The sequence below is a fragment of the Cricetulus griseus genome, chromosome 2 (assembly GCF_003668045.3).
Source record: "Cricetulus griseus strain 17A/GY chromosome 2, alternate assembly CriGri-PICRH-1.0, whole genome shotgun sequence".
NCBI classification, from domain to species: Eukaryota; Metazoa; Chordata; class Mammalia; order Rodentia; family Cricetidae; genus Cricetulus; species Cricetulus griseus.
The window spans coordinates 382,859,644-383,075,922 of record NC_048595.1 but is presented as its reverse complement, the minus strand read 5'-3'; the positions used below and the strand labels follow the sequence as shown (position 1 = coordinate 383,075,922).

The 216,279-nt window shown below is 48.3% G+C and overlaps 3 protein-coding genes across 8 annotated transcripts in view; 1 reads left to right on the top strand and 2 right to left on the bottom strand.

Annotated features, from left to right (window-relative positions):
• Positions 1 to 56,084, bottom strand: part of Tbc1d22a (TBC1 domain family member 22A) — a 333,288-nt gene extending 277,204 nt beyond the window's left edge. For 3 of the 4 annotated variants that reach the window (XM_027396204.2, XM_027396205.2, XM_035440810.1), the window contains exons 1-4: positions 55,867 to 56,084; positions 37,536 to 37,592; positions 36,475 to 36,809; positions 33,480 to 33,656 (exon numbers count right to left, since the gene is read on the bottom strand). In XM_027396204.2, the coding sequence (XP_027252005.1) occupies positions 33,480 to 33,656; positions 36,475 to 36,809; positions 37,536 to 37,592; positions 55,867 to 55,928 (631 nt within the window). In that variant the 5' untranslated portion in view covers positions 55,929 to 56,084. The remainder of the gene's footprint in view (positions 1 to 33,479; positions 33,657 to 36,474; positions 36,810 to 37,535; positions 37,593 to 55,866) is intronic. The other variant, XM_027396206.2, reaches the window with a different exon arrangement.
• A 23,646-nt stretch (positions 56,085 to 79,730) lies between these two features.
• On the top strand, positions 79,731 to 124,169 carry Cerk (ceramide kinase). Its single transcript, XM_027396203.2, has 13 exons — positions 79,731 to 79,979; positions 100,556 to 100,669; positions 101,426 to 101,548; positions 106,277 to 106,402; positions 107,821 to 107,884; positions 109,213 to 109,358; positions 112,564 to 112,638; positions 113,914 to 114,066; positions 116,833 to 116,938; positions 117,810 to 117,886; positions 119,213 to 119,418; positions 120,318 to 120,526; positions 121,621 to 124,169. The coding sequence occupies exons 1-13, from the start codon at positions 79,838 to 79,840 to the stop codon at positions 121,673 to 121,675; spliced, it is 1,596 nt and encodes a 531-aa protein (XP_027252004.1). The 5' UTR covers positions 79,731 to 79,837; the 3' UTR covers positions 121,676 to 124,169.
• Positions 124,170 to 125,550: 1,381 nt separating this feature from the next.
• On the bottom strand, positions 125,551 to 201,160 carry Gramd4 (GRAM domain containing 4). 3 transcript variants are annotated; one of them, XM_027396198.2, is made up of 19 exons: positions 200,991 to 201,160; positions 168,135 to 168,345; positions 159,198 to 159,318; positions 144,718 to 144,838; positions 141,894 to 141,967; positions 138,716 to 138,848; positions 137,902 to 137,927; positions 137,081 to 137,172; positions 135,927 to 136,018; positions 134,733 to 134,781; positions 133,475 to 133,546; positions 133,027 to 133,070; positions 132,851 to 132,960; positions 132,578 to 132,732; positions 130,988 to 131,132; positions 130,051 to 130,144; positions 129,243 to 129,327; positions 128,049 to 128,117; positions 125,551 to 127,682 (listed from the first exon to the last, which is right to left on the bottom strand). In XM_027396198.2, the coding sequence occupies exons 1-19, from the start codon at positions 201,017 to 201,019 to the stop codon at positions 127,578 to 127,580; spliced, it is 1,827 nt and encodes a 608-aa protein (XP_027251999.1). In that variant the 5' UTR covers positions 201,020 to 201,160; the 3' UTR covers positions 125,551 to 127,577. The 3 variants fall into 3 exon arrangements, with proteins under 3 accessions (XP_027251999.1, XP_027252000.1, XP_027252002.1); XM_027396199.2 differs by lacking the exon at positions 200,991 to 201,160 and adding an exon at positions 173,346 to 173,495; XM_027396201.2 differs by lacking the exon at positions 200,991 to 201,160 and adding an exon at positions 169,780 to 169,800.
• Between the last annotated feature and the right edge of the window lie 15,119 nt (positions 201,161 to 216,279).

Sequence of the window (216,279 nt, the reverse complement as noted above, 5' to 3'; positions counted from 1 at the left end):
ACAAAACACACAAAACACAAAACACAGAGCTGGGGACACAGCTCAGGAGCAGAATGCTTATCTAATATGTTCAGGGCCAGGTCTTATAGCCTAGCACTTCAGAAAGGGGTGAAAAAAAGCCAACAGCGTCCCCATCACTCAGCACCCAGATTGAGTAACTTATAAAGCACCGTGGGGCAGCCACATTGTGCCTACTCACTCTGAAGACAAGGCTAGCCTCTAACCTACAGAAAGATGCCTGCACTATGTAAGTGCTGCCCTGAGGACTTTCTGGAATCAGAGGCTGCTAGCAATCCACTCAGTCAGGGACATCACCAGCATCTCACACACTGACTGTTTACAGCAAGACGAAGCAAGGACACTGCCACTAACACACCACCTGTTCCCAACTCAATCAGCCAGTGGGCAGCACAACTACCTAATAAACCAATTGCTCATAACACAACTAATCAAGGCTATCGACACTAACAAACTATCTACTCATAACTTATCTAACCAGCTATGTCCCCGTTATACCCATCTGACAGGAAAGGACAGGGAGGCACAGAGAAATTGGAGTGTTTAGCTTGCCCTGGTGAGAAATAACAGAATGGGCTGGGCCCCATAGTCACCACACCACAGTAGACAATGTCCTAAGCAAGGAAGCCAAGGTCTAGAAAGCTTAAGAACTGGCTCAAAGGTAAAGAATTTAGATGAGAGAAGTATATGCTGAAATTCATATTCCCAAGTATGTGGGACAGAGTGCATCCCAGCCAAGTGCCTTGGTTCACAGAGCATGTACTAGGAACTATAGGCACACCAAGGTCCAGTGGAATCGGGAATCCAAATCCTACTGCTCTACCTCTTTCCTCTGCCCTCTTTTTTGTTTGTCTATTTGTTGTTGTGGCTTTTGGGTTTTTTTTTTTTTGGTTGTTGCCCCCCCACCCCCCAGAGACAGAGTTTCTTTGTGTAGTCCTGGCTATCCTGAAACTCACTCTGTAGACCAGGCTGACCTCTAACTCACAGATTCCCCTGCCTCTGCCTCCCAAGTGCTGGGATTAAAGCCGTGTGCCACCGCCACCATCTGCCCTCTTGTCAGCACACAGACTTCATCCACGCTGCACAGCCTCTGTCCACTTCTCTACAACCACACCTGTGAGGACATGCATCCCTCCTTTCCACACCCATCTACCCAAAATACTCATGGATTCGGTTTGCAGTCTGGACACTAGAGCACTTCCTAAAGGGATGCTAGCCTTCCAGACTCAACAAGTTTCTGATGCAAACTCACCAAGTGAGTATTGTGCTAGATATTTGAGCATTTAGTGTGTAATGTTTACCTCCTCCAGAAAAATCCATATCTAGCCAATGCCATGTATATTACATAGGGATAAGCTAACATATATAACATACTTTGAAATTAATTCCCAAAATGATGGCTAGCTAGAGATGGGCAGATTTGGATAGACATATACCGTTCAATTTTCCTTCTTCCTTTCTGATTAGAAGTTTTGGGCTTGGTTGGAGGTTGTTTTTTTGTTTTGTTTTGTTTTGTTTTGTTTTACTCTCTGCCACCACTATGCTAAGCATTAATAGTGAATCCTTGTCTTGTTCTTAACTTTAGAGCAGTGGTTCTCAATCTCCCTAATGCTGTGGCTCTTTAATACAGTTCCTCACGCTGTGGTTGTGGGATGAGAGTTGAAAGTCCTGATTCCCATCTTGCAGTGTCACATCCATATTCTGTGTACTCTGCCATTTCCTCATACCCTCGGGGCCTCTCTGATTCTTTATTTAGTCAGCAGTCTCTGCTCAAGCTCCTTAATCTAGATGTGAGCTTTGTGCCTGCTCTCCTTTGCTGGGACTGAACCTACCCAGAGGTCAGGGCCAAAAGGGGGGTGAAGACCCAGCTCTGCTGCTGGAAATCCTTGTCTCCTGGCTTGCCCCTGAAGTGCAAGGCAGGGGACAAGGAACCAACAGGCTAGAGGCAGCTCCTCCTCCCCAGAGACTCTTCACACCTTCACCCCACTTCAACACTCCTTCCTGATGGCTCCACCCACTGAAGCCTAGATGCTCTGCCTAAGTGCCAACTCTCCTCCTTGACAGTCTGCCTGCATTAGATCCTCCCTCCCTTCAGCACAAGCTTTCTCGCTTACTAGCATGGGTCCCTTCACCTCTACAGCCCTTCAGGGCTTATACTGATAACACAACACAGCTAAGCATGAGACACACTAGAAAAACTGTGCTTGCATGTGAAGAACTGCTGGTCCATGTTAATCTCTAGTTTCCAACCTTGTAAGGCCAATGAGCAGTTAGTTGCCTTGACTCAACTTCAGGTTGTCCCCTGAAAGGTGATGAACCGACAAGTCAAGTGCCTTAACACAGAACCTGCCCTGTGGCCATCAGTGCAAATATATCCCATGAGCATGGCTGAGTTAAGAATCACAATCACGCTTTAATTTGAGAAAATGAAGACCAGAGCCTACTCATCACACATTAACCCGACAGCTCCAAACTGCATGGAGGCAAGACTTCCCAATAAGCACAGGCCAGTGAGCAGCAGGGCCCACTCTGTGTGAGGAGATCTCAAGTTGCATGCAGGTTTTGTTCTCCTCAGGCCCCATTTAAACACACAGTCATCCTCCATGCAACTGATCTCTTCCTGCATCACACCTCACAGAATCTACTGGGAACTAAAGGAAAGAAAGAAGAAGTAAGGTGACGGCTTGTCAAAGTCTCTACCCGGGGAAAAAGCTTTCTGATTACTTTAGATCTAGAGGTTAACAAAATCTCTCTCGTCTACTGCATCAGAGTCAGAATGAGAGCATCTTTTGCAAGTCAAACTTAAGGTGTTAAAACCTTTTACTAAAATCCAGAACATTTTAGGAGAATGTATCTGTTTCCATAAACCATAAGAACTAAGAACACAAGACCTTTCTTTCTTTCTTTCTTTCTTTCTTTCTTTCTTTCTTTCTTTTTTAGTTGTGTGTATATGTATGTCTGCGTTGGGCATTCGAGTGCAGTGCCCACAGAGGCCAAAAGAGGGAGTCAGATCCCTAGACATGTAGTTATAGGCCTTTGAGAGTCTACCAATGAAAGTGCTGCGAACCAGCTTTGGTCTTCTGTGAGAACAGCAAGCGCTCTTAACCAGTGAGCCATCACTCCAGCCCCAAGTGACCCAGCTCTGAGGCAAACAAGGTGACTCCTCTACCATCATACCTTACTCCATCATCTTACATCTTACCCACCTCTATCCCTGGCCTCTGGTGCCACCATGAGGCGGTACCCCTCCTGCACATAAGCTGCATCAGAATGCACTTTCTGCCCAAATCCAAGCCCTCTAGGCCACCACCACTTTCTACAACCCAAGGTTTGGGATTTGACTCAGAAATAAAAAAGAAATCTGTAGTTTCAACTGACAGCTTTATTCCACCTGGGGGGCAGCCTGGGGGGGGTAACACTAATAACAAGAGAGAAATGAAACAGAGGACTTTGCAACACAGCTAACACCAAAGAGTGAGCTTCCGTGGAATCAGCTAATTTTCATATTTAAAATATTCCAGCGAGTTAGCCTGTCCTTCACTTCACTGACTTTACCAGGATGATGGACGGCCCCTTCTCCCTCAAATGGATTGCCAAACAGCACTTTATTGGGGATTTCCTCTAAAAGGCAATTGGAGGTTCCTGGTACACAATTTATAGGTGCATTGTTTCCATTTATTTTAATTTTATTTATAGCCTTCTGTCCAGAGCCGTTGGGCACAGGCAGCTGTAAATCAGAGACCACAGACAGTGTGCTTTGTTCCTCTGCTGATGCTCAAATATCAGGGAATTGTTTGGAAAGCTCTAATCAGAATACTAATTACTTTTTCAATCAGACCTTGGGTGTGAACTTCCCATTAGAACCTACACAAAAACGGTGCACAAAACAAAATTTCATTATCTAGCATTCATAATCCTGAACTGAAGGACACTGGGAGTGGGCCTACTTGAGAAGGGATGCCACCCACTGGAGGGACACCCACTCCAAGGCTGGAGGTTTAATTGCAAGCTACTGGATGACCTTGGGGCGAGGTTCTTGACCTTTATGAGCTTCGGTTCCCTCAATTACTAAACAATGTAGTGGCAAAGTGAATTTCTCCTAGAGCGTTACTGTCCATTAAATGAGAGCCTGAAGCAATGTCAAGCAGTGACCCTCCAGGCCAGGGTCCTCCAAGTGTCAAGTTAGTTTTGAGAAGGTTGTCAGTATACACATAGTACCCTCTAGAGTAGCTCATCTATTACCATCTCAGGTCTCATGCTACCATGAATCCAAGTATCCAGTACTAAAGGCCTTGGGCATGCCCAATCTGTCCCACATCTCATGGCCTCTTCCATAACATCTACTTTGATGCCAAACCCAAAAATATGAACTCTCTACTGATCATGCAGTTCCCCATGCAACAGCTTCCAAGTCCTGCTAACTCTCTCACCAGAGACCACTCAAGAGTCTCCTCCTATACCACACACTGCTCGATCCTCAGCACTTACTACCTGGTTCACCTTTCCCACTACACCAAAATGAACTTTCTGGAAATTATCACTTAGAGATTACAGTCTTTTAGACAGGCCAAGTAGCAGCCTGCATCCCTGTCACTAAGGATGGACCTCACTATAAAAGGATTACACATTCTCATCTGCTGATGTTGGTATTGGCTGGAGGCCACCAGGTAGTACAAAGAAAGTGGTGATGACAAACACTGTGTCCTGGCAAGGTTTTGAGAGGCCCTGGGAGCCTCCACCAGCAACTTGCTTCTACCCTCTGCCACGAGTACAGTCTCAGACAGGGCCTTCAGCTTCAAACTTGAGTGCAGAGTGAAAAGAAACAGAGAGCTGTCCACAGCCCTTTGGAGGCTCTAAGGAGCTCTGCTCCTCCCAGGTATTAACAACTGCTGTCAACTTAGGATAGTGTGGCCCTGCCCTCAGGAGACCTGGCTGATTGAAAGCAGCTGGGTGGAATCAGAAAGTGACTAGAGATGAACACCTAGGGTCAACTCTTGGAGCTGGCAACCAAGGGCCTTCATAAAGAAGCTGCCCACAGCTCTGCTGACCCTGAGTGCCTCTCCAGCATCCATACACATTCCTGCCTCTGGAGAACCACTCTTGACACTCTAAATCCATGCTCAGCCCCACTTCCTGCTGACTCCCCCAAGGCCTGCATTCTCACTGGCAGGTGTACTGCCTGCCTCTCCAGCCAACCGACAGCACCAGGGATAAGAGTCTGCCTGGTTTTCCTTTGTGCCTCCGGCTCCATTTGTGAACAGTGTCTGAGTCTGCCAGTTAGGTAGTTGGTTTGCTTTTTCTATAACATTTCTACTGTTCAAAAGTACTGACATACTTGGTTCTCCTAAACACTTTTCACATAACACTCCACCCAAAAGCTCTGGTCTTCAAACAAGAAGAGAGACCATTTTAGAACGAGACTGGGGATGACCTCAGAAACCTAATGAGGAGACTATAAGCCAGGAGACCTTTGGGAGGCACAGAAATGCCACTGCCCCATCTTAATGAATAATGACTGAATTACCATTCTCTACCTTGGGCAAACAGGCCATTGTAAATGCTTATTTTATGACTCAGTGTTTCATAAATTATGCAGGGAGATTCTCTTAAGTGGCCTTCCTCTGGCCTTCCAGATGCAGCATTAATTTGGCAGCAATGTTAAGTAGAGGGATCCACTCCACGCTGGTAAGTCTGTTAAGTCTTGTGTCTCAGCAGTAAAACCAGAGCTGACTCCACAACCCACAGAGAACAATGGCGATTTATCAGGGCAGTCCTCCCCAAACCTTCAGGCACCAGGAAGGTGAGATTCCACACAGCATGTTTAAGTTTACTGTGACGCTGTCTCTATGCACCAGGGATGGTGGGATGTGAAGACAAGAAACACCCTTCCTTACCCTTGGGAGCTCACAAGCCAGACCAAAAACAACAATGAGCAGTATGACATGGAAGCACAAATGACTTGCTGGGATGGGGGAAGGACAAAGTTAATTAACTAGTTGATTAATTATTAGTTGCCAGTGAGAGGAGGCATGAGCATGACAATGTTAACATCTCAGTTATTTTTGTTGTTGAGATGAAATACTGGAACAGAGCACTTAAGGGAGGGGAAGGTTTATTTGGCTCAGTTTGAGGTTATAGTCCAGCATGGTGGCAGGCCTGGTGGCAGAAGCTTGAGTCAGTAGGTCACATTGTACCCACAATCAAGAAGTGGATAGCAATGAATGCTTTTGCTCAACTCACTTTCTATACTTACAGAGTCCAGGACCTCCGCCCAGGGAATGGTGCCACCCACATTTAGGGAGAGTCTTCCTACCTCAAGTAACCTAAAGATCTGAGAGAGTAGCTGGAGAAACAGGGAAGATGTGATCAAACTATACTGTATGTTTAAAAACATCAATGAAAATTTTAGGAAGAAAACTTATCACAGTTTTGTCCTAATCTAAATAGGTCCTCACAGGTGTGTCTAGAAGCTTATCTCTTCGGTAATTCTAGGTCCTGCCAAACTGACAGCTATTAACCAGCACAGTAGAAGGGTCTAGAAACATAAGCAGAAACAAATAGGCTCGGGGTTGGGGATCACTGCAAGTTAGACCAGCAGGATGCTAAGCCTGGTCCTGTGACCTGCGAGTCTGCTTACAGTATCAATGTCTCAAGTTCCTTGTCTGAGACAGGGAAGCTGTATCAAATAGGAAAAAAAGATTTATGAGGCATTCAGGACAAGCCCCAACACATAAGAAATGTACACTCCAAGTGAGGGAGGGAATATGCATGCATGCTCGTGTGTGTGTGTGTGTGTGTGTGTGTGTGTGTGTGTGTGTGTGTGTGTGTGTGTGTGCATATGTACAGCCCATTCAAAGAGAAGAGCCCACATAGCTAGAGAGGAGCTGAGGGATGCAAAGCAGCCAAGAACGAGCCAGAAGCTATGTGAAGGCCAGAGGAAAAGAGGTCTGGACTCCTGCCCTGGGGTAAGGAGTTTGCATTTCACTTTAAACTCCTAGACAGGGCCCAACAAAGGCTCACAAGGCAGGAGCTAAGATGGCAGACTTATGTGGCACAATTCCAGTATAGACAGGCAAGAAAAGACTATCCACAAAGCCAAAGGAATGTGGACTCAAGGAGCAACCATGGGGCAGAGAGTAAAATGCAGGAGCCACCCAAAGAAAAGCTTTAATTGAAGCCCAGAGACCATCAACAAGAACGAGAGCACCTTAGAACACAACAAGCACTTAAGAAGTGTCTTCCTCTCTCCATTTCCATGCCTTTGTCTTTCTCCAGCCATGTCCAGGCCTCTCATCTTAACTCCAACAGATTTACTTATATTATTAGTCTGAGGGAGAGCCCATGCTGAACAAATGGGAAACTGGCCACAAACAAGGCCTCTGATGCTACAAGACACAAAGAGCCCCCAAAAGCCCCTTGCCACCAGGCTTCCAATTGCCTTACGTGGCCAACAGGAGGCCCCAAGTAGGATAGGCACAGAGACTCTTCTGGAAAAAGTACAAGAAGGTGTGGGCCCAGGGTTATGGGGTGTCATGTTCTTGTGTGGTTCAAGCCTGCTCCCTCCAATTCACAAATAGGATTAGATGCTTCCAACTTTCTTATGGCCTTGTCTTTCCTTCCATGAAACCTCTATGGCTCCTCAATAGAGTACCAGCCATTCTAGGGCCCTCTATGACAGACAGCCAAGCTGGTCACCCTCAAGAGAACCCACTCAATAATCAAGCCAAGGAGTGTGTTCAGGTAAAAGAGACACCCACCCCATCTGGGCAGGGCATCTCCCGTAAAGACTGGGTATGCCTAAGTATCACTCACCAAGTATCATTTTGTATATACTGAAAATATGGGTCTAAAACTGGGCACAATGGCACACACCTAGAATCCCAGACCCAGAAGGAAGAGGCAGGTAAGGCTTAATTTGGGCCAGTATGGGCTTACCTAATGCTTTCAGGATAACTTGGGCTACAAACTAAGAACCTGTCTTAAAAAAAAAAAAAAAAAAAAAAAAAAGCTGGGGCAATAGCTCCATCAGTAAAGTGCTTACCTTGCAAGCATGAGGACCTGAGTTCAACTCCCAATGCCATGTAAAAAGCAGGGCATGGTGATAGTGACTTGTAATTCCAACACTGGGAAATCCCTGGTACTCACTGCCCAGCCAGCCTAGCCTACTTGGAAAGTTCCATGTTAATTAGCCCCTGTCTCCTGAGGAATAACACCTGAGGCTGACCCCTGGCCTCCACACAGGTACATATGTGTGCAGGAACACACATACATGAATTGTATTCCCATGAGAAAGGAAATAAGAATCCACAGCATCTGGTTTTTTGTTTTGTTTTGTTTGGCTTTTCAAGACAGGGTTTCTCTGTGTAACAGCCATAGCTGCCCTGGAACTAGCTCTGTAGACCAGAACTCACAGATATCCACCTGCCTCTGCCTCCCAAGGGCTGGAAATAAAGGAGTGCCGCCACCACTGCACCACTGTCCAGTGAGAATTCACAGCATCTTAAAGGATGCACAAGATGAGTGAAGTAGTCACACTTAAACACAACATTCACTCACAGTGAAAGGCCATGCCCTGCAGAGGAAGCAGGCCACAGGTCTCTGTCCTAAGACTGTGCTCACCAGCACCCATACTACACTCATCTGAGTGACAGCAGCCTGTGCACCAGAAACACTGTAAGACACAGATTATAACCAAGTGGTGCTGCTGAACTGTGAGACTTATAAATAGACTGTGAAGAACATTTTAACATAATTTGCTTTCCAGGCACAAAGAACCATGTCAATCAACTCTACACCCCAACAGAGGCAAGAGTCTCTGTTGATGGCTTTCTGGCAAATGGAAAAAAAAAAAAAAAAAAGATTTTACAGTGAGCTAATCGGTCTTTAAAATAATTTTTTTTTAAAAAATGGAAGCTGGAACTGGATTCATGTTTCACTTATTCATTCAACAACTGGGTGCTAACCATGAGCCAGGAGCCATCCTGTACACACTCTGGAATCAGATACACATAGGGGACACCCAGGCTCCCTCTCCACAGCTGCAAGGTCCCCACAGCTGGTTTACACAGCCTCCTGCCCATGGGAAGAGATCATCACTGTGACAGGTGTCAATGTGACATGTGATAACTCTGGACCAGGCTCTCAACCAACAGCCCAACTACTTTGAGTGAGAGCCAGAAGCTTCCGGCTCTTCTGGATCTTGCTACAGCCTCTCCCAGAAACATCATGAAGAACTAGCCTCCAAGGAAGGCCAACTATAGAGAGCTAGCAAGGGCAACTGAGATAACTCCACGTCTTGCACATGCCAGCGGCTGCTAGGGAACCTGTATGACATCTAGAAAATGTTAGAAACTTCTAAGCAAAGGAAGCCACAGGAAGGCAGAGGTACATACCTACTAACTTGAGGGAACTCAACTCAGAAATGACTGCACACATGCTGGAGCAGTTTTGAAGCAATTCACAGCGCTGAGCAGCCAGCATGCCAGAGAAATCAGCCAGCGGGGTGTCTGCTGGCTGAGCCTTCCTGAAGCTCCATAACCATGGGTGCTTTATTACCACACAGCTTCAGTGCTACAGTGACATTGATTACCATTTTAATTTTTCAAAACTCAAAATGTACAGACTTCACAATCAATGAGCAGATTTACCAGGCCAACACTCTGTGTACTAGCAATGTCGATCTCACTTAAGCTTCCCAGAAACTGCAAGGTGAAGGTGTGCTCATTAACCTCATTGCAGAAAACAGCACCTACAACAGGCCATGGCTCTTAAAGGGTAGAGCTGGACTTAGACCAAGCCTCTCTTTCCTAAAAGGGTGACTGAGAGGCAGCAGGAATCAACCCAAGCACTTAGGCAAATGTATGGTCTGAAGCTGCCTCTCTTTAAAATAAGCTACAAGCAAATCTTTGGGCTTCCTGCAGGCACATTCCAGACACTACTCACCTTAGTGTAGAGGGACAGTAAGAAGAGAGACAGGAACCTGGAGTCTGGGCTGGTGGAATAGATGTTAACATCTGAGGTGTCACTCTTGCCTTATATGTGAGTAGTGCCCAAGAGGGAGGATTTTTGAGCTGGTCTGCTGGGTTGAATACTCTCCCCTGCTCTCTAATGTTAAACAGGGATAACAGCATTCTAGGGATCACTGTGAGAGCTAAATGCCAAGTGTGCTGAGCCACACAGGCACAGTTCTGCTCTAGGGTCCCTCACACCAGGGACCTGTCCTGAAGACAACTCACAGGGTTTCACAGGCATCCATCCACTTTCCAGCATAACAAGGGCTGGGATCTATGAGGCGTGTCCTGTGATAAGATAGTAGATGAAACAAGAGTGCTGCTCAATGTTCAGCCCAAGCCAGGCACTACAATCTGAACACCCAAGGGGCTGAGGCAGAATGGGATGGTGTTAACTGTCAACTTAACAGAATCTGGAACCAGTTAGTGATGCCTGAGAGAGATTATCTTCATTACATAAACTGATGCACAGAGTCCTACCTAGGGATGAGACCATTCCCTTGGAAGGGGTCCTACTGCAAAAAATGTACACAGCAATCTGAGTGCCAGCTGGCATTCATCCTTCTGATTCCTACTTTGAATACCATGTGACCAGGTGCTTGGAACTCCTACTGCCTTGACTTGCCCTCCATGACAGACTATACCTGTGAGCCGAAATAAATGCTTTCTCCCTGGAACTACTCTTCATCAGGACATTTGATCACAGCAACAGGAAAAGAAACTAAGACACAGGAAGGGTGTGTATTCAGGGCCAGTCTGGGCTACACAGAAACCTGAACTCAAAAATAACAATGGCAATAGTAGTAGTAGTAGTAGTAGTAGTAATCAATGGGGAAAACTGATGACAAATGGGAAGATCCGTGATAAGTAAGCAAAAAGACGTGTTCACGTCTTAAAGCATCCTTTAAAGCAACGAGTTTCTATGTAGTAATTATCCCAAGAAAACAATCAGACACCAGAGCAAAGATGCAAGCACCAGGATGCTGAAAGCAGTGTCTGGTGGTGAAAACTTGGGGACAAAACAAATGCCTAACAATAGGGGGTGTCACTATAAACTGCAGCAGCGGCTCTGTGTGGTTATTAAATGTTTGCTTGCAGAAAGGCATCTAATCATGCGGAGAGCAGAGGGTTATTATTAATTGTACAAAGAACAGTGACAGCTTCACAGCCTAGATGAACTTCTGCTTGAAAAATATTTTCTCATATTACGTTTGTGAGGGCCACTCTATTGAAAACCATTCACTGCCATTCTTTGTGGAGAGGATTCACATAATTCATATCAATGGAAGAATCAGCCTCCTCTGCATCCAACAGCAAAGGAACAGAGACAGTTGGGAATCACAAAGCTACTCAACTTCTGTAAGAACAGCTGTCCCTGACACCCCAGATTTCAGTAAGACCCACGGCATACACAGAAACCTTATTTTAAAGGAAGACATGAGTACCACCCATTTTTATAGCACAGAAATATGGAGGTCAGCACAAGGGCAAGAAGAGTATTATGCAGAACACCATGTTACTCTGGGGTACCTGCCTTATAGACATGCCACCATGTCCCGTCCCTCCCCCCAGCTACTCCATTGTACCTCAGATGCCCCACTGGCATCCTAAGCTTTATATGCCCCCAACTAAGTACTCTTTTCTCCCAAAACCTGCTCCTTAAGTTCCATCTCAGTAAGCAGACACATTGACCAGCTGATATCCACCCACAGACTGACAGTCCTTCTCAAAGGCCCACATGCAGTCCACAGCAAATCCCTTCTCCAGAGCTCTGAGAGACTCCCACAGGCCACCATGCTTCCCACTACCTTCCACAGCCTACCCCTTTCCCCACAGTCCCCCTGACCTCAGACCACCCTCCTAAGTAATCTTCCTACCTTCATGGAAAAGCCAGCAGTTCTTCTAGGAAACTTAAATCTCTTTCTGACAATGGTTAAAACCTCCCCTGCCCTCCACACAGACAGCCTGATATCTAACCTCTCCACACCCTCATCGACAAGCAGCTCAGCCCTGACAGCTACACAACCTCCCTACACAACTTCCCCTCACTGCACTGCAGCCATGGTAACCTTCTTAGTAAAGCCTGTCAGCATAGTGAGCTCCTCTGCCCTAAATAACCACAAAGCTGCCTCCCCAGCACTCAGACCAAAACTGAAAGCCCAACCCAATCACCTGAGTAAGGAGCCACTTGACCCACCCAACTCCAGTCCTGTGCTTTCCAATACCAATACCAATACCAATACCACCTAAACCATGGTCCAACTGAGATGTGCCCTACATGTGAAACTCATGCTAGGCTCCACAGATAGGATACAAAAGGAAGAATGTAAGTTGCCTGGAATGGTTCTTATACCAATTGCACATGAAATTATGTTGTGATCGTATTTTTATTCACTGGGTTTAATTAATAAAATGCTGCTAGGCCCTTCCTAAACATAGTTAGAAGATTCCACATGACTGGGAAGAGTGAGGAGAAGGGAAACTGCAGTCAGGATGTAATATATAAGAGAAGAATAAATTTTTATAAATAAATAAATAGATTCCACATGGCACATATGTAGGAGGCACCATCTTACCTAGGGCAGGACTGCCCTCACTACTATGCTGTCCCAATGCCATCCCTTCCCTTTGTGCTGATGATGGCTTTGCCATCAGGTAGGGGAGGGCCCTTGCCAAGCTCCCCAAGTGCACCTAATTGTGAAATGGCACCAGGACCTTCAACAGCAACGGAACTAGGTGACTGACTAAGCTAAGTTCAGGAGAGGGAAGTCACCACGAGAAGCAACTCAGTGGCATGGTCAACATTTACAAAGCACTAATACCAGAGGCACAAGGCTGTGGCAAGAAGGTGGACCAGATGTCAGCATGCCACACCACGGGCAGTCTGCATGCTGAGCAGTGCAGCTTAGGCCTCTCTACTAGGCCTCCCATAGGGCGCTGGCCCTGGTGCTGATTGTCTTTTCATGTCACTTGTGATTCTTGGTGAGCTGGCCCTAGTGTTGACCATGTTCTCATATACTCTAGAGTTTGGATTCTACCCCTGATTCTGAGGTAGGAAAGAGACAATTTTCACATGTGCCCAGCATCCCTTCACCAGCTGACTTGAGCCCTACCAGCCCTCCAGGACCCTGTTCCTGCCAAGCCCACTCTAACCAACTCAAGCTTCTTCCTCAGCTCACCCATGGACAGTGCTGGCCATGCCATTCTAGGGACACTGAGGAGCTATTCCTTCTCTGACTCCCCCATACAGTCCATAAAACCAGGCACAACTGCTCCCACCTCTCAGTGTTGCTCACAGCCAAGGCCTGGCACACCACTGGGCCCACAAAAACCTAACACTGCTGACTTGACACAGTCCTCAGGCAGCTTGTCTTGGGGCTATTTCTCCCTCAGCAGAGTAGCTCCAGGGCAGGCTCACAACTAAGCAGCACATCTTTCCATCCGCAGCACCCTGAACCAGGCAGGAGCCTAGGAAATGTTTCCAAATAAATGAGGGGACAAGTCAATGAGCAAACAAATGAATCAATTAGTGAACAGTAAATAAATTGATTCAAATGAGAATTGGCTGCAATCTTGTTAAAACTGCCTACTGACCTTTGAGGGGTCCAGGAAATGCTGTGCAGAAAACCCTTGGCAAAGGGAACACAGGGAAAGCAGGCTCACAAGTGCTGAGAGAGACAGCAGCAGAGTCCAGATAAATTGCTGTGGACCCTCAATTCAGAGCACCGATAGAGATGAGGCAGAAGGGCAGAGAGCAATGAGTCAACAGCTGCTATCAACCTGCCCAGGCACACCAGGGAGCCACAGGGTCGAGCACCATCACATAAGAAGGCAAGTGACTGGCAGCAAGCTTCCATTTAACAGCAAGTCCTCTTGAGGACTCACACTAGGAAGCACAGGCCTCAGACTCTGTTTCAGAGAAGTGCCTGAAAGGGCAGCAACCACAAGCAACTCGGGAAACATCTTGTCTCCACATAAGCAGACTGGCTTAAGAAACGTCAGTCTACCAGCGAATAGAGAAAGGGCTGTTTTAAGCGTATTGCAAAGGCACTGACAATCGTATTTTCAAAGACTATCAGTGCCACAGGAAGCACCATTAAGTAAAAAAAACACTAAGGTCATGGGAGGAAGACAAGCTACAAAGGCACATCTAATCAGACAGGACACAGGGCAGCCTCCGGAGGCTATTGCATAGTAAACTACAGGGGTCTCTATCTTTCCTCCTGAGGCTGCAGCACTCAAGTAATATCATACCCAGAAGCCTCAGGCACATCTAAGTCAGCCATGCCTCAAAGTGTAAGTTTGGCCCAATTTGCTACCTATCTGGCCCAGTCTCCCATCTTAAAACAGGGTATTATAATAAGTGATGGAGAAAGGCATATAAAATACTTCACACCACCCCAGATTAAATATTAAAAAATATATCAGATATTATCATTTTTCTTATTAGTATGGTCAGTGTTGGCTAAATTCTAAAGACTAAAGGTTAGTTGGGTGTGATCTGAGATAAACCAATCACTTGGGAGACTGAGGTTCAAGGGTTTCAAGTTCAAGGCTGACCTAGGAAACAAAGACAGATGCTGTGCCAGATAAAATACAAAAAGAAGGACTGGAGGGGTAACTCAGTGATGGACTGCCTGCCTGGTTCCATCTTCAGTGCTGCCAAATATTGGGGGCGGGGGATCGCAGGGTGGCAAAGAGGAGCCAGGCATGGAGGCTGGGGTGTGAGGTAATAGCAAAGACAAATACTCGAGAAGATACAGCTGGTGCTACTCCTGTACCAGCAGCTGGTGGAAGAGGACAGAATATCTCCCAAGCGTACAAAAGCTGCTCAGAGGTATGAAGCACTGTGGCTCTTCTAAGGGACACCAAGGCCTCAAGCTAGTTCCCACATCCTGCTTCTCAACGGACATCAAGCCATGTCACCTTCCCAGGAACCTGTACATGTTCAGGCATCATTCTGGCCCAGGAGGTATCTCCTCCTTCCATTACCCTGACCTACTCCAGTCCCTGGTCAAAGTGAAGCTCAACCCCAATCATAACATGGGTCAAGACAGAGTTCACTCAACTCAGGTCAGAGTGAAAGCTCACCTGGTAATAGTAGCCACCCAGCACAAAGGTCATATAAGCAGCCATCCTGGCAATAGGACCCAGGCAAGACCCCATCAAACATACCACTCCCTCATTGCATTCCCAGAACTGGACACATACCTGTATATGCCTCTTCCTTCCTGGCTCTGCAGCAGCCACCTACAACACACCTGTCTTCCTGCCTCAAGAAACTCTCTACATCCCTAATGCCAAGCCTCATGGGAGCCTGCTGCATACTACAACTGAAGAAAGTCATTACCACTCTTAATAAAAGCATTTTCCTTCTACCCCAAGAAAATGAAGAAGAAAATTTTAAGATGAAAATAAGATTTCTCTCTCAGAGAAAAAAAAGCCAGACATACTAGCCCAAGAAACTTTAAAATCTCATCTGACATAACCATAAATTAAACGCTGCATACATACTGACAATGAGAATGGCTTTGCTAAGTAGGTGCTATACTTTACTACTCGCTTTAGGTAATGGAGATGGTTTTCAAGCATAGAAAACTAGAAGCGTTTTAATGGCTTCTGAGAGAACTGGCACACAAAGGAAGTGCGTGTCTTACTAATCCCATAGACATTTATTCAGGAAATAACCATGAACAAATGGGAGAAAGGACAGGGCTCTGCTGTACAGTTAATGATCTGCACTGGGAGGGCCTTAGAGCGAGGATAGAAGCAATGACAGCCAGTGCCTTGCACTAAGACTACAGGAGATGGACAACTGGCCACATGAGTCACCAGGGACAGCCTGGACACAAGAAGTAGATCTGTAAGGTGCAAGACCATGCAACAACACTCACTGGAAAATGACCGGCAAGGAACTACAGGGGGAAAAATTTAAAGCAGGTACAAGATTATCTTTAAATAGACAAGCTGGGATTTGGAGAGGTCAAAGGAAATGGAGTAGCAGTCCCCACATTTGACAAGACATTAAGTTTACGAAAGTCATCCCAAAGTCTGAGCTGCCTGCCCGCGCTTCCAGTTGAAATCCACTTCAGATTACAATGGATCTGCCAGATTCCTCACCACCTCAGTCCCTGAAACCCATTTCTAAATGGTTCTAGAGAACCAGGCAAAGGCCTGGCAGCCACCAAATGACAGCCAGTAGCTGGTTCCAAGCAGAGCTCTGTGGGCCCCTTGAATTAGCTGGGAATAGTGGCTGAGGAGACCCCAGGGCTAAGTAGGCAGTGTATGTTGAGTCCTGGGGCCTGTGTAGTTCAAGTGTCAGCGTCCCTTCTATGGCTTGTGATCCTTGTGATTCATGAACAACTCCCAAGTTCTCTCTGCCACCAGCCAGCTCTAAACAGCCTCATTATACCTGAGCCTGCTGTGACCATAGGGTGTGCAGAGAAGAAAGGGCTGGTGCCAGGGAGAGAGCAGGCAGGAGGAGGCAGCGGCAGGGGAGAGAAGCTTCCGCCAGACCCAAAAATGGCACAGAGGGAGTTCCAAACAGCTGCGGTTCTGAGCCCAACTAATTCACTTGCTGCTGAATTTCAAAGTGTCACCCACATGTTGCTACTGCCAATCTTGCAGCAGGACTATCACAAAAGGACAGAACCCTGATTAACCTCCCCCAAGCACAGTCCTGATCATCTGCTCCCTTACCCATAAATACTCCATGGCTCCTAGATAGCCCTGGAACAAAGTCCAAGTTTGGAAGATTTTCAGATCTTTACAACCATCTCTACCAACTCCTTAATTTGCTGTCAAAGAAACTAAGGCAAAGCATTGTGTCAGTGGTAAGAAGGTCTGAAGCTAGAGGCAGAGGCAGATCTAGAAAAAAAAAAAAAAAAAAATGCCAGCACCTCCTCTCCAACTCCATGGCACACCAGCTCCCTCTGAAAAGCTTGGCCCACAGTCAGCTGCACTCTGAGCACTGCCCATGGTACTTTCATCACAGAACCAACACACAAACTGACCAACTAAGACCAACTCTCTCAGGCCCACATGGTCTCAAGGGCTGCTCTACCAGTGGGGTGACCCTGAGACTAGGAATGACTGACTCCATGCACACCAGTGTTTGCACACAGCTCTAAAGCACCATGCCACTTCTTCCCCTGGCCCCTGGGATATCTACCTGCCCTGCCCCCTTTTCCTAAGCTGCTTCCCCACAGGAAGCAGCTATTTGTCCTATTTTCCAGCCATTGCCATCACATTCATAAAACAAGAAATGCAACCATGAACACCAGCCTCGGGTAAGACACTCAAGTGTGCACATCACCTTCCAGCACAGGTCAGACCTGGGCAAGCTGCTACTTTATGTGTGAAGACTGGTCTACAGTGTAAGCCTGTGCCGCCTTCTGGGCATATCCAATAATAGCACTCTCCAAACCCCCATCCTGCCAGCTCCTCCCCCTCCAGTCAGCCAGTCTTGCAGCACAGTACCAAATACCAAAGCCTTTTCACAGAAGCCTTGATTCTCACAGGGTGCTAGCATCTGGCAAAACAAGCTTACTTGAGTATCCAGAGGTCTCTATGCCCAGCACATATCTGCTATGGCGCCATGTTCAGTGAGCCTTGGAAGAGCCCCATTCTCACGCTGAATTGTGAAACCATTCTCAACATGTTTTTTTTTTTTTCCTAAGATTTATTTATAGCTTATGTGTATGGGTGTTTTGCCTGCATGTATGCCTGTGTACCACATGTACGCAATGCCTGAGGAAGCCAAAAGAGGGTGTTGGATCCTATGGACTGGAATTACAGTTGGTAGTGAGCCACACATGGGTACTGGGATTCAAACACAAGTTCTCTGGAAGACCAGCCAAAGTGTTCATTTCTGAGCCATCTCTCCAGCCCCCAACTATGGCTTTTTAATAGCTGAAAACTGGAATTACTAGGTGGTGTTAGGAAAACTAAGCAATGTTACAGTGCCCATGAATAACACAAAATAAGTAAATAGGTTACATTCCAAACTTGCCCAGAATGCTTAGTCTTCCCACTAAGACCCAAGTCCTGTGCAAGAGGTGGCACCATAGAGCAGCACATGCAGGGGCTCTGTGTCAGAGAGGTATGGCTTCAGTCCCCATTTCTACCCAAGAACCGAACCTGATCTTAAGATGTGAAGTACAGCAACTACCTTGGAGGGCTGCAAATGCCAAATGGACAGAAGGTTATAGTGGTTAATTTTCAGTGCTACCTGGATGTGGAATCACTTAGAAGACATCTTGGGGTGTATCTGTGAAGGTGGTCCCAGAGATTAACTAGGACCCATCCTGAACATAGGCAGCACCATCCCATAATCTGAGGCCCCAGAGTGAATAAAAAGGGAAGAAAGGGGAAGCCAATTTAAGCACTAGCATTGGTCTCTGCTTCATAATAGATGCAAAGTGACCAGCTGCCTCATTTTACTACCACCATGTGCCCCAACAGTGATGGACTGAGCTCTCAGACTGTGATCCACAAGAAACCCTCCCTTCTGTAAGTTGTTTTCATTGGTATTCTGTCACAGCAGGAGGAGCAATAACTAATACAAATGGAAGTGTACAGGCTAAGTATCCAGATGTTCCAAGGAGATGTCATCTGCCCATCATAAAGGGAAGAGCAAGTGGACTATGCCCAGTTTCCACTCCTGATGTCAGTGCTGAGCACACGCTACCCTGAGCCTCTTGTTATCCTATATGCCAGTGGTATAAGAGATTGGCACTCCATGGTCCCCACAGTCCCTACATGAGAAAGAAAAAGATTTGACAAACTCTGACAAGGAGGTAACTGGATCCTTAACAAGAGAGCTCTGTGGTCGTGGGGAGAGCCCAAAGAAGACCCCCCAGGACACAGGAAGGGCACTCTCTTCATTCAATAGTAAGAATGAGAAGTCCTCAGCTGTATTGTTACAGAAATTGTAATTTCACAGAAACCTTCTCAGATGAGGGACCAGCTGCCAATCTTCTGCAGGAAGGCTACTCTAGGAGGGAATGTTTAGCTGTCTGCCCTGAGATGACCTGTTGTGTGTTATTTTAATGTTACATCAACTCTGAAAAAGAGTATTTCTCTCAAGCACTGATTGGCTCTTGTGGCATTTGACACTGGTGAGCAGATGGAGGGCCACCTGAACGTGCATGTTGGGTGCCTCCTGTCCTCAGGCTCCAGCATCAGGCATTTATTTCTAAGTAAAGAATGAGTACATAACACTGACATGCTGCCATTTGTTATCTTTAAAAGAGTAGGAGGGCCAAGAAATGTGCTTAGCCACACCTCCTCCTGAGAAGAGACAAGACACAAGGTAGCTGCTGGATGGCAGAGGGAGAGCAGTCACTGTGTGGGCCCTTGGGGAACATTTCAATTCTCTTGCTTTGTATTGCAATTTAGCTTTTCAATTAAAATAATTAGTGAATCAAAAGTAAAAGGAAACATCCCCAGTCCCTAGACTCTGTGGCAGGCCTTGACTATTATTACCAGCTCTCCCCTCCTCCCTTCTCCTTCAAAAAGTCAGAGAACAGCACTCCTATTATTGGACAATCCAAAAGACCACTAAACATGTCAAGTTCTTGATTAAACATATCAATAAAATGTTGCTTCAGAAAGATATGTAATTTTAATGACAATTTTAAATAAATATCATTTTCAAAACATTGTACAGACATTAAAAATGATGGCTATAGGAGCTGGAATGATGGCACAGTAGTTAAGAGTACTGGCTGTTTTTGCAGTGGACCTGGGTTCACTTCTCAACACTTACATGGTTGCTCACAAACACCTGTAACTCCAGTTCCTGGGGATCTGGCACCCTCTTCTGGTCTCCTTGGCCCTCTGTATTCACTTAATGTACATGAACTAACACAAGTACACATATATACACATAAAAATTAAATTTTTAAAGCTCTTTTTTTTTTCATTTTTCCAGACAGGGTTTCTCTGTGTAGCTTTGAAACCTATCCTGGCACTTGCTCTGTAGACCAGGCTGGCCTCAAACTCACAGAGATCCGCCTGCCTCTGCCTCCCGAGTTTAGGATTAAAGGCGTGCACCACCAACGCACCTTTAAAATGCATTTTTTTAAAGTTCTTAAGTGATGGTTACATTTCAACATGGAAAGACTTAGGATACAGCATTAAGGGGGGGGGGCATAGCAAACACAGCATTTTCCCCAATAACATAGACAGACAAGGTGGCTGTCATGGGGCTCCTCACTAACCACCCTGAGATGGCCTCATCTAACATCCAGGAGCTGCAGGCAAGTACCAGCACACATTCTGCAGGTGATGAAACTCAAGCTCTAAGGAGCTCTTAAGAACTTCAACTGAAAGCATGCAGGGGATTAAAGGGAAACCTGGAACTGGGTACACAGCTCAGCAGGAAGGCCCTATGTTTGCTCTCCAGCACCACCAAGAAATTAAAGAAAAAAATAAATCGAACCAACAACCAACTCCCAGATGTGCAAATCCCAATGCAGAAAGTCAAGGCAATGCCACTCCTCCAATTCCACCACAATAGACCTCAGTAAGGATGAACTGGCTGGAGAGATGGCTCAGCAGTTAAGAGCACTGGCTGTTCTTCCAGAGGACTGGGGTTCAATTCCCAGCACCCACATGGAAGCTTACAACTATCTAACTCCAGTCCTAGGGGACCTGACACCTATGGCAAAACACCAATGCACATTTAAAAACAAAATTGGATGGATACCAAAGAATGCAAAGGAAGGATTTTAAGAATGTTGGCAAACTCAAAGAGGACACAAACTCCTGAATAAATGAATTCAAAAACAATACAAACAAACAGCTGAATGAAATAAGGATGTCAATACAGCAAATAAAAATGAATTAATAAACATGAGTACTGAAAAAAATCATATTGAAATAAGTAAAAAACACTCATTGGAGACCTCACCAATAAAACAGACCAAGTAAAAGACAGACTACTGGTGTGAAAACAGGCTGGATCAAGAAAACTGAAATAATTTCTCGCAGTCTGTCAGATCATAATGGACTACAAAGCAGAAACCAATAGCAAGAGAAACTGCAGAAAACCCTGACATTACTAGAGATTAACAACACACTTAATCACCACTATCACAAGAGCAATTTTTAAATTCCTAAAATTGAAAGATATAAAAACACACATGCAATACAGGATGCAGCGAAAGTAGTTCCAAGGGGGAAGTTTATAGCTATTAAAAAAAATTATAGGTATCACAAATAAATAACTTAATGGTACATGTTAAAAACTTAGAAAAACAAGTGGCTGGACAGATGGTTCAGCAGTTAAGTGCACTTGCTGCTCTTCCAGAGGACCTGGGCTTGATTCCCAGCACCACATGACAGCTCACAAGTATTTGTAACTCCAGTCCCAAGAGATCTTCTGGCCTCAGTGGACACCAGGCATGAACATGGCATACAGACAAGCATGCAGATAAAAGACTCATACATATGAAATAAAGATAATTTAAAGAACTTAGGAAAGCAAGAACAAGCCAAACCCAAACACAATAGACAGAAAGAAATAATAAAGATAAGGGCAAAAACCAATGAAACAGAAACAAAAAGTACTAGTAATGACAGAGTTGGTATTTTGAAAAGATAAACCAGATTGACAAACCATCAGATAAACTAACCAAGAGAGTAAGAAGGCACAAATTAGTAAAAATTACAGATGACAAAGGAGACATTAAACTGACACCCACCAATGAACTTCCTTAGGTTGTCAGGGCATACTTTGAAAACCTCTATTCCAATCAATTGGAAAATGTAGCCATAGACACATATGACCTATCAAAAATCACACCCAGCTGATATAAACAACTTAAATGAATCTATAATAAACAGCGAGACATAAGGAGGGAAACATCTCAGAACTACAAATAAAGCCCAGATTCAGGTGGATTCACCACTGAGCTCTACCTGACCTTTCAGAAAAAAACTACCAACCATAAGGAGGAAGAAGGGAATGCTACGAAACTCCTCCATGAATCCAGTGTCACCCTGCTACCATTTGGACTTCATTTTCTTCTTGGCAATACTGGCCTTTTAGGCAAAGAACTGCCCTTGCCTTGGACACACTGTCCTAACTGGACAATCAAGACAAACAAAAAGAGACTGCTGAACCTTGCCAAGTCAGGGTAGGACAGTCTTTCAAATTTTTCTGCTTCTGATATAGTCCATCAGATACACTAGGCCTTAGCCAAGGTTGGTTGCCCTGATATTACTTTGAAACGCTGGGCAACTGTCCAGGTAGCCTGCTGGTTCTGTCATTTCTTGCACCTTTAGGAAGTCACCCAGTTGCACTTCCTGCTTACCCTAGTAATGTTATTTTCCTTCTTAGGTTGATGAGGTTGAAGACTAGATAGTCACAACTATATACTCTCTTATCTTAGCTAGAGCATCTTAGGTACTAGACTTAGACTTGCCAGAATAAGACTGCTATTGGAGTAATCTCTGTTATTGCCATTACCCTGGGATTGGACATTTTGTATGTGTTTCTTGCTTGATGTTGCTCTTGCTGGTTGTAGGTCTAAAATTGTGCATGTTTTTACATTTCTTTCTCCTGGACTACACTTGATATTTGTTATCACTGTACATAGTTTTGTATCAGGCTTAAAACCCTCTTATTTAGAAAAAAAAAAAGGGGGGGGGAAATGTAGTGGCATCTTGTTTCATCAGTGCACTTGCAGAGGTGGCCATATCCTAGAGACGTGGCTTCAGGTGTGCAGATGTGACCCCTTATACGGAAAAGGAGGGGTTGGCTCACTCTCTTGGGTGGTAGCCAGTCAAAGCTATTATGTAGAGAAACCCTGTCTCAAAAACAAACAAATAAAAAACAAAAATACTAAACGGAAATTTTTAAATAAATGGTTAACTTTGTAAAGGCATGTTACCTACCAAAGTTCAACTGAAATAAGATGAAGAATACTGACAAAGATAAAATCCTGGCAAAATCAACTCAACAATGTATCTAAAACATCATTCACTGTGATCAAGTTGGCCTTGTTCCAGGGATGTAAAGACAGGTCAACATCCACAATCAATACATGTAAAACATCACATAAATAGACTCAAGGACAGAAATCACATAATCATCTCAATTGATGCAGAAAAGGCTTTCAGCAACATTCATCATCCCTTATGATACAAGCCCTGAAGAAACTAGAAACAGAAGGAGAATGCCTCAACATAACAAAAGCTCTATACAACAACCCTGTCACCAACAAGCAGCCAAACTCAAAAGCACCAGCTGTAAGGAAATAATGACGATCAATCAGGGCAGAAATTAATGAAATGGAAATTTTTAAAAAAAAATCAAAGATTCAATGGGGGGTTAGCTCTTTGTAAAAATAAGCAAGTTCAACAAACCCTTAGCCAAACTAACCAAAAGAAATAGAAGATCCAAGTTAATAAAATCAGAGATAAAAGAAGAAAACATTACAACAGATACCAACAAAAGTTCAGAAAAAAAAAAAAACATAAGAACATTTCTTCAAACATATTCCAGACTAAAGAGATGGCTCACAAGATAAAGCTACCTGCAGCCAAGCCTGACAGCCTGGGTTCGATTCCCTAGAATCCTTTAATCCCAGCACTCAGGAGGCACAGGCAGGCAGATCTCTGTGAGTTTGAGGCCAGCATGGTCTTCACAGTGAGTTCCAGGACAGGCTCCAAAACTACACAGAGAAACCCTGTCTCAAAAAAACCAAAAACAAAAAAAAAACAAACAAACAAACAAAAAATCCCTTACAAACCAAATTCAGAGAGCACTGTCTTAGTTTGGGTTACTATCACTATGATGAAACACTATAACCAAAATGAAGCTGAGGAGGAAAGGGCGTATTTGTCTTACACTTCCATATTCACAGTCCACACTGAAGGAAGCCAGGGCAGGAACTCAAGCAGGGTGAGAAGCTGGAGGCAGGAACTTTACGCAGAGGGCATGGCAGATGCTGTGTATTGGCTTGTTCCCCATAACTTGCTCAGGCTGCTTTCTTATAGGACCCAGGACTACCAGCCCAGGGATGGGACCACCCACCAAGGGCTATGTGTCCCCTCATCAACCACTAATTTTAAAAAATGCTATGCATCCTTGCCTACAGTCCAACCTTATGAAGGCATTTTCTCAGTTGTGGTTCCCTCCTCTCAGAACCTGGGTCAGGCTGACATGAAGTTGACCAGAACAAGCATTCATTCTGATCAATTTGGTTTCATTTCAGCAGTGCAGGAATGGTTTAACACATACAAATCAATAAATATAAAACATCTCATAAACAGATTCAAGGACATTTCAATAGATGCAGAAGACACCTTAGTCAAAGTCCAGGACCCTCTCATGATAAAACACCCTGAAGAGACTAGGAATGGAGAGAACATATTTCAGAATAATAAAAGGTATTTATTATACTCTACTGCCAACATCATAAAAAATGGAGAAAAACTCACTACATTTTCACTAAGATCAGGAGCAAGACAAGGGAAGGATGTCCACGCTCTCCTCTCATTCAGTACACTGCTTAAAATCTTAGTAAGGCACAAGAAGATGAGAAATAAAATGGCATCAAAAGGGAGAAAAGTCAAGTTATCATTATTTACAGACCACATGACTTGATACATAAGGACCCCTAGAGACTTCATAAGGAAACTCTTAGAACTGATAAATACTTTCAGCAAATCAGGGTATAAGATCAACTTACAAAAATTAGGAGCTATCCTATATGACAGAAATGAGAAAATTGTAAAGAAGATCTAAGAAAGAAATCAAAATATCAACCCCATTCACAATACCTTCAGAACAATAAAATATATTTGAATAAACTTAGACAAAGAAGTGAAAAGCCTCTACAATGAAGATGTTAAATGTTAGTGCAATCCCCATCAAAATTGCAAATCCTTTATAGAAACAGAAAAAAAAATGCTAACATGAATATAGATGTGAAAGACCACAGACTACCAAAGCAATTCTGCATGTACTACAGAGCCACAGTAATAAAAACTACAAGGCTGCCACAAAGGTCAATGGAATACAAGAGAAAACCCAGAAACATATGCACACAGCCATCTGATTTTTCACAAAGATGCCAAAAATGTATGCTAGAGAAAAGACAGCCTCTTCAACAAACAGAGCTGAGGAAACCAGGTATTCACATGAAAAAGAATGAAACAGGAATCAATTCAAAATGGATCAAAGACCTTAACATAAGACCTGAAATTAGGAAGCTATTAGAAGACATGGGAAGAAAGGCAAGGAGACAAAGGCAAGAACTTTCTGAACAAGACTCTAACAGCTCAGAGAATAAGGCCTGATCAGTCGGAGTGCAAGAAATTGTAAAGCTTGAGAGCCAAAAGATGGTGGCACACTACTTTAATCCCAGCACTCAGGAGGCAGAGACAGGCGAATCTCTGTGAGTTTAAGGCCAGCCTGGTCTAAAGAGTGAGTTCCAGAACAGCCAAAGCTACACAGAGAAAACACACACACACACACACACACAGAGAGAGAGAGAGAGAGAGAGAGAGACAGAGACAGAGAGAGAGAGACAGAGAGAGAGAGACAGAGAGAGAGAGACAGAGAGAGAGAGACAGAGAGAGAGAGAGAGAAACCGTAAAGCTTGCACAGCAAAGGCAATAACTGAGTGAAATCTTTACAAACTACACATGTGCCATAAAAATAGTATCTATGATATATAAAGGTCTAAACAGATTAGATACCAAAATGCCAAGCAATCCAGTCAACAAATAAAAATAGTCCTCAAAAAGATTAAGTACTGGCCAATAAACATAAAAACCAAAGTTCAAAAGTCTTGGTAATCAGAGAAATACAAACTAAACAACAGTAATGTTCTTTTTCTTCCTACTCAGAATGGCTGTCATTAAGACAGCAACAAACGATGATGATGATGATGTGGGGGACCCCACATAGGTACCACTGGAATATAAACTTGTTCAGTTGCTATGAAAATCAGCATGGAAATCCCTCAAAGAAAACTGGCAATAGAACCAGTGTGACCTTGCTATCACTATAGGGTGACTGCCTACAGGACTCTATGTAAGCACACCTCAGAGCCTGCCCACCTCCACTTACTATGGCAGTGCTCATGACAGCCAGGCTACCAAATCTGTGCAGGAGTCCATCAACAGGCAAGTGGACCTGACCATGGAGTGTACACACACACACACACGCACGCACGCACGCACGCACGCACGCACGCACGCACGCACGCACGCACGCACATAGTTTTACTCAGCCATAAGGAAGAGCGAGGTTATGCCATCTGCAGGAAAACAGTTACATCTGAGGGTCATATTAAGTAATACAAGTCAACTCAGAGGGGGAAAAATGTCGCCATCTGTTCTCATTTGTGGATTCTAGATTTCACACAGATATATAAATTCATACTTATATACATATAGCATTGCAGCAGAAGTGAGACTGTCTTGGAAAAGGAATGGAATGGGAGAGAAAGGTGGGGAGTGGTAGTTGTTTGAAAACGTGTTTATGAAACCATCGTTGTGTACAATGAATCTATGTCAACAAAATACATTGAACAATTAAAACCTGCCGGATTCAAGGCTACAGACCACAAGATAATGATCGCCACCTTGTGGCCATGAATGGGAGGACAGGTGACTTGGAGCCGAGATCCTTGGACATTGCTAAACCTCTAAACCAATGCCAACTCCCAATCTCCAGAACCACCAAGAGAAGCACAGTGCTGTATATATAAAGGCCTCTAGGTCTACTTTCCTGCTATGCTCTGAAAACCCTCTCCTCTGGCACCCCATAACACAAAGCATCCTATGTCAACTGGTGAGCCTGAAGTACTAATAACTGCTAAAAAACAATGAGCAGGAGATAAATTGACATGTGGTAACTCCAGTAACTTCACTGGCACTTCCTGAGATGGTTCTACACACATACCTCTGACAGGTCACTAGAATATAATAAGGACATGTGGCTCAGTCACAGCCTGCAGGAAGCCCAATCTATAAAGCAGACAGATGGACACAAACTCTAATAATGTTAGAGGCAGACAAATGATGGCAGATAGGCAATGTTGCTGAGGAAAAAGGAACAGGAATTCCTGCAGTTCTTATGTACTCTCCATTCTCTGTCCTCAAGTAGAGGAAATATTTGCATTAATTTTGTTGATCCTGCAGCCTCATAATTGCACAATTATTTAATACCCTAAACTTCAAAGGAGACAATGAGATAAAAAGACAAATGCAAGAGAGCAACTTTAAGGCTGCCTGCCTGTTTAAAACTATACAGTAGCCCATGCACATTGTTTAATATCTCCTCTGGAGAATGGCACACCAAAGCTCATCATCCCCAGAAACAAGTTATCTTAAAGAGCCTTGAACAATAGCCTACTGCACAGAAGATACACCCAGCTGTAGTTATTGATGAAACATTTACCTTATTTGGTTTGGTTGTTTGTTTTAAACTTAGTGACATTGCATGCCATTCAATGTCACATCCAGCTATAAAAAAAAATCATGAAAAAGAGGAAAGAAGGAAGGAATGGAAGGGAGGGAGGGAAGGAAGGAGGGAGGGAGGGAGGACGTGGTACTGCTTTGTGAGTCAGGAACCAGTGTGCTTATCTACAGCTCAAACTCTTTCCAGAGCCACAGATTCCACAGCAAATGAAGAGCACTGAAGGAAAGTTCTCGGCATTTGAAGGCTGGATGGAAAATGCCTGGGAGTTAACAAGAGGGTAAGAAAAAGTGTGCTGCCTCAGATACAACAGATGCATGCAATGGCCATTTGGGTTTGCTGCCTTTCCCATCTTTTCAGTCGCATCTCATTAATGATGTTACAGAAACACTAAGGTGACATGATGTAGAGATGATGCCCAGGTGGGAGCACACAGCAAAGGAGGCTGGAGGGCAAAGGCAGGACAGCACAGGTAGCCAGGAGCCTATGGCTAGTGAGCTCTGCTCCTGCCTACAGGACATGTTATTTTACTGTTGTGGAGCTGACATTTACATTTCCATAACAACTATCTACTAGCAACTGAGTGTTGCTTGGGCTTTTGATGTATGAAGTGACAGGTGGAAAGGGAGCCATGTCAAGACATGAGGATTTGTTTCCTATATGCCAGATCACTGCATGTTAGTAGCTCAAAGGAGCTATTCCTGATGAGATCTGGGGCAAGACTGAATTAGCTAGTGTTTGCTTTGTCTCTCACATTATTTTCGCCATGCCTACCCATACCTTCAGTAAACATGTTAAACACCAATACACACACACACACACACACACACACACACACACACACACACACACACTTCTCTAACACTCAACACAACCCAACTAGGGGTATCTTGCTATTATGTGGCTCTGGCTTCTAGGGGGAACACTCACCAGACACTGGCTGGCCAGCTGCCTGTGGCATGGATAGCTCTTCCAAGCCATCCCAGGATGCCCACGGCAAGCCTGTTCTGGACCAGATGCCAACTACTCCAACAAGACCCACAGGAGAGGAAATGACTTCTTGTAGCTTCCAAAGAGCACTAAGAATGTTGCTGTCCACATTAACCAAAAACGAGAGAGACCTGGAGGCTGGGAACAGAGCCCAAAACCAACCTGGCCTTAACCTGCCCTGCTCCACTCATTGAAGGGCTGCCTCAGATGCAGCCTCCTGAGCAGTGATCCAATGACAAGGGGTAGGCAGGGGTGCTGTGGAGGTGGACAGAGACCTGAGAATACTGAGACACCATGCACTGGTTTGCAGCTTTCCGGTGGCATCAAAGGACCATGGTTTGCTCCCTCTGATCAAATGACCCTTCTAGAAAAGTGCTGTCTCTGAGCTCCAAGCTATGATGCTGTGGCCCTCTCCTCTAAGTCCACCCAGCTTCATGTGCAGCCAATCAGGCACCATCCATCAGGCTCACCTGACAGTACTTGAAAATGATTGCCCCACCAGGTCCAATCCCAAAACCCTTGGCTCCCTTCCCCACTCACCATCTTCCCTCTCCTTCCCCTCCAATTGCTCGAGAAACCCACCTAGTCCAAGGCCACTAGCCAACCATTGCTGGAAGGCCTCAGGATGCTTCCTTACAAGCTTTACTCCATAGGGTACTCAAGGAGAAACTGGGTGCCTCCTCATGGCCCTCTGAAGCTTGGAGCCCAAGTGCCTTCCTGCTTTACATGCCTCTCTCCCTCCATCTCCTCAGCCTCAGCACCTTCTTTCCATTCCTCAAACAGTTCCTCCACCACAGGACCTTTGCACCCTGGCTCCTCTCCCGGGAATGACTTCCTCCATACTCAGCCTCTCTCTACACAGGGCTCAGCAGAAATGCTCGTTTCAGAGGGTCTTTGGTGACCACCTACTAGCCAACAGCATCTTCATTATCCCTCAACATTGCCTCATCCCAAGGTGTGCTTACCACCTGCTTACTGACCATCCCTGTAGATATATGTCTTTCTTCCCCAGACTAGAATGCCAGATCTTCGAGGGCAGGGCGTATGTTGATCTGGATCCCTATTTCTCCCCTACGACTGAAACATAAATTATCTCCTACCCTCACAGGAACTGTATAAGGTAGGTTGGATTTGCCTTTCCTCCCACTTAGTAAGATGGTCACAAAGAGTAAGGGCACAGCCACCATCCATGCTGAGGGTGGACTCTTATCATCACAGGCCCTGCAATGTGGCCATCAAGTCAAAGCACTCAGGGCATCTGTTCATGGCCATGCTTCCAGGGAACATGACTCTATATTTCATTTATGCCTTCCTTCCCTCTATCCAGGCACATTCTCCATCTTCAAACCCAGAGTGGATATACCTGGGTACTAGGGACCGTGACTATGTGCATGGCTCACTCCTCAGAGGAAAGAGGACACCTCCTGTTCTGCTGGCTGACAGTTCGCTAGTGGCCCTCACTAAGCGCTGCACAGAGCCTGCCCACAGAAGCCCCACTGCTGTGTGGCAGTCACTCCACAGCCTGCAGGAAGCGGCACATTTTGCATATTCCGAATGGTACTCCTGATCAGCAGACACACATGATGAACATGAATGCCTCCAAGTGTCATTTCCTCAGGCTTCAAAGCAGGCAGTCTTTGTGTGGGTAAATATTGAGTCGATGCTAAGAGGGGAGTGAGCTGTTAAGTTCTATTTGCTACTTTCATCCCTGGGCTCATAACAGAGCATAAGCTAAACAAAGAGCAGCGGACACTGGCGCAGACTTTCAGCAGGTAGAGCCATTTCTGCTGGTCCTTCGCACATCAGCGATTTGCTTCTCCAACTTCGGCAAATATTTACCACTTTGGTTTTTATGTAATGGGAGGATAATGTATTCCACTGTCCTCAGAGCTACCTTAAAGGCCTTAGGAAAACAGGCAATTTACTGGCTATGTTTCTCTTGCCACTAAATACAAATCCAGTAATTGTTTATCTTTGAAAGTAAATGGCTTTAACTTTTCAGCTTCAAACATTCAAACAGAATTCTTAAAAAAGAATAAGAAAACCATAATCAACCAACCCTACTCAGAGCCTGTTTTTTACATCTAACCTTTCATCCACACATGCTCACACTGACTCACAAGCCCGGAAGCTTTATTGCAAGTACAAACTGATTTCTAATGCTGCCCTAGTGACAAGACCCACAAGAAGATTCTAGTCTCTGCCCAGAGCTGAACCAGATCAGGACTGCCATCAGGTAAACCCGTTTTCATCAGTTATCTCTGGTCACCTGCCTATGGCTGTAAATCAGTGGGCATAACCAAGAAAATGTCCGGAAACAACTCTGATGCATGGTGGATCACCAAGTGGCCATACTGTGATAACCAATATCACAGAAACCCTACAGAACAGCAATGGACTTTACCTATAGCCAGCACTCTAGTGGTCTATGCGTCATCTCAGTTCAGCTCCAGGCGCATCTCAAAGATGAGCAAGGACACTAAGAACCAGGATCACAAGTTATCAAGCCTGCTCAAGGTCTTCACCCAGGCAACCAACTCCAGAACCTCCTCCCATAAGCACAGTGGGATCTGCCTCCTCCCTACACAGGCTCCACCACAGAACCTGAGCAGCTAACAGCCCCAGATCAGCAAAGCATGGGTGCATGATGTGCTAGAAAGGTGAAAACAGGAATACAACTTCAACCAGGAGATTCTGCTCCTTTCATACGAGAAACCCTGATTTCCTATTTTGGTGACAAGAACTTCCACCCACCTCGCTCTATGCCAAACCTAAAAAGCCACCCTGTCTGTAGTCTCCTCTCCCCAGGTGAGAACTGCTCTGTGGACACCATCATCAAAGTAGCAGATGCCTTCAAGAGCTCTTGCATCATCTGTACAAGGTCCCGGGCTATAACAACAGAAAATCGGGGGTAGCCTCCATGCCTGTCAGTAAAGGGCTTGTGGGGCACCCAAAGAATGGCATTTGGATCTCTATGCATTACTCTGTAAATACATACAATTTCAAAAAGTGAAGTGCAGGCCAGCATGTCCATCTGGGTGGATGAAGAAACAGCCCTGCATAAATGCACAGATCCAAGGCATCCTTCTTCAGACTGCTGCATAGTTTCCGTAGAAAAGGAAAGGGGAGAAGAACACACATGCCAGTATGATGCTCCTGCTGAGCATCAATCACCTGGCCCTAATCACAAGGAAGACAGAGGAACATCTGACAAATCACTGCCTGCACACCTTGACTGTGCCAGTGTCAAAGCACATGAGGAAGAGGAATGAGCATTCCAGGCTCACAGAGACATCAGAGCAGAGGAGACTATGGGGAGGGCACCATCAAGCTCTGGACTGTGGACAAGGAAGCAGGAGATACAATGAACACTCTTGGGTATGCATGGTAAATGTGAACATGCACTGTGCAAGCTCACAACAAGGAAAATAGCACTGTGTCAGGGCTACATTTCTATACACTAAATAAACTGGCTACCTGTGCTCTTAGGAAGTATACAGCAAAGCCCTAGGGAGTAAATGGAAGGCAGTCTCCAACTGACGCTCAATTGGTTCTGCAAACACACAGCACAGACAGAGAATGGAGAATGGGCAGAATGCAAACAAGTGGTGAAACTGTGTGACGCTGTGTATAGAAGCTGTTTGTACTACCCTTGATGCTTTCCCTAAGTGTAAAATGACATAACAACATTTGAAGCAAGGTCCACAGACCACCTCTGACAGACAGGGGGCTCCTGAACAGGGAAGGCAGAGGCACATTTTCACTCTTCATACTCCTGTGCTTCGTAATGTTGTAAGATATGTGTGTGCTGCTGGGTTTTTTTTTTAAACATAATTAAAGGCCAGGCAGGTGGCACACGCCTTTAATCTCAGCACTCAGGAAGCAGAGGCAGATAGATCTATGTAAATTCAAGGTCAGCCTAATCTACATAGTGAGTTCTAGGATAGTCACAGCTATGTAGAGAGGCCTACAAAACAAAAACAAAACTTATTAATCTAAGAAAAAAAGATCCACTGTGTGGACTTCAGCCCTGCTCCAGCCAACACATCCTACAGCTTCCAAAATGCATGGGTCAGTTTCCTGCAGCCCATCCACAGGCCACACTCGCCACCTCCTGGCCAAGACAGGCATTGCATCTCCAGGATCTCTCAGCCCTCAAAGTGCTGCTCTGGCACTAGCTGTAGATTTTTTTTTTCCCCTGCCATAAGTGATCTCATGGCGAAGACCACCTCCCGGCCCTCAGAAAAATTCAAGCACCTAGTAAACACCTATCATTGAGTTCATTCAGCAAATACAGGCTGTGAAAACAAAATAACAAATAATCAGATGGCAACTCCAGCAAAAAGACTTGAAAGCAAGAGTCTTGGAGCCTAGCCAGTCTCTACACAGGTATTGCAGGGGAGCAAGCAATCACAAGCATTCACCGCAATGACCTTCCTCTCTCCCCAGTGCCCACCTTGTCCTTACCTGTCACACTTATGCCATCCCTGGCCCCATGTCTGCAAAGTACAGTAGTCCAGGATGGTAGTCACCCACCTCACTCCTCAGAAATCACTGACAACCCACAGCCTATGAAGTACACAGATAACTACATGCCCAGATTCTAGGGGCTCCCCCTGAGGACTACAAGTAGGAAAAGTATCCTGTAGCATTAAAAAAAAAAAAGGATGGCTGGATGGTGATGGTCCGCACCGTTAATCCCAGCACTTAGGAGGCAGAGGCAGGTGGATCTCTGTGACTTCAAGGCCAGCCTGGTCAACAGAGCTAGTTTCAGGGCAGCCAAAGCTACAGAGAAACCTTGTCTTGAAAAACCACACACATAAACACATAAACACACACACACAAAGATAATGATAAGTATTGATTAGGAAACTGTATAGGGGATATGTTAGCAAACATGTCTAAAGGAAGATAATTACCAGCATCTTAGGGACTCCATATCATGAAAACACAGCATGTGTGCAACATGTAATGACACTTTGGTCTTGTAAGAAACAGACAAGCCACCCTCAGGGACTCACCGAGGTCTGTGTTGGGACCGGCAAGCAGCTGTTTGAACTTGTCTAGCCGAGTGGCCTCTCTCTTACTCAGGGCTGAGCCACCAAGGGCATGTGGGTCAGACGTCCCACTCAGTGAAACAGTGGCCGAGTGGGGGAGAGACTGGGACCGTTGTAGAGGAACTGGATCGCTGGTGCTTTCTAGAAAGGGTCAAAGAACAGAGGTTAAGGTTAAGGTTAGCAGAAGCCTCTGACCTCCTGACAACACCTTTGTCCTTCATCCACGTGGCCGCATGCTCACCATACTACTCACTGGCCCTTTGTGAACAGTCGGGTCACAACTTTTCCTCTCCCATCATCCAGCACTAATCATAATTCACTGACAGTACTGTTCACCAGTGAAACAGATACACCTGCATAGGAGCACATAGTGACAGTCAGGAAAGCCCTGACCACTCCTCTGATCTAGGTCTAACTCCCCCACAGGAAAGATCTAAAGTCAACATGCTGGTGTTTACAGAAGACACTGCAGAAAAGGAAGGGCAAGAACCCCACTTATGCCTGCATCCATGCTGTTCCACCCCCTAGTCATGATAGGAAGCCATACAAGTAGCCCAAGAGCAAGACCTGAAGCTCCTGGGCGGAATCTGGTCCAAGGGTTGGCCTGAGGACTTCTGCTTCTACCCTTGCCTGCAGGCAGCATTCAGAATAAACTCCCACCCATCAGCAAGAACAGGCACTAGAATTTAAGAGCATAATGGCATGGGGAGAGTCTATGCACATTGTGTGATGCACATATGTATACTTGTGTGTAGAAGCTAGAGTTCTACAGCAGGTGTCTTCCTCAAGCCCTCTGCCTCATTTTTGATGGTAGGGTCTTTCACTGGGCATGAAGCTCACTGATTTAACTAGACTGACCAGCCAGCAAGCGCCAGGGATCCACCGTTATCTATATATTTTAGCATCCAAGACTGTGATGATTTGAATAGGAATGGCCCCCATAGGCTCATATATTTGAAAACTTGGTCATTAGGGAGTGGTGCTACTTGACAGGGATTATTAGGAGGTATGGCTCTTTTTGAAGTAGGCTTGACCTTGTTGGAGTGAGTGTGGCATTTTTAGAGTAGGTGTGGCCTTGTTGTAGGACTTGTGTCTCTGGGGATGGGCTTTGAGGTTTCAAATGCTCAAAGCAGGCCCAGTGTCTCTTCCTGAACTCTCAGATACTTCTTCATGTCTGCCTGCATGCCACCATGCTTCCTGCCCTGAACGTAAGCAAGCCTCAGTTAAATGCTTTCTTGTATAAGAGTTGGTGCGGTCATGGCATCTCTTCATATCAAGAGAACATTGACTAAGACAGAGGCCACAAGAAAACATGTCATGGAGACAGAATCACACAGCTATCTGGGAGGAACAAGAGGGACTGGCTAGAATCCAGGGTGAGGATCCAGTGAACCTCACATTGCTTCCTCATATAGGGAAGTATCAACAGTACACAGGTAACAGGGGCTAAGCCCTGGGCAGAGAAAGAGGACCACATCTTATCCACACATCCATCCCTGCATCTCCCAGGACCAATGCAACCAATCCTGGCAGAAGTCCAACTCCAGCACGAACTTCCTGGCCTCACCAATGGGAGTGTGGGAGATGTTTAATTTGAGCAGGATCCCTACCACACCTACCATGTTCGATGACAAATACACTCTGCTCCAGCTCTAACACACACTATCCAACAAGATACTGCCACATGTCCCCTGGGGTCAGAATCTATGAATGAGAACCCCTGGTCTTTGCAGTAGCCAGCACTAGCAGCAGGGACTCTGGAGCCACAGAGCTTGGGTTTAAGCCCCAGGCCCACCTCATGAGCAGTTCAAGGTTTTCTTGGTGTCACAGCTATAAAAGAAGAACAACACAACTTCCTCCTAGAAGCCTGAGGAGTTTAAAGAGTTTATCATCAAAGGGGCTGGCTATGGTACTAGTCACACAGTGAACACCCACAGCATGCTATTATTATGAAGTACTCAAAAAAAGCTCTCCTAGAAAGCAAACACAGGACGTTCAACCACAACTTGCAGAGGACACAGCAATGAGATCACAGCCACTTATGCCACTTATCCAGTAACATGACATCCTGAGAAATAGTCACTTCACTTGTGTCAGAGAGGCTGCCACAATGTGACACCACAGCCCCAGCATCTGCCTGGATCTGAATTTGCTTCTTGTCAGAATGCCCAGCCAGACACCATGTAGTCCTACTCACTCTCAGCTCCTACATCTGCTGTGCTGAGGGCCATAACTAGCAATAACAGTGCCCTAGATCTTGTACCCAGCCGTGGGGGCTTGAGAAGTTGTGTCCATGGCTCCTAAGCACAGCAATGGGCAAAAGGATCCAGGGTCCACCACTAGAGGGCACCCTGCCCAGACTGCACAGACGGGAGGTAGAAGGGAGCAATCCCAGTCAGAACTCTCCAAGAACTCAAAAGTCACTGCTATTCCCGGGTAAACTCAGTAATTCCTAATTTGTTACCAATGAATTTCTCACCTGAAGAAACTGTAACTTTAACACATCAACTCCCGGAAGTAAGTCCTGAAAACCAGGCTAGGTACAAAGCCCCTTTCTGAATCTAGCAGGGTGGCCTTAGCTACTGAATCTGTTCTCTCCTCTGTAAATTAGAAGAAAGCGCCCTTACCCAGAAGACACATTCTTGGATACTTGTTGCTCATTTCTGAAGGATCCTGGGATCTCCCATCTCCTGTGCTCCTCCATGGCCCTCTCTTGGGCCCATACACAAACCACAAGCCTTAACATGTCATTTGTAGAAAACATGCCCTTGGCTCCACAAAGAAAAGCACATCCAGACCACATGGGCAATGAGACTGTTTGCTGGGCCTGGGAGTGCCACAGCCACATGAAAGATAGCCCTATAGGCTCTCATGGCCCAGAGTCCTGCTACAAACAGACACACATCCTTCCTTATTCCAGTCCAGTCCATCCTTGGCTCTACTGTCCCTTTATCTCTACCTGAAGGACAAGGAGTGTGGCTCTCACTGACAGACTTCACCAGGCGGAGGTCACCACTCGGAGCTACAGGAGGCTCTGCTATGGGCTGAGGCTCTGGCTCTGTCATCTCCTTCTGTGAGGGCTGGCTCTGCCTCTGGCTGTGGTTGCGCAGAACACGGTGAGCTGTTTCCATGACCACTTCAGAGTTCAGGCTCTCTGTCGCCATAGCCAGGAGCTCATCATCATCTTCGCCTGCATCCCAAGCATCACTGGTATTGCTCTCAAACTCCTGGAAGGTGCTGACCCTCTTGGCCTTCACTGGGGTAGTGGGCACCTTGGGCGTGGACTTGAGCAAGCTACAAAGCAAAGGCATCTTTACTATGCATACTCAGCCAAAAAAGAATCCCCAGTGAGAGGACTTCATCTAGATGAGGGTGCCAAGAAAAGCACAATTTGCAGGCATCAAAATAGGACTCGGCACTTCGCAGGCTGCGTAATGGGGAGTGGGACATTTCAGGAGAGAGCCACTAGCAGCACAAAACTACAGAGCAATGGTGCCAAGGCTAGAGAGCACATCCTCACACTCCCTCCATCTCAACCAGGCTCCAAAGAAGCAGCAGAGGGGACAGGGCAAGAGGACCCTACAGAGAACAGGGCCTTTGCATACACAGAAATGGTCTAAAGGAGATCCCTCCAAGAGTGACTACACATTCCATGGGCCCCAGTGTGAATGAGGAACTATGACAGACAGGTGCAGCCCTTCAGGGCCACACTAGCACTGCACTGAGGCTGACAGCTGGAAGAGCCAAGCCCAAGACAGAGAGAGTGCAGCACAGAGGGAGGATTCACACAAGCTGTAAGAACAATGTGGAGACACACTGACCTCAAGCTGAAAGTGCCAGCTCTCTGCCCTCTGCAAGGTGCTATGACCCACAGCCCCCATATCCCACTGCCCAGCTACGGGGTAAACTATGCACAGACAGCAATGCCTCACACTGAGTTATCTGCTGACTGAGAGGACAATTCCCCTCCCTCAGAAACTCCAGTGAGCTGCCAAAAGCAGGACACTGACTGCCACTTACGTGCCATGTAACAGCGGATCAAAAGGTGGGTGCTGGGCTCCATACACATGCTGGATGCTAGGAAAACAGGGAAACAAAACAATTAGCTTTTTCTTCCCCCAGCTCTACTGAGAGCCCAACACTGAGTCAAGAAAAGCGCCAGCTCCTAGGCCACATGCCTAGGAGAATCCACATTCTATCAGCAGCTACATGTCTAGCCACCCGGGGCTAAGGGCCAGCCCAATGATGAATGGCGCCACACAGGCCCACACCCCCACAAACAGGCCGGACATTCAGGCCCTTTCAGAGAACAGGAAGCACAGCTCTCCAGAAGCCTCCCTTCAGGGAGCCTCAGGAGTCCCCTCACACCACTGGGAACACTAAGATCCCTGAGCTACTGCTCACAAATGTGGCTTTACAAGCAGAACTTGACCTCACAAGGTAACTTCATGGAAATTTCCACCAGGTGCTACTCCATCTAATTAACCAAATTTGTAAAGATTTAATCAATTTAGAAAGAAATGAAGACTATAGTTTTTCTAACAAAACCAGACAGGCTCAGCCAGCAGCCTTACATCTCAACTTCTCCCATTCAGGCATGTCCCAGAGAATGACCCACCTCTGCATACTGGGTCAGGAGGAAATGGAGAGTGGGCTTGGGCTGGCTGCACTGAGCTAGGAGTTCAAACTAACCATCTCCTTTCACTTCCAGGTACAGTAAATAAACAAATCCCTATTCGTCAGAGCTACTGTCATCAGGTTGGTGTGGTCAATCCCAAGGCAAACATGACACTCTGAGGTTTTGACACAAGACCCTGGTGAAGAAAGAAGTGTGCAAAGAGAAACACAAAGACCAATTTAGGTAAGCACACACATGTTTTGTTTTGGGTTTTAATGAAATCCTGGGAGCACAGCAGGCTCAGCTGGCTACGGCTCATTCTGCCAAACTTGACAACCTGGGTTTAATTGCTGGGCTAAATCATTTGCATGGCGAAAGGAGAGAACCGATGCCCAGAGTTGTTCCCTGATCTCCGTTCAAGCACTGTGACACATGCACGATATAATTATAGCATTTTTTCTAGAGTTAAAAGGTGTTTTTATTTTTTTTATTTTTTTCATACAATATACTTTGATCATAGTCTTCCCCACCTTTAGCTCTTTCCCATCTCCCTCTCAAAAAAAAAAAAAAAAATCAAAATAACAACAGCAAAATAATATGACAAAAAATACCAAACCAAGCTGGGCAGTGTTGGAGCACATCTTTAGTCCCAGCACTCGGGAGGCAGAGGCAAGCGGGCATCTGCCCGCTGAGTTCGAGGGCCAGCCTGTGTATAGAGCTACACAAAGAAACCCTGTCTCGAGAAAAAAATAAATAAATAAATACCAAAACAAAACAAAAAGTGCACCACAAAAAAAAAAACAAAAAAAAAAAACAGAATCCATTTTGTGTTGACCAACCACTCCTGAGCATGAGGCCTACCCTGGAATGTGGTTAATATACCCAGTCAGCCTCTATTGGAGCAACAGTTGTCCATTTGCTAGCAGGTATCAGTTGCAAACAATGCTAGGACTTTGTCTGGTTTGAATTTGTGCAGGTCTTGTGCCTGCTGTCACAGTGTCTGTGAGTTCATAGGTGCATCAGTCCTGTTGTGTCTAGAAGATGCTGTTTCCTTGGAATCAACCGCCACCTCTGATTCTTATAATCCTTCTACCTCCTCTTCTACATAGATCCCTGAGCCTTGAGGGGCGGGGTTTGATAAGGACATCCCATTTAACTAAGTGCTCCGAAGCATCTCTCTCTCCACACATTGACCAGTGGTGATTTTGGTCTCTGTGCTGATTCCCATCTATTCCAAGAAAAAGCTTATAAAACATTTTTAATTAAATCCTGGGGTTGGAAGGATGGATCATCAGTTAAGAAGACATACAACTCTTGCAGGGGACACAAGTTCAGTTCCAAGCATTCACATCAGGCAGCTTAAAGCTACCTATCTCTCTAACTACAAAGAACCAGATGCTTTTTTCTAGCCTCCACAGGTACCTGCACTCCTACACACACATCTCTGCACAGTCACACACAAACATAATTAAAAAGAAAAAACAAAAAATAGGATCACCAGAACACCTCAGTGAATAAAACTGCTTGCCCTAATCACGGCAAACTGAGTTCAATCCCCAGGACAATTCCTACAAGTTGTCCTCCGACCTCCAGCTGCATGCTGTGGTGCACGCGCGCACACACACACAAATAAAAATGTAATAAGATTATTTAAAATAATAATAAAAATAAATCTTCCTTAAAATTAAACCCTACCTTCCTGACTCTGAAATAGGCTGTGAAGTATTTCCCCACATCATTACTTCCTTCTTCTTCGGTTTACTTAAATCATTTATTTCCCTTCAGATGTGTGACTTGTCGGGTGGTGGTAGCTCACACCTTTAACCCCAGCACTTGGGAGACAGAGGCAGGTGGATCTCTGTGAGTTCAAGGCCAGCCTGGTCTACAGGGCTAGTTCTAGAACAGTTGAGAGCTACAGAGAAACCATGTCTCAAAAAGACAAAAAAAAAAAAAAAAAGATGTGTGACTTGATGTGTAAAGAGACTAGAAGTAGCATATGTAAATTTAAAAGCCTACTATGAGGTTGGGAGTGTTTGGATTTCCCTACATATACCTCTGCAACTCCTTGTAAATCTTAATTATTTCAACATTAAATGTTTTAAACACCACAGGAATAGAATGAGCACTGGTTACCTCATCTCTGGCCTGTGCCACTTCCCTGGACAGTATCACTTCTAATTTCACACTGTGCTGCCATATGGCTACAACATAATGAGTTTACCCAAGGTTGACTGTGAAACACAGAACTGATTTAAAATTGTTTGTGGTTACAAGGATAGCAATAACACCTCTGGAGAGGAATGCCCACACACCACTTGATAACCTCCTGAGAACAAATTCTTGCAGTGGGAATGCCATGGGCATAAGGCACGCACTTAAAGAGGTTTGGCTACGCTGCCAAAGGACAGTCAAGTAGTTTCCTTCCCCCAGCAAGGCCTGGCAGATGGCCAGACACCACTAACTGGACAGAAGGAAAGCGATCTCCATGCTGGCTCTGTGCCTCAGATATTGTTCACTGGAATCTCTTCTTTATGTAAGCTATTCATATCCTAAGTCCATCTGCTAACAATAGTTCGACCTCTTACTTATTTGCAAAGCAAGAATTCCTTCTCTGTCATTCATGCAGTATGGCCCGCAAGATAGCAGTCTACCAAAGATGTCCATGTCCAAAACCTGGGGAGTGCATTACCCTTTCCAGTACGGCCATCACATTTCATCATCACAAAGTTTGGAAGAAACTTTTTTTTTTAATTTTTATTTATTTATTTATTTACTTATTTATTTTATTTATTGGTTTTTCAAAGGCAGGGTTTCTCTATGTAGCTTTGGAGCCTATCCTGGTACTCACTCTGTAGATCAGGCTGGCCTCAAACTCACAGAGATCCGCCTGCCTCTGCCTCCTGAGTGCTGGGATTAAAAGGCATGTGCCACCAATGCCCAGCCTAGACAGAAACTTTTAAAGAGGCAATTGGCCCAACACCACTGTTGCATTACCTCTCCTCACTGGCTTAAGGACACCTTTAAGACAAACTAAAATATGGCATTGTTCTGTTTTCAGCTCATTTGTATGCCTATAACACAATATTTTAATTATATCAAGTGTCTGCTTTAGTGTAATATAACAAACACTTTTTGGGTAACAACTTTATGACTAGACAGAAGAGAGGCAAAAATAGGTACAATATCATCATCTAGTCGGAAGTGTTAAGGTCTTCACAGTGCCAATCAAAGTGAGCAGGAGCTTGGTGTTAGAATGCCCTGTGATCATTCCCATGGGAACACACCATGGGCTCACATTAATTCCAGTCTTCATTTTCCCTTGAAAAGGTCTCACACTAAAAGAGGGACAGGCAGAGAATTCCTGACAGATGGGGCTAAGGAGATGGCTCAGAGGTTAAAGTGCTTACCATGCAAGCAAGCAGAAGGACAGGAGTTTGGATGCCCCCACCCCCTTGCCAGGACCCAGGTAAATAGCAAATGGGTAAGTGAGCATGGCAGCTCACCTGTAATTCTAACCTCAGGAGGCAGAGACAGAGGAAACCTAGAGCAGGCTGGATAGCAAGACCAGTGGTTCCACACCATCCAGTTCTAGGTTGACTGACAAACCTTGCCTCAATGGAAAAGTGGGGAACAATGGAGAAATACTTGCACTTTAAGTGGGTAAGTACAGTTACATGGATTTGAAATGGGTGAGTGTAGTCACATGGGATATAAAAGGGTTGAGTGCCGTTACATGGGATATGAAATGGAGAACTAACATTCTTGCTGAACCTTGACCACAATTTCCACCTGACTAGGTTTTCTCTCTTCAACCCCAGACAATACTCTACAAGGAAACCCAAACTAGTCACAAGAAGTGACATGAATACCATGAATACCTATCAACTGACCCATCACAGCTGGCAGCCTGTAGCAGCAGCCACTGATCACAGTAAGACAAGAAAGTGAAGAGCCTTATTTCAGCCCCAACCTTCAAGTCCTCCCAGTGACTCCCAGAACATCCTGGGACAAGAATCAAGCCCCCAAGGTCCTGTGCAGTACCTGACTACACTGACCACTAAAGAATCAGATGTGCACTGTATATCAAGGGAGAGAAAAATTATATAGTACTGAGATCATGCACAACCTGGAGTATCCTTTCCCCAAACCTCACAGAGGTGTCCTAACACTGGTGCAGAGTTCTCAGGGTGAAGAGGTCAAGAGACCCAGATTCCAGTTCCAGCACCAAAACTTACTGGCCGGCAAAGCTTGAAGCAAGTCAACTCTCCGGGCTTTAGTTCCCCATCCCGTGAACTGAGATGAGAATTCACACAGGGTGCAGGTGTAGACTGGAGGCAGTGTGTGCTTGCCAGTGTGAAGCCTGGCATCCAAACAGAAACAAAGCACACGCTGTGGCCGAGACAGCCACAATGGTAGCACTGTATACACAGAAGGTGACCCACATGGAGTACCTGTCACTACTGCCAATCTATCTTGACTCCAACATTCACATGCTTCTTCTTATTCCCTGATATATTCATATTCAAATCAGTAGGCAGCTTGGCCTGCAGGGCACTATTTGCATGTCATTTTCATAAAAGTCTCTGCAGCAGTATCAAAGACTTCAGGCCTTTCCCTCCCAGCAGAGAGGGAAACTCATTAATTCTTCATAGGCAAACCACTTGTGTTTATTGAGTAGAAAATGTTCCAACAAAGTTCAAGCTCAGACTTAAAGAAGCCTCGTTTTTATCTTATTAAAATTGCATTTATTTGGTCTAGCATTTCTAAAAAAGACAAACAGACTTACCAAAGCCACTGAAAAGCAGTGGCAAGTAACATGCATACTTCTCTCAAACAAGGAAACCTTTCTGTAAAAATCATTCATGGCTGGGGGTGTGTTGTAGAGGTATATGTGCAGGATGATCACCAACCACTCTCCCAAAAAAAAAAAAAAAACCATAAATATGCTTTTCAATAAATGATACATCTTTTAAAACTCAGCAATAACCTGGGACACTAGGGATTCTTTGTGAAAAGAACGCGATATATTACCACATCCTGACACAGAGCCACAGAAAACTGTGTAAACATGTAAGAGAAGAGGCTAGGCAAAGTTTATGATACTAAGAAGAAAAAACAAAAAATCTTAGCAGGATTGGGCATCGGAGCTAGGGCTTCCTGTGTGCTATGCCAGCACTTTAGCACTGAGCCATACCCCCAGCACACACACAACCAAGATGCTGAGTAAGTGATAAAGCATTCGTCCAGCATGCAGAAGGCTCCAGGCTCTGTCTCCTAGATGCTCATTATCAACTAAGAAATGAATACAAAGAAAGCAAAGTATGTGAGTGTATACACATAATAGGTACCAGCCACAACAGACACACACAGAAACTAACCACAGTGGACAAAAGAAGATTGAATAATTGATTAACAGTAAACTGAAAGCAAGTTAAATATACCCACGTGTATTTAATGTGCAACAGATGTAACTAGCAAGTGTTCATGTAAAAACTGTCATTTTTGCATGTGTACATGAATGCAAAGATTCCTACCATGTGTGTCTTAAGTTGTTTTCTATTGCTGTGGTAAGCACCATAACCAAAAGCAACTTGTGGAAAAAAGGGTTTATTTCATGCTTTTGCTTCCAGGTAACAGTCCATCACTGAGAGCAATGAGGGCAGGAAATCAAACAGGGCAGGAATCTGGGGACAGGAGCTGACGCAGAGGCCATACAGGAGCGCTGCATACTGGTTTGTTCCTCATGGCTTGCTTAGCCTTCTTTCTTATTGCACCTAGGTTCTCCAGCCCAGGGATGGCACCGGTCACAGTAAACTGGGCCTTCCCACATCAATCATTAATCAAGTAGATATACCACAGGCTTGCCCACAGGTCAATCTGTTGGGGAAATGTTCTTAATTGAGTTTCCCTCTTTCAAAATGACTCTGGTTTGTATCAAGTTGACATAAAAGCAGACAGTACAGCATGCATGAGAATGAAGGTGTAACTCAGAACAATGACTATCTAGACACAGGGAAAAGGAACTGGGTGCAAGGTGAAAACTCAGCAACTGCCAATGTGTGTGACGCTTCTTCTTGGCCTGGAGGAGACTTGGGTGCTCTAAGTGCTGTAGTAGCATATACAGTTCTTTTCTGTCTCTATCTAGCCTTCTAATGAACGAGGCTCTGAGGTCACTGAGCCAGAAGGTCAAAGAACAGAGTTCTCAGGGATGCAGGTCACACAGAGCTGGAGAAAAGAAAGCCCAGCATGACAAGTAGAAAAGTAGTGTGGGAATTCTTTCCACCAATAGCTTTGGGGTACTAGCCTTAGGGCATGGCCTGGGGTGCTACATGAGGACTGAAAAAGCTGGGGGAGAAAGACAGCATGCTGTCTCTTGCTCTGGCTCATGCTTGACGTGGTGGGAAGCCCAAGCGGTGGAGAGGTAGCGCAGGATCAGCAGTGGTTGAGCCTTACTCTGTTATCTGTGAGTTTGCCCTTTTTCATTGCAACCCTAATAAATCAGTTTTTATTACCTCTGTGAGTTCACGCTTCAGAAAGGGCCCAAGGTCTATGACCTGGTGAACCTGGAATGACAGTGGCTTGTCCACATAAGGGAATATTACATCATAAAATGAATGAAACCAGGTATGTGCTGCATAACTGGAATCCCAGAATTCAGGAAACTAAGGTAGGAGATCTTAATTCAGGGTCATCCTGTGCTACATAGCCAGACCCTGTCTCAGGCAGAGAGTAAAAAACTAACAAATGACCTGCAACTTAGAATGGTGCAACACAATTTCCAAACTTCACAATGGTATAAAAGCAATACATACTCAGCAGAAAACACACACAACACTTTAACTGTGATCTTTCCCAGGCTCACAGTATCATAATACCTTTCTCAATACTGGGCAGCAGCAGTGAGCCACAGTTCCCAGCCAGCCCTGCAGCAAGAGTGGAAATTGTGATGCTGCACAGTGCACTACACCCCTAGGCTAGGAGGTCCAGCAGGTGACAGGGTTTTATGCACTTTCAGCTTACAACAGGACACCAGACTGTAACCCCAGTGTAAACTGAGGAACACCTCAGCTGCCTCGTGCTGTTGCATAGACAAGCCTTAAAAATAAGCAAAGTGAAAAGGAGGTCCAACAGGACTCAAGAGGCTGAGGCAGGAGGGTAGCAGGTCAAACCCAATCTGGGATACACAGTGAAGCCCTGTCTCAAACAAATGAAAGCAGCCAAACAGACTGTATGGTAACAGTACATGAACTGTGTAAAGGTTCACCACAGAGATGAAGTGCATTATGGTTTCCAGGGAAAGGGGTGGAAAGAAAAGCACAAGGAGATAAGGTTTCTCTTTCTGGCAATGAAAGTAGTCTAAAATTAATTGTGGTCATAATTAGATAATTATGAATATGCATTCTAAAACCTGAACCATTGGGTTGGCAAGATGGCTCCTTGAGTAAATGTTTACCATACAAGTAGACTTGAGTTTGAATCCCAGAACCTACAAGGGGGAAGGAGACCAGATTCCCAAACTTTGTCCTCTAAACTTCACAGATGTGTTATGGTATACCCACCTTCCTACACAAAAGCACACACAAATTTGTTTGCATTGTAGACATTTTAAATGGGTGAATTGTATGGTATGCAAATGCTATCACTATAAAAAAGGGGGGGAGGAAAAATGAGTTATGACACTGTTACCTCAGGCATACACACACACACACACACACACACAAATTCATTCAGTGTGCTTCATATGAAATGAACAGAAACTTTATAACTTCCACCCCCGCCCACCACCAACCCCAGAAAGCAGAAAAAAGGAAATTTAAAAAGGACTCCTTGGCTACCAAAATGCACTGAGGGGCCATTAGTTATGCTCCATTGTCCACCCTGCGTATAGCTTGATGATCCCAGAACAAAGCAGACAGGAAGGGCTCCCTGAGGATAGGAGAGCAAGTGAAGTATATCACCGAGGTCACAGGTGACAGCCCTGTTACACAGCACAGCTCGCACTCATATGAAGCAGGGCAAACTAGACAGAGGGCAGTAGATCCACAGTGAGCCAGGGAAGGGCAGCAGACAGATGCCCAAGGAACAGAGCCCTGGAACAGATGGCTCACAGTCTCTAATGGGTTGATTAAAGTTTATCTTTTTCAGCACAAGGGAACCCCACTAAAATGTCAGCTCAAAAAAAGAAAAAAAGCATGGGGTGGTGGTAGTGCATGCCTTTAATCCTAGCACTCAGGAGGCAGAGGCAGGTGAATCTCTGAGTTAGAGGCCAGCCTGATCTACAGAGCAATTCCAGGACAGCCAGGACTATACAGAGAAACCCTGCCTTGAGAAGAAAAAAAAAAAAAAAAAAAGTCAGCTCAAGAAGGAGAAATGAGAGGGCCAGGATGGGTAGGAAGTAATAATGTAGCCTAAGAATCAGATGTACCTCTAAAGAGCTGCGGTGGGACAGGACAGGCTGGAGACACTGCGGAAATGGCAGAAAGAGAGTGAGGCCCTGAGGTCATGCCACCTTAGGGCTTTGGCCAAAGCAGTCTTTACCAGTCAGGAAAGAAAAATATCAAGTCCCCAGCTTGACCTTCACTTGAGGGATACCATAAATACTGCCTGCTCTGCATGGACTAGTTCATTGAAACTGTTCATCAAATACCACATAGTAGCAGTACCCAATGCTAGCATAAAAGGGGGCAAGAAACAAGTGACATCCCTGTAGTTGGGTTGCTTTCAAAAGGTGGGCAATCCATTAAGACACAGCACAAAACAGTAACAAGATCATAGGTTCTAACAAGGTGGCAGCTCCCCTAACTGGTAAAGGCAGCTGTCCCTGATGCTAAGGTCCACTAATGGACTTGCCACTCTCCAGTATCCGGTCTTTTGCCTCGCTCCTTGCACATCATATGTCCACAGCCAACATCCCCCAACACCCTGTGAGAGCTCATCACTATCGAGATAACAGGGATCAACATCATCCATCTGGCCTTGGAGTAGAAATGTTCAAAGAAAGATGCCTCTTCACATCAGCACAGCAACATATATAAGGTAACAAGCAGACAGCAGCTTCAGGACCTCTGTCACTGAGGTCTGGCTAATGCACAGCTGGGTTCAGGCAGGCACCGTGTGAATGCAGAGAAAGATAGCAGATCAGGGGATGATGGGCAAATCCTGTGCATACATCATAGCTGAGGTGCATTCTCAGAGGGCAAATCCTAGAAATAGCAAGTATATCGAGAAGGGGCTGTGGGACAGAACCAATGTTTCACATGAGGTAGAGAAGGGCTCTGAGTTAAATGTGCACACCTATAGGGGTCCGGCCAGCTCACAGAGGACCAGCAGCCTTGGGCCAGGGCTTAGCTTCCTCAGGCAGCCCATGTAGGGAGAGTAAACAGCATAGGTGAGGGACTCTCTGCAAGGCCAGGCTCAGCCTGCACTGTCTCTGCAGTCACATCATACCCAGCCCCGATGCTCAGTGTATGAGAGAATCCACAGCTGTGCCCCATTGTGACATTCGGTACTGGGGGGTGGGGGGGGGGCGCAGAACTTCCACACTGTCCCAAGAAAAGAGGAAACAGCATTTCAGAAAAGGAGAGCAAAAAGGCCAGGGTACTCACAACAGAAGTTCCTAGCACAAACCACAGGAATGGGAAGAACAGTGGCCCCACTCTCTTGGATCCTATGACATCTCTGCCTGTTATCTGCAACATGAACACCAGGATGAGCCTGGAAGAAGCTGCTTGCCTAATTCAGCAACCCCAGAGACACAGCCAAATTCAGCCTGGCAGCTCAGGGGCTCAATGCTTTCTAGGCTGAGGGGCCCAGCACACTCTGAAGGCTCTGAGAAGCTGGTGGGAGTCCTGGAAGGACTATTTCCAGTAGGCTGGGGTGAGTCAGCTTTCTTAGCGATGCACAGCTAGAGGATGAGGTGGGGATGAAAAACCCTGTGCTATTACAGCTGGGGCATAGAGTAGACAAACTCCTCCAGTTCAAGCCCAGACTCTGCTTCCAAGCCAAACAGCTCTGAGCAAGTGACTAGGCTTTATTTAGTCTGCTTCATCTGTAAAGGGGAAACCGCAGTCCCCTCCCTAAGCAAGGGCTATGAGGCCTGGACCAAGACAAGCACTCAGTAAACAATCCCATAGTCCTACCACCAGCTCTGGGCACAGCACAGGCACAGCGTGGACACCCTGCTCTAAGAATGAGTTTTAGGGATGTATCCCTAGATTCCACACAAGAAGAGGGGCATAGTTGAACACTGCTGCTCCTGAGGCCAAGAGACATTTCCCACATCCCACTTTTGTGTGCAGTCCTTGCAGCCCCCTTGCTGGCAGAAAGCGTGGTCCTTGGCACTGGACCCCCTCACAGAATGGCCTGCAGAGTTCCACATGGCAGGTTCGGGGAAGTGAGAGATCACTGGGCCTGGGGCAGGGAGACGACTAAGCTGCAGGAAGAGGAAGGTCATTCTCTGGTCCAGGACCATGGCATTTTTACCATGACCCTCATCCTGTGGAGCACAGAGATCTGGGAACAGAGCAGAGCAAATCTCACTGTCCTCACTTCGCCACGCTCCTCTTTTTTCCTGAACACAACAGGGAGCTGAGAGTCCACTTGCTGCCCTTGTGGTTTATAGACTACTTAAAAATTAACACCAAATCAAGATGTTACCAGGCTTTTGTTGCTGTGATTTGTGGAGAGAGGTGCCAGGACTTTACTTATGCCAAGCCAGGCAAATGTTCTACCTGTGAGCAATACCCTAGCACAAGGGACTTTTTTCTTATTTTTGTCTTCATTTAAAATTAATTCCAGTATCAATTCGCTATATTAAATATGCAAGGGAAAATATGACTCACGTTTATTTTCAAAATGTTGCTGATGAAATGAGACATTTGACATGGCAACATGAAGTTCTCATTGAGGAGTAAGAAAAAGAATTACACACACAGTAGAACTACCTGCTAGTGCCTCCGCAGCACCCAATCATACAGGGAACCCTTCACATATCAACAGGGACTTGAAGAGAAACCCGATCCCTGAACACAGCCCCCATACAAACTCCAGGGCTTCCAAGATGCTGAGAAACAGAAGTGTGGACACCAACCAGGTAAAAAGCATTTCAAAGCCACAAGTCAGGAGATAGATCTCTAAGAACACAGGCCAGCAACAAGGACAAGAGAGGCAGGGCCTGTTTAATGTCAGGGCTGGACTAGCAGGACACATGACAGGAGAGTTGCTGCTCACTTCCAGCACCTGGGAACAAAAGCACTTTGCAGCAGCTACCCAGCAGCTTTGAAGGCTAACCAGAATAATCCAGCCCACAGTCAGAAGCAGGAATCTGCTAAGGGAGCTGCTAGGAACCACCTGCAGTTCCTCCCCACCAAATACCCTCAGCACACTCCATACAGAGAATAGAAGTTAGAATGTGGCCATAGGTGTCAGCAGACTACAGTCTAGATGTGGGCCAGCAGCATTCCATGCTGGAAGCTCAAGGGGAGAATCATTTCCTGCTTATTCTAGCAATGGGCAGAATTCAGATTCTTGCAGTTAAAGGAACAACATTCCCATTCTCAGCAGAACACTACTCCAGGCTTTTCAAGACCACACCACACTCCTTGGCATCTGGCTCCATCCTCCCTGTGCAAGGCCAACAGCTGTGGACCAAGTTCCATTCCTCTGATTCTCTCCAACCATTTTTAATAGTTCATGTGGTTATACTGGGCCCACCACATAGATCAGAACTAACCCCCAGTACAGGCCAACTGATTGACCACATTGACTCCCCTGTCAAGTAACATGGCTTATTCGCAGGTTCTAGGGATGGGGGACACAGATCTTTGGGACCATGCCCCAGGCCACAGGCTGGTGATCATGCCAACCCCTGACATCCAGGCCATCAGTGAATGTGCAAGTTCCATTTGTCAGAGCCTTGACCCTGTCCACTCCTCTTCAACAGCCTCTGCCATTGTCCTCGCTTCCTGCCTGTTTCCTCTTGCTCACTCTGCAAGGCTGAGCAGTAGTGTTGTCCACTATACCCTACTTAATGACCTTCAGTACTCTCAAGAGTCTGTATTCAGATCCAGATCTTCTCCACAGCCTTCAAATGCCTCCAAAGCCTTTACATCCTGGTGTGCTTGGGCTATTCTAACCCCTTGCCAGCCACAGGTGTCCTCTGCAGCCCACCCTGCATCTCTGAGGGTCTGACTCCTTCGCCACTTCCAGGTCCCAACTTAGACAGAATGTCTTCAGAAGGGATGTGATCATTTCCCCTTGTAGGATCCTTGTATTCTGCCAACATGCCCAAATTATGACCATCATAGAACTACAGTCAGTATGCATATTTTTAAAGATTTATTTATTTATTATGTATACAATTTTATGTCTACATGTATGCAGGCCAGAAGAAGGCATCAGATCTCATTACGGAAGGTTATGAGCCATGTGGTTTCTGGATTTGAACTCAGGACCTCTGGAAGAGCACCTAGTGCTCTTAACCAGTGAGCCATCTCTCCAGCCCCCCAGTATGCATATTCATACATGCACTGGCCCTTACCCTGCTGGCCTCCCTGGGTAGTATCTGCTTGTCCAGCCAGCATTCAGTCTCTGGCATGTCAAAGGTGCTCATACACATTTGAATGGCTCCATTATCCCCAACACTCCTCCCACTTCAGCTAGGACTGAAACAGCTCTATTAGTAGTCTCATTTGCTTACACTCCTCAAGGTTCCAACAGTAGGGGCTGAAAGCTCTCCCAGCCACAGCACTGAAGCTGTACCTCTGCCCCAACCTTACCCCAAGAACACAGGAACTCACCACAGCTGAACTTAGTCTTTCTTGCCAACATTGCACTTCCAAATACCATCCCTCACCCACCCCAGCAACATGCATTGCCTACTGCCAGCAATACTCAAAGTCAAGCAGAGCCATGCTAAAACATTAAACATCAGCTCCACCCTGAAAGGCTGCCACATTGCAAGCCCAATGTGTGTGTGTGTGTGTGTGTGTGTGTGTGTGTGTGTGTGTGTGTGTGTGTGTGTGTGTGTATGTGGGTGTGTGTGGAGGAGGGGGGATGTTTCTTAGCATTTAAAGTGTGGCAGGAATTCCAACTATGATGATGGCAGAGAGCTACAGCTCTTTGGGAGTCAACTGAGTCAATAGCTCCAAAAAGAACAGACCCACACAAGAGGCAAGGACCCAGGCCTTCAGATTCTTACTACCCACCTACTCTACTGCCTTTCCCACTGAAATGACAGCCACTCCTGTCCTTTACCTGAAAGTGTCCCAAGAGTTTCCTACCTGGTCACCCTGCTCATGCCCTTCTCCCCTCTGCTGTGTTTTTCTTCATTAAAGTAACTCTGTTACACAGAGAGCTGCCCCTGGCACATGGCTACTCAAGTCCCCAAAGGCTCTCCACCCACTCAGAATGAAAGAGTAATAGTCGGCATCTTGCTTTGACCATATAACCCTGTCCTCCCCCTCAGCTACAGCCACCTTGGTTCCTTGCTCCCTTCTCACACCAGCTCTGTTTGAGGAGCAGAGATCTGTACACTGAAGGCACCTTCTCATTGAGGGTCCCTACCCACTTTCACCATGAGACCCTCCCATTACACCTGGCGCTAAGATAACCACCCTTCTTTCCTGCAGAGCTTTGTGGCGGTTGCCACCATCCAACAGTTAGTTCTCTATGGGCGGAGCACAAATAGTGGTCAGTTTTGTAGATGGCAAGTAGTAGGAGTCAAATAAAAATTAACTGAATGAATAACTTATCATGCTCTCAGGTAGTCCAAGAGATAGCTATCTCTCTGTGTCTCTGTCTCTCTTTAATCTGATAGAATGGAGCTAGGCTGTGTTAAACAGTTTTATGTCACTTGACACAAGCTAGAGTTATCTGAAAGAAGGCAACCTCAATTGAGAAAAAGCCTCTATAAGATCTGGCAATAGGGCATTTATTTGTTTGTTTGTTTGTTCATTTGTTTTTTTGAGACAGGGTTTCTCTGTATAACATCCCTGGCTGTTCTGAAATTCAATTTGTACACCAGGCTGTTCTTGAACTCACAAAGATCTGCCTGCCTCTGGCTCTTGAGTACTGAGATTAAAGGAGTGTGTCACTAAGCCCAGCTTGTAGGGCATTTTCTTAATTAGTGATCAACGGTCAGGGCCCAACCCATTGTGGGTGGTGCCACTCAGGGCTGGTGATACTGAGTTATAAGAAAGTAGGCTGAGCAAGCCATGGGAGCAAGCCAATAATCAGCACCCCTCCATGGCTTCTGCATTATCTTGTGCCTCCAGGTTCCTGGACTATTTTGAGTTCTGATTCTGATTTCCTTTGAGGATGAATAGTGATATAGAAGTGTAAGGCAAACAAACCCTTTCCTCTACAACTTGCATTTTGGTCATGGTGTTTTGTTGTAGCAATAGAAACCCTAACTAAGGCATAGGTCAAGCAAATTTTTTTCTTGGCTGTCATGGCCACCTGATCTAAAGTAGCTCCATTCCATTGCAGATACAGAAACTGGCTCCAGGAATAGCATTCATTGGAGACTATCATACAGAAGAGATGCTAAAACCCACTCACCTGCCTAGTCTCCAGGCAGAAGGTATAGTCTTTCTATATGTGAGCTCATCCAGAAAAGGAAATCCTAAGAAAGACTCAGTCAAATACCCATCCAAAGACCAGGAAGTACCTGCCATAACAGAAGGTCTTACAGGAAGACCATCTCTCATGCAGCTCTCTCAGCCAAGTCTTTTTCTCACTCCAGACTAATGTAGGAGACAGCTGGGATCAACCACCATTCCGGAGTCTTTACCAACGAAGATGAGGCAGGGTGAGGGGCACATCCTAAACAGGCAGAGCTTGTGGCCTAATGAAGAAGCCAGTACATAAAAGGTTACCTGTGTCCCACCTGCAGAGGAACCAGCAAGGTATTAAGGAAGCAGGCTGCAGATGAAATGTGAAGAGTAAAAAGAGGGAAGGAACATTCCAGTCAGATAAACGAGCATGAAAATGGGAAACTAGTATAGCATGGGATATGGAAGCCCCTAGAGCCAAAGTCCATCAGCACTGCTAGGGGCACAGTTCAAAAAAAAAAAGAATAGGGCTAAAAAGCTAAGCAGTAGCTAGGTTATAAAGGTGTGAGATAACACAAAGAAACATCTGGGTGGAACACACATTTCTAGAGAAGCAGCCAAGGGGTTTTAAATCCAGCCTGCCTTGGTGAGTGCTGCCTAAAGGACAAAGCCATGTTTTACAAATGACAAATCCCTGATAGACAAAATATCGGTGGAGTACCAAGTCCTTGCTGGAACTCCACCCACCATCTGCACTATCAAGGAACTGACAGGGGTTCTGCTACACACAGCTCCCCTCACCGTCTGGAACTCTGGGGTAAGATTCCGTGGTCTCTTCCCAGGGTTTCCCTGGTGGCAGACAATCATAAGGCCCACATGAAAGAGCAGGTGACACCTCATAAGACTGGCCTAGCTCTCGGCTAGACTGCACCATACAGGTAAAAACCTAGAATGTGGACACTGAACAACTCAAAAAGGAATGGGGCACACCTTTGCACACTCTCCTTCTGGGAAACTTCCAGACCATCGCCCAAAACAGGAACACAGCCACCAGGGAAGGCTACAGAGCAGAAGGGCAACACAGAGCCTGCACAGCCTCTCTGCATGGTCCAGCCTCTCCTGTCCTATCCTCAGCAGCAGCCTCTAGCAAGTCACACGATTCCCCATCACTTCTGTGACATGGGAGCTGCTCTCAAAAGTACCTGATTTAATGCAACATGGCAACAAAGCCAAACAGAAAGTCTGTCTGTCTTTGGTAATGTGGGGTCACACTGAAAAGACTAGGATTGCATTAGTTTCCTATGACAAACAACCACAAAGATAGTAGCCTAAAGAGGCAGAAATGCATTCCCTTTTGAGTCATGAAACCAAGGTGTCAGCAGACTATGCAGTCTGTGAGGGCCATTTCCTTCCTCTTCTAGCTTCTGATGGTTGTCAGCAATCCCTGGCTTTGACTTGTAAATACATCACCCCAATCTCTGCTTCCAGAAGATGACCTTTGCAAGGTCATCTTCCTTACTTCTGTCTCTTCTGCATCTAAAGTTCCACCATCTTATGGGAACCAGAGACTGAATCAGGGCCTGCCAACTGCAGGATGACTTCATCTTAGCTCAATGATGTCTAGAAAGACCCTGCTTCCAAGCAAAGTCACAGTCACAGTTCCATATGTACAAGTAATAGGGATGACACTGTTTAACACAATACAAAGACAAACTACCATGCGAGGTGTAGTGACACCCACGTGTATACCAGGGAGACTGAGGCAGGAAGATCAGAAGCTAAAGGCCAGCCTGCAATATAAGAGACCCTATCTGAAAGCACACACCCACACACAAAGAGACAGTCTTTGATGGAGGTTCACTGACTTCTGTAACTCCACACAGCAACTCCATTATTTTTAAACATCAGTTAACACTTAATAACTTAATTAAGTGTGAATTACAGCTCACACTCAAGAGGAACCAAAGCCTCAAGATGTAAAGGCAAAAGTCACACTGCCACGTGCTTTTTTTTTTTTTTCTGGACACTAGACTCTTAGTGTTTGTCCCAGTAACCGGTAGGAACTCATTCTCACTATTATAATTCTAGTATCTTGTCTCAAACTATGACATTGGTTTGGGTTTTTTGTTTGTTTGTTTGTTTGTTTGTTTAACTGTTTGAGCAACCCTGGTCATGGTAAAGTGGAAATACAGTGTCTGGGAACCTCTGAGGACTTCCTCCATCTTCCAAGTCTCTATGGCCCTTCAGTCAGTAACTCTTGCTAACTCCCAACCACTTTGAAAGTACATTTTATGGCTGAATGAGTGAATGTCAAAGTTTACAATTTTAACACACAGGAACACTGCCCATTTTCCATCGTAATGAATGGTTCTATTTAAGTTACTTCAATGTCAGTATCTTAGGGGCTGAAGGGATGACTAACATCCTAATATTAAATGTCAGTATCTCAGTCTTTGGTTTGGGAACCAAATAAACTACGTTTGAAAACTTGAAATGTGCTTGTCTAAAACATGGTCTAGTCAGTGGCTGATTTGTTCTTAGGCATTTTCCATGAACTGTCTCTTCATTCCCTAAGGCCTAGAGAGGCGTCAGGGGATGACCAATCAAAGGACTTAGGAGCCAGACTGCACCCAAGTATTATTTGTTTCCTGTTGCTGTCAGATGATTGGAGTCTAGAGCCAGAAGGTGAGAACATAGAAAATCACAAGGCGCTTCCATGCAGAAAGCAAAAGCATCACCCCAAAGAGACGAGAAGGCCAATCAAGTGGTCAAATCACCACACTCCCTACAGAAACCGACCTCCCCAGCAGGCGCTGTCTCTGCCCGGCCAGTTTCCTGACTCCACCAAACTCTCCAGGGCATGACCCGCGTCAGTTCCTTCCAGCTTCCCCAGGGAGCCAAGGAGTTTCGCGAAAGAGAAACTGCCAGGCTCTGGAGACATTTAGGGGCAGCTCTTCGTCCTCCTCGCCCCGAGGTGCAGCCACTGTCACCTCGCAGACCCCACGCCCCCACTGCCGACCCCCAACCCAGAGCCATTCACATCGCCTTGGAGCCCAAGTGCCCCTCCTTGGAGCCCAGGTTGCCCTCCCTAGACCACGACTCCATCCGCAGTTTAACAGGACCGCACAGCTACCTGACCTCTGACCCCTGACCCCGACCCGGCCCTCCCCGTCACACCCACCTGCCCGGGACCTTGCTGTTGCTGCGCTTCCAGAACTGCTTCCTGGCCCCGTCGCTGGCCATGGTCCCTCCTCATCCCTCAGATCCGCAACACTGACACCCGAGAGCTGCCGGTCCACCCCCGGCGGCCCTCTCCTGTGCCCCGGTGGCCCCTCAGTGATACCAGGACTCCCGAGCACAGACCCGAGAGGCGCTTCCGCCTCCGTCCGGAAGTTGTGAGTCGAGCTTCCGGAAGTCCCGCCTTCGTCGCCGCTGCTGCTCTTGATGCCATGAAAGGGCGACGCTGGGAAGTGCGCGTGGCAGTTGCGCAGTCGTGCAAACGGAGCATTCGGGTTGCGTGGGTTGGGGCGCTCTGGGAGCTACCCAACTGTGCGGCGCTGGCCGAGGCCGCTGGATCCCGGCCTCCGACCCCAGCGGCGGCCTTCCGGACATGAACTCCGGGGCCGCGTGCGTCTGAGGTCCGAGTCTGCCTTGGTTTGCTCACAGCCGACTAGCACCGAACCGGGAACAGTAAACACCGTTACGGTGAAGTGAAGGAAGCAACTATCACCGGAGCCTATCTGAAGCGATGGGGCAGATCCGCCTGGATTCATTCAGCTGAAGAACAAATAGGCACAAAGGCATGAAGACTCATCTGGCCGGTGCGCGTGCGCTTCAAACTAAGTCCGAAGTGTGCATTATTTGTGAGATACATGCAGGATCTAAAAGCTTAGCATGGAAATATTTTTTAATTTCATAATGAATGGTACTTTATATATCTTGGGTTCCTCAGAATATATTTTTAAATTTACTTTATCTTTTTGTTTGCTGTGTAACATAGTTACTAGAAAGCTTTAAATTACTCATGTGGCTGGTGATAGATTTTTCTGTGTTCTTAGACTCAAGGCTGAGGGTTGAAAGGCTGACATGTCAGGCGGGGGATCATTGGTATAACAGTGGTAGTGCCAACTGCCAGTTGTCTTTTAACGCCACCCCCCCCCCATGCTTCCTGTTAGGGATGGTACTCAAGGTCTTGTGCCTGCTAGACAAGCACTCTACCACTGAGCGACATATCACACTTTTCCTCCTTTTGATGTGGTCTCCTTGTTTAACACAGGCCCTGGCTATATTCTCAGACACCCAGACTTCTAAACATATTGACAAGTTGTGTTGACTTAGCACTTGATGGATGCAAGAAATCACACTAAAGTATTTTGTGTGTATTAGCCCAGGTGTATGCCAGACTTGTCCTCAGTACTCAGAGCATAGTGAATGACTCAACACTATATCTCAACTTTGTAACAATTCTTTAAGAGTAAAGCCTTCTGCGGCTCTTTAGAAACTGCAATGGAAAAGGAGTGGCACCTGTTCCTTTTTTCATATCCAACACAGTGATAGCCTCAGGACCTGAAATGGTACACCATAAATGTTTACTGCCTGGATGACAACCACAGGGCTCTCCAGGAATCCATTTTGACACAAGCAGGAAACACCAGGATAATGTCGACAGATCCTATGTTATCCCTTCAGACAGAACCTTTAGAGCATAGCTTCAGGTCCTCCCTGGAATCCTGTTTCTAACAGAACTTGGAATTTGAGAGATCTGTCAAAACTAGGCTTCCTGAAAGAAAACTTTAGTGGTTCATAGCTTTAACCCCAGCTTCTCAAGAGGCTGAGGCAGGAGAGTAGAAATTAAAAGTTGGGAGTGCTCACTTCAGAGATTATCATGGCCTCTGCAAAAGGGTGACACACATAAACTGCTGATGTGTTCCTCTGTGCTTGTACATGTGCACATGTGTGTATGTAAACAGAAGCCAGTAGTCAGCATCAGATGTCTTCCACTGTTGCTTGCCAACTTACCTTTTGAGACAAAGTCTCTTTATATACCTGGCACTCATTTGCCTAGACTATTGTAGGGATCTCTTTCTCTGCCCACCCAGCATTAAGGTTCTAGAATACACCAGGCTTTTCCATGAATGCTAAGGATCCAAACTCAGGTCCTTATGTTTATGCCATGGACACTTTACCATATGAGCTGTCTCACCATCCTAGTGTTTCATGTTTTTAAAATAAAGAAGCCTGAGCATGGTGGCATATGTGTATAATCCCACCCATCATAGGCTACAGGTGAAGCATCCTCAAGTTTAAGACCAGCTTGAGCTATATGGTCAGACCCACTATCAAAAGGATTAATATATAAGAAACTGGGAATGTAGTGGTACAGTGCTTACCTAGCACATGCAATTCCTTGGGTTCTGTTCCCAGTACTGAGGGGGGGAAATCTTAGAATCCTCCTCCCCTAGTGAAGTTCAAGCAAGGCACTGGGGCCAGGCATCGTGGTACACACCTTTAATCCCAGCACTTGGGAGCCAGAGACAGGAGGATCTCAGTGAGTTCAGAGCCAGCCTGATATACTTAGACCCTGACTAAAGGAGGGGGGGACTCCCCCTTTAAAGCAACACCAAACACTGGATTCTCTCCAGCTCAATCTGGTTTATCCTAAGATTGGAAAAGGAGCCAGCAGGACTGAGAGGAACTACAGGAGCAGGAAAAGCTGTGAAAGACCACAGTGGGAATCAACAGCTGTTAATGACAGGTTAGATGTGACTGTGGTACCCTAAATTCAGCCACATGTAGGCTTTCCTATATGCTGTCTTAAGGACAGGGAGTGAAGCTGAGATTAAACCTGTCTGCAGTAGAGTTTATGAATGGTTTGTGGCAAGTCTACAAGTCAAACACTATATATATAGAACACACGTTCATAGATGAAACCGGTTAGTGGAGAGGCCAGGGCAGAACCTTGGTGATGGCGACAGCACTGTCATGGCTGACAGTTTCAAAGACAAAGCTGAGGTAGGGAAGCTACAGGAAGGGCATAAATGGGATTCAAAAGGAGAATGTAGGAGGGTAGGTTTAAAAGCAATAGCATTGTGGAATCAGGATTGGAACCTGTGTAAGAATGAGACAGGATAGCTGCCCAAATTCCTGAGCGAAGAAATCTGCTGAGTGAAAGGGTTTGGGGAGGAGGACAGCCTGGCTGTGTTACTCAAGCTGATCTCCTGATCCACTAGTGGAAGACATCTGATGCTGATACTGGCTTCTGTTTACACACACACATGTGCACACATACAAACAGAGGAACACTTCAGCAGTTTGTATGTCATCCTTTTGCAGAAGCCATGATAATCTCTGAAGTGAACACACCCAACTTTTAATTTCTACTCTCCTGCCTCAGCCTCTTGAGAAGCTGGGGTTAGAGCTATGAACCACTAAAGTTTTCTTTCAGGAAGCACTCTGGTATATGCTAGGAATGGTTATTAATCTAGTTTTGATAGATCTCTCAAATTCCAAGTTCTGTTAGAAACAGGATTCCTGGGAGGATTCCCCACTCCATCCCTCAAGTATCTGGGACTATAGGTGAAATACATAGTTGTTGAGTAGCAGGCATAAGTGGCTCACTTCACTGACTTTCCTTTTTAGGTGTGCAAATCAAAAGCAACAATATACTGTTTGACACAGAAAAGACTGAAAAAAAAAAAAAACGGTGAATGCCAAGATTGATGAAAATGTGGGTTTGTAAACAAAGACAAGCTTTGATGGCCTGAGGGAGGGGGATCAAATGCATTCAATAACTTTGGCCATTTAGAAATTTCTGGTAGATAAAGATATTCTACAACTCAGCAGTTTCCCTCAGGGTGTGTACCCTGGAGCAGAGTACCCAGCTGTACAAAGAAAAGGATGGATGTTCTTTGCATCTCCTCTCCTAGTGGAGGTGGGGGATGGGGAAAAAGCAATCAAAATGTCATCTGCAGGAGAATTGACAAATCAGTTCTCTGGTAGAATACTCTGTGGTAATAAAAATAAATTACTTTTACATACATCAACATTAATTTCACACTGTTGAGAGAAAAGTCTATAATGGATACATATGGCACAATACCATTTAGTAGTATTCTGTTTTATTAATACTATTTTTTAAAGCATGAGAGTGCTGAAAGCCAAATTCAGGAGAGTGTTTGCCTCTGGGTGTTGCAACAATAATGAGAAAATTCATAGGTTTCCTTGTGCTATTGTGTGTGCGCTCTTAAAGCAAACTGCATTTAGGTGTTTGTTGCAATGTGTATGATTTTTACACATCTACAATCTTTGTATGTTAACATGTGTCTGAGCTCCCACCCCATTATGCACTTAGCTGCCTTGAACTTAGGGGTAAGGAAATTTAAATAATGCAGCCGAGAATGGGGCAATGTTCACTGAGAGGCTTTAGGGAGGGGGAGGATGGTCACACTGGGACTCTTGTGACCATTGCTTAAGATTGAGATTGAGTAGGTGTGACAGAACAAAGCACAAGGAACATCATTGCTTAAGGCATGACTCTGATCGGGTGGGCAACAAATGTCTCAGTGTAGCTGGGGTTATGGTGCTGGCTGGATTCCACAGGAGGAAGATGGGGGACAGATACTGGCATGCAGGGGGCTTCTTGGGGAAGAAAGCTGAGTTGTGATGTGTTGCAGTGGAGGAACTGTAACATTCCCCAGACCATAAAACTCAGCATGTAGACAGTACCACCTGCCAAAACAAAAACACCTAATCCATCAGAGTCCATAGCTCTGGGAAAGTCTCTGAATGTATCAATCTTGCATCTTGGCTTCTGTAGTTCTGCTTTTGTTAATGTCAACCCAGGATTTAGTTTTTGTACTTCTGGGGGATTCTGAACACCTAGTGTAGTTGCCGGTTGTCTAATAAAGACTTTTCTATTGACTTAAACCCATGTCTGAGTCATATTCTGTGATGGATGTCCTCACAACAGCAGAAGGAATGATCTACATTGAGAGTAGTCAATAGAGCACATAAATGGTCACTGAAGTGTCTTGCCTCAAGGAGAAGGCATATCATCTGGGGGAGAGGGGTCGTTTAGCTAAGGACAATCCTCAATGAGGGTTTTATCCGAGAGCCATCGGTAAACAGCATTCTAACATTGAAGATCCTAAAATGGGCTCTGCACAGCATCTATGGCAATATCTCTTAACCTCAAACATGCTCACCCAACTGGGAGGAGTGTTTCCAGGGTTGTAGTTGAAGAGTAGGCCCTCATTGCCATCACTGTCATTACCCCAGAGGAGTGCTCCCATTCCAACCCTCTATTGAGTGCTCCCATTCCAACCCTCTAATGAGCACATCTATTGCAGGTGGCTCATCAGGTGGAGTGACCTAGATTTCCATCCTGAGTTTTCAGAGTCCCTTGTCATCAGGCCTTGCTCAGGCATAGTTTGTGCTTGTTCCATGACCATTAAAGTTACGTGGGAGTGCTCTCTTCATCAGTGTCACAGAAGAGGTAGGCTTGCTCTTCCCTACCCTCACCATGCATTCGCATCTCTGACGCCTCATGGCAAGACAGTTACTCTCTTCCTTCTGATCTTTTGACTGGGAGCCTGGTGTCAGCAATCCTTAACAAAGCTCATGAGACTTCCTGACTCCTTTCAAGAAGTGAATGTACTGTGTGCTACAGAGATCAAGACTGCCAGAATAGTGAAGACAGGCACAAATTTCAGTCATTTCTACCCTAGTTGGCTTTCTGTTGCTGTAATGAACATCATGACCAAAAAGCAGCTTGGGGAAAAAAGGGTTGATGTGGCTTATATGTCCCCATCAGTCCATGATGGAGGGAAGCCAAGGCAGGAGTTGAAGCAGACCATGGAGGAACAATGCTTACTGGTTTGCTTTCCATTGCTCATTCAACCTGCATGTTTTTGTACAGCCTAGGACCACCCTATCTCAAAAGTTTAAAATTTAAACAATAAAAGAACCGTGGGTATAACTCGGAACAGAGAGCTCGTCTAATAGGCTTGAGAGCCTAGGTTCAACCCCAAGTAACAGAACAGGTGTGGTGGCCCACGCTTTTAATCCCAGCACTCAGGAGTCAGAGGCAGGCAGATCTCTGTGAGTTCAAAGCCAGACTCCTCTACATAGAGAGCTCTAGAACAGCCAGGACTACATAGGTAGACACTTACTACAAACAAACAATACTCCGTAATACAAGAAGGCAGTTTGACAACATGTCCATGTCCATTTCAACAAACAAACAGTAGTAGGCATTTCCCTAGGGCTTATGACCTCCCTAGTCATGGACGTTTGACCATGTTTACAGTATCAGGGATGAATTGCCTCCTGTGTAGCAGGCCTCAAGTCTAATTTTAAAAGTGGCTGATTACTTATAACAGTCATGGTCAAAACAATGGCACCAATATTTATTTATTTTAATTTTACAGAGGAAACTGTTTAAACCAGGCCTGGGAGGTCAGGAGGATCCTAAATTCCAGGTGTGCCATGCCGGCAGAATGAGTTCAAGGCCAGTCTAAGCAAGTTAATTTGACACTGTCTCAAAATAAAAAGTAAAAAGTGGGCTGGAATGAAGTTCAGTGACTGGGCAGGAGCTCAGTATTCATGAAGACCTAAGTTCAACCCCCAGCATGGAAGAATAAAAGTGGTTTAGAGGATACTATTATTGGACAGCATTTTACGTGTAGACCGAGAAGATTCTAGAAGTCCATTGTGTGAGTTAAGATGTTTCCAGATGAACAAAGCATACTCTGACTTAAACAATTACAGGAAGTTACTGGTTTCGTAATGAAAAAAAACAGGAATAAGACAGGTTTTGGACACAGCCAGCCCAGGCTGCAGGACTGCTTGGGGGCCATGCTTTTGCCTTTGACCTCCTTCCTGTGGTAATGAAACTGCAAACTGGCTTCCCTCGGTTTATCATAGGATGGCTGCCAGTACCACCAGAGCTGCAGGCATTCTAGTTTGGAACCAGTAAGAGTTTGCCTTGTAGTGATGAATCCAGTCCTAAGCCAGGTATGGTGCCCAAGTGAATGCCCGGCATGCCTGGCTCCAGCTTAGATTCTAGTTGTCTCTCTGTATCTTTGGGTTTCACATCTGATTTTTGCTAGTATTATTCCCTAAGTAGTACAGTAAGGCAACTATCTACATAGATTTGTATTGTATTGAATTATGTTATGTAATTTAGAGATGATTAAAGTCCATGGGAAACTATGTGTAGGCTCTGTAAATACTGTATTCTATGTACATGTATACACATACATGTGGGTGTTCGTCACATGTGTACCCACATGGAGAACCCAGAGGGTTGTATCAAATATCTTGTCCAGTCACTCTCCACCTTATTTTTTGAGACAGGATCTCTCACTGAACCTGAAACACACTGATTTGGCTAGTCTGGCCAGCAAACACCTATGATCACTCTGTCACTTCTTACCCAGCCCTAGGGTTACAGATGTGGGCCGACATGCCCCATTTTTGCATGGTTACAGGGGATCTGAACTCAGGTCCTCATCCTTGTGCAGCATTTCCCTAGCCATGCTCTTTTATATAATAGACAGAGTGAAGCATCTGATAATTATGGGATGAAGATGCTGAAGGCTGGCTGAACTTGACATCCCCGAAACAGTCACTTTGGGAAGAGGCACAGCCCTACTCTTTTGGCTTAAACTCACCCTGGACACAGAATAGGAGCAACCCTTCTCCACCCCCCAAGTTCACTAAAATATAGGGCTTTGTAGGAAATGGATGGCCATTCAAATCCACCTCAGCAAGACATCATAGTACTAACAGTGGTCCCCCTGGGTTGGAGGCTAGCTAGGAGCATGTTATCTATCAGGATATACACAATATATTATTACCAGATTCAGAAATACCTTACAAAATTTGTCTTGCACAATCATTCATCGATTTTACTATTATGAAGCACTCCCATAGGAGAGGCCAGCCATGCCTTTCACTCAGTAAAATTAATAATTTTCAGTCAGGATGTGGTGGCTCATACCTTTAATCCAGCACATGGGAAACAGAGGCAGGTGAATCTCTGAGTACAGCCTGGTCTACAGAATGAATTCCAGGACAGCCAGGGTTACACAAAGAAACCCGGTCTCAAAAAGTTTATAATTTCTTTTAAGATTTAAATTTATTTTTATTTTATTTTATGTTGGTAGGCTTTTTGCCTATATGCATGTCTGTGCACCATGTACATATAGTACCATGCAGAGGCCAGAAGAGGTTTTGGATTTCCCCAGGAGCTAGAGTTACAGACTGTGTGAACCACTATGTGGGTGCTGAAAATCCAACCCAGGTCCTCTGGAAGAGCAGCCAGAGCTTTTAACTGCTGAACCATCTCTCTAGTCCATTCTAGTTTCTTCATGTCAGCATCTCCCATTCCAGGTAAAGTTGTTCTCTGTGTTTTCTACAAGTAAGGATTGAGTATCTCCATCCTTTGAAATGCCTCATAGTTTGTCTATTTTTTATTTGTGAGATATTTAAATTGTCTTATTGTAAAACAAAGAGGGCCCAGGACAGGGGTTCTGGGGGGCCTGATCTGGCACATTGAAAAAGTTGGGTCTACCAGAGAACTTTTCGAATGAGTGGAACACAAGTGGACAGAAGTCAAAAAAAGCCCCCTGGCAGTAGAGCAGCCCCCTGAGATCACCTTCCCAGGAGCTGCATCCTAGCTCTGGTGAAAATCCTTCCAACCCCATGTACATGTCTCCTTAGTGTTGTCCCATTCTCACTGGCTCCTGCTCTCTAGAGTGGCACCTAGAGGAGCAGTGAGTGTCTGACACTATGAGTTGTCCCCAAAAGCAGCAGCTTTCACATGGGAGGCTCAGGGTGATGGGGACCATGGATTCCTTGTTGTGTAGAGAAGGGTGTCTACCCAGAGGGAGAACAAAGCCCTACACACACACACACACACACACACACACAGTAGGTAAATAAACAGGAAATACTAGGGAAGGAAGGGTTTTTTTTTTGGGGGGGGTAGTTGTTTGTTTGGTTTTGGTTTTTTGAGACAGGGTTTCTCTGTGTAACAGCCCTAGCTGTCCTGGAACTCACTCTGTAGACCAGGCTGGCCTCGAACTCACAGAGATCTGCCTGCTTCTGCTTCCTGAGCGCTGGGATTAAAGACACACACTACCACTCCTGGCAACCAGTGAAGGTTTTATAACCTGGATCCAACTCTCCCTGAGCACATCACCTTGCTTTTCTTAATCACAGGAAACCATGCTGCCCCTGTTACAGTGGCCCTGGGAAAGATGACAGACAGTACAGCTGAGAAGAGACACCAAAGACCAATCCTAGGCAGGCTTAGCCCTCAGCTTTCCCTGGCTTCCCACTTCCCAGACTCTTCACATTTGTGGGCCGCTGTGGTCCTCATGTCTCCAGGTACTGAAGGAGAGAACAGGCTTCCTGGTGAGAAACACCCAGCCTCTACCACCATGAGCCTGCCAGGCCAGGGTCAACACTACAGTTAGCCCTCCCTTGCTGTGAGACAAAGGCTTGGACCAAAAGCAGCCTATCACCAGCAAAGGGCCCTATGCAGGAAAAATGGGTTTCTTGGGCTGCTTGGGGTGGCTCAATAAGAAAATATCATGTTGGAGATGGCAAGCCTAGTCAATCAATGTCAAGGAGCCCCATGGGTGCCTGCATGGAACCTCAGGTCCTCCCCTGTGTTTTTTTTTTTTTTTTTTTTTTTTTTTTTTTTTTTTTTTTTTTTTTGCCCTCTCCTGGCCCTCACAGGGCAACAGGAGGGTTGGGGGTTGGAGAACTTACTGCTAAGTATGTCCACTTTGGATGCCAAGCCCTGTATGGAGAGCATTGGCCAGCAGAGGGCAGGAGCCTAGCTGGCTATGGCAGGCAAAGGAATAGTCTCTGGCAGGGGACTGGGCCCCTTCAGTAGAGGCTGCCATGCTGTCTGCCACCCTCTTTACCCATTCTACATCTAGAAGTCCTCAGACAGGTTGTGTCTGAAACCCACCTCCTCACTCTATCCTCACTGCTCTGGCTATGCAGATAACCAGCGGGTGACTACCTTCCCCATAATGCTACCAGCCACTTGTTCAATAGCAGGCCGGATGTTCAGGACATGCTCATCAAATAAACTAGATGGAATTTAGATCCCTACCCCAGAAGGCTGTAGGGCCACAGAAACTTTGCCCTACAGACCAGGACACTCCTTCCTGATCCTACCACCCAGCTTACTGTGAGGGCCAGAGTCAAGTAAGTCTTCAGGTTATTGGGGGGCGGGTATGCTCTGAGAAGAATGGGTTTAGTTTCAGGTCTGGGTCACATTGCTTCAACCTTAGTCCGTTCCTGGGGCAGAGCTGGTAGTTGTTGGGAGGGAGTGGGTAAGTGGCCTGAGCTTCACCTTTCCAGCCTGTAAAATGGGGATTATGGTTTCCACCCTGCCCATCCCACAGACCTTCTGTCAAGATATGGGGTGGGGGAGGGGAACTGGGATAGGGAAGGGAAAGGATAGGGGCTAAAGAAAGCTGGGTCGTGGCTTCCTCTTGTTTAAAGCCCCAGCTGAGCAATGGGATAGCCCCTTAACCCAGGCTACCCCTGTGGGCTCTCAGCCCAGGGCTCATTCCTAAGGGCTGGCAGAGCTGGAATATGGCTTTCAAGCACCAGGCAGATGGCAGGCAGGGCAGGAGCCAGGCTTGAGAGCATGCCCTACCCACTTCCTTATTTCTCTGTTTCACTTCTGTCACTGGCCCCAGATGCTACTATTGTCTATCCCAGCCATAGCTGCTTTCCCAACTGCCAAGTGTCTGGCTCTTGGCACAGCAGGGACTGTGCAAGCCAAGGAAGAAGACTCTGACTCCCATTAGCTTCCTCCGAGGATCTCTCCCCATTATGGCAGCCCATTATCCCCTAGAAGAGCATGGCCTATTACCATCAGTGGATCCCAGCATCTATGGAAAAACTCTATGTGGTTCAGACCTTTCATAGGGTCTCTGTCTCTGTCTCTGTCTCTTTGTCTCTCTCTCCCTCTCTCTCTCTCTCTGTTTTTGTTTTTTTTTTTGTTTTTTTTTTTTGTTTTTTTTTTTTAAGACAGGGTTTCTCTGTGTAGCAGCTCTGGCTGTCCTGGAACTTACGTTGTAGACCAGGCTGGCCTACTCACTGAGACTCACCTGCTTCTGCCTCCCGAGTGCTGAGATTAAAGGCATACACACCACACCTGACTCACAGGGTCTCTTTTTCTCCCTCTCTCCCCAGTCCTCTCCAAACTGATTCCAGGACCATTTCAGCCTGTTACTGAGCCTCCTGGAATCCCATAACCGCAGGGCATCCAACCCTAGCTTCTAGGGTTTTCTTGTCTAGTTTGTGCCTCCCACCACAGGTTTCCCTGTCCTGAGTTCCAGTTGACTTGACAATGTCTTTCTGAAGGCTTTGTGAGATTCTAGAACTGCCTCTTAGGGGACCCAAGCTCCAAGGGCCCCGAGTATGTGACAGTCAGCCTCTCTCTGAGCCTTATCAAGCTTATCAACTGTAAAAGAAGGAACCAGCTCCATCTGACATACCTCATAGGTAAAGATGAAAGAAGCAATAACTGGGGAATTGCCCTAGTGAGATGCAATCTCCTGCCAACTCCAGGGACCAGGATTTAGTTAGCACAAAGGCAACTCAGCAAACAACTCTCTTCCCAGGAATGATTCTGAGATTTGCTGGGAGCGGGAGCTCCAGTACCCCACAGTTCCTCCTCAAGTCCATGATCAGGTGGCACCATGCCAGGCTAAGTCTCACTTCCTTACTGCCAGCTGCAAAGCTGAGTGGTCACCCAGGGTTCCTGCCCTGGCTGTAGCTACTCTTGTTGTCTTGATGCAGAAACTATTGGCCCCTGGCAAAGAGGTCTTTCTAATAGCTCCCTACTGCCACAGTCACAGATATACTGTCGTGCTTGCTTCAGGCCGTTTGCTTTTCTAGAGAGGGAGAGGGAGGATTTCTTTCTATACAAGTTTAGGCAGGAGACACTGCAAGCTGTGTGTTCCTGAGGCCTTGCCTCTCCCTACACATGTTGCTTCCAGGATTGTCACAAAATGAACACAACAAACAGCCTTAGCCAAGTGACTGTTTAGCCAAGGATATGACCAGATGCCTTAGAGAGTCACAGAGGGTGGGGACTTCCATTGTTCATACTAAACTATCCCCTTGCAAATGGGCAAGCTAAGGCCTAAAGACCAGTGATTCATTCAAAAAAAGAAGGAACAAACCCTACATTCCTAGTTGAGGTTATGTCTGGAGCCCCTCTACTGTGTGTGTGTGTGTGTGTGTGTGTGTGTGTGTGTGTGTGTGTGTGTGTGTGTATGTGCGACACGTGGCTAAAGGTGCATGTAGAGGACAAAGGTTGATGTCAGGTGCCTACCTCAGTCTCTTTTTATCTTACTTGTCCAGACACAGCCTTTCACTGAACCTAGAGCCTAAATCTGCCTGAAAAGCAAACCTAGGGATCCTCCTGTCTCCACCTCCCCAGCTGTGGAATTACAAGCACACACCACCTCACCCAAACCTGTTTCAGGGGGTTCTGGGGATTGAACCTGAATCCTCAGGCTTTTGTGGCTGGCACTTTAACAACTGAGCCATCTTCCCAGCTACTCTTTGTTTTTATTTTAAGCAATTAGTTAATTATTAATTTGTTCATTTATTTTCACAGTGGTGGAGATGAAGCCCAGGGCATTGTGATTGCTTTAATGCTGAGCCACACCCTATCCCTGACTCTCCACTCTAGCCAGGAAAGCACCCTCCTTCATCTAGGGGTGTAGGGGATGCTGTAGCCACGACTGCTTAGGGGCTGGCTACAGCATCCTCTACAATTTTAGACTAAAAGGGGAATTGTAGAGGATGCTGTAGCCAGCCCCTAAGCAGGCGTGGCTACAGCATCCCCTACACAGGGGGACAGGACAAAAGAGAGGATCAAGGGAAGAGAGGGTGGTGGCCACAGGAGGGAGAAGGATGTGGAGGTACAGATGGGTGGGGGGGGGGTGGCTTGCTTTCTGGAGCTCCCCTCTTAGCCCTGGTTCCTGGGATGGTTTCTGGGGCTATGACTGGCATCGTATTAGAAGGGCATTCCCAACATAGACTGATCTACATTCTGACTTCCCAGAAACAGTTACCTATAGGGAGTCCAGAAACCTGGACTCTGTTCACTGAGAGCCAAACTTTGGTCTGAACATGGGAACACAGCTCAGGCCCCACAGTCAGCATGTAGGACCCAGAGAGACCTCCTAGATCCCCGGATGCCCTTTTCTGCTTTCAAGGGAAAGAGACAAACAAAAGAAAAGAAACGCCAGCATCACCTGGCTGGACCATAGAAGTCATTTGGCTTCCAGTCAGGAACCTCTTGTACCATCTTCCCACATGTCACAGGTAGGAAAGGCCACTGCTGTGAATTGTCTACTCATAGCAGCAGCAGAGGCTGGCTGCAGTAGCAGCCTTGTGCCCAACTCTGGAGCAAGTCCCACTCAGACATTGACCCCTCAGCTGTCTTTTGAGGTGTAAACAAGTGCATTGGGCCCCTGACCTTGGGTAGGACAGAGTAGGGCCCTGCTATGTTGTACTGCCCCATTCCAGATGGGGATGATCATGTCACTGAGGGTTGTATGAAATATGCAGGTTCTTCCCTGATGCAATCCCAAACCACAGAATCAGCATCTGGGGCAGGGGGTGGGAGAGGAGGGGAGGCTGTGCCTCCTCACCCTAAATGCTCTCATGAGCAAGTGGCACAGTTTGATGTGTCCCCAGGGGAAGGGACCTCACACTCCTGCCCACCACTGGCAGGAAAGTGAATGGAATTTTCCACATCCTGGAATGTCAGAGGCTGTGGCCCATTTGCAAGCCCTGCTGATGAGCTAATTAGGGCTGCTGTTCTATTTCTGCTCAATACCTAAATGAGGTCACCAGCCTATTGTGCCTGAGAGGAGCCTGATGAGGAGACTAGGGGCAGCTGGGCCAGAAGGCAGGCTTCATCTCTGAGGAAAGCTGTGGAACTGGGAATCAGAATGGCAGGAATGACTGCAGAAAAGTTTTCTGAATATTGGATGTAGGATTTGAAGTGATGAAGCCAGCAATGTCCCAGCAAGATAAGAGGAGTCGTCACCCTCATCAGTCCAAATTGTCCTCATGTGGCTTTCCCCAAACAGAACTCATGGAGTACTAGGAGCTCACTCTCCAGGTCCCCAAACAGACTTGCCACTGGGTCCTTTGGTTACTCCTCCTCTCAGCATCAGCAAGCCCAGGCCCCTCCCAGTGGGACAGGGACATGGAAGTGTCCAAATCTGCTGGCTCAATCTGTCAGTCACCCCTGAGGCCTTTCCACTATCCCTAACACCAGGCTCAGGAAATTATGGCTGCCTGACCCCCAATGTCTCCACTGTGCCCCAAACCCTGGGCTCTTGCTTTATGAGTTCATTTAAAGGTTCATTATAGCTCTACATTATATCAAATGCTTTATATTGGCCACACCAGGCAGCTTGGCATCCCATATGGTAGGTTTTAGTGACTATGTTTAGAGAGCATGGAAGCAAGGTATCTTCAGGGGTGAATTTGGCAATGTCTGGAGGTATTTTATGCTTCTCATACTGGGAGCCACTACTGGCATCTCGTGAGTGGAAGCATCCCACCGTGCTGCAGACAGCCCTGCCACAAATAGTGTTTGCCTGAGAAACCCTGGTGAGGGCACTCAGCCAGAGCCTGGGTTTGAATTCTAGTCTTTGCCCACTTGGATCTGTGATCATGCAGAAAAGCCGAGGCTTCAGGGGATGAGAGCAGCTTCTCGTTCCTAACACACAGAGCTGGGTCCCCAAGGCCACCCCTCCCTGTCCAGATTCCTGAGGCTCCCATACCCCCACTATCCTCCTTGCTGTCTTACTGGGACCATAGTGTCCCTCCAGGATATTCCCTCCTCCTCATCCTCCTCATCCTCCTCATCCTCCTCCTCCTCTTCCTCTTCTTCTTCTTCTTCTTCTCTCTTTTAAAAAGATTTATTTATGTGTACAGTGTTCTGTATACCTGTATGCATGTATGCCTGCAGGCCAGAATAGGGCACCATATCTCATTACAAATGGTTGTGAGCCACCATGTGATTGCTGGGAATTGAACTCAGCCTTCTGAAAGAGCAGGCAGTGCTCTTAAGCGCTGAGCTATCTCTCCAGCCCCGGATCCCCTCTTCTGCCACCTGTCCTTATGTGTAGTGGGTGGCAAGGCACCTAGTCACCAACAGAGCTGCTTCTGAGAGGAGAGCCTGGAGCAGCAGCTGTAATGAAGTTGGCACAGTAGGTACACATCAGGACTGTTCCAGTAAACAGAAGCATGGGACTCCCTGGGCAGATTCACTGTCACATGTTGACTGAGCAGTCTCAAGTGTGACCTCCAGCCCAGACACACAACCCTATTGGCTCCTTGGAACACTTCCTGTCACACACAATGACAGGCACCTGCCGACCTAGACATGAAAGCAGGCAGGGGTGGAACCCAGACCCTTATTGCCCTTGTCAATCACTCACTGCACACATCAGTTCTGCTTTGGGACCACCCTGGATCCAAATCCATCTGTGTTCGTTACCACGGCCCTGACTGGTCTGGGATACTCCAATCTGTAGCTGAAGCAGAAATTACCTATGTTTTTGTTTTGTTTTCCCAGTGCTGAGAATCAAACAGAGAGAGGCAGCTGTTGGAATTGGGGGAGAGGATAGATAACAGCAGCTCAAGTGAGAGGCAAGATATCTTAAGTAATACAGATCAGATCCGTTTCCTCACAGATAAGCCAAGTGAGACCCACAGAGAGGCAATTTACACCAATTAGGATATGTCAATGCAAAAGCAGCTCTCACTGTAAAGGGGACAGGAGATAGATGATTCTGAAGCTAAATTTGAGTGACCATGTCCCAGGAACACAGATTTAAGCGACCTCAAATTCCATGTTCCAACATGAAGTAGTTTCATGATGTTTTTATACTCACAGAATGAAGAAAGTCATGAATCAAGGTGCTTTCCAAATACGTTGGTGGAGACATCACAGAGATGGTTTTTGTAGCAAAGCAGAGAAATCTTGGCTATAGGCCTCAGTTGCTGTCTGCTGACAGTCTTTGCTTTGGGGTTGGTGGAAGCTAGTGGTCAGCCAAGTCAACACATTCCAAAAGGTTTTTATCTGTTAGTTTTAGAACATTAGGTCCAACCCAAAGGTGGGCAAGGGATGGCTATTGAGGGGGCAAAAGATAGCCCAAGATAATTGCTATTAGGCCCTTGACCTGTAACATTCCAACCTGTCCACAGTCACTGGAGTTTTAATCAGTTAATTAGCTTTGCAGAAGGTTCAGTGGGAGGCATAGCTTCTTTTCTTTTCTTTTCTTTTTCTACAGATGGATACAGCCAACAGGGAACCGTAAGCAACAGTGTGGACATGCAAAGGCTGGAAGCCTGCTGGATGGTGTTGGCGCACACCTTTAATCCCAGCACTCAGGGGGGTGAGGCAGGCGGATCTCTGTGAGTTCAAGGGCATCCTGGTCTCCAGAGTGAGTTCTAAGACAGCCAGGGCCATACAAAGAAACCCTGTCTGGAGAAACAAAAACAAACAAACAAACAAAAAACAGAAAGAAGGGAGGGAGGGAGGGAGAGAGGGAGGGAGGAAGGAAGGAAGGAAGGAAGGAAGGAAGGAAGGAAGGAAGCTTTGTGCCCTTCTGGAGCTGCCAGGCAGTGAGGCTACATGGGGAAACTGTCTGATGCTTCCTCAGTCAAACACAGAGGGAGGGAAAACAAAGCAATCCCACTCCTCCCTCGGGTGTATCTACCTATGAGACTGAGACCCCTTCCCACAAAAACTCATCCCTGAATAGCCAGAGAAGCTTTATCCCTACAACCAAAGAGTGAAACAACCAGAACACCCATCAGTCGATGAATGAGTAAACGCAGCACAGCCATGACAGAGTACTATTCAGCCAAAAGAAGAGTGAAGTGGAGGCAGACAGAAAATGTGGATGGTCCTTGAAAACATGACACTTGGTTCTGAAACCAAGTGCCCCACGCAGTGGCATGGAGACAGGGGAGTCAAGAAAGAAGTTGTGACACTTGTAAATGGATGTCCCCTGTAAGCAGATGAATGGCCCTGAGAGCTGGAGGTGGCTGGCTTAGGGCTGCCCTGCATCCCTGTCCCTTCCCCACATGAGGACAGTGTTCATCCCTTTGGCCCCTCTGTCCCTTCTGCCCTGTCTGAGGGGGAAGTCCTTCACTGGATGCCAGACCTTTGATTTTGGGCTACTAGATTATGAGAGCGATGAATTCCTGTCGTTCATAAATCATTAGGTCTCAGCCAGGCATGGTGGCACACGCCAGCACTCAGGAGGCTGAAGCAGAGATCTGCTGCGAGTCTGAGGCTAGCCTGGACTGCAGAGTTTCAGGTCAGTCTAGGTTACAATGTCAGAAATGAAACTGTTCAGTCTCAGTATTTTGTGGCATCAGGAGTGCCCTGAGACACTAAATGGAAGAAGTCAGACAGAAAGACCACTTAGTGGGGCTGGAAGTGAACCCGTATGGTAAAACGTTTGTCCAGTATGTGCAAGGCTCATTCTGTTCCCAGCACAGAGTTGGAGGAAGAATAGTGTGTGATTCTACTTTAAGAAAAATCTAGAACAGGTGAGGCCGGGCAGAAGTTCCCACTGCAGGTACAGGGCAGAGGGTAGAGCTGCAGTTTATGGGTCCAGGAATCTTTTATGGGAAATGAAGCTTTTCCTTCCCTTGTGAAAGTATTGATCACCATGAGCCTTAACTGAGTGAACTGTCAAAACGTGAGGTGAGTCATAGCCCATTGAATCGACAACCAAACAGAAGTGGGCTGCAGGATGGGGCTCTTCTATATGTCCCTCTGACCCTGGCACTTTCCTAATCCCTGATTATTCCCCTCCAACAGCACCAGGCTGCAGCTCCCCTGTGGGGCCCATGTCTCCAGGGTGAACTGGGTATCCTGGATTTGGAAGCTGCCATAAGATGTTTTCCCACCACTGGCTCCCCAGGGTGGGAGGAGCCCAGTACATGTTGTTCAGTCCAGTCTCACCTAGCATGTTTGCATCCTCCACATGCTTCCAGCAGCCTCTCTCTCAGGCTTCTGGATGTTTCCTGTCTGAGCATTTACACACAGTGCTATCATGTGCTCATCCATCTCTGCCACTGAGTAGTGACCTTTTAAGTCTAGCTTAACTCTGTGGTGCTAATCCAGTGGTCATAGACTGGCCTCCGGATGCCCCAGCCTGTGTCAGGACTTTATCACACACAAAACACTTTCCACTTTAGAACCAAATCCATTGCTATTTTAGAGTCACTCATAAAAGTGTGGCTTTCTGTCTTCTCTTGAAAACTCGGCCACAAGGGTCCTTGTCCCTAACTGGCAACACACGATTGGAGCTTCACAGCCTTGTCACCTTTTAATAGGCAGATCTCTTCAGGGAAAAGTATGGTCCTGCTCTCTGCAGAAGCCTCAGTGGCTGCCCTACATAGAGCTAAATGACAAGGGCTGATGGAGGATGGCAGAAGTGACAGCCCTGGGAGGAAGAAAGTATAGGGAAGTGGTTTGGGGGGTGGGGGGAGTTACTCAACCAGCAAAACAGTTTAGCAGGCAAAAGTGCCAAGCCTGACGACCTGAGTTCGATCCTCATGATCCACATGATAGAGGAGAGCTGACTCCTGAGTCAGCATTATTCTCAAGGTACAGCACCCTCCTTTGAATTCAGGTTTCCTTACCCCACTCCTGGGTTTTCTGGCAGACTGTCAAGGGTGGTAGAGTTTGTCTTTCATCTTCCTGTGTATCCTTGCAGTCACCCATCTGAAGATGCAGGAACAGAAACTTCCATCTATACCCATCCTTCTCTGCCAGCACTGGCAAGCATTTTAGTGTGGCTTTTTCTTGGGGCCACATTATCTTCTTTGCCATCTATGAGCTCTGAGTCCAGTGGCATTCAGTTTCTACTGATCTTTTTCTTTTCTTTAAAAAAATTTTAAATTTCTTTTGGTTTTGATTTTGGGTTGGATCCAATACATTACACCTCATGTGACAAAGCTTGTGAACATGGCTTGTATTATCTCTCCGAAATAGCCCTCTCTAAAGGGTGTTGTCTGAAGGCAATTTTCCCCCTTGAACACATCTTCACATGAACACAAAAAGGCAAGTGAAAAAAGCACAGACTAAAGAAGGTATCCTTGCTCCTCCAAGTACCAAACAAGATACAGCAATGACCTCTGGGTCCCCCTACCTCTTCCTCCAGACCAGAGTCCATTGAGGCCATCCACGCAGCTACCAATGTGCCAAAGCCACTCAGCTAGATCATGGAGGATCACAGAGGCCACTGGATGGATGCTTTGGGGGGTGACTTTCACCCAACTCCTAAAGCTGAACATTGTGGCAGCTTCTATTCTCTGGAATGACTCAAGGCTACATTGTATCCCTTACTGAAGCCTGGGAGAGGGAGGCACAGATTCTGTTCACTCCTGGAAAGCTCCCTACCGGCTCCTTTGTCAGTCCCCATCCCCTGACACCGCCAGAAACTGTGGGTCCACAAAGCTGTCTTTTTTTTTTTTTTCAGGCTGTCCATCTTTCCTCCAGCTTCAGAGATAAGCAGAAGGGGTGCTCTCTCTCCCATCTGAGCTGCCTGGAGCTCACATCCTAAGAAGTGGTGTTTTTCCCAAGAGAAGCTACCACAGAGCAAGCCTCCTTTCTTGGGGTCCGGCATCCTGGGCTGCTCCCCATATGGAAAGAAATGTGGACAGTGATCAACAGTCTGTCGGGCAGTGAAGGCCAGACTCTGAATCTTGCGGTTGTGTTCCTTCTAAGTTCTCTTTCTTGCTTCATAACCTTGGGCTAACCCCCATGCTCACAAAGCTGTCACCTTGCCTTGAGGGCATGGGGCCCTTGGAGACCACATGAGCTCCAGCTAAGCAGTATTCAGTTCCTGTCCCTGCCCAGAACAGGTCACCCCTGCAGGACTGAGAACCTTTGCAGACTCAAAGTAAACCAAAGTCTGGTCTCAGCAAGGTACTCCCCCATGGTACTCCCCGAGCTATCCATAGGCATAACCAGCCCTGATCCCTGTGTCCAGTTCAGGACTATTCTGGCCAGATCTGCTCCAAAGGCTTTCCTGTTCAGATTTACCTGGCTTTGTCACATGATTTCTTAGATGAGAGAAGACACTTCTGCCAGAATCTTCCTGTCCTGTCTGCCCTAAAATGTGGACTGGCTGTTCCAGTGGGATTCCCAAGAAGCAAGCATTATCCACTGACAGCATTGACTGCAGCTTATGCTACTTTGTAACTTTCCATTTCAACTCTGAGGTGTTGGGGGCAGGAGAGCTCTAAGTACCTGCCCATCTAAACCACTTTCCTGTAACTTGAGTGAGTCAGTTTGGTTTCTTGAGTCTCCATTTTCCATCTGTAAAATGGAATAGATAATGGGTGTTTCCATTGTCTGACTCCTGAAGGCAAGTTAGAGTTGTGCATTTTGTGAACCATGAGCCTGCCTCTCAAACACTCACTGGGCCTCCAAGCCCAGGATGAGTCTTCCAGGCAGTCCGCTTTCACAGGTAGTGCTTGGAAGGCTCTTCCTCGATGGTGGAGGGTAGAGGGCAGCATTCCTGGCACACTGTGGGTATGGCCTGCCAGATTCTCTGGCCCCGCCCAGCTGCGTTCCAGTTTCTGATGTCAATTAGTTCTGCTGACTTCATCAGGGAGGAAGCTTGGGAAGATAACCAGGCAGGCCTAAGTGTAAACAAGAGAATGGGCTCCTGGGGGAGGGGTGAGGGTGGGGTGCTCAGAGCCCAGAAAGGACTAAATTGGAAGGTGCTGCACATGGCTGAAGACCTCTCTGGTGCATGACCCAGTGGGAGGGACACTCATGTTTAGAAGTAATGTGTGGTACTAGACAGGACCTCAGGAGCCAGGCAGCCCATGTATGAGAGAACACCCAGGAGAGAGGGTGCTGGCCACAGCTGGCCAGATGCCCAGATTTACATGACCCAAGTATCAGGTCAAAAGCTGAATACTTCCACTTGTATACAGGACATATGACAGGATTGTGGGTGGGCAGTGTCTGGCTCAGGAGGGCTCCAGGCTGTTTGGGCTGAGCCTATGTTCCTGGTCTTTTTAGTTACCCACGGTCCCTCTAAATCTGAACCCAGCTGAGCATGCACAAGGCCATGGGGCATCATTGGCTATAGGGAGTTGGGCACAGGTGAAGTTCTGTGACAGCATGAAGAGGGTGGCTGTGGATAAGGCACCTGGGGTAGGGACCTTCTAAATAGATATGGAAGTAGGTGTTTGGACCAGGGCCCAGCAAGGGAAGGTTTATACCTGCCAGGGAAGAGGTGAGACAAGTAGCTTGGGAAGCAATCAGGAGAGCTGGGTGTGCATCCCAGTGTATAGGCCCACCTCCCAGGGCTGATGCCGGCTGTGTAGGTGTTTCCAAGGCTCTGTCAGCTGTTCTGCCATTGGTTTTCACACCCAACAACTGAAGAGCCCCAGGGGATTCACAGGCAGTGGGGGAGGGGAAGCCTAGCAGCTGCTGTGAATACAGCAGCCTCCTTCCTTCCACCCCCAATGCTGTGCTCATTATGGTCCTCAGCCTGGAGGGTCTGAGCCTGTCCATACTGACCATCTCAGCTTCACAAAGTGTGCCTTCCCAGAACACAGCCCTCATTAGGCTGCTTTCCCCTGGGCAGAGGCTCCCCAGCCAGTCCTGGAACTGCAGTTACCCAGGCTAGCAGCATAATACATTAGCTGGTCAGGGTCACCACAGATTCAACACTGGCACTGCTTCCTGATGCTGGTTCCAGAGGTTGGAAGCCCAACACCAAGGGTCCAACCAGGCTGGTGTCTCCTGAGGCCTACAGATGGCCACTCCTCTCATACTTTTCATAGCTCGTGTTCTGTGTTCTGCACACAGCCCTGGCATATGTGTTCAAATCTCCCCTATACTAAGTATACCACTCAAACTGGATTAAGTCTACCCTAATGGTCTAACTTGTTGTTCATATGTGTATGTTTGGAGGCGAAGTGGCAATCTCTGTCCATGGACTAAGCTATTTTCCCACTCTCTAAAGGCCTCATTTAATCACCTCTTTAAATGCCTTGTCTCCAAATAAGTCACTATCCACAGCATTCAAACGCGGAGCTTCGGAGTTTGAATAGGGTTACACTTCAGCCCACAGCAGCCACTGGGGGACCCTGGGTCTCACTAGTGAGCTGTAAGTCCCCACAGGGACCCCTCCTCAGATTCTCTAGTATTTTGTGGTCTGTGTGACTGTGTCTTCCTATCTGGTTACAGAATTCTGGGGTCAATGTGGACATTTATGAAACACTGAGTGATTTTCTAGGCATGGTGGCTCATGACTTTCATCTTAGCACTTGGGAGGCAGAGGCAGGTGGATCTTAAGTTCGAGGCCAGCCTGGTCTAGAGAGTAAGTTCCAGGACAGCCATGGCTGTCACACAGAGAAACCCTGTCTCAGAAAACCAAAAACCAGTAACAACAATAATAAATAAACTACTGCATGATTAAATGTGAAGGGGCGGGAAATCCAGAAGAAGAGGCCCCAACAGAGAAGCTAGCGTTCTAGAGTCCCTAGCCCTGGATGCCCTTGCCTCGTACAACCACTCACATGTAACAGTGGTGGTATCACCCATCTAGCAGTGACAACAGATTTCTAAGAAGTTTCATGTCCACATTCTCCAAGCCTCATCATGACAGCTGTGGAAGGAAAGAGCTGGAACAGCCCTTGCTACAACTAACCACTGAGCTAGATCAGGTCCAGCTTGCTCCAGGGTGGGGCTAGGATTCTGCCTGGGCCTAACCAACACTGCAGGGCTGTCCTGGAGTCTAGAACTGGGCTGGGCTTCCAGGAAGCAAGTGATTCATGACTGTTACTGCCCTGCAGATGGACACAGGGCACTGACAAGATCAGCCCTGTACCTTAGCCACCCTGTACCAGGCACAACAGAGCGACAAGGTAGACTTGGCCAGCTCTGCTTCAGTTCTGCATCATCAGGAGAGCTGAGGGGGAGGACAGGTGACTCTCCAGCCTTTTTGAAGTCAGAACCTGCTCTGTGAGGCTTGGCTCTGTCACATCAGAGCTCTGCACTCTTAGACCGTCTTCATTGGTCAGCTGTGAATAGATGCCATCATGCAACCAATATTTGATTAGTAACATTATGTGCAGAGACCATTTTAGACACGGGAGACAGTAAGGGACAAGCTCATATGCCTATGGAATTTTCACAGAGAGGGGTGAACATGCTTTCAAGGCAGTGCTGAATATTGCCCTACTGTGCCTTGGGATCCTTTAGCTGGGAGAGGGTGAGTCCAGAGATACATCCCCGAGGCAGACATGTTGAGCTTGTCCCATCAGGAATAGCAACTCAGGTTCCTTGGGCCTGGGAACAGTCAGGTGACTGACACGAAAACTCCATCCTTAACTCTCTGGAGGCTGTAGACCCACATCCATCCACAGACTGAACCTTCATGCCTTGGAAGGTAGCCCTTGTCCTCCTAGCCTTCCCTTGCCCGCTGGGGCCAGCCTGCAGGACTCTTCCCAGCCGCCAGGAGACCAGGACCTAAAAAGACTCGGATGCCCAAGGTCACATCGCTCATGGGCGCACACCGGCAGTTCCAAAGCCTCCCACCGCCAACACACGACCTCTCGGGCAGCATTTCTGCGCTGCTGGGGACTCAGCCTGTCATTACAACCCCCCCTCGCTCGTCGCGCGTGCAGACTTAGCAGCGCCCAGGAACAGCGAGAGCCACAGCCTCGCGACGTTCAGAGCACCCGGTCGCTTCGACCGCACTCCCCACGCCCAGACCTCTCAGCCCCCTCCTCTGACCCCTCCCATTTCTTCCTTGGCCCCCGCTGCCCCCCAATCTAGGCTCCCTCGATCTTCTGCTCCTTCTGTGTCCCCAAGTCCAGCGTCTCCTGTCTCATCCTGGTAGCCTCCTCCCGGGTCCCCCACACCCCGCCCCGGGTCCCCGCCGCCCTCTCTGCGTACTGGGTGACGCAGCGCCGCCTCCCGCTCCCTCCTCCTCCGACACCGCCGGACTGACTGCAGGGGCCGCTAACGGTCCCGCGCCCCCCGGCGTCCGCGCGCCCCGCGCCCGGCGGACGAGGCCGCGCCGGCGGCGATGGGCGCGATGGGGGCGGCGGAGCCGCTACAGTCGGTGCTGTGGGTGAAGCAGGAGCGATGCGCCGTCAGCCTGGAGCCCGCGCGGGCGCTGCTACGCTGGTGGCGGAGCCAGGAGACCGGGCCCTGCGCACCCGGTGCTGGTGAGTGTGGCAGTCCGGGGCTGATGGGGCTGGTGCTGCATCCACCCCAGGGCCTGCGCAGCCGGAGCGCTTCGGGCAGCCGGGGTTGGGCGGACCCGGGAAGGAGGAAGAGACTTGGGGCACCGAGAGACGCGGCCAGGGCACCGGAGGCGCGGGGGATCCGAGGTGCGGGGCCCTGGTTCCGGGCGTTCTGAGTACTCCCCGGCCGCTGGCGGGGAACCGTCCTGGCGCTGAGGGCCCAGACACTCCAGGAACTGAGATGACAAAGCCTCTGGAGGTGCTGGAGGGGGAGGGGAAGGGCGGGCGTCCGCAGCCCCCAGAGCATCCGCCGGATCCCAGGGGAGGTCTGTTGCTGGTGCTGTTGTCGGGATGCTCAGGCACACCTGGACAGGACTGGTGTCCAGTCACCTACCCCCTCCCTCCAATATAGTGAAACCAAGCACAGACACATGTTTCTCCACGGGAGAAGCCCAGAGGCACCCTGGTAGGGACTTTCAGTGATTAGGCAGTTGAGCAAGGAGCTTTGACTTTCTGGTGGGGGATGCACCCTGGTCAGAAGCCTTCCGGACTGAGAGAAGAGTAGTGCAATGAAAGGTGTAAACCACCTGCAGTGGCTGAGGTGGTACAAGGACACTGGAGCCTCTCTCTGGACTTTGTTGCAGGTCTGTCTGGTGGCCTACGGATTGGCAGAGGTTTATAAAGATGTCATTGAGTCCTCCTTAAAAGGAGGATTACAGAAGATTGTGTGTGGACAACAGGGGTGGGGGCACCTAGGGGTGGCCTTGTGGATGTATTCAGTTTCAGTCATTCATTGCTTTATGTTTGATTTTGGTTTTTCCCTGTGTGGCTCAGGTCAGCCTCAAACTGGGATCACAGACATGTGCCACCAAGCCCAACTTTAGTTTGTTTTCTCTCCTCCTTTCTTTGCTGGGGACGATGGAATTCAAGACCTGGGGCTTACTGAACACAGGCTCTACTAACAAACAGCAAGCATGAACTACAAGCTCCCCTTGAGTGCCTGCCTGCTAGGGATGGGCCTAGGGATCTAGCCTGGGTTCATCGCATGAGGAGTCTGATGCAATGGGGTGCATTTTCCATTTATGGAGGCACAGAGGGACACATGGGGATAAATGTGTCTGCTGGACTTGGATTCCGAGAAGAGCCTTTGAGAGTAGATACCAAGGGTGAACCACAAAGAGATGGTCACTGACCAGTACAGGGTGGACTGAGCAGGTCTCGATTACATGGTAGCATTTGCCCAGAGACCTGGAGAGACTGAGTGTTGATGTGTACATGGCGGGGGATGGGGGTGGGGACCTGATAGAGGCAGGAAAATCCTCAAGACATGGCTGTGTCAGGGTCAAGGCTGATGGGGGAACACCTGGAGAGTAGGGTCTAGGACTCCTACAGCCTGGCAGGCTGAGGTGGGCACTGACCTTTATTGTAGGTATAAAGGGAACCTCTGGGAGGTGGTATCCAGCTTAACTTTTTATAAAGACCTGGTGATCTCTTCATGGATGACAGAGAGAGGAGGAGCAGAACAGAGTGGGAAGGAGGCAGCTGACCCAGTGTAGGTGGAGATGGTGGAGGTAGGCAGGATTGCGTGTAGTGGGGTTGACTGAAGGTATCTGTGGGAGAAGCATGGTGTTTTCTTTTAAAAATTGTTGAGAATGGGAGTCAGGTCTCTCTGGTGGATGTTTGGAGTTTGGGATGTCAATCATACATTTACTCATTCAACCAAGAATGGCTTTTTGGTGTCCTGTGGGTACTTGGGGGGTGTAAGTATTCCAACATTGTGCCGCAAGGCTCTGCAGACTAGACTGAGCTAAAGACAGGTAGGGCTAAGGTGACCTCAGACTGGTGACCAACCTGGTTTCTGGCCTTGGGATCAAAGCAGCATTGTCTTCAGAGTGACTTTCTGTGGCTCAGTGCCTGGGACTTGATTACCCTGAAGTCTTCCTATGTGTCCCAGGTGCTACCTCCCAGAGCCACTTCTCTCTTGTTCTCTGGCTTTACCACTGTTCTGCCTAGGCCTGAGTGGGTTGAATTTCAGTTAAGTAAGCCTTTAGGCTTAGGATAAGAATGCCATTGCGGGGTGGGGGGTGGGGGGTGCTCAGTATGTGTGAGCTGCTGGCCTCTGCTTCCTGTCATATACACCAAATGCGCTCCAAGGTGGGGGTGTTCTACCAGCCCAGCTGGGACTTGCAGCTGAGCAAACCCAATCCCATGAGATACAGCACTGCCTCTTTTGAGTCTGGAAGCCCATAAACACATGGACAGGGCCCACCTCCCTTCATGGCCTATGGGGTGGGGAATATCATCCATTGTCTGTTGTCAGCGTTGACACAGTTGCAGGTTCTGGTGCCCACATTCTAGGTTTGGTTTGCTGGCAGCTTCTACTTTTAGTCTGCTTGTTTTTGCTGGCAGGTGGCTTCCCCAGCTGGCCAGCTCTGTGGAGTGAGTATTGCATCACCCCTGTGAAGTGTGTAGCTTTTGTGTAGGCTCATCCATAGTCATCTTATAGCAGTCCAACAGACCTGTCCTGTCTAGCACTGGCTGTGAGGGACCAGTTGGTAGGCTGTCCCAGAAAGTACCCTGCTCACTTCCCCTTTCCTGGCACTCTCCACCTCCATGTGAATACGAAAACAAGTTAGAAAGCTCTAGTTTAGGAGAGAGAGGGGAAGGGAGAACCAAGATGCCTCCTCCCTACCCCACCCCACCCCATTTTCAACCCCCAAAGAATTAGGTCTACTTCTTAGAGTAAGATGAGCTTGAAGTCTGTGGAGTCACGAGAGCAGGCTATGAGCAGTTCATGCCACATTTAATTCAGTTAGCCAGTGGCACTTCCAATCTGCCACTGCCCCAGGTGTGTCTGGACACACCCGAATTGCCTGGGTTGGGAGCCATGGGCAAAGGATTGTGCAAAAACAGATTGTAGGATCTGTGAGAGGCTGGCAGCCCTGGAACTCCAGGACAGCGTTTAGGGACACTGGGGACCCAGCTGGGTATTTCATGTATTTCTCATTCTCTCCTGCTTTAGACATGAGAACTGGAAGATACGAATTGCTTGTTCCCTAGGTGCCTGGTACACAGCAGAAGCAGGCTCTGAACCCAGGCACACACTCTTTCTGGGGCGGGTGTCATGCTCGCTCTCTGCCAATGCCCAGCAACACAGATAAGAACTCAATCTTGGGAGGGGGAGATCGGCACTGGAGGAAGCTGATCCAGCAAGTGTTTCTCCAGACCGCAGCCTAGGCGGAAGTGGGGCAGACTAAAAACAGGAAATGTGGGGGTTGGGGGGCTTCCCTATGTGGGTCACTAGTTGAACTTGAGGCAGCCTGTAGTGATGTCTGGGCTTCTCCCCATGGCTGCAATAAGGCACATTATCAATTCTGCATTTGTTCTTTCATAGTACTTGCTGTGAGTCTGTGTGTGCGGGGGGGGGGGGGGGGGGGCTCAAGAATGGCATTGGGCCCACTGCCTAGGCTCCACCTTTGTGGGGAGAACCTCCCTTATCTTCTACCAGCCTCCACTTGGGTGCTCCAAAGCTGGCAGTGAGTTCATGGGCAAGTCACTGCTGTCTTTGCCTACATCCTCACTGCCCCCCACATACACACCATGGGTCAAGAATAAGCAAGTACTTGCAAAAATTATGTGCTGATTTAATAAAACCTTGAGGCTGGAGACATAGCTCAGTAGTTAAGAGCATGTACTGCTCTTTCTGGGGACCTAAGTTTGATTCCCAGAACCCACGTCAGGGTAGCTCACAACCACCTGTAACTACAGCTTCAGGGAGATCCAATGCTTCTAGCTTCAGTGGGCACCTGTACTCATCTGCACTTACTGTCTCACACACAGACATAATTTTAAAATAAAAAAATCTTTTAAAAAATCTAGAAAGCAGAAAAACTATTTAGTATTATACATGCAAAGTGCTTAATGCTTGGTGTGATTGCATATGCAAATATGCACAAAAGGAAAACTAGGGAAATAACTATAGGCTGTTTTCCATATTATCTTGCTGCTGTGAAACATGGCTTTTTAAAAAGAGCAACCTCACTGAGATCTGCTTCTCCTGCAATAAAACCCTCATATTTTAAGGGCACAGTTCCATGTGTTTTGATAACTCTGCACCTGTGTAAACATAGCCAAGATAGGGCACAGGAGCCACAGCTCACAACCTCTCCCTCCTCCTGTGCAGTTCTGGGGTAGATCTCTGCCCAGCTGTCTCCAAGGGACAGGTTTCACTCTGCAAGTGATTAATAGAAACACAGCCACACATAGAGGGATATGATAGACGCTTATGACCCCCCCCCCATGGAAGGCCTCACCCTCCCTGGGGAGCAGAAAGGATATGTGATAGGTAGGGTGTTAGTGGGGGGGGGTGGTAGGGGAGGAGGGGAGGGAGTGGGAACTGGGATTGACATATAAAACAATCTTGTTTCTAATTCAAATTTTAAAAAAGGAAAAAAAAAAAGAAAGAAACAGCCACATAGCCCAACTCTGTGCCTGTTGGCTCCATCTCTTCTTATTAGATTTATTTATTTATTTATTTATTGGTTAATCAAGACAGGGTTTCTCTGTGTAACAGTCCTGGCTGTCCTGGAACTCACTTTGTGGACCAGGCTGGCCTTGAACTCATGGAGATCCACTTGCCTTTGCATCCTGAATGCTGGGATTAAAGGCATATGACACCATAGCCTGGCTCCTTACTAGTTTTAAACACCATGTGACCGTGATTAATTCTTTTTTACTTATATTTGTGTGTGTGTGTGTGTGTGTGTGTGTGTATTCACATGCATGCACACATATAGTTTACACATTAATGCCTTCTTGGACTTGTTTTCATCTTTGGTTTCTGGGATCCTTTGGGGACATCTGCTTTCCCGTTCCCTTGTGTACTACTTTAAAGGAGAATGCAGGAGCCAACTAGATCAAGACGAAGGACTGTGTCAAGACATGCTTTTTAATTTGTTGTGTTTTATTATCTGAAAAGTTGCTACTACACTTTTGTTGTTGCTGTTTTCAGATTGGGTCTTCCTTTACAGCCTAGCCTGGTCTATGTAGCTCAGGTTGGCCTCACACTTGAAGCAGTCCACTTACCTCAGCCTCCCAAATGCTGGAATTACAGACATGAACCACACTCTCCAATACCTTTGTAAGTGATTAGTGAGAGGAAGTTTCCTAAAGTCAGAGTCAGGGGGATTACAGATAAGCAAATTCTTGCACGAAACCCGAGATGCCATGGAAGGCAGACAGGTCTTCCTAGCCTACATGGAAACAAGAAAGGCTGAACTATATGACTTTATGAAAATTGTAAGACAAAACTGTAAGATGTTGGGCAGTGGTGGTGTAAGCCTTTAACCCCAGTATTCAGGAGGCAGAGGCAGACAGATATCTGTGAGTTGGAGGCCAGCCTGATCTAGAGAGCTAGTTCCAGGACAGCTAGGGCTGTTACACAGAGAAACCCTGTCTTGAGAAACAAAAAACCAACCAACCAAACAAACAAACAAAAGATACCAAAACTAAGGGGGGAAAAAAGGTATGTGTGTGTGTGCTTTCCGCCGACCGACCCAGGAACTAGAGCCCTCATCCAGTGGCTGATGAAAGCAGAGACAGACATCCACAGATATACACTGAGCTGAAATCGGGAATTTAGTTGAAGAGAGGGAAGAATGAAGAGTGAAGGGGTCTGTAACTGGTTGTAGAAACCCACAGGAACAGTTGGCCTGAACAAGGGAGAGCACATTGACCCCAGATGCTGTCGGGAAGGCCAGTACAAGACTGATCCAGACCCCTGAACATGGATGTCAATAAGGAGGCCTCTGCACTCCAGGGAGCCTCTGGTGGTGGATTAGTATTTTTCCCTGGTGCAAGAAGGGACTTTGAGAGCCCATCCCATGTGAAGGGTTACACTCTGGCCCTGGACACATGGGGAAGGGCCCAGGACCAGCACAGGAAGATTTGGTGGACTTTGCAGAGCCCCTGTTGAGGGCCCTACCCTGCCTGGGGAGTGGTGGGTGGATGGGTGGGGGTAGGCTGGGGGTGGGGGAGGAGGGATGGGGGTGAGGGGAGGGAGAGGGAGAAGGGACTTACATGTGAAACAAGCTTGTTTTCCTAACTAGAACTAATAAATAAATTAAAAAAAAAGTGTGTGTGTGTGTGTGTGTGTGTGTGTGTGTGTGTGTGTGTGTGTGTGTGTGTAAAACTTTTAAGCATCTATGAAAATTAAAGTCAGGTCTCATGGTATGTATCTGTAATCCTAGGGAGGGAAGGGAATGACCACGAGGACCAACGTGGACTATACAGTGAGTTCCTGTTTCAGAGCAAAACAAAACTGGTAGGGAAGTGGTACCAGACATGGAAACGCACACTTATAATCCCAAAATTTGAGAGATGAAGGCAGGAGGACATGAGTTCAAAGCCATCCTGGGTTATATAGTATGACCTTGTCTCCAAAAATATTGAAAGACATAGACATTCCATCAGAGCAATGCAGTGGATGGAAGAATAGATGATAGACAGCTAAGTGACTGATAGATTATTGGTAGGTAAATAGATGATAGATAGATTGATGGATGGTAGATAATTGGCAGACATATCAATAAAAAGATACTGATAAATAATTGACTGATAAGTTATTGAAAGACAGGTAAATAATAGATTATTGGTAGGTGAGTAGATGATCAATAAATAGAAGATAAATGGATAGATGATTGACTGATAGATGCCATCATGGAAACAGATCCTTGAGTGGATGCCACAGGGATGCTGTCCCCAGCCTGTGGACTGGGAGGTCGAGTTGCAGAGCATCCCTGCTGGAGGGGCTTCAGGAACCCACTGGGGGGAGGGAGGGAGCGCAGTTGGGGGACCAAAGCAGTAACTGCTCTGCTGTTTTGGGAAAGCAATCTTGATATCTTAAATATGAAAATCATTTTCTTTGACTTAGCATCTATTTTTTTTTTTCTTTCTTGGTGCTGAAGGTGGAACCTAAGGCCTCACATATGCTAAGTGCCTGCTTTGCTAATGAACTACACTCCAATCCACACCCTAAATTCCATTTTTGGTCATGTATCCTACAGAAACCAAACATCAGTTTGTAGGCCACTTCTTATTCTTAAAGATACAATGTCTGTGTTTGTTGAGACGTTGCTGATATTTTTTCTTTACACTTCCCCAATTTTCCCTCATTCTTGTCAGCCTTCCCTCTTCTCTCTGGCAGTTTTATTAGCACAGATCCTTTTGTTCTTTTTATTGGCAGCTGTCACCTGTCCAGTGCTTCTGTCCAGATCTGTCCCTGAGGTGTTAGCTGGAGGGCCTCATCTTGGTCCTTTTCTTCCATTTTCAGCCCTTATGGGGCTTGAAGGACATGGTGGGCCATACTCTTAAGTGGCTAGGCCCGACAATATTTTCCTGAGGACTCCCATAGATCTTAGTCATGGAGCCCACCCCTAGGACTGTCGGGGTAGGTCCTGTAGTGTGTGGTGTGTGCAACCAGTTCTCATCATAGGGAGCCAGTTTGTTACGTTTGGACAGCTTGACTGTGTCTACCCATCTGGGGACATGAGGAAGGCTGCCAGAGCTCTGACACTCTTGTTGGTTTAGCCTTTTCTTTCTTTCTTTCTTTCTTTCTTTCTTTCTTTCTTTCTTTTGTATACAACATTCTGCTTCCATGTATATCTGCACATCAGAAGAGGGCACCAGATCTCATAATGGATGGTTGTGAGCCACCATGTGGTTGCTGGGAATTGAACTCAGGACCTTAACCTCTGAGCCATCTCTCCAGCCCTGGTTTAGCCTCTTATACTGACTCAAGGTATCGTGTGGCCTCCACACTGCCAGCCACGGGAAAGAGTTTTCTCTGACCTCTCTTAAGATTTGGTTCCAACAAATTGTTGGAACCGGAGACAGCCCACATCTCACACAACACAGAGGACCATGAGCTGACTGCTCTTGTAGGTGGGCTCTCTGTGTGTCAGCTGTCCCTGGTCTCAGACCTCCTCTCTGTTCTCAATGAGCACAGTTCTGTTCTTTTGGCCACTGACTGATTCAGACAGCTGCTGCCTACAAGTTCATTGCCCTCTAACCTCTGACCTTGGCCTTGGATCCTTTACGTTCTGTTCTGTTTCCTCCCTTGGGGACACTCCTGTGAAAAATGAATTCCAGGCATCAGGATGGGAGACTTGAAAAGACAATTCTGCCAGTTCAGTCCTGTTGGCAAGTCAGTGCTCTGGATGTCTGACGTCCCTCTGTGGAAACAGCTGCCACTTTCCAAGACTGTGTGTCGTGGACCTCTTTCCACGACTCAACCCTGACCTTAGTCACCTCTCCTACACCTGCTCCCCAGCACAGCTGAGCCATTGGCGATGCCCTGGGTCCCTGGCACTTCTCACCATGGTTCTCTCTAACCAAGATGTTTCCTTCCTATTTTCCCATGTTAGCCTTCCTCTCACTCCAGCCCAAAATGTGCTTTGCCCTTCAAGGGGCTTTTCCTCTGCTAAGCATTTCTTTCTGTGCTGTCTTTTGTGATCTCTTGCCTTCTCTGGGGCAGGCTTCTTGCCAGAGTCCTCTTTCACCTGCCTCCTCACTCTTCAAAGGCCCTCCATCCTCTGAAGGACGGTTCACTGTCACTATAGTTGATCAGCAGTAGGGTCAGACTGCAGGCCCTCGCTCTGCCAGGAGGACTTCAGCCCCTCGCTCAGTTCCCTGGTGCTATCTCATTGGGATGGGAGATGCAGAAGTTGCAGTGGTGGGTTACAGAGGTCATCACGTATGAGAAACAGGAGAGGGAGGAGCGGTTTCTGTTGATTTTTTTTTTTTTAACTGCCCACCCACCTTTCCTTCCTTCTAAAGCAGCAGTTCCCAACCTGTGGGCCCAGACCCCTTTGGCGGGTCAAACAACCCTTTCATAGGGGTCACATATCAGATATCCTGCATATCAGATATTTACATTATGATGCATAACAGTAGCAAAATTACAGTTATGAAGTAGCAGCAAAATGATTTTATGATTATGGGTAGATTACCGCCACATGAGGAACTGTCTTAAAGGGTCGTAGCATTAGGGAGGTTGAGAAGTACTGCTCTAAAGGAATGTGCGTTCGAAGCCAGCTGGGTATGAGGAGGCTGAAGAGTTTGTGCAAACCCCTGCACTGCCCTGGCAGGATGGTGTAAAGTGCTGCCTGTGAGGTGTAGACTGAGCAGGGCTATGCAGACTTCATGCATGTCCCTTTATGAGGTCAGAAACAACAGAAACAGTCAATTTACATAAAGCTAATGATATGCACATTTCCCCTTGAGTACCTGCACAGGAAATAATCGGCAATCACGTCAATCTGTGTCAGAAACAGTCTCCTTCCAGATCAGTCCAGTGACCATGACGACCTTTGAACTCGAAGCTTCTCACCTGGCCGAGGCTGGGAGATAGCAGCCTCTGCTGGTGTTTCAGTGACTCTTGAGAAATGACAGGTCTCATTGATCCTTGAATAGTCATAAGCTTGTAATCATTCTCACAGGGTTTCGTGGTTAACTTTTGGTAATCTAAAATACATCAGCAAGTGAGTGTGGTGTTCCCTGCCTGTAATCCCAGTTCTCTGAGACCTTTAAGACAAGAGGCTTGAAAGTACCAGGCTACTTGGGCCAGCTGTGAGACCCTGTCTCAAATAAAGTGTGTCTTTAAAGCAAGGTTTGTCTAAAATGGACTAATAGAAGTTTCTTTGGCTTCATGAGCCATCCAATTACATACTCAGCACTGCTTTTTGAGTGTATAAGCTGCCACAGACACTATATCAACAAAGGGTCATGGCTGTGTGCCAGTACAGCTTTATTTACAAAGGCAGCCAGCAGCCTGATTTGGGTTGAGGGTATAGGCTGCCAATCCCTGCCCTAAGTCATTTTTTAGGAGAGAAGGACTAACTGTGTGTTGTCTTGTAAAAGCAGTGAATCCAGATGGCTAGAAACAATTCAGCCAAAAAAAAAAAAAAATCCAAGAACTGCTTTTCTGGAAAAATTGCTGCTATTTGGGGAGCATTCTCACTTGGGGTTCCCTTCCAGCTGAGGCTGAGGAACAGTACCTGTAGCAGTGGAGCCTTAGGCCCCCTTAACACCTCTCTGACCAGTTCTGTTCATAGATACTTAAATCAGCCCATGTTTTCCATCAAGGCACAAGTGCCCACAGAGCCAGTCTTCCCTGGTCTGCCCCTGGTGCTGCTCGAATTTTCATCCTGAGGAGAGAATGAAACAATGTTACCCCTTCTCCTCATTAGTTCCTAATAACAAACCAAAGTCCATTGTACCAAAATCTACCCTGGAGAACCAATGAGTCTATTAGGCTTACTTAGAAAGCATAGGTGAAAGGTTATATGCAGGAGTGTGGGTGATCCCTAAAGCAGCCATTCTGGAAGGTTTGTACCCAGTATGGATGATGGCTCCCTCCCCCTTCTCCTTGCCTTCCCAGCCTATACACTCTAGCCCCACCCAGAACCACACCATTTACTACCAGTTACAATTAGGGCAAAATTGTATACAAATGGCTGAAATCTGGGGTGTGTGTGTGTGTGTGTGTGTGTGTGTGTGTGTGTGTGTGTGTGTGTGTGAAGCTCCAGTGACCCTCCCCCACCCCCTCCTTCTCTAAGAAAGTGCCAATAGCTCACAGGACTTTGAGGATAGATTCTTACCAGCAGGCACAGCTAATATCATGATGGTGGTGGTTTTGCTGGGGTGGGGGGTAGTACTATATAACACAGGGGGTCCTTGGGCAGGTAGATATTTGAGGTATATTTTGGGGTCTCCTGGTTAGATAGATGGTTTTAATCAACTAGGAGGTAGACAGACTCCCTGCTGGACTGACAACTAGGGAAAGGGGCCATGGCTAGGTAATAAAAGTGGAGAATTTCCAAGAACTGCTAGCTTCTTCCTCACTCTCCGGACTTGAAACCAAAGTCTGGCAGCTTAAAACAAAACAAAACAAATGCTTTGTAGGCTTTTGTCTTTCACCAGAAGGCCACCTGCTTATGGACTGGCTCAACTAGTTCAAGGCCTGCTTAGGACATGTCACATGATAGTTCTGGGCCAATCAACCAGCCTAGCTTTCTTCAAACTGACCAAGCCTAAAGTAGGGGAGGAAAACCCTTCTGAGGCTTTCAGACCCCAAGCCCTGGAGAAGAGACTGGATTTGGAGCAGAGAGTGTTTTTCTCAGTGTGTGTGTGTGTGTGTTGCATGTGTGAGTCTCCCTACCCCAGTAATCGCTGGCCTTCCACTGTTGATTCTGTCTAGGGTGCTTGAGGTTTCTCTGCTACTACCTGTCACCGTTCAATTTTTCCCCACCTTCTAATTCTTTAAGTGGCAGAAAAAATGAACCCCATCAAGACCCCAAGATTGTATCAGTTTTTGATGTATGTTTTGATAGCTCTTAGGAAAGATGTATCCCACAACCTTTAGATGTGTGTCCTTGAAGCTTGATGGCAACACAAGGCTGTCTGCTCTTCACTCCAGTGTTCTGTCTGGTGTTGTGTGTGGGGACAGTTGGAATTCATTTATTTCTCCCATCAGTTCTACTTGTTTCCCCCTCACATATTCTGCATCTATTTTTTAATGCACACATGGAGATTTGCCACATCTTGCTTTTATACAATGGGCCCTCCATCTCTGGAGACCTTCCTTGGTTTGAAGTCTATCTGGTATTAGCATGGTCACCCCTGCTTTATTTTGACAAGTGGTTATGATCACAGTATTTCTAGTTTCACATCTAATGTGCTTACACCTTAAAGCACAGTACAGCTGGCTTGGTTGGCAAAGGAGGGCTGGCCTTTTCAGTGGGGTGTGGTTGTTCTTATTCAAGGCTCTGTTCCCTGCCCTGCCCTGTGGCTGCAGGAGACTGGCTTGGATTGGCATTCTTTTTCTTTTTTCTGTGTGTGTGTGTGTGTGTGTGTGTGTGTGTGTGTGTGTGTGTGTGTGTTGAGACAGGGTTTCTCTGTGTAACCCTGGATGTCCTGGAACGCTCTACACCAGGCTGGCCTCGAACTCACAGAGGTCCTCCTGAGTGCTGGGCTTAAAGGCGTGTGCCACCATACCATGTGTTGATGTTCTTGTCTGTGCACACTGGCGCTTCTGACTGTGGTTTCTTCCACCCCAGATCAGAGCTCTGTGGTGTAAAAGGAAACCCACGGTCCCTCTCCTGCCCTCAAACTGCAGGCAGCTGCCTCTGCCTCTCTGAGCCTTCTTATGTCTCGTATCTGACATCTAAGAGGGAAGAGCAAGGAAAGGTACATCCAGTCCATTCCAGGAGACGGGCCTGTTTTCAGAATAGATTGTTCCTACTGACCCATTTCCTGGGCCCGCCTCCCCCTTGCTCCACATCCCTGTTGCTGAGCCCAGCTCACAGTTTGAAACTTCAGACACAACACTTTTTTTTTCCCCCAGCTCTGTATTGGCTCTCTCCTGAGAGCTTCCCTCCCGTGCACGGTGCAGCTACTTACAGATTTCAGGCATGCCTCAGCAGGTGTGGAACCCACAGCCACCTCAGAGCTTCCATGTAATGACTCCTGTGTCTCATTTGCTTTGTTGTCAGCTCCCCAGATGATGCCCTAGGCAGAGTTTACATCAGGATGGAAAAGCCCAGCAGGAAGGGAACACACAGATTGGCCACTCTCAAATGATAATTGTTACTCAGAGAGTCCGGGCCCATGTGGTATTTCTGCATTGCCCAGGGCCCATGTGCAGAGAGTATTTACCTATGGTTTTAATGGTCAGGTATTCACATGGCAAATGCTGTGGAATGGCCTATTGCCAGGAAAATTTGACTCCTATCTAATTGCAAGGCAATGAGACACGTTCCCCATCCAGCTCCCTTGGGCACCCTTGTACAGGTGCCTGTACAGACTGGGTGCATATAGGTCAAGATGCTTGGGGCTACTTCATATCTTTTTTCCATGGGGAGGTAGCCTCACCCTTTGTATGACCTATGCTAGAGGGCACTAGGGGCGTGGCTCTCTTGTCCCATCTCCTCTTCTCCCTTTCACCTCAGATTTCAAGTTTTTAGAGAGCCACATGCAGCAGTTGTGACCTTGATGATAAATTTCTCATCCTCTTGCCTCCGACTTCCAGGCTGGGAGTACAGGTATGTGCCATTGTGCCCAGTTTGTTGTCTTGATCTCTATCCCCTGGGCTTCCTGGGTGGCCATGGGAGAGACGACTGAGTGGCATATTCCCATTATCTTGACTCTTGTCTGATATGTGTGGGCTTACGTGTGTGTGTGTGTGTGTGTGTGTGTGTGTGTGTGTGTGTGTGTGTGTATGTGTGTGTGTACCTGGGTACTGGTGAACCTTGCTGCCCTTGAGGCATGTGGGAAACCCATGGGCATCCAGGAGCCTCTGGCATCCCAGCTGACTGGCTGGCAGAAGACACTGCTTTCTGTCACAACTCACTGACTACAGTGCACACAAACAGAACAGAATCAGCAAGTGCTAGAAGCTGGTGCCTGTATGCTTGCTCTGCGAGGTAATGTGATGACTGCAAATACTGCAGCAGGCTGTGGAGAAGGCTCTGGCAAACTCCCCCAGATGACAAGAACCAGCAGGCCAGCCTCCCCCGCCAAGGGCAGCTGATTACTCTGGAATGTGATGGCCTTCATTGCAGGGTGAGCTGCACGCCCACGTGAGTCACTCTGGCGTGAAGAGAAGTGCAGGAGGATCTGTCTGTTGTCAGCAAAAGTGTTTGGAGTTTTAGCCAAGATTCACTTACAGATTTGCAGTCCAAGTTTGGGAAGGTTTATCAAACAGGAACAATGTTGAATTTATGACATTGTCCTGTTTGAACCACTATTGTTTTGGTTTGTTTGTTTGTTTGTTTTTGTTTTTCGAGACAGGGTTTCTCTGTGTAGCCTTGGCTGTCCTGGAACTCACTCTGTAGACCAGACTGGCCTCGAACTCACAGAGATCACAGAATACTGGGACTAACAGCATGTGCCACCACTGCCCAGCTTGTTTTTTTTTTTTTTTGTTAATTAATTTAATTTTTTCATTTTATGTGCAATGGTGTTGTGCCATGGGAGTCAGGTCCCCTGGAACTGGAATTACAGAGAGTTGTGAGCTGCCATGTGGGTGCTGGGACTTGAACCTGAGTGCTGAGAATTGAACCTGGATCCTCTAGAAGAGCAGTCAATGCTCTTAACCACTGAGCCATCTCTTCAGCCCCCCTCCCAGTATTGTTTTTAATGTGGATTGTTTTATTGTCAGATGAACGGTGAACAGAAACAACGTACAAAGATTCAAGTTTAGCTCTGCTGTCTGGAAATGAGAAAGGGCCCCGCTGGTGTTGCAGGCAGTGTCTCCATCATGGTGGAAGAACTAGGCAGGAAAGGAACAGAACAGCTCTGTGACTGGCACAGACCATTCTAACATCTCTGAGCTGAACATCAAACATGTGAAGACTGTTTAAAATATGGTTTTATAAGATGTGCCAGACCTGGTAAAATAGCCCAGCCTGGTGTGTTTTCTAGAATAGTATCCTCGTAAACAAAAGCCTACGTCTTCCCAAGGCAGAGACCAGATCTTCAAGCCATTTGCTGTTCTCCCCAAATGAAGTAGTGTTTTTTAAAACAAAGACTGTGCAGGTATGTGTGGGGGTGCAGGAGTGTGTGCATGTCTGTGTGCATGTGAGGGAAGCATGTGTATGAAGGAACATGTACATGTGTAGAGGCCAGGGGTTGACATCAAGCATCTCCCTCATTCACACTCCACCTTTTTTTTAATTAAAAATTTATGTGTTTATTTTATTTTATATGCATGAGTATCTTGACTGGATGTATGTTATGTGCACCATGGGTTCCTGGTGCCTACAGAGACCAGAAGAGGGTGTCAGACCTCCTGTAATTGTAGTTACAGATAGTTTTGAGCTACCAAGTGGGTGCTGGGAATTGAACCCATATTCTCTGCCAGAACAGCCAATGCTCTTAAAAAAAAAAAGATTTATTTATTTATTATGTATATAGTGTTCTGCCTTGCAGGCCAGAAGAGGACACCAGATCTCATCATTGATAGTTGTGAGCCCATGTGGTTGCTGGGAATTGAACTCAGGTCCTCTGGAAGAACAGCCCGTGTTCTTAACCTCTGAGCCATCTCTCCAGCCCCCCCCCCCATTTTATTTTTTGAGACAGGGTCTCTTCCTGGGACCTGTGACTAGACTGACTGGCCAGTGAACCTTGGGGGTGTTCCAGCCTCTACCCACCCACCCCAGGCCACAATAACTATCTTTTTAAGTAGGTGCTGGGGAATCGAACTTGAGTCCTTAAGCTCGCACAGCAAGCACTTTATCTACTGAACTGTCTCCTCTGACCCCTTGAAGATAGTCTTCCTCACCCTGCTTGTGAGTTGTTTTGCAATTCATGTCACTTTTGTGGTGGCATGGCGAGAAGCTGGAATGGTGTGGGGCTCATGAGGCAAAGATGTCTGGAGGGGACTCCTGGGAGGAGGTGCCCAAAGCTCACTTGGGCTGTGCAGTGAAGGAGGAGGAGGTGAAACTCAGGCTGGTGGCACTCTAACCTCTTACACTCTGAAAGAAAATGGTGTTTGGTAGATTTCTCAAAAGACAGTGCCAGGAGCTGAAACTTGCTCTGGCTTGAATGAAATAGTGACTTCTAAGAGCTTGTATTCCCATGTCAACTGGCAAGGAGGTGACACTGAGGGGTGGACTAGGCCCTCTGGTCAAGTGTGTGGAATGATGTGAAAACCATTGCTGGTAATAAGAAGTCCAAGGCTGGACCCAGGATTGGCCACGCTGATGGGGCTACATCCAGAGTTCCAAATGGTGTAGGCAAGAACAATTTTGAGTGCTTGTTTCATCGGGGTCGTCTTTGGGCACTGGGGTGAAAGTGAAATGGCCCTGAAGCTGTAACAGGTTGGGGCTCTACTTTCATGTTCTCAGGACTGCAGCACCATAAACAGGGCCACTTCTCACAATAGTGGGGTCACTGAAAACAGTACTGTGTGTCCCCAGGTCAGGTGTGTGGCCAGCACAGTGCATGGCAGGCGTGGCTGGACTCCGTGGTACCTAGGTGGGGGACAGATGGGAACTGCTTAATGGGGGTTTGGGTTTGGTCCTGAGGGCTGTGGACCACAGCATGTCATGGGATTTGTGTCTTGGACACTCACTGCTCCTGCTCTAAGGCTGGCCCTTAGTTTGACTGAGAGACTCTGGAAAGGCATTTAATATCCTTTGTAATGATCAAGGACATGTGGCTCACACTTTTAGCAGGCTATTACTTTACAAAGGAAAGGGGACTCATTTAATGACTGTCAACCACTGTTCTGTGATCAGAAGACCCTGGAGTAACACTGTCAGCACAGAAGCTGCCTGGCAAGTTCCGAGTGTGGACCTGGGAGGCCCGAGAGTATTGGCAGCTGTGGGCACATCCCAGCTGCTGCCTAGACAGCACAGGACTCCATCCTTGGACCAGATGAGCTATTCCTAGCCCTGGCTTTCTCATTCCTTCCCCTTCTTAGTAAAAGATCCCCACAGGTCAGCCTGTTGCCAGTGTTACCATCTCACAGGCCCGCAGGCTGCCTTGACTGGAAAAATTGCACTTCTCATCTCAGGTCTCTGTGGACTTTGTAACCTTGCTGGCAGTGTATGAGGACACCTACCAGAGAAATATTAGCACTCTATAGCAATAGAAAAGGCCCAGAATTCCCACTTCTGAGTCAGTTATTTGCCAATGTTCCCCACTCATTCTCAGTTGCTGTGGCTGATGTCATCAAGTGTCCACAAGGCCATCCAGGTGTGTGGACACCTCTCCATATGATCTAGACTGCATAGCAGAGCGCATGTTGGAAGGGCATTCTGCCCTGAGAGGACCAGCTGCTATCTCCTGCAATGTCTCTATGTTCCCTCTTCATTCAGTTGTCCCCACTGACCTCTGTGACTGACAGTATCAGTCTCCTGTAACATGACATGGTGTGTGCAGAGGGTTCCTTGCCTGCTACACAGGGATGCAAGAGGCAAAGCCCCATAGCTAGACCAGTTTTCTGATAGGAAGTCACCTGTCATTGAATTGTCCTTTTGTGATGGACAGTGCCTTACCCCTTACTGTCCTTCAGCTCGGCCCAGTCCCCAGCAGGGTGATGCTACTGTCTCATAGGCCCTACATGACATTCCTGTCCCTGAATCCCTCTGCCCCTGCCTTTCCCCCTCCACCCCCCCTCCTTGTCCCTGCTGTCTTCATACTGCAGCTCCCTGAGAAGCTCCTGAGCCACTTGCCACAAGACCACAAGACCTCCCAGCCCCTCCCTGTGGGACCTGAGTCCCTCCTGACAATTCATGTGACTTACCTTAGTTCTTTATTTTTTTGCCTCCCAGTCCACCCTTGGGTTATGCTCATGGGTATCCAAGCAATGCTGTTTTTAGAGCTTTGTTCCTACCAAGGGACAGTGCCAGTATCACAGGAACTATGGTGTGGCTTGTGTGCCACCACCGCAGCTATGGAATGTACGTGGGTTTCATGGCTTTGTGGTGTCCCTGGTACAACATGGCCTTTGGAGTCTGACCAGCACAGCATGTGACACCTTAGGACACCGTTCTCTTCTTCCTTGGGTTCTCCAAGCCTCCTTCTGAATCCTCCGAATGTATTTTGTTTTGTTTTTGTTTTTTGGTTTCTTTGGTTTTTTTGAGACAGGGTTTCTCTGTGGCTTTGGAGGCTGTCCTGGAACTCACTCTGTAGACCAGGCTGGCCTTCAACTCACAGAGCACCTGTCTCTGCCTCCAAAATTCTGGGATTAAAGGCATGCACCACCACTGCCTGGCTCACTGGCACTCTTTTAAGTGAATTGTCCAGTGGGCCACTGGTGCCTTTTATTTTGTAATGCCTCTCAATCCTCTGAATATTGGAAGCTTATCTTACTCCACTATTGTGCATTGTGCTTAGCAGTTGTGACACCTGCCACCACTTTCTTTCTTCCTTCCTTTCTTTCTTTTCTGGTTTTTCGAGACAGGGTTTTTCTGTAGCTTTTGAGGCTGTCCTGGAACTCACTCTGCAGATCAGGCTGGCTTCAAATTCACAGAGATCTGCTTGTCTCTGCTGGGATTAAAGGCATACACCACCACCACCCCAAGCATGTCACCTGTTTCTTATGGATGGTCACCATTGTGAGGTAGAGGCAAGGAGAGATGCTTGAAACCTGAGACTCAAAGTACAGATTGTTTTATCAAAGGGTCACTCACTGCCTCACCACTTTCTGTCCTGACTGCTGGGTACCTGTTGTGAACCTGGCAGGTGATCCATACTTCCTGGTGTTGCCAGGGGTAGATAGTCAGAGATCAGGTGGGTCCAGGGAACTGGATGCAAGGTACAAGTGGTGCGAGATTTGGAGGGCACTCAGTGAGGGCCAGGCCAGCACTTCCAGAAATGCAGAAGGTGACTAAGCTGTGGAAGAAGGGAAGGGCCATGTGGGAGAACTAGCTGCTGGTTGCAAAGCTACTTGCTGTGTGAGTGTCCAGATATCTGCCATAAAGGCTGTCCTGACCAGTGCTCACCTGTGCAGGCATCCAAGCTGTGTGTGTGTGTGTGTGTGTGTGTGTGTGTGTGTGTGTGTGTGTGTGTGTGTGTGTGTGTGTGATGGGGGCAGGGAGTCAGAGAGGGGAGAATCGGAAGCAGGTACAAACTGAATTTTGGAGACACAATGGTGAAAAAATGGGAATCCCAAGAGGCAGCTGCCTAAGGAGAGCTGAGGGTGGCCCCAGACCCAGGCTGGCACAGCAGCCTCCACACAGCACTAGGTTCGATTCTGCTCAGCTCAGCTCAGCCCCTCCCCAGTGTGTGTGCCTCTGGGGATTCTAGGGACCTGGTTGCAATCCTTTCACAGCTCAGATTGCACCTCCCCAGGTTCCAGTGACCCAATTTCCATGACAACAACTTGAAGACTAACACAGAGGGGTCACAGGCACTATACAACCTGGTTCGCTAATGTAGCACTGCAGAGATGTGGGATTTTTTTTTAGCTAGACCGAAGGGTGCAGAGCAACTGAGGGAGCTAGCAGGTAATGTTCATCCATACAAAAATACACCGTGATTCATAAAGAAGCATTCTGGAGTCCAGCCTGTGTTCAAAGAGGGCGTTACTGTCTGTGATCTTCCCTACCTTCCTGACCACACCACTTCAGCCCACAGCTTCTGTCAGAAACCTGTTATTTCCCACAGCTGCGTGCCCAGCCCAGAACTTCCTTTTGATCCAAGCCAAATAATTGCAGCATGCTTCAAGCAAGTTTGGGTCAGTCTGCCTCTCTCTGGGCTACTGGTTTAGAGAGATTGTTTGGCACCAGTCATGCTGGAGCAGAGCTGTAATCCCAGTACTCACGAGGCCGAGGCAGGAGGATTGAGAGTCAATGGCTAACCTGGGATACATAGTGAGACCTTACTTATCTCAAAGCAACAGAATCAAACCTAAAGGTGTCTGGAGCTGTCATCCTCTTGGCCAGTGGTTTTTACCCTTCCTAACTCTGCCGACGCTTTAATACAGTTCCTCATGCTGTGGTAACCACAACCATAAAATTATTTTGTTGTTACCTTATAACTGTAATTTTGCTACTGCTTGAATCATAATGTAAATATCTGATATACAGGATATCTGATATATGAGCCCAAAAGGTTCGAGACCCACAGGTTGAGAACCACTGCCCTGTCTGGGCCCATCCATGCCATCCTGTCTTCCTGTATCTAGTCAGACCCCAGCCTCTCTGGAACCCTTCCCCACAGGCTGGATCCCCAGTCTCACATGCTTGGTGTCTCTGTATTATGTCTCCTGTATTATGTCACGTGGGTTTCTAAGCCAGTTTCTACCCATCAGAACAGAGAACATGTCCAGAGCACATGTCACACACAGTGTGACTCAGAGAGATCTGCACTCAAATGGCTGAGCAGATCCTGTGAAAAGTCGCATCCTGTACCTATCCTTCCTTTTTTGGTGTTCAAGACAGGGTTTCTCTGTGTAATAGCCCTGGCTGTCCTGGAACTCACTCTGTAGACCAGGCTGGCCTCAAACTCACAGAGATCCGCCTGCCTCTGACACCTGAGTGCTGGGATTAAAGGTGTGCACCACTGGCTTCTTTCTTTTTTAATAATTACATTTTATTTATGGGAGGGGAATCATGCCATGGTGTGCTTGTGGTTGTCAGAGGACAACTTGTAGAAGTTGGTTTTCTCCTTCCACCCATGCAGATCCCAGGGATTCAACTCAGGCCCTCAAGCTTGGAGGCAGGCACTTTGACCCGCCAAGCCATCTCACCAGCCTTAGCCTCCCTTTCTGTTTGGGGTGTCTTTTTTTGGGGGGGGGTTTGAGACAGGGTTTCTCTGTGTAGCTTTGGAGCCTATCCTGGCACTCGCTCTGGAGACCAGGCTGGCCTCGAACTCACAGAGATCTGCCTGCCTCTGCCTTTCGAGTGCTGGGATTAAAGGTGTGCGCCACCAACGCCCGGCTCTGTTTGGGGTGTTTTATGAGAGTAGGAATGAGTGTCTGCAGCCTTTGGAGTTGGGGGTCGCTGTGTCACTCTGATGGATCCTTGGATCTAAGTGCGGTGTCTTTGCAGATGCCTGCTCTGTGCCAGTTTCCGAGATCATCGCTGTTGAGGAAAGAGATGTTCATGAGAAACAGTCCTCTAGTGGCCGGTGGCAGAAAATGGAAAATCCGTTCGCATTCACAGGTGAGGGAGCTCAGTGCTTGCCAGGCCCTCCTTTAGCTCCTCCATGTAGACTACAGAGAAGATTACTTACTAGGTCGGTAATTGGCTTATCTTCATAGACTCTTTTTCTCCTTTCTTTCTTTCCTTCTTTCTTTCTTTTTCTGAGACAGGGTTTCTCTGTGTAGCTTTGGAGACTTTTTTTTTTCTTTAGAAGATTTATCTATTTATTATGTAGATAGTATTCTGTCTGCATGTATGCCTGCAGGCCAGAAAAGGGTGCCAGATCTCATTACAGATGGTTGCTGGCTGCCATATTGTTCCTGGGAATTGAACTCAGGATCTCTGAGCGTTCTTAACCTCTGAGCTATCTCTCCAGCCCCCTAGACTCTTTCTGATAGCAATTACTCAACATCTTCGAATGTAAAGTAATTGCCATGTGTTGCTAAAATCCTCCCTCCTCCCAAGGTCCCAGGGACAAATACAGGCAACTTAGCACCAAAGGTCACTCTGGGGAATGACTTTATTGGGCTTTCTTACTGAATGGAGGTGAGAATCTCTTGTCCTAGTATCAGCTTCTACGAGGTGGGTGTAAACTCTCAACCAGCCCAGCTGGGATGACCTTTTACAAGGGGGACACAGCTGAACTCCCCAAGTGATGATCCCAGCACTCTTGCAGTGAGAGTAGTACAGCTATGTCCTCCTTGGCAGCTAGTACGGCTTATGAGGCCTCACTTCCATAGCTGCAGACCCTGCTAACCTGTGTTGGTTTCTGTGCAGTTCACTGTGTGAAGCGAGCAAGCCATCACCGCTGGAAGTGGGCACAGGTGACCTTCTGGAGTTCTGACGAGCAGCTGTGTCACCTGTGGCTGCAAACCCTTCGTGAGCTGCTGGAGAGCCTGAGTACGTGCGCGAGCTTTCGGATTTGTTGCCAGGCAGCACAGCTGTGGTGGCACGCGGGACTCGGTGACCTGACCCAGGTGGACGTGATGGATCCCTTTGATTTGTTTTTATGTTTACTACTTACAGCACCACTGTAGAGCAGTAGAAGTGTGTAGACTCCTCAGCTGGAGTACTGGCCCAGCCCCTGCTTATGAGCAGTGAGACTGGAGGAAAATCCCTTAGGCCCCAAAGCCTCAGTTCCTCTCTGTGCAAGTGGAGTGGATGCAAATGCATTCCAGGTGCAAATGAGGATGATTGGACAGGATGTGGGGGAACTGCCTCTTGCCTTTGGGGTGTATGGCCTCTGAAATGCAGCAGAGTGTGCAGTACCTGGTTAGCGTGTGCTGAGGGACCATTTCTCTGTCACCTTGAACAGGGCATCCTGTTCTCTTTGCACCTGCCGCACTATCATGTTATAACCTCATGTACAAAGACGACAATTCTATAGACGTCGACTATAGATACATTGCTAGTTTTTTTTTTTTTTTTTTTTTACCTTTTTGAGGTTAATTTGGCGTATGCCTTTTAAAGAATAAATTGTAGGGCCAGTGAGATGGCTCAGTGGGTAAAGGCACTTACCCCCAACACACAGGACCTGAGTTCAACCCACAGGACCTGTGTGGTGGAAGGAGAGAACCAAACCCTTCAAGTTGTGCTCTACCTGAGTGTATGAACTCATGAGCTCACATGCACGCGCACACACACACACACTAAATAAAGGAATAAAAAGTGAAACAAAAACAAATCAAAAGTGAATTATAAAAGACCAGCATGGTGGCACATGCCTACGATCCCAGCACTTGGGAAGGAGGCAGGGGGATTTCAAGTTCTAAACTGGACTGGACTTTATAGTGAGACTGTCTCAAAGCAACTGGAAAAAAAAAAAAAAAAAACCAAAAGAAAAGAAGGCGGCCACCAAGCCTGACCACTTCGCTTCCATCTCCAGAACCTATAAGCCAGAAAGAGACAACCAGTTCCTTCATGTTGTCTCATCTCATCCCCACAACTCCACAAATACATAATATAATAAAAGGGGAAGGGTAGAAGAGAGAGAGAGAGAGAGAGAGAGAGAGAGAGAGAGAGAGAGAGAGAGAGACTTGAATTATAAGGTATTTGAAATTGCTCAACTCCCAGGCCTATTCACGAAGCTCATCCCTCAATTACTGGAGGGTGGTTAGAATGGAATTTCTGAATTCTTTTTTTCCCTGGTACTGGAGTCTCCCCCCCCCCACCCTTTTAAAGATCACCCCAAGTTTCTAGACCTTTTGTTGCCAGCTCTGTCCCTTGGCTACTACCCTCTGTGATGCCTCAGTTTCTCCACTGGTCTCCAGACTCTTCTTCCTCCCACACATCCCACTCTCTGCTTGCCCCGCCTCCCACTAAGTCTCTGACATCCACTGATTAGGTACGCTAGGCTGGCTGGTCCCCAGGGGTCCGTTTGTCTCCACCTCCTCAGCACTGGGGTGTGTGTGTGTGTGTGTGTGTGTGTGTGTGTGTGTGTGTGTGTGTGTGTGTGTGTGTGTGTGTGTCTGTGTGTGTCTGTGTGCCTGTGTGCCTGTGTGCCTGTGTGTGCGCGCATGTGCACATGCGTGCACACGTGCGCCACCCCCTGGCTTTTGGAAAACTATGAACATGGATTCTGGCAGTTGAACTGATCCTGGTACTTGCTTTGAAAGCTCTTTTCCAAATGCACCATCCCTCCAGATGTTTAATGTGTTTCTAAAATTCTTTCTACACTTATTCACTTTATTTTGTGTGTGTGTGTGTGTTTTGCCTCCTTGTATGTGTGTATGCTATATGAATGCCTGGTGCTCATGGAGGTCAGAAGAAAATGTCACACCCCCATGGATTTGGAATTATGGGTGGTTGTGAACCACCATGTTAGAACTGGTGATTGAAGCCAGGTCCTCTGTATGAATGGCAAGTGCTCTAAACTAATGGGTCATTTCTCCAACCCTAGCCCCTTAAGGTATCTCATAAAACTTTTTTTTATTTTTATTTTATGTATATGAGTGCTTTGACTCCATTTATGTGCGTACATTTGTTCACAGTGCCTATGGTGGCCAGAAGAGGGTGCTGGATCCCCTGGAACTGAGAGCTACATGGGTTCTGGGAACTGAACCTAAGTCCTCTGCAAAAACAGCAGAAGCTCTTCACTGCCAGCCTCCTCCCCAGCCCTGGTTTAATGTTTTATTGGAATAAGCCAGAGAAATGGTTGTGTTCTGAGCGTGTGGGTTTTTACACTAAGCATCTATATTCCCCAGGTTCCACTTCTTCCCAGAGGTCACTGTGACCCTGTTGTTGTTATTGTTATTTTTTGGCTTCATAAATTAAAATGGAGCAGCACCCGTTCTTTTGTACCTGGCTTTGACATGAACATTGTGAATGCAAAGCTTGTCTCTTTATCCTGTGTGGCTGTGGTTGTTCATTCTTACAGCTGCCCAGCACCCATACTCCGAGTTGGCTTTGTTTGTTTTGTCATTTAAGGACTGTTAGTAAAACACACTTGGGTCTGGTTGTTAACAGTCTCGCTGCTCTCACAGCCATCTTACCTGTGATCTTCAATCCCTTTCTCTATCCCTGCATCTGACTTCCTAACACCTCATTTAAGAGTTCTCACTTAGGTTCGGGGAGAAGCAGGCTCCTGACTTCCTTTCTGTGATATCCCTATCTGGGTATGCCATGGCGGTCACTCAGAAATGCTTCCCTTTCTGTCCTTTGGAAAAGGTCACACTCAGGGAGACTGAGTTTCTTAAGTAGTTTGAGGGACTTCAGTGAAGAAAGTGTTTAAGCCTGGGAATTCTTACTGGGAAGGCATTTATCTATCTGTGTGTGTACACCTGTGTGGAGGTCAGAGGCTGACTGCAGATCAGGGCTCTTCCTCTTTCACACTCTATTTTTTGAAACTCAGTCTCTTGAACTCTTAGGAGTTCAATGATTTGACTGGACTGGCTGGCCAGTCAGCCAGCCCAGCAACCCTCCTGTCTTCTGTGATCTTCTTAACTCTGGAACTTCACCTGACTTTTTTGCTTTGTTTTGTCTTTTATGTTTTGAGACAGGATCTCTCTACATGGCCTTGGCTGTCTTGGAACTCACTATATATAGTGGACCAGGTTGCCTCAGAACTCACTATAGGTAGAGGACCAGGCTAGCCTGGAAATCACCATAGATAGTAGAGCCAGCCAGCTTCAAACTCAGAGATCCAACTACCTCTGCCTTCCAAGTGCTGGGATTAAAGGTGTGTACCACCAAGCCTGGTGCTTCACTTGGCTTTTTTGTGGGTGTAGAGAATTGGAGCTAAGTGGATGTATGCACAGCGAACACCACTTTGTTGAGCCATCTCCTTGGCTCTGTATCTGGCTTTTCTGAGACAACTAGAAATGATAAAATATGAAGCAGACATACTTTAAGTTTCTTTTTTTCATGGCAAAATATAACTATTTATTAGGGTTTTTTCTTATAAACATTTTCTTCCTTTAAAAAAAAAAAAGAACCTAGAATTTAAATACCTCCCATTCCACCACATATAAGACTGTGTACATTATTTACATCTCTCAAAACGTATTACAGATTTTCTAACATTCAGTATTTTCTTTAAAATAACAATAATGAAGCAATTAAACTTTGATCAGTAACTACAATTTGCATAATCTTAGCATAATTTACAATATGGCGACCACTATTTTAAGTTACTTCATTTTGTATTTATTTGCTTTTACTTGTTTATTTTGAGAGGTCTGATGTACCCCGGGCTGGCCCAGAATTTCTTTTGTTTGTTTGTTTTGTTTTGTTGGTTTTTTGAGACAGGGTTTCTCTGTGAAACAGTACTGGCTGTCCTGGAACTCATTCTGTAGACCTTGAGGCCTGGCTGGCCTCAAACTCACAGAGATCCACCTGCCTCTACCTCCTGAGTGCTGGGATTGAAGGTGTGCACCACCAATGCCTGGCTTGGCTCAGAATTTTTATGCAGCATAAATGAATGCAACACACTTTTACATAGCTAAAAAAAAATACTCTGCAACATAAACAAATGTAACACATCTTTCTATAGTTAAAGTAATATTCCACAATACCTAGCCAACTGGCTGGGACTGAAGGAAGGGCTGAAGCCAGGCCTAGGATGCCGTGGGAGCCTCTCTTCTCATTGTCCATCCATCTGACTTATCTGTCTCTCTGTGTGTCTGTCTTCCTCTCCTCCTGCTCCTCCCTGTTTTTCCATCTCATTCTTGTTCTCAAAAGCCTCTTCCTTCTCACGGGCAGATGGAGGTACATACATCCATGTTCATGCCTCATGAGACTTGGCTAAGACAGGGACTTTCCTGATGCTCCACACATGTGCCAAGCCCCTCCCTCATCTCAACAGCTGGTCACTTTTTTCCTTTGATGACCAAGAATTCTATAACTTCTCTGTCTCTCTCTCTTAAAAATTTTATTTATTTTTTAAGGAGGGAGTCGGATCCTTTGGAACATGAGTTACAGACAGTTGTGAGCTGCCAAGAGGGTGCTTGGAATTGAACCTGGGTTCTCTGGAAGAGCAGCCAATGCTCTTAACCACTGAGCCATCTCTCCAGCCCCAGATGACCAAGAATTCTTTGTCAAAACCCATTTCCTCTTCAACCAGCAGCATACTAATTGATCTTGAATTTATTGCACCCATTGTGACTGACTGGTGTGGATATTGTTTTGCAGCTTCAAGACCAAAGCACTTGCTGGTATTTATCAACCCTTTTGGAGGAAAAGGTCAGGGCAAGCGCATCTATGAAAAAAAAGTAGCACCTCTGTTCTCCTTGGCTTCCATCACCACCGAAATCATCAGTAAGTATATTGGGCACCGGGGCAAGTATGTAGAGGCCAGCCTGAGAGGGACTTACACGCCACCACTGGAGAGGACTTTAGCCTAGTTGATCATTTCAAACTCAGTTCTCAGTTGGAAGAATGCAAATAATAATAATAATAATAATAATAATAATAATAATAATAATATACTTAATGTACTTCCCCTATAAAGTGCTCACAGGAACAACAAGGAAATTAAAGAACAGAGTTGGAGGGCAGGAAGTCCTTGCAGGAAAAGATACCAGCAGTGGACGTCTCTGAATGTCACATCGTGGGTCATTTTACAAAACATGACTTACCCCCATGTCATAGCACTCTGTCATCAGTGCAGTGCTGGTTTTAGAGAGGGAGACAGAGTGGTCCATTGCTCCTGCTAGCCTTCAGGGCCTTGGTATAACCCCATTAGCAAGATACTTAGTGCAGCTGGTCCTGGCTGTAATCCCAGCATTCAGGAGGCTGAAGCAGGAGGGCTAGGTATCGGAGGCTAGCCTGGTCACATAGTAAGACTCTGCTTCTCCCTCCCTCCCCGCCCCCCCCCCAAAAAAGGCTAATTAGCAACAGCATGCCAGAAGAGGGCTCCAGATCTCATTATAGACGGTTGTGAGCTACCATGTGGTTGTTGGGAATTGAATTCAGTACCTCTGAGTTCTGGAAGAGCTGCCAGTGCTCTTAACCCCTAAGCCATCTCTTCAGCTCCCCTGCCGTGTCTTCTTACATTCTGGTATATTCTAAAATGCTTAAAAGTAACTTGTATATTAAGGAATAAGTGTAACAGAGACTGCATTTATTCTAATTGCTGCCAGAGAAATTATTATTTTTTTAAAGATTTTATTTATTATGTATACAGTCCTCTGCCTGCATGCAGATCTCATTCATGGCAGTTGTGAGCCACCATGTGGTTGCTGGGAATTGAACTCAGGACCTCTGGAAGAACAATCAGTGCTCTTAACCGCTGAGCCATCTCTCCAGCCCCTGACAAAGAAATTATTCATTGGGGCTGAAGAGATGGTTCAGTGGTTAAGGGCACTTGCTGCTCTTGCAGAGGACCAGGGTCCAATTCCCAGCATTCACATAGCAGCTCACAGCCACCTGTGACATTTGTCTTGAGAGATCCACTGACCTCTTCTGTGGGCACTGCTTGCACATGGTCCTCATGCATACATGCAAGCAGATGCTCGTGCACATGAGTTAAAAATAAAAGAAATTAGTTGTTGACAAGTGTGAAGAATGTCAGGTCGTGCCTGGTTATTTCCCATGGAGGCTGCCTTACTCTTTTGTAAGGAGTGAGGTGACTCTGAGATGGGACTTCCTCTTATAAAATAGCATCAGTTGGCAGTTAGCACATATGGGTCCCATGATGTGAAGATGAATGGTCCCCTGTAATGTTTCCCCCACAGTTACTGAGCATGCCAATCAAGCCAAGGAGACCTTATACGAGATCAACACAGACAGCTATGATGGGTGAGTTACACTAGCGTTCCTCGTGGTCACAGACAGTGGATGCTAGCCAAGACCTACCCTGTGGGAGCTATTGGGTTGCCCTGGACTGTGAGAATGTCCTTGGCCTTCCCTCCTTGTCACAGGACACGTGTCCCCCACATGGATGCCCACAGTTCTCCATGCCACTCTGCAATCATCCCCAGCACTGGACAGCACCCCAGAAAACCCCATCTTGCCCACACTGCTTGCTCCCCTCAGCTTTCCTGACCCACTTATTTCACTTAGTCCCCTCTGCTCCTGTTTTCTGAGTTCCCAAGACTGTGCCCAGATCCCTGGGGGTTGACAACAGGAGCAGTGTTCCCCTCTCATCTGAGGTTCACTGCTGGGCACTGCAAGGCCACCCAACTGGATCAAGAGCAGAACAACGTATGTTATCCCCTACCTATGAGGAGCCTCCCAGCAGTAGGAATGCTATCACACTGGGGTAGTATTCACACCCAGCAAGCTTGAATCTCAATATTCAGTGTTTTTTAAACTTTAATCTCTATTTTTGCAGTGCTGGGCACTAAACCCAGGGTGTTTGTGTGCTAGGCAAGTACTCTGCCACTGTTATCCCAGATCAAGCTATACTTTTGTTTTACTTTATTTTTTTAAAAAATATTTATTATGTATACAATGTTCTGTCTGCACATTATGCCTGCAGGCCAGAAGAGGTTACCAGATCTCATTACAGATTGTTGTCAGCCACCATGTGGTTGCTGGGGATTGAACTCAGTACCTCTGGAAGAGCAGTCAGTGCTCTTAACCTCTGACCAATCTCTCCAGCCCTTGTTTTATTTTTTAACTATTATTTATTTTTTATGTGTATGACGGTTTGGTTCCATATATGTAAGTGTGTGTACCATGTGTGTGCCTGTTCCATGGAAGGCAGAAGAGGGGATCAGATTCCCTGGAACTGGAGTTATAGACAGTTGTGAGCTACCATGTGGGTGCTGGGAATCAAACCCAGGTCTTCTGGAAGAGTAGTACATGCTCTTGACCTCTGAGCCATTTCTCCAGCCCCAAACCATAGCTTTTCGATGATGGCTGATCGTGGATAGGCACACATAAACGCTCTGCTTAGAAACCACCAAAATGCTACATCTCTAGCAGGGAAGCCGGGGTCTGTGAAGGATCCTGTTGTTTGGAAAAGCCGAATAGGCAGGCTGGTGGGACCTCATGGAATAGGGAGTGGTTCAGGTGCCCAGTTTCCGGGTGTCTGACAGGCCAGTCTTGAAAGCTGTCCCCAGTGCTTGAGGCCTCCAGTTGCTGCAAGCATAGGACTTGACATTGCTGTGTTCCTCCTGCAGCATCGTGTGTGTTGGCGGGGATGGCATGTTCAGTGAGGTGCTGCATGGGGTGATCGGGAGGACACAGCAAAGCGCTGGCATCGACCCCAATCACCCCAGAGCCGTGCTGGTACCCAGTACCCTCAGGATTGGCATCATCCCTGCAGGTATGGCACGCATATGGCTTTCTTTTCACTGTTGTCATTAGGAGGAATTCTCCATGTACAGCCACAGGGCATGTCCAGTCCTATGGTCACACCCCCACCATATCATTAGTAATGCTTCCTTAGGATTAGGGTTTCAAGTGGGGATGGGGATATCATTCCTGGTCAATCCTTCATTTAAATTGTGATTTCTGCTATCAGGATGAAGAGAAAAGAGGATCAGGAGTTTTAGATCACCTCTGTTACATAGTGAGTTCAGCCTAGGCAACACTAGACCCTGTTTTTTAAAAAAGTGATTTTTTGGGGGGGAGGTGGGGTTTGAGACAGGGTCTCTGTTTAACAGTCCTGGCTGTCCTGGAACTTGCTCCATAGACCAGGCTGGCCTCAGACTTACTGAGATCCGCCTGCATCTGCCTCTTGAGTGCTGGGATTAAAGGCGTGTGCCACCACCGCCCAGCCAAAACTATAAGTAGTTTCTCATAACTCCACTCCTTACCATGAAATAAGTTATGAATGGCAGAAAGAACATGACTGCATCTGGGAGGAACCTTATCCTGGCGCCCTAAGAGCTCAGCCTCACACAGGACAGTCCCTGCCAACATCTGGGGGCCAGTGGGGCTGCTATCCTTGAGTCAGAAGGTACCTGGCTCCTGCGGACAGAGATGGGTTGTTGGGGTGGCTGTCTGGAAGAAATTACTCCTAATTGAACTGAGAACTGGGATCTGTGCCTGGTGTCGGCTAGAAGAACCTAACTAGGAGTCCTCAGACCTCAGGAAGGGGACACAGATAGGGAGGCAGTGACAGAACTCAGGACAGGACTTGGGCCATTTTGGGAGGAAGGTGTGGGGGACTGAGTCCTGAGGGTGTCTGTCTGGCTTTGGGTGTTTGATGCCTTACTAGAAAGTTCATAGTTCTTTGAAAACAGTGAGAGGGTCTTGACTTTTACCTCGACTGATTGAGAGCTCAGGAAATTGGAAAAGCATACTACTGGGTGTGTCTGTGAAGGTACTTTGGGGAAAGCTTTGGTGGGACATTAGCTGTGACTGAGGGAGAAGCTTCATCGGCAGGCTTGATTGGCAGGTTTGATGAACACGCTCTAAGATGAAGGCAAGTGGACTAAGAGACCCTGAGGGAAGACAAGTTGAGTTTCCTAACCAAAGATGTAGAGCCCTTACTGTTAGCAGGTCCCTTACCAGTCATCACTTGGCCATCAGAGTGACCTGTGGGACCACAGCGGAGCCCCTGATTCTGTGGAAGTTGCCACATGAATAATGTGTGATGCTAGTCACACATTATTCCCAGAGGCTCTGGGAACTGGCCTCTGCTTAGCAGGGGCCGTGTCCAAAACTTGATCTTTGCTGTGCCACCAGGACTGTGGCTCCAACTGGCTGCAGGCAGAGAACTCCCACCATTCAGTGTGTTGGGAAAGCCAAGTGTTACTGTGAGCACAGATCATTCTTTTCAACCTGACCCTCCATGCTAAGGTCGTTCCTGGCCGTGTCACTAGAGTGTCGAATGACAGCCTTGGGAGCCACATGCAGCCTCTTCACAGAGGAACACCAGGTGGACTGTGAACCACCTGTCCTTGGGATGAAATCTGAAGCAATGGCTTTGTGTGACCTCCACTGGATTCAGCTGGTTCAAAAGCCCTGATGATTCTTTCACTTCATTAAAGCACAAAATGAGTTTCTTTGGCAGAATACTCTCAGGGTGCTGACTCAGCTCTGACTTCTGCCCAGCTCTGTTTCAGCCAGGTGACAGCTCCCATGCTAAGTAGCAGGCAGGCAGATTCATGCTTGATACCACAGTGGGGACTGCAGGACAGTGCAATAAGGATGAGGATGGTGGTGGTAGTGGACACCTTTGCCCCTCAGCTTGAAGTCAAGGAAAGTTCTGAGGGAATTGATTATTCAGTGCAATCATGACCACCTTGGACAAAGTGAGGAGCTGGTTAGGCTGAGCAAGGAAGGTGATGCCAGGGACATGCAACTCTCCCCTGTTCACCCAGTAGAAAGGATGGGAATGGCCGGGAGGTGGTGATGTACACCTTTAGTCCTAGCACTCGGGAGGCAGAGACAGGTGGATGATCTCTGTGAGTTTGAGGCCAGCTTGGTCTACAGAGCAAGTTCCAAGACAGGCTCTATAGCCTGTCCAGAGAAACCCTGTCTTGAAAAACCAAAAAGAAAAAAATAAGAAGGAAGGAAGGACGGAAGGAAGGAAGGGAGGAAGGGATGGATGGATGGGGGTGGTACCCAGAAAAGCTGGGGTCATCTCAGGCTCTAGTTCTAGTTACTTCTCTTTTACTGTGGTAAAACCCTGTCAAAAGCAGCTTGGGCCTGATGGTGGTGGTACATGCCTTTAAAATCCCAGCACTCAGGAGTCAGAGGCAGGTGGATCTCTGTGAGTTTGAGACTAGCCTGGTCTACAAGAGCTAGTTCCAGGACAGCCTCCAAAGCCACGGAGAAACCCTGTCTCAAAAACCCCAACTGCCCCTCCCCGCCAAAAAAGAGCAGCTTAGGGAGGAAAGGGTTTATTCAGCTTACACTTCCAGGTCACAATCCATCATTAAGGAAAGTCAGGACAGGCACTCACTCAAGCAGGAACTGAAGCAGAAACCTGCTTAGTTATCTAGTTTTCTTATACAGCCCAGGCCCATCTGCCTAGGGATGGTACTGCCCACAGTGGGCTGGGGCCTCCTGGACATGGCCACAGGTCAATCTGATTGAGACAGTCCTTCAATTGAGGCTCTTTCTTCCTAGGTGACTCTGGGTTGTGTCAAGTTGACAAAACTAAGACCCTCACAGTTCACTTTGTTTCCATGTACTTCCCCATGGCGGTGCTCTGTGCAGGACTCCCCTTATTCTTAAGGTCTTGGCTATGAGGCACTACTGGCAGCTACATAGAGGTGGGCAGGGGCCGCATGTCTTCCAGAGCTTTCAAAGGAAGGGAAGAGGCTGCCTGCACTGCAGACATCTCTTAGAAGCTCCAAGAGGGTTCAGGGTGGTCTCTGTGTCTGGGTATGCTGCAAGCCACTTTATGGAACAATGCAACATTACCATAAGGCCATTTTCAGTATTTACAACCTTCATTTTTCGGGTGGATTCTCTTTGTTCTCCAGCTGTTCCAGGGCCAGAGAAGGACAGGATCAGCTGACTGGAAGTTTTGGACAGTTCCATTAGCACTAAGGGCTTTCCTCTCCTCTTTGCAGGGTCCACAGATTGTATATGCTACTCAACAGTGGGTACAAATGATGCAGAGACATCGGCTTTGCACATTATTGTTGGTGAGTGAGGCTTACTTTCCTAAGTTTTTATATTTTTATGTGTATCAGTGTTTTACTTGTGTGTATGTGTGTGTGTCATGTGTCTGAGGGTGCCTGAGGAGGTGTTGAGCCTCCATGTTAAGAACCTAGGTCCTTCTTAACAACAAATGCTCTTAACCCCGAGTCTTAAACATGTGGGTGCCCTATGCACAGCCCCCAGGCCCCTGCTAGTATCATTGTGGCCTTGCTGTCTCGGGTGCTCCCCTGCTCTCCTCCCTTAGCTGGCTATCAGGGCTAATCCCCATTGTGAAATCTACAAGACTCCAGGGTGAGTTACTTCTTGAGTAACAGACACACCCAGCCCCTGCTCCAGTCCCAAGTGAGAAACCCCACAGGAGGAGTTCTGGTGTTTCTGAGAAATGGCTGCCATCCTTGCCTACTCTGTCACTCTTGACAGGGTCATGTCTTACTTGCAATCATAGAAATACTGTATTTTAAAATAACCACTTGGGATTTTGGGGTTTTTTTTTGTTTTTTTTTTTTTTTGTTTGTTTGTTTTGTTTTGAGACAGGGTCTCATTATGTAGTTCCAGCTGGCTGTTACTTAGTTCCTTACCAGACTCACAGGGATCTGCCTGCCTCTGCTTCCCCAGCGCAATTTTTATTTTTTTATTTTTCTGAGACAAGCCTTTTCTATATGCCTAGGCTGGCCTCAAATTCACAGTCCCCTGCCTCAGTCTCCTGGGTGCTGGGATTGCAGGAGTGTGCACCACCACACTTGGCAAACTTTGTGTTTTAAGAGCTGTGTACCTGTTTTCAACCTCAGGTCTACTTTTCTTTCTGTCAGTAACATGCACAGCCCTCCTGGACACATTCTGTCCCCTCAGAACAGTTCTCAGACCTTACTTGGAAATTGGATCCAAATTTTGTCCTTGGAGAACTTGTTTAAAGGTTCCAGCATATACCCTGGGCCTATGAATGAACTTCCTCTATCCAGGTCATCCTCTCTGAGTGAGTGAGCAGCTCTGGGAGGGACACAGATAAAGCAATGAAGGAGGAAGGGGGCACCCACCTAACCAACCAGATCTGCTAAATCCACCCTGGTACATGCAATGGCGTGACAGATGTCGCAGCCAGATAACCATTGTCACATCTGAGTTTTGTCACCCAGATTGCTACACCGAGCGAGTTCTGTTTCTTGTGTTTGCAGCAGGCAGGCACCACCTGTATATGCGGAGGCAGGGCAGAGGAGGTCAGAGTGGGGACAGGGCTTGATTATAGCTCTCCTCTCCCACAGGGGACTCACTGGCCATAGACGTATCCTCTGTGCACCACAACAGTACGCTGCTGCGGTACTCAGTGTCTCTGCTGGGCTACGGCTTCTACGGGGACTTAATCAAGGACAGTGAAAAGAAACGGTGGATGGGCCTCATCAGATACGACTTCTCAGGTATGCTGTGTCCACAGACATTGAGCTAATCCACACAGTGCCCCCAGAGACAGACTCCGGGCCTTGCTTTCCAGAATGGGGACATGACCCTGAATCTGGCTATTGTGGCCCAGATCCTGTTCCCCTCAGAGTCCCAGCATGCATCAGAACTAGACCGAGGGAGGCCCTGTGGACTGGAAGCTTGGCTTTATCATCTGTCGTGTAAGTGGTATTAACCCAAGAGATCAAAGTAGATGTTTTCATGGGAAAAGGTCCTTTTTATGGTCATGCTTAGCACAGCAGGTGAATTGGGAGGGACCTGCACTATTAAGAAGTGCGGCAGCCCTGGGCATCTCCCCTTCAGATCTAGGGCCACATCTTCCCCTTCCGTGAATGCAGTGCCTTCCTGAGCTTCTACAGCAGTGGCCATCAGCCTTTCCACTGCATCTGTGAGCATGCATCTACTTCAGTGGTACTCCAGCGGGGAGGAGGAGCACTAGACAGGTGTTCCCCTTCCTCCCTTACCCTCCTATTGTGCAGCAGGAACTCAATCTCCATTTCACAGTTGAGACAATAGGCACTTAAATAACTTGCCCAGGTCCAGTGTCACTCTTCCTGCAGGTCGGTGGCTCTCAGAGGAAGTAAGCATCAGTGTTCCCAGGAGGCTTGTTAGAGTCCAGACCTCAGGGCCTTCCCAAAGTGTAGCTACTGTGGGGCAGACCTGCAAACAGCATGTCCGCCAGTGCCCTCGGGATGCAGATAGAACCCTTGATAATATCCATGTCCCCTCTTACCTAATCACCAAGTCTGGATGAACGAGAAATGCAGGTCAGCTTCAGGCTATACCAAAAGTTACCACCTGCTGGTTTCAGGTAGTGGATGGGTCCTCCTCCCACCCCCATGAGGTTTAAAATGTCAAGGAGAGGAGCTTAGGAGGAAAGACATGAAATGCAGGTGAGGCATTCTGGTGGTCCAGCCCTTTCAGGGCCTTGTTCTCTACAGTTCGCTATTGCCAAAACTGTGTAAAGTTTAATGACTCCAAGCACCAAAACCCATCCCTTTCCTAGTGAGAGGACACTGGTGTGGCAGAGGTACAATGTACACCCAGCGCTTCCAGAAGAGAGGGGTTCTGGGTGCTGGGTCAACTGTGACCATTTCCATATTGAGGTTACTGTGCCTGCCCCCATCTGCTGGGATGCGGAGCCCTTGCTGGTTCAGAGCCTCTGGCCAGTGCCTTCCTTCTCCATCCTCTCAGAACACATCTGAGAAGCCCCATCCTTCCTCTCAGGCAGGAACATCCCTCTGGGTCTTTGTCCCAATCATATTACAGTCCTGACAGAACCACTTGAGGGTGTTAGCGCTCACTTGTTGATGTTGGTGTTTGGCTGCCACAAGGTAGAAATGTCCACTGTGCTGGGCAGTTGAGAGCTTTATGAAGGAGAGCAAGGTGTGAAATGGAGCATTTTGTCCTGGACTTGTGGATGTGCCAGGGCTGGCTGACGACAGCTGAGGTGGGAACCTAGGGTTTGGAAAGAGGTGTCTGTTTGTGATGAAAGAACTCACTACACACGACTGGACTGCTTATTGTGGGCCAGCTCCTCCAGGGCGCTGGACACTGGACATCTCCTGGAGGCCTCAGGGAGTAAGTGGGAAGAGAAGGTAGTGCCAACACAGGCAGAGGCAACAGAAGCCCCGTGATCCACAGCCATTCTCCACAAAGCTCCCCCTGCACCCATAAGATGAGAGGAGCCAGGAACCTTCCCAGGGGGACAGGTGCTTGTGGCCTTATAGGTGAGGCTATGATGAAGTGGGGCTGGGCCCCTGTGTGGAACGGAAGGGCTTTGTGTACTAGGGGTTAGATGGGGTAGACTCCTCAAGGCCACTATCACATCACAACATACATGAACTAGATAAAGAGGACCATCTGCTCCCAGAGCAAGTGGTCATCCTAAGACTTGCAGGACATACCTGGACTCTCGAATGCCTCCTGCTCACTCCCTGCTCTCAGAGGCCCAGCAGTCCAGCTTGCTGGCCTTGCCCATCATACATGCACCATGCAGCTGGCACCACAGATAGCACTGCACAGTAGGCCCTTTAGGAAGCAGTACCACACTGACCTTGGTCCTAAGTTCACCCAGGAGACCCCTAATGTTATGGATGATAACGACTCTGGTGGGTGTTAAGCACACAGGAGGCAGGGGCATTGCTGACCACACTGAAGAGGGATGGTAGAGACCCTGAGCCATCAGGCCACACAGGCCACACCATCGAGTTCATGCAAGGTGGATACTGCCTAATACCCTGCTTTGGCAACGTGAAGGCAGCCTGGATATGTGGCCAAAGCCCTGATCACACCTCTCACCGGTGGTTTTCATTGGTGCTGTACTTGGGCCTTTGTGGGGAGGGCAGAATCTGTATCTCCTCCTGGTACAGTAGCAGCGTCACCTGCAAGGCCCCTCCTGCCCCCTGCAGACTGTTCAGCTTCCTGTCTTCTTTTCTTTTTTAAAAAAAATTATTATTTTTGTGTGTCTGAGTAATACATACATGTCTAGTGCCTACAGAGGTCAAAAGAGGGTGTCAGATCCCCCGGAACTGAATTTACATATGGTTGTGAGCCACTGTATGGGTGCTGGGAATCCAACCGGTGTCCTCTTGTCTGCTGAGCTACCTTTTCAGACCTCTGTCTTCTTGGTGGTGGTGGTGGTGGTGGTGGTGGTGGTGGTGGTGGTGGTGTGTAAGGATACTTGTTACCAGGCAGTGACACATGTCCTTGGCTCTTCTCCCCAGGGCTGAAGACCTTTCTCTCTCATCAGTACTATGAAGGGACAGTGTCCTTCCTCCCAGCACAGCACACAGTGGGATCTCCACGGGACAAGAAACCTTGCCGGGCCGGGTAAGCAGTTGCATTTCTATGTGGGTTTCCATTGTAAATGACTTGACATATACAGGGCTGTTTGGAAGCCTATTCCTGTTAGGACAGTGGCTGCAGAATTGCTTTCTAAACACAGAGGGAAGACACTAAGTTTCATAGGTTTGTGTAGGGCTTCTCAGTTCACAGATGCTTCTAGAAGAGCTGGCACAACATCTCCATCCTGGCAATGTGCACATCAGCTATGTTCTCCCCAAGCTGCAGACTCAAAGTACAGGTCCAAGACTAGGCCAGCTGCACCCACACCCAAATGAGAAATGTGCACTACGTCAGTGGCTCAGCTCTGAGTTACATACTGACCAGAGCATAGGCTCATCATGCTTGTCACCTGAGATAAGGGCGTTTTCACTCTAAGGCTACTTGGTGGATTTTTCACGTCACCATTGATGCATCCCGGGCTAGGCAGGTAAGCCTGTCCTAGAGATGTTTGCAAGCCTTGGAGATGGGAGCTGCTGATTAATAGGTGTGAATTAAGTAGTAATCTTGAGAGTTCAAAAGTAGTATGCTAAAGAATTTCTGTTGAAGCCAGCTGGGCAGTGGTGGTACACGCCTTTAGTCCCAGCATTTGGGAGGCAGAGGCAGGCGGATCTCCGTGAGTTTGAGGCCAGCCTGGTCTACAGAGCGAGTGCCAGGAGTGATTCCAAAGCTACATAGAGAAACTCTGTCCAGAAAAAAGGAAAAAAAAGAATTTCTATTTAAATCTTTGAAACTTGAGGCTTTTGTGATCTGAAAAAGAATTTAAATGCTTTTCTGTGTGTGGAGACCAGGGGCATCAGTGGTGTTTAAATGTACCCAATGCATGCAATAGAGGCATGGTGACCACACTCTCTTCTAGGTGCTTCGTGTGCAGGCAGAGCAAGCAGCAGCTGGAAGAAGAACAGAAGAAAGCCCTGTATGGCCTGGAGAATGCTGGTAATCTTTGCAAGTGTGTTCTCGTGTGTGTGGCTCTCAGTATCTGACCTCTTCTGGCTGTCCACCTTATCTCCTTCTTTTCCTGGTTGTACTGTGTCAATTTTATCTCTAGCTCAAGGCAGCATCGAGTCATTGCAGCTTTGGAGAGGCTAGAGAATCTAGATATTTGTGGAAAGGCCTTCGATTGCTGTCACAAGGCTGACCAGAGTCCAGGCTGCTGTCACCGCTACTATGGAATATGGATGGGCAAATATCCTGTTTGGGCCTGGCTGAATGAGTACCTTCTGCTCTAGTCACCGCAAGGTCTTTGTTAAATCCCTACCCTGCAAGAATGGCAGCTACAGTGTGTGAATAAGTGGGTGTGTCACCCGCCTATAGCATTGTCTAGGACCTCTGAGACTCGAGTTTTGTGTAGCATTCACATGCAAGCTATTGTTCTTTTAATGTTTTCTGACTATTCAAATCTCTGGCAACCATTCTTAGCCTATATGCCACAGAAAGAGATGATAGACCAGACTAAGCCCTGCAGAGGTCTGCTATAACAGGCTTTTTCTTTGGGGCCACCAACCAGATCCCAAATCATGACACAGAGACTTATTATTAGTTATGAATGCTCAGCCTAGCTTAGGCTCATTTCTGGCTTGTTCTTTTAACTTAAATTAACCTGTTTCTCTTTATCTACCTTTTGCCTTGGGACCCTTTACCTTTCTTCCTCCAGTATATCTTACTTTCACTACTTCTTGTGTCTGGCTGGCTGGTGGCTGCCTGGTTTCTGGCCCCAGGTGTGTCCATCTCTTTCTCCCTCATTTTCTCCTCCATCTTTCCCTCCCTCCCTCCCTCCCTCTCTCACTGTCTCTTTCTCATGCCTAGATTTCTCCTCCTATTTATTCTCTCTGCCTGCCAGCCCTACCTATCCCTCTCCTGCCTAGCTATTGGCTAACCAGGTGCCTTAGGCAAGCTGAAATAAATGCAACACACCTTTACATCATTAAACACACATCCTTATGTTGTTAAACAAGTGCAGCATAAACAAACACCTTTACACAGTTAAAGTAATACTCGCAGCATAAACAAATATAACATGCCTTTTGCCCTGTTAAAAGATCCTGTAACAGTTTACTTACCCTTGTTAAACTGCTGTCCAAAAGTGCTTGCTCTTATGGAGAGTAGGGAAATGGCCTGCTCCCCATAAGACCATGGTATCTAGTCAGGCCAGAATGAAAGCCAAGAACACACAGCAAGAGAGAGACCAGCTCCCGTCCCTTGCAGCTGTGTAGCTGCCTCTGCACCACGTTGACCATGGCGCCTAACTGCTGTCTTCTACAGAGGACATGGAAGAGTGGCAAGTGGTATGTGGGAAGTTCCTGGCTATCAATGCCACCAACATGTCCTGTGCTTGTCCCCGGAGCCCTGGGGGCCTGTCCCCTGCTGCCCATCTGGGAGATGGGTCTTCTGACCTCATCCTCATCCGGAAGTGCTCCAGGTTCAACTTCCTGAGATTCCTTGTCCGCCACACCAACCAGGACGATCAGGTGAGGTGCACTCTTGTCCCAAGGTCATTCATATTTGGGCAGTCGGTGCCCCACTGGTTTGTGGGATCCGTTGTTAACTCCAAGGAAAGAAGATAATTGGATGTGTATTTCACACATATTAACCTAAGCGGTTCCTTCATGTAAATTTCATTTGAAAATATAAATCTAGGGGCTAGAGAGATGGCTCAGCAGTTAAGAGCACTGGTAGTCCTTGCAGAGGACCTGGGTTCGATTCCCAGCACCCACATGATGGCCCTCAATTGTCTGTAATTCTAGTTCCAAGGTACCCAATGCTCTTTTCTGACCTTCATGGGCACCAGGCAGGCACATCATGTATAGACAACGCCCACCCCCATATACAATTAAATAAATAATTAATCACCACTAATGAACCACAGAGTTCTTAGAGTACTATCTGTGGAGGATTTTAAAAAATTACGTGTGTGTGTGTGTGTGTGTGTGTGTGTGTGTGTGTGTCTGTCTGTCTGTCTGTCTGTCTGTCTGTCTGTCTGTCTGTCCATGTGCACATGAGTGCAGTTGCCTGTGAAGACCAGAAGTGTTGGATCCCCCTGAAGCCAAAGTTACAAGTGGTTGTGAGCCACTTGAATGTGGGTGCTGGAACCCAAACTTGGGTCCTTGACAAAGCAGTATGGGCTCTTAACCCCTGCGCCATCTCTCTAGCCTGAGACTTGAGATGTCAAAAGTATCAGCAGTTGTCTGAAGCTCCTGGGAGGGCAGTACACATGTTGTTTGTAAGTTGTACCATGAGAAGGACTTGTAGCTTGGAGACACTGCTCTATTGTGTCTTTCACAAGGCCATGAGTCCTGGCTGACTGAACCAGCAGGGGTGGAAGGTGGGTCTCACTGATTGGCTGGCACCTCCATGTTTGCCTCGGCAGTTTGACTTCACTTTTGTCGAAGTTTATCGAGTCAAGAAATTCCAGTTCATATCAAAGCATGTGGAAGATGAGGACAGTGATCTGAAGGAATGTGGGAAGCAGGGGTTTGGGCAGATCTGCAGTGATAGCTCTTCATGCAACTACTTGGCCTCTAGAAGCTCCTGGAACTGTGATGGAGAGATCCTGCACAGCTCTGCCATCGAGGTCAGGTGAGTGGGGAGGACCCAAGCCACCTGCCCAGATGTCTGTCACAAGTGCTGTGACACTTTTGCCAAAGTGTCCTTGAAGACTCCAGCAAGAGCTCACCAGGTTTGTGGCGGAAAACAGAGGCACTGTTCCTCCATGTCCTCTTATGCCAGGTGGAAGCTGTGTGGTCTGATGTTTGCATAGGGCAGGTGCTTATTTTGTGGTTCTGTTGTGCAGACATATCCATGGGATTTTGAGTTTCCTCTGTTCTAGCCTCTTTCTTTCCTATACTCTAAATTCTGCCCCTGGTCTGTGTCTGCCACAGTCACACCCTCCCCTCTCTCTAGTTAGAAAAATAATCAAACTAACTGACTTCACAAGTACTTCCTAAGTCCTAGATCCCCTCAACTTCCCCGTGGAGTATCTGACCTCCATGGCCAGGGATAGGTGCACAAGGTAGAGATGAGCAGCACCAGGCAGGAGTCAGAGGTATTGGGAAGAGCATCCCAAAGCTATGGCGGGGGTGAGGGGGTGGGGGGAGGAGTCTCAGAGGGGCCTTTAGAGGCCATACAGACTTGGGGGCCTCAGAAGCTTAGAGTGGCCAGTAAGGACATGTGCAAGAGTCAAAAGCCAAGTGGCTGGTTCTGAGTGACTTTGCCCATTCAGTCACCTACGTCCCTGAGGGGAGCTCAGAGTCACTCTTAGCCAAACTTCCAGGGTTGATGCTGAGCCTCAGAACTCAGGTTACTCTCGTACCTCGTTGCTCGGGGAACTTAAGTGTCCTAAGCAACAGTCCCAAAGCTGAGTGTCCAGCATCCAAGCTATGAGTAGGCTGGAGGGGGGCTGGCTTGCATGCCCACTCTTGCTGGTGAGGGAGCAATTCTTCCCCAACATGTGGTATTAGAATAGAACCCAACAGAAGAGAGCAAAGCAAAGTCTGTCCTCATAGAGAGAATAAAGTAAGTTGTCTTTTGCAAACAGACTATTGATTTAGTGTGATTGTGCAAACATTCGGAGACTAAGGGAGAACTGTCAGATTCTGGGAAGTGTGGACCTCGGGTTGGCTGTGAGTGATGGAACACACATGGAGTTTAAATGCAGCTGTTTGCCTCTGCAGGGTCCACTGCCAGCTGGTGCGCCTCTTTGCTCGGGGAATTGAAGAAGTGTCTTAAGCAAGAGTCCCAAAGCTGAGAAGCCAGCTACCTTGAGCTTGGGAGTGTGAAAGTTACTTAAGAAAAATTCTACAGACCAATTATGTTGACATATCCATTTAGATTTAGAGATTTATTTTTGATAGGTAAATCTTGGTTTTAGAAAAGACAGCTTTGTCAATAATTCCATATACATACCTGGCACCCTCGCCTTGGTTCTATGTACATCTGAGTCGCTTTTCACATAACTTGTTCTCAGCAAATGGCACTTGCTGATTTGGGGGCATTGGCTTGCTAGATTTTAGCCATGCCGACCATGCAAATTTCAAAAAGGCCTTAAGTGGCTATTCTGCAATAATTTTAGGGATACTCCCCAGGAATCAAGTTACACCATCTGGACACATGAGTTACGACCTGGACTCTGATCCCTTCGTGAGACTTTCTCTGGAGTTGTTCGTGACCAGGCTTGGAAAGTAGATGGCTCTATTTGCCTTCTCTTTACACCAACCTTCATTTATGATCAGGATATTGTCAAGTGGCCCCTGCCGTATGCCACAACTGTAACTCAATACAGTGAGGTCCTCCGCACAGCTGAGCCTCCAGAGAGGGGCCACATCACTGCAAGAAGACACCGAAGGTGACGTCTCATCCTCAGGATTCTCCACCTCTGCTGCCATCACAGCTGCATCCTGTGAAACAATCTAGCGAAGTACCCACTGGAAGTTTCATTCTGTCAACCCTGGTAGCCTGTACACTCTGGCCAGGGCAGTCTGTCAATCACTGGCCAAAAGGAGGCTCCATTTAGAATCAAAGCACTTGGCACAGCTGGGCTTTGCGGGGTTGGGGGTGGGCAGAGGGCAACTGGCATGCATAGAGAGTACTTTGAGGGTGCTATACAACCCTCAGCCTGAATGTCACCAGTGGGATGGTGGGTTCCCCCAGGTCACCTCCAAGTACTTTGGTGCAAGCCCTGTGTCTGTTTCCAGGGTCCACATCCACTCTTCCCTCACCATGGATTCTATTCCATGTACATATTGACAGCTTTCTCCTTATCAGAAGGGTATATAATCCATGTCTTGGCTATTTGCTTTGTCTCCACAAGGGGACTGCTAGCTGCTTTGGCTGAAGCCCTGGGCTCATGACCAGTTTCCTCGGAAGGCATTCCTGACCCACAGGGCCTTCCCAGCCACACACTATGTTTGGCCTGTGCTGTGTCTCCAGACTGATGGCATCTGAGAAGCATGTAAAAGAGTTTTATGTGAAATTCAAGAACACAAAGCTTAAGTTTGGCTTGCAAAGGGGGAGGGGCACTGTTACAGGAGTAGGTTTTCGGTTCTGTATTAGGGAAAGTGCATCTCATGCAGGTCCCATTAGTCACTACAGAGTTCTGCAGGCTGCCCCTGTTTCTAAGGTGCTCTTGGGTTGGCTTCTATTTTGAAGCATACATGAAATTCTGTTTAGCATTCAGTCCCATCCAGATAAAAGGGCAGCTGTAAAGGCTGCTGTGTTTAGGGACCATGTTAAAGATAATTGTGTAGTGGTGCTACTTAATGATTGATGGTTGAGTGAAAAGCTGGATAGAGTAAACACACCTAGCAATTCCTATCCAGGTCTGTTCCTGGATGGGCAGAACCTAAAAGGTGTCAAGAATGACTAGCAGCTCTTTGAAGTAGGTAGGCAGCCCTAGAGCAGTGTTGGATGCTTGGGTGGCCTCCTCACTACCCATTCACCCTGGCAGCAGTGTCAGGGAAGACGCTTGGGTGGCCACCTCACTGCCCATTCACCCCTGGCATTCCAGAGGGGCTCAGGACCTGAGGCAGCTGTGGGTGCTCCTGACTCTCAGGAATGGCACTCTCCCACAAGGATTCAGGTCTTCATTGGCCTTGCTACACGCTGCCCATGCCCTAGTTCACCCCTGCCACTGCCAGTTCTACAGGAGGGGATCCAGACAGAGGATACTTTGATAGGGTTTAGCAGTACAAGCCACGTTCAGAATCTCAAGCCTTGGCACTATCATGGAGCATCATCATGAGTGTCAAGATACTTATGACCTTTGACACTTGTGCACAGGATAGGAGGGAGCCCCCTGACATTCCCAAGCAGCAGACTATGGTCTCCATGATGCTTTTTAGATGTGATATCCCAACCCCAGGCCTTAGGTATTTTAGGAGAAAAAAGACTAGGAGTAAAGATTAGACAGTGGCAACTTAGGATCCTGCAGGGGGTCTGGTCCATGTTTTAACTCTCTCTGTGGACCACTGGTGCACAGCAGTTAGGCAGCAGTCATAGGTGGTAACTTATTCTTGTTTATCAAAACAAAGCAGTGGGAATGGGGAGTGGCTGGTTTCTCCGAAGCTGCTTCAGTCCTCAATACTTTCTCCTAGAACCAGGAGCACTGACATGAGGATGGCCGAATATGCCTCCTGATCTTGCTGGCTTCAAGATTAGCAAGTGGCGTATTTGATCTGATATGTTTGAGAAGACAAAAAAATAATAAAGTTAACTTTGGGCAGAATTTGGCGTCCCCCCCCTTTTTATAAGTTCTTATTTTCAAAGCAGATTTTTAAAAGAATGTAGTTTAATGAATCTGTGCTAAGAGACTGGGTGATTGTGCTCTCCATGAGGAATCTGCCTGTCCCTCATCCCCTTTGCCAGTTGCTCTGCTGCCATTTTAACATTTGATGAGTCCTTCTTTGGATGTGTCTCACATAGCATATTTACTTAGCTAGTAGGTTCTGCCATTTGCCTGAAAGAAATGACCAGTGACACAACTGTGCTCACACAGTACAGTTGTGCTGGGTTGAGTGTGAACCCAGCTCTGTCAGCCATGGTGGCACATGTGTGGGTCAGTACCCATTGCCCTCACCTACTCCACTTGGCCTAAGGAAACCAGATGAGGGGCTCAAACCGGACCAGGCATGGTGGTGCTATACAGCTGAGAGGCTGCACCACGGGTGCAGGAAGGATGGCTGCAGAGGGGCCAAGAGGGTGAGTGAAGAGTAACTAGAATGTCACTGGTGGTGTGCTCTCAGGAGAGCCGAGAGTACCTATTTGCCAGGTTCCCAGGGAACTGTATCCCAGTACAAAAGACAGTGTATGTTATAGATGGAGAGACAGAAATTGGATGGATGGATGGATGGATGGATGGATGGATGGATGGGTAAAATACATGTGTATGAAAGGATAGATAGGTAGATGGATCAATATAAGGATGGATCAGTAGATGGATAATGTGTGGGTGTCTGGACAGGCATACAAATGTCCAACCTCCTATGGCCACATTCCTGAGTAGCCTTGGTCCTCACCCCATTCCAAAGAGGTCTTGGGAGGTCCTGCTTACTGGAAGCACATTTTGTGTAGGAGTAGGGCTGGGATAGGGATGGCACTGGGGGAGGGGTGGGGCCAGGCACCATCAGTGTGCCTTTTCCAGGTTTGGCTCAACCCTCTGTGTCCAGCGTCAGCATCTGAACCAGTGAAGTCACAGCGTTGTCAGAGACCCTTCTGCTCAGGACCACAGCTCAACAGGCCCAAGGTCTACACCACAACCCCAAAGCATTGCCTGGTTCAGACTCCCCCCCCCCCCACACACACACATACCCAGGGCCAGCTACCTCTCATCTGGCCCATCACCTGGGACCCAGAGTCTACCTTCTGTTCCCAGTATCCCTCACACCAGGGGGTGCAGTAGAGCAAACAGCACTCACTACCAGGACCCCACTTCATATCCAAGCCTTCATTCTCCCAGGCGGTTTTGTGCTGAATCCTGCTACAGTGGTGGCCATGAGGACTCTAGTGTGGTGTCAGCCTTGGGGGGCAGCAGGGCAGGAGGGGTTGGCAACCCAGCTGCCCTAACAACCAACATCTACACACACCGCCAAAAACAGAAGCACCTGAGCCTTAGCACAGAGCATTTTAAGGTTTATTAAATAAAAATTATAATTTATACAAGACTTTGTATCTAAACAAGATTTTTCTTTTAAAAAAAAGTGACAGAGGATTTTTTTTCCTATCAGTTCTTTATAGAATATGATCCTTTTGTAGAACAAAAGTTACACCAATAACAATTATGTACAGATCCAAAACAGACTCAAGCTTCAGATATACGAAATTGAACATTCTAGGTCAGTGATTAGTCAGAAATTAAACACTTGTTCAAATCACACAATCCAATAAAAACCCCAGTGTCTCTAAGTATGCCATTGCCTTCACAGGCCCCTGGCCCAGCCCTGTCCCCCTGGCCCGTGGTCAGTCTTCATCTCTCTTTCCAAGAGAAAGAGACTCCAACTAAACCTCTTTCTTGTTCCACCATAAAAGCCCATTCAGCTCAAGGCCTCTGGGTGGCACCTCAGCGGCAGCATTCGCCAGCTCAGGCACTGCCAGGTTCTAGGAAGTGTTAACCACCATGTGTGGGCATCACCCATACAGTCATCCCCAGAGACAGGTCAGAGGCCATGCTTCCTCCCCTCTAGCATGTTGGAAGTGCCACCAGGTCCTCTTATTACACTCTATGCTCTTCAGAGCACGAGCATATTACAGAGGCCCAAGCCACAGCTCTGGATGGAGGAGGGTCCTGCCTCCATGTTCAGACTCCTTCACCTATGTACCTGGAGCTGTGAGGCCTTTGTGGAACATCTGGGGTGGTATGTGTGCTTGATCTGGCCGCCTGGCAAGCCTTTCCCAACCCCAGTGTGTGGTCTGAAGCCCCTGGGAATGGGGTGTCATGAGCCCAAGCCACCAGGCCTCACACCCACACCAGCAAATGAGGATTGGAGCAAAGGTAAAAATTACATTTGAAAAATGATACAAAAATAAGAAAAACAGCTTGCTCTCTGTAAAAAATAGAATCTTCTGTTTCTTCAAAAAAAACGATCTCAGTGACACCTGAAGGACTCAGGACAAGCTGAAGGAGTCAGAGTGATCCACCTGGAAAATGCACAGGTGGGGTGGTGGTTGCACCCTTCAGAGTCCCAGGCCTGCAAGATCACCCACCCAGGCAATCTCCACCTTGGTTGGGGCAGGAAGCATGGGTAGGGTGGGGTTGCCTGGCCCTTGTTGAGCATGTAGGAAGAAGAAATACTGTTAGATGTTAGAGGTACAGGGCAACTCAGACCCCCCCAACCTCTAGGCTCTGCCCACAGCTATCTCCTGTGGCACAGGGCCCTCCCTTATCTCCCTGAACCCATCCCTTTACTTGGAGGGGCTGCAGCTTGGAGGCCAAATGCCCTCAAAAACCTTCCCGAAAAGCCAAGTGTTAAAAAAAGTGTGCTTTTGCCAACATGCCATTCTGGACCCTTGCTGGCCATCAACCACTGGCCTGGTCTCTTGGCTGGAATGTCAAACCAAGATGGGTCTGATGAATGACAGCTCAGGACCAGACACTGAAAATGGAGGGGGAGGTACCCCAAACATACCAAGCCCTGAGAGGCCCTACCCAAAGCCTTGCAGTGTCCACAGTAGGTCCAGCATGGAAGGAGAATCTGAGGGCCGAGTGAGATGACTGGCCATTTCTTCACTGGAGAGGGGCCTCCCCACCACTTCTCTCTGTCTTACCATCCCGGCAAGAAGGCACCACAACCACTCTCTCATGATGGCAGGTGCTGGGTCTGTACCCAGGCCGGGATGGAGAATGAGGAGCTGTGCTTAGCAGGACCTGAGGACGAGTACCTTGTGTGCCATCCTTCAAACGGGTTAAGAGGATCCTCTGCCCACCCGTGTCCACAGGTGTCCTCAACGGTGCTTCACGCGCTCAGCACGGGCCAGCCCGACACTGTCCAGGTAAGTCCCAGCCCTTCAGGTCTGCAAAACCCAGGCTGCCATAACTAGCCATAGTCCAGGAGAATTATTGCCAAAGATGAGAAGGACATCCCATCTGACCCTTTAGCCAACGATTAGAAAGGATTCCAACAACACCTCAGAGTCAATACTAGCTGTCACCGCCAGAGGCTGCTGCAGATGTGATTTTCACATACTGGCTGAAAATGGTCTCAAAGGCTTCATCTCTGTGCACCATGGCGCCGAACACCAGGGGCTGGTGGGAAGAAATGGAGGGCAGGGGTGGTGGTGGAGGAGTGAGCATGTCATAGCCAGGCTAGGGCTAGAATGACCCTATCAGATCCAGACAGCAGCCTGGCCAGAGCAAATGACTAGATACTCCTCTCACCCGAAAGGTTCCAGCCTATAAGGGTACTTAGCCTTTCCTACGCAGATGGATGCAGGATCCACTCCTTTTCTGGGCCTCACCAACCTGTCTGTCCTGTAACTCTATGGCATCTACCCATGCTAAATTTTCTGGGAGAAAGTAGCCTCTGCCCAAACTGAAACCACATCCCAGGAGGCTCACTTAGGTCCCCTGGTGGCAGATGGGGTAGGGTGTACTCATTTGCCAGGCACTTACTTTCTGGGTTGATGGAGTTGATACAGCAATCCCCATGCCTGAGCCAGGGAGGACGGACAAGACTTTGTACTGAAAGGCAAACACAGCCATCACCACCAGCCTCCCCCAAGAACAGGGGTGAAGCCAGTGCCCTTTGTGCCCAGGGCATTCCTCCTCTGCCAGACACACAGACACGAAGACCCACAGAGGCCTAGGAAATCTCAGCCACAGGAGGTAAAAGGGCTGTGTCTCCTGATTTTGTGGTATCCCCCATGCACTCCCTGTGGCTGATAGTCTGTGTGAGGCCACCTGTCAGCATGGCTGATTTACTAAGGGTAGGCTAGGATGATCATGGCCCTGACTGTTTGCCTTCTGGTTACCTGACAGTGAACCTGGAGGAGTGACCATACAGCTATGGGCTGAACCTAGGCTAGTACTAGGTCTATTAACATCTAGGCTGCTGGCCCGCACACAGGCTACTCAGTTGGCGAAGCTGATTGGCTCCATGCTCAATAGATTCCTGTTTCAGAGAACTAAACTCCCATGAATGTTTCCTCCAGGTACTGCACACCCTACATGCCAACTGTCTACAGAAACTGCTGAGCCTCACTCTGCGGATACAAATCTCTTTGTGCTCATTTGTAAGTGCCTGTGGCAGGAGCCCAATGTTTACTGAGAGGTGGGGGAAGCAGTCTCAGACACAGGTGGAAGGTCTATGATAAACTCAGACTCTTCCTTCAAGACACAGCAAGGGCTAAGACGTAGTTCAGTTAGTAGAATGCTTTTTTTTTTTTTTTAACATGTATGAAGTCCTGAGTTTGATTCCTAGCAGCACAAAATAAACTGAGTTCAAAGTCAGCCTGTGCTACCTGAGATCCTTTCTCAAGGGGAGCACAACAGCTCAGGCAAACCTCACTGTTGCCCTTTTCTGCATGTATAATAGTGTCCAGGCCAGCTGCTGACTCCCAGGAATGTGGGAGAAGTAAGACTACACTGAGGCCCAAGGTACACAACTATCTCAGAAGGAAGCTAGCTGACAGGGCTCTGCACAGAGACTTTCAGAAGACAAGCGGCAACACTGGTGGCAGCAGCACCTGAAGAAGCCTCTAGATAGCAGCCGCCCCCCCAACCCTAGAATCATACCTGCAAACCTCTCCAGCTCTGTGGCCCCTGACATCCCAGGCCCGAAGTACGCCAGGCTGGGTGGGCACTCACCTTCTGGATGTCTGTGATGTCCGCCAGCTTGATCACTTTGTTCCTCTTTGAGGACCCAGACTTGGAGCTTTCGAAGCACAGATAACTAGACGGGGAGGAAATGCAGAGGCACGAGATAGCAGCCGGACCAGAAGGGCTCCTGCTAAGTAGGGTCCTCCCCGACTGCCTCCACAGCCCCGTGGGATTGTCAGTGACCCACCACACTCAGCACCTGGAAGAAACTGAACACCCTTTCTCTCCCAGAAGACTCCCAGCAGGAGTTGTAGGGAAGTGTCCTGAGGCCCCACCAGGCTCTCCTGGGCCAACTTCTTTGGCAGGGTAAGGTATTTAGGGCTTTGGCTACTGCTGCATATATGGGAGACAGGATGGAAAAGGGCCCCTTGAAGATGATCATATACCCTATTCCTGTTATAGCCCTTAAATCCCATGGGGGTGCTGAGGTATAGCAAGGACAGTGCTGAGGTATAACAAGGAGAGAAATGCCAAAGCTACCTTTAGCTTAGCCTCAGACAGCAAGGTGTCATGGACACTCACTATAAAGCCCCCTTCCTGAGAGCTTATACCCCTTGCCCATCTGAATAGCCTTGACCCCACATGAGCATCCGGGATGAGAGAACCCATCAGCCTAAAGGAGGGGGCATGCTGGTCCCAGAATGGGGTCAGGAAGGCCAGACAGCTGGGTAGAGTGGGGAACAGAGGCTAAGCTGTAGCACTTCTTTGCTGGACCTGGGCATGTGTCTGGAACCTGGGGAGGACCCTCTCCCACTTCCTCCCCAACAGACATGCTTCAGCCTACGGCGACACTCACTTCTCTGTCACATATAGAACCCCGTTCCTGATGTAGTCCGTGGGCATCTTCCGGTCTCGGTTTATGAGGCAGCAACGCCAACCATTCTCACACACTGATGGAGAAAACGGACCTGGAATTTCCTTCCTCGGGAATACCTGGGCCTTGACCTGTGTCGGTGCCTGGGAGCACTGACTTGTCAAAGAGGTACCCACATCCACAAGGGACCATCAGAAAAGGTCCAGGTGTGGGCTGATGGGGTCACAGTGCTCACCTAGCATGGGGGCAGCCCTGGGCTCCATCCCAGCACTGTGAATACCAGAGTCTACAGTGGCGGGAGAGAGGCCTGCCAGGAGTGAGATCACCTAGTGTCTGGGAGAATGGCTTCCTCTCACAGTAACCCATCAAGATGCAGCCCTCTCACTGCCTTAGGCAGCTTTCCACACATCAGGCCTACAGTCCTGAAGAAGACTCTCAAGAAAGGGAGCCAAACTCCAGACCCTGCCTCTTAGGCACTTATTGAACACTTTTCCAGAAGGCTGACTGTCTTGAGGTACCTGTGACAGGTCGTATACTCAAGTCAAAGTGCCAGAACATGCCTGGGCTAGGGAACAGGCTTCAGGTTTGCACCTTGATGCTAATGATATGGGACTCCCCAGCAGGTTGGGAGGGCTGAGCCCCACTCCATGGGGATTCCTGCTTCAAGAAGGCCTACTTGAATCTATGTGGATAACACAGGATAGAGAATATGATGTCATACCTCTTCCTGATTCCTGGAACAACCCAAGACCCCACTCCTGTGTCACCTTTCCTGGGAAGTAAGTCTGGGCCTTTTCCTCACAGGTTCCTTCAGCCTGTCCATGAGGCGGGGTCACACCTCCTGCCTGGGCTCAGACCCTGCCCATCTACTTCCACCTACTCCATGACTGGCTGGGTCATGGACTCATCACAGACTCACCTGCTAGTGGGCGTTCGTTTTCAGTCAAGTTAAAGATTTCATGGAAATTGCCCTTCTTGGTGCTGTGAAAGCGGCCAGCATCTTCATCCTTACTCAGACCAGCTGGAGCACTGGAGACGTAGCTTCGTGATGAGGTTGTCTGAAGCTGCCAACAACACACAGTCCTGATCAGGCTCTAGAGAGAAAAAGCTGGCCCTGCTGCTGGTATTGGAACACACTAGTTTCCCTGCCTAGACCAGCTGTAAACTGACTGGCAGGCTCTATCCCTTAAGGAAAATATGAGGTGCAACCCCGACAGGCACCTTTCAGTGCTGGCCCTGAAATTCCACTTGCAACCTGGGCTAAATGGGGTGGGGGAGGTGGCATTTTCCCCTGGAGATGCTCAGTCTTCCTAGGCCCACAGAGCTGAATCTAAGCCTGGGCCCCAGCACACAAAACACAAGGACACAGTTGCCTAGCATGGGTTCTGCACTAAGTCAGTTAAAACTGACATTTTAGCCGGGCGTTGGTGGCGCACGCCTTTAATCCCAGCACCTGGGAGGCAGAGGCAGGCGGATCTCTGTGAGTTCGAGGCCAGCCTGGTCTCCAGAGTGAGTACCAGGATAGGCTCCAAAGCTACACAGAGAAACCCTGTCTTGAAAAACAAAAAAAAACAAAACAAAACAAAACAAAAACCCCAAAAAACAAAAAACTGACATTTTAGAAGTCAACTGGCCACACAACTAGAAAATCAGTCACAACACAGCAATGACACACCATCAGCTCACAGCAGGCCCAAGAGGGCTTCCACACGGACACAGTACCTTGTCATGCCCTGACAGCTGGCCAGGAAGGAGACAACAGACAGACATGTTACCATCACAAAAGAAGAAAAGGGGGTACATGTGATGTGAAGTTGTAAGCAAAAAGAGCGGAACTCGGCACAGACACATGGGGCCTGTGGGATACAGGGGACAAAGAGGGGGTAGGGGGCGGCCTCCAGCCATATCCTAGCTAGTGCTACATGGTCTTAAGCCCTAGGAAGTCCCTGTCCCAGCCATTCCAGGGCTAAAATAAGCCCCTGAGCTATCCCAAAAGGCCAAGCTGTGTCCTGGGGTGAGCTCTACCTGTAGGAAGAGAGTCAGCTCCAGGCCTGGCTGCTCTGGCCTATGGCCGATCTCAGGTTCCTAATAATCTATGCTGTCCTGGACCCCAGGGGCATGTGACCCTCCTCGCTGAACTCAGTGCTTTAGTCCCACAAAAAACTGAGGGCCACTGGGCACTCCCTCCTGAGGAAACACTCACATGGAGACTCTAATGTAACTTCTTACACATTCCTGGGAACACTGCTGGGCCTGAGCACCCCACCCACCTAAGACCCTAAGGAGAATACACTGGACCACTCCTCCCAGGGCTGGCTGGCCCTGACATGAGGGAGGTGGTGATGGGGGAAACCCCACGGTGCTTTCCACCATCTATCTCAAAGGCTGGTAAGATCTGGAAAACACCAGGCTTCAAGTGAGCAGAAGATGCAGAGACAGAGGTCAGGGTCCATCAGCTTCATAGTTCTGCTTGCACCTTTCCCAGGGTGGTGGGGTTTGGGGGACTCACCCTGCGTGACACGGTGGCACCTGCACGCTCCTTGAGCTGGGGGTCAGTGGGGAGGTTCTTCCAGATGATATAGGGCGTGTCGTACTTGGCTCGAAGTCTTGGGCAGCGTTTGAAGATGAAGTCGATTAGGAAAAACTTGATGCCAGCATAGAGGCCTGAGGGGAAAGCAGGAATATATCCATGAAGACAAAGGGTGAGCACTCTGGACCATTCTCCATTCCTTGTATGACATTTGCACTAACCATCTCCCAGGACAGTGGCGTTTCTCCTTACCAAGAGCGAGCCCCACCAGGCGGTAAGGGAAGAAGCAAGAAGCCAGGAAGGCGGCCCACAAAGCGACATACAGTTTCTGTGTGATCTCGGGTTGCACCCACATGAACAAGCTGGAAGGAAGACGGAGGTCAGGTGGGGCGGTACACACCACCCTCACTGTGGGGATAGCCACTTACTTCTTGATCTTTTCTAGAATATCTGCCATCTTGCCAAAGAGATTCTGTGTGAAGAAGAAAATGCAGTGACCACAAGCCCGAGTACCTATCAGTCACACAGACACACCCAGAAGGCTCCAGGGAAATACACAGCCCACACCCCCAGAACCCTGTAGTCCTGGTCTGAGGTTGTCTGGTCTAAAGCTAAGGACACTGGAAGTAACAAGTGGCAGACTATGTTGAGCCCCAAGTTCTGGGGATGCTCAGCCCTGAATTCTAGGGGTATTGAGCTCTGGTGGTGAAAGGCTCCGTCCACATAAGGTCAGAGTCATCAGGAAGCCACGTTCCCCTGCCACCTCACCAGCGTGAGAATGATTGACTAGAACAGGCATGGAACCACAGGTTAACCTACAGCAGACATGTGAGGGTTCTTCCCTTCTGGGGTAATGGGCAAGCTCAGAGGTGGTACCTGTGCTTTCTGGGCAACGTCCAGCACCAGCTGGAACTTCTCAGACACGGTCAGATCTTCCTTTGCAGGTTCCTTCAGTCAAAGGGGAGAGAGAATTTTCCACTGGAATTTAACAGTTCAGAAAAATTACTGACAAAACAGCAGGAATGCTCCCAGCCCCAGGGGTCTGGAGGTTGCTGTGGTCCCCATACAGTTAGAGGACTGGATGCAAAGACATCTGCTGGGCTCAGGGTGGGCAGGCTGCAGGCAGGTCCCCACAGGAGGACAGACACAGTGGTGGTAGATCACAGCCCTCACTCACTCTCCCAGCTCACTCCAATGGTATGGCCTCTCAGAACTGCCCCCACTCACTCCTTGAAAGGCTGCAAGTTCACATGACTCTTTTTTTGTAGCAGTTCTCAACTTGTGGGTCATGACCCCTTTGGTGGTGCCAAATGACCTTTTCACAGGGGTCACATATCAGATATCTTGCATATCAGATATTTACAGTACGATTCATAACAGGTGAAAAAAAATCACAGTTATGAAGTAGCAATGGAAATAATTTTATGGTTGGGGGTCACCACAACAAAAGGAACTGTATTAAAGGGTTGCAGCATTAGGAAGGTTGAGAACCACTACTCTATTGCTTCAGTAGAATCTCCTAAGGGTCTTCCAGTCCCAGAGCTGCGCAAGACATGGGCTTGCCTCCTTAGAGACCACCCCATTCCCTAGGAACTCCACAGACTGTCAGGTATGGCCAGAGGCATTGTGGCCTCCCTCTGCCCCACAGGCCCAACAGTCCCTTTAGAGCAAACCTCTGTCAATAATCAGATTTGAGGGGCCATGTGGCCTCTGTCACAGCTACCCTCCTGTAGTATAAAAGTACTCATGGTCTTGTTAACAATCAAGCCAGGCAGGGGCCAGACAGAGGTTCAGGCACCTAGGACGGACAGAACTACTTGTGTGACATTCTGATCATCTCCCAACCCAGCAGGCTGTATGGGGGATACAGTAGCCCTTATTGCCCCCACATCAATTCCTGGTAGAAAACATCACCCAGGACAGATGAACAGGGCAATCTGCTTCTAAGCAGTGAAGCTTGACACAGCTGAGGGTCAGAGAGGGTAGCCTCCTGGAACTTAGAACTGGCATGGCTGGCCTCCTCTAAAAAACCCCTGCCAGGGAAGGAATGCTTATCTGGACTCCCTGTGATGTGGCCCCAGGTTGTGGGTCCTGACTAACTAAGACAGAAGGACAATTTGCCTCCAGGACTCACCACAGCTTCAGACACTTCTGGCACAATGCTCCATTGTATCCTCCAGCCCCTGAAAAACAGAAGCCACCAAAACCATGAAAACAGTGTCACCTCTGGGGGACAAAAATCAAGCCTCCAGTGAGTTACTGGCTAGAATAGGGGCTGTCTGCCCCTTCAAGGCTGGCCACATAGACCAGACTCCTAAAGCTTGGTTGCTCTCCTGAGACCTCACTGGGCATCCATGCTCGTTTCCCCTCTACTGGAGCATATGCAACAGCAGCCAAGCCATTGTGTGTAGCTGTAGCCACAGTGCTTGTTTGAGTTCATTGTGCCCTCTGACTGGTCAGTTAATAAAGTTTTATTAACATCAGCAATGCCTCTTAGTAGATTAATGGTGAGTAGGGGCTGGGGACTAATGGGGACTTTTTTTTTTTTTTTGGTTTTCGAGACAGGGTTTCTCTGTCGCTTTGGAGGCTGTCCTGGAACTTGTATACCAGGGTGGTCTCGAACTCACAGAGATCCGCCTGCTTCTGCCTCCCAAGTGCTGGGACTAAAGGCATGCGCCACCAACGCCTGGCCTACAAAAGTCATTTTCAAATGAATTCCTGTGGTAGGCACAGAAGGGGATGGAGTAGACTGGCAAATGGACTTGTAGTCTTTTGAGGGGGATGAGAGGAAATCTGAAGTCAAGGACTTTTCCACAAGCCAGGGCAAAAAGCTAAGGCTCATTCTAGGAGCAACCCAGGAGTGCAGGCAAGGGCTCACCCCAGATGTGGCTTCCCCAGCAAGGGGTGTTCAGTGAGGACACAGAATAATGGGGGGAAGGGCCTCAGACTTAGTGGAGTGATACACCCTTCATGCATGTGGGTGTGTGCTCCGCTTACACTGTGAATTCCAACTTTGCCTGCTCAGCATTTCCTTCTCACAACCAAGAACCATCAGGATGTTCATGGGGTGCAGAGCCCTGCAGCCTCACTCACCCACCCCAGGGTTGGGGAGAACTTCCTGTCAAGCACACGTACCTCAGGGAAGGAGGGAATTGGGGGGATACTGCAGTTCATCCACCCACTGCCTGCTCCCTAAAGTCTCCAGAGCCTCTCAGGGGACCACAAACAAACAACAGTACGCGGTGTATCTTGTGTTACAGCGGGATGGGAAGCAGGCACACAGTGAAGTCATGTGCAATATGGCCACACAACAGCCATGATCACCTACCTGGCGATGAGGTAATTGAGGGACAACCTCAAAATTGCTAGGAACAGGAACATGGGGATGGCCCAGCCATGCCATACAGCATTCATGTACACCTGAGGGTGAGAGGGCGGAAAGTGAGGGACATGGTTTGGCAGGCCAAATAGTGGTCTGGTACAAGATGTGTCCTGCCTGCTTCCTCCCTGCAATAAGGTGACCCTTCATCAGGGAGCCCAGTCCCAGCTCTCCAAATGTCCAGGAAGCTGAACAAGGACGTGTGGGATGTGGCAGTCAGGAAGGCTGCTTCCAGCTGAAGAGAGAGGTCTACTCAGGCAGGCAGTGGACAGGGAGGCTGCCCTGTGTGAGTAGGGATCAGAAGAGGGTGGAGGGGCCCCATGAAGATGTCTCTCCTGTCCCTAGTGTGGGTTCTGCCAGCTGATAAGGTGGCTCACCACTGCTAAGGACTGCAGGTGAGCTGCCATGGGGGTCCACATGGAGCCCGAGGCCCTGAGTGATATTCAGACAGGGCAGGCCAGAACAAAAGAGTGTGTTTCTTAGCATGGGGACCTAGGCAGGAAAACCTTTCAGAGCATTTGTGAGGGAGCAGGGGAAGCTTTAGCTGTGTGAGTACACAAAGGGCCTGTCTCCCTGCTGGGCAGTGAGTCCCTGGGAGGGAACTGGAGGGCCTGACCCAGAGTTAGGGTTATCTTAGGAACCTCCGAGGCTAAGACTAACTGGGAAGCCCTGCAGATGGGCCTCCTCAGAAGGAGGGCACTATCTGTGAATCCTTTGGAAGGTGTCCAGACTGGGGTCTCCTTCCAGCAGGTGGATGGGTGCAGCTTTCTGACACCATGCCTTGTCAGGGGCTTCCCTGGTCTTGCCACTGGAGTCCATGTGGCCAAGCCTCAGGTCACAACCAAACAGTGAGCCAAGAGGCCTTTTCTTGAGGACACTGCTATGAGGTACATATCATGCAGAGACAGCAGTCATTATGTCTCTAGGGGTCTGTGATCCAAGACTGCAACCACTACACACCTATATTGCTGATAGAGAAAGTGAGACTGAGTACACGCAGAGCCCAAGGGACAGTTTTGCCTGGGGGCTGCCCCCTGGGGGCCTCACAAGGAAGCCTGGTCCAGGTATCCTGCAGGCTCTACCTAGCCTGTGAGAATACTCACGGTGAAGGCGATGGCAGAGGTGTAGATGGAGTACCAGTCAGATAAGGCAGACAGGTTCTTCACAAAGTTAGTGACTGGCTTGGCACCACGCTCTGGGGACAGAACAGACAGCAATGGTCAGCACAGTGCTGAGCTGCCTCTTAACGCACAAGTGGGGTCACATGACTCCTCCTCCAGCTAGAAGTGAAACCAGCTCAGCTCAGCAATGGGAGACCCAACCCACGGAAGCCCACCCCCCCCACACACACTAGTGTCCTTCCTGACCAATTAACCTCGGTTCCCACAGGGAGATGCCACCTGCCCCTAGTACAGACCTAGAGTAGCAGGAGAAAGGAAAAGGAAAGGAATGATGCCATTTGCACTTTTGCACTCTGTGAGGCCCGAAGAGTATCACAGAACTGAGCCATACTTCACCCTAAATCAGCAGTTCTCAACCTGGGGGTCACAACCCCTTTGGGTGTCAAATGACCCTTTCACAGGGGTCGTCTAATTCGATTGGAAAACACAGATATTTACATTACGATTCATAACGGTGGCAAAATTACAGTGATAACGACAATAATTTTGTGGTGGTGGTGGGGGGTGGTCTTGAGGAACTGTATTATAGGGTCACAGAGTTAGGAAGGTTGAGAACTTTGAGAACCACTGCCTAAATGCTGAGCAGGCTCAGTTCTCCATCAGCCTCTGAATGTGGTATGTCTCAGGCACGAGTCCACTACAGGCTTTTATCACAGGGAGGGCAGGGGAGGAGCTGTCCTTAAATGTTGTTCTGGAGAGGTCTGTTCAGCTCCCCTCTCCCACACTAAGCCCGCAGTACTTACTCAATCGTCTCATGTTTTCAGTTAACCTGAAAGAGGGAGAGATAAGGTTCAGTGTGAAATTACCAGCACGCTCACGATGCCCTGCTGTGCAAGCAACCAAGGGGGATATCCAAGTGCCCAGGACCCTCAGGTGCCTGGAGACGCATGCACAGTAACACAGAGCACAATGTTGAGTGCCCCTGGTGCTCCTTCCTAAATTATAAAGGTGAGGGTGACACCACAATAGACCAGTCCTCCCACCTGTCACATCTACCTCAAGAGCACCTTGATGATCTGGCTCTCCAGAGCCCCCAGGGTCTATGAGAGCGTCTGGTAAGGGGAGCCACTGCATACTGACCAGATCCATGACCTATCAAGTGATCCACCCCCTATGGTGGACACTGGACACACGACTCTCACGTGACTTTTTTTCCCTTTGTTTTTTTTGTTTGTTTGTTTGTTTTTTGAGACAGGGTTTCTCTGTGTAGCCTTGGCTGTCCTAGAACTCACTCTGTAGACCAGGATGGCCTCAAACTCACAGAGATCCACCTGCTTCTTCTGCCCGAGTGCTGGGACTAAAGTTGTGCACCACCAGCACCCGGCTTCACGTGTCTTTTGTCACAAACTACAAGTCAGTCACTGTAGATATGATACGACTCTCTACTCTCCCACAGGGCCCTTTCAAGGAGGTGCCCCAGAAACATGGGCACAGGGGGCCTCTAGGAGCTTGTGGCAGCCACTCCAGCAGGATATCAATGCTGACCAGCCCACCAAAGCTTGGTGTAAGGCCCTGTCACTAGCACACAGCTCCTTGGGCTTGGTGAGGTGCCCCTACCTGCGGGCGCTGAGGGGCTCCTCTGTCTCCACTGTGTTCTCCTCTGGCTGGAAGCGGAAGTCCTCCACATACTCTCCAAATCTCTCATAGAACCACTTCTGTACACGGGCCGACAGCCCCTGGCTGCGACGGTCTGTGGAAAGGAGTAGAGATCAGAGAGGGGACTGCAGGTTCCACACAATCCCTTCTGAGACTGGACAAGGAATGTGGTCTCACAGAAAATGCCTATTTTGGTGGGGGGAGGGTTATAGGAAATGTTTAGAGTGAGGGTTTTACTATAGAGCAAGTTGTAAAGGGACCCAGCCAGAAAGGCCTTTGAAGGCTTAGCTCCCTGAAGATACTAGGTGCAAGCCAAAAACCACAGGTCAGGGCTAACCTAGCCATAGAGACCCTCAAAAGCATGATGTCTCCATCCTCACACCTGACCCCAGAAATCTCCAGATCTCAATTTTTCAGCAGCCTTAGGCTTTTGTCCAGGCCACGTCAGACCATGGTAGCAGCCTGTACCACCCTCCCTGTCTACCTCTGGTTTGTCTGGGAAGTGGCTAAGTGGGCTCACCACACGAGGTCTTGAGGACCAGCCAGTGTGTGCATTGAGGTACAGGGCCCAGAGATCTAGCTGTTGGTTGGGTGAGCTCACAGTGACTGGCTATGTCTCACTCACTTTCATTACAGACAGTTGAGACCACAGATGACAACCCAAGTGGGAGAATGCCAGGGAGAAAGCTGCCTGGCCTGAGCCTAGTGATGTCTCCCGACTGTACCCTAAGAAAACAAGATGTGGATACCAGGCATGGTGGCACACACCTTTAGTTCCAGCCCTTGAGAGACAGAGGCAAGCAGATCTATGTGAGTTTGAGACCAGCCTGGTCTACAAATTGAGTTCCAGGACAACCAGGGCTACACAGACACTGTCTCAAAAAATTTAATTAATTAATTAAACAGAAGAAAACAAGATGTGGAATTGCCTGCATGGGACGCTGCCCCACCATAATTTAAGAGAATGGAAATGGCAGGCACATGGTCACCAGACACCTGTGGTGCCATAAGTAGGTACAGATATCATGTGTCAATTAAAACTGTAAGAAAACACAACAGGTGTGTTGTGGGCCCAGGGTGAGTGGACAACAGTCAACATAAGCATGAGGTCACTCGGCCTGGACAGAAGTAGAAGGACACAGGCCAGAAGGACTGAAGGCAGAGGCTACTGAGGCAGGGGGATCCTTTAGGCTTGTCTGGCTCTATTATACTCCATCAAGGTTTTCAGGTAGATCTAGGTGGGCAGGCAAGCTTGTCTGGAAGCCAAAGGCAGTCTAAAGGTCAGGCAAAAGACTGGCCAGCCTGTGCTTCAACTGGACTATTTATGGACACTGGACTCATAGTAGGTTCACTCATTGAGAAATACTCTTCCTTTAGTTTTTTTTTTTTTTCCTTCTTCTTCAACTATTTAAAGACATAAAAAGTGATTTAAACATGTAAATCCATGCTGGGCGTGGTGCTGCACATCTATAATTGTAGCACTCGGGAGGCTAACGCAAGAAGATCAGCCTGGGCTACATAGAAAGACCTTGTCTCATGAAATAAAAAAATGTAAAATAGAAAAAAACAGACAGGGTCCGTGATCTGTGGACCCCAGATACAGGGAACATGGCCACCCGCCTGAAGGGGGCAGTCTTCACCCAGTCCTGAAGCCAACCCACCCATAGCAGAGCCTGAGGCCCCTCCTTGACTTCCATAACCAGGGTGGAGGATGTTTTCTCCCATACTCCTCAGGAAGTTCCTAGGAAGGGAAAGGCCTGAAGTGCTTCATCCGGACAGGTGTACACCTGAGGTTCAGGGATGGGCTGAGGCATGCACACACCGGATGGCTAGCGTCCTTCATTTATCTTGGGTGTGGTAAAGCCAGGGTGTGGTCCCTCTCCCTTGCCACATCCTCCCTGTCTTGGAGAGTGACCAAGGGCCACAGTGTAGATAGAGAAGGCACAGCTCTACACAGCACACCACACCTGGAGACCATGGAAATCAAGATTAGATTTGGGAGGCTGGAGAGATGGCTGTGGTTAAGAGTACCAGCTAATCTTCCAGAGGACCCAGGTTCAATTCCCAGCACCTGCATAGCAGCTCACGATTGTTCCAAGAGATCCAATGCCTTCTTCTAGCCTCCCTGGGCACCAGGCACTCATGCAGTACACAGACATACATGCAGACAAATCGCTCATACGCATAAAATAAAAATATTTCTTTTTTTTTAATAGGAAAATAAAAAAACCAACTATGCCTGACCTTGACAAGGGGACAAGGGGTCCCCAGCTCTGTGATGGACCAAGGAGCTGGGGGTCTTCTGACCCCACGCTTCTCAATCCTTACTATCACCAAGCAGTAAGGGTCTCTTCTTGTACTGCTCCTGACTCAGTAACCAAGATTCACAAGCTAAGAACTCTGCATCTAAGCCTGGGAACGGGCCAGAGATACTCCAGATGGCCCAAGGAGGCCATGTCCCAGGGGATGCAACTGCCAAACCTGCACTGGGGCTGGCTGCCAGTGGGGGCAGTGAGGCCGGATCTGGGAGAACCTTAGGAGACGCCTCTTCTTTTGGGCCTCTTCCTGATGTGGGCAGCCCAAAGCCAATGACCTAAGCCATGGTTTATGCCAGGCTTACTGGCACAGGGAGGAAGAGCCTTGTGGACGGTGAGCATGCAGAAGAGATACTGTCTGTGAGGATGTAGCCAGTGCCCACAAGAACTGCAGAGAGAATGGAGTTCCTGGCTCCTCTGATGGACAACTTTAGAAGGTCAAGCATGTTGCAAGATGTGGCCACTAAGGCAGGAAGCAAGGGGAGGAGAAAAGGCTTGCTCCCTACCTGGGAGACTAGGGCATTCCTTGCCATGACCTGCCACAGTCTACTCAATCCCCACGTAGGATAACCGGTCACAGGGAACAAGTCATCAAGTCACTGTAGTGAAATCAGTGTGCCTTTTGGTGCCTCTCAGGAGGTCAGGCCACACTAGACAACACGTCACATTTGTGTAAGGGAATGAGATCACCTTTGGAGCGCCTTGAGCATGTGTGATGACTCACAAGCTCACAGGGAGAGACGCTAACCCCGTTTTCATGGCAGGAGATTCCCACATAGGAGAGGCCTGGCTGGGGAGAGAACCATCCCTTCCCAGGGGCCTACCTGTGCCGGTGCCATTGCTGGCATGGCTCTGTCCCTTTGGCGGCTGCTGAGGCTGTGTGGGCTGCTCCTCCGACCTTAAACATGAAGAAGGCAAAGCTTAGGAGTGCAAACGCCTGCAGCAGCATGACATGGAATTGAACTTCAGTGACAGGTGGGGTCTGCAGGCCCCTGAAGCCTCCGTGAAGGCTGGAGTGCTGATTAGGACAGAACCCAGTAAGTGCATAGGTGCTTCATTCATGGGCAAGCAGTGTTTCATAAGCAAGAAGTTCACCTTTCCTATTAATTTTAACACAGTTGCTTATTTCATCCTTAAGCTCAGGGACAAAAATAGCTTACTAACAAGAATACCACACACCTCTTTATCCAGCACCACATGAAGCCACAGCTGGATGATACATACTCAAACATCCCTGAGCTGCGTTCCAGTTAGACCATGCCAAACATCTCCCTGGCTTCCTGCCCCCAGCTCAGCACAAGATCATCATAGTCTTTACTATGGCTCTGCCTTCACCTGGACTCTTATCTGGCTACCTGTCTGATTCTGATTGTCACATACATTCAACGGCACACTCTGGAACTATACCCCAGCAGCAGCCTCGGTCACACCCTTTGGGTGGCATCTCTATCCCATTTCTCTAACCAGCTATGCCCTCCTCTGGAGTTTCAGGACATCTGTCATCTTACCCTGCACTGGCTTGGGCCGCAAGCACACAGTAGTTGTTCCTGCAGGCAATAGTTCCTAGGCTCTATACTGCAGCTCCTGCTGCAGCTTCAGGGTGCAATGTGAGTACACATGTGTGTATCTGGGGTATGTGGGCTATATATGTACATGTGTTGTGTGGTATATGGATGTGTGCACCGCATGTCCCTTATACAGCCCTTCTCCACCCCCACCCTCAAAGCTCACTAACATGATCAGGAATGATCATGTTAGTTACCTGGAAATGTCCCTCTCTCCAACCCCTCCACTTTCAGGCTTCCAGGAGGTTCCCAAACCCTTCCCCATCCTCAGCATGAAGCAGGGAAGGGGCCTCTTGGTTCTCCTAGGACCTTCAATTCCTACTTCCTGGGTCACAACCTGGATGTCCCTTTCTCATCCACATCTGAGTAGTACACAGAACTGACTCAGGGCCCTACAAGCTCACCCAGCAAGGAAGAAAGGTGAGAGAGGAGGGCTAGATCCTTAGAGTGGGGCCGGGGTTAGGGGATAGATAGTGGGCAAGAGACGTTGAGGCTGCTGGGGCAGTAGCAGGGACAGGGTCAGCCTGAGTGCTCCTGCTAGGACCACCAGGGGGTAGCCTGGCCTTCATGGGAAGCTGGGGAGGCAGCATAGAAAAAGGTATCCTATGTATAACGGAAAACCATTTAACTTGTAAATCTCTAAGGTCAGAGTTCAACCCAGGAGAATTCTAGCTGAGGCCTGATGTGGGGAGCACTGGTCTTGCAGCAGGCACTAAAAAGCAAGGCAGACTCTCCTCCTCAAATAGAAACCCCCCCCCCATGGTGAGCCCTTCCCTGGAAAACTCTACACAGGCCACAGTGATCTGGGCTGGGGGTCAGGGTGGCCTGACTAACAGCTGCCACAAAGCACATGAACTGTCACCAGGAATATCAAGGATAGAGAACAGGCAGCTTCACTTCCCAAGACCTGGGCTTCTTAGAGCTGCCACTGTGGACTAAGCCTGGGAGGAGGTGGATTTGACCACACCAGAGCCTGGCACTGAGCTGTGAGCACTATGACCAGCGTGGCTCAAACTCAGGGGGCAAAATCCCAGCAACACTTAGTCCCCATGGACAAGGATGGTCCAGTTGGGGTATTCCAGAGGCAGCAGTGTGTGCCCAAAACTGCTAAGAGTCATTCACTATGGCCTACCAGAGACAGGGGTTGACTGAGAGGACAGTGGGTAGATGCCAAGTTGGGAAAGCTGGGGTCCTGGGCCCCCAGCCTTATCTTCCAGGTGGCATTATGGCTGTTGTGCAGAGGACCCAGAACCTAAAGTTTGGTCTTGTCGCCTGTGTGAAGCTCTGCACTGATACACCTCCTGACAGAGGCAACCGAAGCAGAGGCCACACCATGAGGGTGGTCGGGGGAATGAATGAGTAAGGGGGCTGCAGGTGTTCAGGGGCGTATCCAAGGAGAAGCCATTGTCTGTAAACATCACTTCCAGAAGCTGAGGTGGCAACGTCACCCACTGAGTAAGCCTGTGAGGATGAGGGTGTGAGCTGGATGAGCAACACTACAGAGGCTGTACACAATGAAGGTGCTGGGGGAGGGGGAGTCCCATCAGGCCAGCAGTACAACTCACCTTGCTCCCCTTCAGGGACCAAGAACAAGATTTCTAAGGTGGCCTAGTCCCCACCTCTCCTAGTCCATGATCATATCAAGGATCCAAGCTGAGGGTCCAGGAAACCCTGCCCACTGAGGAGGGGGTGAATGATGTGGTTTAAATTGTGGCTTCTCTTTCAAGGGTTCATGAAGCTCAATTCTTGATATGATGGTGGAGTTTGGGGAACCTTTCAAAGATTGAGCCTGGTAGAAAGTTCTCAGGTCCTAGAAGCAGTCCTGGGAAGAAATTAATGCAGTTCTCTGATACCCTGAACTAAGGTCACCAAAGGGTCATTAAATGTGATTGATCCTGTCTGGCCTCTAGCAGGATGTAATCTCTCTCCTATACACTCTCCCACCATGCACCATGAGTCCCCACCAGGGCTGAACCAATGCTGGTACCGTGTTCTTCAAACTCTGTAACTATGAGCCAACTACACCACTCCTTTTATAAGTACCGTTATTACAGTAATAAGAAAAGATGAATGTGGCTGTCACCTGGCCTTCAGCACCTCTTGTATTTTCTGTTCCAGTTCAATCCGGCGCTGCCGCTCCCGATCGAGCTCCTGTCGCAGCATCTCTGAGTTGGTCTCTTCCCGAAGCTTCCGGAGCTCCTCCTCTATGGAGAGAAGAGCCAGGTGATGAGCACTTAGGCCCACTGTCCCCTCTGACAGCACTGCCCAACTCACGAACAGCAGAGAATAGCGGATGGGTTTGTGCTCTGTATGGGGCTGGAGCACTTGAACTTTGTCAAATTTGCAGAATGCTCAGTTGGCAAGTGTCCCATTCTGCTGTCTGTGGGGGTTAGCAGTTCTCTAACCCCTCCTCTGGGGTACACACCCTGTGTGTTGGGGGGCTCTAAACTGGGATTCTAAACACAACTGGGGACAAGACAGGGCAAAGCATGGGTAAGGACTTTTACTATGCTCAATAATGGTACAAAGGAGAACTACAAGCCATTTAGCCAAGTCACCAACATACAGGACACCCTGGGGCATACACCACAAGTGACTGGGTCAACATGACTGTGACAGAAAGGCTAAAAACTCCAGGAGGTACCAGCATCAGAAAAGAGACAAGCTAGCTTCAAGCCACGTCACTGCAGAGGAGCCTGGAGGTAGTAAGAGGTATGGGAAGGGGGTGGGGTACCCCTGGAAAGACCCTCATGAAGGTCAGATCAGAGTCAAGCCCTGTATGAAACTAAGGAGCCAGACTGCAGATGGCTAGGGGAGGGGTGTTAGGCAGGAAAACTGGCAGCTTGGAGGGTAGAGGAAGCCAGGAGCTGAGGAGGGTAGTGGCCTCAAACTGCAGAGATCAAAACATAAGGTCAAAGTCACTGCAGAATTGCCCTTTGTTCTGAGCACATGAGAACTCATTCACGTCACAGACTCACAACTGTGCGAGGTCTGACCCCCTCCACTTTTTCCAAACTGGCATGAAAAAAAGGGGTCCTAGTTAGCACTTCTTTATCTCTCTTCTCACTCAGCTTAATGCAGCCAGGATTCTGGTAGTGAAGGGCCATCACCCTCAACACACTACTTTTTATGTGCTCAGTTCCCCCATGGTTCACACAGACATGGTTGAGCCAGGAGGGAGTCTTGAGCGACAGCCTTCGGCACTGCTCTGGGCAGTCTTGAATCCTAGAAAAAAGGTAGACAGGAACAGAAACAGCCCTCTAGGTGCGTGAGGGTAGGGCTCAGGAAGAGAGGGACAGAGGTCTCTCATCCAGCTGACCCTTCCCCACAGGGCAAAGATACAGTGCAGGATGGAATCAGGAGCAGAGTCCTAAGGTGTATTCACTAGGCACCCTTGGCATTCCATGACCATTCACACGTGTAGGGAGACATTTACACACTGTCCCTTGACTTTGACCACGCAGGATATGACCTTAGGGAAGGGAGGCTATGACACTCCTTATGGTTCTGGGTGAGGTTTGCCAGAGACCACATAGGTCCCTGGAGAAGAGCACGGCGAACATGCCCACCCCCTCAAGAATATGCCTGTCTCCATGCTCTTAATCACATGTCTATTTCTATATTCATTCACGGGCTTCTCTGACTCCACTCCACCATCCTAGGAGGTTCCAGAGGGAGGACTCTACTCTCACTGTCTTCAGCCGCAGGGCCCAGGCCAGCTCAAGACATCAAGGGCACAGTAAAAGGATGATAGGTGGGGACAGCTCAGTGAAAATTTAGCAACATAAACAGGTGATTTGATTACAGGGATCCATACTCTGGACTGGCCAGGCCCTAGAAGAGGACAGTGATGGTACATGAGGGTTGATGTGAATTCCACAAGGGCCAAGGCCCTGATCACTCAAAAGGCCTATGTTCACAGCACTGCCAAGGCCCTAGACATCAAGCATGCTGACTCTGGTCATGTTGGGATTCCTGAGAACACTGACCCAGGGGGAATGAGGGTGCTAAGAGTCTTGTCCATGATACTTTTTGCCCAAAGAGGTAGCAGAAGGCCCTGGGCTTTTAGGGTCCTCATCCATGAGTCCTAGACCTCACAGGGCATCCCACTCATCCCATTGCTAATCCGAGCTATGAGGTAAAGCTACCTCAATCCCCCCGCCCCCTTGTCTCTTGGTACAGCTGTGAGGGCCCAGCTATACACAGCTTCAGTGGTAGATACTGAGTTCCTATGCCTTAGCCTCTGTCAAAGTTCCCGGGACACTAATTGGGGAGAATATGCTGCCCAGAGCAGATGTCTGGGTGGGACCTGGAAAGCAGCCTCAGGCATATGAATAGACCCCTAGGGTAAGCCTAGATGCTAGCCCTTACCTGGCCTGAACCCCTAGCAGGCAGAGACTTGCCTATAATTGAGGGGAGACCATGTTGGCCTAGAGGGTCATGGAGATAGATGAAAGTTAAGAGAGCCTGGGCCTCTTTACAACATAGAGATTGTATGATGATTTGAGATGGACAGGCAAGGAAATTCCCCCCACAAGACACAATGCTCAGCAGTCTGGCTCCTCCTGCAGCCTGGGATAGATACAGCAGGAGCTCTATGGGGGCTCACTGAATAAGCAGGTGGATAGACCAACCATCTGCTAGCCTCCACTAAGATGGACCAGTGAGCTTTCTCCCAAAGGTAGAAATCTACTCAGCTCAGGCAACTCGGGGCAGGCAATCAGGCATGCACTCAAGGCAACTGTGCATGGCCAGGTGTGGAAATAAATCTTAAAAAATGGGGGTAGGGATGCTGGGGAGATGCTTACTGCTCTTGCACAGGACACAGGTTCTGTTCCCAGAATCCACATCAGGGAGCCCAAAACCACCTGTAATTCTAACTCCCAGGAATATAATGCCCTCTGGCCTCTGGGCACCAGCACTCATGTGGTATACATAAACTCACACAGGCACACACACACACTGTCCTAGTTAGGGTTTCTATTGCTATGATGAAGCACTATAGTCAAAAGCAAGTTGGGGAGTAAAGGGTTTATATGGCTTACACTTCCACATCATAGTCCATCACTGATGGAAGGCAGGACAGGAACTCCAACAGGGCAAGAACCTGGAGGCAGGAGCTGATACAGAGGCCATGGAGGGGTGTTGCTTAGTGGCTTGCTCCTCATGGCTTGCTCAGCCTGCTTTCTTATAGAGCCTAGGACCAAAAGGCCAGGGATGGCCCCACCCACAATGGGCTGGGTCCTCCCTCATTAATAACTAATTAAGAAATGCCCTACAGGAGATATTATGGAGGGATTTTCTTAACTGAGGTTCCATCCTCTAAGATGATTTTAGCTTGTGTCAAGTTGATGTAAAACTATCCATCATATGTACATATAAAAATAATAAATGAATCTTAAAAAAAACAATTAAGAGAACCAGATGGGTGAGCAGACTTGGCCTGGAGCATCCCTACCCCCCATCTCTGTTTCTATACAGATGATGCTCCCAGCACGGGATAAACAGAGCTGGGAAGCCTTACATCATTGCTGGGGTGTAGGGGACTGAGGGAGGGGGGGAGGAGGGCTGAGCTGGGGGTCTGATACTTTCCTGCCAGATCACCTGATCCCCCACTACCCCATGGCTTCTTGGATTCCAGCCCATGTGAAGATCAAAGCAATTCTCTCTCTACACTGTATGCTGCTCAGCCAGGAACAGGAAATTGGGCTTTCCTTAATTGGCCTCCCCTGAATGTCTGCATCTTCCTGGTGTCACTAAATCATGAAGGCTCATCACCATATTCCACTCATGGCAGATGATTAGCATTGCTGAGACAGATGTGAGCACTTTCCAAGACCCCCTTCCCAAGGTGGGGGGGTGCATAGAACATTTTTGCTGGTGTGGAAGGGCATGTGTGCAGCCCCTTTAAGGAAGCTGAGGACCTCTTAGTGTATCCCTGACAAATGCCTCTAGCCCCCCAGGATCCCCAAGGGCAGGAAGCTCAGCCTGCAATATTACAACTGCTTCTTCAACGCTGCGCCTCTGGAACCCAGCTCTCCATATCACCTGCCCTCCCCAGCCATTAGAGGCTCAGCTGCAGGGGCAGGTCCACTGCAGCCCTTGCCAATTTAGCAAGTCAGCCTGTCTGTTGCCAGCAGAGCTCGGGAGGCTTTGCACTTTCTCCTGGTGGTGCAGAGAGCTAAGCATGTAGAACCAGCTGGATTTCTGAGCCTTTCTTTCCATGAACTCAGCTAATGATTCCCTGCAAAGCCCTCTCTCTGCAACTTAAATGATGAGGCCCAGTGTCTGGGTAATGTGGGCCAGCTTCCACCCCACGGTGACACATTTAGGTCAGATGCAGCACTGGCCGGGCCAGCGTTCCACAGAACAAAAGCAATATAAACCCAGTCATCAGTTTCTCCTGCTCCTAAAGAAGGAACAGGGGAAAGGCTGAATGCCTGCCAAGCAGAAAGAGCTGAGCTGGCTGCCTGTAAAGCCATCTTCACCCAGTTGCCCCATGGAATGGAGTCTCTTAGGACCATGAGGGCCATGGCAGCCAGTTTCCATCCTCAGGCCTTGGAATTCTGATTGTGGCCTGTTAGCAGTCCCAACTTTCTTTGGATGCCCAGCAATGAAAGCCTGTCACTGCCATGACTCCCGGGTTTCCCTCAGCCTCTAATATAACCCCCACTGTTCAGAGGCTGACTATGCTAGACCCACCCATGACACACCATGGAGATATGTGCCCCCTGACTCCTTAGTCAGGGGGTGAAGGTCTCCCACAGAGTAAGGGATGGGATGATATCTAAGCATGTGTTTCCTGTGGCTGCTAATATTCACATTGTGACTCAGTACAATAGTAACTATCTTACAGTTTTAAAGGTCAAGAGATCAAACAGGTGTCCTGGGCTAGAACAGAAGTGTCAATGGCCCAGTTCATCTGGAGGCTGGTGGAAAGATTGGGCATATTCCATCCTTCCCATCTTCCAGAGGAACATGCTTTGTTTGGCGGGTGATTACCAAAGAGCAGTGACTTCACGCTGACCCAACCCCATCCTTCCCGACCCTCAGCTTCCAACTGGTGACTGCTCTATACCCATAGATAATCTTGGATCTTCTCACCTCAGGCTGACAACTCAGTCACATGCCATGTCACATGCATAGGTTCCAGGGATTAGGAATTGAATACTCTTGGGGAATCAAGGTTCTAGCTACCATGTCCTCCCCTAAGATAACAATACAAGGCAAAGGAGTCCCCAGTAGACAGAGGCCCACAGAGGTCTTTCCAGCCTTACAGAATTCTGAACAATATAAAACAAGAAGCCTCCTTCAGTGGGCATAATGGCTTTCCTGAGTGTGGGGACTCCCCCCAACTGGAAGGGTCCTCCCACCTTACTCTCTTATCATCTCCAATTATGTCCCCAAACACAGAAGCAGGACTCCCCAGCACCCCACCAAGGCAATCCAGGCAATGAATGTTTACACAGACTTTCTCAAAACCCAGTAATGAAAGGAATCAATGAACAGGACACCACCAGCAGCAATGGCAACGGAAGTGCCATTCTATAATATGTTCACATAACTCTGAGCTGTAAAACAGGAAGACACCTGCTCTCCTGTGTCCCCTGTCTGAGGACAGAGATGCATGCAAACTTGGGGGCCAGTGGCTGTGGCTGACTGTCCTGTCCCCCAATTCCCACAGAGGGCTCTTAAAGGCTCAGTGGAGCAAGGAAGTCATATAGGGCCTGTGCCTAAGTCACAAGTGAGGATTTAGGCAAAAGCTATAGCCTGGCACATGAGAACACAGAGTCAACGCTAAGGGGCTGTGAGACTGCTTGTCACATGCCACCAATGGTATGGCACAGCTCTAGCCCAGGGTCCAGCTTTTCTGACAGGGCCCAGTATTGGCCGTAATTGACTCCAGGCACTTCCTTCTTAGGGTCCCGGAATGGCCCAGGTTACACAGATGGCCATGGAGCCTGCAGAAGACCACGAGAGTGAGAACACCTACTGAAGATGAGTTAGGCTCCCAAATTTCTAAGACCCGAGGGTGTACCTCAAAAGAAGAGTTTAGTGTCACAATTTAGAAGTCCCCATTCTAGGCTTTTACTCACACAACACCCATGCAAGCAAAACAGCAACCCAATTACCAGGAAGACAAGCAAGATGACTCAGGTACACAGGGAACCAGGACAGTCCCTGAGGGACAAGGTCCACCCCCAATTCCCACCCACATAAGAGCTGTTGAGGCAGCAAAATGCATGTGAAAACAGAGAAAGCCAGGGGACTTTTTCTGTGTCTAGGTACACCCTTCTACCTACATGGATCTAAAAATGCCAGGTCACCTGTGATAGTAACCTTCAGGGACTCTAAGAAGGAAGAGACATTCTGATCCTCCTACCCAACCCTATTTGGAGACTGCCAGTCATTTCCAAAGCAAAGAGGCAAAAGGAACTCAATAGTGTGAGCATCTGAAGCCAGAGGGACCTGGTATAGTACAGCATGCCTCGCAGAGCACATGTGATAAAAGCTATGGGAGCTGGCACAGTTGGGCCACCTGTCCACCAATTTGGTCGAGGCTTCAGCCTCCCCAGGGTCTGGAAGGCAAAGGGCAGGTGATTCAGGGATTCTTGACCCCAAGAAACCTATACTTTCCCTCTCAGTACACTGATTCAAAAGGGCATAGAGGAGATACTCAATTCAGCCCCTGGTCACAGCCTGCCCAGGCTGCGCAGCCTCCATGGCTCCTGGCCCACAGGGAAGGAAAACAACTTCAAAGCTATTTTTAAACCTGCAAAAGCAGATCTCTCAAGCAGGAGTCCCTTTGGCACAAGATTCAACAGGCCCAGCCCCAGCCAGAGGTTAAAAAAAAAAAAATCAAATGATAAGCCTTAAATAAAATCCATCTCCACCCAGCTGGAGCACACACACTAAAGCCACCCAGAGGGAAAGAGGAAGCTGTCTTTGGCCAGGCTGGGCTGCACACCTGGGCACCTGGACAGATTTCTCCCAGCCCAATTCCCTTGCCAGTTATCCCGAAGGACCTTTCTAAAAGATAATGCCTTATCCTCCCCCAATGGACCTGGTACAAGTCACCTCCTGAGCTCAGAGCATACCTTCACTGTCTGCCCCAGAGAAGCAGCAGCTGTGTGACACTCTCTCTACTGGCCACTCCACTAGGAGGGTGTCTTGCTGTGTGTGTCCACCACAGCCTGCATGCTTACTTATCACCGTGTTATTCATTGCTCTGCACAGAGGTGGCATTTACTGCATGATGAACTGTCAACACCAAGCTTAATGTCCCTTCAATCAAGCAGTGCACAGCCAAGTTCTGGGTGCTTCACATTCTAACATGACGGGTTGCTGCTTGAGCTTGGTGTGTTACTGAATGGAGGAAGTCAGTTATAGGACTAGGGTGGTCCCCTAGGCTTTTTTTTTCCCTCTAGATACACAAAAATAATAAAATAAAATAAGAAAGAAAAAAAGAAAAAGAAATGGGATTCCAGGAAGAAGTACTGCTCAGAATGGCTGGCTTCCAGACCAGTCAGTATAAAATAAGGGGATTGAGGTGGCATGTTGCCTCTGATGCTCAAGAGCTAGACTCAGAGGCCCTGGCTAGCACTGAGAGAAGTGAATATTCAATCATGTCTGCCAGAAGGTCTGGATGAAGAAGGGCAAGGGCTGGAGAGCTGGCTCAATGGCTAAGGGCACTGGCTGCTCTTCCAGAGGTCCCGGATTTAAGTCCCAGCAAACACAAGGTGGTTCACAGCCATCTGTAACTCCAGTTTTGGGGATCCAATGCCCTCTTCTGGCCTCCATGGGCTCCAGGCATGCATGTGGTACACAAGTATACATGTAGGCAGAAACCCATCTACACAATTTCTCTAGGTGTCTGTTCCATCCATTCCACATCCTGTGAATACGTCTATACAACCATGCACCAGCAGCCAAACTTGATGAGAGCATCAAGCTCACTGCTAGACACCAGATTTCTACTTAGTACAGGAGGGCAGTCAGGAATATCCTGTCACCAGCAAGATGAGATGAGCCCCGGAGGCTCTGAATGAGTACATACGCTAGGGAGCAAAGACAGTAAAGTGAAACTGTGCCTGTGACTAAACACGGCTGGAGACTGGTTTAGGGAGATGCTGGTAAGGCCCCAAAGGATGTGCAGAAAGGCATGCCTGGGGGTGGGGCAGGGCCTCCATCCATCTATCCATTCATGCCATTACCCACCCTTCCAACCACGTGCTCACCACTGGTTGATACAGCCAGTGATCTGCTGAGTCATCCACCCATCCACCCAGATGTGTACTGAGCACCTTGCAGCTGCCAGGATCTGGGACCATACAGATGAGGCAGCAGCTGTCTTCTCTCCTTCCCAATAGAGTCCAGTTGGTGCGTGTCAATCTAGACAGGTTATTGTGCTGTCCCCCACATGCCACTGGACAGTGTCTCTGCCAGATGAGGCTTGTCATGGGGGATCACTGGGAGCAGCAGAGAGGGCAGAAGGCTGCTAGCCCAAGTGACTTCTTTTCCCACTGCAAACATAGGACCTCAGTCATGCCATCCAGAAGCAGGGACGGGATGATATCCTCTCATAGCCCTTGGAGCTGACACTGTGCTCACGGGACAGGATGGGAGTCAACAGAGAGGTCACTGAGATGGACAGTGATTGGAACACTCCCATGAAAATTAGCTGTCATTGCCCACAGCACCCTGTCAGACCTGGGGCATGGAGCTCTCAGCATGACACAACAGATGAGCATGTACAGCCTATTACTTCCCCATCTCATCCCAATATTGCAGGAGCCCTGGCCCTGGGAGCAGCACCAGGGTGTTTTGAGTTTTTCCTCTGAAATATGACTAGAGGCAGAGACCAGGGGTTTGGTGAGTGGGCTCAGCCTCTGTGCACAAAGACCTTCTGTCCTGGGCAATGAGAAGTCTTAGGCCAAGTATCTCAACTGCAACGAAGTCTTCAGAGTATATTTTCCTGGGCAACAGAAATGATCCAGAAAAGCAAAGTTATTGGGGTCCTGGTACTGGGTACAGATCCTAGAGCCTCACATATGTTAGGAAAGCACTAAGCCAGGTCCCCAGACATAGAAATATGAATATATGGGCCTAATGGGTCAGAGCTTTACTTTTTCTTAGGGGCCAATTTCATCTTTTTTCCTTGACATAATGTCTATAGGACCTGTGTCTAGCTCACCTCAGTCTTCTGTCCCTATTTTGTCTCTGACTTCTTCCCACTAGCTTCACTCCGCTCCACTCTAGGGACAGAAGCAGACCCACCCAAGCTCTGTCCCCAATAACCAAGAAAGGCCTGAACCCCTCTCCCCTCCAAAATTCAACTCCATGCCAAGTTGTTCTGGGGCTGTGTGCACACTCTACACCATTGGCAAATCCCATTTCTCAGAGCCTGCATGTAGCAAGTGATCAATAAACACTCAGTTAATAGAAACCTTTGAAGGGAATGCATTTGTGTCCAACAAGTGATAATCCAGTGAAATGCATCTCAGGCTTGCTGGAAATGGACACCATTCAGTCACTTAGATCTTTAACAAGCTTAGGCCCCTGCCTTGGGCTATAGCTAAGGTACATTTCAATTGTACCTTCTTTATAGCATGTCATTTCCTCCTGGGAACATCTGTACCCTTCAATATTTAATCACTGAAGAAACCTATAGTGCGCTTGGGCTATTTCTCTCTTTGGTGATGAAAGACAGTCTGTTGTCAGAGAAAAAGGACAGCCAAGCGTTGAACCAGGATTTGAACATTAATCACTTAGGCTCTTAAGGATAGAGCCAAGGCCCTAAACAGCTCATGCTGAGCTGCTAGTGAAAGGAGGAAATAAGAGCTGGACACTTAGGTCTCAAGGCCAGCCTGAAGCTCTCTCCACCTTACACATGGTATTTCCCCTACAGACCAAGAGGAACAGGAATGAACGGTCCAGCACATGTTGTACAGGCTGAGTGACAGCCAAAACCTATTTGTGTGTCTCAAGACTCTATAACACTGTATTACCCTGGGAACTGTGATGGAAGCCATGTTGGGATGAGGAACAGGGTCCTCTATGTAAACTCTACCTCTGCCAGGCTTTTCTGTGATTTCTTCAGTCACTCAGCACCCACTACACTCAAGGCATCAAGCCTGGGGTATAAAAATAGGTTTCCACCCCATCCACAAGGTGCAGATGGCTCGGGAAGAGCTGTGTCTTACTAACACCCAGTATAGAAGGCTGGGATGGTATAATCAGTCACCAACAGACAACTAGGAAATTAGCCACACCTAGACTGGGGACACAGACAGAAAACAGACCAGGGACTATCTCTGGTACCAGCACAGAACACCAGTGTGCACAAAGTCTGAACGTGTTAACATTTATCAACGGGAGAAGGTATAACCAAACACAAAAATCAGGAGAAGGAATTAGTAAATTAGAAGAAAATTGGGAGTCCATAGAGGACTTGAGGGGGACCCAAGTTCTCTGAATATAACTTGATAGTGCAGCCAAATAAGCCACTCTGTATTATCTGCTTTTGAGATGGGGGTCTCACTGTGTTGCTAGGGCTGGCACTGGATTCCAGGGCTCAGGTGACCTCCTGGCTCAGCCTCCCTAGTGGCTTATGCTACTGTAAACAGTGTTTTTTGAGTGGGTGTTTCCCTCCTCTCCCAGTACTGCAGAAGGGACCTAGGGCCTCCCCTGAGCATGTTTGGCAAGCCTTCTGGCCCTGAGCTACACTCCCCAGTGCAATGATTTTTAGATAGCTACAAAAATTTAATCTGACAAGGAACTTTTGGCATTGCAGAATGAGATGAGATGATATCTCATACCTCCTGACCAGCACTGAGGACATACCATCATGTCTGTGACATTCAGGACAAAAACCACATGACCTGAGTCTCTATTAAGCAATAGAAAACATCTAAACCCAAGCCCATTCTATGGGCAACTGACCTGCATGCCTCAAAAAATGCCTGGTTCAGGAAACAAAGATGAAGCAAAGGAGCCTCGAGAGGCTGCTTGTGACCAGCACTTTCCTTTGCTATAAAGAACATTAATAAGACAATAGTGAGGTTGCAATAAGGTCTCACACAGATAATGGCATAGCAACATTATTTCCTGGTTTTGATTGCTGCACACTGCAGCTAGATAAGAGAATAGTCAGTCATGCTATAACGGAGCATGGCAGAGTGTTCGGAACTTAGAAGCACTGCGCCTGAAACAGACCATCATGCAGCTCAGAAAAACAAAACACATAAATAGATGGACAGATGGATGAATGGATGGGTGGGTAGGTGGATGGGAGATGGATGGGTGGGTGGGTGGGCAAGAGCTGGATGTGTGACTGGGTGAGAGATGGAGAGACGTGTAGGTGGGACGATTAACAGGGACGTAGGAGATGGATGGATGTGTAGATAAATGGATGGAGAGGTGGAGGGAGATGGATGGATGTGTGGGTGGAGAGATGGGGACACAGAAGAAAGATAGATGGATATGTGGGTGGACGGACAGACAGATCAGAGGTGGATGGACATGTGGATGAGAGATAAAGAAATGGGTGGATGCACACACGTATATATAAACGTATAGACAGTTCGATGATGGGAAGGGGGGCTTGATGGACAAATAAGGGTGGCAAAATGTTGCCCTTTGAGGAATAACTACATGAAAAGCATGTAGAAATTCTTTTTTTTCTTTTAATTTAAATTAGAAACAAGCTTCTTTTACATGTCAACCTCAGTTCCCTCTCCCTCCCCTCCTCCCCTGCCTCCCACCGACCCCCCATCCCAACCTCCTTCTGCTCCCCAGGGAGGGTAAGGCCTTCCATGGGGGGGGGAATCTTCAAAGTCTGTCATATCTTTTGGGCCTAGACCCTCCCCAGCTTGTGGAAATTCTTTGTGCTATTTTTGCCACTTTCTTTTAAGTCTGAAATAAAGTCAAAATAAATTCAAGCAAAACAAAGGCAATTTCCATAAACATCAGGAGTAGGAGGAACAAATGAAGCTGACCCTGCTCTGCTTGAGGGCAGGACCATGAAGGGGAGGGACCTTGCAAGTGGCATTCCAATGAAGAAAGTGATATTTCTGCAGTGAGATGTCCTCTTGGGGGAAAACCAGAATAATCTGACACGGACTGGCTCAGTGGTCCCGAGGTTGGCAGTGGCCTTGGCATTTTGTTTTCTTTTTGAGGCAGGCTCTCACTGTGTAGCTTTGGCTGGCCTCTAACTCACAGCCATTTAATCTGCTTCCTAAGAGCTAGCATTAACGGTTTGCACCACCACACTTGGGTATTTGTAGATTTGGGTGTTTGTTTTGACAGGGTTTAGCTCTATATCCTAGGATGGCCTCCAATTCTACAATCCTCCTGCCTATGCCTCCCGTGTGCTCCTAAGTGTGTGTGTACCACCCTGCCCAGCTAGTCCTGAGACCTGCATATATCACTGTGAGATGAAACAACTGTAAGGCTGGTGCTGCCTGCCTCTGAGAACCCGACTGTCATTAGGAGTTGATGACACAGTAAAGACCCATTGAGGTCCAAAAGACACCCAAGAGTCCTGGATGTCTGCTCCTACAGAGTTACCTGTCTGAACTCATACTGACCAAGCCCTGGTCACTGTAATGGTCAAGGCATGAGGACTGCCAGCTATAGTGACCACCCTGTAACCCTTGGTTGTCCTCCAAAGATTAGTTCCACTGAAAAGAACCAGAACTACCTCGAAAGATGGCTAATTCCAGCACTGGGATAGGAAGTGCTTGTGAGAGGCTTGAACAACTTGTCTCACTGTGAGCAGGCTAAGAAGCCAAGGGCTGAGGCATCTACAGCCAGAGGCAGGACTTTGAGCACATACACAGGTCATAACCCCATGATCACACTTTGTTCCTGATGACACAGTTCTAAAACACAGCAGACATAGGAAATCCATAGGACACTATTCACAGAGCCAAGGCTGGGGAGTTCCAGCCTTGGTAAGTTAGCCACATAGGGTGAAGGCAGTAATAGAGAGAGAAGGCACCGAACGACTGAGGAGACACACCAGCCATTCCCACCCACGGATCCTGATGAGTATCAATTCAGAGTTGTCAAAAAACCATGAGCCTATCGGGGAAATCCAAGCTCCAGCCGGTCTCTGATGCAATCAAAGAAAATCTGTCTGTTGTTCTACTTGCCATCTTGGTCTCTCAGCTTTTGTCATTAAAACATATTGAGCTATCTACTAAAATATTTACAGATGAAGCGATAGAGCGCTGGCTGAGCTTCACCCAACACACCCAGGGAGGGAGGGGTGAAAGCCAGCCTGGCTTAGAATCCGCTTCTGCAGAAGCAGGTGTGAGAGTCAACAGGCGCCTCCGACACACACATACTGCTCTGTTTCTGTGTATATTCAAAATCTTCCATAATAGAAAAGCTGCCCAGAGCTGCCCCCACACTGTCAGGGTAAATGCCACACCACACCTTAACAGTTAGCAAGAGTAGACGGGACAGCAACTTGGGCAACACTGAGAAAAGAACTGTGGGAACGATCCTAGGATGCCAACAACGCTGTTCTACAGTGGGATGGCCAAGCACACACTTCAGACATTTGTCCTCATGGTCCGTCACCCTTAGAGTCCCCCACTTCCTCATCCCCATGGGCTCTGGCTGGTTCCACACTATGCCTTCAAACTGTTCCACAGTAGGGTGAGGCTCAGGCAGCCCTACATCCTGTCTCTGGCTTGGACTTGCTCCATCACAGTGACCAGCTCTGGGCAAGCAGGACTGATGCTCTCTTCCTGTACTTGCTTCTCAATAGCCTCAGCTCCTGCAGAGTATCAGCTGTGAGAACACTGTCACGCATCAGGGCTACAAGCATGGCCTCCAGAGCTAACCAGACTGGCTTAAGTCCTTACTACTCCCGCCACATAGTAGGATGACTTAGTCATCTGTGCCTCAGTTTACCCACCTGTAAGAACAGGAGGACATGTAATAGAAAAACCAAACATAAGATGCTATTGGGTTGTGACTCCAAAAACTCTTGTTCTGCAAAAACCACCTCCTCCTTACTCCAAAGGTCAAAATCTGGCCAGCAGGAGCTATGAGGGGAAGGCCGGCTGATAACTGGGTCCCAAGAAGCTACCACAGCCCCAGTACGTAACAGAACTGTGAGGGGAAGGCCAGAAGGCAACTAGGTCCCAAGTTGCTCCTGAAGTCCCAGTAGGTAACAGAACAACTTTTTTCAGATTCCTCTGAGAAGCTCTGAAAATTCTGTGCTCAAGTCACTGAAATCAACTGATTTTTCATGGATAGGTCACTCCTTCCCCAGACTCCAGCTGCCCCCTCATCCTATCTGCAAAGCACAGGCTGGCTTTTGTGAGGCAACAGGCACATGTTCAGAGGGAAAGTTTCATGTATGGGGACATCCAAGTCCATGTCTATCCTGGTCCAAGTCTATCCCTCCACACACCTATGTTCATACATGCCTGTCCCCACCCACACCTGTGCTTACACACACCTGTCCCATGTCCATACCATAGCAACCCCGGCTTGACCCACTCGCAGTTGTGGCCCATCCCCCCATAAGTACTTTCTTGTACTCACGAAGAAAGTGCTTTTCCAGTAAGGCGATTTCCAGATGACCCTTGATCTCATTCAGCCGATCGAACTCTGTCCTGCTAAAGTCCTGGACGCCTGCTGCCATGATGAGGGTCCCTGGACCAGCCTGGAAGGGAAACACTAAGAGTTCAGAGGGCCATGCTAAAGCAGCCTTGCCTGACCCAGTTGTTCAGCGGTGGGGGGCAGAGCCTTGGGATGGAAACTGCAACCTCCTTTAGTGCAGACGGATCACAAGGAAAAGTATATTACGGTCAATATAATGGCTCTAGGGCTTCCAAGAGCATCTTCCTGAGCATATGGGACAAGGAAACAAGGGTTCTACAACTGTGTACCGGCACACCCACTTACCTCAGTATCTCAGACAGTGTGTATCTCCTCAGATCCGACATAAGTCTTAAGAAATAACACAAAAATCAAAACCCTATGTGAGGTCTGGGGGACACTGCTCAGTGGTTAAGGCACTTGCCACAAAATGAAAATCGGGGTTTGGAGCCCCAGAACCGACATAAATGCCAGGTAGGCATGGTAGCCTATTTGTAATTCCAGCCTCAGAAGGCAGAGAGGGAAACTCCAGAGCAGATGGGTTAGCAAGATTCACTATCATTGAGCTCTGGGTTTGATTGAGAGACCCTGCCTCAGTGAATAAAGCAGAAGAGCAAAGGAGGATGACCTCCAAACATGCACACATGTGCACATGCACTCACACACATACACCTACACATGCAAACACACACACACCACACATAACCACTCAAAAATGGAAAGGGGGGTTTAAAAAAACACTAAAGTGTTAAACTTCATTTCTGTTGTTTTGTTTTGGAGATGGTCTTATAATACAGTCCAGACTTGTCTCAGATTCATGATCCTCCTGCCTCAACCTCCTGAGTGTGTATCATCACGCACAGCTGGCACCAAGCCTCTTGATGATAGCAATATTGACTGTATGGTACTACAGAGGGAAAAGACACGGCACTGTCCTGGTCGGGATGCCTGGAGTAACTATGACCCAAACAGAGCAGTTACCTCTTAATGGAAGCCCAAGGGTGTCTATCCCACACTGAGTAGATCAGAAGGGAAAACAGCTTCCAAATGAGGCCTATGAGGAACCAAGAACACATTCCTTCCAGGTCCTTCCTGTTGGCTCCCCAGAGAGCAAATTCTACCACTGTCCTGTCCCAGAGGCTAAGGACTGACTCTAGTCACAGCCCCCATTGCCAATGCCATAGATGCTGAACGCAGGTATGCATCCTGCTGACCACAGGAAAAAGAAAGCAACCCCACCTGGCACTGTGCGGCTTCCCAAGCTATAGTGGGAACTCACGTGGTCACCTCCATAGCTGCACCCTGCTACTGACATGGCCAAATGGCACACAAGGGCCCTGCAAACGATAGAGGGGACCTGACCACCTTGCCTGGGCAAACCTCTCCTTGGCAACAGGACAGGTTCAGACAGGACAGCTAGAATAGCTCTGTAGGGGCCATAGCCCTACAGGAGCCATAGCCTGGGATGAAGGGGCTGGCAGACACTCTGCACAAAGCCTCCCAATCCATGGATACCCTGCCTGGGCACCTGGCCTGCACTTCCAGTGGTCTGTTTACCAGGTTTATGGGGCTATGGACCAGGTCCCTTGGTACAATGACATGTGAAAGCTTGAGATGGCAGAAGGCACAGTAACTTCTGCTGTATGGTCCACCCATGGGGCCCTATAGGTGTCATCCCCAGATCAATAATGGCAGATGAAATCCCGCTAAGAGGCATCTTTCTAGAAGAGTTAGGAGCTCATGAGTACCCCGTCACCCCAAAACCCTTGTCTAAGACAAGATAACCCCCAAAGAGGACATGCACCCCCACCTGTGTTCCAAGTCACATAGCAGTGGATCCCAAGAAAGCTTACCATCAGGTGGGAAACTAAATGAGCCCACGGCCCAGAAACACTAGGCAGACATCTGTCCAGAGGTGGTTCAGACCCAGTCAACTCCAAACTAAACATACTGAGTCAGAAGAGAGTCTATTGAGACTCACTTTGCAGTGACCTGTGTGCAGGACTCCATATATTCAGGCCATCAAACCTGTAGCCAAGCCCCAACATGGCTTTCTGTCTCCAGCCCTTAACAACTAGCTCCTGACACACCAAAGGCAGATGGGTACTCAGATGCCTGAAGTGGATGTCTGTGAAGGGACCTGGGAACTCACACAATCTCAAATGCAAACTTCAGAACACATGTGACGTGCTTAACTTTACCCAGCTCTGGGCGACACAGCCAGTGGTCCTGGCCGGCACCTAGTTCCTAACTCTGCGCCCTCTTGACTTCCACAGCTTCATCTCTTCCTGAGCAGGGGAGCATCTACATGCTCCTTCAGGGTTTCTACTCAGGCTGGTTCTAGCATGTGCACCCTCATTTCTTTGTCTCCATCTCTTTTCTTGTCTCTGCACCTTCTCTAAGGTCTCCTCATTCTTGGTGTGGTTGAGTCACACCTAGCCTCCCCACCCCCAGCACGTTAAGACAAGCCCTATCTTAGGAAGGAGGTCATCAATGCTGGATTGAAATGGGATCCAGCAGCCTAGGAGCTCTGCAGCTTTGTTCCCACCTGATTGCTAAGAAATGCCCCACGCTCTAACTGCAGTCTGATCTAGCCTACAAGGAAACTGTTAAATATTTCACTAGTTCTACTCAACGGCACCAGCAGGCTTACAGCGGGAGTACTATGTTGGGCATAGCAGGCCTGTCTGCTGCTCCATTTGTCAAGGGACTCTATAGCAGGAGTCCTAGGGGAGCCAGGCTATAGGCGTGGGCACAGCCCATGCAGGATAAGTGAGGCCCTGCCCAGGAGATACCCAGCTGTTAGGTAACTATTATGAGTTACATAGCAGGGAAGATCCCATGAACAAGAGGCAAGCACTACACAGCACAGACCATGTTAAGGGCAGTCAGTACTGCCAGCCCATGTACTCTACTCCACTCAAGCTTTGCCCTCCCTACAACTCATTCCTCCCAGGATTTCCTCAAGGGATGATGGAGACAAGATGGATCCTGGGAGTCCTAAGAAGCCAGTGGGCTTGGCCTATATCACCTGGGGGTTCTGGCCTGGAGCAAGGACCCTAAACCTAAGGAAAGACAGTGGAAAGCTACAAGCCCCAACCAGCCAGGTTCTGGAGTGTGACCTTCATCTGATGGAGCTGCCATGTGGCTCCAAATAGCCCCCACATAGCCATGCCAATGGAGGTAGAAGAAAGTGAGGGACCATCAGTTGTTAGTGGGAGCAAAGCTAGGATGTATAACCATGTCCTGTCATCCTAAGCCCCCGCTTTGACCATTGGGGGATCACATCTGTTCCCACAGGAAACACACCAAGGCTCCAAATCAAAAGAATACCCACCTATGAGTAGAAGGGAAGATGACACAGGAGCTGGAATGGGGGAGTGGAAAGGGGTCTCTGGGGTAGGGGTATGTGAAAGGAGGGGAGAAGAGTCCAAGAACCTCCAGACCCTGTGCTTAACAGTTTATGTAGGGCTTTAGAACTTCATGCCTAGCCCAGCATGCTCCTCCACGGTGGCCTGTAGCATGACCTTGGATGTAATCCCCACCAAGTGTATCAGTCTTCTTATCTAGATGAGGGTCCTAGAAAGGAACCTCATGTGCCAGGCAGGTCACAGACACCCTAGAGCTCTTTATGTCCTGGTTGCATGTGCTAGCCCTCTAGCAGCAGGGCCAACTCCAGATCCCTGGCTGTCACTGTCATGGAGTCTCCATGTTTTCAAAGCAGCCCCAGAAACCAGATTCAATGATGGTGCTCTACTCTCAGCATATCAGGTTAGGAAGGGTGAATCCCAGGTGATGACAGTAAGAAGGAAGCTTGGAGAAGAACCAGGGCCTCCCAGCCTATAAGCCAACCTTCCTGGAAGGGATCAGGGTAGCCACCCAACAGGCATGCGGCAGGTGCAGAGGCTGGCAGGGATGGCAGAGGGGGCGGGGACAGATTGGTCAAACTCAGCAACCTCCTGCCAAAAGCAGCCAGTTCATCTCTGGATGGCTAGCTCACTTGAGTGCACTCATTTACATCCCTGAGTGGGAATCCCTCGCCTGGCCTCAGGGTTTCCACTCAGCATGTGAATTCCAGCGGCCTCAGTGCAGAAGAAGTCACAGCTCAGGGGAGTCCCTTGACCCCAGCAGCAGTGAAGGTAGGCCTAAGGGACCTGGTCAAGTGACCAAGGTCTCCAACAGGGGTGACAAGGCCCCAGGGTACTATGCTGAAGTTCTGAACTGAAGCCTTCTGCAGGTGTCATGGTTCCCTAACCATCCCTTTCTCAGACTCAGGAGGAATAAGCGTGACCTGGAAGCCAGGGACCTGGACATGAACTCAGGCTGGGCAAAACCACTATAAATTTACATAACAAAGTAAACATAAACATGACCATCTCTCTCATGATAAAAAAACCAGGCAAGCTGGGATGTCAATTTTGCCTGAATTAGCAGACACGGGAGTTGGAGGGAACCCAAGGTGAGGGCGAGGGAGCATGGGTCTCTCAGCCAGTCAGAGGGGTGAAATGCAGTGTCTGGAGGAGGGTAGCTCTCAGCAGCCATTAGAGGCCCCATCACTGTCTCATAGGAGTGGGATGTGGCCTGTGTGGGCATGTGACTTACAGACCAAGCAATACTGCAAGCTGGAGGGCACCAGTGTCCCTCAGTGGGGAGGTCACTAGAAGCAGAAACATATTCCACAGTGGGAACATGATGCCTGCTGAGTAAGGCAGCTCAACACCCTTCAGAGAGCTCCACAGAGTGCTGGTAAATGGGGGTCTGTGGCACCTCGACCAGGGGAATCCACAGACCCCCAACACCTGGGAATGGAAAACAGCCTCGTCACCTGGGAAAAACACCATAGCAGTCCCTCAGAAGCATGGGGCCTCCGTGAGACCCAGTGACTCCAAATACAAACAGATGTTTGTGAGAAACTATATTCCCAGGTGTTCTGTTGTTTGTCAGGGCCCCAAAGTGGAACAAACCTAATGTCTATCAATGCATGCACGAATAATCAAATGTGGTCCATCCAAACCCTGGGGCTTGTTTTGCTTATTTTAGGAGTTTGTTGTTGCTGTTTGTTTTTGAGATAGTCTTGTTATGTAGCCATGGCTGGCCCAGTACTTGCCATATAACCCATTCCTGCTTTAGCCTTCCAAGTGCTAGTATTAGACACATGCTATCACTCCAGAAAATTAAGGCTAGAGATACACTTGGGGTTGAATTCAGAGCCTTTCACATGCCAGGCAACCACTCCATTGCTGAGCTCTACCCCCAGACCAAACCACAGGACATTATTCAGCCACAAAAAGGAAAAAAGCCAGATAACAGTGGCCACACACTGTGCCAGTCGTTTTATAGGAAAATGTACAGAATAGGCACACCTGGCCAGTGAAATGGCTCATCAGGTAAAGGCACTTACAGCCAAGCCTGATAGCCTGAGTTTGAATCCTATGGCAGAAGGAAAGAATCAACTCCCACAAATTGTACTCTGACCTCTATACATATGCCATAGCAAGCATAAGAGCATACACAGATGAATAGATAGATGGATGGATGGATGGATGGATGGATGGATGGATGGATGGATGGACGGACAGAGGCATATACGCTGTTTTTGATATGCTGTTTTTGAACTTATGGAGATGTTTGCCTCTGCCTTCCATGTTCTGGGATTGAAGACATACCACCTTGCCCGGAGGAAATTTTTTTTTAATATGCAAAGCCACAGAGATGCAGCAGACCAGCAATGGGCAGAGCTGAGGCTGGGGAATCTACCAGTGACCATTAAAGCACACACAGTCTCTCTTAGGCTGCAGAATATAAAGCATACACTGGAGGCCATTGAGTCAGACTCACACAATGGCCCCCATAATACCACAAGGGTGCTGCTAAGAGGCTGGCATCAAACCAGCCAACCACTGAGGCCTTCATGCTGGTGCCTGGGTCCCAATCTCTCCAGGAGCTGCACAAAGCAAAGGGCTGTCACACTCCCAAGAAGGAGCAACACAGGCATGGGAGAATATCTACCACTGCACGCTGACCTGAAGTCCCTGGAGAGGACAGATTATAAGACCAAAGCTCTGCAAAGGACCTGGCCTGGGAGCAGCCTCTGAGCCACTAGTTTATGGATACTAATACCTACCAGCATGATAACAATGGGCCAACTAGTAACCAACCTCACTTAAGCCTCAAACTATGCCCAGAACAAACACCAACTCATCCATTTTTAAACTGTGTGTACTGAGGGGAGGGCCAAGGGCAAACAGCATCACCTGGTCCCTCTGCAACCAGCGAACCAGTACTCTGCACAGTGTCCTGAGCTAGGGCTAAACCCATGGTAGGGACTTCCCATGATTCCTGACATCCGTGTCCCTGGAGTGGTTTTCGTACAGGGCTCCCTAATTTCGGAAGGCACAAGAGCCTAGGTTCCAGGTCTGACCTTGCCAAGATCTCTGCAGCAGCTGCTCTAAGCTGCAGCCCTGGATGCCAAGCCTACCTCCCAAGTCAACACTTCTCCCGGGACCCACCTGCCTCACAGGGAGTTTCCTACACATCAAAGATGGGCCATCCAACTAGCACCAAGCTCTGGCATGTCCCTTCTTGATCTTCTGCCACCCTTAGGTGCCCACATGCTCCAAACTATACCTTTAAGCTAGTCACCCTAAACAATGAGCTTCAGCACTGTCCCTCCTTTGCAAGGGCTCCTGGTAGCCCCTAAATCCAGATGTTCTGCCTCCAGTTAAGACCCCCATATCCTGCAAGTTCCCTTCCCATTTCTCTAGTTAGCACAATACCTGCACCTTCTGAGCCAGCTCCCGTCTGCCTAAGGTCAACTCACCCACCATGGTACCCTTGGGAAATAAGACACACGCCAGGGACCTTCTCCTTGTGATGTCAAGACAAGCAAGGTAGGATATGCAAATTTTAAGGTCACACACTTAACTGCCTTCTTACTCACCGGGCTTCCAATCTAAAACAATGTTGCCCAAAGTAGCCACAGAAACCTGGCCTAGAAGAATGTGCCACTTTCTATATAACTACCATCAACTAATACCCAAGCCCATGTTGGCCATGAGGGTATTCAACCCTGCATGTGGCCATGGGATTGCCATAACCTCAGAATCTTCTGTCAGTCCCATGCCTGGCTATGTCACCAGCAGGAGGTCCAGGGCTAGCCAGATATCACCAGGTGGTAGGTCACATGGGTTAAGAGCACCTACGGTCTGCATTAACAGGAAATCCTAACTGCAATCTAGCTAGACCCTGCAGCTAGTAAGTGGCCAAGTGAGGCTGTGACTTAGGGTGGCTCTCTTAAGACCCATATAGCACCCTCTTCTCTACACACAACCTCATGGTACCTCAGACACGCCCACACTCAGGTAGGTGGACCCAGGCCCAGTCTAACTCTACAATCCTGACTAGACACACAGATGGGCAGACAGCAACAGCTAGGAGAACAGCCTCTGAATGGTTCCTTTGGCCACTGAACCATAAATCTTGTATTGTGCATGTGTGTATATAGCACACAGGTGTGCATGCATGTGTGTACATATGTGAGTGTGTACGTGATTGTATGTATATATACATGCACGTGCATTTATATGTGTGCATGTGTATATTTCTGTGTACATGTATGTATGCATGTGTAGATGTATGTGTGTGTGTGTGTGTGTGTGTGTGTGTGTGTGTGTGTGTGTGTGTGTTTTGGTGCAAGGCAATTCTTGAGCATCCCTGAGATCCTCAGCCCAAAGACTTTCATATCACCCAGACTTGTGGCTTGCACACCTCCACACCAGCACTGGACAAGATACAGTTTTCTGTTCTCTATTGCTCTGTATTGTCACCTAAAAAGGGGGATACACCAAGCTAGATGCATGGTCTACCCCTAGACCAAAAATTGAGGGACTAGCCACGGCCTTTGAACTCTGGCAACAGCACCAACCCAATACACCAGGAAGGTAAATGGTCCTACCCACCTAGCCAGGCAGCATAGGGCACATAGCCTGGCTCTCAGGAGGCAGCACTAGTAAATTATTAATCTTGCCAGGAGCAGTACACAGTCACCATCCTATTATGAAACATTAATAATACAGGAGCTAGGGGAAGGCCGGTGATCGAAGCCACATCTGGAAAGATTACCAGGCTCAGGAGCTGAGAGGGAGAACCAATGGCCATCAAGTACACTCAATGATTCTGGGGTACTAGGGAGGGGGACTGAGTAGAAGTGCACACATAGCCAGCCTGAGACTGAAGAGGCCTGTCCAGATGAAAGGCTGCAAGATACTCACTTGCCCAGCTTGACTCCACACTCCCAGCCAGATGCACCCATGAAATGCAAGCTCTGGAAGGCAGGGACCTTTGGTTTGATCACACCAAAGCCTCAACTGGCTAAGGTTCTCCAGTGATACCTGATACCTGGACAAACAGCTCCTTGCCATTGGCTACCATGTGGGCTAATGAGAGCTCAGCCAGTGGCTGGGTCAGTGACATATATCCTGGCATGGACAGACAAACTGAGTTTACAGACCAGCCTCTCCATGCCCCATCCCCACACCAGTGTTCCTGGGGAGGTCAGGCCAGGCTACAACATTGTGTTTATATGAGAAGTTTCCCAAACACCCAGAAAAAAACAACAAACAAGACAAAGCAATGCAGCCTCTAGACAAAGCTTGGTACAGAAGTCCCACCAAGACAAGGGCCTGTCCCAGTGGGCTCTGCGAATTGTAGTGCACAGGCAACAGGGGACAGAGAACTGGGCCTCTGCATAGGTCTAAACTGCCTGGTCAGGCATGAATCTTCACATGCCCATACTCAGCTTGGCTACCTATGAACTGGGCATAATACCCTTCTTGTCCACATCAGGGGATATAAAAGACTCAGGGACTGGCACATACTCACAGGGTCCCTGAGCTCCTCACTGTCCCGGGGTGAGGGCCGTGGTGTCTTCAGAGGGATCTCGTCTCCACACTCGGTGTCCGAGGCATTTGGAGACTCGGCTAGGTCAAGGAAGTCTTCTCTCTTGTGGCCTCTGAACCTGATCCTATCCAGCCTCCTGAGCATGTTCAGCACGGCACTCCTCGGCCTCACCTGGACATGACGGGAGGGTTCCCTGCAAGAGAGTGGAGCATGTCAGTGGCTGCCCGCTGCCTGTTGCCACCATGTTTGGTTCCAGCTTGTACTGAGGCTGACAGTAAGCACCCAGCTCTACAATAAATGGCCAGATCTCATCAGACCAGCCACTACCCAACCACAAATGACCTGGCCAGTTGCTGAGGTTCCTGCTATACACAGTCCTCACAGAGCAGAAGGAAGCCCTGGTTCTCAGAGGGGTCCTCCTGGCCACACAGAAGGTCCAGTCTGGGTCACCACAGTTTGACAGATTAAGGGTATAGGGACAATTAGAGCTGGGAAGGAAAAGGCTGACCACTCTCCTAAGTGCTAAGAGTTAAGCCTGGAAACTAAGTTACATACTGCCAGGGACAGTACCAAGTTGGGCCCAAGCATCACCTCTGCCTCTGCAGACACCCTGCACAAAAATGGGCAGGAACGGACTCCGTCCATTCTTGTCTGCCCAACTTTCCCCCTTCGCCATCAAACACTGGTTTGGCCTTGGAGACTCAGCTCCTATAACAAAGCCCTCCCAGAAATGGACACAGAAGTTGAGCAAAGGCCTGGTACCATGTCACATTACACTCTGTGTGCCACATACAAAGCTCATGTAAATTAACAGATACTGTGTACCAAAGGATGGACAACCCCTGGGGGCCTGCTCTCCACCCCACTATCCTGGAGAGTCATGGCAACCCTCAAAATCCCCAGGAGGCATGAGGGAAGGGCTGTTTTTCTCCAGTGTCCAGCTGGCCTCATTCCCAGGACGATAGCAGGGCTGACTAGGCAGGAGGGCCCCAGTTTCAACCATACAGCTCCAGGTCTAGGGCTACAGGTCAGGACCCCACAGGCTGCCCTTGCCAGAGACCCTGCTCTGACATCTTCAAGAACCCTGGGGCCCCAGGGTACAGTACAATGATATGCCAGGGCTCCAACCTGCTCTGCCATTCACCTCCCTTCTGAGCTGAGACTTCTGTCTCTGGAGCAGAAATGATCCCAACCAGGCCAAATTATTCTGGGAATTCAAGATGACACATGCTGAGGGCCTGACCCCAGGCCTGGGCCTAGGCCCAGTCAACCACAAGATTGTTTTCATGCAAGGAAAACCAGGGGAGTGAACTGGGTGGGTTCAGTGCAGCAAGGCGGGAAGAGCTTCCTGTTTGGGGCAGCAGCACGGAAGCCCTCGGTGGACAGATAAATCACAGCCTAGACATAGCCTTGTAACAGACAAGCCTGCCTGCCTCAAGGCTCTGGCTCTTCTTGGCAATCAAGGCCTACGGCAAGACTCACTAATGATGGAACCCATAAGACCTCTGCCAGAACGTATCAGAAATTTCTAGAGAGATGAGGGAGAATAGCTCAGTTGTTAGAAAGAATGCTTGCTTAGCATGGATGGAACCTTGGGTTCAATCCCTGGCACTGTGGTGATACATGCCTGTCATCCTGGCATTTGGGAGATGGAGGCAGGAGGGTCAGAAGTTCAAAGTCATCCTCTGTTACATAGCAAGTTCGAGGCCAACCTGGACTACATTAGATCCTGTCAGGAAAGAAAGGAAAACAAATCAAAAGAAGCAGGGGGGGGGTGGGGGATGGGGGGGGAAGAATTTGTTTTGCTCTGAACTACAGACCAGTGGAGACATGCAGCCTGTCAGAGAGCCTAAGTGCAAACTGGCCCCCAAGGGAAACAGAGCCTAATTAGCTACAGACAGCATGGTGGGTGGGGTAAGCAGTCACTCAGGATGGGAGCACATACCAGCCCCATGGAAACATATCACATATAAGAACTATGAATTTCAGAGGGACCAAAGGGACAAGACATTAGACTCCATAACATACACAGCAAATCACCAGAAAGGAGATAATGGTCTACACTGAGAGATGGCAAGTAGGGATGGCTCAGCATAGTTAAGAGCTCTGGCTGCTCCTCTGAGAGCAGCTTCCAGAACACATATGGTGGATCACAGCCACCTGAAACTCCAGTTTCAGGGGATCAGGTACCCTCTTCTGACCTCTGCAGACACCAGGCACGCACATGGTGTACACACATACATGCAGGAGAAATATTCATATACCTAATATAAAATAAATAAATCTACAAACATTTTTAAAAGAGACTGGAAAATAAATTCACAAAGTAAAAAAGTATACAGACTACTAGACAAATAAAAAACAAAACCAAAAAAAAAAAAAGCTCAAACATTTAAAAGTAAAAGCATACACTATGTAAAAGGCAACACAGGTAGCCTATATGAATGAGAGATTCACATTTTCCAGGGCCACATGACCAAAGGGGGTTGGGAGGGACTACTTCCTAGCTCACACAAAAACTGGATGAGTTACCAAACAGGAAACCAACACACACTAATACTGCAGGCGCTTCAGGATATCTGGAACACAGATATCGGCAAAGCCAGTGGTCCACCTTGTGAGTTGCTGATCCCACCATCAAGTACAAGAGGGAGCGAGCACACTTTGTGTGTGAAAATCCTCACTGCATATCACTGCACCGTGCCATAGCCCTGAGGTCACACTGTGCAAAGAGGTGTGAATAGAGACACAGCTCCACCAGGGTGCTGGCTTAGAGTAACTTCAAGGAGTCTCTCGCCAAATGCCCCACAGTGCCTTCCAATGGCTTTGTTCCAGCAATGTATTTCCTATGGTAAGATTCACACACCATAGGATGTACTAAGTACTTTAAAGAGTGCATTAGGTGATGTTAACTATATCCACCCATCCTAGAATGTTTTGTCTTGTAAAACTGCAACTACCTTCCCTCAATGAACACCAACTCCCCATGCCATTTCTTGGAACTTCAGTGCCTATGGCTTTAACTGAGAAAACTAAGATCAGGGGCTGGGGAGATGACCCAGTGTGTAAGTGGGCTTGCTAACAATCATGAGGACTCAAGTTCAAATTCCTAGCACCCAGGTGAAAAGACAAGCTCAGCCAAATGCACTGGTACTTGTTAGTCTAGTTCTAGTTTTAGTGACAGACCTTGTTTCAAAGAAATAAGGTAGAGTGTGACAGAGGAAGACATTTTATATGTTCTCCTCTGGCTTCTGCACGTGCATGGGTACACATGCAGGCATGTGTGTTCACACATAAATAAAGAGAAAGAAAAAGAAGAAAGGGAGATAGAGAGCAAAGCACGTAGAGGGTTGGCAACCTGACACTGACCTCCTTTCTTCTGGGAATGCCCAGCCCTGTTTCTGCCACTACAGGCTGCAGAGAAGGGAGGGTGGGGAGAGACTACAAGATGCTGAGGCCATGGGCACCTGGATGCAGGAAGGCACACACCTCGGTGGGCACAGGCTATCTAGGGCTGAAGAAGGCAGGAAGCATAGCTTTACAAGGAACTCTTGGCTCTTTGAGGGCTCCCTCAAGTGGGTTCCCTGTCTTAAGATACTGGAGTTCCTCAGAACTAGGGCCAAGTTCTCCACTAAGCTTCATCAAGCAAATGAAGAGAGGGGACAAAGGCACCCCAACATCCAACCTGCCACCACCCGAATGGAAGGCACACAGTGGGCTGGCTACCCATGGGAGTTCAGGCTCCTAGCCACTTGCTCAGCTCCACACATGGAGTCCTGCTGAGCTGGTCACACTGAAGGGAGGACCAGGAAGTATAGACTCTCCCCAAGCAAGGGCAACGTGAGGACCTCTTCCCGGTCCCACTGCTCTCCTTTATGTACCCCCGAGGTCCCACAAAAAGATGACCTTGTCAGGTTTCAGTGGCAAAGGACCAAAGCTCAAGCCACCACCATAGAGAGGTCCCTTCTGACTTTCCCAGCAAACATGACCCAGCAAGGGACACCTGCCATGCCCATAATGGCATCCCTGCTGGCTAGAACACCTCCCCAGGGTGACCATACCTCAACAACAGCTGCAAAGACCCTATTTCCAGATGGACATGAACTTGGAGGGCACTGTTCAACTACACACACTACCTGGCTTACAGAGGAGGAAGCCTGGACCAAGGCTGCCTGGGGCTGCCCACCCTCCAAAGCTAGGTCTTGACGCAAAAGGTAGAAGCATTGCCCACCAAGCCAACACTGTGCTCAAGTCCCACCTGCTGCCCTGATTTCAACCACCATAAATCCTCCACAGGCCCCTCCGACCTCCCTGTGTACAACTGACCACCACCCCTAGGCCATGGAAGGAAGTGACTCTTCGGCCTATAGCCTGGCTGTTCTCCCTATAGCAGGACCCTCTCATGCATCCACAGCCCTGTGTACCCCAGCCCCCCATGTGCACCCCAGCCCTCCCTGCAGCTACCTCACACCCTTTCCCTTTGTCTTGTCAAATTCTGTGCAGTGGCACTTCCTGGGATGGGACACTTCCTTTGTTGGTTTCCTTGATGCCATTAGGTTCTCAGGTGGCCTCTCCATCCCTCCTCGGACTTTTCCCTAGGCTGCACCAGACTCTGCCTGATCAACTGACCTGGAAGGGAGTGCGCCTTTCTCTTAAGATCAAGACAGTTCACTTGGAACTCAATGCCCCACTTTTAATTCACAGACTCCCTCAACCCAGTGACATACACTCAGAGTGCAACCCCCCATGCCATCAGCTGGGCCATCACTGCACCTCTATCTGGAAGGAGGCGTATTTAAACACACCCCAGCAACAGCTGTTCAGGAGCATGTTTCAAGGTCACAAGTAACTGCCAGCCTCAGAGCTAGGCTTGGCACCAAAGGTTTTGATGATGCAGGTATCTGCAGGCCCTAGCAGGGGAGGACGATGGGTGCTAACCACTCTCTAGGCTCCTCCAGTTCAGGTGGCATCCTGCCAGCTGCCCAGCCCCTCTCTGCAAGCGAGCCCTGGAGTGTTACCGCGCACTGCACTGGCAAGCAGCTGAATGGCTTCCAGACACACAAAGGAGGTAGTGTCTGAGAACCCTGGACTTGGGAACCACAAAGGGCTTTATTTCTCTTTCCAAGCCCGAGACTAAGAAAATAAAAGCGGCTGCCAGTCTCAGCACTTGGCCTGAGAGCAGCCCTGGCTCACCTTCCTCCAGCTGAAGCTCCTCTCTGAATTCAGAGTCTGAGTTTGGATACACGGGTCTGTAACCCACGACCCATAAGCTGAGGCCCAACTACACTCCTCGGCCCTCCTTATCTGGCTGCTGTCCCACAGATCCTGGGATAAACCACATCCTCTTTCCCATTGGACACCAACCCTTGCTCCTGTGTAACAATCCCAGGGGCCCCCAGCTGCTGAGCAAGACTGAGCCACCTGGCCCTCAGCCAAATCTGTCTTCTTGGGAAGGTGGCCCCTAAGCCTCGAGAACATGAAGGGGGGTTAGACTTCCCATGGTCAGGCAACCACATCAGTCAGTGATAGAAAATGCCGTCCACTGAGAATAACAGCCATTACCATCTTCAGCAGAGTAGCTGAGGCTGCTTGCAAGGGACATTTTTGCTGATCTTCCATCACAGAAGAGGGTGGAGAGGGTCGCTAGAGCCTCAGCTCAGATTTCAGCAACTCCTTCCTGCACACACCCCCTAGCTATAATAATTCAGCCCAAGCAGCACCTGATCCTGTGGTCTTGAGAGGTGACAGACATACAGAGCAAGAAAGCCTAATTGAAAGGGGGACTCCTTTTATCATCTGTCATCTATTCTGGGTTCAAGTCCCAGCACCCACATGGCAGCTCATAGGCACCCGTAAAGTCCAGCCCCTGAAAGATCCAGCGTCCTCTTCTGGCTCCTAGAGGTACTGCATGAATGTGATGGACATACACACACGAAGGTAAACACTCATGCACATAAAATAAAAAAGAAAGAAATGACAAGGCCAAGTACATAATGCCTCTGCTTGTGTTCAAGCTTCCAGCTCACAGAGCCTTTTGGTCTAGGTAGATGGGCTGGTTGGTAACTTTGTGTGTGTGTTGGGGTGCTGTTTAGAGGTCATCCACACTCCTGTAGGCAGCAAGCCCTCTCCCATATTCTCAAAGTAAGCCCAATAAACTCATTGGCTGGACTTTTGGTGGAACTGTTATCTTGTTTTGTCATTAGTGGCCTATCTGGGGCTAGTAATATTTGTCTATGTCTCTCCAAAAAAATGTCATGCAGCAACTGGAAGAGAGGTAGGTATAGCAACAGTGGATTCTGAGGTTTTGCATGGTAAATGGGGTCAAGGAACAGTAGGCAAGATAGGTTCTAATTCACATCCCAACCCATATGTTTTGCTGACTGTCCCTGCAGTGACAGACACAGGCACCCCAACACACACAAAAAGCTACCAACCAGCCCATCTCCCGAAGGCATCCCTAAGGCCAGGGGGCCCCTAGGGTACTACCCATACACTTCCATCTGTCCTTGGCCACTGTCATTCCAGCACCAGATGTGGGATGTTGGCTCAGACCTAATGGCCTTCAGGTCTGCCCAAGCTCAAGGAACCACCATCTGGGAACCATCTCCTGCACCCTAGATTCACACCATGGTCCTGTAAGCTGGGCAACCGATGGAAGCCTAAATGCACCTGACTTGGGGACCCTGAATATTAAGCTGGCCTTATTGGAGGAGACATATCATGGGCAGGCTTTGAGATTTCAAAAGCCCAAACCATATGAGCAGGTGGCACATGCCTTTTAACCCAGCACTTTAGATCTCTGTGAGTTGGAGGCCAGCCTTGTTTACATAGTAAGTTCTAAGACAGCCAGAGTTACATAGTGAGACCCTGTCTCAAAAAAAATTAAAATTAAATAAAAATATAAAACAAGCAACCAAACCCCACACCATTCCCAGGTATCACTCTCTGCCTGTGGATGAAGATGTAAACCCTCAGCTACTGCTTCAATGCCATCCCGCCTGCTTGCTGCCAAGTGTTCCACGCCATGATGGTCATGGACTAACCCTCTGAAACTGTGACCCCCAAATGAAACACTCCAGGCTCACTACACAGATCCTAGATAGAACCCTTGTGGCTGAGTCACAGTAGGGACTATGATATGTTTAGAAATCCCAGAACTATTCTCACCTTCCCCAGGCCTCCACACTCCCTGAAACCAAGTGGCCTGACTCCAAGGAGAGAACCTTCCTCCAACCCTCTTCACAGCTCCAGCAAAGCAGCTATGGTCAGAATGTCATGGACATGCATAGACACTCCAGGACTTTTATCCTCCAGCCTGAAGGTCAGCATCTCACCTGTTGGTTCCTTCCTCGATTGACAAGAAGCAGAACAAGCTCCCCACATACATCCATCTTCCCCCACATACACCAGATCTCTTTTAGTCCCGGGACACCACACTGAGGCTTGCTACTGCTAATCCAACTGACAGACGGGGAGACTGAGTCTTGAGAATGCAGGCAGGGTAAGAGGTACAATAGCACCAGTATAAATTGATCCCAACACACTCCAGAGCTCCAAGACCAGACATCCTTCCCACTATAACCTTCTACTGAAGTGGAAACCTAGCACAGCAGCCACACACAGGTTCATTTTAGAAAACAAAGTTTGCAGGAAAACCTATATTTCAGCAGGTAATTAAGGAAAAAAAAACTATTACATAAGTGACTACACTCAGCAACAGGAAACCCACGCAAGAATTCCTCACTAGCGAAGCATTCTTTTCCAAAATCCAACCATCCTCCAAGCAACCAGGACCAGGGAGGATGGAGCCAATGGAGACATGTGGAAGGTGACACCTTCTGCAGTTCCTGGATACAGCCTGTCTCCCTGCCATGGCCCTGGCCCACATTCCAGAAAGCAGACTGTAGCAGCACCCCAGATCTGAAAGCATGCAACTCTCTGCAGGAATAGGGCTCCACAGATGGTGCTGTGGGAAGCTCAGTGGCCAGGTGGGATGGGGGCCATCTAGCCGCTGCCCAGTTATCTGTCACAGTGCCAACAGGCATGGCTGCAAGCCAATAAACATTTACAAAATCAGGTGGGATGCAGGTGGTTACCCACACCTTCCTACTGTCCTACACTGATGCATCTGTGAAGAGTAAGAACTCCCACAAGGGTCCTAGGAGTTACTGACATACTAAATGGCTGGGCAGGGCCAGCAAGAACCTCAGCCCCATGACCAGCACTTAGGTTCCACTTTCGAAAGCCTGAGGAACACACACCCTGAAGGAAAGGAGCAGGGCCAAGTGTGATCTACACAAATGTAACACAAATAATAAAAACCCAGAGACAGGCAGGCCGGTGGTAGCGCACGCCTTTAGTCCCAGCACTTGGGAGGCAGAGGCAGGTGGATCTCTGTGAGTTCGAGACCAGCCTGGTCCACAAGAGCTAGTTCCAGGACAGGCTCCAAAGCTACAGAGAAACCCTGCCTCAAAAAACAAACAAACAAACCAAACAAACAAACAGTGACAAGCCGGCAGTGGTTATGCATGCCTTTAATCCCAGCACTCGGGAGACAGATTAAAGGTGTGTGCAACCAATGCCCATCTTCGATTGCTGTGACTAGCTTTGCATTCTGATCCTTCAGGCAAGCTTTATTAAATCATAAACATCACCATACTGCCCCCTTTGAGAAAGCCCACCAAGCAGTGGCTCCTCCCCCATAGCTGCTCAAGACTACACTAACAGGGTATTTAAGATCTGGTCTCTAGACTTGTCCCATGACTTCTCTCCTGCCTTAACCAAGAGTCTCCCCGGAGTTGCTCTACTCTGTTTATTAATCCCGGTCTTACTAATTTGACTGGACTTGGCTTATTGCAAGGATGGAGAAACCCACAACCAGGGATTTTCAAAATACTTATCAACAAGGGCTAGCACCAGGTGAATGAGGAGACAGGTGGAGTTCAGAGAAGTTCCAGTGAGCCCCTAATTGAACCCGACACCAGTCTTTTTTTTTTGGGGGGGGGGTTCCAAGACAGGGTTTCTTTGTGGCTTTGGAGGCTGTCCTGGAACTAGTTCTTGTAGACCAGGCTGGTCTCGAACTCACAGAGATCCACCTGCCTCTGCCTCCCGAGTACTGGGATTAAAGGTGTGAGCCACCAATGCCCAGCCCGACACCAGTCTTAAACAGCTTCCCAGGTGAAGAGCCTATGAGCCACCAGATGAGGTTCTTCCCCTCCAGTTCCTCCTGCTTTTCTTAGCTTGACTCAGCTGCAGCTAGAGGCCATGCCAGCCCAAGGACTCTTGCAAGGATGGTGCTTAGACCCCACACCCAGATCAAGCCCTGAATATGCACAGGCCCAGCACTGCCAGCATAACTGCTATCAAACGTTATATGTCTAAAACAACACTTGGCAAGATGACTCCCGCCTCTCTGGCAGCTGGAGACCTCTCAGCACCCCTCACTAGTGGTCCCTGCTTTAAAAATCAAGTCCCACTAATAGGAGAAAAACTGAAAAGCAAACTGCAAAGCCCTCCAGGTATGCCTGACACCTAAAGTCCAGGTAAACTGAAAGTTGTATGATGTAATCGGTGCTGGCCTTAAGGCAGAGTCTTCTGGTGGCCTGAGGGCAAGGTGGCAGGAAGACATTGTTCCAGAGAGTGCTGCTGGCTGAGCAGACTGCAGGCACAGCTCCCAGCCAGCCAGAAAATGAAGTGTGTGAGAGGGCCACTGCTCAGGAACACTAAAGACAACCACCTATTCGGTGTTCTGGGTTCACCTACTTGCATCAGGCATGCTGTTGCTTTTTGTTTTCTTTAATTGTTCTTGCTTAAGATAATATCTCATGCAGAAGCTCCAGTTGGTCTGTAAACACTATGTACCCAGGTTAGCTTCAAACTAGCAGCAATCCTCCTGCAGCTGCCTCCAGAGTGCCCAAGATTATAGGCATGAGCTTTGGTACACTTGAGTTTTGGTGATGGGATGTGGACAAGGTGAGGGTGATACTACTGGAGCTGTGAATGCTGGTCTCAATAAGGGGAAGAGTGTTCCTGGCCAGAGGGATAGACAGTGACAGCCCAGGAGGGCCACCTTGCTGAAGGCCAGACTACTGAGGTAACGAGCCAACTCGTGAATATGCAGAGAAGGAGTAGCCAGTGTCCTCTTACCAAAACACACCAGAGAAAGGAGTGGCCAGTGTCCTCTTACCAAAACACACCAGAGAGGAAATGGCAGAGGCAACTTTGTCAAGGATCATCTCACTCCAAGCACAGTGTGGGGCCCCAAGTGACCTGTGACCCACAGAGGAGAGAAGGCAGTGGTTCCCCCAAGTGATCTGTGACCCACAAAGGAGAGAAGGCAGTGATCCCCCCAAGTGACCTGTGACCCACAGAGGAGAGAAGGCAGTGGTTCCCCAAGGGACCTGTGACCCACAGAGGAGAGACAGCAGTAGTCAAGATTCAGGAAATGGAACATGGGTGGTGGCCATGGAACCCAGCAGGCAGCTCCTGGTTTATCTGGAAGGCTCAACCAGATAGCATGGGGCAGCAGAGGTGGCAGGAATTGGCCACAGATAATCACCCCATCCAGCCTTCAGCAATTCAACAGCAGCTCCGCTCTGCTGGGGACAAACAAGCACCTGCTTGGCACTTCTCAGGTCATGCCTCAGTAAAGCCCACAGCAGCTGTGTTCCTAATTCTTCATCTCTGTCTCCAGACATGATATGCACTAAGAAAATCCTGGAACTTTCTGTGATTCTAGTGACTTTTTTTTTTTTTTTTTTTTTTTTTTTTTTAGATAGGGTTTCTCTGTGTAACAGCCCTTGTACTGAAACTCCTTTGTAGACCAGGCTGGCCTGGTCTACACAGAGACTCACCTGCTAAAGGCATGCACCACCATGCCCTGGGGTGGTCTTCCATTTTAGAGAGATGAAAAAAAGAGATATCGGGGCAGGAAGACACAGCCATCACAAGGTAGAAGATGGAATCTGGCCTTGCTGCTCTAGTCCTCCACTGGAGCCCAGCCAAGATGACAGCCCAGGTGCGAGATGTGGCAAGTGGCAGAGCTGAAGAACCCGTATGAGGGGGCTTCTAGAACCAGCAGCTGGAGGGTAGTGGTGTGTGTGTGTGTGTGTGTGTGTGTGTGTGTGTGTGTGTGTGTGAGTGTGTGTGTGTGAGTGTGTGTGTGTGTGTGTGTGTGTGTGAGTGTGTGTGTGTGTGTGTGTGTGTGTGTGTGTGTGTGTGTGTGTGTGTGTGTGTGTGTGTGTGAGTGTGTGTGGTTACAACCACAGGGGACCATTAAGAGCATCAGGAAAGCAGTCCTCTAAAACAAAAAGACCCAGTGACCCAGCAAGCTAATTGCCGAGTTCATGTGCAAGAGAATGGGCAGCAGGGGCTGAGGTGCCTGTATACCTCTGCTCACAGCAGAACACCCACAGAGAGTGACGCACACAGCCATCCCCCAACTGTCCTATCACAGAAGACCCCGTGGAGAGCTGTAGGGACACTGGGTGTCCCTCTTCACTGTTTTCCTCATAAGTGAACTTCTGCTGTGTATGCCAACATGTAATGGGGCTGTTGTAGACATTCTTCAATAAGTTAATAAATATTTTGAAGTACCTCTAGTTTTAATTTCTGGTACAAGAGGTCGCCATAAACACAACCCACATAAACAATGCCTCTGCCATGAAGGCTGTAAAGGAACCAAGGCTGAGCTGGAGACCAAGCAGGAAGGAGTGGGAGGTGGGAGGGGTGGAAAGCAGACTCAGAGGCCTCCCAGACAGATACCAGGCAACCACTAGACAGCCCACAGTGGCCTCTGACAGGCCACATAGGTCTTGGGGGGGGGGGGCTGAAGTGGGTTCCTCAAGGAGCTACATCCAGGTGTAATCTGGCAGAGGGCCAGCATCAGGAAGATCAAACTTTAGAATAGGAAGGCAGAGGAGGCCAGGAATACCACTCCGGTCACAGAGTCAGTTAGAGCAGCCATATCCTTCCCAGTCACAGCCAGAAACAGCCCTGATCCATCTCTAAGTTACTAAGATATCAGGAACTCTAGTCGGCCTCAGGTACCTATTACAATATCCAAGGGTCAGAGTCAAGGCTGGTGGGTAGCCCCTTATATAAACTTCACAGTATGGTCACTGTCCACAACACACACTAATAGGCCGAGCCTGGGAGAACTTGGCACCCAGGAGTGAGGCCAAGGAAATGTGGGTGTTACCCTGGAGGCCCACAGGTGGCTTGAGCAAAAACAATGTCAGGATAGAAACTAAGGAAGTGGAGAAAGTGTAATAGCCAGGGCTACTCCCTGTCCTGTGCGTAAAGGGCTGCTGGGAAGGCAAGACATAGCTGGGACACCTCTAGGTCCTCAGTGACCCAACATCATCCTCATTCAGGTTTTTACTTCAGTATTTAACTCCCAAGTTTTATTAATAATAAAAAATTTAGATAAACTCTTCATGTGTCCATCCAGCCTAATAGACTACCCCAGCCAGGACTTCAGACAAGCCCTGCACTTTCCCATCACACCAAGACTAGACTAGTTCTCCCAGAACTTGACCATTTTCTCAATGTTCTCAGAGTTCCCCAAAGATGTCCTTGCCCCCAGACACCAGGAAGTAATTTCAAGAACATGATGCCCACATTCCCAAAAGGTAGGGTGGGTAGTTTTTGGTCGTTTAGTGGGTTATAGATGTTTACCATCATTTAGGGGGGTTGGTTGCAAATTGTTATATGTCATGGTCAGGGAGGAAACTAAGCAAAGGAGGTTAGATTCAGGGATCGCATTCTGAAAGTAAAAAGGGGGCTATAATAGGAGGGGAGGTGGATTATTGAATCTACATTTAAACTAAATAAAAGCAACTATTAGACTCAAATATTTTACACTGGTATGGATTTTTCTATACTGATACAAAAAGTTATTTTTGCTATACTGTATATGTGTTTCCACTCATGTTTAAGGTATTTCTGTATATTAATACAAATTTAGGTTATTTTTTATGTGTATGTTTCTACTCTTGTTTTTTTGTATTGTACCTATGCATCTCCTTTAACAATGGAATATAAAGTTCTAATTCCTTGAAAATTATTATTACAAACTATTTAGGATAATTAAGAAATGCAGGTTAGTAGCTAGTTATCTATAATAGTCAATTTTGTGGCCATGTTAGGTATGTTTACAAGATCAAACAGAGATATATTCTAGATAGATGGTCTTCAAACACTTCAGAGATCTACAGATTATGACATTTAAGATGTCTTAATAACATAAGGCTTTTCATGACAGTAAGACACATCTGTTCCTGGCAGCACCAATTTACTTCCAGAAAGGATGATGGGCATCAAAGAACCTCCCTATGGAGTTTGCTTTCATTGTGGCAAAGCTAGCCACTGGGCAAGAATCTGCCCTTGCCTCAACTGCCTACAGTATGCTCTCCAAATTGGACAAGCAGGACACAAATGAAGCTGACTGCTGAACTTTATCAAGATAAGGTAGGACAGTCATTCAAATTTCCTGGTTCACAGAAAAGTATGTCAGATAGTCTAGTCCTGTAGGCCAAAGATGGATGCCCCAATGTTGTAGAGGAACCTTGGGTGACTGTCCAGGCAGCCAGATGTCTCTGTCATTTCTATAGTTTTGGAAGTTGTTTGATTGGCACTTCCTGTTTACTCAGGTAACATTGTATTTTCCCGGGTCTTTAATGGGGTTGAAGACTAGATAGTTACAGTTACAGTTTTCCTTGTTACCAAATTTAGAAAAGAAACTCACAAAAAGATGTAAAGTGTATAAACTTGAAAGATATAAAAGCTTAATTTGTTTATCTATTAAACAAATTAAGGATATGTTTTAAGGTCTAAAAAGGTATTTATAGGATGGTAATACAAGTTGTGATAGAAAGTGGTTTAGTTATAAAACTTTGAACTCACCAAGATAACATAGATAATAGAGTGCTTTCTCCAAATTTGCCAAATACAGATAGACTGGACATTGTGAATATAATTCTTACCTGATAATTGTTCTTATTGTATATAGTTAAAAACCTTTCCTTTTTATTTAGACAAAAGGCGGAAAATGTTGCAGGATATTTGATTGCACAGTGACACTTTGAGACTGTTAAAAAAAAAAAAGTTTAACCTTAAATCAGGGGGTGGTGTTAGTGACTATCAGACCAGAATTAGCCATGGAGGTTTTGGAGGACCCAAGATACATAGAGAAACAGAAAGCAGTAGGAAGGGGCTTAGAAAGATTCACCGACCCTTTTAAATTGGGGAAGGAGAGATAAAGGAAGGAGGTCACTGGTTGCTTCTCTGCCACTTCCCTGATCAATCAGGTTTTATTTTTTTAAAAGATTTTATTTATTATGTATACAATGTTCTGCTTGCATGTATGCTTGCAGGCGGGAAGAGGGCACTAGATCTCATTATAGATGGTTGTGAGCCACCATGTGGTTGTTGGGAATTGGACTCAGGTCCTCTAGAAGAGCAGTCAGTGCTCTAAACCTCTGAGCCATCTTTCCAGCCCTCAATCAGGTTTTTACCCAGGTATTTGACTCCTGATTTTTTATTAATAATAATAAAAAACTTAGATAAACTCTTCATAGGGTTTATGGGATATCAGGTCCCCACCTGCCCTGAGCCTGGCAGTTCTTTGTCCCTTTGCCTTTCCTTTGGTAAGTATAGAGTGGAAGCCTTTTGCATCTTGTATGAAGGTCAGCTTTAGCTCCCATTCCTGTCACATGTAGAATCAAAATGCAAACAAAGGTGAAGGATAGCTACAGGAGACAGTCTCTCTTTAAACTATCTCCTCTCCTGTCAGGGCTTCAGTGACACTCATGTCATAAGCTGCAAGTTTCCCAGGCACAGTCCACGCTAGAGAGAAAAAGGTCACTGGTGGTCACACAGCTGAGAGGCTCATTAACTTGCTGGCAAGGAGAAAGCCTGCCCCCCCCAATGGGGAATACCTGCCCAGCAAAGCCTATTAGAAATCCACCCACACCATTGTCCAGCCAAAGCCAGGATGAAACAACCCAGAGATAGTGGGGCTATCTCACTGCAAGGGAATGGATGGATGGAATGTTTCCATCTTCCCCAGAGCACAGAATCTTATGTCAAAGAAGAAAGTTCATTGGTTAAGTTTGGGTTGCCAAGTAATCCTGCACTAAGCAGGATTTTCTCTTTCTTTCTTTCTTTCTTCCTTCCTTCCTTTCTTTTTTTTTTTCCAAGACTGGGCTTCTCTGTGTAATAGTCCTGGCTGTCCTGGAACTCACTTTGTAGATCAGGCTGGCCTCAAACTCAGAGAATTCTTTAACAACGTGAATATCTAGATGGCAAAGCCAACAGCCAGCACTGCATCAGTAACCCACAGCGTGCAGCTCCCAGTGCACCAAGGCCCACACCCATGCAATCCATGCAGCTTAACACAGCTCAACAGGAAAAAGACCTGCCCTACACCCCTACGGGCACGATCTCCAAGGGTTTACTGCGTGTATGCCCTAGATTCTCCTAAAGTCTTGGGCCGTGACTACCTAACCTCACACCATCTCGGTGTGTGCCAAGTCCACAGCCTGACCTCACTTCCTGTCCCAGCATTTTCCACACACACCTCTCCTGGTTCATTCACTCCTCCCTCAGCCTCAGCCTGAAATCAGCCTGAGAGATGACAAGGGTTGCTGCTTCAAGATCCTGAGTCTCCTGAGTCCACACAGCTATAGCCTTCACTTTCAGCTCCTGTTTCTGTCTCAAGTAACCCTGCTCTCCAGAAGCTCAGTGCTGTACCAAGGCTGTATCACCATAGGGCCCCCATCCTATGCTTTTGGGATGGGTTCCTGCCAGCAACTGACCCCACACACCTCACCCCACAAATAGAACATCCATAAACAAGACCCAGCAGCTGGCAAACCTGAAGCCATACAGTGTTGCAGAGCTCCAGAGGAAAGATGAAAGAACAGCTCAGGGCTGGAGAGATAGATGGCTCATTGGTTAAGAGTACTGGCTGCTGTTCCAGAGAACCTGGGCTCAATTTCCAGCACCCACATGGCACCTCACAACTGTCTGTTGTGGAGGAGAGGAGAGAGGGGGAAGTCCCACTTCTAGGGGACCCAACACCCATGGCAAAACACCAATGCAGATAAAATTTTTAAATGAATTAATTTTTAAAAAAAGAAAAAGTAAGAGCAGCTTGTAGATTCTGGCCAGGACTACCTGGACCATGTCCTGAACCTTCTGTAGTTAGAACCCAGTGACAAAAACCAAGACGCAAGCTGACACCTCCCGTCACCATTATCAACACCCCCTCTCCAGCCACCAATTGCCCCTCCCTCCAACAATCTTATCCCCAGCTCCAGTTTTCACAGCATCAAGAGAACCCAAACATCTTAAGAGTCATCTATATCTAACCAGAAAAAGGCTGGCACAGCCAAACCCTAGTAAACTAAACAAACAAATAAATAAATGCATCTGCCCAGAACAAGCCGCTCTCAGCTTCAAAAGGCAAATGCTACAAGGCAGAGACAGGTGACAAACAACAGCTGGAGCAGAACAAACCCTGTGTCTCAAGTAAACCTGTCACAGACAGTAACTTCAGATTTTTTTTTTTAAAGTGTGTTGGTTTTGTCCTAATGAAAACTACTCAAGAAAATTGGCTGAAATGAAAGGGGGAAGGCAGAGGAGGCGAGATCTCCACAGACATCCAAACTTACCACATTGTCGCATGTCCACAGGCCTCAGGGTGAAGACTGTTCTCCCTCTGGGAAAACCCAAGTTCTGAAGCATGAAACTCCAACTGTAACACAGCTTTGCCTCCTGGCATGTCTCCCTCCACAATCACACCACAGCTCCAAGGCCACACCTGGCACCTGGCTGAGGCCTTCTCTCTTTATCAGGCACCAGTGACAGCTCCTGCTCCAACAGCACAGCCACTTCACAGCCCTCCAGGCAAAGAGCCCAGAGGTCTGGCCCTAAGTCCCAGGGGAGGGCAGCTCTCAAGAAAGCAGGCGTGAAGACCTAGCTGGGCCGGATGAACAGGTTCACGAGAAATGTGAAGAAGGGAGGCTCCTAGTCTTCCACCAGACGGACAGCAGCCGAGTCAAACGTGAGGCAAGGAAACTTCACAAAGAAGAGTTGGTGGGGCACCATGAGGGAAAGGTCCCAGGACGCCAAGAGAACAATTCCAACAGAGAGGAGAGGAAAGGAGAGGAGAGGAGAGGGGAGGGGAGGGGAGGGGAGGAGAGGAGGAGAGAGAGAGAGGAGAGGAGAGGAGAGGAGAGGAGAGGAGAGGAGAGGAGAGGAGAGGAGAGGAGAGGAGAGGAGAGGAGAGAGGGGGAAGTCCTGCCCACCAGTTGGTTGAAATGGAAGAGCAAAAAGCTAGACTGGGCACACACACCCTGAAGCCAGAGAGGTACCTGCCTCCACTCCCAGAGGGGATGGGTACAAAACTATGTCAGGCTTCATACAGTCCTATTCAATGGTCTACTTCAGGCTAAACCAGTGACACCTGTCACCATGCCATAGGCATACCTGCAGAAACTGATGTCTGACTCAGAAATGCCACCTAACCAGCTAACTCCATTTCCTGGGTTTCCAAAGCAGAGCTCAAGCCCTTCCTCAGAGGAGGCATGGGGCTGGGCCTGGCTACCATGTCCTCCTCCTCAGTCCAGGCGTAGGCAGTCAAGAGAAACTTCAGTCTAGTGGCCTCTCACTTCCCCTCAAGGTGCCAATCTGCAACCATGACAATGAATGCGGCAAGCCACCAGAACTATCATCAGGATGGTGACATAAGGAGCTCCTGCCCGCTCCTGATGTCTACCTCTTCACCCCCTGGAGAAGCCGTGAGGTGGTCAAGGTAGTGAAAGGTAAGGAGTTTAAGTCCAGGAACCTGAAGAGGCCAGAATGCACTAGCCATAGGTCCCTAAGGAGTCATGTGTCTGTCTATCCTTTACCTTGCTGACAGGGTAGCCACCTGCCATGTGTACAGGCTTTGTGATTCTCTAAATGTTTCTGTCTTGACCTCCTGACAGGACACAGCTATTCCCCTGGGAGGGGGCTCTGGGAGAGGCCAGGGTATGGTGCAGGAAGAGGGGTTCCCCCATGGCTGTGCAGAGGCTGATGCCCACAAGGGCTGGGCTGCCTCAATCAGAAGCCCCCTTTTCCTCTCAGAACCCATAATTCTCTGCTCTTTGGACCCCAGTGTCCCTAAGGGCCATTGGCCCATAATATTATGTATCACCTCATTTTTCTGGGTACAGAGCCTGCCACAGTTGATAAGAAAACTCTGTTGAATAAACTTTTCTAGGGGAGACATAAACAAATGTCTGCCCACGCCCCCCCCCCCCAGATACGGCACCAAAGACAGACCAAAGTACTATTCCACTAATGTCCAACTTGATGAACCAATGAGTTGATTGCCTCACTTACAGAACATGGGTGACCCCAAAACAGTCAAACACTGGAAAATCTTAGCTCAGCATGAATGGTGACTTCCCCACTGCTGCATAGGTGGAATCCTCCTAGAGTTACTACATACTATACAATATACTATAGCTCCTTCCCAAACCAAGAGGCCACCTGTAATTAGGGCAAAATAATACGCAGCACTGGCTGGGAAGCACAGGGGTGGCTGGAATCTCAGACTAGGGTCCAATGGCTCTCCTTCTATAAGGGAATGCCAACAGTAAATAGGCCCTAACTCAGGGGCCTCTTGCAAGTGATCTCAGCTGCCATCTGAAGATGATGGCTGTCACATCGACAGGATAATGTTCTACATGATGGGCCATGCAGGTCCACGGGGGGGGGGGGGGGGGGGGGGGAGGGTGTTCCCATCTCATGTGCCATTAAAGAAAGCCAGAGTGGAAAGAGATATTTGCTTTGGAAAGCAACTAGGCTAAAAAACCTTCTCTACTGGCTGATACTGCATGCCTGAATCACCTCTGGACTGCTCCAGGTGCTGAGAGCAGAGTGAGGTTCTCCCATGAGTCGGTGCTACTCCGATATAGGGGACATTTCTGGGCCTGGTGCTGGGTGGAGGGTATAGAATCCTGCATCTCCCACTCCTCTGCTCCATGGCTGTGTGACCCATAGCAGACGGGCGCAGGAAAAACAGAGTTGAGGGTTTGATAGACACCAAAAGGTTGTAGTTGCTTAGTGTGTACACATATCAGCAGAAGGCCACAGGATGGCAAAGTAGGGAGTCTGGGAGCCTGCCTATCCCTCCCAGCCTGATTCTTATGCCACTGCATTGGGGGTGGGGGTCCAACTTTTCCCAGGAGATGCTGCTTCAGCCCCAGGCCCCCTGTCCCAGCAGGGCTGATTGCCCTGTGTCTTACTTTATTGTGTCTCCTGAAACACCTTGCCCTGCCTACAGCTGCCCACAAAGTCTCTCCTGACCCAGAGAATACCTCTTCCTCTGCCTGAAGCCCCAAGAGACCTGGAAGCCTCCCTCTGACCCCTCACCTGTCCATTTATGCCTCAAGCCATCCACCCAAGCATGCCTATACATGCCTGGTTCCTCCACCTGCATGCTTCTACACCTGTCCTGGCCTAAGAGGTTCTTCTCCTTCCCCCACCCAACCAGCCCTGTCTGATGAGACCATGTTAGCCTCTCTCCAGCAGGAAGGACCACGGAGTGGGGCCAGCCAGGTGGGAGGAGAGATGACCAGGCAGAGACACTAGGCTCTCCAGACAAGCTGTGGTATGTACTGTGCATATGGAGGCCAGAGTTTGACTCTAGGTGTCTTCTTTGATTGCTCAATTGGACCCACAGCTCACTGATTTGGCTAGTCTACCCACCCAGCTTGCTCAAGGTCCTGTCTCTGCCTCCTGCACGCTGGAATTACAGAGGGCTTCATTCCCTCTCAAATTTATGTGGGTGCCGGGGGTCCGAACTCCATCTTCACATGTGTACAGCAAGCATCTTACCCATCTCCCTAGGCCCAAATCTCTTTCTTAAAGACCTGCCCTATCACTCTAGGCAACTCTAGGTGGATTCACCTACAACTACCCTGTGGGCATTCCTCAGACGACAGGAAGGGAGTTGCCACTTGCCCTCACATGGGGTAGACCCCACAAGTATGAGGCAATTGAAAAACAGCAGAAAGAGCACACATCCCCTTTCCTTATGTATTGCCTCACTTTCAAAGCCCTGTGGAGACTGGAGACTGCCTGCTGTGAGAGCATTCCAGGAAGGCAGAGGTTCTCACTCAAGATCTGGGAACAAAGGACACACTGGTGAGGATCCAATGAGAAACCTTGGATCCCTGAAGTGGAAGTTTCTAACAGTACCGTTAGATTTTCTTTCTGTCACTGGCAAAGAGAAAGCTCCAACAAATCGAACAGAGGTAACAAGCCTCCATGTTTCTAAAGCAACTCCATTATTCTCGGGCATCTGGGAGCCCAGGAGATAAAATCAATTCCTTTCACACTGTTATTCAAACACTTTCCTCTTTTGAAAACACATGCAGAGATAGCTCTAATTTAGGTTATGTTGGTGAACCAAAATAATGGCCGAGCGGGGATTTCTATATTCTAATTACACGGAATTTAGGACAAAATATTCGTGTAAGTGATTCTGAGATACTTGATAAATAGGTCATAATGAGTTCATTTGGCTGTTAAAATCCATCACAATCAACACGGCACAACTAACTCCCATATCAGGAAGAGATGGCAATGAAGCAGGAAACCAGTAACCTCTCTTCCAGGCTGGCACAGCCTGGAAGTGAAAACCAATTACAGCATCAGAGTAAACTACTGGACCCCGAGTCTCTTCTGGTGGGAGGCATGCCTTGACAGGTGTGGGGAGTGAGGCTCTCTACCCCCACACCAGGCCTATGCAGTCAGCCAATCCCTCTATGAATGAGCAAGGTCCCAGTGTAGTCACTGAGTATTCTGAGTCAGTACAGCAACGCCCTGGACTATTTTCAGTCCTACCATTAAACATTCAATTATAAAAGAAAAAAAAAATACACCCTCGCCTACCTTAAGGGAACAATACTTATTTGTCAATTAAGTAAGCGGTTGGGGATGGGGTTTGACAGGGGAAGTTGGCCTCCATCCCCTGGCAACAGGATCCTACAGAGACTAAACCATACCTGTTGCACAGCCAGGACAAGCCCTGATGGCCTGCTGAGCCAGGCCCCAGGGACACGATTTGTACTCAGGCAACTGGCACCAAAGGGCTCTCCTCAGATATTACAGTGTCCTCAATGTCTGTCCCAGTGCCTCAGCCAACCTGCTGGGAACAGAGGGGAGAAGGCACCTGCCTGTGTAGTGCCTCCTGCAGTGGGAAGAAGGGGTGACAAACTGGCCAGTCCTCAGGTTGGGGCTAGCCCTGATAGCCCATCAATGTCCCCTGACATCTCTGGTTGTGCCTAGTTCATGGTGAGGGGTAGGGATGGCCTTTCCGAGGGACACAACTCACAAAGGTCAGAATGTACTGGGAAGTTCAGTGAATCCAGGTTTAAATCAGTTAAGTCCTTCTACCTCATGTCAATGGTGCCATCTGGAACTGGTGGCTGAGCATCTCCCAGAATCCCTCCTCTCCCCCCAGGTAAGATCTATGATAGCCTGGGTCTATACCAGTCTCTGGTTCAACCACTAAGGTCAGCAAGGGGGGACAAACACTGGCCTGGGAGCTACCAACCTCACAATTTTCTGGCTGTCTGGCCTTGGGGAAGAAACCTGACCTCTTTAAACCAGTCCTATAGTATGGAATCCATGAGATGGTAGCATCTCCTACAAGCAAACATACCATACCACAAGTGACAAGTGGTAGGAGGGTCTTAGGAAGGAATGGGAGATTATGTGACAGTCTGACTGCTATGTAGACACTGTCTGCTAAGAGGTTCCCTAGGGGAGGAGAGTGGAAAGAGGTTCAGGCAGATACAAGGGGACATTCAGGGCTCCACATAGTGGGTGGGTGGGTGGAGTCACCCAGAAGTCTGAGTAGAGGGATCTTTGAAAGACTTGAGAGTTACTCCTCAAGGCCCATGCTCAAGAATAAGAGTGAAGACAGGACGACCTTTGGAAATACATAAACTGGGTGGGTGACAGGATGATAAGAGCATGGGTCCTGACAAAAGATAAAGTGGGACTTCTCTGATACCCACTTCCTCATCTGCAATGTGGAGGCCACATGACACCTTTTGGGGTCACTGCTGGGAGATGGCAGTCTCCTCCATGCACCCTCTGGCCCCTTGCAAGAGTTACTATAACAGAACCACCCACTCACTCTGTTTGGGGCAGTTTTAGACATCCTTCCCTGGGTCTAATCAACCCAGCCCCCATGCTGTCATCTGCCCTTGGCTACCTGGGGCAGAGATTCCACTATCCAGGGCTCCCCAACACCCAGAGCTCCCAAACAACAAGGCTCCCCAACACCCAGGGCTCCCTAACACCTAGGGCTCCCCAGCAACCAGGACTCTTCTCTTGCAGAGGTTCCATGGCTCGGGTAGCTGCGAAGAAGACCCCTTATTCTGGAAAGACTCCCCCTACAGCACTGTTACAGGCACCTTGCTCTACCCACCAGCCACCCTGAATGGCTATGGACCACCAGACTGCAGACCCAGGCTTTACTGGGTCTCACAGCTGACACTGCTTGGGAGGGCACTTTCCACATAATATCTCAGGGCCTACAAGCACTCTGTGGTCACTAACCTCACTCTGAACGAAAAATGAGAGACACTCAGAGAGGCTCAGCCACTTGCTCCAGGCCCCACCATTATGGCATGACTTAGGACAGAGGACTTTGGCATCAGTCAGTCAGGGCCATCAGTTGCTACCCAGACTCATCCAATCCAATACTTTCTCCACACCTTGTAGGACCACCAAGGCCTAGCCCACATGACAGGGATGTAGAGCTTGGGGAAATGTCACTATGGTTACCCCAGGGTAGAGAAGGGAGAGGTCCAGGGTTGGAGTGCCTGGGGGCAGGCTAGGCAGCAGGCTGGAGGAATAATGGCAGCTTAGAGCTTTGAGGACCTCAACCCCCAGGTCCATCTGTAGATGGTCAGTCCTGAAGTGCAGAGCTGGCTATGTGGCTGCAGGAGGTCAGCTGGGGCTTTTAAAAGCCCAGAAAGTAATTGGCTAGGGCTCATCTCCCCTTTCCCTGCCTATCAGCATCCCACCCCACCCCACATACATCAATATGCACAGAGCACCCAGTCAAGGCTATGTTGGAAGTCAGCCAGCCTTCCCCTCATCCTCACAGCTTTCCTGGTCTCAAGGGGCCTTCCTCTCAGGGAGCTGGCCTTTGGGCCTCCCTATCCCTGATATGTAACAGCAAATGAGGCACCTGTCACCTGTTGGCACTCACTGTCCTATGCAGATTTTGAACTAGCAGACCTGGATCACAGGGCCTGCCCCTCCCAGGGAATCCCATCTGGTCCTCAGGGCCACCATCCACTCTGCAAGTTATAATTCTTTTGTTTTTGTGTTTCTTTGTTTTTGGTTTTTGGTTTTGAGACAGGGGATCTCTGTGTATCTCTGGCTGTCCTGGAAATCACTCTATAGACCCAGGCTGGCCTCAAACTCACAAAGATCCACCTGCCTCTGCTTCCCTGAGTGCTGGGATTAAAGGCGTGTGCCACCATTGCCCGGCTGAGTCACATTTCTTGATGTCCAGCTCAAAAATCAATGCTCAGATGGCCCGGACCAAGTCCAACACAGCCTGACCCCCTGAACCCAATGGACTAGATACCACCCACTTCAGTCCCTTCTCTGCCCTTGGTGCCCCTCCTGACCAGGCCCTTGTTCTTGCCATTTGCCTCCAATCCAGTGAGGGGAGTGGGGCTCCCAGCAGGGTGGGGTGGGGAGGGGTGTAGGAGGCCATCCAGGCCATCCTCCTGGGGCTCCACCCTGGTGCTGCGGGCGGCTGACTCATGCTTCATTTCCTCTCTACAAAGACAACTATGTGTGTGGTAAAGTCGCACGTGGGCCGCTACGTTCCCACTGTTGGGCAGTGGACCTAAATGCCAACAGCAGACACTAACATGTCATTCCTCTGAATTCTACCTCCAGCACCTGTGAGTCTCTCCCTTCCACTCTTCTCTCTTCCTCTCACCTTCCACACCCTCCCCCCCTTCTCAACTGTATTTAAACCTTGTGACGGAAATGCCTTCTGAAGTGATTCATACACCCCTGCACTCTTTAGCAAGCTGTTGAACAAAATGTCACCTTCCTTCTTGATCCAGGATCTAGGAAGCATGCCTGTTTCACGTTCTTGGAAGCCACACCACCTCTGACCTCCATCCCCCCCCATCCCAGCCCCCCCCCACTCATCCCTGGCCACCTCTCCAACCGAATTGCCTTGGAGATGACACATGATCCCTCCCTTCTTCCACCAGACCCCCGACCATTCCCTATGGATAAAATGGGTGAGGAAGGGGTAAGCTACAGAAACCAGCCACTAAAGCTAAAAGGGAACACCCAAAAGGCATATTGTGAGGCTCTCCAGGGCACAGACAGCATAGCTTTCTCCTATGCTGAGGGGTGTCACTCTGGACAGCTGGGCTTCCAGCCAGCCTCCCAACCATGCCCACACACACTCAAACCTCAGGTTCCACTTCTCAGACTTGAGAAATGACTCATATACCTCCCTCTATGCCTAGCAGTGGCTAGGGACAAAAAAAAAAAATCATCTCCTCTGGCTCAGGGTCCCTTTCCCAGGTCCCAGGCTCATGAAAACCCAGAAGGGTCCTGTACTTGACTAAAAACTTCTCTGGGCATGAACTGATCTATCCTGTTTGAAGTCTATGGAAAACAAAAGAATGGGCACAGAGCAAGCCAAGAAACCCCTACCAGAACATGGCTTTGCAGCCATTCCTTGGCCATCTAGCAGGTCCCTTCTGAAAATAGAATGGGTTTTGTGACACTGAAGTTTAGTGGGTATTTTTATTTATTTACTTTTAGTCTGTACTGAGTATTGACCTGCAGAGCCTCATATATGCTAGGTGATTGCCATACCACTGAGCTACATTTGCGGCTCTTTTAATTTTGTTTTGGGACAGGGTCTCCCTGTGTAGCCTGACTTTGAACTCACTGTCCCCTTTGCCTCAGTTACCTTTTTTTTAAAAAAAACAAAAACAAAAAACTTGGTTTCTTTTTTCTTTAAAGATTTATCTATTTTATTTTATGTGTGTAAGTGTTTTGCCTGCATGCATGTGTGTGCACTACATGCATGCCTGGTACCCACAGAGGTCAAAAGCGGGCATCAGATCCACTGGAACTAGAGTGACAGACAGTTGTGAGCTGCCATGTGGGTGCTGGGAACTGAACCCTGGTCCTCTGCTAGAACAGCAAGCGCTCTTAACCACTGAGTCCTCTCTCCACCCTGAGCTTCAGAGTTTGGTTTGGTTTGGTTTGGTTTGGTTTGGTTTTTTGAGACAGGGTTTCTCTATAGCTTTGGAGGCTGTCTTGGAACTCACTCTGTAGACCAGGCTGGCCTCAAACTCACAGAGATCCTCCTGTCTCTGCCCATCGACTGTTGGGATTAAAGGTGTGTGTCACCACTACCCGGCAAAGCTAGGATCTTTTGAGCCAGGGCTTCTTAAAGTGAAACTAGAAACTCTCCCCCTATATCAGTATTCAACAGTGTGAGAAAAAAATAATCCTTCTAAGATCCAAAAAAACCAAAAAAACAAACAAACAAAAAAAAACAAAAAGCCAGACATCAACATGTATGGACAACAGTGCGCATGCCCTCCCTACAAGTGTAGACAGTACAGATCACACCCGCCATCCCTCTATCACCTCCATGCCCCTAAGGGATTAGGGTAGCATCTATCCCTGGACACACAAGGCTCAGTCTATATCACATATAAAATAGAATCCCAACCACTGAACCTAATCATTGAGTCTAGTCCAGAGTCTTTTGAGTATCCTGTCTCACTTCAGTTCAGGGGGACAGCAATATGGAATAGAGGTGCTGTCCAGGCATCTCCTGTCTGCTCCAGTGGCTGCTTTCTTCTGAAATATCAACATCCTGAGGCCCTGCCCTCAGTCCCCTCCTTGGGCTTGGGACCTGTCTACCCATACCTATTCATCCATTTAGGCTGCACCCAGCTCATTTCCAACCTACACAATGCCCAACTAAATAGCTCTGTGTGCGCACACCCCCTACCCTGCCACAGGCACCAGCTGCTGATGACCTGAACAGTGACTACCATCAACCTCACTATAAAGAAATGGGATGGAGCAAAGTCCAAGTCAGCAGAGAGTGCCCACTTTGTTCCCTTTTTCTACCATGAGTGGCAACAGCATGCGGGGCACTTCCAAGAATGGCAAGTAGGTGTACCTTCTACACTCAGAACCATTCAAAGACTCCTCCCTGCCCAAGTGGCAAGTTCAGAGGCAGAGAGAACACAGACCCAGCCAGGATTAAAGTAGTAGATCTCTGAGCTCCCAAACAGCCAGCCAAAAGCCTTCCTCCTCCCTGCCTGAGGAGGAGATTACGGAGATTTCTTCAAAACTGGGGCCCCACTCTCATGGTTCAAAGGGATGTCCCAGTCTGTGCCCATCCCACAGCCAGGCTGTTGAGAACAGCAGGGAAGTTCCCCCATCCACAGTGCCTCCTTGTCTCTCCCTCCTGTAACAGGACCAGACACAGAATCATCTCTGGGGAGGTGGCTGCCCCTCCCTAGGCTCTGCAGGTCCAAAGTGCATACCCACTGCATGGGCTGGGAAGGCTCTGGGTTGGGAAACTCTCCCTGAGTACTGCAATATAACAGCTCTGATTCCACCTTGTGATTACTGATGTTGAAGGATTAAGCACATGAGTGGCTAAGGGAGAAAGAGGCTAGCTCCATGCTACTGCAATGGAATGGTATTGATCTACAAGGAGAAGAGACCAGATCCATCCATGGGCTGACCAGACTGGAGCTGGTCATCTGTGAACACAGACAGTCCTCTTGTTATTGATGCACATGGCCATGCATGGATGTGTTTATGGACAGATGCAGGTGTACAGGGGTCAGAGTTCACAGATGCACTTTCTGTCCTCCCATTTGAAGGGGCCCAGAAGCAACCAAACCCAGTAGCAATCAGCACCCCCTAGATCCGGGTTTCTGATACTGATCCTCAGGGAAGGAACCTGGGCTCCCAATAGAATGGGCAGACTCTAGGGCTCACCTTGGAGCAGCCTGTGAACCAAACAGCAGTGAAGTGCTCAGGCCCTCTCAGGAATATGGTGTTGTGGGAACAGCAAGGAAATAAATCAAGTGGAATCCCACGGTAAGGTGTAAAATATGAACCAACACTGAACAGAATTCCAAATAATTCAAGTATTTGGCCATTATGGGGGTAGCACGGAGATCCTTTTGCTCCTCAGTTGTGGAATGCACTGTGAATTCCTTCCAAAGAGTGTGGCAGGGAGGGCCTTGACACAGAGGCCCCTTGATAAATATACCTAGGCCGGGGGGGGGGGGGGGGGGGCACCAACAGCAATGAGTCACAGTGAAAGACACAATGCAGGCACCGAGAATGCTGCTGCCCTACCCAAACCCATCTATCACCCCAGACTCATCACCACAAAAACATCTACATTTCAAGAGTGGATTCCCAAGGGATATGAAAACTCTCACATGGGACCCTGCAGCCCACCAACCTCTTCAAGGAGTCAACCAAAGTCTGAGACAGTGTCACAGTCAAGAGGAGCCTAAGGAGATATGGCAACTAGACACATGTTGCCATGTGAGATCTGGATGGGGTCCTGGGAAAAAAACAAGGACAGGAGGCAAGAATGAAGACAACCTGTCAAGCAAAGGACTTCATTAATAACCACATGGGGGGCTGATGGTGAAATTGCCACCTACCCCTAATGACCTGAGTTCCATTCCTAGGGATGGAGACTTACATGGTGGAAGGAAAGAACTGACACCCAAAAGTTGCCCTCTGAGCCGGGCAATGGTGGCACATGCCTTTAATCCCAGCACCCAGGAGGCAGAAACAGGCAGATTTCTGTGAGTTCAAAGCCAGGCTCCAAAGCCACACAGAGAAAACCTGTATTGGAAAAACAAAACAAACAACAACAAAAAGTTGCCCTCTGGCCTTTACATGAATGCTGTGGCACTTTGTACCTACAAATACAAACATAAATAAATGTGAGATACTCATCCACAAACAGTAACAAGTGAACCGTGGGGGGGGGGGGGCTGTGAGTGGAAACAGGCACAATTGCCACCACAACACATCCACAATGAACAAGCAAAGCTGACACAAAGGCGACCCACACTGTGATTACAGGTACATAAAGAATCAAGAGAAGGCAAATCCATAGATAACCTAGCATGGTGGTGGCCTCAGCTGGGGAAAGAGGCAGTGGGGCGCCTTCTCCAGCTCTCCAGTTCTTGCCTCCTTCTGGAAACATCCTCTAGATTGTGGTGATGGATGACAATATCATGAATGGTTTAGAAAGCAGCAAATTATATCTGTAAAGGGTGGATAGTGTGGTATGTGAATTACACCTCAACAAAGACATATAAAAAGAACAAACTCTCTCCTGGGCTTGTTCCCTCCCTTCAGCATCTGTCAGAGCACCTGGGCCCTCTCGGCCACACAGCCTGGCTCAACTATGGATAGACCCCAAAGCTAGGGTCCCTTTGGTATGAACTGCCAATAACCCAGAGAAGACAGAGCACAATGTCCACTCAGTGCCATGACAGCTCATTAAAGGCTGTCTGACAGAGAGACATGGCGCTAAATGGGAGTGGAGAGATCACAGCTTTCAAAAGCCCACCTTCTGCCAGGCGGTGGTGGCACACACCTTTAATCCCAGCACTTAGGGAGGCAGAGGCAGGCGGATCTCTGTGAGTTCGAGGCCAGCCTGGTCTACAGAGTGAGTTCCAGGACAGGCTCCAAAACAACACAGAGAACTCTGTCCTCGAGGAAGAGAGAGAGGAGAGAGAGGGAGGGAGGGAGGGAGGAAGAGAGAGAGAGAGAGAGAGAGAGAGAGAGAGAGAGAGAGAAAGCCCACCTTCTACATGGGAGGCAAACAGGAAAAGAGGCAAAGTCTTGTATCTTGGGGAAACCCCCGAACTTCTCTGCAATAAAGGTACCTTTATTGTGAGATGGAGCACGACCTTCAGGAGTCACAAGAAATAAACCACAGGAACTTCTCAGAAGAATGTCACAGGGCCCTGAGAGACTGCCATGCTTAGAAACACCGCATGACCCCTTGGAACTCATCACTAGAGGAGGATTACCACGGGGCCCTGGAGCTGCTGTGCCACCAGCCACCACACAAGCTCAAATCCAAGCTCTGCTACTGTCCTAAGCAGCACTTGAGCAAGCTGTGCCCCTCCCCCTCTGTGCCTCAGTTTCCTCACCTGGAGAGGTAGCAAAAGTGCTCATGGGTGAGACGATCCTTGAGAGGCACTTGGTGCAGCGAGTGGTGTGTACTCTGATTTCTCCTACTACTACTTTTTTTCTCAAATGGGCCAATACTTCCTGTCTTCCTGTATAACCACAGGGGACTTTAATCACAGGCTTAAGTGTAATCACAACCCTGGTTATAACTCAAACACCAAACAGTCTTAACAATGGCTTTTAGATGTCAAATGTTATTAGTGGTGACTTACAGCCTAAAGTCCCCTCCTAGGCATTCTGTACTGGCCACACACAGACACCCCAGGAGAAAAGAGTGTCTTCTACAATTAGGGAAACCTGGTCTGTCAGATCTCTTCTTTTGCTTTATAGGATATTTCCTCACCAGCCACAAGCTCTGGTCAGGTACAGCTGCCTGGGCCCACCCACCTGGGCTGGGCTAGGCATGGAACTCCAGGCCTCCTCCCTGCAGCCAGCCCACACCTGGCTGAGGAAGACTTGGACTTTCACCCCCTTTTCAAGCACCGTTTGTTTTGTTTTGTTTTGTTTTGTTTTTCTAGTTCTACCCAGAATGAAGGGAAAGCAGGAAGCCACCAGTGCAAAGCCAAGGAGAAAGCAACCCCAGAGCCACGATGGCACCAAAAAGCTCCCAGCTAGCTCACAGGGCTCACATACCAAACCTTCCAGAGCCTACATTTATGGTCAAACTGCCCTGGGGTGTTGAGCCTACATTTATGGTCAAACTGCCCTGGGGTGTTGAGTCTACATTTATGGTCAAACTGCCCTGGAGTTGGCTTCCCTGGAAATAGTCACCTGAGGCCAGGGAAAGGATCTACCTTTGCAAACAAGAGGCAAGTCCATCTGCTTTCACCTGTAACTCACTTACATGGCTCCCATCTTATCTCGCCAGATTCATGATTACCTGCTCTCCACCGAGGACACCTACACTAGTGGGCCACAGACACGCCTCTCACTGCTAATGGAGTTGGCCGTACCCTCAAAGTCTACTTTGCAGGGAAGAATGTAGAAACTCAGAAAAGGCAACCCAATCACACACCAGTCACAAGCACCTCCCACTAACAGGTGCTTGCCACCATAGACACTAAGACATCCCGATACATAAAGAAGGCCAAACACCAGAGTGGATAGGCCAGGGCCACTCAGGAGGAGAACCTGCCTAGTTCCCCAAAAGAGGATGGCCCCCAAAATGAGCCTCTGGCTGCAGATACATCACCCCAAAAGAGCACCCCCAATCCTGTGAAAAGGCTCAATAGATCAGGTTTTGAGAGAGAAACCCTTCCAGAGCATAGGACAACTGGATGGAGCTTCCATGTATTGTCCCCAGAGTAGGAAGGGACACCAGGTAGCACAATAGCCAACAAGGATCCCACATCAGAACACCAAGCTGTTGGTTCTCCAGACACGGATTCTGATTCTGTCCAGATGTAGCATGGCTGGAGCTGGTGTTTCTAAACATCTGTAACTTCCTGCTATACTTCCCTTGCAGAGCTATGCTGAGGCCATGCTAACACTGCCAAGAGTATCTCAGGGCCTCCAATAACACTGCTTCAATTGTGAGAGCACTCTCTATTGTGAGGCAGAAATGTTGATTCAGGAAACAAGTCTGAGCATCCTCTTTCTAGGTGGTGAAGGTGAAGCCCAGAATGAGAACAGCAGAGGCCATCGCGGCTGGCACTGGCAACTGTTCTGACTGCTGGCGCCACTCCGGGTGAGCCATGATAACAGATAACAGAGGGCGCCTGGGAGGTTTGGAGAGAAAGACCACTGGTCCTTCCCTAGGAAAGGCGCCCCTGCAAAGCTTCTCTGCCTACCTAGGTAGGAGGCAGGATAAACAGGTGCTCGGGCTGTGCAGAAACAAACCTCAACTGAGACTGTCCCCGGACGGTTTGTGGGAAATACATCCTAGCATGGATTCAGACAGATATCACTAGGACCAGTGGGGACAGTCACGCTCCCTACCATCAGCCAGGCTGGCTGAGGAAAAAGCGAGCAGATCAGGGAAATGGTGGTGCACAAGCATATGACCCTGGACATCCAACCTCCCAGTCATTAGTACCTAGCTCATACTCCCTGAGAGTTCAGTAGTCAGTATTACAGCAAAGGCAAGGGGGCGCCAACGTCCAGCAGTAGCTTGGGAATGAGGGAGAAGCAGGCATACTGACTAAGATCATTGGGGTGTCCCAGAGAGCATCTGTGGGTTGTGGTTTCACCCTAGCATGGGGCATCGATAATAAAACACCCCCACAGGGCCAGGCTGTATGTCTCCATATGGGCCTAGGAACAGGTGGGGCAGTGGCAGAATGTGAGAAGATTCCTCACAGTATCAGCAGGTCCATTAAGGCCACCTGAGAGGCAAAGGGCAGAACAACCTGGCCTGACTCCTGACCTAGAATGTGTCTGGCCAGCACGGAACCCATATCATGTCATTAATCCTCTTATCCTCTCCTTCGTCACTCACTGATGGGGAAACTGAGGCAGGGGATGCTCATTGCCTTGCCCAATGTCACAGAGCAGGTATATGAGAAAAATTAACTTTCAACTGTCCTTTATTTCAAACCCTACAGAGCCCAGATCATGACCCTCCTCCTGGGTTTGGTCCAAAAGCAAGCTCCTCTGCCTAGCTTGGCTTCAGTACACCTGGGGAGGGCTGAGACTTGGTACCTCACAACTTGAATTTTGTCCCTAATCGACACAAGGCAAGGAAGGAAGGGAACCCACCCTGAAAAAGGTCTCCCCCAAACCAAATCTCTCCTACCTCTGGAAGTGGGGAAGCTTGGAGGTGTACCAGCTTGTCTCTGGCCCTGGAAACCTGCTCCTCACCCTACCACTGGGCCACAGGTAGGGAGGGACAGGGGAACCAACAAGACTGGCCCCTCTACACCTTTCAGAGGTGCTAGTCCCGCTGTGGACAGGTGAGGTCTTAGGCTGGGGGCTGCCACACAGCACCCCACCTTAGCGGTTGTAATAAACACACAGGCCTAAGCTCCAGCCAGGTGCCAACTGTCCCCAGAATCCCACAGGCTAATGTCCAAATGAAAGGAAAAAAGCTACACAAAAAACAGGGTGTGGAAAAGGGAGCATGCGTTCACAACTTTTCCCCAGGTCATCTCTTGGTCCACACCGGTCTGGAAAGCCCTCCTCCTTTCTCGTTCACCCACCCCCACAAGAGTGGGTCAGTAGGACGACATTTACTGCACCCTCATCCTGTCCCCCGCCAGCGGCCTAGGCATGGTAACCCCTCTAATGACGCCCCCACACCGTAGTTTGGGCCCTACGTCCCATCGACGTCTACCTCTCTCCCAGCAGGACCCTGACCCGCACAGCGCCGGTGGTGCGCGCGAGGGGTGGCCGTGACGCGCGCCCCGGGGGCGTGTGTTCGGGGCGCGCCCGCGCCGGTCCCCGAAAGGAGGGTCGCCACTGTGGGCCACCGAGAGCAGCACAGCGCATAGGGTCACGGCCCGGCGGCCGGGACAGAGCGTGGCGAGCGTCGCCCAGATCTGTGTAGGAGTCCGCGCGCGCACCGCTTACCCTGCGGGGAGATCGGGGCCAACTCTCATCCACCCGCCGCCGCCGCGGTGCCCCCCTGGCCGGCCACCCGGCCCCACTGCACCTGCCGCCCTCCCGGGAGCCCAGCGGCGCCGGGGAGCGGGGAGCGGGGACTACGCGGCCCCGCGTGCCGGCCACGAGCGCGGAGGCGGCGCCGCGTCGCGCGCTCACGTCCTGCCTGCGCGGAGTCTGCGCGCCCCCGGCCGGGCCTGCGCAGCCGCCGCCCCGCCCCGCCCCGCGCCTCCCTGCCCGCCCTACCGGGTTCGCGCGCGCGCGGGCCCGATCACGCGGCGCCGTCTTTGTTTGGGTGACCCACGTGGGTCCTCGCCGCGCGTTCCCACGCGCACGCGCGGCCGCCTGCCAGTGGCAACCACGGACACAATCCCGCACAAGCATGCATGCCACTGTCGCTTCTCTCTGGTGTGCGGGCTTGACAGTGGCTGCCAGTGGTGACCCGCACTTGGAGTAGCAATACTTGTCCTGACATCGCCAGACTGGACTCAAAGCACGGCTCCACACTGGGAAACGGACATGGAACTTGGACCGGGAGGACAGTGGGCAACTCCCCGCTTCTACCCCACTCAGTACCTAGCCAGGAATGGCTCCATACACCTTTAAATGTCACCTTAGCCATTGGAAGCCTGCTTCAGCCCAGGCATTACCCTTGGGAACTGAGATCCTCCAATAGACACCTCCCCCTTTTGACTCACCTATCAAAAACAAGGGTTGACAAGATAATTAATGGATCAGGTAAAAACAGCACCCTCCAGAAAACCAGACCCTAGCCTGGTTGGATAACCAACCATCAGCACCCTCTGGGGTCTGACCCAGGAGGCCAGCTGCAGGGTTGGAAGAGAGGGCAGAAGAAGCTGACAGAAGGCTCACAGACCTCTAGGCTTGCACCGCTGGCCTTGCCTGCCTTCCTCCACCAGGGCCATGCAGGCACAGGTCTAATGATCTGCCTCCACCCTTTGATGCTGATCTTGCTGCAGTCACCTCCAAGCCTCTTAGCCCAAAACTGCCCCCAACTTTGTCTCAAGCACCCCAGCTCAAGGGCTCCTGAAGCTTCCTGGAGACAGGATTCCAGGCCCCTTGTGTCCTCCAGCATTTCCTGCCTTCCAGACAGCCCTTTGTATAGGCTCAGGGGCTGGCATTCAGATGGGCTCCAGTGGGTGAACCCTCTCATCTCTACAGAATGAGAAGCAATGGTCTCAGAAGTCCCCAAGCGCAGCACAATGTGGGGTCTATTCCATGGCTCTTGGCTGACAGTATGAGGTGCCCGGGTAAGCTGCCTGCAGGGCTTTGGTTTTGGCAAGATGAGAGCTGCTTTGGGCAGGAAACTCCTCTGGGTCACCTTTGTGCGGCATCACAGCCCAACACCATGCCAATCTTGCTGGCTCCTCCTCCCTCTGGCTTTTCCTGCTTCCTCTTTGTCATCCAGCAAAACAGGACTCTGGTTCCCCCCAAACACAAATTCTACTTTTCTACCTGCAGACCATCGCCTAAGCCATATCCTCCCAGACAGAGCTTCTCTACTCTGACCCTACCAGCCTGCTAGGCTAACTGTTGGCATTCAGGCATTACACTGCCTTGGCCAGCTGGGTCAGAACATGAAGCCAGAGTCCTCAGGAGTCATCCCCCACCCATCTCTTATGAACTCAGCTGGGCAGCTTCTACAAGGAAAGGCTCAGTACATTCATGTAGGTGTCCCTCCCTGCATGTTTAAATGTGTCCCCAAAGACCCTGCATTGCAAGCTTAATCCCCAGTGCACCGGTGTGGCATGTTGATTTTATGATTGATGCTGGTTTTACACGGGTGGGCTCTTGATGGAAGGTATGGTGGATTGATGAGAATGGCCCCATAAGCTCATATGTTTGAATGCTTGGTCCCCACACGGTGACACTGGAGGAATTAGAAAGTGTGGCCTTGTTAGAGGAGGTGTGTCACTGGGTTTGAGGTTTCAAAAGCCTATGCCATTCCCAGTTAGCTGTCTCTCTACCTCATGATTGTGTCTCAAGATGTAAGCTCTCAGCTACTACTCCAGCACCATGCCTGCCTGCCTGCTGCCGTGCTCCCTGCCATGATGGTCATGGACTAACCCATGTAAGCCCCAAATTAAACACTCATCTGTAAGTTGCCTTGATTATGGTGTCTCATCAAAGCAATAGAAAAGTAACTTAGACAGAATGGTAATTCCCTAACACACACTCCTACACAGCTCTCATGAGGATGGCATGGCAAGCAGGCCCTCACAATCACACAGGACATCCTGAAGCTGGCCAGTGCTGCTGAAGATGTGTGTAGTACAGGGTGCTCTGCAGGGGGTTACAGGAAGCCCCACCCCTCACTTCCACTCACTCTCTGACTTCCTGTTCCTCCCTCTGTAGACAGGCCCCGCCCTCAGCTCTTGACCCCAGGGAGAATCTTCTGCCGCCTTATCCCTGTAGAATATCTCATTCTCTGCTGTTTCCGGCTCAGCCAGCATGCAGTGGTGGCTGGGAGCCTAGGGGATGCTGGGGCTTCCTGACATGCTGAGCCACCTGAGACCATAGCCGCACCCTATCAAAAAGGTAGCCAGCAGATACACATGGCAGCTTCCAACCTGGCATAACACAGAAGGGGTGCCCAGGAAAAGTTCTCTGCCTGACTGGCTAGGATGAGGAGATAAACAGGAGCCCAATAAGGGAGACAGACTTCCAGGGCCTTCTCAGGATCCCTATCCCTCCCCTACTGTAGACAGACATCCCCCTCAGGCACTTCCTGGAAGGAATAAAATAGATCAATAGGTGGCTCATTCTAGAAAGACAGGCTTGGACATGCACGATCCCGTGCCCACCATCTATTCAGCAGCTCCTCATAAGTATGATAACGGTTTTGTGGTCTGGACTGTGTCTCACTGGACCTCAGAACATGACTGCATTGGAAGGCAGTGTCTTTACAGAGGCCAGTAAAGCCAGTAGGATCACAGGGGCCAACTCCAGTCTAATCTGCATGGTTCTTATAAAAGGATAATCAGGACACAGACACACACAAAGGGATGACCATATGGAGACAAAGAAGGTGGTGACACCACACCCTGGAGAAAAGAAGCTGGCCCTGCTGCGGCTTGACCTTGAACTTCCCCTGCAGGGCTGTGAGGAAATTTCTGTTGTACCAGCTGTCCTAGAGGTCACCTGATGCTAAAGGCCACACTCTGAGAATCAGCAATGTCACCACTGACTATGAGCTAGACATGAGGGGACAGCAAAGGTCAGAGCCACACCGACAGGTCTGCCAAGCTCCTGAGCCTTGTTGGCATCTATAGGAAGGTAGCTAGAACCCGTTTACACTCTGTGGCCAGTTGGACCCTCTTGTTCCCTATATCCTCACCTCAGGGGACCAAGAAACAAGAGTGACAACCGCCCACCCGCCATCTTCTGACTTCACAGCCTAAGAGAACAGTGCAAAGTGAGAGAAGATGAACTTACTACCACCTCCATGGCATGGGCAGATCCCAGCCCATCAGACAAGCCTGATTTACAGCTTATTCCATTCTCTCTCTCTCTCTCTCTCTCTCTCTCTCTCTCTCTCTCTCTCTCTCTCCTCTCTCTTTTATGGTTTTTTTTTTTTTGAGACAGGGTTTCTCTGTATTGCTTTGCAACCTCTCCTGGAACTCACTCTGTAGACCAGGCTGGCTTCGAACTCACAGAGATCCTGCCTCTGCCTCCCAAGTGCTGGGATTAAAGGTGTGCGCCACTAAGGCCCAGCTCAGCTTATTCCATTCTTACAGAAGAGAAACAAGTGAGCTGAATGGGACACAACTCACACAAAATCCTAGAGCAGTGGTTCTCAACCTTCCTAATGCTGTGACTCTTAAATACTCATGTTGTGGTGACCCCAACCATAAAATTATTTTGTTGCTACTTCATAACTAATTTTGCTACTGTTATGAGTCATAGTGTAAATATCTGATACATGACCGGCAAAAGCATCTTAACCCACTGGTTGAGAATCGCTGCCCTAGAACTTCACTTTCTTTATCTGTAAGGTGCAGGAGGGAACTGCCCTCTGTAACCAGATGGCACTGGGTCTCAGTCTCCATTCCCACGGAGGAGGCAACCAACAGCCTGTGGGGAGATCAGGGCTCAGGGGCTCCCAGAAAGAGTTGGGGTCCAGGAAGCCTGTGCAGCTAGGGCTGCAGTCTGGGGGTGCTAAGCAGATGAGTGTGTGTCTGTGCATAGTGCATAGTGCCTGTTCCTCTCCCCATTATAAGCACTCGGTGAGTAGGGGTCCAGTATGTGGTCAAATGTCATCTAGAAACTTAAATTACATATTTTCTTAACTTAAAAATGCCCTCTGGAATGAGAGGTCTCATCAATATAACAGCTGTTTTGTTTTGTTTTGTTTTCAGGAAAACCTCAAACCCTGCTGTGTTAGGCACATTCCTGTTCTAGGTTGTTCCCATGACAGCATGGCAAGGGACTACTGGGCATCTTGGCTGGAAGGAACATAGATGTGATGTGACATGACACGTGGAGGCTTCTGCTCTAGATTCTCCACTCTGCATCCCCACTCTGGCTTTGACCCTTGGAGACTGTCCCCCGGAATAAAGGATGTTTTGAGGGTCCTGCCAGGTCTCATGGGGGTGGCAGAAAGCAGGCTCTGAGCTGCCAACTTGGCATGGGAGCTGGGGGTAGCGAGCCAGTGCCACGGAAGGGCATGAGGGAACTGGAGAAAGTAAACTGCCAGCCCCTTTGAGCCAATTTCGGAAGAAGTTAGCCTTCTGGCTTCAGAGCTGAAAGGTGCTCCACCTTGTGGCTGCAGGTGGTAGCACAGCACAGGGGGCGGATGGCACAGTCCTGGATGGCTCACTGTGGGGTCTTATACCACTACTTTACCCTTTCCCTACCCAATAGCCTGCTAAGCTCCGGCACTACTTGGGGCCACTTGGCAGGGCCTTTCTTTTTGTACCTCTGTCTCTGCCCACTTGGGGATAGACTGCTGCCCCTGGTCTTGTCTAGGCTCTGAGTTTCATCTCCTAGGTGACCTTGGCAAGTCCCAGTAAGCTCTCTAATTCTTAGTTTCTTTACCTCAAAGGATGGTGGCTGCCTCCTTACTTTTCCCCTAATCTTTTCTCCCTCCGCAGCCATGCACAGAGGCCCATGACCAGCAGAGCTGGCCCATGAAGACTTTCTAGGGATGAAAGACCCACGTATGAACCATCTGCCACTTGCTCACTAGAGCTGGAGGACTGGAGGGAGGGCCTGTCCTGGTGTGAGACTTGGTGTTATCAGGAAAGGGAATTTTAAAACCTAGGAAGTCATCTGAGGAGGTTAGACTATGGAGGCGTGACAACCTATAGGATCTTTAGATTCTTGGAGAGGGGTGCAAGTAAATCCTGGGCTTGGGGAGCTGAGGGCATGAGCTAGTGCACAAGGAGGGAGGTGATGTGGACAGTATAGGGGGTGTGAAGGGCTGGGGACAGTGAGTCAATGCAGGGGTATGGGGGGCTGAGGGCAGTGAGAATGCAGGGGTGTGAAGGGCTGAGTGTAGTGAGACAATGCAGGGGTGTAAGGGGCTGGGGCAGTGAGTCAATGCAGGGGTGTGAGGGGCTGAGGGCAGTGAGACAGTGCAGGGGTGTGAAGAGCTGAGCCAATGAACCAGAGCAGGGAACTTGGGGAGCTGGGGCAATGAGCTGTAGGGCAAGTGAGACAGATCTCCAGGACAAGAGCCTCTTGTCTGTTGGAGAACTACAAAGGAAAGAATGAACTACAGCAGGGTATGGGTAAGGGGGAGTGGGTAGCTATGGCCAGCAAAGCCTCCCTAGTCCCTGTGATTCCTGAGAACAGAGGATATAGAAATGAACTGTAGCTGGGCAGTGGTCCACGCCTTTAGTCCCAGCACTTGGGAAGCAGAAGTAGGCAGAATTCTGTGATTTCTAGGCCAGCCTGGTTTACAGAGGGTGTTCCAGGACAGTTAGGACTGTAACACAGAGAAATCCTGTCTCAAAAAACAAAGAAGGCTGGATTGTGGTGGTGTGTGCCTTTAATCCCAGCACTTGTGAAAGACTCCTGTCCCTTAGCCCTTTCTTTCTCAAGTTTGTCTCCTCTTCCTCCTGTCGGCGGCTTCCCCGATCCCCACCCCCGGTGGCCTTTCCCCGCCCGGCCCGAGAACAAGCACCGGGTGGGGCCGGCCCGAGAACAAGCACCGGGTGGGGCCGGCCCGAGAACAAGCACCGGGTGGGGCCGGCCCGAGAATGAGCACCAGGTGGGCCAGCCCGAGAACGAGCACCGGGTGGGCTGGCACGAGGGCGAGCACCAGGTGGGTCAGCACGAGAACAAACACCGAGTGAGCCGGCCTGGAGCTCTGCCCCTGAGCCCCCGCCCCGCCCGAAGAGAAACACTCCGTCCCAAGGTCTCCGCCCCCAAGGTCAGCCATCAGGAAAAGGGGGGGAATTGAGTCTGCTGTACCAGACACCAGACCTTGAGAATATGCTGATCTGGAATGGCTCTGTGTCTCATTTGAACCATCCAATGGAAATGATTCTGTATTTCGCCTCATTTGAAAGACTCTGTGTTTCACCTCATTTGAATAACTCTGTACTTTGCCTCATTTGAATAACCCTGTATAGCGCCTCATATACATTGACCAATGGGAATAGCTCTGTATAATGCCTCATTAGAATTATCCAATAGAATCCTTGCTCCTAGCTTGCGCCTTTTTTCCTATATAAGGACCCCTTTTCCCTTGGCTCGGGGCGCTTAGCCACACAGAAGCTAAGTCGCCCCAGGTACCTGCGTCTCCAATAAAGCCTCTTGTTTTTTGCATCCAGTTCGTGGCCTCGCTGATTCCTGGGTGTGTGGGTCTCCCTCTACGAAAGTATCCCTTCGGGGTCTTTCACTTGGGAGGCAGAGGCAGGAGAACCTCAGTGAGTTTGAGGCCAACCTGGTCTACAGAGAGTTCCAGGACAGCCAGGATTGTTACACAGAGAAACCCTGCCTGGAAAAACCAAAACAAGCAAACAAACAAATGACCTATAGACAGGATGGTAGTCAGGCCCCATCTAAAGTTCTTCTGAGGGGAGTGTTAAGATTCTATAGGCTGGCTAGGTGTTAGTGGCACACACCTTTAATCTCAGCACTCGAGGCCAGCCTGATCTACAAGAGCTAGTTCCAGGACAGTCTCCAAAGCCACAGAGAAACCCTGTCTCGAAAAACAAAAACAAAAAATAAAAATAAAAACAACAACAACAAAAAAAAGATTTTATAGGCCAACACTATATTCTACAGAATTTTTTAGCATCACAGAAGTGTTCTACAGCTAGCCTGTCCTATAAGGTGTACCCATTAACCATGTGCGGCCACTGAGCAACTGAAATGTAGCAGTTCCAGGAAATGGACTTGCAATTGTATTTCAGTTTACCAGATTCAGATTCAAACAGCATGTGTGGGTAGGAAAGGGAGCAAGCTGCCTGCCAGCCTAAACGAGGAGCAGCACGGAAACACAGGCCATCCTGCAGTGGAAACTGGAGCCAGGGAACCGGTGAAACTGAGAAGCTGTGAAAGGACAGCATGATTCGGTGGGAGAAAACAAATGAGCCAGGTAGAGGCAAGCTATACATTGGAAGAATAGGGAAATAATTAGAAATAAAAAGGGAAATAATTTTATAATGAGTAAATGAAAACAGAAGTAAAGGGGCACAAATGAATAAACACATTACATTGTACCTTAAGATGGACAAAACCAAAAGGGAGAGCTTTCCAAAAAGAGATTTATTTTACTTTTTGAAAGATTTTATTTGTTTATTTAATGCATGAGTTCTCTGTCTGCATGCACTCCTTTATTCCAGAAGAGGGCATCAGATCCCACAACTATAGATGGTTGTGAGCTGCCCTGTGGTTGCTGGGAATTGAACTCAGGACCTCTGGAAGAGTAGTCAGTGCTTTTAACTGCTGAGACATCTCTTCAAAATTAAAAATAAAAATTTATTCTATTTTAAAATTATGTGTGTGTGGGGGGGGTGGTATGTACATGTGTTGAGTTGCCTGAGCAAGACAGAAGAGGACATCAGATCCCCTGGAGCCAGAGTTCCAGGCAGTTGTGAGCCACTGACATAGGTGTTGGGAGCCAAGCTTGGGTCCTCTACAAGAGCAGCAAGTGCTCTTAACTGTTGGACCATCTCTCCAGTCCCAAGTTTGGAGGTTCTTTTTTATTTTGTCTTTTGATTTCTGTATTTTTATTTTGTGTTTTGCCCATGTGTATGTATGTGCACCAAGTTTGTGCATTGCCCACATAGGTCAGAAAAGGGCATCTGGTCTCTTGAAACTGGAGCTAAGCATGGTTGTGAGCCACCATGGGACACTGAGAACCAAACCCAGGTCCTATGCAATAGCAACAAGTGCTCTTAGCCACTGAGTCATCCCTCCAGCCCCTCATAGTTTGTTTGTTTGTTTGTTTGTTTGTTTTGTTTTGTTTTGTTTCCGAGACAGGGTTTCTCTGTATAGCTTTGGAGGTTGTCCTGGAACTCGCTCTGTAGACCAGGCTAGCCTGGAACTCACAGAGATCTGCCTGCCTCTGCCTCCTGAGTACTGGGATTAAAGACATGCACCACCAATGCCCGGCCCCTTCATAGTTCTTGACACAGTACCTAGTCCTTAAGATGCTTTTCAGCAGTTGGCTAGAGAACTCGCCTGGAATTTCAGGACCAGCCTGAAATTGTAAAGCATAGCTATTGGTGTACTTCAGGAGGCTGGCGAAGTACACCTGACGTAGCATCCATGTGCCAGCACACCAGGAGTCACCAGGATGCCCAAAGACATGCAGCAACCTTGCCAGATGCACAAAGAGTGGAAATGAAGGCAGGTTTTTGTTGTTGTTTATTGTTTATTATTGTTTGTTTTATTTTATATTTTTAATAAGGCAGTTTCTAATGGCATTTTGTAATTTGTTCTGTAATATTCTTTTATCAAATTTGTGACTTTTTCTATAAGAAACTGGTTATAATAGGCTGCCTTGTTCAAGTCACTCTGGATGAGTGGTGTGAGCACTGGGGCTCAGCAGGAATGAGTAACTGCTAAGCAGAAGGGATGGTGGCATTTCTTGCTTCTGGTGATGCCTGCTTCTGTATGTGAATGACTTGTAGGGGAGCCATTAAGGACTGGAACTGATAAATACATGTGTACAGGCTGCTTTTCTGCAATTAGTTATGATTTAATTCTGATGTATAACAATTGGGACTGTTAAGTCTGACCACAAAAATGTAAACTTGGGCCGGGCGTTGATGGCACACACCTTTAATCCCAGCACTCGGGAGGCAGAGGCAGGGGGATCTCTGTGAGCTTGAAGCCAGCCTGGTCTACAAAGCGAGTTCCAGGACAACCTCCAAAGCAATAGAGAGAAACCCTGTCTCGGAAAAACCAAAAAAAAAAAAAAAAAAAAAAAAAAAAAAAAGTAAACTTGGAAGCTACAGAATACATCCTGTGCATTTATAATAGCTACTTTGTATATCATAATGGCAACATTTTAAATTAAATGCTTTACATTCCCAAGTGGTGGGGAATCTTGTCACTAGCTGTGTAATTTGAAATTCAGTTGCTTTTTTTCCTAAGTGGACTGCACTTGTTTTCACAGTGGTAGGATACTATGTGTAGTGTACTTTGCATAAATCCTTATTCTACCAGTTACTAGCTGACAGTGCAAACACTAATTGGGAGTTCTATTTATAGGGAGTCTAGAATAAATATGAAGATCTTCAGTCAGCTTACTTAGTGCAGCATTTCCTTGTGCTGTGGTTGTTTTCGTATCTAGCTTGTTTCTTCTCCAAGGAGGAACTGTGGTGCCAGTCAAACCAAATAGCTTCATGTAGAAGAACGAAACTGGATCTGTATCTCTCACTCTGCACAAAATTTAACTCTAGATGGATCAAGGACCACAAGACCCAAGACCCTGCTTTTGAGAGAGGAGAAAGTAGAGAATAGGCTTGAACTCACTGGAACAACAAAAGGACTTTCTGAACAGGACCCTGGGAGTGCAGGAATCAAGACAAACAATTAATAAATAGGACCTCATAAAACTAAAAGAAAAAAATCTGTATAGCAAAGGATACCCTCGCTCCAGTAAAGTGGCAGCCTGCTGAATGGGAAAACCAACACAAAACTTTATTAGCTAGGTGCCTGATGAAGACAACAAAATTACTAATTCATGAAACTGCTAAGTCCAAAGTGTCCCTCAGGCACAGCTGGAGTCAGGCAAGTCCCAAGGGCCTCAGGCCTCTTTGCTTTGAATTTACATGTTGGTCTATTCAGAATAACCTTCTTCTGCTGCTTACAGGACTAATAAATGCAGAGATCTTTTTTTTTTGTCCTCCCAACAATTTAATCAAACATTTAGTAATGAGCCTCACTGACTTAAGGTCAATCTCCTGAGGTCACATGTGTTGTGGAATATTATTTTAACAGGGCAAAGATGTGTTACATTTGTTTATGCTGCAGAATATTACTTTAACTGTGTAAGGGTGCATTACATTTATTTATGCTGGCTTTGTTAACAGTGTAAAGGTGTGTTACATTTGTTTATGCTGCATTTGTTTAATGATGGAAGGATGTGTGTTAATTATGCAAAGATGTGTTACATTTGTTTCACCTTGCCTGCCTAAGGCACCTGGTTGGTCTCATAAAGAGTTGGCCAATAGCTAGGCAGAGAAAGGATAGGTGGGGCTGACAGGCAAAGAGAATAAATAATAGGAGAAATATTGAAAAGAGAGAGAAGAAAGAAGAGAACAAGGGAGAAAGAGGGACATGCCTGGGGCAAGAAGCCAGGCAGACTCCAGCCAGGAAGACACAGAAACAGTGAAAATAAGATAAACAGAAAGAAAGAAAAAAGGGTAAAAAACCCTGAGGCAAAACATAGATGAAGCAGAAACAGGTTAAGTTCTAAGAGCTAGCAAGAAACAAGCATAAGATAAAGCCCAGCATTAGAACCTAATATTAAGTCTCCATGTCACAATTTGGGAGCTGGTTGGTGGCTCAAAAGAAAAAGCCTGGTACACATATGCCTACTGCAGGAGCATGAAGGTTCCTGGACTGGGGTCTGAGAGTCAAGGAGGAGAAGATGGGCAGCGAAATGAAACTGACCACACAGCAAACACAGCCGCCCTTCCAAGACTGATTGCTCCTTAGGCAGGGATGGTGCCTAGAGAATGTGTTCTGAAAGTGCCAGCACAAACAAGGACTACAGAACATGGGCTTTGGCTGGTGTCTCGGGGTCTTAGCTCTCTTTGTTCCCTCTGTTTAGAACAGCCTTTGTATTTCTTCCTCGCCCCTTACTACTGCCTCACTTTGTAAGTCTGGAATCCAGGAATCCTACTTAGATACATCCATGCTTTCTCAAACAACCCTTCCTGCCTCCTTTCCTCTTTCTATAATTTACACTAGGCAATTTCTCCAAACTCATCTTACAAGTCACTAACTCTCTTTCTGGCTGTTTCCATGGTTTCAACACTTACACGAACACTCAATTCTAAAGATTCTCCAGTTCTCTTTTAAATGTGGTCTTTCTCTAATATTTTCCTTTTTAAAAATCTATTCCTACTTCATTTTTTAAAATAAAGATTTTATTTATTTATTATGTCTTCTGCCTGCATGCCAGCAGAGGACACCAGATCTCATTCAAGGTGGTTGTGAGCCACCATGTGGGAATTGAACTCAGGACCTCGGGAAGAACAGTCAGTGCTCTTAACCGCTGAACCATCTCTCCAGCCCCCCTACTTCATTTTTTATAATTTCATCTATTTCAAATATTTGAGGATCCCTGAGTGCAAATATACTATCTCCATTGATTTTTTACCATGGGTGGCTTGTTCTTGTGTTTGCTGTTGATTTTATTGTTTTTTTTTTTTAGCATGATTCATTTTTAAATATTAATTTTAATTAATTAATTATCTTAAACACAGGATGCAGCCATGATTGGCCTGGAACTCACTCTGTACAACAGGCTGGTCTCACACTCACAGAGATCTGCCTGCTTCTGCCTCCAGAATACTGGGATTAAAGGTATACACCATATTTGGAACTATTTTATTTTGGTTCTTTTGAGTTAGGGTCTTTCTATGTGGTCCTCACTGTTTTGGTACTGCTATATAGAGCAGGCTGACTTAAAACTTAACGGAGATCTCCCTGCCTCTGACTCCTGAGTGCTGGGATTAAAGGTGTGCACCACCATGCCTGGCCTATTTTATTTTATTTGTTTGTGTACGCTTGAGTGTATGTATATGCACCACATGTTTACAGGTACCTGGAGGGGCCAGAAGGGGATGTTGGATCCCCTGAAACTGAAATTACAGATGGTTGTGCATTAATATATGGGGGCTGGGAACTAAACCCAGGTCCTCTGTAAGAGCATCTCTCTAGCTGGTTTCCTTGTGTTTGGATTCATATGGACTGAACTTCGTTGGTAGACGTCTGAGTGTGTTTACTTCTGCCACTTATAAGGGAGTGTTTTTTTTAATCTGGAGCATTTTAATTTAATTTCTTGAGTTGGGCTTTCCCTGTTGACTTCAGCACTGTAAGAACAGAGAGCTGGCCTACAATCACATATTCCTGAGGGAAATTACTATCGTTTGGAAGTATCTTTACCCAGGATTTGGGAACAGATGCCCACATTTCCCAGAGGGCTCTCTCTATTGACAGGCAGGTTTGGAACCACCAGGTCCCTAAGAGTCCACACACACACACACACACACACACACACACACACACACACACACAGAGGCTTTGAAGTTTCCAGTTTGACACAGGGGTTTTGTGTCCTCTCCCTGGTCCCAATGTTTACCACTCTGCTTTGCCCAAAGAACTGTTTGTCACTTATCTCTGGCTCCAGCTGTTTCTCTGGCTGGGTGTTTCTAGAAGGCAGGCTTTTGTCTGACAATGCTACCTGCATAGACACTTGTTTGGGGAGGGAGCACTGTCAGTGGGAGGGAGCACTGATGATTCTCCTCACCACTCACAGGCTGTCAAACATCAGTCAACTCAAGGCTCACTCTGGACATGATGTCGAGGTGTTCTTGGCTGCCAAGGCAGCTCTCACTTCCTTGGAACAGATTTTTTTTTTTTTTTTCGAGACAGGGTTTCTCTGTGGCTTTGGAGGTTGTCCTGGAACTAGCTCTTGTAGACTAGCTCTTGTAGAGGCTGGTCTCGAACTCACAGAGATCCACCTGCCTCTGCCTTCCGAGTGCTGGGATTAAAGGTGTGCACCCAACACCCAGCCAGATTTGTTTATGCGTGAGTGCTCGAGCACGCACGTGTGCATACAATGATGCATGTGTAGAAGTCAGAGACCAACTTACTGGAGTCAGTTCTCTCCTTCGCCATGTGTGTTCTGGGAGTTTAACCCAAATTGTCAGGCTTGGTGGCTGACACCTTTACCTCCTGAGCCATCTTGCCAGCCCTTGAGCAGGTATTTAAAGTGAACTCAGGATGTGAGTGTTTGTTGGTGGCCCTAAGACTTGGCTACATGGAAGCTCTGGGTTCCAGGTTGAGCCATGGCAACAGAGAAGTCCACACCAGCAGTGGTGCTTGGCATGTCTTGCCTCCATCTTGTCCCTGTGCCTCTTACAGCTAACTGATCAGGTTACCTTGATACCCTCTGTTTGAATGGCATGTTTCCAGAAGATTCCAATGGATGCAGCCTCACCTATCTTCCAGCCTCTGCCTCACTGCCAAGAGCATAGCTTCTTTACCTTTCACACCTGGCCAGGGTTTTGTTCCATGAAGATTGTGGTGGCCTGTGAGTGCCCCACCCCAGGGACAGACCCTATCTCAGGGACAGACCTGTATGTGGCCCACGTCCCACCTCCTTCCTCCACCCTGTTTAGGGTCCTTGCTTTGCTCTAGGAAGTACATACAGCATTCTACTCAATGCCTGTAGGTGGTGTCCATGTCTCAGTGTCTGAAACCTGAGCTGGACTAAAGCCAAGACTCCCTCATGGGATTCTTGTTCAGGGGGCATTTGGATTGCTCAACAGCTGACTGTGAGACAGGAGAATGCCCTGTGCTGTCTACCTGGGCCCAGTGTCCAGAAGAATCTTGTCTGGTAAAGGAGGGAGGCAGGGGCCAGTTTTAGAAAGACAAAATATAAGAAAGATTCAACTGGCCATGACTGGCTTTGAAAATGGAGGAAAGGGGAGGTGGGCTGGAGAGATGGCTCAGCAGTTAAGAGCACTGACTGCTCTTCCAGAGAACCTAGGTTCAATTCCCAGTACCCACATGGCAGCTCACAACTGTCTGTAAGTCCAATTCCAGAGGACTGGACATCCTCACATAAACATATATGCAAGCAAAACACTAATGCACACAAAATAAAAATAAATTTTGAAAAGAAAACGGAGGAAGGGGCCACGAACCAAGGAATGCAGGTGGTTTTAGAAAGTTAGACAAGAAAAGATGTTCTCTCTCAGGCTCTAGAGAGGCATATAGCAGTCCCAACATCTGACTTCTGCATTGGCTGAGACCCATTGCAGACTGCCCAACTCTAGGACTATTAAATAATCCAGGACTGTGCTGTTAAATGCCTGGGGGGTGAGATTTTGTGAGGATGCAAGATGGACATGGAGGCTCAGAGAGAAGAGAGGCTTGATTGAATCCACCATGAGGATTGTCGTAAAAATTATAGCCAGGCAGTGGTGCAAACCTTTAATCCCAGCACTCTGGAGGCAGAGGTAGGAGGATCCCTGTGAGTTCAAGGCCAGCCTGGTCTACAGAGTGAGTTCCAGGACAGCCAGAGCTACACAGAGAAAAACAAAAAAGTAGTTTTTATTTATATGTATGTGTGTGTGCTTGTTTGTCTATCTGTGCACCATCTGTATGGAGGTGCCCAAGGAGGCCAGAAGAGGGTGTTAGATCTCCTAGAACTAGCATTACAGGTCATTGTGAGCTGTCCAGTGTGGGTGCTAGAAACCAAACCCAGGTGCTCTTAACTGCTAAGCCATCTCTTCACCCTACAGCCAGGCCTCTTGATTGCTACCAACGCCACTCTTCCCAGAGGAGAGGAACATAAACTCCACAAATGGGGGCCAAAGGATGGACTTTGAGTAGCTTCTGTGGACAGAGAAGCCAATAGGTCCTAAGTCATGTAAAGAAGCCAATCAAGGGGCTGGAGAGATGGTTCAGTGTTTAAGAACACTGACTACTGGAGAAGGACGAGTGAAGAGCAAAAGGATCCAGACCAGGCTGGTGAAACCCACAGAAACAGCTGACCTGAACATTGGGGAACTCTTGCTCCCCAGACTGATAGCTG

Excerpts from the sequence above, each read along its gene's own strand:
- Cerk (XM_027396203.2), top strand. The coding sequence starts at position 79,838 with ATGGGCGCGATGGGGGCGGCGGAGCCGCTACAGTCGGTGCTGTGGGTG. Across the intron at positions 106,403-107,820 it reads CATCACCACCGAAATCATCA|TTACTGAGCATGCCAATCAA; the intron begins GTAAGTATATTG and ends TTTCCCCCACAG. Across the intron at positions 114,067-116,832 it reads CATCAGATACGACTTCTCAG|GGCTGAAGACCTTTCTCTCT; the intron begins GTATGCTGTGTC and ends TCTTCTCCCCAG.
- Gramd4 (XM_027396198.2), bottom strand. The coding sequence starts at position 201,019 with ATGAGAGTTGGCCCCGATCTCCCCGCAGG. Across the intron at positions 141,968-144,717 it reads CAAGAGGTGCTGAAGGCCAG|GTCGGAGGAGCAGCCCACAC; the intron begins GTGACAGCCACA and ends TTCATGTTTAAG. Across the intron at positions 136,019-137,080 it reads CCTCTGCCATCGCCTTCACC|GTGTACATGAATGCTGTATG; the intron begins GTGAGTATTCTC and ends TCTCACCCTCAG.